The following is a 288358-nucleotide window of genomic DNA, read 5'->3' on the forward strand; positions in this document are numbered from 1 at the left end:
ATAGATGATACACCTGAAGAGAGAATAAATAAACTGGAAGTCAGGTGTTGAGATGCAGAAGGAATACCCAAAGTAGGAAAATCGTCTCTCTACTAAGACATGGTTGATACCATGAACAGTTCAAGAAGGAGCTAAAAGAAAGAGTGAGCACGATAAATTCCAAGAACAGTGACTAAGAATCTTCCAGAATTGTTGATAAAAAGTGATCCATAGATTCAAGATCTAGAAAATATTGTCAAGCAGGGAAAATCAAAAGAAACCCATATGAAGAAAAGAAATGATAATCTAAAGAGTACCAAAGATTGAGTTATCTTTAAAAGCAGACCTGGAAGAAAAGAGAGAATACCTTAAAAGAAATTGGAATTAAACTGACAGCTGACCTTGGGAGCAACATTGAGTTGAGAGAAAAATACTTTTCAAGATTGAATTGTATACTCATAAAAACTGTATCTTAAGACTAAGGGCAAAGTTAAATATTTTCAGACAAGCAAAAACAGAGTTATATGTTAGCAGTTCTTTTCTGTAGGAGAGGATCCTCTCCTAAGATTTGCTTTAGGCAGAGAGAAAAGTGATCCCTGCTAATATGTTTAAGACTTAAAGGGCATTTGGTAGACTGAGACAGGAGGATTGTGGTTCAAAGCCAGCCTCAGCTACTTAGTGAGGCCCTTTGCAACTCAGTGAGACCCTGTTTCAAAATAAAGAATAAAAAATAGGGCTGGGGATGTAGCTGGGAGATAGAATGCCCCTGGGTTCTATCCCCAGTATTGAAAAGAAAAAAAAAAAGACACAAGGGAGGAAATGAGCAAAGTTGTTGATTAATCTAAACAAAAATTGGCTATAAAATAAAAATAATGTCCACCTGCCATGAGGCAAGGCCAGTGCTGGGGCCTCCGAGGACGGGACCGGAGCCTGCTGAGGGGTTAGGCCGGTGCTGGGGCAAGCGAGGCCGGCATCGGAGCCTGCCGTGAGGCAAGGCCGGTACGGGGGCCTCCGAGGCCAGGATAAGAGCCTGCCGAGGGGTTAGGCCGGTGCTGGGGCTAGCGAGGCCGGCATCGGAGCCTGCCGTGAGGCATGACCAGTGCTGGGGCCTCCAAGGCCGGGATCGGAGCCTGCCAAGGGGTTAGGCTGGTGCTGGGGCCAGCGAGGCTGGCATCGGAGCCTGCCGTGAGGCATGACCAGTGCTGGGGCCAGTGAGGCCAGGATCGGAGCCTGCCGAGGGGTTAGGCTGGTGCTGGGGCCAGTGAGGCCGGCATCGGAGCCTGCCTTGAGGCAAGGCCGGTACTGGGGCCTCGAGGCCAGGATAAGAGCCTGCCGAGGGGTTAGGTCGGTGCTGGGGCCAGCGAGGCCGGCATCGGCGCCTGCCGTGAGGCATGACCAGTGCTGGGGCCTCCGAGGCCGGGATTGGAGCCTGCCGAGGGGTTAGGCCGGTGCAGGGGCCAGTGAGGCCGGCATCGGAGCCTGCCTTGAGGCAAGGCTGGTACTGGGGCCTCCGAGGCCAGGATAAGAGCCTGCCATGAGGCAAGGCCGGTACTGGGGCCTCCGAGGCCGGAATTGGAGCCTGCCGAGGGGTGAGGCCGATTCTGGGGCCAGCGAGGCCGGCACCGGAGCCTACCATGAGGCAAGGCCGGTATTGGGGCCTCCGAGGCCGGAATTGGAGCCTGCCGAGGGGTGAGGCCAATGCTGGGGCCAGCGAGGCCGGCATCGGAGCCTGCCGTGAGGCAAGGCCGGTGCTGGGACCTCCGAGGACAGTATCGGAGCCGGCTGAGGGGTTAGGCCGGTGCTGGGGCCAGCGAGGCCGGCACCAGGGCCTGCCATTAGGCAAGGCTGGTACTGGGGCCTCCGAGGCCGGGATTGGAGCCTGCCGAGGGGTGAGGCCGATGCTGGGGCCAGCGAGGCCAGTATTGGAGCCTGCCGTGGGGCAAGGCCGGTGCTGAGGCCTCCGAGGCCGGGATTGGAGCCTGCCTTGAGGCAAGGCCGGTACTGGGGCCTCCAAGGCCAGGATAAGAGCCTGCCAAGGGGTTAGGTCGGTGCTGGGGCCAGCGAGGCCAGCATCGGAGCCTGCCGTGAGGCAAGGCCGGTACTGGGGCCTCCGAGGCCAGGATAACAACCTGCCGAAGGGCTAGACCGGTGCTGGGGCCACCTAGGCCGGCATCGGAACCTGCTGTGAGGCGAGGCCAGCATCGGAGCCTGCCGTGAGACATGGCCAGTGCTGGGGCCTCCTAACCCGGGAACGGAACCTGCCGAGGGGTTAGGCCGGTGCTGGGGCCAACGAGGCCGGCATTGGAGCCTGCCGTGAGGCTAGGCCGGTGCTGGGGCCTCCGAGGCCGGGATTGGAATCCTGCCAAGGGGTTAGGCTGGTGCAGGGGCCAATGGCCAGCATCAGAGCCTGGTGTGAGGCAAGTTCACTCCTGCAGCCTCCAAGGCCGGGACCAAAGCCAGCTTAGGGGTTAGACCGGTGCAGGGGCCAGCGAGACCAGAACTGGGGCCTCCCATGAGACAAGGCCGCTGCTTGAGCCAGCGAGGTCTTGATCAGTCCACTGAGTAGCCAGGCCACTACTGGGACCATCAAGGGTGGGATCGGTACTTGCAATGCAGCATGCACAGAGAAATATCGCAGAAAATATAAATCAGACGCTTCTCTTAATCAGCAATAACTAGGAGGAAAAGGGCAACAGGAAGAGGTTGAGCTATAGAAAGGGCCCTATAGTGAAGCAACTAATGTGACCAATCAGAGGGTATGTAATACTGGAGGACGGAGCCTCTTTAAAACGCAGGAGGTACATAAACAAATGTATCAAAGTAAACCACCAAAGAAGCGTGGGATGGAGGGAGGGGGGGGGAATGGGATGGGGGCTGGAGGAGGGCTAATTGGATGATGTGCGCTTGTATATCCTCTCAAGTCTTGTACTCCAATGTGATTGATATATGACTACAATGCACCAATTTAAAAAATTAATTAAAAAAATTAAAAAAAATAAAAATAATGTCCAGATTTTGAGGTTAAAAAGAAAACTAAGACTAATGGAAAGTGATAACATATACATTGTGAGAAGGGGATAGGAGTGGAAACATTCTAAGGCCCTTGCCTTTTGCAAAGGTATTTGTTAACTAGAGGCTATAAAATATTGATAGTAGTATCTAGGTCATGATGACAAATAGACATAGAGAATCAATGTCTAACACATGATAGATGAGAAGAAAAGAACAGAAGGAGTAAAAGGGAAAATAGTCTTAGGTAAGAAAGTAGAGGCAGGGTTGGGGGTGTAGTTCAGTGGTAGAGTATGTGCTTAGCATGTGTTAAGCCCTGGGTTCAATCCTCCCTAGCAAATAATTAAGAAGAAAAATAAAAGAGGCAAAGAAGAGAAATTTTAAAAATGGGACAAATGAAAGTAAAGTAAGATGGTAGAAATAAATCCAAATAGATTAATAATGTCAATAATCTAGTTAAAAGACAATTTTTGACAGACTGGATTTGATTTTTTATTTATTTTTTGTGGTTCTGGGGATGGAACCCAGAGGCTTTCTACCTTTGGGCTACACTCCCAGACCTACTTTGTATTTTATTTGGAAACAGGGTCTCACTAAGTAGCTGAGAGCCTCACTAAGTAGCTGAGGCTGGCTTTGAAACTGCGTGATCCTCCTGTCTCAGCCTCCCAAGTACTGGGATTACAAGCATGCACCACCACACCCAGTGACAGACTGGATTTTATTTTATTTTATTTTTGGTGGTACTAGGGGTAGAACTCAGAGGCTTCTACCTCCGGGCTATACTCCCACACCCATTTTATATTTTATTTGGAAACAGGGTCTCACTAAGTTGCTGAGAGCCTCACTCAGTAGCTGAGGCTGGCTTCGAACCTGCATGATCCTCCTGTCTCAGCCTCCCAAGTACTGGGATTACAAGCATGAGCCACCACACCCGGTGACAGACTGGATTTTAAAAAACCAGTATCTTTCGCAGGCATTTTCTCCAGGGTCCTATTGTTATGTTGTAGTCAGGTTCTAATGATCTTTAGGTGAATAATACCTTTCTTCCTATACCAGTGCTTTTCTGGGCCCGCTGATGATATATATACCCTAGCTACTGCTGTAGAAGCTGTGAGGGAAAGTGAAGGCATATCTTGTGGCGGGCAAGCATTAAGATGTGTGGCATCTGCCTTGTGGTAGGGGAAGTAGACTGAATAAGAGTTTCTCGATATGTGGGGCTCTCTCCCAAGATTCATGGCTTAGCATTCTGGGAAAGACACCTGGAGCCAGTTCTAAATCACTGCTGGTAAGGTTCCTTGATTCTTTGAAAAAACAACCCACAGTAAATGAGGTGGAAATGCTGAAACTGCCTTGGCGGAATATAGAAGAAGGTGTGAAAGTCACACAGAGGTGGCATGTTTAAATGGATTTATTATGCAAGGCCAGAGAGTCCATCCGCCAGTTCTGCTCTTTGGAATTGGCCAGAGGACACTCACTTCATTAAGGCTACGAGAAATGAACACGCAGTGGGGGCACTGGCAACATTAAGAAGCTCAGTGGTGGCTGTCCTTTGTAGGTCAGAGTGAAAAGTGGGGAGAGGTGGCTGTGACATTGGGCTTGCATGTGTTACTGGGGATGGCAGGTTTGGGCAGAGCAGAGGCCAGCTGCTAAGTAGACTGTAATGGGAAGCAAGCCCAGAACGGCAGCACGCAAGACCCACAGAGATCGCAGTGATGCCGGATAAGCAGTGGCATTCCTGGGGGCAAGACAAATGAGCAATGAAAATGTTGAAAAGCTTACATATCTGAATAGATAAAGAGCCAGTGCACAAAAAGCTGAAGTCAGTCATCAGAGTGACACAATGAGTGCTCAGTTTTCTGCTCCAGAGACTACTTACCGAAGAGGAGGTGAGGAGCCTTCAAAATTAGACTCCGCAAGCCAATCCTGATAGTGCACACCTGTGATCTCAGACATGGGAGGCTGAGATAGGAGCTTTGCAGGTTGGAGCCCAGCCTCAAAACCTTAGCGAGGCCCTCAGCAACTTAATGAGATGCTGTTTCAAGTATAAAAATAAAATAGGGCTGGGGATGTAGCCCTATTTTAGGTTGCTCAGCGGTAGAATGTCCTAGGTTCCATCCCTAGTACTAAAAACAGAAGCAAAAGCAGCATAACAACATAGATTTATAGTAATTATTCCCTAATCTTTCTCCAACTTCTCCAAGAGAACCTACAATCATTAACTAAGGGAACAATTGGTGAAAACTGAAGTCTTCTCCTTCAAGGGCTGTCTGGACTGACTCTGATACCAGGGGATTCCAAAACACCACCATGCTCCCTAATGAGCAAGGAGGATGAACGGAGGACCACTAATAAAAGGATTCTTGGCTCAAAAGTCTATCTCACAGGGTTTCAAGTAAGTCTGTGGTATCATCCCACTGAATAATTAGATGGCAAAACCTTCACAGTGGTTCACTGCCCATGGAGTAAGAGCCATTGTGGTAGAAACAACACAACAAGGACAATGCAAAATAAATAAATAAATAAAAAGCCAAAACAGGTAAAAGTTTATGAAACTGCAGACCTGTTCCTCCTACCCTGGACAAGATAACTGACAGTGAAGGTACACTACTGTAAATGTAACCAAATGGTAGATGCAATTGCAACCGCCATATATATGAGCTCTTTACTAGACTGACATAGGCTCTAGGACTTAGTATGTAGTTAAAACTCTGGAAAACACATGCTTCCTGCTCTTTGTGATAACATGGTGTAAAAGGGTGTTGTTGATTCACAATATGAACAATCCCAGACCCGTGGCAAGAAGTGGCAGTGTCCTAGATTTTCTAAGACACTTAAGTGGCACAAAGTGAGAGGTAAACTTGCAGAGGTTCAAAGATTTGTTGCTTTGGTAACATTTTAAAGGGCCAGTGGTCTAGTACATTCAGAGACCTTCTCCCCAATGTAAAGGTCTTGTACCTTCTACCTGTATTTGGATTTGGAATGTTCCCAAAGGCTCATGCATTGAAGGCTTGGTCCCCAATCCAGCAATACTGAGGTGGGAAGTGATGAGATCATGAGGGCTCTGACATGATCAATGGGTGAACCCATTGATGGATTCATAGTTGAATGGACTATTGGGAGGTGGTGCAAAGTGTTGAAGGTGGGACTTAGTTGAAGGGAGTAGGTTCTTGGGGCCATGCTCTTAGGGACTTTATCTTGTCTACAGTGCCCTCTCTCCCTTTTCTGCTTCCCAGAGCAACTTTGCCATGTCCTACTTCCATCATGTTCTGTCTTACCACAGGCCCAGAAATAATGTCTGACCTTGGACTAAAACCTTTGAAACTCTGAGTCCAAATAAGCCTTCCTCCCTATTGTTGTCCTCAGGTTTTTATCACAGAGATGTAGAGCTGACTTACCCTATCTCTAAAAAAGAGTCACAAACTTCCTGTCTCAGCCTCCCAAGTACTGGGATTACCAGCTTTCGCCACCATGCCTGGCTGCATCTTTACACTGTCAATGTAAGTCAGATTCTGTTTCTTCTGGACAAAATGGTTCCTACTGAAACACATTCTATACGCCAGTCATTGCATATCTTAAATGTCTTTGAGTTCTCTCTCCAGTTTTGGTGTTTCATGAGTTTTTTTTTTTTTAATTGTTCCTTATTAATAAAAACTTATGGGTAGAAGTCAAGGAACTTTCTCAAAACTAAGAATTTGTTAAACACTGAAGCAAGAATTTAGGTGCCAGACATTTTTATTTAAAAGACTATCTCATGCTCTGCACACAATCGCATATCATATTGCTAATACTTTGAGAGAGTTCTTGTCAAGCTTCTGCTACCTTGCCAATAAATCACTATGATCTTAGGCATGTGTCTACAGTTCCTTGGGCTTCATTTTGTCACGCACAAAATTATGGAGCTTGGTTAGAGAAATGTACAGAAATATGTGTGCATACATTTAAAATCTATAGATTTTTTAAAATTAATGTGCTTGGTACTTCTAATTTTTTTCTCTCTATCACACCTCATTTTAGCAGTCAGGACATAGATACCACATGAAATATAATGTCAGACCTGTCTGATTTTATGTTCATGTTTTAACCTTTCTAAGCATTCATTTTTGCTTTTTCAATGGAAAAATTGCAGTGTGTAAGTTTAAAGGATTAAATAGTATAATGTAATGGGGGGGGGGGAAGAGTCACAAGCCGGGTGTGGTGGCACATGCTTGTAATCCCCACGCTTGGGAGGTGGAGACAGGAGGATCGCACAGGTCCGAAGCCAGCCTTGGCTAATTAGTGAGGATCTCAGCAACTTAGTGAGATCCTGCTTCCAAATAAAGCATAAAATAGGTCTGGGAGTATAGCCTGGAGGTAGAAAGCCCCTGGGTTCCACCCCCAGTACCACCAAAGAAAAAAAAGCCACAGTATTTTTTAGGTCTCCTAAGTTCTTGGAGAGAGCATGGAAAGCTATTGGTTTTGAGCAGGACCGTAGCAAGAGAGAGCTCTATGGCAGATTCAGGCTGTGGTATCTATCAAAGGTTGTGCTTCATAGGCCACATATCTGGCCAATTCCACAATGCTAAAGTTATCTGTGGTCTGTAAGGATACCTTGTGGAGTCTTAGAAAGTCCACAAGGAGTCTCTCAAAACATTCCTTCTGTTTTTCAGCAGAGAACGATTACACATTCATAAAGCCGCTTTAGGTATTTCCCAGGCTCTGGCAGAGGATGAATGCTTGGCCAAGGGCTATCAAGTAACTATGCAACTGGAAAGCTCATCATAAGCAGAGTATGGCAGACAACTCAAGCTCTAAAAATGGGCAAGTGCAGCAGGAATCCACTGAATGCTTAAAATGTAACATTGGGACCAGGTTCAAGACATAGAAAATGAATACAAATAGACAGCTGGGACGGCTCAGATAAATTTCATAAATAACAGCCCAGATACCCCTGCCACCTGTCTCTTGTGCACCGATGTCTCTCTTTTGGCTCACATTTCTGTGGAATTCCCTAAGAATAGCTGACAGAATATTTTAAAAATGCCATGGAATATTCAAAATATGTTGGTTCAAGGTATAAATAGGATGCTTCTGTACTTTAGTCCCACTCACAGGTTGACCTGAAAAGTGGAGAGTAGGGAAAAATCCTCTTGACAATAGGAACTTTAAGCAGCACTTGTAGGTCCTCAGATTGGAGGATATGCTGAATGATTTAATCAAAATCGTAGGAGTAAGATTATAAGATAAGAGAAAAAGAGTTCTGGAGAAGAAACATGTCATTCGGCCTATGGCAGTGGTTTGGCAGTCATTTGGCCTATGGCAGTGGTTTGTCCTATGATGACCTCCTGTAAACTATACAAAATACTCTTGTATATTTCCCTTTCTTTGGGTGCAGAGGGGATTATGACTTGCTTCTAAATATAGGAAGGTAACAGAAATACCACTTTCCACCAGATTATATTCTGTTATATAAAATTTCATCTTAGCAGACAGGAGAGAGACTTCCTAAAGCTGCCATATTATGAGAGGACCACATGGCAAGGGACAATGGGTGGCCTCCAGGGCCTGAGAGAAGCCCAGAGCCAACAGACAGAAGACCTCATTCCTACAATCATGAACTTTGCTAATAATGTGAATAAGCTTGAGAGTAGGTTCTTCTCTAGTTGGTCTCCAGATATAACCGCAGCCCAGCCAACACCTGAGGGCAGAGGACCCAGCTGAGCTTTCCCAGGACTCCTGGCCATAGAAACTGTGAGACAATGAATACATGATTTTTTTTGTGTGTGTGGTACTGGGGTTCCTGGAAGCCCTTCTGAACTCTGGGATACACTCCCAAACCTATTTTATATTTTTTATTTGGAAACAGGGTCTCTTAAGCCAGCAAGGCTGGCTTCGAACCTGCGCGATCCTCCTGTCTCTGCCTCCCAAGTGCCGGGATTACAAGCGTGTGCCACCACGCCCGGTATACATGATCTTTTAAGATGTTAACTTTGTGGAAATCTATTATGCAAAATGGAAAATGAATATAAATGAACAGAAAATATGTGGACCTTTGTGTTTTACAAACCATCTACTTCACAAGAGGCACTAAACAAGCAGGTAGTTGAGATGATTATCCAGTAGATGCTAGGCAGTCTTTGTCCTTAGTCCTCTTATTACTTGCACAATGGGCTCATAAATGGAGAATGTATGGTGGTGATGGAGGCTATGCATGACTCAATAACAAGGCTCCCTATCACCATGCTGCTCTAGTTATTGCTACTGTGGTATATTCTACCTGTTCATAGCAGAGACTGGGGCTGAATTCTGAATATAGTATAATCTCTTGAGGAGACAGAACACCTATTCATTGATGAACAGATTACACAGGACTTCTTCAACCTCTTCATCTTAGGCAGGGCAAGTGATGTGCTTCTACTGTGGGTTTGTTATCTACAGTGCCTTAGCCAGCATACTATCAGTGGGTTTAGACTAGGTCTTATTTATCATTATGGAATGTTAAGTAATTTTGCCTTGGATCAAAGAACCCACTTCCAGTAAAACATAATGAGAAGAGGCTTGAGAACATAGGATCTACTAGTCTCATTCCACTTCACTTAGCGCTATTGATCTGATGTTATATGGGTTTCTCAAAGGTGAGACCGTGTACTTCAAGAAGAATGTGCTTTGAACCAATTGTTGGCAGTAGAGGTAGCCTTTCTCACTATCACTCTGATTGACTTAGGCAACCTGTACCTCCCCTTTTCACAACTCCAGTCTCCACTGGACTGGGTTTGGTTGATAGGAAAGATAGTTCTATCAGGGGACTCAGTAAAGATCTCACTAAACCCCAAACTACTGCTGTCAACTGGTTATTATATGGCTCCACCAGCCTGTAAGGTGTCACTGCACTGGCAGGTGGGGATAGGTTAGCTGCTACATAATTGGGATAAGGAATGTATATACTGAACTCAGGGGCATCTCAGAGACATATCTGCTGTTTTCATATCCAGTAAATGGTAACTGCAGCAACCACAACCTGTCAAGAACATACTAACCAGGGGCTTATTCTTCTTGAGGATGAAAGTTGATTATACTACAGGGCAAACAACTTAGATGAGCAGAAAGAAGTTCTGGCTAATGGTAAGGAAAACCTAGAATGGGTTGTAGAGGAGGAAGATGATGAATTACCAATTACAGACCTATGGAGACTCGGGAGAGTAGGTTCTGTAGCATATCCCACTAGTTTTCTTATTTTAGAAATTAGGACTAGCCACTACCTTAAAGGGATCAGTGATGAAATGATGTGAACTTAACGTGGGGAAGAGTGGATCTGAGTGGTTCAAAGGGTGGGGTGTAGCAGATGCTACTAGTCATATTAAGACAAATATCAAATCATATTAAAACAAATTAAGACAAGGTTAAAATTGAAGTATTTATTAAAGTATAACAATAATTGAAAACAAAATATTTGAAGCCAGAATTTCACAGATATTTTAAGAGTTGTTGCTCTAAACCAAAATATTTTGCAAATATTTAACTCCTGTTCAGAAGAGTTGGTTTCTCTTATGAAATGGAACAAAGCTAATTATTTTCCTCAGTTAAAAGATAGGAGTCAGCGGTGCGTGGTGGCGCACGCTTGTAATCCCAGCATTCGGGAGGCTGAGATGGAGGATCGCGGTTCGCGGACAGCCTCAGCTACTTAGTGAGGCCCTCTGCAACTTAGTGAGACCCTGTTTCAAAATAAAGAATAAAAAATAGGGCAGGAGGTATAGCTCAGAGGTCAAATCCCCAAAACCCGCCAAAAAAACCCCATATATATATATATATATATATATATATATATATGTATGTATGTATGTATGTATATGTCAATGTTCTGGGCTTGGTGGCCCATGCCTGTAATTCCAGTACTTGGGAGGCTGAGACAGGAATTGAAAGTTCAAGGCCAGCCTCAACAATTTAGTGAGACCCTGCTTCAAAATAAAAAAAAATAAAAAGGACTTTGTGTATGAAGGGGTGTAGCTCAGAGGTGGAATGCCCCTGGGTTCAATCCCCAGTATAAAAAAAATGTCAATGTAAAAATGCCAGAGCTGATATGGCTGTCTTTCTAGTTTTTAATAAAAGGAGAACCAAACTATGAGAGAAAATTAATAATATGTATAATTATTTTTAAGTTTGTAGTTTCTTAAATTTCAATTTACAACATACCCCCTAACATCAAATTGTGTTACGTGTTTATACTACAGAAAATTTTAAAGTTTTATTAGACTTTTAGCAGTTGAGAAGCCCTCTAGTGGTGGATTCTGCGTTTTTGTTTTTTTTTTTGAAATTTCATTTTTCTATTTTATTTTTCCTACATACTTTCTTGATGGTATGTCTTTTATTTTTTTTATTGAACGTAAATAGTATACATTTACACTATATTTGATGCCCCCCCCCGCCCCCGTTTTCCTTTCCCCCCTCCCACCAATGGCTGTCCAGGTTAACCATGACTTATTCATAATTTTACACATGTTCAGGTGTAGACCCTCGTTAATCAAGACCGACCTTCCTCCTCTCCTATCTTACCATCCAAACTTAGTATTTCCCCTTCAATAACTGGAGTCCCACTGGTATTCTTTGTGTTTCCTAGTTTGGGCATATTAGAGGAAACATATGTATCTTCTTCTTTTGTGCTTTCAATTTACAACATACCCTCTAACATCAAATTGTGTTACGTGTTTATACTACAGAAAATTTTAAAGTTTTATTAGACTTTTAGCAGTTGAGAAGCCCTCTAGTGGTGGATTCTGCGTTTTGGAGTGAGTCACATCTCCTGGGAAACCTAGCACTTCAGCCCAGATTAGGTTAGCTGCCACTCTTGTAGTATGTGTTCAGTAAGTATCTGTGGAATAAATCCATTAGTCGTTGAAAGAAGACTAGTATTAAAAAGTGGATTTATGAAGAGATCCTGAAGTTTAGTTTCGCAAGAAAAAGAATTGGTCTGGGGTCCCCGAAGAAGGTAGGGTTCCATGCAACTGATAACAAAACGTATCCGGGCAATGGACAAGGACCCCTCTGGCGATGGAAAAAAGGCTATTTACCTGGCCACAGCGACCTCCCTCCGGCTCCTGAGCGCAGCCTCCTCCAGAGCCTCCCGGCTTCTGTTGGGCCGTTGCCTGGGAAACCTGTCCGGCTGCGCGCGGCCCCTGCAGGGCGGGGCCCCGGGAGGAGGCGCTGCAATTCTCTTTGATTTCTTACTCTCAGTATTTGCTTTTGGACCTACTTTTGTATTCACAAATATAATGCACTCCTTTTCACAAATGCGGCAGGTGAGTATCAGAAGGGGAACACACATTGCCCGTTTATATTCATGCACATCTCAAAGAAGAAACCTTCCTTTAACCCAGAACGGCAGGTCTCCAGGGCCCGCGCGCTTCCACTACACTACCAGTCCCATTTTAGAATTTGCGAATGGTCAGCCTCTGCACACGAATGTGACAGACTCCTTAGATCACACAGCCACCGTACCACATGGATTTTGCCGATTGTCTTAAGAATATAATAGGCCACAAAAGAGAGGGGGGAAACACTGATGCATCGAAGGACCACCAGATAGTTTCCAGGAAAATAACAAAAGTAGGCACGGCAAAAAACAGATCAACTTGGGGATGAATCTATCTTTGAACTCTGGAAAGAGCTCTCAAAAGAAGCAAATCAATTCCAAATTTTCCCCCCTTTTCCAGAGGGTGGAGAAGAACGAGAAACTCTACAAATTGAGGCTTTTTCTCCGCCCACTTTTTCTTCTGCCCATATCAAAGATGGCGCCTTTAGCTTCCACCCTCAGCACCACGCAGGTTCCGGGAGTCTCCACACACCCTCTCTAGGGTGTTCCCTCCAGCCCCGCCCCTTCGCGCCTGGGCGGGGTTTGACTGGAGGCGGGGCGCAGGAACCCGGAAGCACCTGAGCCTCCGCGGGTCGTCCAGCGCAGTCAGTGTTTTTCGCAGCTGGATCTGGTGTCCGAGTTCTGAGGTGTCTTCTTGCCGGGGCTCCTCGGGTGATCCGGCGGCTGCCACTGCCTGGGCCGCGGCCTGGTGCCCTGTCGTGGGGTCCCCTTTTGTGCCGGCCATGCCCACGGCCGCCGCCCCCATTATCAGCTCGGTCCAGAAGCTGGTTCTGTATGAGACCAGAGCTGTGAGTATCGGCGCCGGCAGGAGGATGGCGGTCGGCGGGTGGGTGTGGGGTCGTAGGGCCGACCAGCACCCCGCCCCCCCTTCCTCTCTCCCTCCTCGGTTCCCTGATTCCGTCCATAGCCTTGGGGGAGGCCTGGGGGTCGCATGTACATACTTCTACTTACAAGCTCTGGCTGAACAGGTGCCTCAGGAACTGTTCCTGGGGTTCTGTATGAGTTACTGGGTTCGTATCACCTTTCAGAAAGTCTTTTAAAAGTCTAGAGTTCACGAGTTACAGTACAGGAAGGGGTATGAACAAATTTTGCCTTGGTAACTTTCTATTCCATGGCATACCATCGCTGTGATATACGTTAAATATGCACTTTTATTGCTGAATATTTTGGTTCTCTTCTTATTCAGAAGGAAATAAAAACTCATTTTTGCTTTCTAGTTTGTTTGAATAATATCTTTATTTTCACTTGACTTTATTTACATTACTTCAAATGGCCATGTAAATAGTGAATAGGCCAGTCATTTTTTATAATTGGTTACTAGTTCCCCACTTTAGGGAATGGTGTTTATAGATATTCACATGGTTTCTGTGGTTGGAAAGCAAAGTTGATACAGTACAACTTTTCTAAATTGGGGCACTGCAGTATTATGAGGGTCAGTATTTAAGATTACCCACTTCCTGGTGACAATATTGCATGTGCTTAATACTTGTAGATAGAGTACTTGTCACGTTGCTCTAAAATGTCTTTAAAGGCACATTCAGGGAAATTTGAGTTGTCCCCATTTGAAGAGTACAGGGAGGCTCTTTACTTGACAGTTTCTCAGTTATAACATCTCAAATAGTATGTTTGCCTCAGGCCATGAATGTAGAATCATTGATTTTTTTTTTTTTTTTTTTTTTTTTTGGTGGTGGTATTGGGGTTCCTGGAAACCCTTCTACCTCCAGGCTACACTCCCAGACCTATTTTATACTTTTTATTTGGAAACAGGGTCTTTTAAACCAGCGCGGCAGGCTTCTAACCTTCGCGATCCTCCTGTCTCCGCCTCCCAAGCGCGGGGATTACAAGCATGCGCCACCACGCCCGGGGAATCATTGATTCTAAATTAATTTTGCTGACAACTTCATTTGATTAGATCCAGACCAGATGATGAAATTATCTAATATACTTATTTGCAAGTAGCCTCAGTTCTCTGAAGAGAGTCATATTGAAATACAATTTTCTACTTGTAAGATATGCTAGTAAATGTCCCTAGTTAGAAACATTAGTAATTTAAAACACAGAGATTTCAGTCCACTAATAAACTGAATGTTACTATGACTGAGATGTTAGTGTCTTTTTTTTTCTTTTTCTTTTTCTTTTTCTTTTCTCTTGCAGAACTGTGGATTGAACCTAGGGGCATTCTTCAAGTTATACCTCTGGCCCTAGTTTTATTCTTTATTTTGAAACAGGGTCTCACTAGGTAGCAGAGAATCTCACTGAGTAGCTGAGGCTGGCAGGAACCGGCCATCCTCCTGTCTTAACCTCCCAAGTACTGGGATTACAGGTGTGCGACACTATGCCCAGCTTGTTCGGTGTCTTTCCTAAAGCACAATTCATAGCATAGGCCTTTTTTTTTCCTCAGAAATCTTCAGTGGCCCCATTCAGAAGAGAGTAACCTCTGAATTCCTTAGCTTGACATTCAGAGCCATATGATTTGTCTCAACTTGTCTGTCTAGTCATATCTAATTTAATATAAATTCAGTAAACACTTATTGAGGGTCATCTATATCCCCCCACCCAAAGCTGGGGATTGAACTCAGGGCTTTGATCAGGAAGGTGCTCTACCATTGAGCTACATACACCCCTATCCCGGTTGTGTACTCTTTTTTGCCTTATTTCTTTTTCTTGCCTGATGGTACTTCCTAGGACCTCTAGTACAAAACTAAATAGAAGTAGCTAGAGTAGACATTCTTGTTTTGTTGCTGATCTTAAGGGGAAAAACATCAGTCTTTCAGTGTGTGTGTGTGTGTGTGTGTGTGTGTGTGTGTGTGTGTGTGTGTGTTACTGGGGATGGAATCCAGGTGCATTCTACCTCCAAGCTATACCCCCAGCTCTATTTTATTTTATTTTGAAACAGGGTCTCACCAAGTTGCAGAGGACCTCTCAAGTTGCTAAGACTGGCAGTGAACCTGTGATCCTCTTGTCTCAGCTTCCCAGGTACTGGGATTACAAGCGTGTGCCACCACGCCTGCTTTAACTCTTGAATTATATCACACTATTGAATGTGATGTAATCTGTTGGTTTTCGTGGATTTCTTTTATCATATTGAAAATTCTACTCATGGTTTGTGGAGAGTTTTTAAAAATCCTGAGTAGATGTTGAATTTTGTCCAATTTTTTTTTTTTTTTTGCTATATCTGTATATGCCATTTTCTTTATTTTCTTACTAAGGTAAATTATACTAATTCACTTTCAAATGTTAAAGAAACATGAAAATTTTGGAATATACCCTGCTTAGTCATGCTTTATTATTGTTTTCATATATTGCTAGATTCTGTGTGCTAGTATTTTGTTAAGAATTTTTACCTTTATTTTCAGGATATGGTCTATCATTTTCTTTAATATCTTTAATTTTTTTTTTTTGCAGTACTGAGGATGGAACCCAAGTACATTCTACCTCTGACCTGCCCTAATTTTTTTCTTTAGGGTCTCACTGAGTTGCAAAGGGCCTCACTAAGTAGCTGAGCCTGTCCACAAACTACAATCTTCCTGTCTCAGCCTCCCAAATGCTGCAATTACAAGTGTGTGCCACCATGCCCAGCTTAATATCTTTAATACCAGGGTACCTCTAGCTTAATAAAATGAGTTGAGAAATATTTCTTCTGTCTTCTGAAAATTATTATATAGGATTGATGTTTCGTTTTTTTTTTAAAATGTGCTAGAATTCACTGCCACAAAGCAACTCCAACCCCACACGTGTATGAATTTTGTTAATGAATCAGTTTCTATAACAAACATAGGGCAACACAGATTTTTAGTGGGTCTTGAATCAGCTTTGGTAAATTGTGTTTTTCAAGTGATTTTCCCCATTAATCTCAGTTGTTAAATATATTGCTACCTTTTGATATAGGATTTTTAGCACAAATCCTTCTTGTATTTCTTTTTTCTTTTATTTGGCACAGGGAATGGAACCCAGGGTCATTCTACCTCTGAGCTACACCCTCATCTCTATTTATTTATTCTTTATTTTGAAACAAGGTCTCACTAAATTGCAGAAGGCCTCACTAAGTTGCTGAGGCTGGCCGTGAACCACCATGCTCGTGTCTCAGCCTTCCAAGTACTGAGATTACAAACTTCTACTACCGTGTCTGACTCTTTTATTTCTAACATTGGCACTTTGTGTTCTTTCTCATTTTTTTGATCCCTCTTCTAGGGGTTTATGAATTTTATTAATCACTTAAAAGAACCTATTTTTGCCTTAATTTGTCTATTATTTATTTTCTGCTTAATAAATTTTTGCTCTTAGACTTATTATTTTTTCCTCTTATAGATTTTGGATTAATCAGTATCTTAGTCCATTTGGATTCTTTTAACAAAATGCCATAAATTAGAAGGTTATAAGCAATAAACATTTATTTTTCACAGTTCTCGAGGCCTATGAGGTCCAACGTTGAGGTGCCTGCTGGTTCAGTGTCTTATGAGGGTCTGCAGTGTCCTCACATGGTTGAAGGGGCAGATAAAGCTCCCGCCTATCTCTTTTATAAAGGCACTGAAGGTTCTCCCTTATGACCTAATCACCTCTAGAAGCCCACTTCTTAATACTATTGCATTGTGGATTAGATTCCAACATACACATTTGGGGATAACATTAACATTTATACCCTAACATTCACACTATCTTTCTCTAGCTTTATACTTTTTTCTAATATAAATCATCTAAAATGATGCATGTAAATTAAAATATAGTCAAAAGCCTAATGACAGATGGGAAGAGTATTAGTAGCCCAGACAACAGATAAAGTATTTTCGTATATCCTTACATGCAAAAATATTTTATTAATCAGTCTGAAAAATAAAACATCTATAAAAAAGACAAGTAAATAAACAGATAATTCACCCAAAAGAAGTATGAATATGGCCAGGCATTTGGGAGGCTGAGACAGAGGATCGCAATTTATAGACAGCCTCAGCTACTTAGTGAGATCCTCTGCAACTCAGTGAGACCTTGTTTCAAAATAAAGAATAAAAAATAGGGCTGGGGCTGTAGCTCAGAGGCAGAATGCCCCTGGGTTCTATATCTAGTACTGCAAAAAAAAAATATGAATATGAAAAACATTCAGTCTGCTAATAACTAAAGCAATAAAATAAAAATAGATTCCCATTTTTTTTTTAACCAGTCATAAGGAAAAGATTGACCAAGGTCATTGGGAACACGTATCTAAGAGAAAGAGGCATTCTTATTTTATTTGGTGGGAGTGTACTGTTTATGGAGGAGTTAAGAGTCACATTAAGGAGCAAAAGAGACAGTGGGTAAGATGGCTGTTTCTCATCTTGAGGCTTCATCTAGAAGAATAATTAGGTACTCTTTCTCCTGAGGAGTATTTGGAGAGGAAAGGAAGTTGTTTTGGTAGATAGCATGTAGGAGGTATAGTTCTGGTCTGTGAAAGGCCAGCCCATCCCAAATGTACTTGTTCTCCTGGGTACCCAGCACCTTGCTGCTGCCCTCTGGCTCCTGTGATCCTACTCTGGTCTCATCTGACCTGTGGCCTGGGCCTAACACTCATATTGTTCAGTGCAACTATGGATTGCCCACAGGAGATTTAGCAACCTAAGTTATCTTGGGTGAAACTGCAATTTGCCTAGGTGGTTTTCAGTTTACAGGTGACTTTACTTAATATGGGATGCCCTGGGGTGGGGGGTCTTAGCATCACAGTAAGTGCCCATTTTAAACCAAAGAAATTGACATAAAGTCTTTGATTTTTAAAGTGGGTAGCTGAACAGAACTAAGGTTGTATGTGTCTGCATATGTATTTTGTAGGGGAATATTTTTACCATAATCTCTACTCTTATACCTAAAAATTGTTTGTACGTATTTATTGCCTACATTGTAAAAGGGTGTGAGGAAGCCCTCCTATCTGAATAAAATAGAATAAAATAATCAAGAACCACATCATGAGGAATATACCTTAATTAGTCTTGATTTGTGTAATTAGGGGACGAGAGAGAACAAAACAGAGTATGGTTGGCTGAGGAACTGGAGCAGGGACCAGAGGATATAAATGGGAGAAAGAAGCTTAGTGGTTATAATGGGCTTAGAGAATGTGGTCAGAGGTGACAGGATTTCACACGTTTGTCTCTAGAGGATTTGAAGCTTCTCCAAGTGAAGTCATGAAGCTATAGCAGGTGTATTCAGACATCCCTCTTTAGACTCTGAGATTCACTTCCCTTTTCTGGGCTAAGGGAGGCAGCAATTCTGCAGTACTCCTAAGACTGTGAGAAGTAACTTCCAAATCTTCTCTAAAAGTAATGCATTTAATCTGAAAGTTCAGGTGAAGTTGAACGTTAATTGAAGCTGTCACACAACTTGATATTTCTTCCCTTTTAAAAAGGGTGATCTTCCTCCCTCAGATGAAATGTGAATGATTAATTAGCCTGTCAGTATAAAAGGAGATAATAATGTTAGTAGATACTAAATTTCCTATTAAATGGATTGCCTATTGTATTCCATTTGGATACCATGTGTATATTTTAGAAACACATTCATCTTTACCAAGTCACCACTGTTAAAGTTACATACCACAATTTTAAGCTTTTCTTGTACAATGACACTCAACTTTCAGGAAAGAGTTGGCTTAGATCATTTTATATCCTAATGTGTATTAAGTCTTTTTTGTATACAGCCTTTTAAAAAGAATAATCCTGCCGGGCGTGGTGGCGCACGCTTGTAATCCCTGCGCTTGGGAGGCGGAGACAGGAGAATCGCGCAGGTTCGAAGCCAGCCTCGCTGGCTTAACAGACTCCGTTTCCAAATAAAATATAAAATAGGTCTGGGAGTGTAGTCTGGTACCACATACACACAAAAAAGAATAATCCTAATTCTTTACCCCCCACCTCTCAAACAGGCATCCTTCCACATATCTACAAACATATTTACAAACATTTCCCCACATATGTACCTGTTTACATGATTATGCATTCAAACTGTTGCATTCCTGATTTGTGGAGATCTTATTTACTCCAGTTATTGCTGCCTTTTCTTCCCTGTTGCTCTTGGACATTTTCTTTTTCTCACCTTGCATTTGAACTATGGGTCCTTGACTACTTTAGACTTGGCAAGCACTTGACCTTTTCTTCTTTCTACAATCTCTAGGTCTTACTATGAATTTATAATAAATTTAACCCCAACTTTCCCCTAGCTATGTAAATCTGTTCTCAACACATTCACACACCTTAGATATTTTATAGATTTCATCTTCTTGAAGCAGTGGGTCAGATCTGGACTGGCTGCTCCAGAGGCCTATGGCATGGCTGTCATCTTGGGACTTCCCTTCACCATTGTCCTGTTTTCTCTTTGTGACAATTTCTGTTTTCCTACACTGTGTAATTTCCTGATTCTTAATTTTTGCCCTCCTTTTGGTAGAGCAGTTTCTTCATGAAAGAGGATTCATGGAAGGTATTTTTTTAGACTATATGTTCTAAAAACACTTATACCATCATTAGGCATGATTGATAAGCTTACTGTTCAATTAGAGAATCTTGAAGGTATTAAATCCTTGTCTACCACCTTCCAGTATGACTCCTGAGAATTTCTGTTTTTTCTTTTATCGTTAGTTCAAAGCCTGATTTTTTTCTTTATAGAAGCATGTACAATTTCTTTTTCATCCTCTTCAAATACTTCAGAAGCATCAGGTTCCACAAATTTCCATGCCTTTTGGAAAGTCTTTGGTATAAAATGGAGGTTCTGTGGTGTAAATTCTCCACTCCACTTTAGGATTCAGCTTTCTGGGACATGCTTTTCAGTTTCATGGTTTTATAATTACTATTATTGTTTTCTCTTTTTGCCACTGGAGTTTGTGCCTAAAAACAAACATAAAAAAACCCTTACTATGGTTTTTGGTGTTTGGGAGGATCAGAGTTGCTCTTCATCCATTTCCAGATCCTCCCATTTGCACTTCAGCCAGCTCTGATGTGGGTTTGACCTCTTTTTGGGATGTTCTGTCCATGCTGCACTTGATTCCTCAGCAGTGTTTGATGCAGGTGGGTCTGCTCTCACCTTTTTCAGATGATCTCCTTTTTTTGCTTCAAGGAGCCCATCCTGGGCAGAGATTTTTCTGTTAACTGACCATTTCTCTCAGCTTCTTAGCTATTTCCTTCTGTGTATCCAGCCTGTAGGTAATGGAGTCCCTCAGGTTCGGTTTTGAGGGCCTCAGCTCTATCTCTATTCTCCCTGTGGGGTTTAAACCGGTCTCCTGGCTTGAAATACAATATATGTGCTGATGACACCACTGAGATCTCTTCTTTGAGCTCCAGATTCATATACCTGCTCTCACTTGATGTCTTTGGGCATGTTGTGAACAGGACTATTCAGTTTCCCTCAAGCCTGTTTCTTCAGCCATCCCTCCATCAATGAGTGTCACCACTACATCAAGCTAGTTGCTCAAACAAACACAATTGGATTTATTACTCCCTTTCCCAATCTGGTCCACCAACAAGTTGTATCTCCAAATTAAGCCTTGGATTTATCTTTCCCTCAGGTCTGTAACAGTTCTGATGTATATGAGACATTCATTAGTAAGTGGTCAATAGAAAACCAAGGTTAGTTTAAAAAAAAAAGTAGGCTCTTTAAAAGTGTTGAGATCATGAAAGGCAAAGCCAGGGAGACTATTTCAGATTAAAAGAGATAAAAAGACACAGTAAACAATGCAACACAATTCTGGATTGGATTCTGTTCTTCTAAAAAGATAGTTATAGAGAATATTATATGCACACTTGAGAAAATTTGAATATGGGTTGTATATAGATAAAATTACATCAATGGTATTACACCTATGTCAGAGATTGTCCTTTACTTGGGAAGTACAAGTTGAGGCTTCTAGGACCGATGTGTTATGATACCTGTATTCATTCCAAATGGCTAAAAAGAGCCTTTTATCAGGAGAGAGGAAGGAGAAAACAAATGCAATGCAGTGTTAACATTTGGTGACTCTAGGTGAAGGGCGTATGGTGTTTATTGTACTGTTCTGTTACCTTACTATAGGTTTGAACATTTTTTCAAAATAAAAAAAATTAGAAAAAATCAGCATGGAACAGAATTAAGGAAAAGATACTTTAGGGCAATTTTTAAGCTCCCAAATGCTGAGATCAATTTTGAAGCATACTAATTAAATAAAACAAATTCTAAGGTATACACAGTGATACGGTTGCTGTGTTCAAATGGGAGGAAAGAAGATGAAGTACAAACAAGGCCTTTCTGGAAATTACTTCAATAATAATAATGATGATGATGATGATGATAAAAATTAGTATGAAAATAAATTTCAACTGCCCACCAGAGGGCAGTGCAGACAACAATTCTGCTGTCCACAGGGGGCCCACAGAAAGCTCTGGTTTTCTTTCCCACATAACCAGCTCCACATGAGGTCACTATTTTCTGCACAAAACAATTGTAAGGTTCTTTGATCACTTAGACTCTTTCAGAATAGAGAATGTAGATAGTTATACTGTTTCCTGTTTCTTTCTCCCCACTCAGATCTGTTTCTAAAATCTAAAATTGTAGATTTTAGCTTTTGGCTTGCTGTGACTCATGGACTCTTTGGAAGGATCTAAATATGGGAGGTGTAGATCTACATTTCTGTGTGTAATTCAAAGGCCAATAGCACATTTTCCCACTAGCATATAAGGACATGTCTTTTTATTACAGACTGCTAAGTCATATTCTTATTACAATGTCTTTAGAATTTCTAGGATCTATAAAAATTCTAGGAGTTTCATTTAGGGATTTTACCTTTCTTAATACAGTGATGTGCTTTTTTGCTAAGTGGTTGACCCAGGAGAGCCATCTTGCTGTGTGCTTACCCAGAAAAGATAGGTTAATGTAAATGTTGTAGAAAATTACTCAGCAAATTAAAAGATTACTCTGTGGTAGGTGGTTCTTTCTCCTAACATTTACTCAACGCCTATGGAGCCAGATTGCAGTAGTAGACTAGGAATTAAAATGCACAGAGGTTATATTAAAGGGTTAGTTCCACGCTCTTAAGGTGCTGATAGTTAAATTAAGAAGGAAGGCAAGCTCCAAACAAATTTAGACATGTTCTCTGGAAGCAAGTAGTAAGCTCAGATATAAACAAAATTGCCTCAGGGTGAGGAGGATGGGTGATGAGTGAGGATTGTTGCTGATAGAAATGGAGGCTATCACTTATCTAAACTTGGCTCAGTACACAGAATTCTGCTTAGAGGTCCTTCAAGGCCAGACTCTGCATGAAGACAATACCAGCCTCTCTAGGTAGCTTGCTCTCACCATCCCACAGGAATGAAGCGCCTGTCCCATGTTCTCTTTGCATCTTGTTCACTCCTCTATTAGAGCGCATTATTCCTGGCTGTTAATTTGCACCCTCATCTTCCTGAGGACAAAGACTGGTGACTACAGGCTGGTGCACTCTCCTATTCTGGTTCCATTCTGGTCCTGCATGTGCTTTCCTCTCTTGGGTACACTCTCTTTTTTCCCTTTCCTTTTCCTCAAATACAATGGCATAGACTCACTAATGTCTTTAAAATAAAAGAAAGAAAAGGAACACCTATTGAGTGTCTTCTTTGTGTCGCACATTGAACTCTCTGTAAGGTGCTTTGTGAGTATTTTCTCGACCTTGTTCCTATAACGAATACAGAATACAGCAAGCTTCTTCCTCTATCAGGTCTTTGTTCTTGCTGTCCCCTCTCCTGGGAGCTGTTTTTCCTCAAGAAGTTCTCAAGGTCACTCTTTTTTCTGCTAATGATTATGAATAATTTACAAATTATACTTCTGAATTTTTAGGTTGGTTAGCCCCTCTCCTCTCAGCAGTGGGTTGGGCCTCATGGACGGGAATGAACTGAAGCCTCACTGAGATTCTTTGATCTCCTCCTTCTCTCTCTATGTCCCTACCCTTCTAACTGCTCCTCCACAACATGGAGTCTTATTACTAGATGTCCCAATGTAGTTTAGTACTACTACTACTACTATCACTTCCTCCTCCAACTCCAACAACAACTCCTCCTCCTCCTCCTCCTCCTCCTCCTCCTCCTCCTCCTCCTCCTCCTCCTCCTCCTCCTCCTCCTCCTCTTCTTCTTCTTCTTCTTCTTCTTCTTCTTCTTCTTCTTCTTCTTCTTCTTCTTCTTCTGTTACTGGGGATTGAACTCAGGGCATTCTACCTCCTGTTCTATACCCCTAGCCTATTTTTTCTTCTTTATTTTGGAACAGGGTATCACTAAGTTGTGGAGAGCCTCACTAAGTAGCTGAGGTTGGCAGCGAACCTGCAATACTCCTGTCTTAGCCTCCCAAATACCAGGATTACAAGTGTGCACCACCACACCCAGCTTATTATTATTATTATTATTATTATTATTATTATTTTAGAGTGTGTGTGTGTGTGTGTGTGTGTGTGTGTGTGTGTGTTTTGTGGGGATTGAACTCCGGGTTGTTTTACCTCTGAGCTACACTCCCAGCCTTATTTTAATTTTTATTTTGAAAAGGGGTCTCACTAAGTTGCAGAGGGCCTCGCTAAAATGCTGAGGCTGGCTGTGATCCTGCAATCCTCCTGTCTCAGCTTCCCAAGTACTGGGATTATACGTGTGCACCACTGTGCCCGCCTACTAATTATTATTATTAGAATTGGTTCATTTCCACCTCTTTATAACTGGTAATATCATCAAGACCCTTTAATCTTCTAGGAGATGAGGTATTGAGTTTTTTGGTTAGCCTTCCTTTTTGAGACCAGGCTAACCTATCATCTCTTAACATAGTTTTACTCTTCATAACCTGTAAGTAGATCATACCTTAATAAAATGTATATTTTCACAGGTCACTTAACAGAGACGAGTTGTAAGAAATATATCATCACATAATTTTGTTGTTATAAAAACATCATATAATGTACTTACACAAACTAAGCTATGTCATTCACTGATATAATAATTTTAAGGGACCAGCATCTTACACGAGGTCCCATGTTGACCCAAATGCTGTTATTTAGCAAGTGGCCATCTACATGATAATAATAAAACTTCAACTGATTGCTACAGATTAAGAGTTAAAACAGTATAACCAAACGTTCATATTCTGATAAACAGTTAAATCTTATCCATTTTTGAAGGCTCAGTTCTAGTCTGTCTTTCTTTCTTTCTTTCTTTCTTTCTTTCTTTCTTTCTTTCTTTCTTTCTTTCAGTACTGGGGATGGAGCACCAGGTGCATTCTACCACCGAGCAATACCTTCAGCCCTATTTTTTTTTATTCTTTATTTTGAAACAGGGTCTCATTGAGTTGCAAAGGGCCTCACTAAGTAGCTGAGGCTGTCCACGAACCACGATCTTCCCGTCTCAGTATCCCAAATGCTGGGGTTACAAGTGTGTGCTACCATGCCCAGTTCTCTTCTGTTCTTTTCTACATCTATAGTAATCCACATTAATGTTTCCTGCTATGATTTCCTGTGATCTACATTCTTTATTCACCACTTTATTGACCACTTAATCCAACTTTTGTGACCAGTGAAGTAGTAAACTGCTAGTTGGCTGTGGCAGTGTTTTCTCAATTTTTACAATGTTCAAAAAGTTTCATTTTTTAAGGGCATACTTGCAGCAAAATATCTTTAGATAATTTTTTCTTTTTAATGGAGCTTTACCTGTCTTCTTAAAAGCATTTTAAAAATAATTTATCTAGGCCCTGGGGATGTGATCTAGCAATAGAAAAAGTGCTTAGCCTGTGCAAGGCTCTGGGTCTGATCCCCAGTATCAATTCCTTCCCCAAATTTTATCTCGTTTAGTTTTTCTTAAGAGCATTTCCATTTAAAATATGGTTATTATTTTCCATTTTATTTTCCATTTTATTCTCTGTATTTACTTAACTTCTTAAGACTGATGTTATTGTATTCAGGTATAATGATCTAAAGAAGTGTTTTAAGAGATAAAAAATATTAACTATTTCCTGTAGCTTAACTATAAAAGGCCATTTTGGAAAGGCAGCCGTTTTAATTTTTTATAGGACTTTGGGGTGGATTTTTATAGTTGTTCTGGTAAAGTCATTGTTATACGTCTATAGGAAATGTTTGAAGATTTCTTTGACGAACTATCAATATTTTAATAGCCATGATAGACTAAGCTTCCTGATTATATGTTGAGCTTTCTAATTCTTGCCAGAGCTGCTTCTTCCTACTAAAGTTCAAACACCAGTCTCCAATCAGTCAGGTTAATCTCTAATTTTATAATATCATCAAATTCATCTGACCTGATGACTGGGACTATTTCAGACATGAAGACTGATACTTATCATGAAGCCACTAAGAATATTTCAATTTTAAAGTTTGACCTTTTGGAATCAGTCTTTCTTTGTCAGTTTTACTTAACAGGAACATTCTTTAAAAAGTAACCTGACATTATTAATGTACTTTTAAAATCTTAAGTTTTTATGAAATATGTATAGGACAAAATGCCTTTAAAAACTAATGACATTCCTTTTTATTTGTAGAGATACTTTCTAGTTGGGAGTAATCATGCAGAAACAAAATATCGTGTCCTGAAAATTGATAGAACAGAACCAAAAGATCTGGTCATAATTGATGATAGGGTAAGTATCTTGTAAACCTGAATATAAACATAAATGTTCATATATATGTTGTTTAAAGATTAGTGATATATTATTTTTAATTATGTATCTAGAAGTTATTATTTTTCTTGGTTGACTAGAATTTGAATCTCTAATCTGATTTCTAGAAATTACTAATGTTAAGAACTATGCTTGAAATATAATTTGCCTCTCGATTTGATTTTTGAAACACTCTCTTCAGATAAGGTAATGTTTATGTATATATATATGTACATATACATATATATATATATGTATATGTATATATATATATATGAGTTGACATTTTAGGAGACAGTGTAATTTAATATCGAATCTACCATAGAGAGATTTTCTATTACTACACTTTAGTGTGAAGTTATTTGAAGTCAGAGAAGGCTTCTGTGCCACAGACTTATTGTTACACTGCTAAAAATCACCTTTAGGGCCTCTTCTGAGGACTTGCTGTACACTAAAGAAATGCTAAACTATTCTTATCTGGATATTATGTTACACAGAGTCAGTAATACAGAGGTTTAATTTAGGTAGCACAGAAACATGAAGGTGCTAGTCAAAAGTAAAGTATAACATAGTTCTGTTAAATAGTTAATTTTAGTTTATCCAATGAAAACGCCCACCCGTTGTATTGAAGTTTCTGCTTGTGAATATTTCTGAATTCATACCAATTTCTGGTTTTTCAAGTATATCAGTAGCTATAATTTGAAATTCATTTTTATTAAGTTCTTTGCACAACTATTTTCTGTGTTGTAATATTTTGGATAAGTTCTTATTTGTAAAAGATTTCTTGCACTACTCCTGGGAGTCGATCACCCCCCATCTGCTTGGGAGTGTTTATTAATGTATGCTTCTTGGCCTTATTTGGGGATGGGAATGATTGGTTAAGGAACCCATTGAGAATTTAATGGCTATGGGAATTCTCTTAAAAATGCACATATTTTCAAAAATTTGCACAAAGTTTTAAGGGATTCACAGACTTGCTGAAATATTCTTATGAACCCCTTAAATGTCTGAATCTCTGGTTCACAGTGTAAGATTATAACATGTAATATATATATATATATATTTTTTTTTTTTTTTTTTTTGGTGGTACTGGGGTTCCTGGAAGCCCTTCTACCTCCGGGCTACACTCCCAGACCTATTTTTACATTTTTATTTGGAAACAGGGTCTCCTAAGCCAGCACGCGCGGCTGGCTTCGAACCTGCGCGATCCTCCTGTCTCAGCCTCCCAAGCATGGGGATTACAAGCGTGCGCCACCACGCCCGGCTATAACATAATTTTTAATATGGTAATTGAAGGGGTCTGGGGGTCTTTTGGGACCAGTGAAGGGGGGTCAGCTCAGGAAAGACCCAAAGCCAGCCTTCGGAGATAAGCAAGCAAGCAAGCAAGCAAAAGCTTTATTAAGACAGCCCAACTCCCTTTTATATCAGGCAGCTGGGAGGAGGGGGATTCCGCTCACAGCGGAAGATCGCACAAAGTTCGGGGCGTTTACTGATTGGGTGGCTCATACCCCAGTGAGTGTGTTATCAGGGGACTGGTTGTTGGGCATCCCGTGGCCCCTTTGGCAAGCTATGAGGTAGTCAGCATAATCCGGAAGAGAAGCCGGAGAGGTGCCATCTTTGGCATGACTGGGCTGCTTATCCTAACAGTAATATGATCCAATAACTTAACAATTAGAAATTAACATTAACTTCTGTTAAAGAACTTGTTGGTTTTTAAAAATTGTACCTTAGTCATACATTATTTTTAGTTACTTATTGAAATAGCTTTGATTCTTATATGCAACTTTTAATTTTCAGGGGTAAAGAATAACAAATAAGCACAACCTTCTAGATTACATTTGCTTATTTGCTTATTTTTTAGCATGTATATACTCAGCAGGAAGTACGGGAACTTCTTGGCCGCTTGGATCTAGGAAATAGAACAAAGATGGGACAGAAAGGATCTTCTGGGTTATTTCGAGCTGTCTCAGCTTTTGGTGTTGTAGGTAAGAAATGTGCCTCTATCTGACCATCTTATTTTATTTTAATTTTTTTTGTCTACATAGACTACTTAATGAAAGCTTGTAAAGCTATATAGCTTTATAATTATAACTCATCTTCTAGCTTTGGTAGTTTAAAACTTCATTATCCATCAATCAGATATCAAATGGCCTTTGCATAGCATCTGATTATGTGCTGAACATTGCTCAGTTTTATATACCATATGAACAAATATAGAAATGTCCTTGGGTCTTTGAGGAGTCCGATATCTGGCTTATTGTGGAATGAAAAAGTAAATCTAGTTTGGACTGTGAACATTTGCCCTGCCATTCATCAGCTCAGACAACAGGTACAGTAAAACTGCTCTAAAGTTAATAGGAATTTCTCCTAAAGACAGGCTGCAGCAACCAAGTATCTGAACCCTCTTCTTTGGGAGACAACTGCTTTCTGAGAAACTTAAAAAAAAATCACATACCATCAGAAACTTTACTGTTAGAAATTTTATCAGTAAGGTAAAACATCCAGCTATTAGCCTGGACCTTTAAAATCATTATAACACAGAGAAGTGATTTATTTTATAGCTTAGGTGCAGAATTTCAGATAAGGGGTTTATGGACACAATGCTCCATAGCTATGTTGGCTTTGTTGTATTTAAGAAAACTAGACTCTGAGTCAACTTCATAGTCCAGACTTGATACTGATCTCTATAATCCAGTGTGCTTTGGTTTGAGCCTCTTCATTTAAATTTTCCCTAGGCTCTGCCCCTCTTTACTTTAGTGAGAAGTTCTGTAGTCCCCTCATCGTGGTGAGTCAGTAAACCTGTCTTTACTGTACTGTGGGTTTATGGCAGTTGGGCTAGGACAGAGAAAAAAGATCAATGCATATGAAGCAATTCCAAGATTATAATTAAGAGCCGAGCTGGGCGTGGTGGCGCACACTTGTAAACCCAGCTCTTGGGAGGCTGAGACAGGAGGATCGCACAGGTTCGAAGCCAGCCTCAGCTACTTAGTGAGGCTCTCAGCAACTTAGTGAGACCCTGTTTCCAAATAAAGTATAAAATATGTCTGGGAGTATAGCCCGGAGGTAGAGAGCCCCTGGGTTCCACCCCCAGTACCACCACCAAAAAAAAAATTGGTGCATGGTAGTCATACATCTTAGTGAGGTACAATATGGTAGAGGCATGCATGTACATATTACTCATTTAGCTACTCTTTGTATAAAGGACCAGTTATTTCCCACCCCCAATATGTTGTAGACCACAACATGATGCTATGAGCTATGATTTATATGTAGATTGTGCCATGCGTGACTCAAAATGCAAGTTTATTGATATCTAGACTAGTCTGTGTCCTGTTCAAGGAAAGTTAATTGACCATGGATACAGGTGTGTGGCAATTTAAAATTGCTCCAAAGTTTCTAACTCCTTGATTTCAATGTTTTTACTTGTCTTTTCATGGTATTGAAAGCATAGACACCAGCATGGATCACTAGACCTTAATTTGAGTATTGTCAACCTAGAGAATTTTCTTTTCTATAAACATGGATGGATCTAGTTTCATAGGTACCTTGCCATTTTGGGGTCTGCTCCACTGTTATTTGGTGAAGAGCAGGATGCTGGATGGGATCATGAGAATTTATCACAAAGTCCTTTTATCTCATCCTGGGCATGTGAATGGGATAGGTGGCTGTTGTTCTGGAGTCCTGAATACTATCAGCTCTGTGACTATCCTAGCCCCTTTTGATACACAGCCCTTAGATCTATGTCCTTTTTCTGCCTATATCACCTGTTAGGATAATCTTTTATGCTGCTAGTATATTGGAGAGAAAGAGGTAAAATAAATGTCACTGTAGCAAATTGAGTGATAGACTGAGCTATTAATTAAAACAACATCCTGAAGACAGATGGGGAATCAAGGTAACAATGAAAAAAACAACACAGTGAGCGTGCCTGAGTGGTTGGGGATTGGTGAGATTTGATGTTAGAGATGTCACTGGAGTTCCAGAGAACTCCGTTGTCAAATGCCCTGAGTACCTTGTGGCGAGCTTTGGCACTTCTCTGCTGAAGGGCTGTTCTCACGGAACATCTTCAGGATGGTTGTTGGCTGGCATGGTGACCCCCAAGCAGGATGCTGCATCCTTCCCCGTTAGTGAGTTGGTAAGCTTCTTGCTAGCCCCTAGAGCTCTACGCCCCTGCACCCACTCTTACTTTCCTTGGTGCCCCTCTCAAGTGACAAAGCCTTCTTCACTGTGGAGAGAGAAAAATCACTTTTAAATGGAGATAGTCATCTTGTTTTCTCCACAGTACTCCGTGAAATTGGTCTGGGGTCAGAAGTGGATAGAACGAAGATGAACAATGTGTTGAGCATGTTCGAGCCATGAATAGTCTGATTTTTGGCAGATGCCTGTGCCAAACTAATGTCTTTCATTGTTGGTTGTATTTGACAGGAATCTTTTAAAAAGAGACATATATTTTCAATTGATAGTAAAAAAGGAAGAAAGTAATTTCACTTGTACTAATAACATTTGTGCTGCAAGGGGAAATGTAGAGTGATATAAATAGACTGGAGCTAAAAGATACATAAAATTGAAATTTAGTTGGAATGCAAGTAGAGAAAATTTTTGTGTAAAAATATATAGTAAAATTAAAGGAAAGATAATTTATTTTAGAAATATTTATTACTTAAACTTGATTAGATTCTCCTTTTGAATTTCTGCTTTCACGAGCCTTACTTTTATAAGTTTTCTCTTTCTTAAAGAATCACTGCTTCTTCGCTTGCTTTTAATGAGATTGTCATTAGCTTTTTATACTTCCTTCCCTCTCATTCGTGTGTCCTTCTGCTTTAGTAAAAGAATTTTTGACTAGTCTCTAAGTGAGGAACCTAAATGCACATTTTTTTAAAAAAAACAGTTTATGCTTTACTAATCTCTAAAACAAAAGCATTTTTATTGTTTCAGTAGTACATTTTCTCAATAGTGTGGCTTGTAACATTCTTTTTTTTTTTTTTTTGGTGGTACTGGGGTTCCTGAAAACCCTTCTACCTCTGGGCTACACTCCCAGACCTAATATATATATTTGAAACAGGGTTTCTTAAGCCAGCACCACTGGCTTCAAACCTGCAGGATCCTCCTGTCTCTGCCTTCCAAGCGTGGGGATTACAAGCGTGTGCTACCATGCCTGGCCTGTAACATTCTTAAGGCATTATCCCACTGTAGATTTTAGCTCACTTATGTTAAAATATTCATTTAATAATTTCTCTTTTTTGTCAGTTGAGTATAACATGAGACATACAATAGGTATTTGTCAGTTTTAGAGCAAAAATACATAGTACCTGATCCTAGTTTAGATTTTATTAGAATTTAACAAAGAGTATATAGGTTAGTTTGAAATGATAGTTATGCTAGTTATAAGATTCTTCATTGACAGTTTTTTAATTCAGTACTTTGAACGTGGCATCCCCTTACTTCTGGTTCCATTGCTTCCGATGAGGACATCTCTATATGACTTAACTGGCTCCCTTGAAGTGAATTGAGGTGAGGGTCACTGGGACTCAGGATTCTTGTCATGTTTGGGATTGAGCCTCCACCCTACAAGAAGGGACTGGGTAGAAGAAAGGACCTCAGTCACATTGAGCAGAAACTGTGGTCCTAGATTGGGAACTGGGGGTAAAGGAAGAAGCCTATCCTCTTAGCTCTTTCTGCCTAAGTAGGCAGCCTGTCTCATTGACTGCGGAGGGCATGGAAGCAGGCCATGATTCAGATGCCATGCACTTGCTTTCCTTACCAAGATTTAGTTGTTTTTCTTGAGTGATATTTCTCCATTTGCTCTATGCCTATAGGACAATTTCCAGAAACTGTGTCTTTTGACTTGTTTTCATAACTTTCACCAGTTATGACTATTTCCCTAGGGAGAAGGTCTACTGAGATCCTCACATTGCCCCTTCCTCCCCACTAGCAAGAGCGTGAGTTTTAACTCCTGAAGCAAAAGTGCTGGGAGTCAAAAAGGTGTTTTTTTTTCAACTAATTATTGTGGTGCTGAAATTTTAATTCTCTTAAACATGAATCATATGAATCTGTTTTGAATCACAGAGCATAAGCATTCTAATGTTTTGATACAAAATGTAAACTTTGTTTTGTATGTCTCTACTAGAGTTTGAGCATCCTTAAGCCCCAGATCCAAAATCTAACATACTTCAAAATCTGAAACCTTTTGAGCTCCAACAGAACACACTCAAGTGGAAAATTCCATACTATAAAACTTCTTATGCACATTTATTAAAAATATTGAATAAAATTACTTTCCATTTATATGTATAAAGTATATATGAAACAGAAATGAACTTCATGTTTAGACTGTGTCTCATTTCCAAGGTATTTTTTATGTAAATGCAAATATTCCAAAATCTGAAAAAAATCGAAAGTCCAAAGCAACTCTGATCTCCAGCATTTTAGATAAGAAATACTCAATTTGTATTTATAAAAAGCTAAACTATCAGAAATGACATTTGTAGGTCTCATGAAAGATAATTTACTGGACATATAATTTTCACTACTTTCTCTCACTCAATGTAAGTCACCTAGTTATTGTATAAAATGGCTTACAATACAATGTGTTCCTGTCTCTTGGCCACAGTTAATTGGCCCAGGGCTGGGCACCCAACCCAAATTGGGGAAGTCCAAGTCCTTTCCTAGGAATTCTGGATTTGGAACTTGCTAAAAAGGATAGCTTCTTTCCCGCGAAGCATTTGGTGGGAAAGTTTAGAGTGGTCATCAGTTGTGCTGCCCAGACATGAGTCAGCATGTGGAGGGGTCTGGGGTATGGAGAAAGAGAGAAGAATGAACCAGATGTTCAGAGACACTTCTTGACTGGACGTTTCTGACACTTAGTCACATGTGCCTGCCCCTGTGTGTCATGGATCACTTCTGCATCCTTAATATTAAAGCCATTTTTAAGTTTAAGTTGGTTCAAGTTAAGTTTTATCATTAGTTACCAAGAGTTCATGAAGTTTTTTTTGTCTTCCCCAGAATGTATTCCTCAAAACGTTTATCCATTGGTAATTTATTTTTAAGGAGGGGAAGAAGGCTCCATGCTCAAAAGAAGCCAGAAAGGCACCTTATCAGGATTCACAGTGCCCATTAGCAGAGTGCTTGAAGGTTCTGAGAATTTAGGTGGGCTTTTGGTTTGTTTAAGTTTCTTTGGCCCAGTATTTTCCTGATTTCTTTGCTTACAGTCACTTTTCTCCTCCTGGAATCTCTTAACCGGTATTTCCTGGAGAACACGTTAGAGTAAATGCTTTCCTAGATATTTAAATCTTCCCTTCAAATGAAACTAGACAACCCTTCAGCTGTGTGCCTTGTCTGTGTTCTTGTAGTTTGTAGAGAATGACATTTATCGCATTGGACTTTGCCACTTGAAACAGGCTTAAGAAATGTGTCCTTGACATTGCTGGAGAATTCTCCTGAGGTTTTTTTCCCCTTTATCACGTACCTTTTTATGAACACGCACTCTAGAATTATCTCCCAGTTCTCAGAAACAGGATAGCTTCTCCAAGTAAATAATTTGGTTTTTACCTTTTAGGCACTGTGTCTGATGTAACTGGATGTGTATTTTTGTTTGTATTATCTGTCAGAAAACACAGAGGCAAATGTATTCTTGGCTTCTTCTTACTATTTGTAAACATTGTTTTCCTTTTTGCGTGTGTGTGTGTGTGTGTGTGTGTGTGTGTGTGTGTAAGTAAAATTGTGCAAAAACATATAAAATATGTCATCTTTGCCAGACGTGGTGGGGCACACTTGTGATCTCAAGTTTGAAGCCAGCCTCAGCAACTTAGGGTTTCAGCAACTTAGTGAATCCCTATTTCCAAATAAAAAGTAAAAATAGGACTGAGGGTATAGTCTGGAGGTAGAAAGCCCCTGGTTTCCATTCCCAGGTACCACACTAAAATAAAATAAATATAAAAAATGAAATAAAATATGCCATCATAATCATTTTTAAGTGTCCAGTTCAGCAATGGTAGTGATACCAGAAACCAGAACCTCTGACCCAGTGACAATAGAAATGAAACTGGCCTAAATAGTACAAACACAAAGTCAAAGCTTTGTGGAGGTTTAACAGAGAAAGATATATATCTATATCTGCATATAGTGAGAGATATCAGGCTGATCCCTGGATAAGGGAAGGGACAAGCCTTTTAGGTTTCTGGGGTGGCCTAGGGTTTGGCTGATCATGATCTCAGTCCCATTTTTGTCAGGGGTTTCAGAAAAGTCCTTGTCACGTAAGAGGGCAGCCTTCATTCCTTTTGCAGGATGTTTATCTAACACCTGTGAGCCTGGAAGGGGGGGCAGTCTAGTTCCCATGTTTAGGAGGGCCAGTCTCATCATGAGGTCACCTGCCTGCAAGGCTCTGCTGCTCCTGGAAGGTGTAGAGCAGTGCCTGAAACAGAATAGGGTGACAGCTGGCATTGAATGCCCCCGCAAATCTTTTTTTTAATTTTTATTGGTGCACTGTAGTCATACATCTTAATGGGGTACAAGGTGGTAGAGGCATACATGCACACATCACTCACTTAGCCCTTCCCCAGTTCCCACCCCATTCCCTCCCCCTCCCTCCTTCTCATGTTTGGCTTAGTGGTTCACTTTGATATGTCTGTGAATGTGCATCACGTACATTAGGCAATTTCCCTCGTCCCCCTCCCGTTGCTCTCAGTTAGGTCACCTTGTTTATCTGTAGTTTCTCCTTCTTCAAGAGTTCCTCCTATGACCCATTTTCTCCCTAGCTTCTCTATATTAGGGAGAGAATCCTGTTTCTTACTTTTTGTGGCTGACTAATCTCACACTTATCTTGGTGTCCTCAGTCTTAACAGGTTAGGTAAATTTAATATTAATGAACCTTATATTACCAGTTTTTAGGTAGACATTCCTTAAGTGAGTAATATGCCTATATGCAGAAGGTCTCAGGAATGCATCTGCTCTTTGTCCCTTCGGTGGTCCCCTACTCTCAGTAACTCTATGTACCCTATTGTGCAACAGATCTTTATAGAATGAAAAGTCCATGTAGATCTTTTATCTATGTAGAATTAAAATCTATACCCACTGAGCAACTCCCTTTAATCTTACATGTGTTTTTGCTTAGGGCACCTCATACCTATTTGGAATGAGATAAAAGGACTTAATGAATTAACTTTTTTTTTTTTGCAATAAGTGAGGTAAATGGACAGTAAAGAGATTTCTAGAGAACAGTTCTAAGACAACCAAAATTTTACATAGCTATAAGTCATAGAAATGAAGTAGAAATCTGTTAAAAGTCTTTGGCCTTTAAAATATGTATCTAGAATAATTACTAAGTTTATAAAACATTATATTTATTTTTCTTTTTTGTTGCACAGGCTTTGTTAGGTTTTTAGAAGGTTATTATATTGTGTTAATCACTAAAAGGAGGAAGATGGCAGATATTGGTGGTCATGCAATATATAAAATTGAAGATACAAATATGATATATATACCCAATGATTCTGTACGGATTACACATCCTGATGAAGCTAGGTATGTATCGGTGGTAGCTACTTATTTTTTTTTTTAATGTGGTAGACCAACTAGAAAACAAAATAGAATAAAAGAATTATAAATGTTTTATGAAAAGGTTAAATGTTAGTTCTAAATTATACAACTTTTGTTCAAGGCTTTTAAGGCACCATTGTAACAATTGATTCAGACAAGATCAACAATGGTTATATTTGCAAAGAGGGAAAGTAATTCCTATAATTTTTCTTTCTTTTTGATGATATTGGGGATGGAGCCCAGGGGCCTTCTACCTCCGGGCTACACTCCCAGACCTATTTTATATTTTATTTGGAAACAGGGTCTCTTAAGCCTGCTGAGGCTGGCTTTGAACCTGCGTGATCCTCCTGTCTCAGCCTTCCAAGCATGGGGATTACAAGCGTGCGCCACCACACCCTGCCTTGCTATAATTACTTTAAAAATGACAGACATACTTAACCAAATTTTTTAAGAAAGAAGAGATGATTTTGAGAGGGTGTGAGGAATTCCCAGTAGGAGAGGGGGAACCCTGGTGGGGTGCTTTGGCTTATATGACAGAAAAGAATTTCAACATGCTCTGGTCAAGGCATAGACAGAGTTTTGTTTAGGAAATGAAGGCACATACATTCAAGGGGGCATGTGGGCTGCCTTGAGAGGGAGAGAGGTCTTTGGGGATACACAGCTCTTCTTTTAAAGGATCTTGGTGAGGGCTGGATATGGAAGGTATGTGAGGATGACATCAGTCTGGAGATTACCAGTTAGATTATGGAGATTTGGTCATTTCCTGGATCCTTGACATTGTCTCCATTGTCTGGTCAATAGATATGCTGGAAAGTCTATTAACAGGTTCCTCAAGAAAGCATCTCTCTCTTGCCTAAGCTATTTATTTGGGTGGCTAATTAACAGTTCACAAGGTAATTATCACAGGTGAGATATAATTTTTAAATTAACATTAAAATTTACAGATTTCCCAGGAAATTGGGAGTGACAGGCCTGGGAGAGACTAATGAAGGAGTGATAGGTCTGTAAAATGACATGGAACTTCTGAATTAATTTTTTTTTTTGTCCTGGAATTGGACCTAGGGCATTCTACTTCTGAGCTACATCTCCAGCTTTTTATTTTTTATTTTGAAAAAGGGTCTTCCTGAGTTGCTAAGAATCTCACTAAATTACTGATGCTGGCTGTGAACCTGTAATCTGCTTGTCTCAGCCTCCCAAGTATTGGGATTGCAGGCATGTGCTACCACATCTGGCTTGAATTAAAATATTATTCCCTTCTTTTTTATTTCATTATTATTAGTAGTAGTATTATTTTGGTGGTACTGGGGGTGGAACCCAGAGGCTTTCTACCTCCGGGCTATACTTCCAGACCTATTTTATATTTTATTTGGAAACAGGGTCTCACTAAGTTGCTGAGAGCCTCACTGTCGCTGAGGCTGGTTTTGAACCTGTGCGATCCTCCTGTCTCAGCCTCCCAAGCACAGTGATTACAAGTATGCGCCACCACGCCCAGCTTATTCCCTTCTTCTTTATGTCTCCTTTCTACCTAATTCATTTATTTCTTCTACCTTGCCTCAAAATGTTCAAACTTAGCATCACCCATAATGAGATCAAGCTGACATTATTTACTTTGTAATGTGAAGCAATGGGAAGGACTCAGATTACCTTAGTAGTACTTTTTATTTTATTTTATTTTATTTTTTGCCGAAAATATTTAACTTGTTTAAGCATGAAAAAGTAATGAGACAAATCCAAGTTGTAGGACTTTTTGCAAGACTGGACTCTTTAAAATTGTCAAGGCCATCGCTGGGCATGATGGTGCACGCTTATAATTCCCCGCGCTTGAGAAGCAGAGACAGGATCGCGCTGGTTCGAAGAGCCAGCTGCGCGCGCTGGCTTAGGAGACCCTGTTTCCAAAAAAATTTTAAAAATAGGTCTGGGAGTGTAGCCCGGAGGTAGAAGGGCTTCCAGGAACAAAAAACAAAAACAAAAACAAAAACAAAAACAACAACAAAAAAAATTGTCAAGGTCATCAAAAAAATCCAAGGATTGTTTGAGATTTTAGAAAAAACATGACAGATTGACAGATGCAATACACAGATTTCAGTTATATCCATGTAAACATATGCAAAGCATTAAAGGACTTTAATGGAACTATTTGTAAATAACTGTATAATGATGTTGAATTAGTGTTAAATCTTGGGACCAGAGTGTTTCAGATTTGGGACTTTTTTGACTTTGGAATATTTGCATAAATATGATGAGATATCTTGGGAATGAGCCCGAAGATATAAAATTTGTTTATGTTTCATATATACCTTCTACACAGAGACAGAAGATAATTTTATGTAGTATTTATAGTGCACTTAAATTTTGACTGTGACATCACACAAGGTCAGATGTGGAATGAGTGGCTTCATGTTGGTACCCAAAAGTTTCTTATTTTGGAACATTTCATATTTCAGATTTTTATAGTAGGAGTGCTGAAATGAATAATTTAGAAAAGTAAAGCGTGCTTATGTATTTAAAGACTGTGTGTGTGTGTTTGTGTGTGTGTGTGTGTGTGCGTGTGTGTGTGTTTAAGGAGAAGGCTGTAACAGTCAATTCAGAAGGGCTCATGTTCTTTGTACTGTTCTTTCTCCAAATTTTCTATAAGCTTGACATCTTTCAAAAGTTTTAGGGAAGCCGGGCATGGTGGCGCACGCTTGTAATCCCAGCATTTCGGAGGCTGAGACAGGAGGATCTCAGTTTACAGTCAGCCTCAGCTACCTAGCAAGCCTCTTTGCAACTCAATGAGACCCTGTTTAAAAAAAAATTGGGCTGGAGGTGTGGCTTGGAGGTAGAGTGCCCTTGAATTCTATCCCCAGTACTGAAGGGAAAAAAAAAAAAAAAAGGAGAATTATTGGAGCTCTTGGAATGTGGGAGAAATGCTATTAAGAAATTGATAGATTCAAAATTATAAAGCTCAATTATAACATTATGAAGGCTAAACTGAAACAGTTATATATATTTGTGTTGTTACTATAACAGTTTCGATTTTAATTATATGGTAAAGTTTTATAGAGTTTGTGATATATGAACCAAAATTTAAAGTGTAGCTCTTTTTCCTGAGTAGCTCAAGAAAAAGTGGTGTAGCTCTTTTTTCCTGAGATTTTTTTTTTTTTTTTTTTTTTTTTTTTGTGGTACTGGGGTTCCTGGAAGCCCTTCTACCTCTGGGCTACACTCCCAGACCTATTTTTATATTTTTATTTGGAAACAGTCTCTTAAGCCAGTGCGGCTTTCTTCGGAGCAGCGCGATCCTCCTGTCTCCACCTCCCAAGCGCGGGGATTACAAGTGTGCGCCACCACACCCGGCATCCTGAGATCTTATTAGATAATTTTCTTCATTCTTGTCTTGTTGTCTTTGATTAGGATTTAGAAGTGGCATTTGTTTAAAAAAATTATTTCAGATGAGGATATATAGAGATCACTGAAAAAATGGATCTTTGTTTTATAGTAACTTAAAGAAATTATCATACTTAGCTTGAAAGCAGGCATTGTATATTATTAAATGTGAATTCAGTAAACCGGCACATATGAATCTAGAGATGGTAAATAATCAGAGATTTATATAATGTACAAACCCTATCATTATGAGTCTTTAGTAAAGATAGCAAAACAAATTATGTTGTTTTATACAGTGATTTGATATCTTAAAAGAGAGAACTTGTCTTATGATTAATATTATTTATCAAATGGACAGTATCCAGAAGAAAATATAATTACATTAATAGCTTATTACAGGTAGAATGAAGTAATATTACTTGATAAAATATCTTATTTTTTTGTGGGTCTGGGGATGGAACCCAGGTGCATTTGACCTCTGAGCTACACCCCTTGCCCTATTTTTTATTCTTTATTTTTTGAAACAGGGTCTAACTAAGTTGCGGAGGGCCTCAGTAGCTGAGGCTGGCCGCAAACTGCGATTCTCCGGTCTCAGCCTCTCAAATGTTGGGATTACAAGTGTGCACCACCATGCCCGGCTAGAAAAAATGTTAACACACTTATAAAACCATATATCCTAGTAATGCATTTAAGTAAAATATTTGATAACATATTAGAAAATATTTACAACTTTCAAGTATTGTTGGGGAAATTATCTTAATCTGTACAGAAAATGTATTAATCAAAATTCAGTATCCATTCATCTTAAGACTTGATCTTAAGATCAAGTCTTAGTAAACTGGACATTTAGGCAACTTTTTATAACCTGGTAAAAGATACTTATTAAAAACCTGTAGTCAGGTGGGGCATTCATTTGAACACCCCCCATGCCATTTTAGAATGGCACATGGCTGTAAAAATCTTCTGTATTTCTAACTTTTTAATAAACTTTAAATCTTCATAAACCCATACTCAAAGGTATTATTTAAAAGTATTCTTTTGTAAAAGCATAGCCTTTAATTAAGATAAGGAACTATAGAGGTATCTGTCATTACAACTAACATAAACATTGTGTTGAAGGCCCTGACCAATGCATTAAGACCACACAAGTAAGGTACAAATCTTGAAAAGGCACAAACATTGTCATGAGCAGACAGCATGATTTTCTGCTTTGAAAATTGAAGAATATCTATAAACTCTTAGAACTAATGAAAGCACTCAGCCTGATGACTGAAGAAAAAATCAGCATGTTAGAAATAGTAATGTTTTTATGAATGGTCAATAACCAACTAGAAAATTTATAATGACACCATAGTAGCACTAAAACATGTAAGGCACCTGGGAATAAATATAACAAATGATTTGCAAAACCTTCGGGAGAAAATTTGAAACATTCTCAAAGATGTTTGAAACTTCTAAATAACTGAAAATATTTCCTTTTTTCATGGGTGAGAAGGCTCAATGTCATAAGGTTAGTTTTTCCAAAATTAATTTATAAACTTAATGTAACTGTAAATTATAGGAGGATTTAAAAAAACTGAACAAGAAAATTCATACTGAAAAGCAAATGTCTAAGCATAGACCAGACAATTCTAAAAAAGAAAAACAAGAAGGAATAAGTCTAACCAGACACAAGACTTACAGTAATTAAGATAATCTGATAGCAGGCTATAGCAGGACTGCTTGATATTGGTGGAGGAATTGACATTGATCAATGAACAAAGCTAAGAAAGCCCAGAAAAAGATCCACCTCGTGTAGGAAAATGGCATATGATAGAGTGAGCGCTACACACCACTAGGGAAAAAGAAGAGCCATGTACAAGTAGTTCAGGTTTTCCATTTGGACAAAAATAAAATTAGATTCCAATCTCTGACAGTACTCAAGAAGCAATTCCACAAGTTCAAAGGCAATTTTAAGAAGATAAAGGTAAGTATTTTTATGATCCTGGCATGGAAGAGGATTTATAAATAAAATAGAAAAGCACAAACTATAAGGAAAACAATGGTGTATATGATGCTTTCAATATTAAAAAAAAACCTTACAATCTAGACAGATTTTAGGAGACAAGCTGCCATCTGAAAGTAGATATTTACAACATTTGACAGGATTAGTATTTAGAATATCTGAAGAATTTCTGCAAATAAAAAAAATATGAGCAAACTTAGAAACAGTTTAGGAACAGACAGCTCACAGAAAAGTTGCTGAACCTTGCTACTAATTTGGGAACTGAAAAATTAAAAAGGTACAGTTTCATTCTCATTAGTCAAACTGGGAATAATTAAAAATATCTCCTGTCATCAAATGTGAGCAGAGTTGGAAGAAAGGAATTTATACTATGAGTTAAGCACTGAGTGTAAATGAGTTACACACTGTGAGTTGGAGTGTCACTAGTTTAGCCCCTTAAGAAGACGATTTGACATATTATAATAAAACTGAAAAATCTACAGCCCCATGGTTCTGCTTCTCTGTGTGTGCCCTAGAGGAACTCTTATACACGTGTACAGGAAGATGGAATGTTCTTGGAAGCGCTGTATCTTACAGTGAAAACTCTAAGAACTAAAAAGAACCCGATGGCCTGCCCGGTGAGGAGTGGCTAAAGAGGAGGTGGCATGCATTATATGATGAAGCAGCAAATAGCTTTTGAAGCGAACACATTAAATCCTTAACTCTATATTTCAAAAAGGAGTGAAAAGGGGTTTCAGGACAATGTACAAAAATTGAAATGATTTGTGTAAGTCAGTTCAACACGGGATCATGCTTCATGTCACTTCAGGTTGTGGGGATGGGCACAGTCAAAGCACTCATGGGCAGACCTGGTCCTAGGGAAGTTGTAGTAGCCTCTGGGGTGGGTGGGGAGAGGGGAGAGAATGGGACTGAGGAGGACTAAAGGGGATCTTAACTTCCAAAATAATGTTTTAGTTACTTTAAAAAAGTTGAATGAATGTGATAAATGTAAACCTTTATTACTCCTGAGTGGTGGGTGTGTGGATATTTTATTCTTAATTTTCTTTTCCATTTAAAAATTTGCTGACTTAAAATTATGATGACTCATAAATGTTTTGTTACTCCCTTCTATCCTCTAAGTATTTACAAAGGCATATTATAAAAGTAAAAAGAGTGTTTGTCTTGCTCTCAATTCAAGCGTCTCACACATGTAAGTGTGTTACTGCCTCTTGCTGAAATAATCAGTGATGAGGAACAGTTGAACTATGAAGCTGGGGTCTCTGAGGGATGAGCAACAGGGTTAGAGCAGTGTCAGCTGAAATCCCTGTTTCAGGGATGGCTTGAATTACTCAGTTTAATGAGTGTATTTAGTAATAATACACACACACACACACACACACACATATTATATATATATATGTATATGTTAAATTGAGTACATGTTAAACTGTGAAATATAATAGTATTGTATCAAGGTAACTTTGATTTTTTTTAAAGGTATCTACGAATCTTTCAAAATGTGGACCTATCTAGCAATTTTTACTTTAGGTAAGTTTAGCTGTGCTTCTGTCAATCATTTAAACTTTTATATTATTTTCCAGGGAGTAAAAACAGAATCAAAGTATTTAAATATGTGTACATATGTGTATGTATGTATGTATATATATATATATACACATATATATATGCGTGTGTGTGTGTGTGTGTGTGTGTGTGTGTGTGTGTGTTACTGGAGATTGAACCCAGGAGTATTCTACCTCTGAGCTATACCCTTAGCCCAATTTTTTATTCTTTATTTTGAAATGGTCTCCCTAAGTTGTGGAGGGCCTCACTAAGTAGCTGAGGCTGGCCATGAACCTGGATTCTCCTCTTTCAGCTTCCCAAGTACTGGGATTATAAGTGTGCAGCACCCCACCCAGATATATAATATGGCTATATTAATTTAGCTATATTAATATGGCTAAATTATTTGTAATCATTGAAATACAAGTATTTTTCCTTTCATAGATCTGATATTTAAAAATTCATATGGATAAACTTGCCCCACAAATGTTTATTGACTATATTTTCATTACCTTTGTCTATACCATCTACTTTTGGTCTTCTTATTTAGTTTTACGTTTGTATCATCTGTGAGTTGACTGAGGCTCAGTGGCAATGTTAAAAATTATCTTCTTCTAACAACATTATGTCATTCATAAGAAGATGGAGAGACCCGGAGAGCATTATGTTAAGTGAGATTAGTGAAGCACAGAAAGAGAAGGGACATATGTTTTCCCTAATATGCTCAAACTAAGGAGTACTAGGAATATCAGAGGGACTCTAGATAATGGAGGGGAAACCTCAGCAAAGCCAGGAAGAAAGGGTGGTGGTGGGGGGAGAAGGCTGAGATTTATTAATGGAAATGCTACATGTGACTGTGTGTATACATGTGAATATAACACTGTTAACCTGGACACTCAGTATCCTATCGGGAGGGGGGAAATGAGAAAGGGGAAAGAGGGCACCAAATACTGTGTGAATATATGCCATTGTCAACATGATCCACATTATGATGTGAGACTGTAGTGTACCAATATAAATAAATAAATAAATAAATAGAAATTATCTTCTTCTGTTTCCTATTCCTCAATTTGTTCTACATTCCCATTCTAAATTCTAATCAAATCATTACAAAAGCAAAAACGTGTGAAGGTTTTTTTTTTTTTTTTTGTGGGTCTGGGGTTGGAACCCAGAGGCATTCGACCTCCAGGCTACATCCCCTGCCCTATTTTTTATTCTTTATTTTGAAGCCGGGTCTCACTGAGTTGCAGAGGGCCTCACTAGGTAGCTGAGGCTGTCCACGAACCGCGATCCTCTGGTCTCAGCCTCCCAAATGCTGGGATTACAAGCGTGCGCCACCATGCCCGGCTGAAGGTTAAAATTTTTGTGCTGTCTTAAAAGTAGGTTTTTGAGAAGGATATTCTACATTCTTAAGACAGAGTAAAGGAGTTGTTTTATTTTATTTTATTGAAGATTTAAAGAAGTTTATTAGAAAGATAGAAATACAGAGAATAGAAATACAGTCCCATGCCAAAATGGCATGAGGGAGTGACTCGAAATGAGTACACCCAAGGAGTTGTTTTATTTTTTATTTTATTTTTTTTGGTGGTACTTGGGGTGGAACCCAGGAGCTTTCTACCTCCTGGCTATACTCCCAGACCTATTTTATACTTTATTTGGAAACAGGGTCTCACTAAGTTGCTGAGAGCCTCACTAAGTAGCTGAGGCTGCCTTCGAACCCGTGCGATCCTCCTGTCTCAGCCTTCCAAGTGCGGGGATTACAAGCGTGCGCCACCACGCCCGGCCCAAGGAGTTGTTTTAAATAGGAAGAATTGATTGTTAAAATTCAGAAACCAACTTTTTAATACAACTTTTATCCCATTGAGATTCCATGCTATAAAATGAATGGATTAAGGAACAAATATGGTAAAATTTAATTTCACAGATGAAACTGAAATCAATTTCAATTAAATTATATAAATAAATAAAGGAAAAACATAATAATTAATATGTGTGACTCTCTAGACAGAATTGTAATCATCTTAAAGTATTAGTAAAATACTTTAAAAGCAAATTTGTATAAACCTAAAGTATTCAGGAAAATATATTTGGCACTGAAATTCTGTGCCAAAAATATGTAGTAGAGATACTTATAAAAATTATTACTTTTGTGAAATCAGAATTGCAATGAGTTTCTTTTGGCCCAAATTTTATTTGTACAGGCACTGTCATAATCTTTATATGGCTTGTACTCTCCTAAAACATATTTCACTAAAATGGCTTATCTTATTTGCTTATTCCTATTTTATTGTGAAGTCAGTTATAATACCATCATCAATAATTGGTAGAATATTTTTGCCCATGTGTAAACTAGGGTACAGAACCATGCACTATTGCAGCAGATATTGTAGTGTCTATCAAACCCAATCAGATGTATAGAAAAGTGTGACCCCTTTGTACAAGATCATAAATGTAGATTGATTTTAGTATGAAGCAAAAAATTCACATTGCACAAATCAATGAATGTAGGTTATTCATATTGTAATCTATATTTCTAATTATACAAATGCTTAAGTTTTTTTTAAATTTCCAATCATGTGTATATTTTGCTGTTTTACAGTGCTTGTTTGGACAGCATTGCTTCCAAGTGAAGTAACAGGTGCTAACTAATTTAGTTCACAGATTATAATTCCATATGGGAGCAAGACCACGAAATATACTTTGCTTTTGTAACTCTTAAGTTTCAATTCTCTTCTCAGCTACAGCTATGATTTGTCCCACTCACTTCAGTATAATCTTACCATCTTGCGAATGCCCCTGGAAATGTTAAAATCAGAAACAACCCAGACTCGCCAGGAAAGTTTTGACATCTTTGAAGATGAAGGATTAATTACACAGGGTGGAAGTGGTAGGTGGATTTCAGCATATTTAACATATGTTAATGTAACCATGAAATGACATCTCATTAAATTCATTTATATTTCGCTCATATTTCTCCATCCCTTATTGACCTTTATCCTTACATCGGGTTGTTCTGGATACACGAACTTGACCAATTTATTTTCATAGAGATAATTAATCACCATGTGATTTCATTTGTAAGCCAGCCAGAAAAATTATATGCTGACATTTTCTAGCAATTATTTGTGCCCTTTTTATGGAATGCATTCAGATCTAGACTTTTGGTGAAATTTAAATGGAGAATTTTTTTAATATTGGAGGATATTAAAATATCAATATTATTTTACCTATTTTATTCTTATTTTCCATCTTAAGGACTAATTCAGTATGCATAGACTGAGTTTTTGGGAAAAGTTCCTGAGTTAACAGACATTTACATATATCTCTAAGCCTCATAAAAACTCTGTTCAGTGGATATAATGCCATTTTTATAGAAATAAAGACTAAGGAAACTGAGGCCCAGAGATGAATATCCCGTGACCGCTGTCCAGAGGAATCAGTGTCACATATTAGAGGCTGTTACTATTTTGATTGGTCCTAACATGACCCCTCAGGCTCTCAGGCCCTGCTCTTGTCAGAAGCACTGTTGGATCTCTGCTAGACCACTACGTGACTAATCTGGGGTTCCCCTGGATTAAACCAGACACACAGGACCTTTGTCCCTAATTATCAGTACCTTTATTGCCAAATTCTTGTCTTGGTCCAGAACTGTAATTACTAATGTGACTGTCATGAAGGAATCATTTCAAACTCAACATGGTACCTTCCTGAACCAACTGCAAACATAGTAAGCCAACAGTTTCTTTGTACTCCTTGCCCCATGGAGCTTAAATGGTAGTAATGAAGATATGGATGAAGGGGCAGAATCTGATCTCAAATGGACGTAGAAGGTTTGTCCTTCCAGGACACTCAAGAAGAGGCTATATTCTGTTAGTGCTTCCCAAAGGTCTGTTCCACTTGTAGGCTGTTACTTAAGCTGAATGTCCTCTCTGGCATTGCCCTCAGCTCTGGTTAGTTTAGTTGATTATCTCTTGAGTTAATGCCATGTCTGATGTACCCTTGCTCCCTTTGAATTGTCTAGATCACATAAACGTACCCAGGTTCAGACACCTGAATTGTGCCTCTAGACACAGATGGAGGGCAAGACAACTAGTATGTCTGAGTATTTGCTTGCCTAACTTCTGAAAATCACAGTTGGTAATAAAATAAAGCCAAAGTATCACTCAGTTTGAACTCCATGCCATCCAAAACCTGAATTTAAATATCTGTGTCGGGATCTGAATTAAGCCTCTGAGGCTGGTCAGTAATTTTTGGCAGTCTCAAGAGCAATTCTACTTGATGCATATAAATGATAGACTGTATTAGTTACCTAATTGCTGCTGTAAAAATTGCTGCCAATTTAGTGGCTTAAATAGCACACCTTTTATTATCATGCAGAAGGCAGAAGTTCAAAATGGATCTCACTGAGCTAAACATGTGTCCGGAGGACTGCAGCCCTTCCTGGAAGCTCTAGAGGAGAATCTCTTTTCCTACTCTTTCTGTCTTTCAGAGGATCCTTCATTCCTTGGCCTGTGGGCTCCTCCCATCCACCTTCACAGACAGCAGCAGCCAGCCAAGTTGTTTTATTTTCACATTATGTCACTCATATTACTGTTTTCTTCTTTGGCTTATAAAGACCCCGTGATTATGTTGGGCCCATCTGGATAATCCAGAATAATCTCCTTGGCTTCAGGGCGTTTGATTAGCGGCCTTACTCCCATCTGTACTTGCATTCCTCCTTGCCATGTAATGTAACATCTTCACTGGTTCTGGTGGTTAGGATTCTGACAGCTTTGCTCAGGTCAAGGGATTATTCTATCACCTAGTGGGAAACTGATAGGAAATAGGGAGTGAGAACAGAATGTGCAGGAGTAGGTAAAAAAGTAAAATCATATGGTGTTTTTTTTTTTAAAGTCTCTTCTATCAGGCAGTGTCTTAGGGATTTTGAAAAATTCTTTAATCCAAACAGCATCTCTGAGGAGTAGTTCATCATTTTTCAGTTTAGAAAATGGAGATGTTAAGTCACTTAAGTCACTTGCCTAAGGTGACAGAGCTGGAGTAGTCTGTGTTATTTATTGTCATGTGAGGCACTGAAAGGGCAGAGAGTATTTAGTGTTTATAAATCAAGCTAGAGGGTATTCATCTGTATATGTATACACACACATACACACACACACACACGTACAAACACACTTTTAACAGATCATGTTTCAGGAGGAAAAGGACACTGATTAACTACTATTTGTTATGTAGTACAGGGGATTGAACCCAGGGGCATTCTCCCACTGAGCTATACTCCTAGTCCTTTTTTTTTTTTTTAATTTTGAAACAGGGTCTCACTAAATTACCTTGCCCTGGTCTCAAACCTGTGATCCTCCTGTCTCAGCCTCCCAAGTACAGGAATTATAGACATGGGCCACCATGCCTGGCCAGAACTTTTAAGCCATTAGTTTTATACATATTTCTTTTAAGCCATTAGTTTTATACATATTCCTTATTTTTCACTTCAGGTAATTTTTGTAAAACTTACTGCTATTTAATTAATTTATCTGGATATGCTGAAATTATGATTGATCAGATTAATTTCTTCATATGGAAAGTCCTGATATAACCACCTCTTAAGGAAGCAGAGTAATGCATCAGGCTTGTTTATGTGGATTACTAGTTTATTTCATCCTTACAACAGCCTCATAATTTGGGTGCATGTGAGGAAGCGTCGGCACTGAGGTAGTAAGTACCATTCTTGACAATGCCTCTCCTGCTCCTGATAAGGGTCAAGACATCCTGGACCTGGGCACTCTGGCTCCATGCTGTGTTTTCAGCCATGGCTCTCTGCCTTCTCTTACCTTCATTAATGTATTTGCTTAGGAAACCTCAAATTAGAAAATGCATTTCGTCTTTGACTTTGAGGAATAATCACAGTCTTCTGAATGCTGATATGAATGATACTCACTGAAAATGGCAATGCTGTTAATCAAGCATCTTACTTTGAGGTTAAAGACAAAAGTGGAAGAACTTAAAAATGAATTAAACGCCAATCCATTTTTAATTTTTTATTACCAACTTTTATTTTTCAGGTGTATTTGGGATCTGTAGTGAGCCTTATATGAAGTATGTTTGGAATGGTGAACTTCTGGATATAATTAAAAATACCATCCATCGTGATTGGCTGTTATATATTATTCATGGATTCTGTGGGCAATCAAGTATCCTTTTTGTAAAAACACAAGATGCAGATTATTAAACTTATACTGTATGAATTTATAAAAAGCTACATACAAGTTATATTTATCACTCTCTGCAGCCCAACAGGAAAATTTACTCATGATGCCGTACAATAGAAATACAAAGAATGCAGACTATTTGAACAAACCTGTTTTATATACAGAAAGATGAATAAGTAACAGGGAATAAAATGCTATGTGTGTATTCGGTAATAAAGGTAATGAAGACCGTGCATATTTGGGAGAAGCACAACGCCTGACAGGGGGGAGGGATAGGACAGTCTCAGGGATACAGAGCCTGACTTAGGCCCTAACCAGAAGCCAGGCCTGAGCAGAGGCAGCAGAGAGAAATTACCATGCTATTGAGGAAACACCATGAGGGTAGAAATGGAAAAATACATGGTAGCATTCTTATGGCTTGTATGCAAAACTCCTTAGAATGTAGAATTTAGTGGGAAGGAGAGAGAAGCTGGCAGGCAGTTTGCTAATCACCAAAGTGTCTTGGTGGTCAGGCTAGGTTCTTTGGATTTGGTGTTAGAACTTTTGAAAGTTTTTGTTAAGCAGGGCTACATGCGCTAATTAGCTTTTGGGAAGCTTGGGTTGACACAGTCCTTTTCAAGCTGGATTAACTAAAATGAGACTAGAACAAAGAATATAAGTTAGAAAAGGCCTTCATATTTCAGGCAGAATGCCATGAAGTCCTGGATTGGAAGGGAACACACATAATTAAATAGAAGTAGGTTGAACCTTGAGTGAAGCTGATGAGTTTAATTTGATAAAGAGTTATTTTCCTTCTCTGTGTTGCTCTTTCATCTAATTCTAGCTAAGGCTGAAGCCTTTAAGAAAGTGCCATTATGTGATGAGCTTTAGGAGAGCAGTGTATACCATCTAGAAGTAAATTAGGTTTTTACTTGTCACTTTTTGAGATAATAGAGGGCATTTGTGCATCCAGTGTGTTATTTTAGTTGATATTTTTCTGATGTCTTAGGCATTTAAAAACTAATAATGAATGATTTAAAGGAGTGGTTGATTTGAAACCATTAAGTGAGTGAACCTGACTTACCATCATGCCTTCTTAGGCTAGAGCATTTGGGAGGAGGAGAATCTAGGGGTGTAGCCAGAGAGCTTGCTGGAAGAGCAAACTTTCTTTGTGGCACGTGGGGGGAGGGAGGCTAGAAGCAGACACCGGGATGGAGATGGGAGACTGATGTGCTCTACTTGAACACCAGGCTCATTGTTTTATAATCATTCCCGAGCAGAGTGGCATGATCTGCTTAATCATTCCCTGCATTTTGAAATTTGACCCCAAGTTACTTTTATCCCTTTCCAGAAATAAAATTTACTTGGGAAAAACACAAATTTTTCAACCACCAAAGACACCAAAGAGAATGTGCTAGTTTCTAAAGGCCATTTTTTAAAAATAATCTTATTGGTACATTATGGTCTCACATCATAATGTAGTTCACAGTGGTAGTCACACACACACACACACACACACACACACACACACACACACACACACACACACGGTGAGCTTTCCTCCGCCCTGCTCCCTTTTCACTTCCCCCACTTCCACATACAGGGTACTGAGATTGGCAGTGATATTTCCACCTATGTACATGATGTCAGTGAAAGTGTTTTCTTCACTGATTCTCCCTCTCCCCCGCGACCTCCAAAAAAGAAGTCACCTCCCTCGCTCCGCTGGAGTTTCTCCCCCATTACCTGAAGTTCCTCTTATATTTCATTTATTCCCTAGCTTCTTCATATGAGAGAAAACATACGATCCTACACTTTCTGTGACTGACTAACCAAGGAGGTGGGAAATATGAACTCTTCTACACTTGGTAGGATTGCAAATTGCTGCAGCCTCTGTGGAGATAAATGTGGAGATTCCTCAGAAAACTGGGAATGAATCCACCATATGATCCAGCTGTACCACCATACAATCCAATTCATTAAGACCCTGTTTCAAAAATATAAAGACAAAGAAAAATAGGGCTGAGAGTGTAGCTCAGAGGTAGAATGCCCCTGGGTTCCATCCCCTGTACTACTCCTGGGTATCTTCCCAAAGGGACTGAAATCAGAAAGTCATAGGAATACAGGCATATTCATGTTTATAGCAGCACAATTCTTTTTTTTTTTTTTGGTGGTACTGGGGTTCCTGGAAACCCTTCTACCTCTGGGCTACACTCCCAGACTTATTTTATACTTTTTTAAATTTGGAAACAGGGTCTCTTAAGCCAGCAAGGCTGGCTTCGAACCTGCGTGATCCTCCTGTCTCCACCTCCCAAGCACAGGGATTACAAGCTTGCGGCAACACGCCCGGCAGCACAATTCTTAATAGCCAAACTATGGAAACAACCAAGGTGTCCATTAATAGATTATAAAGTTATGAGATATACACACAATGAATAGATTATAAAATAATGTGATATACACACAATGGAATCCTACTCAGCAATAAAGAGGAACAAAATTATATCATTTGCAGGAAAATGGGTGGACCTGGAAAACATTAATAATAAAATGTTTTTATTACCAAGAACTAGCTCAGGACCTGGTATATATTAAGCATAATAAATGTTTGTTTTTAAAAATAGTGACTGACATAATAGATTATCATTTTAAAGCTTATTAGTTTAAATAATGAATCTAGTTTTCTAGTAATTAAGCATTTAATGAATTATGGAAGTATATAAGATGATGATAAAGGTAATTGTTATTTATTAAACATTTACCCTTGGTCAAGCACTAGGAGTTTTACATGCATTACCTTACCTAGTCCTCAAAATCATTTAGTAAAAGTATAAATTGAGTGTGGCAGTGCACGTTTGTAATCCTAGCATTCAGGCGGCTGAGATCAGAAGATCACAGTTTGCAGACAGCCTCAGCTACTTAGTGAGGCCCTTCACAACTCACTGAGACCCTGTTTAAAAAAAAAAAAAAAAGACAGCCGGGTGTGGTGGCGCATGCTTGTAATCCCCGCGCTTGGGAGGCAGAGACAGGAGGATCGCACAGGTTCGAAGCCAGCCATGCTGGCTTAAGAGACCCTGTTTCCAAACAAAAAGTATTTAAAAAAAAATAGGTCTGGGAGTGTAGCCCGGAGGTAGAAGGTCTTCCAGGAATCCCAATACCACCAAAAAAAAAAAAAAAAAAAGACAAAAAAAAATAGGTTGGGAGTGTAGCTCAGAGGTAGAATGCTCCTGAGTTCTATCCCCAGTACTGCTATAAAAAAAAAAAAAAGTAGGTTGATGATCCTTTATCTGAATTGCACTAGAAATGTTTCAGATTTCAGATTTTTTTTGGGAATATTTGTACAGACATAATAAGATGTCTTTAAAATGAGAATCAATTCTAAATACAAAATTCATGTATGTTTCATATACACTGTACATAGTTGGCCTGAAAGTTATTTTATACAATATTTTTAGTGTGCCTGCTTCTTAAACTCTGACCCATCATATGACCTTGTATGGAATTTTCCTTTGTGGCTTATGTTGATGCTCAGAATTTTTTAGATTTTGCAATTAGAAATGTTCAACCCATAGATAATTTTAATTATCTTTTACAGTAGATGAGATTGTGGCTCAAATTTAATAAAGTGATACAATAAGCTGTATATTGGTTAAGCAGTTTACAGTAATTCATTCAGTATTCAAATTTGGGACTGCTTTTATAGTCTTCTTCTCACTCTAGTCCCTCACTTCTATGTTATCTATTGCATAATTAAATATCCCATTAGATGATGCATGCCATCTTTTGAAGATGCATGGCTCTGAAAATTAAGGATTAGTTTACTTGTTTATATCAACTACTTGGGTACAAAGAGAGACATGTCTTCCTTTGGCCAACAACACAATACTAACTACCATTTTCTCTGAAATTGATAGAATTTCCGAATTCTATGAATTAGGCAAGTTGGTTTTGCTGTCATATCTGCATATTCTGAAGAACCTTTAGACCTAATGCTATTCCATTCTTAGGTGAAGCTTTTGATGTCTTTAGGCCATTTGACAAGATGTATTTATGCATGCACGCACGCATGCATGTATATGTGTATTTTGTGGTACTGTAAATTGAACCCAGGAGCATTCTACCTGTTAGCTACATCCCAAACTCCTTTTTAATTTTTTTTTTTTTTTTTGCTTTGAAAAAGGGCCTCAGGTTGCTGAGAGTTGTACTATTGTGCTGAGGCTGTCCTTGAACCTTCAATCCTCCCGTCTCGGCCTCCCAAATACTGGGATTACAGGCCTGTGCCACCATGTCCAGCTGACATGATGTATTTGAGTACATACTTTAGGTACAATGATTCTCTTGGTTTTGTGCCACATTCACGAATGATAAGCAACTTTAACTTGATTTCTAAGAATTACTAATCTATGGGCGACCAGTGTATGTTACTCTAATAGCTAGAAGATCCAGTAAGTTTGCCGGGACCCGTTTTCTCAAGAGAGGTGCAAACTGTGAGGTAAGATGGCAGCATCACACTGACATTTTAACCTTTTATATGAGCGTTGCTGACATAGATGAAGCAAAGTGACATTTTAAGAAGTGGAATTTCTTAGTATGGGATATTACCAAGAGAATAATTAATTCTCCAAAGTATCTGAAACTTGTGAGAAATATGACTAATATACAAATGTTATCAAAAGTCATCTATCTTAGAGTTATGCAATGGAGTTATGAAATGTCTAATGTTATGGAGTATGAGCCATTTATGAAATATATAAGAATGAAGTTTCATATTTAATTAAGAGGCAAAAATAGCAAAGTATCCCACCCAAGAAATAAGCAGAAGGTGGCCCTCATCATCAAAAGTATTTTCATGATAAGATGGTAAAGCAAAGAATGGGAAACCTTTGCCCTCTTCCCCTTTTTGTCCAGATTCCTTTTGCTGTTCACACCTGGAAGATAACAAAAATCCACCCATCCTGCCGTCACCTATGTCACCTCCTTTGAGTGTTCCATCTCTGCTTGGAACAAACAACTTGAGTCTTGAGCAGATGTGTGATTGAATAGACAGATTGAGTGAGGCACTGGGTTTTGAACCTAGCTTAAAATAACAAGATTATTTTTAAAATTATTTCAGCACTGACAGTCATTATAACTGGTAATTTAAGAAAAATGAGAATTTTGGAGCTATAAGATAATCAGACATGTTAACAATGCTTCTAAAATTATTCTTCATCATATCTTTATATACTTTTATAAATAAAGCTGTCTCCAGCCTCTCCCCACTTATTCTTCTCTGTCCAGCAGCATTGTTTGAATCTCTTTTGTCCTTTCATTCTTTGTGGGTCTTCAGAATTGAATGTTGATATTCTCCTGGTCTTCCTCATCTCCTGAATTATTTTATGTAATTGTTTTTCTTTTCTCTTCCTCCCTACCATTTATTCCAGTCAAGCTGCTCTCTGTTACTTGTATTATTAGCTATTTAATTTTTTTCTGAGTCTTTTCTCTGCTTCTTTTAATTACTTTTTTTATCACATTTTAATGGTTTTGATTTTAACATGCATATTGAATATTGACAACATTTACTTCTTTTAATACATTCAAAGAATAGGAGTTATAATTTCATTGTATACTTGAAATTTTTTCATTAAAAAATTTTAAGAGCATAAAAATATCTTTAAATGCATCTTTCTTTCCAGGGCGATGTCGCAAATGAAGTGGAGACTGAGCAGATAGTCTGTGATGCTTCTGTGATGTCCTTTACTGCGGGCAGTTATTCTTCCTATGTGCAAGTCAGAGGATCAGTTCCCTTATACTGGTCCCAGGACATCTCAACTATGATGCCTAAACCACCTATTACACGTGCGTGGAATAGTCCTTTTAATAGGAATTTTTCTGTGCTCACATTTAGTGATAATGAATTATTACCATAGAAATCTAAAAATTGCTTAGATTTTAATGAGTTTTTATTCTTTCCAGGTAGATAATTTAGAAAAGTAACCTCTTACAATATTATAATTTTGACTGTTAGTAACTTATTTATATTTTGCCATAGAAATATATGAATTATTTGAATTTAATAAATACATGATTAATGACTGTCCAGTGGGCTCCTTGGGAGGGATTCGGAAAGACAAACTCTAGACTAGTTGACTTGCTTCCTTTAGTTCTGCCTTATGGTTTTCATTCACTCATCTTCTCTCCTCTTTAGTGGACCAGGCAGACCCATTTGCACATGTGGCCGCCCTTCACTTTGACCAGATGCTTCAGAGGTTTGGCTCCCCCATCATCATCTTGAATTTAGTGAAGGTATAATGTGCTCCTTGAACACTGGGCAGCCTTTCCTCAGGACAGACGGGCTTAACAAGCTGTTTTTCCTTTGCCCAGAGAAGCGATTGGAGATTATTATGCTGTACCAGCTCACTGTGTCTGAGCCATCTGAGCTATTGTTCTTAGCCTCAGATTCCATATCGCCTCCTCCTTACATACCTGGAGGAATCAATAGTATATTTCCAAGAAAAGAGAGTGATTCAGTACATCAAGCTCCTGATTTTCTTGTGTGAAGTAGGTATCCGTGGAATGTCTGCCTCATTTGTAGTACAACTTGGAGAAGGAACACGAAGATCAAGCTGCCATAGTCTAGCCTTCATACAGCCAGCTCCCTTGACAGTCTGAGAACTTCTGGACAAACCAATAGCATCAAAAAGCTCCATTCAGAAATCAGGATTCTGTTGTGGCTCAAGACTCAGGTGGGAAAGTGAGAAGCCCAGACAAGGCCACGTCCTTGGCCTCACAGTTCTCTGCTTTTCTGTCCATGCACTGACTGGTCAGCATGTCCTATATATGTGAGAGGGCGAAGAACTAGGATGGAGGGCAGGGAAACCACGGAGTAAAATTTGTCTGCATTTATTACACTCAAGTGAATTGAAAGAGTCTCGGTTGGCAGCCAAGAAGACCCCAAGATTATTAAAAACATTTTTGTTAGGATTGTGGTGGCAGCCAACAACATAGTTGAATCTGAGATTAGTCTAAGATCTTGGCTAGTAAATGTGTCAACTTGATAAAATGACAAGTAATCCTTGGTTCATTTATTTATTTAACAAGTACTTTGAGGATTTCCCATTTGCCAAAGCAATCATAGAAATAATTCTGTCCTTCATGGAGCTATCAGTCTAGTGGAGGAGATGGTTAAGTAATTCAGAGGTACTAGAACAGGGTAAATAGTGCCATGAGTACTCAGAATGGGAAAGAAGTCTTCCCTGAAGAGGTGATGGATCAGCCTCAGCCTGAAGGAAGAGGCATTCACTAGGTCAAGAGGAAAGAGAATGGTGTTCAACTTGGGGAAAAGGCACACCTGGTGTATACATGGGTGTGTGTGTGTGTGTGTGTGTGTGTGTGTGTGTGTGTGTATGTGTACATACCTGCATGTGTGCTTGCTCACTCCTTTATGAAAACTTTCATTTCTCTTTAAGGTAGGAGGAAAGAACTTTTGCTGAGAGTAGAAGTTCGAGGGGAGTTGAAAAGGTTTAACAGTCTCACATATGTGGGAGTATAAGTTGATTACAAACATCCAGGGGGTCCTAAGAAGTCATTTTCAAGTTCACAATAATGATTTCTTAAATAGAACCATTCTTTTGTTGCCTCCCTTTTCCCAGCAGGGCTGCATATAGCTATAAACACAGACAAAAGAAATACATAATTGCATTCATTGTATTTTGCAAGACAGGTATGAACTAAAAAAAAACAGGATTAAAGGTATTTGGTATATTGACAAATAATATGATTGAAGAAGATCATGAAAGCCAAACTAGATAAGGAGAAGGCATGAAAGAGAGGGGCTGGAGAAAGTGGAGCTGCAGTGGGGTGAGGTCCTTGTGAGGTGGGACATTTAAAGCAAAAGTGTCTGAAAATAAGAGGTTCTGAATAGGAAATGCTGAGGGTGTGATACACGTAAGACGTGAGGATTGGTGAGGGCATAAGCTGCAGGTGCTCACAGTCACCTGGATGGAGGAAGTCCCAGTGGGGAGGAAGGAAGCACCTGGTATTGTGTACTGTACCGGATAACCTAGTGTCTGTCTTAAAGGAGCTGTGTGTGAGTGTGTGTAACCAATAGCATGGAGGAATGTGGCCTGAAGGGGCAGCGGCTGGGAGAAGAGAGGAGACAATGAGGCAGTTAGCTTAATTTTTCCTTTCTTGCTCTTCAGTTTACATAATATATCCTACCAGATAGTGGCTTTGTAAAATAAATCAGATATCAAATACATTGTTTTATAGACATTTATTTACATTATTCAAAAGTGTTCATACTAATCTCTCCCTCCCTGTCAACTTAGGATAATATAAGCTAGATAATTTATAACCTCAACTTAGTATTGAACAGTAGCTATAATATGCATAATTGAAAAATTAAAGTAGGAAAACTTTCATAATGAAAATGCTCATGAACACATTTCTAGTAAATGAATAGAAAATAAGAGCTTATTATTATAGAAGTAAATTACTGCTAAAGCAGGGAGTTACAGCGTGTTGCTAGAATTTAAAGGTAGACGTGCTTTAGTGAACTCCTTTATATTTTATAGAGAGAGCCCCTCTGGTATGATTGAAAAGCTCTGGTTAAAATGGAGAGTCAGGTCTAGTGCTTGAAATAATTCTCTAATTGATTAGAGAATTCACATATTCTAATTCTCTATTTAAATTCATACATTCGGAAGAATACTGTCATATACATGTGATTGTAAACTATTCTGTTACTGAACCAGACGTGTTTTGCCTACCCCACAGTATGCCATTACTGAATTGAGAGGTTTTGCAAAAGAGAGTTTATTTATGAGGCAGTCCTGTGGAGCTAGAAGAGCTTGCCTTGCATCTGCCTCCCTCAGAATAGGGTTTAGGAGTATTTATGGGGAAAAGAAGCAGGATGGTATAAGGTATGAAGACAGGTGTTTGGGAGTAAGAAAAAGTGAAGTTTTGGTGTTCTGTGTCTACATAATCAAAATTCAAAGCTCTTCAGAGGACAAATATTCAGCATACGGCAGCATTAGCCAGCTCAGAGGGTGGAGTTTTTGCTCTCTGATGTCAAAAGATCACCCAGAGGACATTTGTGCAGGCCCAAGGGAAGGGGTAATGGTTTTAACTGGTTTGTGATAGACAAAGTGGCCTTCAGGTTCCTGAAAAGCAACTTAGGCAACCATTACCTTGCCACCCATATGCCAGAGGTGTTATCCATAGCAGAGCTCATGTGAGCATATTGCTTAGCTGCGTGACCTCTAATTGGTGATAAAAGGAAGTGACTAAAAAGCAGGCAAAGCTGGAGGGCTTATTCAGGTCCAGTTTTTTGTTTCATTACTTCCCAGATTTCTCACATCTACATTTATTTTTGCAGACTTTAAATCTAGTCTGTGGATTTTTAATTATACTTTTTATTTTTCCATTATAATAAAAATCCTGACAATAACTCCAGATTAACTAGAGACTAAATTGGAGATTAAGTTGTTGTGAGATGAACTGGAGAATAAATTGAAATAGATATTTTGTTGATTTTGTCATTTTATTAATATGATTAAAGATGCTTATTTTGTTAACTTGGAAGAAGGCCTTATTAACTTGTGATTAAAGAATCAAAGGATGCATTCGCATATAGAATGACACCAAAGGATAAGTCTTTGTTTTACCACCATATAAGGTTCCTGAAGTGAAATACTCTCGTTTTCTCTTCTCCTTTACTCTGTGTTGGGAACTTCCCTAGCGGTGGGAGTTTGAGGCACTAGTGGAGAGGCTTTGCGGCAGTCCAGTGCCTTCAGTGCCACACCTGGGGAGGAGCAGGCAGTCAACCTGGGATCAAGCGTAAACTGTACGACAAAGGCTTTTAACCTGGGGCCAGTGATGCTCTCTGCGCCTTTGAGAAAATATGTGAAATGACTTGTATATGTGAAGTTTTCGTTTGCTTATTAAAGGGGCCTCTGGCCTTAAGAAGATTAACTGAACAACCCATTAACACTAGTTCACTATAGATAGGATGTACAACCAAATCTTTACATAGAGATAAACCATAAAATGCAGGGTTTTTGTTTGTTTGTTTTTTTGTGGTACTGGGGTTCCTGGAAACCCTTCTACTTCTACCTCCGGGGCTACACGCCCAGACCTATTTTTTAAAAATATTTTTATTTGGAAACAGAGTCTCTTAAGCCAGCGAGGCTGGCTTTGAACCAGCATGATCCTCCTGTCTCTGAATCCCAAGCGCGGGGATTACAAGCATACGCCACCATGCCTGGCAAAATGGCAGGTTTGATAAAAGAATTTGAAAAAGTTTTTTTCCTTAGTTAAGTTAAAGTACTTTTGAGAAAAATTCCAGATATTTATTTATTTAAGTTATTTTTGTGAAGCTGAGGATTGAACCCAGAGTACTCTTACCTCTGTGCTATACCCACAACCCTATTTTATTTTTTATTTGGAACACTGATCTTGCTAATTTGCTACATCTCACTATATTGCTGAGGCTGTCCTCAAACCTGTTATTCTGTTTCAGCTTTTCAAGTACCGGGATTATAGGCACGTGCCACCACAGCCAGCTTAATTTAATTTTCTTGGTAAAAAAAAGCAAAATAGATTTTCATTATAAACTGATTCAATACTGTTTTTGATTCTTGTCTAATTTGTCCATTTGACTTATTCAACGGTGCAGAACAGATACCCTTTTTGTTTCCCACACAGTGGCTATCAAATTAAATTCATGCAGTTGGAAAGTAATCTCCATGGTTGAAAGCAGCAAAGACCTATTTCAATGTCCGCAATAGTGACTTCAAACCTTTTCAGGGTCCTATTGCAGAATTGTTTTTCTTTTGTTTCTAATTGAAGCCCTGATCAGGATAACAATAAAACTAGCGAATTTTATTCAGTATGTACCATGTGCCAGATACTCTTATAAGAATTTACCATGCTTTGACTCATTTTGACTTCACATTAAGGTATTAAGGGAGATACTCTTGTTACCTCATTTTGTAGAGGAGGACATAGAGACAGCTTTGCCAGAGAATAGTGAGTTGCAGATCAGCATTCTGTCTACAGAGCCATGTGATAAAGTCTGACCACCTTTGAATGAGAGGCAGGGTCATAGCTAAGGAGGTGCTTCAAGCAAGAGACAGAAGGTGAGGTTTAGTCCCACGACTGCCTCTTAATCTCAGTCATGCTGCCACAGTGCAAAAGGAAGAAAACGCCTGTCTTGGCTATCGCACAGAGGATTTTGTGAGTCAAATTTAAAATCATATGAAGGATACGAAAGTGCTTTCTGCTTTGCAGTTTGGGATTTGTCCGTCGAGGCCCAGTTGGTTTATCTCTGGCCCTCAGCTGGCTGGAGTTAGGGTTCCCTTCTGATCCGTGAGGGCTTGTCTCCTCTCCCAGAGCAGGTGTCAGGCCACTGTGGCGTGAACTGGCTTCTCAGGGCTGTGAGGAAGGTAGTAAGGAGAAATCTGATCTCATTGGTTCTTCAAAGTTCATTATCTGTTGGCTCTAATTCAATGAAGACTTTTTAAAAATTTGCATTTACATTATTTTCATTTTAGTAGGTAGATTTCATTTCACTACATTTAAGACTTGAGCTTTTTGTCTCACTTTACCTGAAAAGTAAAAATATTTAAAATATTTCTCTGAAAAAAAATAGATAAAATATTTCTCTGATTTAAGATAATAAAATGCTACATATTTAATTATTTTTGCCATTGGCTTTTTTGGGGGGTGGGGTGCTAATGATTAAACCCAGAGCCTCATGCATGCTAGATAAGTTCTCTGTCACTCAGCCAGTATTCCCAGCCTTATTTAAAAAATTCTAAAATTGATTTTTTTGTGTGTGATTGCTAAAGGAACGAGAGAAAAGAAAGCATGAGAGAATTCTGAGTGAAGAGCTTGTGGCTGCTGTGACCTACCTGAACCAGTTTTTGCCTCCTGAGCACACTATAGTCTATATTCCTTGGGACATGGCCAAGTACACTAAGAGGTCAGTGACACTCAGTTGTCTGGTTATGATAATTTCCTTTTCTTGGAGTAGCAGATAGCAACAAGGTGTCTCAGTGGAAAAGTGAATATTACTCTTTTCCCTCATGAACCCATTGAGGAGCTGTTTTGAGTGTTAAATGAGTTGACCAAATTCTCCTTTTGTCTACCATTTACACTCTGCACCAGTTCTGTTTAAAATATCTCGTCATTTCAGAACATCTCTACTGTTCTGTTCCTTAAAGGCATTAGTTTCATTCTTCTCTATTTCAGTCTACAGGACAGGTAAACACTCCCTCAGACACCACTTTCAGATTGTCTCCCTTGTGAATGAACCTGCAGTTAACTCCTGACTGTGTATAGTATATCCACACTCCTTGAAGTAGTGTTAAAGCTTTAGCAACTGGTTGGTTCCAGAATGTAGTAAATTTTTATTTATTCCAGGGCTATTCTATTCTAGAAAACCTAGTCTTTCCCCTGTGTTCCAAATTGCTTGCCCTCCTTGGGATACTTTCCCCCTTCTCTTTTATTTTCCAAGATCTAATTCAAAACTCATCTCTTTAAAAGAATTTGCTTTTAGTAAACCTTGCATTGTCTTTTTACCCTTTCAAAAGGCATTATATAGGTACTAAGTATAAGTTTATGTTATGGAACCCAGGGGCATTCTACCCCCGAAATACACTCTCAGCCCTATTTTTTATTCTGTATTTTGAAACAGAGTCTCACTGAGTTGCAGAGGGCCTCACTAAGTAGCTGAGGCTGTCCTCGAACTGCAATCCTCCTGTCTCAGCCTCCCGAATGCTGGGATTACACGTGTGTGCCACCACGCCCGCCTTGAATTGTTTTATATTAAGCTCATTGCACTTTTTCATTTTACGTAGCCCCCCCCCTCTCTCTTACACACACTCATACACTTTCCCTGAGAATAAGTCAACTATGATTGTTGCCATTCATATTAATTTTATTTTACAGTTTTTCTTCTGCCACCTGCACTATGCATTGTGCTCTTGATACAGTGATTTTACAAATACATGTGGACTTGGCTGACAGCTCCTGAGCAGTGAAAGGCTTTGGGAAAGGCTCCAGTGAGGAAGCTCTGTACCAAAATTAAGGGATGCCAATATTTGCTATTATGTTACAAATTCGTCAAGGTCTTTTTTACATCAGATGTTTAAACTGTTGAGTATACATTAGATTTCTGACATTATTACAGTGTCCAAGTACAAAGAGATTTTAAGATTAATTTATTGAATATTATTACTATAGATTTGCTTTGCTTTAGATATAAGGGCGAATCTATATTAAAATTTTGGCTCTTGCTTTTCTCATTCTTCTTTTTCTCCTCAGCAAACTGTGTAACGTTCTTGATCGACTGAACGTGATTGCTGAAAGTGTGGTGAAGAAAACAGGTTTCTTTGTGAACCGCCCTGATTCTTACTGTAGCATTTTACGGCCAGATGAAAAGTATGTATGATATTTTCAAACTTAAATCAAGACTTTGTTTTGTGGTATTGGGGTTTGAGCCCAGGGGTATTCTACCTCTGAGCTACATCCCTAGCCCTACTTTTTATTAATTTTGAAACAGGGTCTCACTAAGTTGTGGAGGGCCTCACTAAGTAGCTGAGGCTGGCCACGAACCTTTGATCCTCCTGTCTCAGCCTCCCAAGAACTGGGATTGCAAGTGTCTGCCACCACGCCCAGCTAAGACTTTTGTTCTTATACATGAGAATATTCTAAATATGAACAGTTTGTGCTACTTAGAATATGGATAAATTCAGTTCTTTGGAGAGGCAAGCTACTCATGGGGCCCTGTAATAAATCTTCACCATGAGCCTGGGTTGAGTTGGAAGCACAGAGTCTTATCTCTTGCTTTATGGCATAAACATTACATATGATATTTTCATATAGTAAAATGTTCAGAGTGAATTCTATTTTTAATATTTAATAGAAACAGTTTTTTTCTGATAGAATAAATACCAGTACTGTATGAAAAGTGTTTATTGTTGCTATATGCATACACATATATTTGTTCATTATTTGTTTATGAGATTCTTCAGATCAAGGGTCTATGCCTTATTTATCTTTAAGGAACCAATATAATTTATTTTTGACATTTTATCTTCAGTTGACATAATTAACTACTGTGGTCAAACAACAAAAACCCAACCATTTGTGTATATGTCTTTGGAAGTAATCTGTTTGGTATAGCTTGCACTGTTTGCATTTGCTGTAGTTGGACTGTTAGGACATATGTGACAGAGATCCCAATGACTACTTCCAGGTTAATGCTTCACTAGGAGAACTCAGAGGACTCAGCATACTGTGCTCTGTTTATAATTTAGTATGGTAAAAGGATACAAAGTGAAATTAGCAAAGGGAAAAGGTAGAAGAATCAAGGACAAAGTCCAAAGGAAACCAGGCACAAGCTTCCTGAGTCATCTCCTAGTGGAGTCACATAGAATATACTTAATTCCCCAGAAATAAGTTGTGGCATCATAAATTAAAAGTTGCCAAACAGAGAAGTCTGTTAGAGATTCAGGGGTTTTACTAAGGCTGGTCACATAGGAAGCCTCTGCCTAGTGTATACCAGAATTCTTTTTTTTTTTTTTGGTACTGGGGATGGAACCCAGGGCCTTTCTACCCCCAGCTACACTCCCAGGCCTATTTTATATTTTATTTGGAAACAGGGTCTCACTAAGTTGCTGAGAGCCTCACTAAGTAGCTGAGGCTGGCTTCAAACCTGCGTGATCCTCCTGTCTCAGCCTCCCAAGTGCTGGGATTACAAGTGTGTGCTACTACACCTGGCTTTATACCAGAATTCTAGACTCACAGAAGGGAAGGTGTTCAGCAAAAGCCATATTATTTAATAGTTTAGGTCCAGTGAACTATTCTTAGTAGTTCTGGGAATGGTAAGAATCTTCCTAAAGTCAAGTTCCCAGAAGCCAGCCAAGAGCCAACCTTGTGAGCAGCCCTTTGTAAGCTAGCAGTCAGGGTGTTGTGTTAGCTCTTTCCTGCCAGAACCTTCTTTTTTTTTTTTTTTTTTTTTTTTGGCGGGTCTGGGGATGGAACCCAGGGGCATTCGACCTCCAAGCTACATCCCCTGCCCTATTTTTTTTATTCTTTATTTTGAAACCAGGTCTCGCTGTGTTGCAGAGGGCCTCACTAAGTAGCTGAGGCTATCCGCGAACCACGATCCTCCACTCGTAACCCTCAGCCTCCCGAATGCTGGGATTACAAGCGTGCACCACCACGCCCTGCTCAGAACCTTCTCTTAAATAACTAAAATAAAATGTTAATATCATGATACACTATTTCATAGCAAAACTCATTCTTATGCATTCCTTAGTACATGGGGAAAAAATAAGTGGTCTGTAAAAAGAAGTGTGCAAAAACCATCATAGGAATGTTAGGAAGTAATATGAAGGAGGGAGAAGATCCTAATGTGCTAAGAAGGCTAAGATATGAAAGACTTTAAAAGAAATATGTCCTATTTCACAAAGAGTTAATACCTAAAATACATTATTATGCTGTTAAATTGTTTTAAAAAGCAGGCAGCTAGAGGTATTATTCAGTAGTAATGAGTTTAGCATGCTCAACACCCTGAGTTCAATCCTTGGTACTGGAATAAAAAAAAATTAAAGCATTTATTTTTAACACACAGGTGGAATGAACTAGGAGGATGTGTGATTCCCACGGGTCGCTTGCAGGTATAGATAATATTATATCCATAATGAATAGAATGCATATCCAGAGGGTACAATGTTTTCTGCAAGCAAATGGACAGAGATGCACCTTATTTAATGCAGACTTATTAATCAATTGAGAACAATTTTTTTTTTTTGGTGGTAACTGGGGTTCCTGGAAACCCTTCTACCTCTGGGCTACACTCCCAGACCTACTTTTTATATTTTTACTTGGAAACAGGGTCTCTAAGATAGTGAGGCTGGCTTCGAACCTACGGGATCCTCCTGTCTCCTCCTCCCAAGCATGAGGATTACAAGCGTGCGCCACCACACCCGGCAAGAACAAATTTTTTAATAGCATTACTGCTAATTTTTAAGAGTGACATCTGTAGAAGGAGCTTAGCTGAAATAGTATGGCCTATTAATTTTTCTGTATAATAATTTTTATTAATGAAAATAGAAATACAAACAGGAACATGAATAAGTTGGGAATTAATTTGGAAAACAAGCCAGTTAAACTATATTATTTGTTAGCTATGCTTACAGAATGATAGGGCTTCAACCAATGAATATTGGTTTATGTCTTCAAGGAGGTAGATAAAAAAGTCTATATTTTACTAATTGGTACATGTAGAAAATGATAACTATTTGCTTTATCTTGTTAAATATTCAAAGGTTTACATTTAAATGTAGATTTAATGGGGGGGATGGGGCTGGAATTGGGTAAGGGCTAATTGGGTGATATGTGCATGTATGTCTCCACCATCTTTTATCCCATTAAAATATATGACTACAGTGCACCAATAAACATTTTTTAAAAAGACTTAATGATGCTGTTAACAATATTAAATGAGCAGCAAATAAACCTTGTATAATTTTTTAAATGTTCTTCATTATTTTAACCTTTAACTTTACTGAACAATTCATATTTGTTTAGGAATGATACTTACCCACAGCCTTTCTCCTGCTTCTTTAAAAAAGGAATTTTCATGTAGTATGAAACTAATTTTGGTAACTGAATAATGATTTTAAGTCTGAAAGTATTTCTCTTTAGACTGGCATCCTTCGCACCAACTGTGTGGACTGTTTAGATCGTACCAACACAGCACAGTTTATGGTGGGAAAATGTGCTCTGGCTTATCAGCTGTTTTCTTTGGGATTGATTGACAAGCCTAATCTGCAGTTTGATACAGATGCCGTTAGGTAAGCCTCATTTCCTGCCATTCAAATGCCAGTAATGACAGAAAGCAAACCTGTTTAGTAGAGATTTTTATAAGCTAGTTTCTAGTTTCTACTTTTAGTTTTGTAAAGATTATGTTGCTAGAAGGAAATATTCAAATTAATTCTGTAATAAATATTTCTACTAAAGATTTATTTTGTTATGGCTTTGTCTTTCTTTTTTGTTTGTGTTAATTATCCATAGCACTCTGTTTTTTAGTTAAAGTGACTAGGCAATAAAAAAGAAGTGTGCCTCATACATTTTGAATTAAAAATTTGAGATGTGTAAATTAAAAATTAAATTTGAGATGTGTGAATTAAAAATTTGAGATATGTAAAGGAATGATTCTTTATTAAGGATTACTATTTCCTCACTGTCCATTGGCTCTGTGACATTGCAAGAAGATCATATACATATATATACACATGTATATGTATACATGTATATATATGTACATATATGTATATGTGTGTATATATATATTTATATATGTGTGTATGTATGTATGTATGTATGTATTTTGTTTCTGAGGATTTTGGACCCAGAGGCATTCTACCTCTGAGCTAGATCCCCAGGCCTATTTTCTTTTTTAGTCTGAAGCAGGGTCTCACTAAGTTGCTGAGCATCTTTACTAAGTTCTTGAGGGTAGCCTTGAATCTGTGATCTCCTATCTCAGCCTACCAAATACTGGGATTATAGGTGTGTGCCACCACACCCAGCTAAAAGTACTCAATTTGTGTGTGTGTGTGTGTGTGTCTGTGTTTTGTACTAGGGATTTAACTTAGGGGCATTTTACCTGTGTGCTATACCCCCTGCCAATTTTATATTTTGTTTGGAAATGGGGCCTCACTAAGTTCCTGAGGCTAGCTGTAAACCTACCATCCTCCTATCTCAACCTTCCAAGTACTGAGATTACAAGTGTGTGCCACCACACCCAGCTTGAAATAAAATTAAAGTTGTTAGCCAGGCACAGTAGCATATTACTATAATCTCAGTATTTAGGAAGCAGAGACATGAGGATTACACGTTTAAAGCCAACCTCAGTAATTTAGTAAGACTCTCCTCAACTTTGGGAGACCCTTTTTAAAAATAAAAAATTTGCCAGGCATGGTGTTGCATGCCTGTAATCCCAGCATTTGTGAGGCTGAGACGGGAGGATCGTGGTTCGTAGACAGCCTCAGCTACTTAGTCAGGCCCTTTGCAACTCAGTGAGACCCTGTTTCAAAAATAAAAGAATAAAAAATAGAGCTGGAAATATAGCTCAGACGTAGAACACCCAACCCCAGTATCACTAAATAAATAAATATAAAAATTTAAAAGGCTGGGGGTGTAGCTTGGAGATAGAATGACCATGAGTTTAATCCTCAGTAAAACACACACACACACACACACACACACACACACACACACACACACACACACTGAGGAAAGTAATCAACTTGTACATGGCCAGATCCACAGATATCACTGCACTTAAGATATTAATAGTCACTTGAAGAAACACAAGTTCCAAACACATACATATGTCTAAGAAAGAGTAAGATTTATGTGTTTACTGTGGTCAGAATGTTTGTATCTCCCTTAAATTCTAATGTTAAAAACTCTTACCCCCAGAGTGATTGTATTAGGAGGTGTGGCCTTTGGTAAGTAATTAGATCTGCAGACAGAATCCTCTTTGTTAGAGTTAATATTCTTTCTAGTGTTTTCTGTGACTTTAATACTTATTGGACTGTCATAAAATACAAAATATAAAATAGTGTGCACTTGTATTTATTTTCAAGATGTTAAGGAGCCTACATGAAAGAAAAGGCTTAGAAGAATTTATAAAGTAAAAGACTTGTTCTGAGTCTATGACAAACTGAATAACTTGTGCAATGATTTTGGTAAAATTATTTAATATGCAATATTCTCCTGTTCAGGTTATTTGAGGAACTTTATGAAGATCATGGTGATACCCTCTCACTTCAGTATGGTGGCTCCCAACTTGTTCATCGGGTAAAAACCTACAGAAAGATAGCACCATGGACCCAGCATTCAAAAGACATCATGCAGACTCTGTCTAGATATTACAGCAATGCCTTTTCAGGTAATTCTAGAATAATAAGTATTTCTAGTACCTGTGTGCAATTTTTTGTTAAATATACATTTTCCCATTTTTAGTTTTTAAGTAAAGTTAAAATTAAATACTGGAAAAGTTTAAATAAAACTGAGCTTATTACTTAGAAGGTATTTAACAGAATTTTAAATAAATAAACTTATTTATTTATTTATTCATTTATTTATTTATTTTGGGAGTACTGGGGATTGAGCCCAGGGGCATTCTACCTCTGAGCTATACCCTAGTCCTATTTTTTATTCTTTCTTTTGAAATAGGGCCCTACTAAGTAACAGGTTGGCTGAGAACCTGTGATCCTTTTGTCTTAGCCTCCCAAGTACTGGGATTACAAGCATGTATCACAATGCCCAGCTCAACCTTTTGTGTTTTAAATAGAACACTTTTGCATTTGGGGATTTATAGTTGTATTTTTTATGAAATTCAGCATACTTTGATTCCTTGGCTTCTGTCTCCTTCTGTATTTCTGCTTGCACTGTATATATAAATTTTTTGAGAGTGTTGGATCATTATATTTATACTTTATATAAATGTATAATGTATATTTATATATTATATATAATATATAATATATATAAATATATTATACAAATGTATAATGTATATATAAATGTATAATGTATATATAAATGTATAATGTATTTATACTTTATATAAATGTATATAAATGTATAATGATGTATTATAGTCTCACATTATAATGGTTTTCATAGTGATAGTGACATACATGTGTATGGCACTTGTTGGGCTTTCCTGCTGAATCATTATTTTTTGAAGTAGGGTTCAAAATCCTCGTAGTTGTCTAAGAATATAAATATTCCTGATTTTTAAAATGTCATCTAGAAATGAATATAGTACTATTATCAATTTAAATTCATTGTTATACTTCTTAAAAAATTTTTATTGATACATTATAATTATACATGGTAGTGGGATTGATTGTGATATATTCACATAATTTGGTTCATTGCATTTCCACTACTTCCTCTTTCCTTCCGAGCTACCCTCCCCTTGAGCCCCATCCTCTACTCTATTTGTTTTACTTCTAATTTTGTTTTTCTTTATGGCTGAGTAAAACTCCATTGTGCATATATACTACCTTTTCTTTATCCATTCATGTGTTGATAAGTTCATAAATTTGCTATTCTGAATTGCACTGCTATGAACATGAATATGAATGCATCCCTATAGTATGCTGACTGTAGTTCTTTTGGATAAACACCAAGGAGTGATATTGCTCTGCTGCCATATATTCCTTCGATTTATTCTTTCTATCCTAAAACCTTATATTTTTCACCTGGTACTAGCTCTCAGAGTTGCCAAGTGGTTTTACCCCATAGCTTTCCTATTTCAGTATGCCACAGCAAAACTATTGTTTTAATTCAGTCTCAGGGAGCTGCTTTGATACTGAGGGTTCCTCTGATCTGCTTTTTTCCCCTTCCCAATTATACTTCTTTTAAGACTTGTGAAAACTAAACATAACAGGTTGTTATAATGGTACTTTTTCTGCTTCCATTCTAATGTCATTGCCAGTACAATAACTATCACAGACCAAGTGACTGAGAGAAATCCCCATGCACAGAATTTATACTGGACGTGCTCAATGACCAGTTCCTTAAGTCTTCAGCTCTCAAAGCAGATTAAGGATTAAAAAACCTTAGAGAATGTAGAGAAGAAGATTGGGAAAGAGTGAACTATTACCTGCAATGACTGTCACCCACCCCACTCCTTCACCTCGAGTGGAGGAAGAAGAGGGCTTTAACCAGATGCGGTGTCCTGCCATTGGAGGGATCTCACAAGTGCTCTGACTGCTGTGCTGCAAATTTACAGACAAGCTGAGGAAAGTGCTGCTGTGTTGGGAAATGTTTGCACTTCTAGCATTGGCCGAGCCAAAGGATACTTGAGTGTTTATTTGTAGTCAGATCTGGCCCCGTGGAGGAGGCTTTCAGCATGGGGTTGGCTTGGATCCTAGCCAGTAAGGCTTCTTGAAAGACAGAGAGACCCTGGCAGCAAGAACTAGTAGGCACGTAACTACTAGTTTACTCAAATACCTAAGGAGCTAAGGAAGGAGTTGCAAGAAACTGCCTTATAAAAAAAGACATATGTTCCCACATCAAGTCTCACAAGAGTTGCCACTGGTGGGAGAATGAGAAGCACCAGTAAAAGCATCCACTAAAGAATTGGCTTCTGACATTTTCTAGGCCCAGGAGGAATATTAGTTTGCTGTCATATGTTAGTTTCTTTGCTGTACAACAAATTACTATAAACTTAACAGCTTAAAATTGCACATGGTCATTATCTTACAGTTTCTGTGGGTCAGAAGTCTAGGCACCACTTAGCTGGGTCCTCTGTTTGGATCTCACAAGGCTTCAGTTAAGATGTCAGTCATGCCCTCATCTCATCCAAAGGCTTGGCGAAGGAAGAATCTACTTCCCAGCACATGTGTTGTTGGCAGAACTCAGTTGCTTGTGGTTGAAGGACTCATAGTCACTTGCCTCTTCACAGCTGGCGAGGAAAAGCGAGCACACGGAACGAGGCTGCTCACAACAGCGCGTGCTCTCTGGTAATGCAGTCATGTGAGTGACATCTCATCATCTCTGCTATATCCCATTAATCAGAAGCCAGCCACAGGTCCACACACACTCAGAGGAAGTCCGTATCTGTTTCTGAGGGCTGTTGTAACAAAATAGCACCAATTGAGGGCTTGAAAACAGAACCTTATTGTCACACAGTTCAGGAAGATAGAAGTATAAAATCAAAGTGTTAGCAGGGCAGTGCTCCCTGAGAAACCCATAGAAGAGAATCCTTAGCTGCTCCTTTCTAGCTTCTGTTGGTTGCTGGCAGTCGTTGGTGTTCTCCACTTGTGCAAGTGTCTTCTCTAAATCTCTCCTCTTTTCCTAAGGACAGCGGTCATACTGAATAAGGGCCTGTTGTACTACAATATGATTGCATCTCAATTTGATTATACCTACAAAGAACTTATTTCCAAGTAAGGTCACATACACAGTTACTAGGTGTTAGGACTCCAACATATCTTTCGGGAGATACAATTCAACATATAAAAGTTATGGAAAAGATTAAGGGGTGTAATTATAAATCACATACCAATGAGTACAGATCTGAGTGTGTGTCACTCTGAAAAATGTTTAGAACTGCCCTTATGGAAAGGGCATCCACTCTTTTGGCCCTCTCTTACCATTGTTGTCCCTGTAATGGTGATCATTATAAGGACCAAAGCTTTTTTTTTTCTTTTGTGGTACAAGGGCATTCTACCTCCAAGCTATATCTCCAGCCCTATTTTTTATTCTTTATTTTGAAACAGGGTCTCACTGAGTTGCAGAGGGCCTCACTAAGTAGCTGAGATCCTCCTGTCTCAGCCTCCCAAATCCTGGGATTACAAGCATGTACCACCACGCCCGGCCCCAAAGCTTTTTAATAAGACTAGAAGATAGAACGAGTATATAGCTATACATAATTAAAAAAGAAAGGCATATTAAAAGGCAATGATGGTCACAAGAAAGCAATATGCGCATATAGAAGTCAAGCAAAATTATGTACTACTGAAAGATGATCTACTATGAAAGATATTATATTATGAATAATGTGCCTAAAACAGACTTTTTTATTTTAAGAAGTGTGGTGTCATTGGGTGTACAACTTATTTTAAAATTACAGTGGGTGTTATATAATGATGAAAATACAGAACAATTTTCTTAAAAGTACTCAAGATAACTTTGCAAAACTTGATCAGCTTTCTTATACTGTGCCTCTGGGCTGGGCAAGAAGTCACTAAGAAACTAGCAGAATAAAATTAGGTGGTCAGAAATTTTACCTTTGGTTTATAAAGACAGACAGATGTTATGCAGGGAATTCTTTCAGGCTCATTTTAAAAACTATTCTTAAAGCCAGGAGCAGTGGTACAGGCCTATAGGCCCAACTACTCAGGAGGCTGAAGCAGAAGGATCTCTTAAGCTCAGGAGCTTTGTACCAATCTGGATGATATAAGTGAGACTGTCTCAAAAAACAAACAAAAAACAGTTCTTAAGATTCCTGGGCTGTGTCTGCAAGGAGCATCTTTTTGTTTCCAGCATAACTGGTTACCTAGGCAGTTGGAGAATTCCTTATCAGAAAAGCATTGGTATCAAGGCATTCCCTTCAGATATTAGCAAGAGCTTTTAACTCCCTTAAGAACCTTGTTAAGGCATTTCTATTTATTTATTTATTTTTTTGCATTCAAAGATATTTAAGCCTGGATTTTCTTGCTAAAGCTTGTTAAGTTTATTTATTTTTTATTTTTTAATTTTTGGTCATACTGGGGTTCCTGGAAGCCCTTCTACCTCTGGGCTACACTCCCAGACCTATTATGTATACTTTTTAAAATTTGGAAACAGGGTCTCTTAAGCCAGCGCAGCTGGCTTCAAATCTGTGTGATCCTCCTGTCTCTGCCTCCCAAGCGCGGGGATTACAAGCGTGCACCACCACGCCTGGCTTCAAGCTTGTTAAATTTAAATCCTATTATAGGAAAAAGTTAGAATACCTATAGCAGTTAATAATATACCTTCTGTACATATATATGAGTATATATATAATTTCTGTACATATATGAGTATATTTATACATTAAAATATTCCACCTGCATATATGTAACTTAAATGTAGTACATGCATGTGTAATGTATGCATGGGGGGGTACCACATTCTCTTCAAGTAGAGATTTAAAAAATAAATGAAAGCTCACTGGGTAAAGACTTTCAGTTTCTCCGTGCAAAGAGAGGAGTGATCACAGAGGACGGTGAGGCCCTGGATTCTCTAGCATTGTGCAGTACTCTGCAGGACTGCGATAGTTTTTTTCCTCTTTCTACTCATCACTAAAAGAGGGGCATGCAAGAGACTAGGCTTAAAATATTTTAATTAATTAAGAATAGTGAAATAACCTTCTAAGATTATCCTTCAAACAGCAGATTTTAGTGAATAAGCCAAATTGGCAGGAAAAAAACCCTCAGGAAAGTGTTTTAATAACATACATTTATTTATTTATTTATTTATTTATTTATTTATTTATTTATTTATTTGGTGGTACTGGGGTTCCTGGAATCCCTTCTACTTCTGGGCTACACTCCCAGACCTATTTTTACATTTTTATTTGGAAACGGTCTCCTAAGCTAGCAGGCACGTCTGGCTTCGAACCTGCGCAATCCTCCTGTCTCTGCCTCCCAAACACAGGGATTACAAGCGTGTGCCACCACGCCCGGCTTTTAATAACATTTAAAAAAATTTTCTTTTTTTTTTTTTTTTTTGGTGGTACTGGGGTTCCTGGAAGCCCTTCTACCTCCGGGCTACACTCCCAGACGTATTGTGTGTGTGTGTGTGTGTGTGTGTGTGTGTGTGTGTGTGTGTGTGTGTGTGTGTGTTTTAACAGGGTCTCTTAAGCCAGCAAGGCTGGCTTCGAACCAGTGCGATCCTCCTGGCTCTGCCTCCCAAGCGCGGGTGCTCCCAAGCACGGGGATTACAAGCGTGCATCACCATGCCCGGCTTTTAATAACATTTAAAATAACATTGATGACTGTTTAAAGCTCAATTCTCTTTACCTGTTCTACAAACAAAGCAGTTAAGCATATAAAAGAAAAATTGCAAGTTATATTTGCAGTTTAAACTTGACTGTGCTTTTACAAAGAGCAGTCGAAATAGCCTGACAGTCCTACTACATTTCCCCAATATATTCATTCATTCTCCCAGCCTCCAAGATGACCATTTCATACCTTGTCCTTTCTCCTCAAACCAAAAACACCAATCTTACCTGCTGACCTTGTTTCATACTACACTGTGCTGATAAAGGTAATTGAAAGGGAATTCCGTCTTCTACTACCAAATGCAGAGGCTATTTGTATTTGCACCCAGAGTTTCTGCCTTCCACTGTGTTACAGTGCTTGAGTATCCCCGCCCCACCTGAAGCCAAGGCCTCCACTGTGCTTTGAACCCTTAGCCCTTGCTTTCCCCTGCTGTGCTCCATCAGGTTCTCCCCCTCTGCTGCATCATTTCCATTAAAGTAAAAGCACACCTTGGTGTTTTCCACCTAACTTTTCATCTCTGTCTAATCCCATGTGTCTCTCTAGCTAGTCTTAGTTCTCTGCTCTTCTGAGCAAAACTTCTTGAAAAACTTGTGTTTCCTGTTTCCTGTTCTCTTACATCTGCCCTGTATGCCACTGAGGCCCTGTGTGTCAAGGTTACCAACAGTCTCCCACTGCCAGATCCAGGGGTTACTTTTCTGTCTCCTTATCCTCAACCATTCTACACCCGGATCACAGCTGGCAGCTCCCATTTCTTATGTCTTCCTCTATAATATCACTCTCCTTCTCTCTCTTGACTTCTATTACTCTGTTTTTTTTGTTTGTTTGTTTGTTTGTTTTTCAGTACCAGATATGGAACCCAGGGGCATTGTACTTCCAAGCTACACCCCCAGCCCTATATTTTAGTCTTATTTTTTAATTTAAAAAAAGCCCCTGGTGGAACCCAGGGGCTTTTTACCTCTGGGTTATACTCCAAGACCTATTTTTGTATTTTATTTGGAAAGAGGGTCTCACTAAGTTGCTGAGAGCCTCACTAAGTAGCTGAGGCTGGCTTCGGACCTGTACGATCCTTCTGTCTCAGCATCCCAAGCGCAGGGATTACAAGCGTGCGCCACCACACCTGGCTCTTAGTCTTTTTTATTTTTGAAACAGGATCTCACTGAGTTGTGAAGTGCCTCGCTAAGTAGCTGAGGCTGTCCGCGAACTGTGATCCTCCAGTCTCAGCCTCCCAAATGCTGAGATTACAAGCATGCGCCACCACACCTGGTCTCTTACTCTGTTTCTAAACCCACTTCTTCTCCTCTCTCTCTACACTTTTAACCTAGAGGCATCTCATTCAGCTTTTAAGGACTATGCATTTGACATTTAAATTTGTATCTCTAATTTTGACTTCTCCATGAACTCCAGAATCCTCTAAGTGTTGAGATACTGTGTTCGTTTCCCATAGTAACTGGGCACAGTATATTCAGCTATGTTTTATGCTTAGGATATCCTAAGGCTGAAGTCAAATGAAGTCAGATGAAATAAAGTCACAATGTTAGTCAATCAACCTGGGCTCTTGTCTGGAGGCCTGGCTCATTCACCTTGTTGGCAGAATTCCATACAGTTGTGAGACTAATGTCCCAAGTCCTTGCTGACAGTTGGCTGGGGTCACTTTTGGTTCCTAGAACTGCTGCATTCATTGATTATTCTAAAGCCAGCAGTAGTACATCAACCCCATTTCATGCTTGGAATCTCTCATGCTTTCCCTTCTGCCTTCTTTTTCTGCCATCTAAAGGAATCATGAGATTAAAGTGAGCCCACCCAGAAAATCCAGAATAATTTCCCTATCTTGAAGTTGGTAATTAGTAACCTTAGTTACATTTGCAATGTCTCTTTTGCCATGTACTATAAAATATTTTTAGGTATGGTACTAGGGAGCAAAGGTCATGGTGGCCAGATTTCTTCCTACCATGGATGTCCAATAAGAATCTCAAGTTTATTTCTAAAATAGAAACCTTTGGCTATCTGTAGCCTGTTTCTCCCCTTGTTTTTTCTATTCCAACACCCATTTTTCTATTTAGATACTTAGAACTCACCCTTGAATCCTTTATTTTCCTCATTAGCCACCCTCCCTCACAATTATGTGTCAGCAAATCTTATTGACTATACCTCCAAAATATATCACAAGTACTTCCACTATTTTTTACCCCGCCTGCTTCTACATGAGTTTACAACAACCAGAGCGATTTTTTAGAAATTTAAATCATATCTGATCACTCCCAATTTAAGAAACTCTTTTAAGACTTTCACTGCATTTAAAATCAAATTCCTTAACTTTGCCACTAAGGCTTTGTGTGATATGGTTCCACGAGTCTCTACTAGTCTGCTCTTTCCCATTTCTGCCACCCTCCCCCGAGCCTTCCTGTCCTTGGTGGGTTTGGAGCAGCTGTTTGCTTGGACACAGCTCTTGAAGCCCTGTGTGACCACCTTCTTATCCTTAGAGCTCAAATGTTATTTCCTCTGGTGCTTCGGTCTCCTCCCGCTTCCCTGTCTGCCCGACCTGTGTCTTTCTTCTCATCACTTTCGTGTCATCTTATTTTCCTCATTGAACTTACATCTTCTGTAAGTACCTTGTCCGTTATTTACTTATATATATTTTGTTTCCTGTTATAAATTATAAGCCCCTGAGAGCCATGTCCTTGTCAGTCTTATATCCCCAGTGAGGGACATAGGTTTTGGAATGAATGAATGAATGAGTTTTTCAATTATTAAAATAATGCATATTAATTATAGATAGTACAGAATAGTACACAAATAAATCATATAATCTCCACCTTCCAGAGGTTGCCATGTGTTTATTTTTAGGAGAACATGATTCTTCTGGTTTTACTATACATGTAATTTATAATCTTCTTTTGCAGTATAAATAATCTTTATGTCCTTAAAGACTCTTCTACAATGTGACTTTTTTTGTAATCTTATGGTATTCTATCCTATTAGAAGCATAATAATTTATTTGTTATGCACATCTAGGGTTCTTCTAAATAAATATCTTTGAATTTATGCCTTTTTAATATTATTTTAAATCTTCTATGGAAATTCTAAAAGCATTTTTTAGGTCAGAACGTACAAATATTTTTCAGGGCATGCACACACACACACACACACACACACACACACACACACAGAGCCAGATTTCCCTTTTTTTTTTTTTTTTTGGTGGTACTGGGGTTCCTGGAAACCCTTCTACCTCCAGGCTGCACTCCCAGACCTGTTTTTATATATTTTTTTTATTTTTTATTTGGAAACAGGGTCTCTTAAGCCAGCGAGTCAGGCTGGCTTCTAACCTGCGCGATCCTCCTGTCTCCATCTCCCAAGCGCGGGGGTTACAAGCGTGCGCCACCACGCCCGGCCAAATTCCCTTTTATGAAGGAGCATCATCAGAGTATGGGAATGCCCATTTTGTAAAGAATATGCCAACTTGATAGAAAATATTTTAAATTGTACTTGTTTGATAATTAGTGCAGTAGGATTTTTTTTTGTATGTTCCTGGGCTATTCTGTTTCTTTTGAAAGTTATGTATATCTGTTTTTCTACCAGGAGGTTGATTTGTCTTTCTCATGTTTAATTAGTATTTATTTCAGTGTATGGTACAAGGTAGGAATCTTATAACTTCATTGTTCCCTCTTCCTAAATAGTACTTTCTTCTGTTACTAATTTCAGAGTCTACTTTATCATAAAAGCCTAACAGTAGAGTAACAGATATTTTAGTTCCAAAGTAAATTTTACTGATAATTTAAAAAATGTTATATTAAAACCTGATCTATTTAAAGGTAATTAATAATAAAACCAGTTAGTACTTAACTATATGAATAGGGTTTTAATGTTTTTTATTCTTTTTTGCCTTTAAGGCATGGTATAAGGTAGGTAATCATTTTGCCCTCTTAGTATGCACAACGACAGAGAACCTACCTGTTTTAAACTCCTGTGCTTATCTAAAGTCCTACCATCTTCCTGGAGAAGGTTGTCTTATTTGTATCAAAGTAGCCAGGAGAGGATCCTCTGGCTCATTAGGGTGGCTCTGTAGCCCAAGCTTAGTAATATCATAGAACAATAGCAGTAAATCTCCTTTATGATCCTTTGAAGGAATATTCTTTTTCTAGATATTATAAAATTTTGCATTTTAGCACACTTGCTAAAATTTAAAGGGAGTTGCTATTAGGTTTGAAAGATGAAAGAAGCTTTCTGAAAATATGGCCGAAAAATGGAAAGCTTCTCTAGATAGTATTAAGATATTTTGAGGCACTACATGGAATGAACTATTAAGTGCCATTAAGGCTATTCAAGAAGCATAAAGAATATAATTATTATAAGAGCAGTATGTTTACTTTTGTATTGTATAAAAAGGTACAAATTGGGGTAGCAGTGTTTGGATCATCTAATATTTGATGTTTTCTCTCAACAAGTGAAAAGAAAGGGCCACAAATATATTCAGCATATTAACACATCCTTTTTATATATTACTGACATCCTGAAAGTTAAGTACTTGTTTTAATGGGATGAATGCTTCCTGTCAAAATACTAACAACAGGAATACATGTTTGATCTACCATATTTCGTTTATTTGCTGTTGATGAATGATGAAATAACCCTATGCTAATTTCAGATGTATGTGTTTGTTATAGTTTTTGGAAGAAAATTGATTCTATGATAATGTTATCTTTTCCCCAAAACCCTCATTTCCACTCTGCTACCATTTTAGCCCTATGCTCATTTTTGGAAAGAGGTTATTATTTGTATTGTCGATCTCTGCCACAACTTGAACACAGGGCTCTGAGATAAGAATGGAAAGGAAATGAGGGGAACAAATAAAGGGTGCCAGGGGGAAAATGTGGAATGGGTGATTCATGAGACCACTTCCATATTAATTACCATTTATGACAAAATATATCAGGAAAAGGAAGAGGAAATGGAACATAGAGTCAGTTTTATTAGTTCATAGTATAGTGTAGAAAGATAATTTTGGAGTGATTGAATAGTTAGAATGAGACTGTTATTTGTGTACCGTTGCTGTCTTTATTATCAGTCACAAAAGAGAATGGGCCAGGTTCACAGCTGAAGGGGACAGAAAATGTTGTAAATATTGTCTTTATTAAAAGGAGAACATCTTTTCAAGGATTAAAAGTAGAAACAAGGCATCTGACTTTTTCAAGGTTGTGCAACAGAATACAGGTAGCAACTGGGTCATTTTATTTGTCTCTGACAACTGTACTTGTGTTTACAATAAAGTGAAGATGTATTTACTTTAGGCAAACTTAAAAAATTCAAGGATATAATTGCATTTTAATAATAAAATCACTTTCTAAAGTATTATAACAGTTCTTAGAGATTTTAAAAAGTCTCTCAACATTCAAAGCAGTTTGTTTGCTGTTTTTCAATGTTATGAGAGATACCAAGCAAAAAGGAAGAAGCAAGATTTTAATTCTGCTCTGATTCTTGGTGACTGCTTTAGACTGTGTGTATATGGATAAAAATTGAAATATAAATGCTTTCTTTATTTTCAGAGATCTATTCTATGAAATTACTATCCTCCCGAGAAGATATTCCCCTGAGTTGTCTATGTCAGTAATAGATTTTCTGAAATAAATATTTTTTTTGCTTTTCAGATGCTGATAGACAAGATTCTATTAATCTCTTCCTGGGAGTTTTCCATCCCACTGAAGGGAAACCTCATCTCTGGGAACTTCCAACAGATTTTTATTTGCATCACAAAAATACCATGAGACTTTTGCCAACACGAAGAAGGTATTTTTTTTCCTAGACTTTTATCTAAACTCACATTTGAAGCTATTTTGAATATGAGATATTTTTCTCTTTGACAAATAATCAAGTAAGCTAAAGTAGTCAGTTTACCCATATGTTTGCCATGCATTTAGGATTGTTGATATCCTAAATTTTGATTAGCAATTGATGTTTTGCATGTTCTCTAAGGTACTGGTGGAGTTGAATTGGAATCTCTGCAGTTGTGTGACTTTGAGCTATTTCTTTAACCTTTCCAGGCTTCATTTTCTACCCCCACAAGATGTAAACGGATGGACACACATCACAGAGTCATTTTGAGAAGTCGTTAATGAGAAGGCTCTGTAGTGTTTTGAACTGAGAAATCATAGATATAATTATCTTTGCCACATGAACAAAATGCTTAACATTTAAGAGGTTGGAACATGGTCCATTCTGCTCAAAGGCCTATAACAAATACCAAGTTTTCCTGTAGTACTCTTTCCTCATGCAGTGTTAATTTGGTATAGCCCTTACTCTGTGCAAAAATGTCTCCCAAGCACTATAAGGGTAACTCTCAGCCTGTGGCAGTTGTGTATACAGACCACAAACAACTGATGGATTAGCAAATGCTGATGTAGCTGTTACCAAAATCTGTATTGCTTCAGAAATGCTTAAAATATTAGGGAAGTCTCAGCATTTATGTTTCTTATGTTCTTATCAGTTCATATTCTTGGAATAACTATCTCAATATTTGAGCTTACTTTATAAATAAAGGGCTGCTAGTTCTTACATTACAATTATTACACAAATTTTGTGAATTTTTGCTAACAAACAAAATATCTTGAACTAATTATGTTTATGTTTTGAGAAACAAGTGTAAATATCTATATTTAGTTTTGTTGATCAAATCAGCTGTAGGTAAGTATGATTAATTTGATGAAATGTTGTATTATCTGGTATTGAAGCTATTAGAATAAAACAGGGGAACATCCAGAATTCAATTTTCTATCACAGAATTAGCTGTATGTTACTAATATAATTAAACCATTTGCTTATTTTGAATTACATAACTAAGGCAGGCAGTTTTGGAACTTATGTGTGGGAATAAAATGAGAATGGCATTACATCCCCATTTTCTAAAAAAGGAAACTGAGGTACAAAGGCTTGTCTTGGCTGCGATTATTCAGCTAGTTAAATGATTCAGCAAGAATTGACTGCAAACCCACCACTGAAAATAAATTTTTATCAAAGTAGATTATATGGCTCACTCAGTTGATTTAGTCTCCTGTTTATTTTTTCTTTAGAATGCCAAAGATTGTTTAATGGGATGATCAGTTAACAGTGCTAATATGCAGTACCTGTTTGTAAATAGATACATTTCATTGTCTTGATCTTTCTGGTGTTATTTATTTGTACAAGTTTGTTATGACAGTTTAATCACTATCATCCTCCAAAGAAACCAACGGGTTAGTGACAGGACAAGAGCATGGAGCTCGGACTCAGGTAGAACTGAGTTAGAATTTCTCCAGCCCTCCTTCAGTTCTCACCCCACTCCCTCTCCCTCCACACCTTCACATTCTCAACTGGAAAGTGGAAATGACACAATGAGATTGTGATACAGCTTAAGGGAGAAAATATGTGAAAAGCCAGGCTGTGGGGCACCTGTCTCTAGTTACTGCTTTGTATACAGTCACTCAAGAATTAACTGGTCTAATTCTGTTTCTACATCAATATAATAGGGTTTCTCTGAGAATCAGGTAAGATCATGTAAATGTGTTATTATTCTTTAAGGAGATCACATTTCCTAGATTTTAGCACTTACTTAAAATTACATAGATGCCCACAAAATCTGAAGACATGGGCAGCATTTTGCCAGTTTTATAATGTAGTGTCAATAAATACATCATTATGTATTCATTTGTGTTTTCATCCTGTGTTTTTACTAGTTCTACCAAAGATTTATTCTGAAACAGTATTTATTTGAATAACAAAGGAAGAGGAAATAACCCTGATTCTGCCTAGCAGAGACCTCTGAAGCAAGTCCTTTTGGCGTAACCACTTCAGTTGTTCCAAATTCCACATACATTCATACATTCATGAGTCCTTACCTTCTCAAAATATCCTCTCCAGATTAAATAGTCCCTGTGTCTTTATCTGCTTGCCATATGTTATAGTTTCAAGTCCTCCAGCTGGCATTTAGGGTACTCTCCTCTATATGTATTCCAGTCAATGCCAATGTTTTTTTTTTCTTTTTCATTAATATTTTTATTGGTGCATTGCAATCTTACCTCTTGATACAACTCAGGGTGATAGAGGCAGACATTCACACAGCACTCAGTGAGCCCTCCTTCAGTTCTCACCCACTCCCTCTCCCTCCCCACCTTTGCGTTCTTAGCACAGTGATTGGCTTTTTATAAGTTTGTGTATGTACATCATATCCATTGAGGTGATTTTGAAGTCTTTTTTTTTTTTTTTTTGACAGGTTTGGGGATGGAACCCAGAGGCATTTGGCCTCTGAGCTACACCCCCTGCCCTATTTTTTTAATTCTGAAACAGGGTCTCACTAAGTTGCAGAGGGCCTCACTAAGTAGCTGAGGCTGTCCACGAACCATGATCCTCTGGTCTCAGCCTCCTGAATGCTGGGATTACAAGCGTGCGCCACCAGGCCCGGCTTGAAGTCTTTTCAAGTCTTTCTTTTCCCTTCCATTTCCCTCAGTTAGGTCCCCTCCTTCATTATCTACTTTGTCTAGAATCCCTCCTGTGTTCAAATTTCCACCTAGTTCCCACATATAAGGGACAACATATGCCTCTTCACTTTTTGTGACTGACTAATCTCACTTATTTTAATATTCTTATATTATTATAATATTTACTTCCTTCCATTTCCCTGCAAATATTATAATTTTTGTTTTTCTTTATGGTGGAGTAGAATTCCATTAGTATATATCCTATAATTTTGTAATCCATTCATCTGTTAATGGACATCTCAGCTGGTTCCATAGTTTGGTGATATGAATTGTGCAGCTATACACATAGCATCCATTACTTTGATAGTCTGGTTTCAGTTTTTTTGGGTAGATACCCAGGAGTGGTATAGCTGGGTCATATGGTAGGTTCATCTCTGCTCTTCTAAATGTTTTCCAAAGAAATGTTTTTCACACTGTTTTATAAAGTGGTTGAACTAATTTGCAATCCCACCAACATTGTATCAGAGTTCCTACTTCTCCACATCTTCACCAGCATTTATTTATTTATTTTTTTAATTTTATTTTATTGGTGCACTGTATTCATACATCATAGTGGGATACAAACTTTTGTAGACATACATGCACACATCGCCCAGTCAGCCCCCACCCGATCCCCACCCCATTCTCTCCCCATCCCTCCTTCCCATGCTTGGCTTAGTGGTTGACATCTAGTATTATAGCAATTTATCCAAAATTAAAAATGATAATCTCACATAACAGTTTCATTTGTCTGATACCAAGCGTTTGATGATTTAAAGATAACATTTCAATATTTCTTTTTGCTTTCTTTCTTACCAGAGCATATTTTTTTCTGTTTTTTTAGGTGAAACTATCATATATTTATATATTTATTTTTCAGAAAAAAAAATCTATCCTAATATGGAATATGAATTCTAGATACCCAAAACGATCTTGAAAAAGAACAAAGCTAGCAGATATATATTTTCTGATTTCAAACCATATAAAGCTACAATAATTGAAACAGTGTAGTACTGTTCTAAAGGCAGATATATAGACCATTGGAGTTAAATACAAGCCTAGAGATAAATTCTTCCATATATTGTCAAGTTATTTTTGACAAGGTTTCCACGAAGATTTGGTGGTGGAAATAATAATCTTTTAACTAAATATTGTTGAAAAATAATAATTACATGGAAAAGAATAAAATTGGACCCTTACCTAATCCCACATACAAGTATTAACTCAAACTAGATAAAAGACCTAAATATAAATCTTAAGACTATAAACTTTTAGGAGAAAATCTGGGTCATAAAACCTCACAACATTGAAATTGGCAGTGATTTCTTGGATATGATTTCAATGGCACAGGCAACAGAAGAATATACAAACTCCCTAAAAAATAAAAGAAAATATTGTATATCCAAAGACAATGTAAACAGAGTTAAAAGTTACTAATAGAATTGGATAAAATATTTCCAAATGCTATATCTGAAGGTATATTAATATTCCAACTAGAAATCCTAAAAATTAACAACAATAAAGGCAAACAATACAATTTAGAGATAGGTAAAAGACTAACATAAATAATGAATCTCCACAGATAACCAATCTTAGTTGTCTGTTGGATGGAAACTCTTGTTTCTCTGGTTCTGGTGAGTGTTACCTATTTCTTCTTTGTAGTTAATCTCTTTGAGTATTTTCTCTAGCGCTGGTTTTGAAGACATAAATTCCTTCAGTTTCTGTTTGTCATGGAAGCTTCTTATTTTTCCATCTAATTTAATAGAAAGTTTTGCTGGATAGGAAATTTTTGGCTGGAAGTTGTTTTCTTTCAGAGTTTGGAATATGTTACTCCAAGCCCTTCTGGCTCTCATGACTTGGTTTGGGAAATCTGGAGTGATTCTAATTGGTTTGCCTCTGAATGTCACTTGGCCCTTTGTTTTTGTTGCCTTTAAGATTCTCTGCTTGGCTTCCACATTGGTCATTTTGACAATTATATGGCGTGGGGATCCTCTTCTTGGATCCTGTCTAAAGGGAGTTCTATAAGTTTCCTGGATCTGTGTATCAACCTCTTGCTCTATATTTGGAAAATTTTCTGCTATTACTTCCTTGAAGAGATTGTTGATCCCTTTGGTATCACTTTCTTTTCCCTCCTCTATTCCAATTATTCTTAGGTTAGCTCTCTTAAGATGGGCCCATATTTCTTCAATGTCAGATTCCTGCTGTTGGATATCTTTTTCTAGATTAGAAACTATGCATTCATTTTTGGATTGCTCATCTTCTAAGAGCGAGATTCTGTTCTCCATGTGGTCTAATCGGTTGTTTGTGCTTTGAATTGAGGCCTTTACTTCATTAATTGCATCCTTTATCTCTTTTTGGCTCTCTCTGAGTTCTTTTCGAAGCACCTCTATTATTTCTACAGTTATTTTCCTGATTTGATCTTCTAGAAATCTCTGATTTTCTGTTTTATCAGGTTCTGATGTTGTGGGGTTGTGCACATTCATTACTTCAGTGTTATTCCGCTTTCCCATGATTTCGGAGGTTTGTGCCTTCTCTGGGTTCTTCCCTTGGGTCACTATGGCTTCACTTAAGGTGCTCTGGATCTCGAGTCTGTATTATCTCAGACCCCACTACTCCTTTACTGGGTTGTATCACAGAGTCTCCGACCCAGGGAGTCGATAGAGGCTGCTTTAAACTATGGGGGGTGCCAGGTTGCACGCTCTCCTATGGTGTGATATCTCTGCCACCACCACTCCCTCACTGGGTCAAGTCCCAGGAGGCACAATACTGGGATTTCTCCTCTGTGGCCCGCAATTTGACTCACTGTTCTTGAGTACGTAGATGTAGCTGTACTGGACTCGGTGAATTCACTGCTGCTGCCGCCGCCGGTGGCAATATGGCGCCTCTGCCACGCCCTCGGCCATGAGGCTGGCGTATTTTTTCTTCTCTGGTTTTGATTTCCACTCTGAATCCCTGCAGCGTGTGCTGAGCTCAGCCACTGGGAGCTTTAAATGCTGTCTGCGCCGAAAGATCCCGCCTGGCTGTTCCGCATCGGCTCACCTCGGCTTGCTGTAGCCGTCCGTTGAGTTCGCCGCTGCTGCCGGCAGTATGGCGCTGCTGCCGCGTCCTCGGGCGCGTGTGTCTCCTCTGTGGCCCTGAGCTCTGTTCTTAGTCCGCTTTCTCTCTGGAGCCTGGTGGTTTTTTTGTTTTTCTGGTGATGGTGTTTTCTGGCTATGAAAGGCGCTCTTTTTGTGGTAATGGAGATTGGTTGTTAGCGGGACTCTTAAGCCCCACTTTTCTCGGTCGCCATCTTCCCGGAAGTCCAGCTTCACCAGCATTTATTATTGTTTGTGTTTTTTAATGATTGCCATTCCATTTGGGGTTAGGTGAAATCTTGGTGTAGTTTTGATTTGCATCTCTCTGATTGCTAATGATGTTGAGCATCTTTTCATATATGTATTAGCCATTTGTATTTTTTCTTTTTTGAAGTGTCTATTAGTTCACTTGCCAATTTTTTAAGTGAGGTTTTTTTTTTTTTTTTGGTGGTGAGTTTTTCAAGCTCATTGTATATTCTAGATATTAGAATACTCAGAGTATACCAGACAAAGATCTTCTCCCATTCTGTTGGTTCTCCTTTGAGGTTCTTGGTAGTTTTCTTTGTTCTGCATAAGCTCTTCAGTTTAGTGCAATCCTACATATCAATCCTCATTTCAATTTCTTGTGCCCTTGGGGTCTTTTAGAGGAAGTTTTTCCCTATGCCTATATGTTGGAGTGGTGATCCTAGGCCCACTTCAAGTAACTGCAAAGTGTCTGGTCTAATTTCTAGGTCTTTGATCTATCTTGGGTTGACTCTTGTGCTTGAGAAAGTAAAATTTATTTCCATTTTTCTGCATATGGATAACCAGTTTTGCCAATATCATTTATTGAAAAGTCTATCATTCTTCCAGTATGTTTTTTTGCCCCTTTCTCAAAAATCAATTATCTATAAGTGTATGGATTTGTTTCTGAGTCTTCTATTCTGCTCCATTGGTCTATGTGTCTGCTTTTGTGCCAATATTATGCTGGTTTTTGTTTGTTTGTTTATTTGTTTTACTATGGCTCTATAGTATAGTTTGAAGTCAGGTATTGTGATGCTCCCTGCATGGTTCTTATTGGTGAGAACTATTTTGGCTATTCTGGGTTTTATTGTTGTTCCATATTAATTTAAGGACTTATTTTTCAATACTGCGAAGAATCACCATGATATTTTAATGGAGATTGCATTGAATCTGTAGATTACTTTTTTTTTTTTCCGGTATTGGGGATGAAACCCAGGAGCATTCTACCTCCGAGCTACACCCACAGCCCTATTTTTTATTCTTTATTTTGAAACAGGGTCTCACTAAGTTTTGGAGGGCCTCACTTAATATCTGAGGCTGTCCTTGAACCTCAATCCTCCTGTCTCACCCTCCCAAATCTGGGATTATAAGCATGCACCACCATGCCTGGCTTATAGATTACTTTTGGAAACATCCATTTCGATAATATTTATTCTGCTGAAATTAAGGCACAGGAGATATTTCACCTTCTAAGATATTCTTCACAGGGCTTCTTGGCTGGGAGGTGGCCTATGGAGGAGTTCTCCAGGCATTTCCCTGCTCAGAAGCAGAGGGAACAAGAGTCTTGCAGTCTGTCCCACGTAAGAGGTAGACCCCAAGTGGCTCTGCCCTACCCTGATCTCTCCATAAAAATCTTCTGTGGTCAGTGACTCTCGCAGTGGGATATGACTGCACATTTGCTAGTAGGTGAAGTTTAAAGTCTCAATGTATGCATTTGAAGAAATATTTTTATATGCTTTGTATAATTTATAACAAGGATATTTTTTAGCTTTGTTAACTGTGAATTTACCCCTCTGCATATTTAAAGCATGTGTTCACACTGTGTGTAAACATTCACAGAAGTTTCTTTCCTTTATGCATTGCTGATTCTTCAGACATAACAGGTATTATTAAAATTGAATATTAACTGAAAAAAAAGATATTCTTCAGGTTTCTTTTCTTTAGTGTGTGTGTGTGTGTGTGTGTGTGTGTGTGTGTGTGTGTGTGTGTTGCTAGGGATTGAACCCAGGGGAATTCTACCTCTGAGCTATGCCCCCAGCTCTGTTTTTTATTCTTTTTTTTCTTTCTTTCTTTCTTTTTTTTTGAAACAGGGTCTCACTGAGTTGCAAAGGGCCTTACTAAGTATCTAAGGCTGTTCATGAATCATGATTCTTCTGTCTCAGCCTCCCATATTCTGGGATTACAAGCATGCCACCATGCCCAGCTCTTTGATGTTTTATAATTTTCAGTGTATAGGTATTTTATCTCCTTGGTTAGGTTAATTATTTTATTGTTCTTGACATTATTGTGAGTGGAGATATTTTCTGGATTTCTTTTTCAGTGGATTTATGGTTGGTGTATAGAAAAGCTTTTGATTTTTTTAGACTGATTTTGTTTCCAAACACTTTGCTCAATTTGCTGATCAGTTCTTAAAGTCTTTTAGTTGAGTGTATTGAGTCTTCTAGTATAAGATCATGCCATCTGAACATAGATATAGTTTCAGTTCTTCTTGTCTATTTGTATTTCTTTGACTTACTTCTCTTGCCTTATTACTCTGGCTAGGGTCTCCAGTGCTATTTTGAAAAGGAGTGGCGATAGTAGGCATCTGTCTCTTGTTCTGAATTTTAGAGGGAATTCTCATAGTTTTTCACTTTATGATGTTTGTTATGGATTCATTGTATATTGCCTATATGATGTTAAGGTAAATTCTATTCTGATTCTCTTCAGTGTTTTTAGCATGAATGGGTGTTGGATTTTGTCAAATGCTTTTTTGGCATCTATTGAAATAATCATGGGATTTTTGTCCTTCATTCTGTATATGTGATGAATTACATGGATTGTTTTTTATATGTTGAATCAGCCTTGCATCTCTGGGATGAACCTGACTTAGTCATGCTGTATAATTTTCCTGATGTGGTTTGAATGTGTGTTGCTATTATTTCATTTAAAAAGTTTTGCATACAAGTTCATTAATGATATTGATCTGTAATTTTCTTTTTATGAGCTATCTTTATTTGTTTTTTGGTATTATTATGATGTTTGCTTCATAGAATGTGTCTGGGAGAGTCCCATTTCTTTCTATTTTATGGAATAGATTGAGAAGTATTGGGATTAGGTGTTCTATAAAGGTTTTATAAAATTCAGCTGGGAAAATCTGGACCTGGGCTTTTCTTTGATGGTAGGCTCTTTATTGCTCTTTCAATATCTTGGTTGCTATTGGTCAATATAAATTCTCTGTATCTCTATCATTTAAATTAGGAAGGTTGTATTTATCTAGAAATTTGTCAATTTCTTCTGGGTTTTCAGTTTTGTTGGAGTATAGTTTTTCAAAGTAGTTTTTGATGATCCTCTCAATTTCCAAGCTATCTGTAGTAATACCATCTTTTTATCTATTTTAGTAATTTTGGTAAATTATTATTTTTTCTTTCTTTCTTTCTTTCTTTCTTTTTTTTTTCTTTGCGGGTCTGGGGATGGAACCCAGGGGCATTCAACTTCCAAGCTACACTCCTTTCCATATTTTGTATTCTTTATATTGAAACAGGGTCTCACTAAGTTGCAGAGGGCCTCATTAAGAAGCTAAGGCTATCCTCAAACTGGGATCCTCCCATCTCAGCCTCCCTAATGCTGGGATTACAAGCGTGCACCACCACGCTCAGTTTTCTTTCTTTCTTTTGGTTAGATTGGCTAATGGTTTGTCTGTCTTGTTTATTTTTTCAAGAAACCAGTGTTTGGTTTTGTTGATTTTCTGTATATATTTTTTTTATTCTCTACTTCATTGATTTCTGCTCTGATTTTAATGATTTTCTATCTTTTACTGGCTTTGGTATTAGACTGTTCCTGTTTTTCAAGGGCTTTTAGCTATGTCATTAGGTTGTTTATTTGGTGATTTTCTGTTCTTTTGTGAGCACTCAGTGCTATGAATTTCTCTTTTAATACTGCCCTCAAAATGTTCCAAAAATTTTGATATGTTTTATCTCTATTTTCATGTTTCTAGGAATTTTTTATTTCTTCTGTGACCTTATTTCTTCTATGACCCATTTTTCATTCAGAAGTGTAGCTTTCAGTCTCCATGTATTCATAAAATTTCTCTGAGAAATCTCTTATTGATTTCTAATACCATTCCATTACAGTCTGAAAAGATGCAAGGAATTATGTTACTTTTCTTAAAATTTGCTATTGCTTGCTTTGTGGCTCAGGATATGGTCTATTTTGGAGCTGAAAAGAATGTTTATACAGCCATAAGTAGATGGAATATTCTGTATCTATCCAGTAGGTCGATTTGATTTATTGTGTTCTTTAGTTCTGAGGCATCTTTGTTGGTCTATATGTTCCCAGGCATGTTTCAAGTAGTCCCTCTTGCTTGAAAACCTGTAAAAAAGAAGTCAGTGTACAGCCCCAGTTCTAGTGCCTTTAGTGAGACCCTGGGCCAGTGTCTCCCTGCATTTGCATGGGTGCGGGGCACAGGGAACCCGGCACAGGGTTCATCCCACAAAAAGCATGAGGAGTTCGAGCTATCCACAGAAAAGGCTTGGTTGGTCTGTGACTTCTAAGCCTGGTTTTTTCCTTAGAATTTCATGTGCTGAGGTTCGGCATGGTGGTGCATGCTTGTAAATCCCAGCATTCCAGAGGCGGAAACCAGAGGATCTTGGTTCGTGGACAGCCTCAGCTACTTAGATACTTAGGCCCTTCGCAACTCAGTTAGACCCTGTTTCAAAAAATAGAAAGACTAAAAAATAGGGCTGGGGGTGTAGTTCATAGGCACAATGCTTCTGGGTTCCATCCCGGGTACCGCAAAAAAAAAAAAAAAAAAAAAAAAAAAAAGAATTCCATGTGCTGTGTGCATCCAAGGCCTATGTATATTCCTACCTTCTCTTTTTATTGTTTCTTTTCAGTTACTCATGGTGCAGGGTCAGTACTCACTTCCCTGTCAGTATTCACCTCTGCTGCCAGGTGTGCAGCGGGTCTGGCAGGTAGGGAAAAACAGGGTGGTGGGTTTGGTTGCCTTTTTCTGTCCAGTGCTGTCAAGGGGCTATGCAGTTCTATGGCTGGTGTCCTCTCTGTGTAGTAAGTTTCAGGTTGCTAGATATGAGCTGTTTGGGGGTTTTTCAAAGTTCCCACTGGCCAGAGGTGCAGGCTATTGTTCTCAGATCTCATCCTTTTCAGGGATTTGTTGCTTCTTTTTCCTCTTTCAGCCTTGGTGTTTAAAAGTATCCTAGTAGATGTTCTGAAGTTTCTCTATCTTTAGTTCCCACCTCTCATGAAGGTAGTCTGGGATGCAGGATGCTGCTCAATTCAGAATTCCTGAGACAAGTTAGAGACAAGCTTGCCTTAGGGTATTACTTAGTCGCCATCTTCCATTTCCATCAATGTTCTTTTTAAACTGCCAAGATTTATTAATCTGCCAAAACCATTCATTGAACCTTTGTTCTGAATTTTGCAAATATTATCATATATCACCTAAGATACCATTTAAGTATTTATAATACCACCAAGCTGTTTTTAGATATTAAACATTAGTTATTTCATTGGTTTTGAGTTAGGACATCTTCTGGCCCTGTTTATGTTCTGATAATGAATTCCCTGTTTCTTTAATAAGAGGTCATCTGTTCTGTGTAACAAGCCTGGGTCTGTCAGCTGGAATATGCCCACTGGGGATACAGTTTGTTTAGATGATTCACTTAACATATTTCTTGCATTGTGCTGAGACCTTCCCTTTAATTTTACCTACTAATTCTGCCTAGTACAGACAACCAAAACCTTCAGAACTCAGTTTCCTCATCTACTTGATAGTCTTAAACAATTGAAGATGAGTGCATGTATTCTCAAAATGTCTTCCCAACCGAATATGTCCTGTTTTCTTAGCTCTTCCTTATATGATGTGGCTTCAAGTCCCTGCAGCATTTGGGAGATGCTCCTCTATTTGTATTCTAGTCGGTGTCAATGTCCTTTTTAAACTCTGGTGCCCAGACCTGTGCCCAACAATGACCCAGATTTCATCTGATTTGTGCCAGCTATTGTGTGACCACGAGGGCCACTCCCTGTGTCCTAGATACTGTTTTTGTCATTCGACATAAGCTTACACTAGCTGTTTTCGGCATTGCCATCACAGTGTTTCCTGAACTCTTGCTTTCTTAGAACCTCCAAGTCTTTTTTGACATGTCTCTCTGCCATGCCATAGCTACATGATTCTTAGTATGCTTATGTATGCTTTGCCTGCTTTAAAAATATTTAAATGTGCATTCTTTTTATTAACAAGTATTTCTTTTTTTAAATTTTTAATTGGTGCATTGTATTTATACATCATGATGAAGCAAAAAACTTGTGCAGACATAAATGCACACAGCACCCAGCCAGCCCCCACCCAGTCCCCACCCTACTCCCTCCCCGTCCCTCCCTCTCATGCTTGGCTTAGTGGTTGACTATGATATGAATTAGTACATCGTGCACTTTAAAGAGTTTCCTTCTCCCCTCCTCCCAGCCCCACAGTTGGGTTGCCTTATTTGCTCCTCTATAAGATCTCCTTTTTCACCTGGAGTTTCTCCCATGACCCCTTTCACCCTAGCTTTCATATGTTAGTGAAAGCATCCAATTCCTTACTTTTTGCGACTGACTAATCTCGCCTAGCATAATGTCCTCAAGATCCATCCATTTCCCTGTAAATGCTGCAATTGTGAGGTTTTTTTTTTAATGGCTGAGTAAAATTCCATTGTGTACATATCCCACAGTTTTGTAATCCATTTCTAACTTTGTAGTTCCTTCAGATTTCATCAGCTGGCCATCTTAATCTCAGTACAAGTCCAGATTGTAAAAATGTTGAAGAGAATTGGGTCGATGACAGAATCTACTACCAGATAACTCCTTTCATTTTACATTTTCAGTGCTTTAGGGTTGAAGTTATTTAAACAGCTATAAATCCACCTAACTGTACAGTTGTCCTTCCCATATTTCTCTATATTGTTCATAAGTCACAAATGTTGGTTAATTTGCTCATAACATATATATTGTTTCAGAAGGCTCCCAAATTAGCTAGGGGAATTAAAGATAGTTATTTATTTGGGTATGGTTTTACATGCCTGTATTTCCAGTAATCTCAATATTTGGGAGGCTGTAATAGGAGGATCACAGGTTCAAGAACAGCCTCAGCAAGTACTGAGACTCTTATCAACCTAGCAAGATCCTATTTCAAAATAAAAATTTATAAAAAGGGCTGAGAGTGTATCTCAGAAGTAGAATGCCTCTGGACTCAATCCTCAGTACCCCCCTCTCCAAAAGAGAGAGAGAGAGAGAGAGAGAGAGAGAGAGAGAGAGAGAGAGAGAAAGGGATTTAAAATTTTCCTTATCTATCTAAGCAATATAAGGAAATCAGCACTCTTAACTTTTGTGTGTGTGTGTGTGTGTGTGTGTGTGTGTGTGTGTGTGTGTGGTACTGGGGATGGAACCCAGGGGCCTTCTACCTGTGGGCTATACTCCCAGACCTATTTATTTTATTTGGAAACAGGGTCTCACTGTGTTGCTGAGAGCCTCACTAAGTAGCTGAGGCTGGCTTCGAACCTGCGCGATCCTCCTGTCTCAGCCTCCCAAGTACTGGGATTACAAGCATGCACCACCATGCCTGATTAGCACTCTTAACTTAATACACTGAAAAAGAGAAAATAATTTATCATCTTATTGGATATTGTATGTAATGTAAAGGAAGAAGTGACACCAGGTGCAGTCTCCTATTCTCTGATCCCTGGACCCAAAGCAGGTATCTGTCCTGGTGCAGGTTGTTCTTCCCCTGAGTAAATATGCCTGGCAGTGGAGGTTGTGGAGGTGATGAAGATTCTGCTTCCCCTTTTCTTAGTCATCTCACATCTGTCTATCTCACCACTATGCCCAACACAGTTATTTCTCATGGGCTTACTGCTTCTGAAACTCAGTCAAAAGACTTGGGCTTTTTAAAACCTGTTGTTAAGTTTCTTTATATTGTGTAGTGAAATAAATTTAGTTATATATGTATATATATTTCTTTTTTCGGGTCTGGGGATGGAACCTAGGGGCATTCTACCTCCAAGCTATACCTCCTGCCATATTTTTTATTCTTTATTTTTTAAAACTTATTTATACTTTATTTGGAAACAGGGTCTCATTAAGTTGCTAAGAGCCTCACTAAGTAGCTGAGGCTGGCTTCGAATCTGTGCGATCTTCCTATCTCAGCCTTCCAAGCACTGGGATTACAAGTGTGCGCCACCACACCCAGCCTTATTCATTATTTTGAAACAGGGTCTCACTAAGTTGCAGAGGGCCTCACTAATTAGCTGAGGCTGTCTGCGAACCGTGATCATCTAGTCTCAGCCTCCCGAATGCTGGGGTTACAAGCATGTGCCACCATGCCCGGCTCTAGTAATATATATATATATATATATATATATATATATATACACACACATATATATAAAATTTGTATATATATAATTTATATATATAAATTATATAACATATAATTTATATAATTAATATATAATTTATATATTAAATATATATAATATATTATTAAATATATATATATATATTTTTTGGTGGTACTGGGGGTAGAACCCAGAGGCTTTCTGCCTCCGGGCTATACTCCCAGACCTATTTTATATTTTATTTGGAAACAGGGTCTCACTAAGTTGCTGAGAGCCTCACTAAGTAGCTGAGGCTGGCTTTGAACCTGTGTGATCCTCCTGTCTCAGCCTCCCAAGTGCAGGGATTACAAGCGTGTGCCACCACGCCCAGATAGTAATATATTTTTAAAGTTTATGGTTTATTGCCAGAACTGTGGTGGTGCATGCTTGTAATCCTAGTAATTGAGAGTCTGAGATAGGAGGATCACAGGTTCATGGCCTGCTTCAGCTACCTAGGGAGGCCCTCTGCAACTTAGTGAGACCCTGTTTCAAAATAAAGAATTAAAAAAAAATAGGGTTAGGGTGTAGCTTGGAGGTAGAATGCCCCTGGGTTCAATTCCCAGTACCACACACAAAAAAGTTTACCATTTAGTCTAAAACTACTTATACAAGATTATCTCATAATCCTTTACATAGTGTATTCAGAGCTTATATACAGTCTTTTGAATGTTTACTTCTTTCTAGAGAACTAAACAAGCTAATTTTAAGTAACAATCTATAGGGAATTCCTCATATATAATCTGATACCTTTTCTACTTTCCTTCTCTTCCCAGGTTAGGGCATCATAGACTAGAAGTTATACATGTGTGTTCACTCACACATACATGTGTGCACATGTACACACATGTGTGCACATACACACCCAACCCTCTTAAACAGCGCAATTAGTTTTTTCATTCCCCTGATCTGATAGTCTGATTCTCTGATCAGAGAAGAAAATGGGATTATCCCTGTGTGGCAAATTTGAGTGAATATATAGTGAATTCATAGAATTCACCAGTCATCTTTTTAGGTCACTTGAAATAAGTCTCTAAAACTTGATTCTCTTATCTTGCTGGGATTGATATATAAAGTTTGGAATCTGTCACTCTTTGCCTTTTGTCCATTTCCAGTATAGTTCCACTCATCACCGTTCATTAGAGGTTATTGATCTCAGCTGCACCCAGACACCATGCTTCAGAGATGTCCTACTGCTTCCTTCTGTTTTGTGGACTGCACAGTTCCCTCTTATGTGGTGTATTTTTCTTTCAAGCATGAAACTTGCCATGTCTGATAAAGATTAAAACTATTCTGGTTTTAAGTAGCTCTACTTTCTCTGTCATTGAGCACTACCTGATACACAGTAGGTGTTTAATGAATGTTGAATAAATAAATTTTATATAAACAGCATACCCAGCCTTTCTCTGTTCTTTCTGTGCTTTGAAAGATTGCTACTGTAAAAGCAGTTTGAGGTATAGTTCTTTGGCATCACTCAGAATCTTGTTATAAATGGAAAATCTCAGGCCCTACCTACTAAAACAGAATCTGCCTTTTTTTTTTTATAAGATCCCCAATGATTCATTTTCATAGTGGATTTTGACAGGTTAACCTTAGTGTAAAGCACAACAATGGAAGCCCTTTCTGTTACCACAACACTGTTGTTCTTGCCTTGTGGTTCATTAAGCTCGCTCTCTCTCTCTCTCTCTCTCTCTCTCTCTCTCTCTCTCTCTCTCTCTCTCTCTCTCATTACACTTTGTTTAGATTCTGCTTGTCATCTCTAGGAGTCTAGGAGAACCCCTGTGTTGCCAGTTTTATTTGGAAACTCATTTCTTCATAATTGGGCTATTCAAGATTGTAACTTTGGAATGTTATTTTGAGAAAGCTTTTCATTTATATTAAGTCCTCTTTTTTATCATTTTGGACCATAGGCTTTAAAAAAATTAAACTTTGGAAATTTGACATGTGCGTATATGTGTGTGCATGTGTGCGTGTGTGTGTTCATTTGTACTATTTCAGATATTTCAGATTATTTCTCTTTCTAGCTGTTATGAACTCTGACATATCACTTTTTTCTTATTCACTTGATCAGAATTTGATTTGAAATTTAATTCAGAGTTCAGAAAGAAAACAATTTAGGATCCTTTCATATTCTCTGCTTATACAGGTAAATCTTATAGCAGAAATCCACACTCCACACAGTTGAAGTTCCCAACCCTTATTCTGACTGGCCTGTGATCAAGTATTGATGATTTACAGTTAAAGATTAACAAGGCCTATATTATTTTCTAAGGTAACTTGTTCATGAGAACTATCTACCTTGCTCCATAATGATTTCACTCAGTGTTTAAATTAACAGAGGTATACATATGTAGCAGAGTAGAAAATGAACTCTCAGATAGCTGAAAATGAACTCTCAGATAGTAAGGATATTTGATTGTAGGACTTGGGTCTAGGTTCCATTGCTCATCTGGTGGCATAGTCCCTGGGAGTAGTAAGCAAGTTGACTTACTACATTTTTTTTTTTTTTGGCTAAAAGTAACATCAGAGCATCTTGACCTTCAGGAATATATTCATAGCACTTTTATTTTTTTGTAAATCCATGCTGAAGCTGAAACGAAAGAAGTCGGGAATGTAATTAAATGTTGAAGACATACTTTATCAAAAGCTTTAGACAGGTTTTCTAAAAAGAGAAACAAATAATAACTTTGAAAGAGGAGGCAGCATCCTACCATAAACCACTTAACTCCTTTTATTTCATGAATTTAGGAAACCAATATTTCCATTTGGTCTGTCTTACCCTTTTCTGTTTTTTGTTTTTGAATTTTATAGTTATACTTACTGGTGGACACCAGAGGTAATAAAGCATTTACCATTACCTTATGATGAAGGTAAGTGACTGATTTTCTTTCAGTTTTTATACTAACATATTTTAGAGTTATATATCTAAATAAAGAATCAAATCCTTTTTTGCATGTAATATTTTGTTGGAAAGAAATGAATGATTGTTCAGTATTCTGGTGCTATTTTAATAGATAGGGGATGGTAACATCTCAACTTCTTAAAGTGCAAGGATTATGTTATACTTTCTTTTGTCTAAATAGGCTCGTACCTTGTATTTTATCTACCTTTTATTTTATTATTATTATAATTTAAAGGGCCGAGTAATTTGATTTCTAAAATAATTCCCTGCTCCTACCCTGGAACTCCAGGGGACCTCCTCTCTCCATAGAGCTGGTCACACATAGCTTTGAATTGTATTTTCTATGCACATGTCTCATATTTTTCCCAAGTATATAAGTGCCAGGGATGGGAGCCAAGAGAGTTAGCCGGTGTTAGCCCCCACAGAGCTTACCACACCACTCTCTGTGAGCTTAATTATTGTTATGTAAATGTTTGCTGGATAGAATCTGAAGACTTTGCACGTAACAGGCAGTATCTCTCCTAGTTATCTGTGCTGCAAACTTAAAGAAGTTGATAGTGAAGAAGTTTCACAGATATGAAGAGGAGATTGACATCCACAATGAGTTCTTTCGGCCGTACGAATTGAGTAGTTTTGACGATACCTTTTGCCTGGCCATGACAAGTTCAGCACGGTATGTTGTGAGTACCCAGATGCTCTACGGTTTGAGGAACTGTGGTTTTCCTAATTCTTATAGCTCCATCTTACTTTATCAGAAATGCATTCTGCAAACCTGATTAGCAGTGGGTATTCAGTCTATTTGAATGCCTTCAATGATAGGGAACCAGCTACTTAAGGAGACAGCTCCTTCTCTTGTTAGCCAACTGAAGTTAATTTCTCTCCTTTGATAAGTACAAATCTGCCTGCCATTAGTTGGAAAAAACTCATTTTTTTCATTGAATGTAGAAATTGAGAGCTTACATATGTTAGTAGAAAAGGCATTATCTTTGGTAATAGAAAGGCTAGGATTATATCTTAGATTAGCCATTGCCTGTGTAACCTTGATAAAATTATCCAATTTATCTGCACATTATTTTTCTACTTTTTCTTTCTCCCTCACACACACATACTCTTATACACACACACACACACACACACACACACACACACACACACACACACACACACACAAAACACCCCAAGTATTTAATGTAGTATCTGACACAGATAGGTGGTTAATAAATGGTAGCTATTATATTAAAAATTTTTTTCAGTACTGGGGATGGAACCCAGGGGCATTCTACCTCTGAGCTACATCCCCAGCCCTATTTTTTATTCTTTGTTTTGAAACAGGGTCTCACTGAGTTGCAAGGGGCTTCACTAAGTAGCTGAGGCTGTCTGAGAACCATGATCCTCCTGTCTCAGCCTCCCAAATGCTGGGATGACAAGCATGCTCCACTGCACCTGGCTTTTTTATTAATACAAGACTAGCTCCCATTCTGTAAACAGTTCTCCATGTATTTTAGGAAGTAATGCTTTTCTTCTCAAGGTAAATAATCTATCATTTGTTCCTCTATAACTCATGTAATATGATTTCCAGATTCTTTCTCTCTAGTCTGTCACCTTCAAATGTACATTTTTCTCATGTCTCTTTTGGAATTAGGTGAAATCTTTTATGAAAAAATGGTGGAACCAGAATCAGAAAAGTGGGCAAAACATACCACTTTTTAACTTTATTTTATACTGAAGTTTACATTTTTGTATTTTGCATTTTCTTCAAATGTGACTTAAGTATGCTTTAAACATACTGTAGTAAATGTATAAACTTATTCTGTGATTTTATTTCCTACAAACTCAAATTTTGTTTTAGGCTCAAATGGTAAGAAAAAGTTTGAATTTTTATTAGCTTGATTTTCAATTAAACTGATAAAGTTTAGCAATTTAACTCTAAGATCTTTGTCACTTCTAGAATTTTTCAGCTCAACAAAAGATAAATGACATTATACATATGTGTTAAATAGATATATGGTTGAGCTTATTTGTGGTAGTTACCTTCAATGCCACTGAATTAGTGAATACTTAAGCAATGAGATTTCTGTGATCCTCCAATTTCAATATTTTTATCAGCCAATATATAAACTAGTTTTATATGTATTTCTGTTTAAGACTCTTTATTTAATATATATTGTTGGCCATTGACATTGCACTCACAGCCAACAGCACTTTAATTCATGCATGAATAAATGAAGCTCATTTTTCACACGTATTTTCTCCAGAAGGCATATCAGCTTTCTTGTGCATAGAACACTTGTGCCTAGCACTGTGCCTGCGAACCATTTTAACAGCAAGACCACCCACAGAAAGCAAGAAACACACAATGTGAAAAAGCACGAAATAAATGGCTAAAGAAACCCTTATTTACAGTATGAGAGCAAAAATTAAAAGGCAGACCACATCTTCTTTAGCCTTAGCTGGGAGCTTGAATGTCAGCTGATGCAAAATTTTCATTGCTCTGCATGCATGTATTTGCAAACGCATTATAAGAGTTGGTTGGGGTTACAAATAAATTCTAGCAAGTAAGCAAATTCACAAATACAGAATCTACAAATGAGGAGGATCAACTGGATATATTCAAAAACAAAGGAAAAAAACTGATTAATGTTAAAAAAATTTTTTTTCAAACTGTTAAAATGGACATTTTGAGCCAGACTCAAGATTACTTTCTTTTCCTTCAAAAAAAAGTAGCATTCAGGCACATAATGGGAGCAGTATCCTTGCTAGATGCCATGAGTTCCAGTATAACTCATGGAAGAGTTACCTTCTTGGCATCTCTTGAAGAAATTGATCTGGCTTCTATGGTGACAGTAATGTCTCCTTTGCATAATGGAGAGAGCCCAGCTTATCTCAGTCAGTGGTAAATGAAAACAGTTTCTATGTAAAGTGCTCCAACAGTGTTTTAATGAATCAACCTCAGCCTAATGAGGTAGATGTTTGATATTTCAATTCATACCACTGTGTTTTGAACATTATGTCAACCTTCTTGGTGGTATAGTTTAAAAACACTATCTGTAAACTAGTGTTTTGCCATTTTTTTTTTTTTAGTTTGATTTTACCTGAGAACTAATTATGATATATAACCAGATGGTATACATCTTAGCCAGAGCTCAGATATCAACTCTGTTCCAGTAAACAAATCTTACATTCAAAATAATTGATCTTCACAATCATAGGGATTTCATAGTAAAGACAGAGCACTGAAGTTATCTAGTGCTGTTGGTTCAGAGTGTTTTATGGCCTTGATCACCTGAGGTTCCCCTGAACATTTGGCTCAGAATATGTACAGCTCTGAAGTTAACCTTAATGAAGGAATATTGTGAGTGGGAATAGAGATGGAAGCCAGAGCATCTGGATGGACAGTGATTCATCTGATATATTGCCTTTTACCATCTTTTTTCTAGTGACTTCATGCCTAAGACTGTTGGCATTGATCCAAGTCCATTTACTGTGCGGAAACCAGATGAAACTGGAAAATCGGTATTAGGGTAAGATTTGCATATAGAATGAAATTTTAAAAATTCATGTAAAATAGTAGCACTTGCTATCATATTTTCACTATAAACTAATAACTTCAAGTCACATAGTTTGGGGTGCAGTCCATTTATTGCATCTATACAGGTAGTTTATTTATGGCACTGGGATCATTAAAATGTTCAATATGGAAAGTAGAATTTATGGGAATTTTAACAACATGGTACATTTTATGACTTTAAATAAGAAAGATAACATAAAGATAGGTAACAGATATTATGTTTTATGTCCTATAAAACATTTTATATTTATTATGCCTATTTCTGTTGGCATCCTGAGGAACATAAATGCAAAAATATACTATGATAGAGAACTTAAAAGATTTTCCATGTACTACTCTAACATTATTTAGGTGAGATTTATTTTATTATATCTGTTAATATGAAGAAGAATGCCATGTTTGCACCTTCAGGGCATGAGAATCTCTTTAACCTCCACTGACCTGCCTAGCCACAGTGTTAAGATTTCTCTTACACTCTGCTGAGGAGCCCTGGACAGACAAACCCTGTAGATACACAGTCCTCATGGTATTTAGGAATGTTTATGGGGTCTCAATTGAATTCTATCTGCATAATTTATACAATGGGATATATGCTAATTTTTCCAAATATACAATTTCTTTGGCTTAAATACGTAGCTTTTAAATAGCTTTGTATTAAGCCTAGACAAGATGCTAAAGGAAATTTAAAAATAGGAAAGTCCTCAGAAGCTTAGAATTTAAGGGATTCACAGGACAAATAAGTAAATGATCAGCTGTTTTAGTGTATAGCACTGAAATCCTATCAGATTTAATTCTTAGTTGCAGAAGGTCAGACATTAATTTGTTTTCTATAATATCTAACCTATGGTCAAATAATATTGCCTTTTCCTTCCTAGGAAATTTCAGAGTATTATGGTATTTTTAGTTACTTACAATTTTATTTAAGTAAATGTGAAATATTTAAACATTTTTATAAAAGCCATAAGTATTACTATAAATCACTTTCTAAATTTAAAAAAAGCTCACAATATTTTTACTATTCAAATTTGGCACAAAAATAAGAGTAAGTAATTTTATGAATATGTGGATTTTTTCTATTTATTTCTTTTATCTGTTTTCTACTATTAGATGGAATATTTAGCAAATGTACTTACTAATACCACATTAAATTTCAAAATTTATGTTCATCTATTGCTTATTTTGTACATAATGATTAATAAAAAAATCATAGGAGAGAGGGAAATATTCATGGATTGGGCTCTTGACCTCAAAGCTTTTACAAATTACAGGTAATCTTACTAATATTAAAAGCACATAATCTTCTATTATTATACCATGAATTTTGAAAATATTGATTTTAGTTCAAAGGAAGCCACAGTAGCCAAGTGGTGAGAAGACCTCTCTATACTCTGCGAGTACACTTTGATTTTCGAATTTATAGTAGGGCTAAAATACATGTAAGATCAGTACATGCACCTGGAAATTTATTATGCTTTCCCATAAACACAGCCTGAATCTAGAAACTAGTTTCTCACTGTCATTTTCTTATTTTTCACTAGGATGTAGGCCTTGGATAGAGTGATATACAGTGAACGTTGAAGGTTCAGTTAACAAATACTTCATAGCTGTATTCATTTTTTAAGAAACAAAAGCAATAGAGAAGAAGCCATATTACAACGGAAAACAGCGGCCAGCGCCCCACCACCCCCGAGTGAGGAGGCTGTGTCCAGCAGCTCCGAGGATGACTCGGGGACTGACCGAGAAGACGAGGGCTCTGTGTCTCAGCGCTCCACCCCAGTGAAAATGACTGACACCGGAGACAGTGCCAAAGTGACTGAGGTGCGGGGGAGAGAAGCTGACCCAGCATGAGTCTCTGGAGGGTGATCTTTAAAATGCTGCCTTCAATGAGAAGGCTGAGAGCAAGAGGATGCAGTGTTATTTCCCTCACATCATGTTGATGCATGGTGCTGGAGGCACTGCATAGAACAAATACATTTAGCATAGACCTTGTAAATGGTTTTATTTCAAAGTAAAGTAGGTATTGTTGCTCCCCTGTCTAATAGTGATTTTTTTTTTTAACCACTTCAGAGGTTTTGCAAGCATCTTGTCCCTCTTTGAGCAGCCCGTCCACTTGAGACCCATTTATTCTCCCTCTCAGCACATTGTTAGGATGCAGGGGTGGTCCTGACCTTCAGTCTTTAAATTCATCCTGTTCAATTCAATATTGCTAATATTTTAAAGGTAAATTAATGGAAGCAAACAATAACAAAACAGATCTAGCTTTGAGGAAATTTGATTTGCAGAAATAGCTAAAAGTCATTTGGAGATAGAAAAGACAAAATGTGGACCCATTATTCAAGGAGTTGGCAAACTATGACTGATTGGCCAAATCCAGCCTGCTGCCTCTTTTTATAAAGCTTTATTGGAACTCAGCCATGCCCCTGTGTTTACATATTGTATATGGCTACACTTGTACTGTCAGAGTTGGGTATTTGCAATAGAGATATAACCCAAAGAGCCTAAAATATTTACTATTTGAACTTTAATGTAAGCAGTTTTCCAGTGTTTGCAACAAATATACAAATCATAATTATTTAGCAATTTTTAAAACTATTTTAACGCAAAATGTTAAGAAGAATTACTTATGAATTTTAATGAACAGATTGAAGAAACATTGCGATTACTTTTGTAGAAACAGTCCCAGGCTCATTTTCTTCATATTTGGAAATTATTAATAGGCTGGATTTCTAAAAATTCTACCTGGTTCTTTTTTTCTAAACCCCAGAATGTGGTCCAGCCCATGAAAGAGGTATATGGAATTAACCTCTCAGATGGCCTCTCGGAAGAAGATTTTTCTATTTATTCAAGGTAAGATACACTTTCATTAGAGATTAAAGAAAAAGGAAAACTTATTATGATGATAACTTTTACCTACTGCAACTCTTTAAAAATGAAAATAGTGATCCAGAAGGACATAAATTCCACTTGGATCACAGTTAGTAGCATTTAAGAGACCAAAATCTAAAACATTGTTTTTTTATTTGGAGTTTAAAAAAAGCCAATGCCTGAGATGCTGCCCCTCATATATTTATGAATGTATGTCATGTGCCTTAGGTAATTTCCCTCTTCCCTCCTCCCATTCCCCTCAAGGTTTCTCCTTCTTCGTCTAGAGTTCCTCGTATGACACTTTTTCTCCCTAGCTTCTGTATATTAGGGAGAGCATCCAATATCTTACTTTTTGTGACAGACTAATCTCACTTAGCATAATGCTCTCCAGTTCCATCCACTTCCCCCAAAATGGCATAATTTTGTTCTTTATAGCTGAATAAAATTCCATTGTGTAGATTTCCCAGAGTTGTGTAATCCGTTCATCAGTTGATGGACATCTTGGCTGGTTCCATAGTTTGGCAATTGTGAATTGTGTGGCTATGAATATAGATACACATGCATTAGTTTGGTAATTTGGTTTGCATTCTTTTGGGCAGATATCCAGAAGTGGTATTGCTGAATCATTGTAGGTTATTCCCATTCTTCTGAGGATCCTCTCTACTGTATTCCAAAGTGGTTGCACTAATTTGTAATCCCACCAACAATGGGATTAGAATTTCCATTTGTCCATATCCTCACCAGCATTTGGTGTAGTTGGTGTTTTTAATGATTGCCATTTCAATTGGAGTTAGATAAAATCTCAGGGTAGTTTTGATTTGCATCTTTTTTATTGCTAATGATGATGAACATTTTTTCATGTACTTAATGGCCATTTGAATTTCTTCTTTTGTGAAGAGCTATTTGTTTTCGTAGTGCTGAGTTTCTTGAGTTCTCTGTATATTCTAGATATTAGTCCTCTGTCAGAAGAGTAGTTGGCCAAGATTTTCTCCCATTCTGTCACTCTCTGTTGAGGTTCTTGATAGTTTCCTTTGCTGTACAGAAGCTCTGCAGTTTAATGCAATCCCACATATTGTTCCTCCTTTTAATTTTTGTGCCTTTGGAGTCTTGTTGAGAAAGTTTTTCCTTGTGCCTGTGTGTTGACTATGCCCTCTTTAAGGAGCTTCAAGGTCTCTGGTCTGATTTACAAGTCTTGTACAAGGTAAGAAAGTGAGGTTTATTTCCATTTTTCTTCATATGGTTAGCCAGTTTTGCCAACACCATTTGTTGAAGAGGTTATCTTTTTTCCAGTGTATTTTTTTGCCCCTTTGTCAACCATCAGTTGGCCGTAAGTGTGCAGATTTGTTTCTGAGTCTTCTATTCTGCTCCATTGGTCTATGTGTCTGTTTTGGTGCCAATACCATACTGTTTCTATTGCTAAGACTTAGTAGTATAGGTTGAAGTCAGATATCGTGACACCTCCTGTGTGGTTCTTGTTGCTGAGAACTACTTTGGTTATTCCTGGTCTTTTGTTATTCCAAATGAATTTAAGGACTATTTTTCTATATCTGTGAGAAATGACCTTTAAAATTTAATGAGTATTGTGTTGAATCTGTAGATCACTTTTGGAAGAATGCCATTTTGATGATATTTATGCTGCCTATCAAAAGAACAAAGAACATGGACAATCTTTCCATCTCCTAATGTCTTTTTTTTTTTTTGGTGGTACTGGGGTTCCTGGAAGCCCTTCCACCTCCAGGCTACACTCCCAGACCTATTTTTATATTTTTTATTTGGAAACAGGGTCTCTTAAGCCAGAGCAAGTGGCTGGCTTCGAACCTGCGTGATTCTCCTGTCTCCGCCTCCCAAGTGCAGGGCTTACAAGCGTGTGCCCCCACGCCTGGCTCCTAAGGTCTTCTTTGATTTTGTTTTTCAATGTTTTATAATTTTCTTTGTAGAGTCCTTTTACCTCCTTGGTTAGGTTTATTCCTAAATTTTTTTTTGTGTGTGTGGGGGATATCCTGAGTGGAAATGTTTTCTGTATTTCTTTTTCAGTGGATTTATGGTTGGCATACAGGAAAAGCTTCCACTTTTTTAAGATTGATTTTGCATCCAGACACTTTACTGAATTTTTTGATAAGTTTTATAAGCTTTTTGGTTAAGTTTGTTGGGTCTTCTAAATGTAGTGTCATGTCATCTGCAAATAGGGATCATTTTAGTTCTTATTTTTTTTTTTTAAATAGGGTCTCACTAGGTTGCTGAGAGCCTTGCTAAATTTGCATGGGCTGGCCTTGTACCTGTGATCCTCCTGTCTCAGCCTCCCAAGTATTTCACCCTCCCAAGATTAGGATTACAGGTGAATGCCACCACATCTGGATAGCACTCATCTTGAGTTCCTTTTGAAGGAGGGTATTTTACTTGCAGTATCCATTAAACAGGATAATGTCAGGTTTGGGTTGTTTGTTTGTTTTCTATATCAGACTAATATGGTCTGTTATATAATACAGAAAAATGCAGAATTCCTTGAATGAGAAAACAGCTTTCATAACTTTACAGTGTTATGAACATGCATCACTGTCTGACCCAAAGCAATTTAATTATTTAGAACTCAGCCACACCCTCCCCACTCCTGAACACACGAGTTACCTACTCATCATGGCTAAGTAAACTCTTTAACGGTGGAAGTCATGTGATCTGGGAGGAATGATCTGGGATTGGTGGCACTCCTTTGGCTTACTTATTGCAGAGACTGTGAGTATATAAGCCAAGGCCTGAACTCTTGGCCCAGGATAAACAAGAATAAAGTGTCCCTTGCTTCAGACACAGTTTTCACCTGGAGCCATAATGGCTCAGATGCCTCTGAGGCACACCTGTATTACAGCCATGTTCAACCACAAATATACCTGGGAAACAGACAGTCTAAGGAGGACTCAAAGGAGGCCTGTACAAAGGAATTACTATGGGGAAGGAGGAATCCATCCTGGAATAAGTGTATATTTGATATTCTGAAGAATAACACCTCTTCCTGCCAGTTGTATTACACAATGTAGCAGATTGAAAAGAGATTATTAACTTCTTTTATAGGCTAAGAATGCAGAAAGATAGAGCCATTTGGTGACTTATCCAGGAAACCTTTTCTTTGCTTCCTTGTTATCTTATGACTTTAGACTGTGCTCTCTTTATTCTCTTGGTCATCTCAGCTGCCTCTGCTTATGATGTAGACCATGGAGGAATGGGAAGAAGTGGGACTGGCCATTCCTTCCCTCTGTGTGAGTAGCCCTGTCCCTGTGGGCACAATGGAGCTTCTCCCTTCTCCACATGTCTGTATGAGGCAATCCTTTCCATCTTCTGTGGACATGCTATAGGCTGAGAAGTCCTCTCTCTGTCAGCTTCTGTGTTAGTCAGCTTTCTGTTTCTGTAACAAAATCCTGAGATGATCAACTTATAAAGAGGAAAGGTTTATTTTGGCTCATAATTTTGAAAGTTTCAGTCTGTGGTCATCTGGCCCCATTGCTTTTAGCCCTGTGGTGAGGAAGCATAATATGGTACGAAGGCATGAAGTGCCCAGCAGAGCAAAGCTGTTTATCTCGTGGTTGGAATACAAAAGGGGGAGGGCTATGATTCCACAATCTCTTTCGAAGGCACACCCCCAATGACCCCACATCCCCCACTATATACTACACCTACCAATAGCACCACTCTGGGGAATACGTATTTAACAAAGGGGTCTTTAGGGGGCATTTCAGAAGCTGCCATATCAGCTTCCATGGGTAGCTGTGCCAGGGGTGGCCAATGGATATTTAGGAACTGCCTGGCACCACTCTTGACTTAGCCGGGCACTCGAGCTGTCTTAGTAACCCCTCTGATCCAGAGGGCAGGAAAGGAGACCGTGTCCTGCCCTGGGTAACTCTCCCATCTCGGTTGTGCACCCAGGCACTGGTATGGACTAAAGTTTGTGCATGTAGTTATGTCCTGCCTGGCTTGCAGATCTCAGCTGCCGCTGGGCTACCCAGAGCAGAGCACTGCAGGGATGGGAGAGATGTGGCGGCCCTGGCTTCCACAGCCTGTCGTCCAGCTTCCTGTTCACCTACCTCTTTTTCCTGCATTGGGCCTCCGCTACCTCCAGCCTCCTGAGGATTTCTGTTTTGTGGTTTTGTTCTGATTATTGAGCCCTGTACTGTCTTCCTCTTCCATCTGATTTAGTGTCTTTGGTTTGCTATCTTGACCAAATCTAGAACTTTCTCTTTCCTTCCATGAAACCTCACATACCAGCTACAGTTTGTTTTTAAATTTTGACAGATTATACACTAGATTGGGGATGTTCAAAAGTCTGTACAAGTAGTCGATATTAAGTGACATTCTTTCCAGAAAATAGATGAAAATTTCACTTGCTAAAGATAAAAGTTGAATAAAAATAAGCTCTGTGAAAGTTTTTGATATTACTCTAATGATTTCATAATTGGTAGTTTCTGCAGCCCTTTTCTTGACCTTTAAAAACGCTTATGAAAAATAATGATAAAATTATCCATAGTCATCAAAGGAAAATATTTTAAATAGTAGAAAAAGAGAAAGGAAGTCTGCTTTTTAATCCTGCCCTGTAACCTCTCATGGGCATATTAGAACAAAACTACCAAACTGCATCCCTGTGGGGAAGATGGATGTGTGTGGCACAGGCAGGACTTAGACAGATGAGCACAATTCCCTTTGACTCTTCGCTCAACACCTGGATTGATGCTGTTCAGGTCTTCTCTAAGGAGAGTGATGTGGCAATGGTGCTAACTGCTGGCCTCCTCCATGCCGGCAAAGTACTCCTCTTAGGAGTGGCTGGAGTGTCCTTGGGTGGGGAGATGTGGGATTAGGGAGGATTGTTATGGTCCTAAGGAAATTGAGTTCATGCCCCAGGTCTTAGCAGCTTCAGGAGCTGGATTCCTAGCCTGATCCTGCCTTTTCCATGTAGTGTGTTTTGCTGCAAGTACCTTCCTCCATGCTTCCTGAATAAGATAGTGTCACCCTTAGATGTGTGAGGCCCTGGAAGATCATTTACCTGGCTTCAGGAGCTTTCTGTTCAAATTCTGCAGCATATTTAAGTTAATAGTAATGCAATAAAGTGCATGTATGATTTCATTGTTAAGTCTGTGGTTATGACTGACATACTGAGCAGAATTCCATCTCTTTATTTCTAGCAAACCCACTGTAAAATCAAAGTTTTGCATTACATAGGGTACTCATGTTCTTTTCTGAAATAAGCATATTACTGAAGCCCACACCATTTTGTGTGAGCTCCTGAATCCACTGCAAGTACTTCCTTCTTTAGCTTACTTCTATCTATTGTAATTTGTAGATTTGTTCAGCTGGGGCAGAGTCAACATAAACAAGACAAGAGTGGCCAGCAGTTCTGTTCCAGGTGCTCGGATGGAGTTATAAAATTGTAAGTATTACATTAGAACTTAAAGAAACAACAACTTTGTATTGATGTTACTCATAGTGCTTTTTTGATGACTTTTTAAAAAGTATCAAGTGTTGTCACCAAGTCAGTATAATTAGATGCACTAAAGCATCTTTTCCTGGTACCTTTTGTGAGAAAAATTGGGTCTCTGAGGCATATGGAGAAGAGATGGCAGCCTAATCTATACCCTTTGGAGATAGAATTGGAGTTTGTACAGGCTTCCTTCCATGAACCCTGCCCACCAGAGTAGAGGTGGGATGATGAAATACTTCTGACCATGGGAACAAATTTCTTAGTTCAATACAAAACCATGATTTTATCTAGCTATATGTCCCCATTAGTTCTTATAACTTGCTGCAAGTTAAACAAATGTTTAGTAAATTCTTAAATAAACAGAACTATGGTCAGTCATGTCACTTCAATGTTTGTTGCCTTGAGCAAGCAACTTAAGTGCTATTTGACTTAGTTTCCTCCTCTGCAAAATAGGATAATAATAGCGCCACTTCAAAAGAGGGTGGTAAGGCAGAAATGAAGCAATGTTTCCAGAGTACCTTGTCTGTTGTCTAGAGCAAGTTATTAATATTATGATGTTATGATAATTGTCATCATCTTCATGTTCCCCTTCTCTGCTTGTTGGGACCAAACACAGAAAAGGGTTGTGATTAGGAGAAATTCCTGACTTAATTCTCTGAGTTTCTTCTATAAGATGGATCACCATGGAAATCGAATGAAGTAGTATATACAAAGTGTTTAGATCAGTGTTTGGTGCACAGTTGCCATTTAGTAAATGTTCACTTTTCTTAAACCGACTCTATCCATGAATAAGCAATTCATTGAACAACTAACTTTTGTGTGTCCTACATCTGCACATTCCTGATCAGAGTTTGTGACAGCAACCTAGGCAAAGACCGGTGCTTCCAAGTAGTGGCTGTGAGGATTTTGATAATGGGATGTATTTGGGAAATATTTAGGGAGCAAAACAGACATGACTTGAATTTTCACTCTTGGAGGTGGGAGGAGGGAAGAAGAATTCATTATCAAGGATGATCCTTCACAATGAACACTCATTTGGGTTTTTGTTCTGTGTGACAGGTTTAATTCATTTATTCATTCATTCACATATTCATTTAGCAGAGACTGTGTTGAGAGCATTCAAAGCTACAGTTTACTGTGGGAAGGAGCATGCAACAGGACATTGTTTGCTTTTAAAGTAGCATTGAAGTGGAGGGGCTTATGAGGCAGTTTGACCAACTGATATGGAGCTCATAAAAGAACCTAGGCTGGGGATGTAACTGGTCATGCGTGATAATTAAAGTCACTGTAAGAATGAGAGTGCCTAGGAAGAGACTGGAGTGAGATGTATCTATAGCCAATCCTGATGGACTCCAGGTCTAAGGGCTAGGACAGAGAGAGAAACCGGCAGTGGAAATCAAGAAGGCTATTCAGATAAGTGGAAAGAAAATGAGTTGAGGTTTTATTACACCCTCCCAAAGTGCTATTTATTCCTTCCCACGCATCTGTCAATATATTTCTTATTCTTGGAGGCTTTATTAATTTGGTGACCATATTTTTTTGTTATAGCCATTTATCATATGGAATTATGGGCTCCCAAATGTGGCCTGAAAAGGGAAGGACTTAAATGTGTTAGTAAAATAAGAGAATTTGTTAACCAAATTGTATTTTATGAATGGATTGTTCTGTTAAAATAGGAGATGATGATGAGGTGAAAATAAAAACAATAACTGTACTTTTTCACTATCATTTCTATTTTGATCTGTAATTGGTCTTACAATTATTATTTTCACATGCTTTTTTTTAAAAAAAGTTTAGTATTTGCTTTCCTGAGTTCCAGCATAGATGAAAACCATGTAGAGCTGGATTTTTTTTTTTAACCTTTTCCACTTAATTAGTAAAGACTCTATCATGAGTGTGTTTTTGCACAGCATCTTCAGCAGAATAACAAAGAGCTTGGTAGGCTCTACATTATGTTGTCATGGCAACTGCCCAAGAGTGTTTCTGGGGTTTGTGTGTGTGTGTGTGTGTGTGTGTGTGTGTGTACCCTTTAAATTGGAACTCTGTAATCAGGTTCTTAAAATGTCATCTGTTCATTTTTAGATTTCTAAAGCTGTGTCCAAACCAACAGAAATTATATTTCTATTATATCCTTGAAGTTCTCTTAAATTTTAAGTTCTAGTGTATTTTAAAATAGTAATAGGGCAGCCGAGCGTGGTGGCGCACCCTTGTAATCCCCGCGCTTGGGAGGCAGAGACAGGAGGATCGCACAGGTTCGAAGACAGCCGTGTGCGCTGGCTTAGGAGACCCTGTTTCCAAATAAAATTGTAAAAATAGGTCTGGGAGTGTAGCCCGGAGGTAGAAGGGCTTCCAGGAACCCCAGTACCACCAAAAAAAAAAAAAAAAAAATAGTAATATGGCTGGGGAGGCAGCCCAGTAGTAGAGCACTTGCCTAGCTTACATGAGGTCCTGGGTTTAATCCCTAACACTATAAGAAATAAGAAATCATAACAATATTTTAAATTTCTGTACATCTGCATCCTCTCAGCCTGAATAGTTCCTTATCTTGCCAATTTTTCTTGAAACCATGAGGCATGCCAGTTTCCCTTTTCTATTTTTGACAATACTAAGTGTCAAAAAATATTGTCAGTAAACAGTTGCCAAAAAGCCCATGGAATAGGGGCTTGTGAATTGGGAGAGCAGAGACTTAGATGGGACAGCTAGACACTTTGACTCAAAGTCTTGCAGGATATTGCCTAGAAGTGGATGCTAACCACATACTGGTCAATATCTCCACGCCAGTCCAAACACCCAAAGCTGTATTTTGTCTGATTCATGCCACTCCCTGAGTATATGTATGGTGATCAGGAAGAAATTACATCAGCCAACAACAACTGAACGTTCTTTGTGTGACGGGCACTGTGCTGTGTGCCCTAACCCATACTAACTTCATTCTCATAGTAATCCTAGGAAGTCTATCTTATTATCAAATCCATTAACATATGGTGAAGCTGAGGCACAGAGAAGTTATATAACTTGCCCAGGTTCAGAGCTATCAAGTGAATGAACCAGGATTCAGATCCAGACAGGCTAGCTCCAGAGTCTCTGCTCTCTGTCATTAAGCTAACAGTGCTTAGTGTTACCAGCTACTTTATAACCACTGGGGTAGAAATGCTGGGTTATTGGCCTGAACTGCCCTAACTTTGGGCCTCTAATATGACCTAGATTTGTAGCCACCTCTCTCTGACTCTGCTTTGTTGATCTTAATTTTTTCATATTTAAAGACAACATATCTTTATTCTTTCCCCAGAACCCATCATATTGTCCCTTGCAGAGGCTTACTGAAGTTTTCTGGTCAAGCATACTTGCTTGACTGATTTGGAAACACAGCGTAGAGATTGGTTGAGCCACCACCAGAACAATGTTACTGATATTTTTGCTAGATTACTCATTTCTAGAGAACAGTCCATTTTTGTGTCTCCTGCTGTCACCAGAACAGACCTTAACTTGAATGCTCAGTAAATCTTTTTTGAAACGTACATACTGAATCCCACTCCTGTCCTACCTGTTACTGTCAGAGTCTTTATGAGCCTCCCCCCTGAGCCTCCTAGAATGCCCCAGCACACCACTGGCCTTCACTTTCTCCCATCCAGAAACACTTGCCAGTTCTTTCCCTGTTCTGTTTCTTCCTCACCTGCCTTCTGCCCACTCTGGGTCTTTGTTTCCTGCTTCCATCTAAAAGAGGAAAAAAGTGAGTACACCAAGCTTTTAGCATTTTCCCCTTTTACTTTTTCCACTGCAGCAGTGCTGCTTGAGAAGGACCAAAGTGGAAGGACTTGCTGTCCCCAGCAGGTGGGTGCCGAGGGGCTGGGCGGTGACTCCCTGTGTTCATGTAAGAGCATCATGTTCTCATTTTGCACTCCTACAAGTTTTCTGGGAGTTTTAAACTAAGCAACAAATGCCAATCAGTAGTAGGTTAAAAAGACATGAACACTTATTATTAGTGCCTGATATTCTATGGCTTACCAATTCCAGGAAGATGTCTCACTCATTTTTAAAAAATACTTCTAAGAAATGATTCAAACTATACAGAGTTTATATAAATAATAATATAGGATTCTTCTAATGCAGGATACGCAGAAGTGCAATGCAAGGTATGTAAGTATGATTTAGGACCATAAGGTTGCATTGATTCCCTAAGAATATCTCATAGTAAGTGGTATTTACTGACTTTAGAGTGAATGTCCCTCAGAATAGGCTTCTCCTTGGGGAAGTACTTCACAGATCAGAACATGCACCTACCCACTTAGCATTAGAGCTCTCCAGAGTGATGAGATGGGAGTGGCAGAATGGCCAGGATTCCCCTCAACTTCATTTACTTTTCATCCCCATATACAAATCATTCCTTGGGCCATGCTTTCACCAGAGATTTCACCTAGTGTCGTATAGACCATGCTCTGATCTCTGTGCTACAGGATAAATAAATATTTCTGTCTCAATGGGTAACTCTTGTTATCTTTTCCACACACCTGAGATCAGTCTTTCAAGGTTTAAGGATTAGAGCAGTTGGGAGACAGTGATCAATGATTAATCAGCTAATTCCCTCCACATGTGGCAGTGAAAGGTAAAAACACCCCCAGTTTAAGGAAGTTGAGGCCACCTTTTCCTTCACCCCAGAAATGACCGTGATCATCCTGCCTCCTCTTTCATTCTGGACTTGACTTTCTTCCTCTTCATTTTCTTTAACCCTCTCTGGTTTTTCCATTTATTTATTTATGTTTCTGATTATATCTGCCCATTCCTTTTATTTTTATTCTTCTCTAGTTTTCTTTCTGTCGTCATCATTCTCTATCATTTCTAAGGTGTTTCAGCTTTTTTTTTTTTTTTTTGGTGGTACTGGGGTTCCTGGAAACCCTTTTGCCTCCGGGCTTACATTCCCAGACCTACGTTTTTACATTTTTATTTGGAAACAGGGTCTCTTAAGCCAGTGTGGCTGGCTTTGAACCTGCACGATTCTCTTGTCTCTGCCTCCCAAGCACGGGGTTTACAAGCGTGCGCCACCACACCCGGCTAAAGTGTTTCAGCTTTTAAAAAAAAAATACATGCCGGGCGTGGTGGCGCACGCTTGTAATCCCCGCGCTTGGGAGGCGGAGACAGGAGGATCGCGCAGGTTCGAAGCCAGCCGCGCTGGCGTAAGAGACCCTGTTTCAAAAATATAAAATAGGTCTGGGAGTGTAGCCCGGAGGTAGAGGGGCTTCCAGGAACCCCAGTACCACCAAAAAAAAAAAAAAAAAAAAAAAACAATAATATTCCCAAACCAAGACTCCTCAACGTATTATAGGACAGTAATTTTTGGACTACAGTTTTTGGCTCAGTAATGGGTTATAAAGTTAATTTAGTAGGTCTTTATTACAATGAAACAATAGAACTGAACTGAATGCGGTAGAAAGTACCAGCACATAACACACTGTCTGCACAAGTCTTGCTCCATGAAACTTGTTTCTGTGTGTCAGTAAAGCAGGTCTCTACTGGTTTGCCATACAGAGTACATATCTAACTGCAGTTAACAGTCACACTTTAGATTTATATGAATGTACTTATTCTGGAACCACTTGAAATAAGAAAAAACATTAGCCCTGTTCCTGGCATCTTCACATTTAATACATGTTTGTAATAAAAATATATGTGAGTGATCCTGTGGGGATAATCAGAAAGGAAAAAGGGTCAGGAAGAGACAGGAGAGGTTTCTGAGGCATATCCATAGTGGAAAAAATAAATGGAGGAACTTGGAAAAATACATTCCTGTTGGTTCCCGGGAATTGGGAGGTAGAAGGATGTTAAAGAAGTTGGTAGCAGAAGTACAGGTAAAAGTCAAAATTAAAAAGCCAGCAGATAGACAGAGTCAAGGGAGAATCATCTGAATATCATCTGTCATTGTTAAATAAAATAGGTTTATTGAAACAAGATGAATTTTAAAACTTCAAGGGAGAGTTATTTTGAAAGGTTTCAGGGTTCTGAAATAATAAATGAAATTTAATTGTAGCTACTCCTGTTACCAACTTAAGGTCTCTAAAATGACTTTGATTTTTAAAAAATTTAGTACACTGGCTGCTTTATTTTGGTGAGCACAAAGCATGCCATTTATGAGAGTTTTCTTGGGCTCACATGAAGTCGTAGGGTACCCCTTAACATGGGTGCGTGGCCTCGGTCCTCTGTCCTGTTCATCACTTTTAGAAACATGTCTTAGTCTGCTTTGTGTTGTTACAACAAAATATCTGGGACTGAGTACTTTATAAAGAAGATATTTATTTAGCTCAGGGTCTGAAGATTCAAGAGTATGGCACCAGCATCTGCCCAGCTCTGGTGCAGAATTCATGGTGGAAGGCAACCCATGGGAGAGAGACAGGTGTTAACATGGCAAGACAAGAATCAAGAGATGGGGAAGGGACCAGGCTCACTCTTTATTTTATTTTATTTTTAATAAAAACCCACTAAGAAAAGCATTCATCCTTCTTAAAGACTTAATCATCTCCCAGTAGGTTCTATTTTGAGGGGTGTTTGTTGTTACTGAGATTAAACCCAGGGGCATTCTACCTTTGAACTATACCTTCAGCTCTTTATTTTTTTATTTTATTTTATATTTTTTGTGGTACAGAGGATTGAACCCAGGGGCATTCTACCACTGAGCTACATCCCCAGCCCCCATCTTTTTAATTCTTTATTTTGAAACAGGGTCTTACTATGTTGCAGAGGGCCTCACTAAGTAGCTGAGGCTGGCTGCAAACCTGTGATCTTCCTGTCTCAGCCTCCCACATACTGGGATTACAAGCATGCGCCACCATGCCCAGCTTTATTTTTTATTTTGAGGCAGGGTCTTGCTAAGATACTGAGGCTGGTCTCAAGCCTGCATTGCTCTTATCTTACCCTCTTCTGTACCAGGATTGCAGGTATGAGCCACCACACCTAGCTTAGGTCCCATTTCTTCAAGGTTCACTGTCTCAGCACTGCCACACAGGAATCAAGCCCTCAGCACATAAACGCTTGGGGGACAAACCATAGCAAGAGACACGAGTAATCCCATGTATGTCAAGAGAGTGGCCACTGAGGAGGCAGGAGATAGAGGCACGTAGGAAGTGCTCAGTGAGAGAGTGTGGCCCTTATCCTCAGACTATGATTTAGTCAAGGAAGTGATAGGCTAACATTTCCATTTTAGAAAGGTCGCCTTCCAAGTAGTGTTCAGAATAGAGTCAGAGATAAACAATATATCCTTTGGAAACATCAGAACAGGAAAGTCATTGGAGTGGGATATTGACTGTTTAAATAGAAAAGAGGCTTGTTTATTTGTTGTATTTTTTAAGAAATGTGGGATTTGTTAGGCTTACAAAACTTGGCAGTGGATTGGGTTTCCAGGGCCTTTGTTAGGCCAGGAGTTTTATTCTTTAGTTGAAGAGATAAAGTGTTGAGTTGCCAGGATAGCAAATATATAGCAAGGACAAGCCTGAGGCTAAGGTAAAATGAGTTTCAGATAATAATAGGGCATTTAAATGGTACCTGGAGCTCAAGAGGATTTAGATAAGAGAGAATCAATAATTTAGAGGTTTTTCTGTGCTTGTTTTAAAAACAAATACATTAAATTTCTTAACTTTCTCTAAAGAGGTCCAATCTAAATAGAATATTATATATGCTTTTAAAATTGTTCTCAGCATCTATGGTTGGATTATGCAGGGGAAAAATTATTCAGTTACTGTTAGAGATAAAGAATTTATTATGGTTCTAAAGATGTATTTTTATCCCATAAAACACAGCCTTACTTTTTACATGAATAAGCAGGTTAATCTTGGGGTAGCAGATTTGGATTTCTGATATGGGCATAATAAAGGGTATTGCTCATTGGCTTTCTTAGCTTTATATATAGGAACCACATTGATAATGCTTTAGCCTTTTGTGATGTTGTTAGTTTACCCAATCACCATTAGCATTGTGTATGGCAGGTGGGTGGGATGATTTAGGACAGATAGAGTGATTATGAGCTATGCCCTGTCACCGTGGCTTCCTGACAACCATTCTCTTTGCACAGTGAAGATAAATGTCCAGGTATGGTGTGTTTATGGCCTTGTTTATCCTGAGCATATTCTGAATGTCTTTTCAGTTAAGATAAAATTTGACTGCAGTATAAGATAACATATTTCAATTTTCCATTTAAATTTAGCTATACTATCCTACATGTGACTCAGAATCGCTTGGAGCTTTTACACATGATTTTATAAAGTGCAAACTCTATTAAGTCCTAATTATGCTTAAAATTCACCAACATGTCTTTTTACTGTTATTTAACTAATGGAAACATGCTTAATACTTTAATATTATTACTCATTTTCCTTATGGTCTTAGGAAGATATTTGAGTAATGTCATGAAAATCAATTACATAATGTTTTAATAATTAAAAGTTTGTTCATATTTTATAAACATCCTTCTACCCACCTTCTTATATGGGAACAGATAATCATTAATAACTTGAACACACTATGTAGTAGTTTTATCCTAAAACTAATCTAAAAAGACGAGTTACTTGAGGGCAGGGCCCATCTGTCTTTGTAACTCCAGGCCCTAACATGATACCTGGCACATGATAAGCATTAAATAAAGAGTAATGTTTGACATTCAATACTTTTACCTATTTTAGGACAATATGTGATAATTATGAGAAAGAAATGCCAAAATTAACAAATTAAAGCAAATGCTAGGACAAATGGTCAACATTTATAAGTTTAATTTTACTGTGGCTTATTTTTTGTTTTAAATGTTACAACTCAGAGTTCTTAGCAGGCATTTCATGATTTTTTTTCAATTGGCAATTATTACTATATTTATAGTTAATTTAGACATTATGTTAGTAGAACACACTAAAATGGACTGTGATTTTCTGATTTTTTAATTCTTTGCTGCTACCAAATTGCCAGATCTCTTGATAAGAGAATTTCATTCCACATAACTAACTCTTGAAATTCCTTGATCAGCATGCCTGGGACAGATCCATGATTTTCTGACTTACATTTGCCTGCTGTTTCCAAACACATGAAACTGAAAAGACAACTGCTTTGTTTTTATGTTTACTTTACTTTTAGGATCCTATGACTTTAAAAAGGATGTAAGGAAACATGGTTTGATCTCAGTGGAAATTTGGAAAGAATGAAAATTTTTATATTCTTAAAAATATTCCTTCTCAAACTCATTTTTCATTATTTATAAAACTACTCTTTCTAAGATGGCTTATATCTATTACAAAAGAGTCAGTTTTTATTCTGGATGTGTGATGTCACCAAAATACCAACTAAACCCCAAAATGTCTGAATAAAATAAATGTATCCTGTGCTTATCTAGTAGAAGAAAGAGACTGAAACTATCTTGGCTTTCTTAAACATTTTGTTTTACTTTTTATAATTATGTTAGAAATTCATTACTAATGTCAAAATACAATCAGTGAGTGCTTTTTAAGCATTATATTTCAGAGTAATATATTCCTTCTTTGAAAATAACTCTTTTAAGCTTATTTCCAGAGCTAAATAGCTAAATTGGTAGCTCTTTTATCATATGGTTTGAAAATAGAAAAGTAAATTAAATAAATAGAGTTAGTGTGCTCAAATACACTTATTTTTACTAATAGAATACTGCCTAGGGAAAATGTTTTGATAATCCCCAAAGCATCAGTAAATGTTTAGCTGATAGAAAAGGAGAAATTTTTAATTTCAGTTGTCTTTTTGGCAACTCTAAATAAAATTATAATTGAAGCCTTCAGACAAATAATTTAGCCTTATACATTTTTGTTCCTTAATCCTAATGGCCCAAAGGTTTTGCGTTTACTTATTTTGAACATTTTTAACAAAGTAGGTGTTACTTTGTTTATATAAGTAAATTTAATTTATTGCATATTAAGTTTATGGTTTCCTTTCATTAATTTTGGTTTTTTACATCTGGTACTTTGAATATGTTTCCCAATGGTCTCACAATGGGAAATGTCAGTAATGCTTAAGTAAGTCTTCCATGAAGCAGTAAAAATGACTAACTCTTGGATGCCTGTCTTTTAAGTATTGTTTGTGAATCGTGACAAGTTGGAATTGTAGTTTAAATAAAGTACTTCCGTTACATATATAAATATTGTGGTTATCTTGAGGAAAAGGACCTTTGTAAGTTGTGAGCTGAACTTACTATCTCTTTCACAGAACACCAACTGAAATAGTGACTGACTCTCAAACTATGGTTCTTCAGAATTGGATATTTGACAGACACTTTTTCAAGAAATAAACAAAGCAAACCTGTCACTCCAAGGAAAATAATTGACAGTATTTGTTACCAATGATAGAGTTAGATCTTTCAAGTGAGAATCAAAATTTTGGAAAATGTGTATTTACTACCATGAATAATACTTTCAGCTTTTTCTCATAAGATTAAAAGCCATATTAACTTCACAAACCTAACTTCACAAACTCAAGCGTTACGATAATTTATTATCATTGCTAAAAGATTGCAGATAGGCAGGATCCAGAGAGAGTTGACTCTGGAGCTTCATGTGATCCTGCGGTACCCAGGTTTGTCCCAGGTCTCTGCTGTTCATCCTCAGTGTGGCCTCGTCCTCAGGCCAGTGGTAAGATGGCTGCAGCAGCTGCAGGTCCCAGAGACAGCAGTAGCAGTGCTGGAAGGAATGCTTTCTGTGTCTCTTCCTCAGGACGAGGAGTCTCAGAACCTACTAGGCAGACTTCCCCTGCCCCAGTGGCCAGGATTGGTTTACTTGCCAGTCTCCTAGCCATCATACTGCTAAACCATGGTTTTACTTAAATAGTCATTTAAATGGCTTTTTTTTCTTTTTGGTGTTACTGAGGTTCCTGGAAGCCCTTCTACCTCCAGGCTACACTCCCAGACCTTTTTTTTTTTTTTAATTTATTTGGAAACAGGGTCTCTTAAGCCAGCAATGCTGACTACGAACCTGCGCCATCCTCCTGTCTCCACCTCCCAAGCGCGGGGATTACAAGCGTGCGTCACCACGCCCGGCTAAATGGGTTTAAATAGTCATTTTGTAGTACATAAATATGAAGAAGTCTAACACAATGAGTTAGTTATTTAAAACAAAAAAAATATTCTTCAAACTTGTCCAGTTAGCTGGACATTTGCACAGGTGCCCATTCAGAGAGGAGGCATGAATCTGTGGGAAGAATTCTAAGCCCAAGAACCAGGAGCCCTGGAATCGGGGCCCATATCTGGCAATGCTGAGCTCAGTCTCTGCCCATCTGGACCGTGGCTCCCTTGTTTGCAAATCAAGGGCTTGGACTAGAGCACTAGTTCTGGGATCCTGAGGTTCGCTGGTTCATTTACTCACTTGCTCACCACTTCATTCCTGTAAGTCACAGCCAACGATACAAAGAGGCACTAAAATGTTGTCTATTTAACCACAACAGATGTTCTTCCTTCTGTACTGTATACACAGTGAGAGCCCAAAGGGGAATGTGGTCCAAACTGGTTTTTTTTTTACTCATAGGATACTAGTGGAACAAATTGTTTAATGCCCTTAACAAAGAGCCCTTGCTGCAAAGCTCCTTAGCAAACAGTAACAACACCAGAACTTTCTCTCATCTTGTTAAAATGTAAAATTTATTTTGAAAGGAGAACCTAAGGCCACAAAGTGTTCTGTGAGAGATAAATCTTTGACTCAGGAAAGATGCTGATGGGCCTGGCTCCGGTTCTTCCAGTTCCCTCAGTACCCAAAAAGGCATGGTACACAGCAGGCTGGTCAGAGAACAGAAAGACAGCCATGAAGGATGGGGCTGTTTTCTGATTACCAAGGGATTTCTTATAATATAGTTCCCAGATAAGGAAGGTTTTATATTTTTTTTTAACCAGGCTGCTAAAATCCTGCAGACCTTCCTCATGTACAGTGTGGGCTGATTTTACACATCATGTGAAGTGTTGAGATAGCTGGGAGTGTTTATCTCAGCCAAGAGGATTATGTGATCATTCCCTCAAGTAATATTTGCTGTCAGGTAAAGCAGGGCTTTGGGGACTGGAAAATGAAACATATAGGACCAGAGATTTAGGGCCACTACAGAGCAAATCTCTCCAGCAATTAGAGCTCTCCATGATAACATGTAAACCCTCCATCATGGAAAGTCATGAATTTTTCCATTACTGAGAGTATTTAGGCAGAGCCTGGATAACCTCCCACGGCAGTGTTCTGGAGTTTCTTCGTTTGGTTTGAAGTTGGGCAAGATGATTTGGAATAAAGTCATTTCTAAGATTCTGTAATTGTCATTATCATATTCACATGTCACCTAATGACTGGGATCACTAACAGCTTCAAAGTAGCCAATTCATTCTTTTATTTATTTAATTTTTGTAGCCAAGAGATTTATTGGAGGGGCTGGCATGAAAGGAAGAAACAAAGAAAGAGAGAGAAAGAAAGGGGGGGGAGAGAAACAGAGAGGGAGAGAGGGAGAGAAAGAAGAACAAAAGAGAGAGAGCGCCAATTCATTTTTTTTTTATTTTTTATTGGTGCACTGTATTCATACATCATAGTGGGATACAAACTTTTGTAGACATACATGCACACATCGCCCAGTCAGCCCCCACCCAATCCCCACCCCATTCTCTCCCTATCCCTCCCTCCCATGCTTGGCTTAGTGGTTGACATCTAGTATTATAGCAATTTATCCAAAATTAAAAATGATAATCTCACATAACAGTTTCATTTGTCTGATACCAAGCTTTTGAAGACTTAAAGATAACATTTCAATATTTCTTTTTACTTTCTTTCTTACCAGAGAATATTTTTTTCTATTTTTTTTTTTGGTGAAACTATCATATATTTATATATTTATTTTTCAGAAAAAAAAATCTATCCTAATATGGAATATGGACTCTAGATACCCAAGATGATCTCGAAAAAGAACAAAGCTAGAAGATATATATTTTCTGATTTCAAACCATATAAAGCTACAATAATTAAAACAGTGTAGTACTGTTCTAAAGGCAGATATATAAACCATTGGAGTTAAATAAAAGCCTAGAGCTGAACTCTTCCGTATATTGTCAAGTTATTTTTGACAAGGTTTCCACGAACATTTGGTGGTGGAAATAATAATCTTTTAACTAAATATTGTTGAAAAATAATAATTACATGGAAAAGAATAAAATTGGACCCTTACCTAATCCCATATACAAGTATTAACTCAAAATAGATAAAAGACCTAAATATAAATCTTAAGACTATAAACTTTTAGGAGAAAATCTGGGTCATAAAACCTCACAACATTGAAATTGGCAGTGATTTCTTGGATATGATTTCAATGGCACAGGCAACAGAAGAGTATACAAACTCCCTAAAAAATAAAAAAATATATATTATATATCCAAAGACAATGTAAACAGAGTTAAAAGTTACTAATAGAATTGGATAAAATATTTCCAAATGCTATATCTGAAGGTATATTAATATTCCAACTAGAAATTCTAAAAATTAACAACAATAAGGGCAAACAATACAATTTAGAGATAGGTAAAAGACTAACATAAATAATGAATCTCCACAGATAACCAATCTTAGTTGTCTGTTGGATGGAAACTCTTGTTTCTCTGGTTCTGGTGTGTGTTACCTATTTCTTCTTTGTAGTTAATCTCTTTGAGTATTTTCTCTAGCGCTGGTTTTGAAGACATAAATTCCTTATGTTTCTGTTTGTCATGGAAGCTTCTTATTTTTCCATCTAATTTGATAGAAAGTTTTGCTGGGTAGGAAATTTTTGGCTGGAAGTTGTTTTCTTTCAGAGTTTGGAATATGTTACTCCAAGCCCTTCTGGCTCTCATGACTTGGTTTGGGAAGTCTGGAGTGATTCTAATTGGTTTGCCTCTGAATGTCACTTGGCCCTTTGCTTTTGTTGCCTTTAAGATTCTCTGCTTGGCTTCCACATTGGTCATTTTGACAATTATGTGGCGTGGGGATCCTCTTCTCTGATCCTGTCTAAAGGGAGTTCTACAAGTTTCCTGGATCTGTGTATCAACCTCTTGCTCTATGTTTGGGAAATTTTCTGCTATTACTTCCTTGAAGAGATTGTTGATCCCTTTGGTAATCACTTTCTTTTCCCTCCTCTATTCCAATTATTCTTAGGTTAGCTCTCTTAAAATGGGCCCATATTTCTTCAATGTCAGATTCCTGCTGTAGGATATTTTTTTCTAGATTAGAAACTATGCGTTCATTTTTGGATTGCTCATCTTCTAAGAGCAAGATTCTGTTCTCCATGTGGTCTAATCGGTTGTTTGTGCTTTGAATTGAGGCCTTTACTTCATTAATTGCATCCTTTATCTCTTTTTGGCTCTCTCTGAGTTCTTTTTGAAGCACCTCTATTATTTCTACAGTTATTTTCCTGATTTGATCTTCTAGAAATCTCTGATTTTCTGTTTTATCGGGTTCTGATGTTGTGGGGTTGTGAGCATTCATTGCTTCATTGTTATTCCTCTTTCCCATGATTTTGGAAGTTTGTGCCTTCTCTGGGTTCTTCCCTTGGGTCACTATGACTTCACTTAACGTGTTCTGGATCTCGAGTCGGTAGTATCTCAGACCCCACTACTCCTTTACTGGGTTGTATCACAGATTCTCCGACCCAGAGAGTCGATAGAGGCTGCTTTAGACTGTGGGGGGTGCCAGGTTGCACGTTCTCCTATGGTGTGATATCTCTGCCACCGCCCCTCCCCCACTGGGTCAAGTCCCAGGGAGTACAGTACTGGGATTTCTCCTCTGTGGCCCGCAATTTGACTCACTGTTCTTGAGTACGCAGATGTAGCTGTACTGGACTTAGTGAATTCGCTGCTGCTGCCGCCGGTGACAATATGGCGCCACTGCCATGCCCTCAGCCGTGAGGCTGGCATATTTCTTCTTGGTTTTGATTTCCACTCTGAGTCCCTGCAGCGTGTGCTGAGCTCAGCCACTGGAGCTTTAGATGTTCCTTCGCCGAGAAATCCCGCCTGGCTGTTCCACAGCAGCTCACCTCGGCTTGCTGTTGCCGTCCGGTGAAATCGCCGCTGCCGCCGGCAGTATGGCGCTGCTGCCGCGTCCTCGGGTGTGAGGCCGGTGTATCTCCTCTGTGGCTCTGAGCTCTGTTCTCAGTCAGCTTTCTCTCTGGAGCCTGGTGATTTTTTTGTTTCTCTGGTGATGGTGTTTTCTGGCTATGAAAGGCGCTGATTTTGTGGTAATGGAGATTGGTTGTTAGCGGGGCTTAAGAGCCCCGCTTTTCTCGGTCACCATCTTCCCAGAAGTCCATGCGAATTCATTTATACACCAGGTTTGTAATTTTTACACCAGGTTTATAAATTACATTTATATACCAGGTTTATTTATTAATACCTGTCAGGCACTGTTTTAGACACTGTGGATACAGTAAATAACAAGACTAACAGTTCTCTAGGGCCTTTCTGTTCTAGCATAAACAGACAGGCAATAAACCTGTAAATAAAATAATTTATGATTCGGGTAAATGCCCTGACTCTCACAAGTCAGGGAAGGGGAAAGAGCAGCTTGGCCAGCTAAGAATCAGACACTACTTTTTTTTTTTTTTTTTTTTTTTTAGTACTAGAGATGGAACCTAGGGGCATTCTACCTCTGAGCTACACCCCCAGCCCTATTTTTAATTCTGTGTTTTGAAACAGGGTCTCACTGAGTTGCAAAGGGCCTCACGAAGTAGCTGAGGCTGTCCATGAACTGCGATCCTTCAGTCTCAGCCTCCCAAATGCTGGGATTACAAGTGTGCACCACCACTCCCAACATCAGACACTACTTTAGATTATGTCTTGAGGTAAAGTCTCTAAGGAGTTTCCATTTAAGTTGGGATATGAATGAAAGGAGTAGACTGCCATACAATGACTGGGAGTATTTGAAGCATAAAGAACATACACAAAAGCTGGGCGTGGTGGCGCACGCTTGTAATCCCCGCGCTTGGGAGGTGAAGACAGGAGGATCCCGCAGGTTCGATGCCAGCCGCGCTGGCTTAAGAGACCCTGTTTCGAAAAAAAAAAAAAAAAGGGTCTGGGAGTGTAGCCCGGGGTAGAAGGGCTTCCAGGAACCCCAGTACCACCAAAAAAAAAAAAAAAAAGAACATACCCAAGAGACCAGAGCAGGAGCAAGAATGGCACCTCCCTGTGAGAGAGGCACAAAGGATGTGCCTTTGAAGGCATAGGCAGGGACCAGATCGCCTAGGACCTCCCCCAGGCTGAGCGGCGAGTCCATCCAGTGTCCAGAAGCCACTGGGGATGTGAAGAGTAGAGTGCTCTGATAGAATATTAGCAGAGAGCAGAGTAGGAGGACCTTCAGAGGAGTGTGGTTTCACAAAAGCAAAAGGAGAAAGTGCTTCTAGAAGGAAGGACTGGGTAGAAGGGCTGAATACGGAAAAGTGGCTTTTGGTTTAGGCAACAAGGAGGTTATTGACGACCTTGATGAGTGAGCTTCTGGTGAGGGTTAGCTTTGCAAACCGCCCTGGAGTGAATTTAGGAAAACTGGGAAGTGAGTAAGAAGTCCTGGGGAGGAGAAACCATTCTTTCAAACAACACTGTTGTAAGATGTACCAAGACGTAAAACTATGTCTGGAGGAGAAATGGAACTCAAGGGATCATTTCTAAGATAGAAGTTACTACAGCAAATTTGCTGTATGCTCATGGAAATGAATCTGCAGAGAGGCAGATGTTGGGGACACCAGACAAAGTGTGAGTAATTGCAGGAAAGAGATCCTTGAAAGGGCACTGGGAATTATTTTGCATTTTTATTGAAAGTCAGAACTTCATTATATTTGTGTTGATTAATTTGTTGGAATATTTTATCAAATTGAACCATATGAAATCACCAACATTCAAACATTTCTAGCCTATGACAACAGTTTCATAGAATTCTAATAGTTTAATTCTCTCTAATAGTCTAAACAATTTTAAATTTCTTTTATAGGTCTTCAAAATTTATATACCTTTTTAGTTTGAAAATAATCTCATCACAATCCCTCACTTCAAATTATACTATAGAGTAATAGTAGTAAAAACAGCATGGTATTGGCACAACAACAGGCATACAGACCAATGGAACAGAATAGAAGATACAGAAACAAACCCACACACCTATAGTCAATTAATCTTTGACAAAGGGACCAAACACATACAGTGGAAAAAATACAGCCTTTTCAACAAATGGTGCTGGGAGAACTGGCTGTCCATTTGTAGAAAGATGGAACTAAATCCTTACCTCTCACCATGCACAGGAATCAACTCAAGATGGATCAAAGACATAGAAATTAGACCATAGACTGTGAAGTTATTAGAGGAAGCATAGGCTCAACACTCTAACATATAGACACAGGCAGTAACTTTCTCAACAAGACCTCCAAAGTGCAGGAAATTAATTCAAGAATCAATAAGTGGGATCTCTTCAAACTAAAAAGTTTCTTCTCATCAAAGGAAACCATCAAGAACCTAAAGAGAAAGCCCACAGAATGGGAGAGGATTTTTACCAGCCACCACTCTGATAGAGGGCTAATATCCAGAATATACAAAGAGCTCAAAAGATTCTACACTAGCAAAAGAAATAACCCAATCAAAAAATGGGCAACTGAATTGAATAGACACTTCACAAAAGAAGAGATACAAATGGCCAATAGATACATAAAAAAGATGTTCATTAGCCATCAGGGAGATGCAAATCAAAACTATGCTGAGATTCCATCTAACCCCAATCAGAGTGGCAAGCATAAAGAAATCAAAGAGCAACAAATGCTGGCAAGGATGTGGGAAAGAGGAACTCTTTTACACTGTTGGTGGGAGTGTAAACTAGTTCAGCCACAATGGAGATCAGTGTAGAGATTCCTTAGAAAACTGGAAATGGATCCACCATATGATCCAGCTATACCACTCCTAGGTATCTTTTCAAAGGGTTTGAAATCAGAGAACTACAGTAACATATATATACCCATGTTCATAGCAGCACAGTTCATAATAGCCAAAATATGGAACCAACCTAGGTCTCCAACAACAGATGAATGGATTGCAAAATTATGGAAAATACACACAATGGAATTCTACTCAGCTATAAAGAAGAACAAAATCATGTCATTTGCAAGAAGATGCAAAGACATGGAGAACATTATGTTAAGTGAGATCAGCCAAGCACTAAAAGAGAAGGGACATATGTTTAATGTGCCCAAACTAGGAAGTATTGAGGATACCAGAGGGACTCTAGATAATGGAGGGGAAACCTCAGCAAAGCTAGAATGGAAGGGTAGGAGAGAAAGAAGGCTGAGGTTGATTAATGGAGCAGTTACATTCGATTATGTGTAAAAGTATGAATGTAGCATGGTTAACCTGGACACTCATTGTTGGGAGGGGGGAAACAGGAAGAAGTGGGGGAGGACACCAGGCACTGTCTGATTGTATGCCACTTTCAATATGATCCACATAAAAATTAAAAAATAAAAAACTCAAAGAAAAAAGAATCTCAAAGTTATCTAAAAGTTACAGTAGAACAAAGAACCCCCTCCCAATGTGCATATGCATGCTCACACATAACACACACAACCATAACACACACACACACACACACACACACACACACACACACAACCATTTGGAATAAGCTGTAGACCCACTATCCTCTCTCTTCTAAAACTTTAGAAAGTATTTCCTATAAATAAGGATATCCTACAGAGTCATAATGTAATCAGTAGGTTTTCGCCAGTTGTCCCAATAATGTCCTTCATTGCAACAGGATCCAGTTCTGGATCTCATATTGTATTACGTCTCCTTAGTCTCCACTCTGGAACCCTTCCCCGTTCTTCCTTGATTTTTATGAACCTGACATTTTGAAGATTGGAGCCTAGTTATTCTGCAGAATGATCATTGATTTAGTTTTTCATGATTATCTTCAAATTATGAATCAGGTATGGCAATGTGGTTACCAGCTTTCAAACTGGCACCACCACCGGTTATTCATGCCATTATGTAATCTCCTCCCACTGTGTACCAGGGTTAATCTTATGACCAAGAGTGTGTTAGTCAGCTTGCTGTCACTATTTTTTTTTAAAGTACTTGAGATTATTAAGTAAGGATAAAAGATTAATTTTGGCTCATGGTTTTGGAGGTTCTGGCCATGATCAGTTGGCCCCATGACTTCGAGTCTGCGGTGAGGTGGCTCATCATGGCAGGAGTATGTGGCAAAGTGAACCTGCTTACATCATGTACCACAGAACAAAAAGGGAAGAAAAAGGGGCTAAGTTCCCACAATACCCTTTGAGTGCACTGAGTAATCTGAAGACCCCAACTAGGCCCCACCTCATAAAAGTTCCACCATCTCCCAAGAGCCTCAAATCCTAAGGACCTAAGTCTTTTTTTTTTTTTCTTCAGTACTGAGAATAGAACCCAGGGGCCTTCTACCTCTAGACTTCACTCCCAGACCTGTTTTATATTTTTTTTGGAAACAGGATCTCACTAAGTTGCTAAGAGCCTCACTAAGTAGCTGAGGCTGACTTTGAACCTACACAATCCTCCTGTCTCAGCCTCCTAAGTATTGGGATTACAAACAAGCGCCCCACGCCTGGCTGGGACCCAAGTCTTTAAACATGGACCTTTGAAGGAGATTCGAGATCCAAACCATCGCAAAGAACATAGAGTAGAAGTGCTTAAATTATAAAAGTGACTTGTTGGATCATTTGTTCTGTAGAAGGCAAACTCCCATGTTGGGAGCAGGCCTATGGAGAGACTCACAAGGAATCAAAGGATTTAGCCAACAGCCAGTGAGACACGGAGGCCTGTCAACCAAGAGAGTGAGCTTGGCAGTGGATTCCTTGAATTGATGTATCTGTAGGCTGACTGCAACCTTGTGAGAAACCTTGAACTGGAACCACCAAGCGAAGCCGCTAGTAGATTCCTGAAACTGTGACTAGCAAATGTTTATTAGCTCAAGAAACAGAATGAATATAGGCAGAAATATCACAGGAGAGATGGTGAGGTTTGTTCATTGCATCCTGTCAGGTGGCACACATTTCAGTTTGTTACTGATGATGTTTTTTGTTGTTGTTGTTCTTTAAAGTGGTGTCTTATGAGCTTTCCATGGTTACTCTTTCTTTTTCTTTTAATTAATGAATATTTTATGGAAGGTACTTTGAGTCTTTATATCCTTTCTTCATCAAACTTTCAATTTATTTCTGCATTTATTTTTCTCAGTATGAGGTCCTGATTTGCTGTTTATTCAATGAGCTATAACCTATTATTGTCATCATTTATTTTGATGCTCCAATTGTCCCCAATTTCACCAGAGTCCTTTCAGCCTGCTCCTGTGTCCTTTGGGCATGTCTTCATCATTCTTAGAGCACTTCCCTGATTTCTAGTACAAGTTGTTTTAGGCTCATCATGTTCTTTGCCTGTCCTAGCCTTGAAATCAGTCATTTCTCCAAAGATCCCTGATTCTTTTTTAGTGGAAAATGATATAAACACCAAGATCTGGGGACTAGGCGTACCTGTTCCCACCATGGGGTCACTGTTCCCAGACCTGCTCAGAGAGCATACACACATGTACATATACCTAAATGTGAAATGTATATATGTCTATGCATGCATACCTATCTTGTGTGTCCTATAACATAAATATATATTTAATATCTATAAATATATACATATATTCCTACTGATGCTTGTAGTTATAGGATATCAAGGTTTAGGACACCCTTCTCCTTTTCATATGACTAACCACCTTCTCCAATAGTGGGACATTTGGTTCCCATTACCCTTGTTAAATTTATTTATTTGGTTGTGTCCCCATATGTAACAATCTCCCATCATTCTCCATTCACACCTTCCTCCTATGTGGGTGGCCTGACTTCCGCCGTGGAGACACCACCCTCAAAGACACCCTCGCACTTTGGTAGGGCTTGGATTCCTCACCCCAGGTGCCCCTGTTGCTATGTGGATGTCCTTCCCCTGCCACTTGAGCTCTGACAGCCCCTGGACTGTCATGGGCTGTCTCCTCATGCAGCTGTGTACCCATCTGATGGCTTCAGGGCTGGCTTGTGCTGAAGGGGAATGGGAGAATCTGGGCTTTGTAATTTTATAGTAAATTTCAGACTAAAAGGGACATTCTGCTCTCTGCCAGCTAAATTTTTATCTCTTCTTTAGTCATGGGTCTCAAATTTGTGGTTACACTGAAATATCTTGGGGAGCTTGTTGAGTTAACAAATCCCAAAGCAAACAAAAGAAACAACAATAAAACCAGGAATCACCAAAATAACCCTAGAAAATGGTTAAGTAGCATATTGTATGGGGGGGCTCATTTTAATTTTAGACTTTGGGTTACTCTACATTTATACTTTTATTTTTACCAATAACACTAATAGATTATGAGCCATGATTTTTTAATAATTTTTTGTATTAAAAATAATTCACATAGCCAGGTATAGTGGTGCACACTTGTAATCTCAGCATTTAGAAGGCTGAGACAGGAGGATTGCAGTTCTTAGACAGCCTCAGTTACTACTTAGCGAGGCCCTTTGCAACTCAGTGAGACCCTGTTTCAAAATAAAGAATAAAAAATAGGGGTGGGGGTGTAGCTCAAAGGTAGCATGCCCTTAGGTTCCATCCCCAGTTCCACAAAAAATAATAATAGAATAATAATAATAATAATAATAGTAATAATAATAGAATAATAGAATATCCATATTAGTCTGTTAATTGCAACAAATGTGCCATAATACTGAAAGATGTTAATAATCTATAAAATTGAATTGGATAGATAGGAACTCTGTACTCTGCACAGTAATTCTATATACCTAAAATGGTTCTAAAATAAAAAGCTTATTAGAAAATCTCAAGAGATTTAACAGTGTGATGTGAGAGACCCAAGGGTAGAATAAATAATCAGGAAAAGGTAGGACTATCAGAATGGGCACAAAGAATATAAGGAGGCTGTCATCACCTATGTGTGATAGACAAGACACAGGGCCATGTTGCAACCCATCGGTTTGAGTTTTCTGGCAGTGACAGAGCACAGCTTCTGCTGTTCTAGGAAATATGAAGACAGAAGGGACAAAGGTCCCCAAAGGTCACTGTGCAAATATCTCATAGATGACCAATTGCCCTGAGAGAGAATCTGGCCCTGCATATAGTCAGGCAGAAAGGATGACTCTGGGAAGAGCAGTTGTGTTCTTTGCCCTTTGCAGCAGCTGCTGTGCGTCTGACATGCCACCTGTCCTCTGTTGGCAGAAATGCCTTCTCGGAACAGACACAGTGCTGTGCAGGATAACCAGCCCCTGTTGCCTGCAGCTTAAAGTAAAGTGCTGTCTTTTCAACAGCAGTTCAACGCTCAAGTTTGAGCCCACAAAACAATGCAGCCAAATATCATTGGCTGTGCGCCCCAGTGTTTTTAATAATAAACTCAGCTGAAACAGAGAAAAAGTGTATTTCTTTTTATACTAAAATAGATAATATGTTCTACAAAAGGGAGAGAAACCATGCAGTTTATAAAATTGCATGGTAACTTGGAAGCATTTTACCTGTTTTAGATCAGAAAGTCATGCTTCATTTCGCTAAAACCAAGAGTTTTGTGTAAGAACCCAAGTGACATTTTTGATAGTTCTGAAGGAGGATATAAAAAGAATATTACTCATCATACCGAGACCAATTTAAAAAAATGCTAACAACTATAGCTAGGCCATAAGAAGTACTGACATTGCCATTTCCATTTGTGCCTGTTGTTAGACTGTCTCTTCTGTCTTCTTGGGGAATCACCTGGACCCTGGTTGCCTGGTACCCATTAAATAAAGGGACCATAGGCAAATACGCTTTATGCATTAGCTGGCTGTGTTGGTTAAGGGTCAGTTGCAAAAAGTATAATCCACTCTAGGTAAATGGAGATGATTTATTCTAGGATTTTAGGAGGCTTTTAGAATCACTGGAGGACTAAAGAAACAGACTGTAGACCAGCTTCCAGGAATGATTCCCAAAACCACATGTCACGCCATAAGAGTGGCTGCTGCATCTGCCTTGATCATGAAGCACTCACAGCAGCTGCCAGCTCCAAAACCAGCCATCTCAGCTATATTAAAAAAGCTGCCGCTGTCCTGGCCAACTCAAGATCACATCACCTTTGCCACAGCCTGTAAAATGGTTATCTTCATCCTGCCTCTTTCCACATGACTCACCAAATCAAAGCTTTGTGCGAGCACAGTGGTAGATAGACTCAAAGTCACATTCCAAGCCCAATTCGCAAGGGAGTCCAGGTAATGTTTTTTGCTTTTCCGCCTCTGAATACCAGAAGGGGAATTCAAGTGGATATTGGAGGAGTCAAGTCTATATTATCTTTCGTGATCTGTCCCTCTAGCTGCCTGCTCTTCTTGATGTAATAGAACTTTAACATCCAAGATCTCTGGACATGTGTAGCTTTCTTCATCAGATCCATGCAAGGTTTCATGTAGCCTACTGACCTATCCGCAGAAAGACTTCCTTTCTGCTCCCAGATATAGTAGTGGCCAAAGAAAATAAAAACTCTTGGGAAGGGAAATAGAGCTGCCACATCTGCACTGAGCAGCTGTCCCTGAAGAGAAGAGGGCCCGCCAAAGGAGAAGTCGCGCTGGCAAGAAACTGCTGTGGTGCCGGGCGTGGTGGCGCATGCTTGTAATCCCAGCATTTGGGAGGCTGAGATGGGAGGATCACAGTTCAAGGACAGGCTCAGTTTAGTGAGGTCCTCTGCAACTTAGACCCTGTTTCAAAATAAAGAATAAAAAATTAGGGCAAGGGGTGTAGCTCGGAGGTAGAATGCCTCTGGGTTCCATCCCAGACCTGCAAAAACAAAAACAAAACAAAACAAAAAGCTGCTGCTGTGAGAGCAACCCTGGATGAGAAGAGGTGATATGGCAGTGCCTGCCGGAAGCCAGGGAAATGGGGCCACGCAGCCAGCAGCACATCAGACTTAGAAATCAGCAAGGGATGGGGTGAAAGATATACTCTTAAAAGTAGATATGTCTAGCCAGGCATGGCGGCACACACTTTTAATCCCAGTACTTTGAGAGGCCAAGGCAGGAAGATTCCAGGCTCACAACCAGTCTCAGTTACTTAGGGAGGCCCTTTGCAACTTAGTGAGACCCTGTTTCAAAATAAAGAATAAAAAATGGGGCTGGGTATATAGCTAGTACCCCAAATGGATATGTCTGTTGGGTTCTAAGAAGAATGCAATAGCATAGTTCTTTCAATATCTCTAAATCTTCACACAAAAACAGATAACTCAATGGTAAAACCCAACACCTATAAGACAACATATTCCTCAAAACTACATGAACAGGGGCCCCATAAATCTCAAAATACAGGTAGGTGATGGAGGTAAACACCAACAGCCATAGACCTGCATGATATCAGAGTTTGTGCAAAGAGAAAAAGTAAGCAGGTAAGGAACAGTGAGGCATCTGACTGGCCTTTACCAGGAGGACACAGAATAGCTCTCAAGTACTCACTAGAAGTTGCAGCAGTGAACTCTGAGCTCAGCCCCTGATGCTGAGAGGCTCACACCCACTTCCATACCAGGAGATTGTTGGGCTTCTTAGTGAGTTCTGAAAGTGGTTGAGGCCATCTGTACCACCTCAGCTCTTGACAGGGGACACATCTGAGGAGAAATTCCTAACAATGGAGTCAAAATTGAGCAGGACATTGACAATAGAGATGATGGAAAGTGAAAGTCCAGATAAAAGTAGAGGAAAGAAACACAGAGGGAATCTTTTTTTTTTTTTTTTTCCCAGTACCGGGGTCTAAAACCAAACCCAGGGGCATTCTACCTCCAAGCAACACCCCCAGCCCTATTTTTATTTTTATTTTTATTTTTGGTGTGGTACCAGGGTTCCTGGAAGCCCTTCTACGTCTGGGCTACACTCCCAGACCTATTTTAGATTTTTTTATTTGGAAACTGGGTCTCTTAAGCCAGCCTCAGCTGGCTCCAAACCAGCGCAATCCTCCTGTCTCCACCTCCCAAGCGCAGGGATTACAAGCGTGCGCCACCACACCCGGCTCCAGCCCTATTTTTTATTCTTTATTTTGAAATGGTCTCACTGAGTTACAAAAGGCTTCAAAGTAGCTGAGGCTATCCACGAACCGCGATCCTCCTGTCTCAGCCTCTCAAATGCTGGGATTCATAAGAAACAAGCAGCTATTGTTCTGAACATTCCATCAAATAACCAAACAAGGAGTTCTGTGAAGTTAGGAAAGCTGTCCTAAACTACACCTCCTTCGAAAGTCTCAAGAAAACTTAATTTTGCCAAATGAGTCACAGAAGGCTACCAAGGGCCAATCCCATGTAAAGTTATCAGAAGAACAACAGAACATGGAGCAAAATAATCTCCCCACAGACAAAACCATGCCAGAAATACAAGCCAATAAAAGAAGTCAAAAGTACAATATACTACTTTAAAATGAGCTAAAATGCATAACTCTAAAATTCAAAGAGACATGGAGAAAAACATAAAGAAGATTTAGGAGAAAGCGTCAAGTACTAACAATAGGCAAGGAAGATTTAACGTGGATAATGGGAGTCTTGTAAAAGCGAAGGAAAGGAACAAAAAAAATACTAAAAACTAATGAAAAAAACTTTTCTGGAATAAAAAAAAAACTTTTTAAAACTACATATTGAAAGAGCATACCACAGACCTGAGACTACTGACCCAGAATGACTGGGTCAATAGTCATACTACATTCACCAGGATGTAGTAAATTTACCTGTACTTTTAAGGATAAAACCCTTTAGACATCTAGACAAAAAGAAAAAACCCCTCCCTCCTTTTTTTTTTTTCTTTTCCTTTTTCTTTTTGGGTTGTGGGGATTAAACCCAGGGATTTGTGCATTCAGGGCAAGCACTCCACTTGAGCTCTATCCCCAGCACAGCAAATGACTTTTAAAGAAAGGAAAGTTAGATTAGCATGAGGCTTTTTTTAATGTAACACTTTAGACCAGGACAAAAAAAAAAAAAAAAGAGTAGAATAATATGTTTCAGAATCTCAAGGAAATAAAATGTGGGTCAAGAATATTATTTTCAAAGCTTTCAAAATAAAAGCAGAGACGATTTTGTAGTCAATAAGTAAGAACTTAGGGAGTATTGTTCCAATGAGCCCTCCTTGAGAAGTCTAGCGGAGAATAAGCTTTAGACAATCAAAGTTGCTATGGTTTGGATGAGTGACCCCCAGAGGTCCCTAGCTCGTGGCACTACTGGGAGGTGGTGGAACCTTCAGGAGGTAGGGCTTACAGCAAGGAAGTTGGGTCATGCCCTTGAAAGGTGTATTAGGACTCTGGCCTTCCTTTGTTTCCTGGCTGCCTTAATACTCCTGCCATGATGTACTTCCTGACCACAGGTTCAAAAAACAATAGGCCAACTGACCATGGACTGAAACCTCCAGAACTGTAAACCGAAACATTTCCTCTCTATATGCTAATTATCTCAGGTATTTTGCCACATGGGGATAAAAGGGAGAAAGGATGATATGTTATGACTAAATGCATAAGCAATGTATAAAATAATACAACTCTGAAAATTAGGAAGGCAGTAAGGAGAATGTATATGAACGTAGATTTTGTTTTCAGGAATAATATTGATAGTGGTAGTATTGTAATTCTGCATCTGTTTTACATTTAAAATGGGATAAAGCAAATAAATAAATAGACTAATTTTGGCTGGAGTATAGCTAGTTGGTAGAGTACTTGCCTAGCATGTGCAGTCTCTGAGTTCAATCCTCAGTCCCACAAAAAGGGGACTATTTTAATTCTGTCATCCTCTTTGTTCTTGAAAAACAAGATTCTCTCTGACATGAACAGTCTTGCTTATATACATGTGTTCACACATACAATGGCCCAATAATTTTGAGAATTTCTGGTACCTATGTTGTGATCTTAAAATACCAATTTCCTATTAATCAGATCCAGAGCTTCTGGGAAACAACTGGTGCCAGGTCGGTGTTGGGAATGCACAAAATAAAACTGTAACTTCTTGTCAATACAGACAGCAAGAAAGCTATCAGAGGTTACTAGGGTCATATCAGGAGTAAGGTGTGAACTTGAAGAGGATTCCGCTGGACAAAAATATGCCAATTTGAATTTCAATAAGAAGAATAATTTTAGTGTAATGAAATTCATCAAGTATGTTTAAAGTCATAAGTTTGTGATGACAGTTTTTTCAAAAATATACTCACTTTAGAAGAATAATATAAAGGAAAAGAACCAAGCATGTGATTCTTTGAATCATAGGAACTATATCACAGGTAACCAGATAAGAGATGAGATGTTTATAAACACACCATTAAAGGACAAAGTAGTGATGTTATTCAGATATATATTAGGATATGGGGCGGGACTCTGGGCCCCGGGCCGAAATGCGCGTAACACGCCAGACCCCTGGAGAAACTGGGCTCAGTACCCTGGGTTCCGGGCAAGGGTCGCGAGGAGCACGCCAGCTGGGGCCCGGGTCATGGGACCCTGGGCCCCAGGCGGAGTAGGGCGGATCACTCTGCACCCATGGGGAAACCAACAGGGTTACAGTGCTACTGAGTGCCTGATCCCACTACCTCCTCAAACCACATATACTGTCTTCTCTTATTAAAAAAAAAAAAAAAAAAGAACAGAAAAAGAAAAAGAAAAAGAAAAATATCGGAGAGGAGGTAAGAAAGCCGTTATGGATGCCAGGACACTGGAGATGCAGACAAAACTTATCTAAATGCACTGGAACTTATGGAAAAATTCCCCGTGAAAGAGGACTGCTATTTCTCTATATTGTTAAGAATCTCAGACATCACCTGTAAGGAGAGAGTTTAGCGGAGAACAAGGAGAAAGGCGGTGTTGAAAGAGTTCTCCGTGATGGTGGTGGAGACTTGTATTCAGGAGAAGCAGAAACCAGATCCTACCAACTTTATTTTTTTGGAGAAATGACACCAAATGTCGAATGCTACCATCACGCATGCTTAGGAACACTGGACAACATTCAGAGTGGCAAAAGAGCCTGGGAAGGATTTGAAATGGTGGAGGCAGTGGCAATGCCAGTGGCCAGTACTCAGGGGAGGCAGAGATCTGATACATTACACCTGGAACCTTTGAAATAATAATCACAGAGACAGTGATCGGAACATGCTGAGGGGTTAGGCGGGCGCCGGGCCAGTGGCCGACATCGGAGCTTGCTGTGAGGCAAGGCCACTACTGAGGCCTCCGTGGCCGGGATTGGAGCCTGCCGAGGGGTTAGACCGATGCTGGGGCCAGCGAGGCCGGCATTGGAGCCTGTCACGAGGCAAGGCTGGTGCTGGGGCCTCCGATGTCGGGTCCGGAACCTGCTGAGGGGTTAGGCCGGTGCTGGGGCCAGCGAGGCTGGCATCAGAGCCTGCTGTGAGGCAAGGCCGGTACTGGGGCCTCCGAGGCCAGGATAAGAGCCTGCCAAGGGGTTAGGCCGGTGCTGGGGTCAGCGAGGCCGGCACCGGAGCCTGCCGTGAGGCAAGGCCGGTAATGGGGCCTCCAAGGCCGGGATAAGAGCCTGCTGAGGGGTTAGGCCGGTGCTGGGGCCAGCGAGGCTGGCATCGGAGCCTGCCGTGAGGCAAGGCCGGTGCTGGGGCCTCCGAGGCCGGGATTGGAGCCTGCCTTGAGGCAAGGCCCGTACTGGGGCCTCCGAGGCCGGGATAAGAGCCTGCCGAGGGGTTAGGCCGGTGCTGGGGCCAGCGAGGCCGGCACTGGAGCCTGCCATGAAGCAAGGCCGGTACTGGGGCCTCCGAGGCTGGGAGTAGAGCCTGCCGAAGGGTTAGACCGGAGCTGAGGCCAGTGAGGCCGGCTTCGGAGCCTGCCGTGAGGCAAGGCCGGTACTGGGGCCTCCGAGGACGGGATCAGAGCCTGCCTTGAGGCAAGGCCGGTACTGGGGCCTCCGAGGTCAGGATAAGAGCCTGCCGAGGGGTTAGGCCGGTGCTGGGGCCAGCAAGGCCGGCATCGGAGCCTGCCATGAGGCATGACCAGTGCTGGGGCCTCCGAGGCCGGGATCGGAGCCTGCCAAGGGGTTAGACCGGTGCTGGGGCCAGCGAGGCCGGCATCAGAGCCTGCCTTGAGGCAAGGCCGGTACTGGGTCCTCCGAGGCCAGGATAAGAGCCTGCTGAGGGGTTAGGCCAGTGCTGGGGCCAGCGAGGCCAGCATCGGAGCCTGCTGTGAGGCAAGGCCGGTACTGGGACCTCCGAGGCCGGGATAAGAGCCTGCCGACGGGTTAGGCTGGTGCTGGGGCCAGCAAGGCCGGCATCGGAGCTTGCCTTGAGGCAAGGCCGGTACTGGGGCCTCCGAGGCCAAGATAACAGCCTGCCGAAGGGTTAGACTGGTGCTGGGGCCAGCGAGGCCAGCATCGGAGCCTGCCGTGAGGCGAGGCCAGCATCGGAGCCTTCCGTGAGGCATGGCCAGTGCTGGGGCCTCCTAGGCCAGGAATGGAACCTGCCGAGGGGTTAGGCCGGTGCTGGGGCCAACGAGGCCGGCATTGGAGCCTGCCGTGAGGCTAGGCCGGTGCTGGGGCCTCCGAGGCCGGGATTGGAATCCTGCCAAGGGGTTAGGCCGGTGCAGGGGCCAATGGCCAGCATCGGAGCCTGGCATGAGGCAAGGCCACTCCTGCGGCCTCCAAGGCCGGGACCGAAGCCAGCTTAGGGGTTAGACCGGTTCAGGGGCTAGCGAGACCAGAACTGGGGCCTTTCATGAGGCAAGGCCGCTGCTTGAGCCAGAGAGGTCTGGATCAGTCCACTGAGTAGCCAGGCCACTACTGGGACCATCAATGGTGGGATTGGTACTTGCAACGCAGCATGCACAGAGAAATGTCGCAGAAAATATAAATCAGACGCTTCTCTTAATCAGCAATAACTAGGAGGAAAGGGGCAACAGGAAGAGGTTGAGCTATAGAAAGGGCCCTATAGTGAAGCAACTAATGTGACCAATCAGAGGGTATGTAATACTGGAGGACGGAGCCTCTTTAAAACGCAGGAGGTACATAAACAAATGTATCAAAGTAAATCACCAAAGAAGAGTGGGATGGAGGGAGGGGGAGGGAATGGGATGGGGGCTGGAGGAGGGCTAATTGGATGATGTGTGCTTGTATATCCTCTCAAGTCTTGTACTCCAATGTGATTGATATATGACTACAATGTACCAATTTAAAAAATAAATTAATTAATTAAAATAAATAAATTTTTTAAAAAGGATATGGGCTTAGAAAGATAAAGGTACCCATAAGTTCTGAGGAAAACAGTATTAGGAAAGACATTGTAGAACAATGTCCAATAAAATTTCTATTATGATGGACTTATCCATATCTGCACTGTCCAGTATAGTAGCAGTGACATTTGGCTATCAAGCACTTGACATGTAGAACTGAAGAATTATTTTTAAATTTTCTTAACTCTATTAATTTAAATAGCCACACATGACTAATGGCCACCTTATTAGACAGTGTAGTTTGAGACCTATATTCCAGACTCATGTGCCTGTATATCAGTATATAGACTTGGGTAATATTCAGCAATACCTTGATTTTTTTTTCTAACACGAAGAAGCAAACATGTTCTCACTATACCATCTTAATAGAATAGATTCAAGACTAGACTTCATGTATGAGTGCCTTGTTGGAAAGATACAAGCAAATCTACTGAGAGAACTAAATAGAAGCAGTGGATCTTAACCCCTAATAAAAGGTTAGAATGGCATCCACAAACAGCAAAATTTAGAAAGAATCATTTCATGGCAATGTATATCAGAGCTATACCACCACCAGTTAGGTGTTAAACATGGGCCACAGAACCAACAAAAAGATAAAATAATGCCATTAAGGCATTTGCTGAGGTTTTGCTCCACTAGAATCAGAGTATCTTAGTGGAATAAATTATAGCTTTGCTCTAATTATAGTTTTCTCACAGAAAATAGAGGAAATAATGAGAGAAATGACCTACTGACAACCATCTGCAAGTGAGTTAGTTGTCAAGAGGACGGTCTTTTTTTAAGGTCCTCCTCAGCTCTGCTACTCTAATTCTGTGACTCAGTCATAATCAACAAAGAATCGCTTGGTGATATAAATATAATAGTCTTGAGAGAAAAACTTGGAGTTTCTGTAGCCACAGAAAGGATCACCAGGAAGGGAAATACATTTTGCAACCAAAACTATTACTAAATTTTCTGGAAATGTATGCCAAAACGCTAGTCATAGAAAAGGTATGAGATTTCAACACAGGGGAAAATATCACATATATAAAATTATACAAATATTATGTAGTATTTCAATCACAAACTCTATAAATCATGACATTACTAAATTCCAAGTGTTTCAACCTAAGCAAGGAAGTATGTTCTCAAACCATTGTTTATACTGGTTAGCAAACAGGTGCAAATCAGAAAAAAATATCTCAAGTGAAACTGAAATATAAAGGGACTCAAACATTAGTTCTGCATCCAAATATAAAGTTCGGTTATTATCAGAAATGGTCTTATAACCAGCCAAATGAGTAACACTGCATTGAGGAAAGAGCATAAAAGGGCACCAGTAAGGATCGCCTCTAAAAACATCTGGTGTGTCTAATGAATTTCTACCTCAAATGCTTCTCTTACGTTAATGGGAAGTGCAGTCAAAGCTAAGTGTCAGCAGCACTCAGCACTGGAGACATGAGCAAAATGTGTTCAGCAGCCCACAAGTGAACTGGCAGCTTTATTGCTCTAAATAAGACTGGAACGTTCCTTGAGGGGAAATGCAGCGCTCTCCTCGAAGATGGAACTTGGCTTTGTTGATATAAAGAAATGAGCCTACAGCGTTGTAATTATAATATTTTATCTCCAAAAATACTACTGGCATTTGAATGAGGGACAATAAATAGGTCTTATCCCTTTGGGGGCTATGAAAAGAGGCTTAAAAATACATCCCCGCTGTTTATAGCCAGGAGAGAAATGTAAAACCATATTCATTTATTTATTACCATGGAAGTTAATAACAAGCAGCTCTTTCTACTGGAATGAATAAAAAAAAAAGTAGTCTTACAATTTCCACATCATTGAGTGATTAAATGCTGGTCTTTTCATCCAAAAACAGTTGCCGTCTAACTACTAAGAAGACTTCCATGCGGTGTTGGCAGCATTACCGGCTTGGCTTCCATCTCTTTCCAGGGCCCTCAGATATGAGGCAGCAGCCCTCGTGTGGGTCTTGGATGGTGTTGTGTTTCTTTCCCACCTTGAAAATGCAAAACTCAACAGGGGAAGCAGAAGTGACTTCTCACCAGGAAGTGCATAGTAAATCTAATATTGCTGCTCATGTCTTTATAATTAAATGTTAAATTATGCCTTCCCCATCAGGTTCATGTCATTTCAAAAGAAAGCTCATCATTAAAAATATTCAGTGCTTCTGCACTGACTGCAAATCAGATCTTATTTAGCATGTTACACACCTCACTCACACAATCAGAGCAACAATGTTTTAGGCCAGAGATTCTCCATGATTAGCAAGTGTCAGAATCACCTGGAAGAGGTGTTAAAACACCTTTGGTGGACCTCACCTCACCCTCAGTGATCTGGACTCTGGAAATCTGGAATGGGAGTTGAGAATTTATATTGCTGACAAGTTCCCAGGTGAGGCTAATGTTGCGTTCTGGGGACTATACTTTGAGAACCACTGTTTTAAGAATATAACAAAGCTAGGCTTGATGACACACACCTCTAATCCCAGTTCTTGGAGGCTGAGACAGTAGAACCACAGGTTCAAGACTAGCCTAAACAGTTTAGTGAGACCCTGTTTCAAAATAAAACAGAAGGGCTACCGACCATGGTGACACACGCTTGTAATCCCCGCGCTTGGGAGGTGGAGACAGGAGCATCGCGCAGGTTCGAAGCCAGCCGTGCTGGCTTAAGAGACCCTGTTTCCAAATAAATATATAAAAAATAGGTGTATGGGAGTGTAGCCCGGAGGTATAAGGGTTTCCAGGAACCCCAGTACCACCAAAAAAAAAGAACAAAGGCTGTCAGGGTGTGAGGGTGTAGCTGGGAGGTAGTTGCTGGGAGGTAGAATGGCCCAGTGCAAAAATAAAAGAGTATGAGAGCTCGTTGTGACTTTTGGTGAAACAAAGGTTTCTTTGTGGATCCATTTTTTCTTGCTCCTTTTTCCGATTATGCCAACAATATTAGGGATGTCTTAAGATTCCTTATGGCCCCAAATCCAGTAGTAATCATTTTAAATTAGCTTTATTGTTTAATGTAAACTTTGTATTTAGAAGAATAAAAAGAACCAGAGGAACATTTGGTGCCATACATTGTTTTGTAACTGTAGTGAGGTGGTGTTGCAACCCTAAACTTAACTGCCACTCAGTCTGGAACCATATAGGACTATGTTTGGAATTTCATATTTACAGAGTTTGTAATAATCATTGCTCATTACTCCATGGGACAGTGAATTCGTTTACAAGAAGATGAGGACTCTTGATGAATTTATTGATAAGAGCCCCAAGGTCCCTGTGGAAGTGGCTGGGGCAGGGTCTCCGTAGTTGTCCTGGGCAGTTACTGATCTCTGGTCCTGTAGCCTCCCACTGCCTGACCAGATGTGTAGACAGCTGAGGCCTTTGGAACAACAGCCCTGAACAGTAAAGTAACAACTTAGCAGTTTAGCCTTCTCCCTTCCTCAGCTGAACATTAAGTTTTAGTTCCGCAAAGGCATCTTTGAACATCCATTGGATAGCTGATAGGATTCCTGCCAGAAACATCTTGATTAATGTGCATGGTGTTCCGTGCAGAGGTCTGGCTTCAAAGACAGAATGGAGGCCATTAGGCCCATTTTACAAATAGACTTTAAGCATCTCACCTGTAAAATGGAGGCTATAATCCCTGTGCTTCCTGCCTCCAAACTGGACATGAAAATTAACTAAAGTACTGTATGCAAAAGAGCTTTGAGGAAGGGCAGGCGCTAGATGGGTGAGTGGTTCAGGAATTGCTGCTGCTGCTGCTACTGCTTTGATGATAATCTCTCAAAGTGCTAATGGAGCCACCTTTCTAAAGGGTCTTCTTAAAATGGTTTAGCCCTGAATATTATCAACCATTAAAGAACTAGCATTTCACCTTGAATTTTATAAATAGCTGTATTTTTTGCTGTATTTTTCTGAGGGAAAATTGAGGAGAGTTTGTGTATTAATTATTCCAACCACTCACTATTTTGATGTGTCAACCACAGATGTTAGAATAAAAGCCCTGCCAGGCTGACATACATTGAAATTGAGATGTCTCGGGTTTCTTTCACCTTGATCTTTATTTTTATTTTTTGAAAATCTCTTTACCCTTAAGAAATATTTTTACTTAAATAAGGATGCATTCTAAGATTCTCTGAACTTATTAGAGTGCTTATTAAAAATACACTTTCATTGGTGCATCATATGTCTACGTCATTAGAAGTTTGGAGTGGTGCACATATCACTTGGTGTGTTTCACAAGCTACATACCAAATCTGAGTTGAAATATGTTATCCTGAGGTGAAAACAACCAAGGTTGGATTTCAGAAAGACTATTCCACTCCCAGTTGTGTTTTATTTAATTGTGAGTTAATGTGGTCTCCAGCCATTCCAAGACAGACAGTGTTAGTGTTTTGGATGCAGGCAAAGTACAGTGACCTTACCTTGATGGTGTTCTAGACAAGTGAGAAAATCCCACATTTAATTACTTTACAGTACACTCTATGAAGATGAGCCCTATGGGAGCAGGGTGATGTTACTGGGTAATTTCTGTCTTCCTTTGTGTACCTCTGCACCTCCTGGTATCTAGTGTAATATTAACTTGCCAAGTGCAGACCCAGCTAGCTGGCTCTGGGCGCTAGTTCTTCTCTGACTGTAGGGAATCTTTGCTATCTCCAGAAGTCTCAGCCAACCAAACAGCCGACATCCAGGTGCCTTCCTGCCTCCTCTGATGAGATGCACCTGAGCAAGGCTGAGGGCCCAGCCCAGCCAAGGAGACTCTCCAGGTTTCCCCTTCTGTGTTATCTTCGGTGTCCTGGTAGAGGGCCTCCCTCTCCTCACAAGGCCAGGCATAGGCCAAGTGGTGGAGTGTGTTGTTTTAGTGCCCTCGGCCCCTCACAATGGCTTTTTAGTTGACCATCATTCCCCATTATGACCTCCACTTCACCTTTCTGAGCACACACACCAGGCACACCACACACACATTCTGTATCACACCTGACTTTTAATTGACTCATTTCTTCAGGACCCACCCCCAGCTAAGGATCTGAACACTAGCAGAGCTCCAGCTGTGCTAAGTTGAGGGTGTGCCAGATTCCAAGCTGCATCTTGACAAGGCCTTTCTAGAGGCACTGCCTTCCCAAGGGATGGGTGGAAAGTTCAAACACTCTGGTAGGCTGAGTGGGCAAGAACAGAGAGATATTTTCAATAGAGAGATTAGTGGGTGCTTTTCAAGTTATCCCAGAAAAGAAGATCCATAGTTTTTCACCCAAGATCCTATGGTGAGATGAGTTACAGAATTGGGTCTTAGCACAACAGGATGGTACATGTACTTCATATATCCCCAATAAGACCAGAGGCCATGTCCAGTATATGACATGCCAGGATTCATATGAAGTAGGAGAAGTATTGTTAGTGCAGGGTAGGATGTGACACCAGTAAGTTTCTCTCGGGTCAAGATTTGGGGAAAAGCAACCTTTGGTTGTTGAAACTTTTAGGATTCAGAATTGTTAATCAAGCCAGGCATGGTAGCACATGCCTTATAATCCCAGTACTTGGGAGGCTGAAACAGGAGGATCAAAGGTTCAAGGCCAGCCTCAGCAACTTAGCAAAATCATGTTTCTTTTCTTTTCTTTTTCTTTCTCTCTTTTTTCTTTCAAATATTTTATTTGAATTTTTTTTTTTTTTTTTTTTTTTTGGTGGTGGTACTGGGGTTCCTGGAAACCCTTCTACCTCTGGGCTACACTCCCAGACAACTATTTTTTTATATTTTTATTTTGAAACAGGGTCTCTTAAGCCAGTGAGCCTGGCTTCGAACCTGCATGATCCTCCTGTCTCCACCTCCCCAGCGCGGGGATTACAAGCGTGCGCCACTATGCCCAGCTTATTTGAATATTTTTGATAAGACAAAGTACTTGCAGAAGACAAGAATAAAAATAAAAATGATCTATATTACCAAGTGTCCCAAATTTCTAACCTTTTTTTTTCCCAAGAAGTTGACAATTGTTCACATAGTTTAATACAGAAAGATACAAAGTTCTGGGATCTGCCCAGCATCAGACATAGGATATCCTTTGTGTCAGCAAAATATATAGCCACCAAGGAAAGAGGCCATGTTTCAAAAATTAAAATAGGGCTCAGAGGTAGAATGCCTCAGGGTTCAGCCTTCAGTACAAAAGAAAGAGAAAGAAAGAAAGAAAGAAAGAAAGAAAGAAAGAAAGAAAGAAAGAAAGAAAGAAAGAAAAGAATTGCAGATAAGAAATTATGTACCTGGAATTGTTAACAGTAGTTCATATTTACTGATCACTTGAAATGTGCCAGGCATTATGCTAAGTCAAAGCTTTGCTGATGCAAACTCTCTTACTCCTCCCAACCATCGTGGGGGGCAGTAGGTACTAGTATCCTCTACTTGATTGATTCCTACTCAGCCTTCTTCAAAAACCCATTGTGTGCCTACCATGTGCCAAAGACAAAGAAGAAATGTAAATACAGCCCTCACTACACTTGTTCTCAGTCATGTGACAGTCATATGGGTGCACAGGTCTGGGAAGAGAGAGGAGCTGGCCCTGTTCCATCTTAAACACAGAGGGAGAAGGCAGCCACCAGGGAACTGCAGAAGCCATTCCTGCCGGCTCATTAAGAGTACACACACGATAGATTCAACTTCCGGGAAGATGGCGACCGAGAAAAGCGGGGCTTAAGAGCCCCGCTAACAACTAATCTCCATTACCACAAAATCAGCACCTTTCATAGCCAGAAAACACCATCACCAGAGAAACAAAAAAATCACCAGGCTCCAGAGAGAAAGCTGACTGAGAACAGAGCTCAGAGCCACAGAGGAGATACACCGGCCTCACGCCCGAGGACGCAGCAGCAGCGCCATACTGCCGGCGGCAGCGGCGAGTTCACGGGGCGGCTACAGCAAGCCGAAGTGAGCCACTGCAGAACAGCCAGGCAGGATTTCTCCGCGCAGAGAACATCTAAAGGTCCCAGTGGCTGAGCTCAGCACACGCTGCAGGGACTCAGAGTGGAACTCAAAACCAAGAAGAAATAAGCTAGCCTCACGGCCGAGGGCGTAGCAGCGGCGCCATATTGCCACCGGCGGCAGCAGCAGCGAATTCACCGAGTCCAATACAGTTACATCTGCGAACTCAAGAACAGTGAGTCAAATTGCGGGCCACAGAGGAGAAATCCCAGTACTGTACTCCCTGGGACTTGACCCAGTGGGGGAGTGGCGGTGGCAGAGATATCACACCATAGGAGAACGTGCAACCTGGCACCCCCCACAGTCTAAAGCAGCCTCTATCGACTCTCTGGGTCGGAGAATCTGTGATACAACCCAGTAAAGGAGTAGTGGGGTCTGAGATACTACAGACTCGAGATCCAGAGCACCTTAAGTGAAGTCATAGTGACCCAAGGGAAGAACCCAGAGAAGGCACAAACTTCTGAAATCATGGGAAAGAGGAATAATACTGGAGCAATGAATGCCCACAACCCCACAACATCAGAACCCGATAAAACAGAAAATCAGAGATTTCTAGAAGATCAAATCAGGAAAATAACTGTAGAAATAATAGAGGTGCTTCGAAAAGAACTCAGAGAGAGCCAAAAAGAGATAAAGGATGCAATTAATGAAGTAAAGGCCTCAATTCAAAGCACAAACAACCGATTAGACCACATGGAGAACAGAATCTCGCTCTTAGAAGATGATCATTCCAAAAATGAACGCATAGTTTCTAATCTAGGAAAAAATATCCTACAGCAGGAATCTGACATTGAAGAAATATGGGCCCATTTTAAGAGAGCTAACCTAAGAATAATTGGAATAGAGGAGGGAAAAGAAAGTGATACCAAAGGGATCAACAATCTCTTCAAGGAAGTAATAGCAGAAAATTTTCCAATCATAGAGCAAGAGGTTGATACACAGATTCAGGAACTTATAGAACTCCCTTTAGACAGGATCGGAGAAGAGGATCCCCACGCCACATAAATGTCAAAATGACCACTGTGGAAGCCAAGCAGAGAATCTTAAAGGCAACAAAAGCAAAGGGCCAAGTGACATTCAGAGGCAAACCAATTAGAATCACTCCAGACTTCCCAAACCAAGTCATGAGAGCCAGAAGGACTTGGCGTAACATATTCCAAACTCTGAAAGAAAACAACTTCCAGCCAAAAATTTTCTACCCAGCAAAACTTTCTATCAAATTAGATGGAGAAATAAGAAGCTTCCATGACAAACAGAAACTGAAGGAATTTATGTCTTAAAAACCAGCGCTAGAGAAAATACTCAAAGAGATTAACTACAAAGAAGAAATAGGTAACACACACCAGAACCAGAGAAACAAGATTTTCCATCCAACAGACAACTAAGATTGGTTATCTGTGGAGATTCATTATTTATGTTAGTCTTTTACCTATCTCTAAATGGTATTGTTTGCCTTTATTGTTGTTAATTTTTAGAATTTCTAGTTGGAATATTAATATACCTTCAGATATAGCATTTGGAAATATTTTATCCCATTCTATTAGTAACTTTTAACTCTGTTTACATTGTCTTTGGATATACAATGTTTTTTTTATTTTTTAGGGAGTTTGTATACTCTTCTGTTGCCTGTGCCATTGAAATCATATCCAAGAAATCACTGTCAATTTCAATGTTGTGAGGTTTTATGACCCAGATTTTCTTCTAAAAGTTTATAGTCTTAAGATTTATATTTAGGTCTTTTATCTATTTTGAGTTAATACTTGTATATGGGATTAGGTAAGGGTCCAATTTTATTCTTTTCCATGTAATTATTATTTTTCAACAATATTTAGTTAAAAGATTATTATTTCCACCACCAAATGTTCGTGGAAACCTTGTCAAAAATAACTTGACAATATAGGGAAGAATTTAGCTCTAGGCCTGTATTTAACTCCAATGGTTTTTTTATCTGCCTTTAGAACAGTACTACACTGTTTCAATTATTGTAGCTTTATATGGTTTAAAATCAGAAAATATATATCTTCTAGCTTTGTTCTTTTTCAAGATCATTTTGGGTATCTAGAATTCATATTCCATATTAGGATAGATTTTTTTCTGAAAAATAAATATATAAATATATGATAGTTTCACCAAAAAAAAAAAAATAGAAAAAAATATTCTCTGGTAAGAAAGAAAGCAAAAAGAAATATTGAAATGTTATCTTTAAGTCATCAAAAGCTTGGTATCAGACAAATGAAACTGTTATGTGAGATTATCATTTTTAATTTTGGATAAATTGCTATAATACTAGATGTCAACCACTAAGCCAAGCATGGAAAGGAGGGATGGGGAGAGAATGGGATGGGGATCGGGTGGAGGCTGACTGGGTGATGTGTGCATGTATGTCTACAAAAGTTTGTATCCCACTATGATGTATGAATACAGTGCACCAATAAAAAAATAAAAAAAATTAAAAAATTTAAAAAAAGAGTACACACACTTGTTCAAAGTCAGCACTTCCCTAATGCTTGCGGGCTCTTCACTTTACTTTGATTAATGCAGCGCTTTCTTCTTTCATCTTTTCTAGAACCCCCATCTCAGCTTTCTCACAAGACAACATCTATGAAGTTCAACCCCCAAGAGTAGACAGAAAGTCTACAGAGATCTTCCAAGCCCACATCCAGGCCAGTCAAGGTATCATGCAGCCCCTAGGAAGAGAGGACACGTCCATGTACCGAGAGTACATCCGAAACCGCTACCTGTGAAGAGGGCACAGGCCACGCGGCGGCCCTGAGGGAGCCAAGAAAGCCACAGTGTAATCTGTTAGGCTGTCGTCTGTTTCATCTCATCTTTAAAAGATAATTTCCTGAAAGACCTTTGCATCTGAAGCTTTTTCCTCTTTTTGTCCCACACAAATTACAGGTTACAGGTAATAAAGAAATGGTCAAATGCACTCCTCTTGTTGCCTTCACTTTATTCTAGAAATACTTTGTTTACAAATGGGGTCAATATAGTATCACAGCATCACATTGTGAGATTGACAGGTATTCTGTGAACACCACTGTATGCTGGGCAATGTGACCAGGTTTAGGAATAGCACAAGAAGCAGAACAGGACAGAAATTTCTTTCTTGGGAGGAATTAAGACAAAGTACTTTTCTATATAGATATCATTTTAAATTTTATTCTCATGATTTTAATGTTAACTTTGTGTTTTGATTGAAGATTTCATTACCTTGAAACCCCTTCTATTTAGGAAATAAACTGAAGTATTTTTGGAAAAAAGGACCAGATGTTTATGGAGTGCTCTCCAGTGGATCAGGAAAAAAAGTATGTATGATGAAGCAAGCAGAGGAAAATATTAATCACTGCTAAATCTGGGTAAAGAGCCAACAAGAACTATCTGAGCTATTCTAACAATGATTCTGTAAATAAAAAAATATGAAAATAAAACCCTTGACATTGTCACTCAGGATGGCTTCTCCTGGTTTGCAGTTGCCTTACCTGATTTGACACTTGGTGTTCAGGCAGATCGTGGCCGGTCATGTGTATACTGGTTTGTTCTCCAGATGTCAAATACTAACATGGCAACTTTCTGAATTTTCTAACAGTTTAACACCAAATATTTGATTTTATTATATTTTTATACATAACATGTTTATATTTATTATACTCTTTATTACAAATCGTCTCAGTTCTTCCTTCTCATGAATAACATAGAGAACCAAGCCATTTAATAGGAGAAGGAAAATTGACCAATAGCCAAAATGACCTGTAATGCATTGCCAACCCTAAGATCCTGGTAGTCTGTGGAAGGGTTGACCTTGCAAATAAAGGTTATCCTCATCTAATGCACATTATTTGGGTTGATGCCATCATAAAATCATGATTACAAAGTGACAAAATAGCCAGGCGTGGTGGCGCACACTTGCAATCCCAGCATTTGGGAGGCCAAGACAGGAGGATCAAAGGTTGGTGGACAGCCTCAGCTACTTAGTGAGGCACTTTTTCATCTCCGTGAGACCCTGTTTCAAAATGAAGAATAAAAAAATAGGGCTGGGGTGTAGCTCGGAGGTAGAATGCCCCAGGGTTCCATCCCCATTAGAGTTAAATAATAGGGAAGAGGGGTTTTGTGCTGGTGCAGTTTACATCTCTTAACACAATAGCTTGCTGTCATGTGGAGGATCTTATATGAATCTTTCCAAGTCAGAGAATAATCTGAGTTGCTGCATAGGTGCCAATAATAGACACTGATTTTCATTTTTAAATGATTTTTAACATAGTTTCTGGAGGTCCACCTACTAGTGATAAGAATAAACATAAGTCCTTTTTGAGAAGATCTAGAATCCAGATCTTCTTTTATAACCTATCTAAACTTGATTTTCCTAAAGTATAAGATGAGAATAATAATTCCTACTTTGTTATTTGGTTGTGAAGGTTAGTGAGCACGTAGGTAAACACACCTGTGGGTCCTGGTATGCCAGTGATGCTCAGCCTGTGGTGGCAGCAAAGGTGTGTTACTACCAACATCTGGTGTCCTTGATTGAAGGCAGCTGTTTCTTTCTCAGAGTTAAGCTGATTCTGATGTTATGAGATGGTATCTGAACTATCGGTTCTGCCCTTAATTCAAGATTACTTCAACTTTAGCTATATAAGGCATTACCATTTGAAAGCAAACTAGGCATAGAATTTAACCTCTAGAAAGAAATTAATTACCAACTGGGTATGGTTGCGCACACTTGTAATCCCAGCATTTGGGAGGCTGAGACAGGAGGATCCTGGTTCATGGACAGCCTCAGCTACTTAGTGAAGCCTGTTGCAGCTCAGTGAGACCCTGTTTCAAAATAAAAAATAGGGCTGGGGGTGTAGCTCACAGGTAGAATGCCCCTGGGTTTCATCCCCAGTACCACACACACACACACACACACACACACACACACACACACACAGAGAGAGAGAGAGAAAGAAAATAATTACCACAAAGAGCATGTAAGCAAAGTAGGGTTCACGTGAAAACACTAAAAATATATCATAGAAAAATACAGAGGTTGCTCTCATTTGTGTACCCAAAGGGAAGAAAGGTGCATGAACTTTGACTCCTATAACATATTTGTTGGGGACTTTGAACAGTGGCTTTAGCATCTCTAAGCCTGGGTTTTTTTTTTTAATTTAGCATAGAGTTGTAGAGAGAACAAAATAATACCTGTGAAGCACAGGGTGTAGTGTCTACCACATAGTAGATATTCTCTACATGTTAGCTAAAAAGGATCCTTGATGCTACCCTGGGGCCTGAGCATCATTTCAGAATGAGTTCATGTGTTTACACTCACCATGCCCTAGTTGCTGAACCAGTTGTCCTAGTTCATTGTAGATTTTAATTCTTTAAATCAAACAATCTTAGTCTCAAAACAGTAGATCATAAGTTGAAATCTCAGCAAATAAAGAACAGATGCTATGAACAAAAATTGTATTGATGGTGATAACATACCCAAGAACAAAGCGTTTACAGTCATACTACAGAGGCACCTCCAGAGGCTGTGTGTGTCTGCACGTGTTGGCGGTAGGCATGGGTTTGTAGAGCCACTTTGTATAAACTTAGCCGCCACTCCAGAGAAAGTTCTGTTCCAGTTTGGCAAGCGTGGAGAGCTGCCGGTCTTGCACACTGCCTGCTATGCCCTCGGGAAGACTAGACGCATCTATTGCACGGTGGTTCTCTCATGAAAAGTCATTCTTTTGCCTTGAGACAAAACTCACGTCACTGCGATTTGTTTTCAGAAGAGTTTAATCTTATATTTTGTGGATCCAAGTTGAAATTACTACAAAGTCCATTTCTCCATAGAAAAGTGACTTCTCTCAGCATTAAAATACTTTGTTCTTCCCTGCGTATGAATAAATTAGTTGTCACTTGAACATGAGATTCTAACTTTAGTCAAAACCCATCCTATGTCTTATGATATGTTTCACAGTTAAGCTATTTTCCCCCAACTCTGAGTATTCTCTTTCCTAAAATTTGCCAGATGCTGAGTCAGAAGTGTCTTCTCCTTTTGGAACAATGAGCCTCTTGCTGTGCTCACATGTGCCTGTGGATGAAACTCCTTAAAGAACAGAAAGCAAAGTTGTTCCAATGCTTTCTCTTGAAATCACATTTTGCTCTATTAAAACCAGTTGGGAGCAGGGGCGCGGTGGCGCACGCTTGTAATCCCAGCATTCGGGAGGCTGAGACCAGAGGATCGCGGTTCACAGACAGCCTCAGCTACTTAGTGAGGCCCTTTGCAACTCAGTGAGACCCGGTTTCAAAATAAAGAATAAAATATTGGGCTGGAGGTGCAGCTCAGAGGTAGAATGCCTCTGGGTTCCATCTCCAGTTACCTAAAAAATAAATAAATAAATAAATAAATAAAACAGTTGGGAGCCCGGGCGCACGCTTGTAATTCCAGCACTTGGCAGGCGGAGACTGAAGGGTCATGGTTCGTGGACAGCCTCAGCTACTTAGCAAGGCCCTTCGCAACTCAGTGAGACCCTGTTTCAAAAAAATAAAAAAAATAATAAAAATAGGGGTGGGGGTATAGCTCAGAGGTACAGTGCCCCTGGGTTCCATCCCCAGAACCTCAAAAATGAATAAACAAATAAGAGCAGTTGGGAGATACATTTTCTAGTGCCTAACCATGACCATTTTGCATCTTTTATTCTCTTGAAATAAGTACCACTTCTTGGGGCTGACAGACAGAGCTAACTGATAATTGTTATAATCAAATGAATCATTTATTGAAAGAAGCATGATCTTTTTACTCTCTTCTTGAGGCTCATTACCATACTGCCTTTTCAAGAGGTGATGGATTATTCTGGAAACTGCACGTGCTCTGACACATGCTCACAGCATAGGTCAGACTTCTCCATCCATGCCTGGGCAGTGTTCTTCAATAGACTCGTGAGTCCTTTTTCCATTTTAGAACCGGGAGTGTCATTTACTAACAAAGAACATTATGTTGTCATTTAACTCTTGCTACCCACATACAAAATATTTTCGTGTGCTCATTTCTTCAACACATTCATTTGAGCAGACCCCAGTGTAATTGCCACCCAAATGGTAGGTAAAAATTATAATCTGAATTGATCCTCAGTGGTTGAAGGCACTAACAGAATGAAAGCACTTACATTCGTTTATAGAGAACTAGAAAGGGCTTGGAAATAGCATTTGTTAGGCAGCAGCCAAGATGCCAGTCAAAAGCCAGGAAAGCAGCGTGGATAATGGAGGAGAAGACTCGCAAACACTGTTGCCACGAGATTAGCTGCAAAACAAGGAAACTGCCTCTTTCCACATTTTCTTTGCTGCTGCTAAGAAGCAGATGATTTCAGCACCCCCCACACCACCATTATTTTTTCTTTTAAAAATTGGAATTAGAGCTTAAAAACAGTTAATGTCTTTTCCCATGTCCCGCTCCCCACCCTCCAGTCATTGTACCTTGAAGATGGTTCGATTGGTGATTAAATTCACCTGGTCCGCAGGGGCAGCATACCCAAGGTGCAGCCTAAAGATCCTGCACTCAGGGAACAACAGCATCTCAATGGCACCTGTGGTTACAATTCTGGGTAGTTTCCTCTGGGGAGGGGCACCTGATTAAATTTGTATGTGAGCATTGTCTGCTTTTGCTAAAGTAAGACATGTCTGGAAGTGCGTGGGGAAAGGAAGAAGGCGTGTATCACTGGGCAGCTGAGGATTCAAGTGCGTGCCTGCTGTTTGCTCTAACACATCTCTTCTCCACACCATCCACTCTGATCCCTCCTGACCCAGAGTCATGAAGGGTGGAGAATGAGTTGAAATTTCTTTTTCCTCCTTTGTTTGAATTTGTTGAGCATCAGCAGTGTGCTAGGAACCAGGTATTTGGTTTTTGTTTTTCTGTACTGGGGATGGAACCCAGGGGCATTCTACCTCCAAGCTACACCTTCGGTCCTATTTTTTATTCTTTATTTTGAAACAGGGTCTCATTTGAGTTGCAAAGGGCTTCACTAAGTAGTAGCTGAGGCTGTCTTCGAACCGTGATTCTCCTGTCTTAGCCTCCCAAATGCTGGGATTGCAAGCGTGCACCACCACACCTGGCTCAGGTATCTGGTTTTTAACACTGGAAGGATGAAGATTTTCCTTGCTCCAAGAAGCCTGCAGCATAGAGAGAAATATATGAAAACAATCTTAACACAAAATGATTCCTCACGTTCAGCTCTACACAAAGCCCCTGGGCCCCCAGGGAGAGTATAACTCACTTTCTAGAGCAATGAAGGGAAATTTTACTGAATATGATTTTAAAAGAGAGTAGAAGTCTGGGTGTGGTGGTGCACAATTGTAATCCCCATGCTTGGGAGGCGGAGACAGGAGGATTGTGCAGGTTTGAAGCCAGCCATGCTGGCTTAAGAGACCCTATTTCCAAATAAAATATAAAATAGGTCTGGGAGTGTAGCCCAGAGGTAGAAGGGTTCCATCCCCAGTACTACCATGAGAGAGAGGAAAGAGAGAGAGAGAGAGAGAGAGAGAGAGAGAGAGAGAGAGAGAGAGGAGAAGGAGAAGAAGAGAAGAAAAGGGAGGAGGAGGAGGAGGAGAAGAAGAAGAAGAAGAAGAAGAAGAAGAAGAAGAAGAAGAAGAAGAAGAAGAAGAAGAAGAGGAGGAGGAGGAGGAGGAGGAGGAGGAAGAGGAGGAGGAGGAGGAGGAGGAGAGGACTTATGCATAAGGGTAGCAGAGAGGGTATTCAAGAAAATGATGGAAATAAGGAATGTAACTTGTTTGAAAAGGGAGTCTGAAAGTCATCGGCTGTTTCTGGGCATGAGGATGGAGATGGAAGAAGAAGGAGATGATGAGAAGGGAAAGATCAGCAATAATGTTCAGAAGGTAAATCAGGTGGTATTGTGAAGGGCCTCAATGGGTGAACATGATGGTTCCCAGGTGGGGCCCTCAGAGCCCCACTACATCTAAAAAATTATTGAAGACCTCCAAAGAGCTCTTGATTATGGGATCTGATCTACACTTTTAGAAATGGAAACTGATAACTTTTAAATATGTATTAATTTTAAAAGAATAATAAGAACATGTTAACAAGAAATGCCACTTTTAATGAAGGGCAACTCTTCCAAAAGCAAATATATATATATATTTTAATACAAATTGGCATTGATTACATTTCTAAATCTTTTTTTAGTGTTTGGCTTAATGGAAGACTGAATTCTCATATTTTCTCCTGCATTCAGTTTATTTTGATATATTTGTTTTGGTTTAAGTGTATGAAGAAAATTCATCTTTACACTGATATGAAGTTGCAAAAGGGAGGAAGTATTTTATAGCATTTTTAGATAATTGGGGATATTTTTTCTTACTACACCAAAATCAACTAGTAGATTCTCACAGGCCAGTTGCATCGTGAAATCTGAAACTATATCAGTGAGCTGTGACATGAAAAATCCATCGATATAGTTTGAACTCAGAATGGATCTTTTACTTATGTGTGATTTAGTTACACCATGAGTTAATCATTTGGAAAATATTTGGCTCACTGAGGCAGACCTTCTACATGTTGACATAATTCGTTTATAGTCAGCCAATCCTCCACAAGAGCTTTTTAGCACTGAGGAGCTGCCAAACCCATCCTGGTGGCTTCAAGTTTTCCAGAGAAGCTCATGTTTGCTTGAAAGCTCAAATTTTATCACTGGCAACAAATACTGCCAATTTTCTTTGTACTAATAGGCAGGCTTACTTTTTGTTCATTTTCAAGAGAAAGTCTGCCAAATACCCAAGCCTGAACAATTATAGCTTAGCAATTGTTCTTTCAAATAAAAATAGTATTCCATGAAAAAAATGGCTAGTTCCACACACGACTCAAACCATTGCCATTTTCCTTAAAGCAACCGGGTACACAGCCGAAGGGCTTTAGGGTTCCTTCCCATTCCATCAGACAGAACATTTAAATAGACTGTGCTCAAGGGGAGAGGTTGTTTCATCAAATTAATTTGTAGCACACTGACAATGTGGCTCCAAGTCCCTGCTTTGGTTTGTGCTAAGGCTCCACCAGTTTTACCCTCATGGTATTTGCACCATTAGTACAAATGTCAGCACAGTGAGAAAAGGCAAATCATATCTTCATATCATTAGGAAAGTAGTTTTGACCTGGCTGATCCACAGTGCAAGTCTCAGGAACTCTCGTGTAAGAACCACTTTTGGGGGACCCTGTGTCGAGTGATCACATACAGAGGGTGATGACATGGAGACAGGTGGAGCACACGGCGGGTCCTGAGGTCACACCTCCGCTGGGCACATTGTCCTCTGGGTGCTCACGGCATTCTGGATATTTCAGCACTAATCACATTGTTCTGTAGCAGGTTTTGTGTTGTCTTCCAGGAAAGAAGACACTGCATCTAAGAGTAAATTAATTTACACTCTTCTTCTCCCACGTCTGGGGCCTATCTGCCTGCCACTCAATAAATGCTGCTGGGTGCAAGCTCCGAGGACCATTCTGGCCACTTAGGGACTCTGGAGTCTCAGGACCAGCCAGGGATGTGAAGGAATCATTGTCTTGCCTCTGAGCTGACCTACTGGGAAGATGTTAACTCATTCCTGTTTTAAAAGACTGTACCTTTCTTTAACTACTCACTTCCCAGCTTCTTCCTACCACAGCCTCCCAGGGGTGTTTGAATAGACTAGATGCCTTGTCTTTCTTTAGAAAAGAAATTTAAGTGAGTATAAAGTTTGTTTTTTATCACATCAAAAGAATCAGCTAGTGCAATACTTTAATTTCTTTTCCTTTTTTTTTTTTTTTTTTTGTGTGTGTGTGTGTATGTGTGTGTGTGTGTGTGTGGTACTGGGTATGGAACCCAGGGGCAGTCTACCTGCAAGCTACACCCCCAGCCATATTTTTATTCTTTATTTTTGAAAGAGAGTCTCGCTGAGTTGCAAAGGGCCTCACTAAGTAGCTGAGGCTGGCCACGAACCACGATCCTCCTATCTCAGCCTCTCAAATGCTGGGATTACAAGCATGCGCCACCACACCCGGCTTCATTGAAACAATAAAAATTGTATGGACAATGTTGAAGATGCCTAATAGTACACATTTTTGTCCTTATTTATTACATTTGATGAGGAAGGCAATGTGTTTTATTTATTTTTATTTGCTGGTATTGATGGTGGAACACAGGGGCATTCTACCTCCAAGCTATACCCCAGCCCTATTTTCTTTTTAATTCTTTATTTTGAAACAGGGTCTCACTGAGTTGCAAAGGACCTCACTAAGTACCTGAAGCTGTCTGCAAACTGCAGTCCTCCTGTCTCAGCCTCCCAAATGCTGGGATTACAAGCTTGTACCATCATACCCAGCTATTTATTTTTAATATGTACTTCACGGTGAAGAATTATTTCTCTACTTCCAGACAAACTAGCAATAAAGGTTGGGTTTTCTCCAAGATACATGATAACACTTGTTAAATTTGGTTCTGCCTCAATAAAATCCATTGCCTCTGAAAAATAATTTTGAGAGAAGACACCACATGTTGGCAAATCACGTGTGATTAAAAAACAACATTTATGAATCTCTCTTCCCTGATTATAGAGTCATCTTTAATTCAGTTCAATAAAACATTTAATTTTGTATCTTCAGAGAAATTCACAGGTCAGCTTGTTCACAGAAAACATTTAGTAAATGGAAGTATATGACCTTTCTAATCATTGTTTCAGGTCAATTAGGCTTGTGTAAAAAATCTATTTTATCTCTTCCTCATGAAATCTTGGGAGATAGAATTAAATCAAATGCCTCTGTAAACCCTCTGAGAGTCTTTTGCTTTGAAAAAAAAAAACCTTTCTATTCAGGAAACTCAAATTACTATCTGTCTTAAGGACTCCTATTTTACATACTTAGTATGAGATGCGCTTATTTTTTTAATCAACTAGTTTGGGGTGGACATCATGCCCAGGGGCTCCTCTTGGCCCTGGGGGAGGCAAAAATTTCGGAGGTGCCCAGTTGGCGTCTACCTCCTTCCAAGCTCTTCACTCACAGTCCAAGGATCCAGTGTGGTTGTGTTCATCAATTCTTCATCACTATTACAAATAACTCACATAAACTATCCTATGAAGAGGAAAGGGTTATTTCGCTCAGAGTCTTGGAGGTTCCAGTCCAAGACAAGGAGGCTCCGTTACTTTGGGCCTATGGCAGGACAGCCCATCGTGGCAAAAAGTGCGCAGCAGAGCAAAAACTGCTTGCCTCGTGGCCAGAAAGCAAAAGACAGCAAGTAGTGACCTGGGGGACCCACAATCCTCGTCAAGGGTATGTCCCCAATGACCCAAAGACCTCCTACGAGGCTCCATCTCCTAGAGTTTCTACGAGATCCCAATAGTACCAATCTAGGGAGCAAATTTAGCCTGTGAGGCTTTGGGTTACATGTAAGGCCCAAAGTATAGCAAGAGTTTATTCCAGCTGAAGTGCAGTTGACCCTTCTTACCCATGTGTCCTGCACCTGGGATTCAACTGACTATGGATGGAGAATATTCAGGAAAAGAAACTGCATCAGTGCTGAACATTTACTGACTTTTTATTGTTATTATTCCCTAAATAACACCAGTATAATAGATAGCTCTATAGCACTGGCAATATATTAAGTATTATAAGTATCTAGAAGGATGTGCGTAGGTTAGAGACAACTATTGCACCATTTTATATACAGGACTTGAGCACCCACATGTTTTGATATCTGCCCAGAATCATAGAACTAGTCCCTCATAAATACAAAGATCATACAACTCTGTCAGTTTCAGTTATACATTCAGTCTGGGGAAATGACCCCAGTCCCAGAAAGCTCATGACGAGCTGAGCTGTGGCCTCGGCTCCATGTGTCACATGACCTCTGTGAGCCCTCTGACAGGAGGCCATGATGACACTTTTCATCTTCAGGTGTCAGTGCCAACTCAGATCTGTGTATAATAGTTGGTTCAGGTGCAGGATTAGAGTTGGAGAACCTGGGTCTAAATCCCTGGTATAGCACTTGGTAAATGAAGGACTTCGAGCAATATGCTAGAAGAAGCCAGGCATGGTGGCTTAGCACGTTAGGAATCCCAATATTTGGGAGGCTTACACAGGAGGATTGTAGGTTCATGGCTAGCCTCACCTACTTAGTGAGGCCTTCTGCAACTTAGTGAGACCTTGCTTCAAAAATAAAGAAGAAAAAAATAGGGCTGAGGGTGTAGCTCAAAGGTAGAATGACCCTGGGTTCAATCTCCAGTACCACAAAATAAATAAATAAAAATTTTAAAAAGTGTAGAAGAAAGCCTGGCCCACGGCACATACTTTGATATGTCAGTATTATTGTTAAAAAAAAAAAAACCCTAAAAGCCATTTGAGATTCTTCACCTGGGTAATACTTTGATGAAAATTTGAGAAGTCTACTAGAGTTAGGCATCATCTAGTCCTAGTCCTACTCTGGTATATAGTAAAAGACTAAGAAAAGTTCAGTTGAATTGGGTGTGGTGGTGCATACCTGTAATCCCAGTACTTGGGAGGCTGGGACAAGAGGATCACAGGTTCCAGACAAGCCTCAGCAATGTAGCAACACTCTCAAAAATCTAGCGAGACCTTGTTTCAAAACACACACACACACAAAAAAAAAAAAAAAAAAGAAAAAAAATTTTAAGAGCTAGGAGTGTAGCCTAAAAGAATAATGTCTCTGGGTTCGATCTTGAGTACTGCAAACAAAACAAATGAACAAAGAAGCTCAGTGGGGAGGCAGTGAGAAGCCAATGAGAGCTGTTGATCTCAAGAAAGGTTTTGGCCACAGTACCAAAACCAGCTGGCTGAGAGGCAGTGTTCAGAGGGGGCCTCGACTCGGGCACCTGGCCCTAGGGTGTCAGCAAGCTGCTGGGGAGCGGCAGTGCGCTCATGTGGCGGTGCACCCCACTCCTGGGCACATATCCAAGGAAAGCCAAACTAGAATGTTTCTTCATCCATGCAAGGAAACCCAGACACTTTTTTGGACTATAAACATTTGGAAAAAGAAGGGTACAAAGTTGCTAAGGGTAGGATTTGTTTTTGTTTTTGTTTTGCAGGTCTGGGGGTGAAACCCAGGGGCATTCAACCTCCAAGCTACACCCCCTGCCTTAGTTTTTATTCTTTTTTATTTGAAACAGGGTCTCACTAAGTTGTGGAGGGCCTCACTAAGTAGCTGAGGCTGTCCGCGAACCACGATCCTCTGGTCTCAGCCTGGTCTCAGCCTCCCGAATGCTGGGATTACAAGGGTGTGCCGCCACGCCCGGCTAAGAGTGGGATTTGGAAAAACTGAATGGGTTCAGGAAGGCCGCCTAAATTGGATGTGAGGTCACCTGATGTGGAGAACTGCTACTCACCATGACTGCAGGGTGGCAAATTCTCACTAGGAAACTCATCAGAGGCAAAGTTCCATGATGAGGAAGCTCGTGTGTGCTGGTCACTTGAAGTGCCTGGCAATGAGACCTGATGGGGAAGAAGCCAGGGAGGGCATCCTAGAAAGAGAAAGCTCTACTGGTGGTGAAGAGTCATGAGGGAGAAGGAAATGTGGGGTTGGAGGTAATCTGTAAACGATGTCTGAAAAAGATCAACCGGAACTAAATCTGAAATGAGACTTGACTAGCTTTTAGGTGTGTGTGTGTGTGTGTCAAACATAAACATAGTTATGGATGTATGCATGCAGGTTGGGAAGAGTGAGTCTGCGCTGCTGGGGTTTTTTATTTTTTTATTTTTAAAGAACACCACGCTGAGATTGGTCCTGGAGAAGGCACAGTTGTTGAAGTTGCACTTATGCCCCCAAAGCTGACACAGTGTATTAGTCAGCTCTTCATTAGTGTGACAAAAATGCCTGACAAGAACAACTTAGAGTACGAAAAGTTTATTTGGCTTACAGTTTCAGAGGTTCAGTCCACGGGGACTGGCTTGCTCCAGAGAAAGCATCATGGCAGCAGGGTGTGATAGAGGAAAACTATTCATGGAAGCCAGGCACAGAAAGAGAGGGGGAAGGGGCTAGGAACCGAGATAGTCTCCTGGCCCCAGGGACTCCCCTCCTCAGCCACTGCTCCCTTACTCCACCCCAGCACACGCAGTGTCTGCCCAGTAAGTCTGTGCAAATTGTTAATCCACCAATGGATTTACCCACTGATAAGCTTAGGGTCCTGGTTCAATTATTCCACCTCTGAACGTTTCTGCACTGTCAACGCATAAGCTTTTCTTGGAAAAATTCTATAACCAAATCAGAACACACCAGGAACACACTGGGCCTGATTGTACCAGTGGAGTCAAGAGTAGGGAGTTTACTCTGGAAGTCTAAGTAACCCAGAACTCTGGGCAGATGCTGCGATTGGAAACCTGATGGACAGATGGGCAGACTGTTGCTGTTGTCACAGTATTTCTAGGGCAGCTCTAGCCCCCTCTCTCCTTAGCCAGACTGCACAGTTGGTGCCCACAGCTCTGTGAAGGCTTCTCTCTAGCCAGAGCTGCCAGGTCCTGGGCCCCGGTCACTGCAGCTTCAGAACCAGGGTCACCCTGGTGGCTAGACTGGGCAGCCCAGAGCAAAGTGACCCCTAAGACTTTCCCTTGGCTGGAAAAATGGGATGGGACATGATGTGTTCCAGTCTTTGGGATGCAACCCACCCCTTTGGAGAAGTTAGGAAGTGGTGAGTGGGCAGGATGAGCCCCTGACCTTATCTAATACATCAAGAGTCCAACTCCTGGGGGTGCCTTGTGCACATGAATAAAAGAGGCTTCTGTTTGTTGAGAGCAGGAGCAGGGTAACCAAGTAACAGAATAACTGGAAGGAATTATTGAGACCAGTGATGTGTCTTACAATATAGAGCTGAGCTTAGAGTCACATACACCTGTGAGGAGAGCAGGAAGACCACACCAGAGCTTGCTTTACCCAACACTGCAGAGATCGCTTCATTTCTACTGGTTACAAGTCCTTTTGGTGATCATGCAGATAAGCCGACCCAGTGCCCAGCAAAGCCCCATATGTGAAAATCCTTAGGCAATTTTAAATGATATCTTTTAAGCTCTCTTTTTAGCAACTGAAATCTGATTAAACTGGAGGGTCTGCTTCCAGCTTGACAAACATTTGTTGAATACTTAGTGGGTCCCAGGCATGCTGAGCTGCAAACCTCAAAGTTCAATTCATAGCCAGGCTTCACACTGGAAGTAGGGAAATGGTGGCTGGCACTCACAACTGCTCATTGTTATAGGGGGTCTGGAGCAGCCCATCTGCTGCAGATATTCCTCGAGGCCTTGAGAGAGTGGGACTGGGCCTTTTGATTGCCCCAGTTTTGTGACTATTCCATTTAACACATACCAACTACATGGATTTTTAATTAAAACTGATTATGAGCCAGTTAATCTGCATATAATGATGCAGAGATTGGTTTAAAAGCAAAATGTACCTTTATATTTGAAAAAGCTCATGTGCATTCCTGAACATGAAAAAAAAAATTCTGATTGGAACTCCTGGGGCCAACAATGTTAACTGTTTCTTTATTTGGTAAATATATTAATGAAATAGTATGTTAAAACCTACCATGAAGCAAATATTTCCTGTGGAGGAATATATATTAGTCAGCTTTTTTCATTGCTGTGACCAAAACATCTTACAAGAACAACTTAGAGGAGGAAAAATGTATCCAGGTTCATGGTTTCAGAGCAGTCCACAGTTGGCTGGCTCCAAGGCAGAAACACTGCTATGGAAGAAAGATGCTCTCAGCTCAGATCGAGCTTTTGGGGAAACATTCCAAAACCAAACCATAATAAACACACAGTAGGACTTCATCCTCTATTCAAAAGCACATGCTTTAGCCGGGCGTGGTGGCGCACGCTTGTAATCCCCGCGCTTGGGAGGCAGAGACAGGAGGATGGCGCAGATTTGAAGCCAGCCCCGCTGGCTGAAGAGACCCTATTTCCAAATAAAAAATAAATAAATAAAATAGGTCTGGGAGTGTAGCCCGGAGGTAGAAGGGCTTCCAGGAAATCCAGTACCACCAAACAAAAAACAAACAAACAAATAAATAAAAAGCACATGCTTTGAATGGGGCCTTTTCCCCAGCCTTCATATGCTGGGAAATGCTGGGCTGACACTCTGTCTCACACAAAAACCAAAAAGCAAAGAAAACATTAGTAATTTGTAGTTATGGAGCCCTTATCTGGACAGAAAAAGCAGCACCAATAAATAAAACCTGGAGCCCCGGAGTAAACGTTGGCCTTAGAAGTGAAATGTGAACCTCCACGCTCCAGATGTGAGCACTCCTGGGGGCATTCTGAACCTAAGCTTTCTGCCCGGATTCCCACTCTCGCCAGTGCTTTACATATTGATCCTATAAACTCATTCCCTGGGCTTTGACCCACCCCATCCACATCACACAAATCGCACCTCCTATGCCACTCTCCCTGTCTCAAGAGACCCCCCACCCTCCTCCAACTGAGGCCCCCAAAGACTTTGAGAAGATGCCTGCATAACTAACATGGATGCCACCATTTACTCTTTGGATTAAAGACCTGCAGCTAAATCCTTCAACAAACATGGGGTGTGTGTGGCTGGATGGAGCAGGGTTTGGGTGGCAAACCTACAGAAGCTGGGGAGTTAGGCAGGGACTGAGTCTCCCCAATGTGTCTGCCCCTGCCAGAAGGAAAAGGTAGTCTTCGACACACAAAGTAGAACCATGAACACCCACTACACCCTGGGATCTTTGCTAGAGATTGAGAGCACAGTGGCAAGCAAAATATGGGTTCTTTCTTTAAGGAGTTTATGGTCAGATGAGGGTGACCAGCAAGAAAAAGGTGCTTAAGATTCATTGTGGTGCCTGGTGTGGTGGCGCAAGCTTGTAATACCTGTACCTGGGAGGCTGAGACAGGAGGATCGCAGTTTCAAACAAGTCTCAGCAATTTAGTGAAACTCTGTTTCAAAATAAAATAAGGCTGGGGGTGTAGCTCAGAGGTAGAACATCCCTGAGTTCAGTCCCCAGTACCACACACATATACATATACACACTAAAAGATCCATAATGGTGCTGGGAGTGGTGGCCCACACCTGTAATCCTAGTACACAGGAGGCTGACATAGGAGGACCACAGATTAGAGTCCAGCCTCAACAATTTAGAACTTCAGCAATTCACCAAGGTCTGTTTCAAAATAAAAAATTTAAAAAAAGATTGTAAGTATAGCTCAGAGGTAGAATGCCCCTAGGTTCAATGCCCAGTATTTAAAAAAAAAAAAAAAAACATAATGGTAAGTAGCATTGTATTAGGGCTCACTAGACATAGAACCAAGAGAAGACTTGATGTAAATACAGAAAATTTTTTATAAGGATTTGGTCTGTGTAAGAAGGTAGGAAAGTCTCAAGATCTACAGGATAAGTCAGCAAGCCTAGGTCCAGGAGAAGGATGAATCAGCTCCTTCTCAAATCCAGCGGACTTAAGACTCAAGAAGAGTTAAGGTTTCAGGCCAAGTTAAAGGCTGAGCCAGGCGTGGTGGCACACGCCTGTAATCCCAGTACTTGGGAGGCGGAGACAGGAGGATCGTAGGTTTGAGGCCAGCCTAAGGTACTTAGTGAGATCTTCTGCAACTTAAAAAGACCCTGATCCAAAATAAAAAATAAAGTAGGACTGGAGGTGTAACTCAGAAGTAGAAGGCTCCTAAGGTAAATCCTCAGTCCTGGAAAAAAAAAAAAAAAACAGCAGAAGTAAAGCTGATATTTAAATTCAAAAGCTGCGAGAACAGACTCTCCCTCACAGGAAGGTCAACCTTTCTTGTGCTATTCAAGCCTCAACTGACTAGATGAGGCTCACCCACATTGCAGAGGACAATATGCTTTACTCATTCCATTAACTACTCTCCTCCAGAAATATCCTGTCAGACTCATCCAGGTTAATCAGTGCCTGACCAAGTGCCTGGGTACCCCACAGCCCAGCCAAATGCACACACGAAATGACCATCACAGTCAGCAGATGTTGTAAGTACAGGGCATTGTGGGATACACAGGAGGGAAAACCCCTGGATGAGCAAGACTCTGGCGATTAGGAAGAAGAAACACCTAACTCTAAACAAGGCTGGGTGTGGACAGCACCCAAGAGCTGTAGCCGACGTGCAGGAACCCCTGCTCAGATGTGCGATCGATTCTCAAAGGGTATAGAGAACTTACTTCACTACTGCCCAGTGTTCAGACTGCAAGGCTGGCTGCTGACGGGTCCAGCCTGTCAGCGGTGGGGCTGAGAAGGAAGGTTGAGTGCCGACGGCCCTGAACAAAACCACACGGAGCCAGGAGACATGTCAAGCAGGATCTCATTTATTTCTCTCAAGCAACCCAATTTAAAGCAAAAAAAAAAAAAAAAAAAAACACACACACAAGGGGGATTTCCAACAGGAAACTATTCTAACCTATCAAGCTAAAGGTCACCCTTGCATGTGTAAAGTACATAACTTGCAGCCAATCACTATCCAGTGCACGAGGGGTTCACGAGCATGGAAGCATTATTTGAGCAAATAAGGCTCAACATTACCAAATTGGGCTAGCGGGGGCAAGGGGTTACGCCCTCCATATCCGCTTGATGCTACATGTTGCAGATTCATTCATCGGAAGTTCAGACGGTTGTGCAGACCTGCGCTCGACGCTACATGTAGCTGATTCATCAGAAGTTCTGTCAGGCAGTTTGAGCAGACCCCAACAGGCCAACAGGCTGCCAGACTAGAGGAGGGCTGGGCTGGTGAGCCCCATGGAGCAGATGCCTCCACAGGTGAGAAGTGAAGCCCAGGCATGGCCCCTCCAAAGAGAGGATTCTTCATGCTGAACCGCAGGACAAGATGGCCCCGAGAGCATCAAAAGGCAGCCCAGGCCGCGGCGGTCCTCAAGAGTCAGCAGCTGTGCCACAGAGGATGACGGGATGAAGACAAGCCTGTGCTTCGTTAAGTGCCCTAAGGCTTTTGTTGCAAAGCTTGTTAACTGGTTTTGAGTTGTTTTCATTTCTTGACACCTTCACATACACCACCAAACATTTTAGTGTTGGAATGACGTGATCACCAAAATCAGAGATAATTGCTGCATTATAGAATAAGTCAAAGAGGTGTCATTTTAATGACATTTAATGACAATTAATGTCATTTAACAAAAGGTGTCATTTCCTGCTTCCAACATCAGTAACAACAAACAATCCAGGAGGAGCCCCGTTCTGCACAGCTTCCTTGCTCTGAGAGGATCAGAGCTCACTCCATGAAAGAATGCAGGCAAACCTTCCCTTCTGCCACAACCAACAAAGCAATTTCTCTACCAACTTTTTGAAGAATTGTTTTCATTATGAGAGTTTGACTTCACTATTACTTTCTGAAAGAAAAGGCAGAGGAGATATTAACAATGTCTTTGGCACTGCAGGCAGTAAATTATCCTCAAATACTTTCCAGGCAGGGAGCCCTGTGGGAGCGCAGCTAATAGCTACACTCTTCCTGCAGCAGGCCCACCTGAGGACGAGGAAGGTGCTTTCTTGGTGCTTTCTGTGTGCGGTCCTGCATTTCTTGTCCTCTGGTGTGGTGTCCAGTGGTGACCTCACAGGCTTGACACTGAATTGCAAAAGCATCACTCTGCACTAACCCGGCCCGGTGCCCTCAAGGGTGGGCTTCCGCTTCAGCTAACACAGTGTCTAGTCTGAAATGAGGTGCTGCCGGGATGACTCTGGGGGCCCTGGAAAGCCAGTAAGTGCAATGGACTCTCTGAGAACCAGAGAGGCGGTTTAGAGCCATAAAGGGCCTGAAAAAAATAGTGTGTCTCTCTCCAGGTGCCCTTAAAAGAGTTTCTTAAGTCATCTCAACTATCAACTCCAACATACGAATTCACTCGCCTGAGTCAACCCTGCTCAGCACCGGCCTCTCTGTGCTGGGCCTAAGCCTGCATCCAGCTGCCCTGGCAGAAAGGAGGTGCAGGCAGGTCCTCATCTGATCAGGCTTTGAGTATATTTCTTTCTGATTCTCACAATGAGTCCATGAGACATTTATTATTTTCCTTGAGACAGGGGGGTAATTTCCCCCGATGGTTCACTCACCGTGCACATGTGCATGTGTGTGTGTGTGTGTGTGTGTGTGTGTGTGTGTATGTGTGTGTGTGTTTTACTAGGGATTGAACCCAGGGGCATTCTACCTCCAAGCTACACCTCCAACCCTTTTATTTTCTGTTTTGAAACAGAGTCTCTCTCGATTACTGAGAAACTTGCTAAGGCTGGCTTAGAACCTGAGATCCTCCTGTCTCAGCCTCCCGAGTACTGGGATTACCGGTGTGCATCCGCACGCCCAGCCAGTTCCCTCTGTCCTCTCACATCAGGCCACTTAGGACCTCAACCACTGGGAGGGAAACAGGAGCATTTCTCTGCCCCTTTCCATGAGCCAGTGACGTGAGAGAAAGGAGAGGACTATTGGTAATTCCCAAATGTTGGAGGGTTTCAGGATGGTTCTCTTTTGCACACCATTATCTAGGTCACGGGTGGGGAGAAGGGTGAAGCATCAAGAATAGCCTTTGGAAAGTCCTGGAAGGAGGGGCCATAATGGATTTTATTTTCTAAAAATAGTCACAACCGTGCCTCCCATCTCGCAGGCTCTTCTCACATTGTAAGTGTGATGCTCCTCCCAACGAGGGGTGGGGTCCACATCCCCGCTCCTTGGATCTGGGCTGGCTTGAGATGACGTGAGAATAGCCCTTAAAATGCTCTTCAGCTCTGCCTTGAAGGCTGAGACGTTCACCTGCAAACCTGGGCAGCCATGCTGTGAGAAGCCAGGTCACGGGGAGGAGACGTACAGAGGCGTCTGGGCAAGAGCCCAGCTGAGGAGCCCTGAGCCTGCCATCCACACTCACGCACGGGAGTCGAGAAGGCCCTGGATCACGCCAGCTCCCAGCTGTCAAGCCCATTTGAGGCACAGGACATCAGCTTCCTCGTTTGCTCTTTGCTAATTCCTGACTGTTTTATTTCATTTTCCACTAACAGAATGCTAACAGAAGCTTGGTCGCTTTATAAAGAAAAGAGGGACTTACTTGGCTCATCCTTTCAAAGCCTGAGAGCTTGGGATCAGGAAGCCCTATTGACTTGGACCTCGAAAGGTCATGATGGCCGATGTCATCATGGCAGGAACAGGCATAAGGGGAAGAGACTGCATCACCAGGCTGGGAGCCTGAGAGCCACAGGGTCCTGCTCATGCCTGTGACAGCTTACTCTCATGAGAACCAACATGGGCCCCATGAAAACTACTGTCATCTCTTCTGAGGGAGCACCCCCAGAAACCTCAGGAGCCCACAAGGCCCCAGCCCTTAAGGGCACCACAGTGGGACCCAGCTTCCAACACGTGAGCCCATGGAGGACCAACCACATTGAAACATTAGCACCAACCCATAGTCTTCACGAGAATAAGAAAATGGTTGCCTTAAGGCTTGCTGTGGTCCAAATATGCCCCCTACCAAGGCCATATGTGGAAACTTAATTGTCAGTGCAACAGTATTGGGCCCCTGGGAAGTAATATAGCTTGGAAGATGGAGCCCTCATGAATAGGATCTGTTACTTATAAAAGGGCTGGAAGGAAGTAGCCAGACCCTCTGCCCTTCTCAGAACCCTCTATTATGGGAGGCACAGCAACCAGACACCATCTGGGAGCCAAAAGAAGCCCTTGCAAGTTGCTGAAGCTGTCAACGCCTCAACCTCGGGCTTCCTAACCTCCAGAACCAGCAGAAATACATTTCTATTATATTCCCATTACTTGGTCTGTGCTATTTTGTTATGGCGGCACAAATGGACTAAGACAAGGCACTAAGTCCAATTAAGTGGACAGTAAAGGGGATTTCAGTTCTAAGGACGGTCACTGAAAGCCAGGCATGATGGCCGCACACTTGCAATCCCAGCATTTGGGAGGCGGAGACTGGAGGATCGCGGTTCGCGGACAGCCTCAGCTACTTAGCGAGGCCCTTCACAACTCAGTGAGACCCTGTTTCAAAATTTAAAAAGGACTAATAAGTCTGGGGTGTAATTCACAGGTACAAAGCCCCTGGGTTCCATCCCCAGTACCGCAAAAAAAAAAAAAAAAAAAAAAAATGGCCATTGAGAACCAACTAGGATGTCCCCAAAACTCAGTAACACAAAGACAAGGACACAAAATGCAGCATCCAGTCCTCAAAAGAGGAGCTTTCCCAGGACTTGGGAGGCTGAGACAGGAGGATAGCAGGTTCACAGCCAGTCTCAGCTACTTAGTGAGGCCCTCCACAACTTAGTGAGACCCAGTTTCAAACTAAGTATAAAAAAAAGAACAGAGCTGGGGATGTAGCCCTGGGTTCAATCCCCAGCATCACACACACACACACACACGGACCTTCACTGGGCAAGGTAGAAGAGTTGGTTTCTGTAAATTATCTTGACTCAAAACAAATGAACAGCATAGTTGCAAAAAGCAGATTGGTTAGCATCAGATCATTTTTTATGGGTTAAGGAAGAGGGATTTCCTACATCCTCTTGTCCTTGCCAGAGCTGGGTCCAATCTCTACCCCCACCTGCCTGCAAGACCCTGTGCAGTGGTCCTCATGGAAACTGTCATTATCCTCTTCCTTGAATCAAGTCTGCCTTACCATCTTTGACAAGTATCATGAATATTTTTTCTTTAACAAATCAAATAAGGTAATAGTCTTTTAGGGGGAAAAATCTATTACAGCTAAAATGTCATGACTTTTCTGATTCTTGTAATTAAAGTTTGTATCCTCATTCTGAGAGATGATGAGTTTTAATTATTTCAATGAATAATGCAGCGTGTGAACCAGCAAACGTGGAGGGTGATGACGTCTTCACACGTCCCTGCTGCCCATTCTCCTGGGCCAGGGCCACCAGCCACTGCTCCCCACAGAGCACAGGTAGGGTCAGCACTTCCAGGCTGGGAATCCAGTCCTGGACGTCACAGCAGGGCTGGTGGGGAAATGAAGAGTATGAACTTAGAGCTACTGGGAGCTGTGGAAGAGAAAGGCAAGGTGGGGGACAAGAAGCAGAGCAGAGCTATGACGGGGAGTGGCCTGCAGCCATTGGTTACCCCCAGAGGAAGTGGCTTAGCTTTGATGTGCTCATGGGTTTGGCTATGATTTGAGTATCCTCTGAAGCTTCCCCTATTGAAATTCAATTCACACTTTGAGCCATAAAAAGGATGGAAATGTAATATGACTATGTATTTAGAGCTGGGAATTGATTAAGATTAGATAAAATCATTAGGGTGGAGCCCCCATTGAGGGAGGGAGAGAGCAGAAGAGACCCACACAGATCCACATGTATTCATCTTTTTTTTTTTTTTTTGGTGGGTCTGGGGCAAAAAAAAACCCCAGGGACATTCAACCTCCGAGCTACACCCCCTGCCCGATTTTTTATTCCTTATTTTGAAACAGGGTCTCACTGAGTTGCAGAGCGCCTCACTAAGTTGCTGAGGCTGTCTGTGAATCACGATCCTCCAGTCTCAGCCTCCTGAATGTTGGGATTACAAGCGTGCGCCACCACGCCCAGCTATGTATTCATCTTTTGACATGTGATGCCTAAGGCCATCTCAGAACTGCCAGCCCGCGAGCCATGACCAGATGCAAGCTTGCCGCTGCAGCAGCAAGAGCCGAAGTACACCTCTTTCCTTCATAACTTACCTAGTCTGTGATTTTGTGTTATTGGCAATAAAAGAGATACCAGTACTGGGTGGGAACCGGAGCTAGAGGGATGGTAAAACTCTGCTATGCGTGCAAGTGGAGCCTGAAAACTTCAATTGCCCTAATGCTGAGTCAATAAACAATTTTCTTCGGTCTGTTTTGTCATATGAAAAATAGAAATAAAGAAAGTAGAACACACAACTGACTGTAGTAGGAAAGTCCCAAATGATTGAGGCTGTCTCTTCTAAGGCTTCCCTCCCACCCCAGATCCTTCCTCATCTTCTTCTCCCCAAGAAAAGAACACACACCACCCTTTGAAAACAGGGATGTGCGGGGAGCAGGTATCATTCAGCCTGGTGAATTCATGTCTGTTCTCGATGGCATCACTGCTGGTGCATTATTGGGGAATTTACCATATGTTCAGGCTTGAAGTGTTGCCCCCCCCCCCCGTTCTGTTCTCCCAGAGCTCCCGGAAGCCCTGGAACCTTCCCAGTGTGGCGCTGTGGGTTTCTTTTCCTGGTTGGGAGCCTTCCTCTACCCAGGCTTCTGAGTCATGTTTGTTTTACTCATTCATTCATTCATGACACAACACCTATCCTATGCCAGACAGGTGCTAGGTGCTAGGGATGCAAACACCAGTAAACACTGACTGCCAAGCTCGTTGAGAACTAGCCATCTTTCAGTGTGCAAACACAAGTATATAGTGAGCATTTACTATGCGCCAAATGCTGTTCCAGACATTTTATTTGTGATAACTCAATAAATTGTCACAGCAACCTTTTAAACAAATAATATTATCATCCCTGTTTGACGCAAGAGGAAGCCCAGAGAGGAGTAGTAACTGGCCCTATATAGCGCAGGTTCTAGGGAGAGGAACCAGGATTCAAACGAGACAATCAGCCCCTGACTGTGAGCTCTTAACTACTATTCCCAAGGGTCTCTTGCCAAATCCTAGGGCTGCATAGGGACATGAGTAAAAGAATGTTGCAAAAACTTGGAGAACAACTTCCCCTTGAAGGCCTTTGAAACAGCACAAGGAAAATAAGTGACACTGCAACTTAGTGGGCTGACAACAGGGGGCAGAGTTAGCTCCAGCCACCTCCCCACCTGGAAGCCCCTGTGTTCACTGCAGGGGTCCCCAGCTGGCCTAAGATGATGGAGGCACCAGGTCATCTCCAGGGGCTGCAGCAATTGCACTCCTGTAGAGGAGGCAGTGACATCTATGGGGCTTCGGTAATTGCGGGGTGGGCGGTCCAGCAGCACCATGCACTGAAGGAGGGCCACGGTGCCCCATGGTTGGCGGGCTCAGGGACCTGCACAGCCAGGGGGCTGTGATCATTTGTGAGACCCACCAGGGGACCCAAAAGATACCGGAGGGGCTCTTCTGAAGCAAGGGGTGCCCCAAGCAGAGAGATGAGAACAAGCGAGCTAGACACTGTTCTCCTTGTTCCTTCTGCCCTGAGCTTCCTAAAACTATGGAAAGTTTTTGTCCAGAATTCCCAGCTCTGCTCAGTGGGAATTCTACTTTCTTTGGACACCTGGGCACAGATGGTTATATAAAACTAAGTTTCGGGTCGGCATGGTGGTGCACACACCTGTAATCCCAGTACTTGGGAAGCTGAGGCAGGAAGATCACAAGTTTGAAGCCAGCCTTAGCAACTCAGCAATTTAGTGAGACCCTGTTTCAAAATAAAAATAAAATGGGGTTGGGTTGTAGCTTGGAGATAGAATGCCCTTGGGTTCAATCCCCAGCACCAAACAAACAAACAAACAAAAACCCACACTCTTATTTACAGTGATCAGAAAACCAGTGTAGCACAAAGATAAAAAGGGAAGGGGAAGCAGCCATGCTTTTCTTCCAGCTCCAAATGTATATAGATGGGGAAACTGAGACCTGGGAGTGCTGGGTGGTGTTCAGATTGCCAGGCAGGCGTCTGAGAGGCAGCGCAGGGCCCCTCACCTCTTGCCTGTATCTTTTTGTCTTTATCGTATGTTGTGTATCGTCAACCACAAGCTGCGGGAGGGCGGATTATTCCTCCCTTTCTTTGTCCTTGGTTAGCACTTACACTTCCTGTTACAGAGTACACCGCCAGGAACCCGTGCTGAACGGATGTCTGACCAGCCATTGTTCTAGAAATGCCATTGGGAATGGCGTGCCTGCGCCCATGGCTGCCTGCTGTGGGCTGAACTCCTGCCTGTTCCCAGAAGGTGCGTGTGGCCAGAAACAGAGACTGGTACATGGACTTTCTCTGGCTGGTCCTGCAGCCAGGGAAAAATATTACCTCCTAGAAAGTTCTGGTTTACTCTACTTCCAGGAAAATGTTTCATCAAAGAAAATGGCTTTAATCTCAGCTAGATTTGCTACATAATGTATGGCTTAGAGTTTATTCTCCTGGTTTAGTGCTTACTTCAAATCCTTTTTTCCCTCCTAAAAACAACCTATCAACTAAGTGATCCTCTGTTGCATGTGATAAATGCCTCTGTACCTTTAACAATACTTGGTATCAACTGTGGGTCTTGGCTGTGTCCCTTGGTTAGAAGCAGATTTATTCACATCTACACATCTGTTTTTCCTCCGCCCCCTCCTGTTTAATGGTTTGTTTGCTGTCACTAAGAACGGTCTTGTGGTTTAGGATGGTCTGTAATTTTTTATTTAGCCAATAGCATCAGTGCAGGGAGAAGCTCACAGAGCCTTTTACGGAACCAGCCTGATCACACAGTCCGAGATTTCTGTAAACCCCTTTGCTGGGAGCAGAGGGTCCTGCCCCATCCAACCACTGATAGGGCCTTTTGCACCTGAGCCAGTTGTGTGGGGTACTCCCCCGGCCAGTCACTGTACCTCTTGGCAAAAGGAGACAGTGTCAACTGTCCTGTCCCTGGTGGCTGGGTAGTCATGTTAGAACCAGGAAAGAGTTGAAGTAGTAGTGCACACCTGTAATCCCAGTTCTTGGGAAGCTGAGACAGGAGGATTATAGGTTCAAGGCCAGCCTCAGCAATTTAGCAAGGCCTTGCTTCAAAATAAGTAATAATAAATAAAAAGGGCTGGAGGTATATCTCAGAGGTAGAAGGCCTCTGGGTTCAGTCCCCAATACTACACACACATACACACAAAAAGAGCCACAGAGACTGAGTACGAGAAAGTGCCCATGCCTTGGCCCCAGCACCAGGTTCAATCAGTCAGGGACATTTTCCAGAGTACCCCAGAGGAATTGGGACTCGGGGAGACAGATTAAAAGTGGGACTGAGTGGTGTGTCTTCTCTGTTGTCTGTATCATCCAGACCTCTCTCAAAAGATGGGGTTAGGTTCCTTCTAATGTTTTTTATAATCTAGAATGTCACTGACTTAGTGCTTGATACTGGTTTGAGCCCAGTAAGTTCAGTAGAAAGAAAAATAATTAATCCACATGACCAGTAACAGGCTTTCAGACAGTTGCTTAAAAAAAGAAAAAAGAAAAAATGATAGTTGGAAACCAGTAATGTATTTAAGCTATTGCTTTAGACAGAGTAGCCTTATCTCTGTGGGAGATTAAAAAATAAAAACAGTTTTGTTTTAGAACAGAAGCAGTAATGATTGATACTTAACTATGAAGAGTAAGCTAGAAACCCAGGGGCCTGACCTCAGTTATTTCTTTTTATGCAAAGTGGCTTTGCAAAAAAAAAAAAATCACTCCACTTCCTTGGCAGAGAGCCTCAGGCCTTGACTCTATTTTGCTCTGAAGGTCAGGTCATGAGCCCCTGCAGACATGGCAGACTCGGTTGTACCACCTTTAGGCTGGCATAAAAAGGTCTGAGCCAGGTGGTGGCACATGCCTGTAGTGCTTGGGAGGCTGAAATAGGAGGATGCAGGTTCCAGGCCAGCCTCAGCAACTTACTGATACCATTTCAAAATAAAAAATAAAGCCGGGTGTGGTGGCACACGCTTGTAATCTCAGCATTCAGGAGGCTGAGACCAGAGGATTGCGGTTCACAGAGAGCCTCAGTTACTTAGGTCCTCTGCAACTTAGTGAGATCCTGTTTCAAAATTAAAAATTAAAAATAGGGCAGGGGGTGTAGCTAGGAGGTTGAATGCCCCTGGGTTCCATCCCCACACCCGCAAAATAAATAAATAAATAAATAAATAAATAAATAAATAAATAAATAGTGTGGATATAGCTCAGAAGTAGAATGTCCCTGGGTTCAGTCTCCAGTACGAGAGAGAGAGAGAGAGAGAGAGAGAGAGAGAGAGAGAGAGAGAGAGAGAGAGAGAGAAAGAAGAAGAAGAAGAAGAAGAAGAAGAAGAAGAAGAAGAAGAAGAAGAAGAAGAAGAAGAAGAAAAAGAAGAGGAGGAGAAGGAGGAGGGGGAGGGGAGGGGGGGAGAGGAAAGGAGAGGAGAGGAGAGGAGAGGAGAGGAGAGGAGAGGAGAGGAGAGGAGAGGAGAGGAGAGGAGAGAAGAGAAAGTAGAGAGGAGAGATCTGCCCTGGACCCTGGTTTTTAGAGGGCCTGGTTCTGGCCATTCACCTGGGCCAGGCATCTGCAGAGTCAAAATGATATTCCAGCCAGGGCCCATGGCTTGGCTCCTTATAGGCCAGGCACTAGGTCTCCAGGACCCATATTCCCTGCCTACCTCTCCCTGGCCACTTGTGGGCCCTGAGTGGCCTTCTTGCCTGTGGCAAACTCCCATGCTGACTCTATACTGGTGTTTGTGTCCCTGAGTCCTAGGAGGACCAACAGTGGCCATTTGCAAGTGTGTGGACATATAGACTGTAGGCTGGGGTGTCCTTGTTGAAGATGGAGCCAATGTGGGGTAACAAGGTGGGGGTACCACAGGCTGGCATCACTGGCTCCCATACTCCGGCACAGCACTGAGATTCTAAATTTGAACTTGGCATTCCAAGTGATCATAAGATATATTCATCAAAATAGGAACATAGAGCTGGGTGTAGTGGCGCACGTTTGTAATACCCGCGCTTGGGAGGCTGAGCCAGGAGGATCGCACAGGTTCAAAGCCAGCTTCAGCTACTTAGTGAGGCTCTCAGCAACTTAGTGAGGCCCTGTTTCCAAATAAAGTATAAAGTAGGTCTGGGAGTATATCCCGGAGGTAGAAAAGCCCCTGGGCTCTATTCCCAGTACCACATACACACACACACACAAATAGGAACAGAGAACATACTTCACTTGGTGGCTTAAGAGCTTGATTGATACCTTCTGAAGAGCTATATTAGCCATACACAGACTTCCTTTGTACTCGTGTCTCAGCCTGCAAATGTCAGGGATGTCCCTGGGGAGGTTAGAGTGCCATGCTCAGGGACACAGCACTGCAGGTACAAAGCGCACAATCCGGCCTTCATGTCAAGAGGCTTTCTGCGTTGTCTGCCATAAGCTCACGAAGAATGTGTGGACACAGGTCTTTTTATTTGTCAAGTGTTTTTCTTCCTCCTTTTGCAGCTTTCCACTGTTTGGCCTGGAAATGCATGCGCCCCGCAGTCACCCGGCACCCTGGACGCGAGCAGTCACTCCCACAGCAGTCTTGAAAAGACAGGGGAATGTGAACAAATAATTTCTTCTTTACTGGAAAAATTGCAAAGCACATGCTTCCTTGTACAGTTAGTCGTCACTCTTCCTCTGAGTCCCGGGAGGTGCTTATTTCACAGCCTTTGCAAAATGTGCTGTACTTCTCCCTCCCCTTCTAGGTTCAGAGCTTGAGAGCAGCACTGCACCTCCCTGTCTTTAGATTTCCGTCTCCAGCCCCAGGCTCTGTGCATAAACAATGAGTGTCTGCCATGGCATAATAAAAGTGTACAGTATATTTAGTCTCTGACTCTTGTTACCGGCCAGACCTACTAAAGCCCTACTAAAGACCAGGAGTGTCTCTGGTCTGCTAATGAGCTGACTGGGGGAAGAGAGGCTGGCCTCCAGATAAAAACAAGTATGTAATCAGAGAGTGTGAATTCTCAGCCCCACTCTGGAGGGGAGAGAACCTGGAGGAAGAGTTTATTTATCAAAGGTTAATGATTCCATCTGTTGTGTCTAGTTACAATTCTGAAACAGGTTGGAACTTCTGTGTGGGGAGCACACCACACCATGGGCCCTGTCCTTTGCCCTTGGTGTCTCTTCTGTTTGGCTATTCTTGAGTCGTATCCTTTATAATAAACTAGCAATTGTACGATTAGAGCTTTGTCAATTCCAAGTCATTCTAGGATATTATCAAACCTGAAGGGGGAGGGGCCATAGGATTCCTCACATTTTTAGCCAAATCAGACAGAAGTGCATGTGGCCTGAGGATCTGGGACTTGTGATTGGTGTCTGAAGTGGGTACAATCTTGGAGGACTAAGCCCTTAATGTGTGGGGGTCTATACTAACCACAAGTACTTAGTGTCAGAATTGAATTGAATCTTGGACACTCAGTTGGTGTTAAGAGAATTGGAGAATGGGTTGGCTCTTCAATTGTTGAAAAAACAATACCACATTTATACTATATTACTAATCAAGAAAAGGTGTAAAGCATCAGTTGACTTTAACTGCAGACTTTAATACAATTTGGTCTACCATGCCTGACTCAGACCTCTTTCTCCTAGCATTCTGTCTATTCAGAAGTTAGGGCCCATGTCCCCTCCCTTGAATACGGACAGATTTGTAACTGCTTTAACCACTACACTATGGTGGAAGAGACACCATTTACTTCCAAAGCTGCTGAGAGCCATCTTAGAACCACACACTGAGAATAACATCCTGAACTGGCCTGAGCTGAATGCATGGTATTTGGCTGGGTGGGATTTGTCCGATGAGCAGACAAATTCCAAGGGACCCGATGTAATTGATAAGAGGGTGGTCTTTGATGTCTTCTCCATTCAGTAATGTTTAACCCCTCCTTCCTCATGACTGTTTCACTTATCTTCCTTATCTTGTCCTGCAACAATTTGTTGGCTTCTGTGTTTGATTAACTTTTATGGTGCCTTGCTTAAAGTTTCTACATAAAAAAAAAAGCACTGGCTGTAGGAGGCCAGGAGAATTATCACCTACCTCCTCTCCAACCACCCCATATATTGTTACAATTACTAAATATAATTTTCTCCAAATTATTGTATCTGACTCCGCATCATTTTTGTGTGAGAAGACAATGTTTTGGTAGCTGCCTAGAGCAGCTACTTCTGTGGCAAGACTATGGAACAAACTTTTCGGTAGCTGCCTAGAGCAGCAACTTTCCATGGCAGAACTACGGAGCAAGTAGCATCTGCTAGAGTCTGCTATACAAGGCTAGGTCAGTAAAAGCCATGCCCCTTCCCTCTGGTTCTCTCTTGGAATTCTCACTCCAAATCCCTTTGGAAACCCAGCTTCCATATTAGGGGATACCTCAGCTCTCGGGCAGCCAATGGAAGTGTTCTGGTGGACCATCCCAGCTGAGCTCTACTGTCAAATCTGCCAGATGTCAGCCATGAGAATGAAGAAGCCTCGACCCAGCCCAATGTTGAGACACCCAGCCACTTGGCTTCCTAGCAGATGCCCCCAAACCTTAGAAGACACACGTACCATTCCTATTGTGCTCAAATTCCTGTCCGAGCAGAATTCCATTGCTGTTGTTTTATCCCACTGTTTTGGGGTTGTTTTGTTACTGTTATCTTTAAGCAACAGCAATTAGAACATGGTGTCCTCAACATTGTATAATGACCCACTGTTTCAAACTCTTTTCCTTTGAATGATTCTTTCTAGTATAGGGACTGTTATACTACAAATATATGTATGTATATATCATAATCAAAATTCTGGGACTGCTAGGCCAATGGCATGTATTAAGGGCCACTTATTCATGTATCAAGCAGGCCTCTCCCTTCTCTAACTCAGCGCCCTTCCTCTGCCCAGGGAGGGACCAGCACTGGAGCAGGGTGTGGGCTTCTCTCCCATGCCCCCCATCACTCTGCTGCTTCCAGGTCCTCTGCGTGTGGGGAGTGGGAAAGAAGCAGAAAAGAGATAAAGTCTTTTTACCCACTGTGGTCCTTTCTTGGATTTCATATCTTCTGGGTGTTAGGGTGGTTATACTCATTCTCTCTCTCTCTCTCTCTCTCTCTCTCTCTCTCTCTTTCTCTCTCTTTCTCTCTCTCTCTCTCTCCCTCTCTCTCTCTCATTTGTGCCCTATTGGTCTCCCTTCTACTTTCATGATGCCTCCCCCACCACACACACACTAGCTTCCTCATATGAGAGAAATCATACAATATTTCTCTTTCTCAATATAGATCCCTTCACTTGATGATGCTTTCCAGTTCCATCCATTTTCATGCCAATGATGTAATTGTCATTTACAGCTCAAATAAAACCCCATTTTGCACATAAAGCATATTTTCTTTATTCATTCATTTGCCGATGGCCACCTAAGCTGATCCCATAGCCTCTCTATTATGAGTTTCACTGTGATGAATATGATATGCATGCAGATCTCTAAAGTGTGCTGATTTTAATCCTTTTGGATAAATATCAAGGAATGGTATAGTTTGATCATACATTAGTTGCACTTTTAATTTTTTTTAGGAACTTCCATACTGATTTCCATAGTGGCTGCACTAATTTACATTCTCACCAACAGTGCATAAGAATTCTTTTCCCCCCACATCTTTGCCAGTATATTTATTTATTTTGTGATATTAGGGATTGAACCACCCCAGGGAATTCTATCTCCAAGCTATACCCCAGCCTTTTTTTTTTTTTAACTCTTTTTACTTCTATTACTTTGAACAGGCTCTCACTAAGTAGCTGAGATGGCTGTGAACCTGCAATCCTCTTGTCTCAGCCTTCCAAATACTGGCTGGGATTACAAGGGTGCACAACTATTCCCAGCTTTATTATTTGTATTTTTGATGAGTGCCATTCTGGCTGAAGTATGATGAAACCTCAGTATAATTTTGATTTGCATTTCCCTAATGGTATATTTTCATATATTGGTCATTTACATTTCTTTTGAGAAGTGTCTGTTCATTTGCCCATTTATTGAGTGGGCATTGTTTTTGCTTTTGTTTTTGGTGTTGAGTTTTTTTAGTCCTTAATACATTCTGGATATTAATCCTCTGCTGGAAGAATAGCTGCCAAAGATTTTCTCTTCTTTTTTAAGACACATCTACCCTTTGCTATCTTGACACAATCCTGTTTGTTGGTTTTTACTGTTATTTCCTGAGCTACTGGAAGTTCTTGGCTGTGCCTGTGTGTTCAAGTGTTTCTCCTGTGTTTTTTTTTTCTAACAGTTGCAGAGTTTCTGATCTAGTTTTTAGATCTTCCATTCACTTTGAGTTGATCTTTGTATGCGATAAGGACTAGGGAGCTAGTTTCATCCTTTACAAATGGATATCCAGTTTTTCCAGCCCTGTTTGTTAAAAAGGCTGTCTTTCCACACTGTATGCTTTTGGCACATTTGTCAAGAATCAGATGACTATAGCTGTGTGGGTTTCTCTTTGTGTCTTCTATGCCCTTGATCATTGGTCTTTGAGTCTGTTTTTATGCCAATACCTTGCTGTTTACTTTATTTTCACTATGATTCTGAAGCCTACTTTAAAATCAGGTATTATGATGCCTCCACATGCTCAGTCTCTTGTTGGGCATTTGGGCAAGTTCTTTAAGATATTTTGGATATTTTCCCCTAAGCAGAGGTGGGCTTCTATTTCCACCCTCTCCACTTAAATCCAGCCCAAGTTGGAGAATTCCATAGGCTCATGCTGCTGGCCTATCTCCCTGCAGACATTTGTCTTTCGGGCAGGGTTCCAGCACAAGCCTGGCTTCTCTCCATAGAGCCATGATATCTACTCAACCACAAGCAACTCACTAATCCCTTTCATACCAAATTGGGGGGGGGGGGGCAACAGCAGGTGTCTTCTTTCTCCAAGGTGCTATCTCTAACCAGTTCACTTTTCCTGCTCAATCAGTATGGAATGCAAATCAGCTGTTTCTCATAAGAAAATGATAAGAAAACAAGATGCCTATTTCTTCTTACAAACACTCCCAAACCTTATGATTTATATGGGTCAGGGCCCAGGGAGTATTCTGTCCTGGGTTCAGAACTCCACATCCAATGCTTCCTCCAATTTCATGTCTTGGGCATATAGAGACTGGAGTAGGGATGGAGGGGGAGGGAGATTAGAGTCGGCTGAAGTGGAAGAGCACTGTGGAGATATCCGTGGAGATATCTGTGGGGGTTTCCATAGGGTAGAGAGAGGCAGGACCTCTGTTTCTCAGCTCTTTGGCCTTTAGCCTCACTAACTGAACAGTAGAAAATTTTCCTACATTCTGTTATAGTGATTGGTTAAATAGAGAATGTTTTCTACAAAGGAACTAGGTATAGCCATTCAAAATTTAAATACTACTTGATGGGAAATATTTACTGACATGCATTATTGATATATGCTTAATGATTTATTGCTACATGAAGAACTTAAGCACCCAACTCACATAATTCCTCATTTGTGAACTATATACTCTATACTTAAAGATGCATAGAAAAAATCATTAGGACATTTAGCAAATCATTATTTTCCCACAGGAATGGAATCACAGGTGATTTCTCTTCTTCCCTGTGCTTTTGGGAATTTTCTGATTTTTACAATGGGCACTTTACTCTGATAAGTATAAAAAATTTATTTATAAAATATAAAATTAAACATGTATGTGTTACCCACACCCTCCTGCAAATATTATTTGTCCTTATTAACTTTTGAGTTTTCAGCACCAATCAAGCTTTCCTCCAGAGCACATGAACGAGCAGAAATACACGGCTGGTGCTAAGTTCTCTGCCGTCAGCAAGACCACACATGGCTGGTGCAGCATCTGCATCAACGGGAGCTGGAGGAGCTACGATAAGGCAGCCTCATGAGCGAGGGTTGGGGAAGATCCCTGGTGCAGTGATTAGCATCCAGGTTGCACATTGGACCCACCTGGCATGGTTTAAAAACTATTGATGCTTATGCAGCAGGATTTTATTTTAATGTGAGCGATTCCAATGTGCAGCCAAGGTTAGGAACCTCTGTCTGAAAGGGGAGCCTCACCTGCAAGCCCGGCATCCCATTGTCTGGGCACCTTCTCCAGGTGGTTGTTGTTGTTTTTTATCCTCACTTACACTAATTGGCTTGCATTTGTTTATAAATATTGTCTTTAATGCTAGAAGTAGGAGAAGGAAGATAAGGGTTTCAAGCAATGTACTGGATGTAATTGTATCTCCAAACAATTCATGTCCACCCAGCAGTTTAGACCATGACCCATTTTGAAATAGGGTCTTTGCACATGTAATCAAGCCAAGACAAAGTCATGCTGGATTGGGATGGGCCCTACAGCCAAAGTATGGTGTCCTTATAATAACAGGAAGAGCTGGAGAAACAGCAACACACAGAAGGGAAAATGCCAAGTGAAGATACAGGCAGAAATTGGAGCAATGCAGCTACAGACTGAAGGAAAACAAAGCACTTCTCCCGAAAATACTGAGGGCTGTTAACTAAGAAAGAAAGTGGGTGGTCTCCTTGACTTTCCCTGTGTTTAGCTGATGTCAGGGCGGAGAGTCACACAGACAAAAGGGCCCTGTCCTCTCTGCCTTTCCCACCTAAATCCAGGATGTAAACACACCCTCTTTCCTGGAGAATCTGGGAGCAGACTCGGTCACCTTCCTCACATTTCTCCCTCCGCTGAGGCCTGCACGTTGTTGCTCCTTGGTCTTGTCACTCTGACACTTGTGGCTCTTCGTTAAAATATTATTTTAGACAGAAACCCACCCCACTGTTTTGAGAGAGGGTTATGCTCCAGAGGGACTTGTGAGGCTGGGGAAATTGTATACTTTATTCCTTCAAAACCAAGGCATACCATAGATTGCCTGCCACTACCAGAACCTAGGACAAAGGCCTGGAACAGATTCTCTGTCAGTGCCTCCTGAAGGACCAGCACCTTGATTTGGACCTACGGCCTCCTGAGCTGTGATAGAATAAGCCACCCGCTTCTGGCCACCCTGTTTGTAGTCATGTATTAAGGCAGCCCTAGGGAATGGCCATTTCAGAATCTTCCCCAGAAGTGGCATTTACATTACATTCCCACAAGAGGTAAGTAAATGTGCTCTGAGCAGGGCTCTCACCTGAACCTCAAAGGACTCCCCCTGCGTGTCCAGTTCTCTTTGTGCACATGGAAGAAAATGCATCTTAGATAATATGTGTCAATTTTCTTTCAATTATGTGCACACAGTACCCATTTGATTTTCAAGGTAGAGGAAAAAAAAAACCCACTATACATTTTGTTCCCTTGCTTTTGCTAGCTCAGTCAAGAGACCTTTCTTATTAGCTTCACTCACCTGGTAACTAATGAGAGTTGCCAGCCTTTGAAAAGCAATTACTTCTAAGTAAAACAAGCATTTCTCTGAAAGAGTTCAGAAAAACAGTATATACTGTAAATAAAGGACTATATGAGTAGGAGTTTGCTATTTCTGCTTCAAGCTTGAAAACCCCCTCTCATCAGGATTCTGTTTAGGAGAAAATAGGAGACAGGATGAGGCTTAAGACTGAAGTTACGACTTCCGGGAAGATGGCGACCGAGAAAAGCGGGGCTTAAGAGCCCCGCTAACAACTAATCTCCATTACCACAAAATCAGCGCCTTTCATAGCCAGAAAACACCATCACCAGAGAAACAAAAAAATCACCAGGCTCCAGAGAGAAAGCTGACTGAGAACAGAGCTCAGAGCCACAGAGGAGATACACCGGCCTCACTCCCGAGACCGCGGCAGCAGTGCCATACTGCCGGCGGCAGCGGCGACTTCACCGGACGGCTACAGCAAGCCGAGGTGAGCCGCTACAGAACAGCCAGGCGAGATTTCTCGCCGCAGGTAAAATCTAAAGATCCAAGTGGCTGAGCTCAGCACACGCTGCAGGGATTCAGAGTGGAAATCAAAACTAAGAACAAATACGCCAGCCTCACGGCCGAGGGCATGGCAGCGGCGCCATATTGCCACCGGCGACAGCAGCAGCGAATTCACCGAGTCCAGTACAGCTACATCTGCGAACTCAAGAACAGTAAGTCAAATTGCGGGCCACAGAGGAGAAATCCCAGTACTGTACTCCCTGGGACTTGACCCAGTGGGGGAGTGGCGGTGGCAGAGATATCACACCATAGGAGAACGTGCAACCTGGCACCCCCCACAGTCTAAAGCAGCCTCTATCGACTCTCTGGGTCGGAGAATCTGTGATACAACCCAGTAAAGGAGTAGTGGGGTCTGAGATACTACAGACTCGAGATCCAGAGCACCTTAAGTGAAGTCATAGTGACCCAAGGGAAGAACCCAGAGAAGGCACAAACTTCTGAAATCATGGGAAAGAGGAATAATACTGGAGCAATGAATGCCCACAACCCCACAACATCAGAACCCGATAAAACAGAAAATCAGAGATTTCTAGAAGATCAAATCAGGAAAATAACTGTAGAAATAATAGAGGTGCTTCGAAAAGAACTCAGAGAGAGCCAAAAAGAGATAAAGGATGCAATTAATGAAGTAAAGGCCTCAATTCAAAGCACAAACAACCGATTAGAACACATGGAGAACAGAATCTCGCTCTTAGAAGATGATCATTCCAAAAATGAACGCATAGTTTCTAATCTAGAAAAAAAATATCCAACAGCAGGAATCTGATATTGAAGAAATATGGGCCCATTTTAAGAGAGCTAACCTAAGAATAATTGGAATAGAGGAGGGAAAAGAAAGTGAAACCAAAGGGATCAACAATCTCTTCAAGGAAGTAATAGCAGAAAATTTTCCAAACATAGAGCAAGAGGTTGATACACAGATCCAGGAAACTTATAGAACTCCCTTTAGACAGGATCGGAGAAGAGGATCCCCACGCCATATAATTGTCAAAATGACCAATGTGGAAGCCAAGCAGAGAATCTTAAAGGCAACAAAAACAAAGGGCCAAGTGACATTCAGAGGCAAACCAATTAGAATCACTCCAGACTTCCCAAACCAAGTCATGAGAGCCAGAAGGGCTTGGAGTAACATATTCCAAACTCTGAAAAAAAACAACTTCCAGCCAAAAATTTCCTACCCAGCAAAACTTTCTATCAAATTAGATGGAGAAATAAGAAGCTTCCATGACAAACAGAAACTGAAGGAATTTATGTCTTCAAAACCAGCGCTAGAGAAAATACTCAAACAGATTAACTACAAAGAAGAAATAGGTAACACACACCAGAACCAGAGAAACAAGAGTTTCCATCCAACAGACAACTAAGACTGGTTATCTGTGGAGATTCATTATTTATGTTAGTCTTTTACCTATCTCTAAATGGTATTGTTTGCCTTTATTGTTGTTAATTTTTAGGATTTCTAGTTGGAATATTAATATACCTTTAGATATAGCATTTGGAAATATTTTATCCCATTCTATTAGTAACTGTTAACTCTGTTTATGTTGTCTTTGGGTATACAATATTTTTTTTTTATTTTTTAGGGAGTTTGTATACTCTTCTGTTGCCTGTGCCATTGAAATCATATCCAAGAAATCACTGCCAATTTCAATGTTGTGAGGTTTAATGACCCAGATTTTCTCCTAAAAGTTTATAGTCTTAAGATTTATATTTAGGTCTTTTATCTATTTTGAGTTAATATTTGTATATGGGATTAGGTAAGGGTCCAACTTTATTCTTTTCCATGTAATTATTATGTTTCAACAATATTTAGTTAAAAGATTATTATTTCCACCACCAAATGTTCATGGAAACCTTGTCAAAAATAACTTGATAATATAGGGAAGAATTTAGCTCTAGGCTTTTATTTAACTCCAATGGTTTATATATCTGCCTTTAGAACAGTACTACACTGTTTCAATTTATTGTAGCTTTATATGGTTTGAAATCAGAAAATATATATCTTCTAGCTTTGTTCTTTTTCAAGATCGTTTTGGGTATCTAGAGTCCATTTTCCATATTAGGATAGATTTTTTTCCTGAAAAATAAATATATAAATATATGATAGTTTCACCTAAAAAAATAGAAAAAAAAATATTCTCTGGTAAGAAAGAAATATTGAAATGTTATCTTTAAGTCATCAAAAGCTTGGTATCAGACAAATGAAACTGTTATGTGAGATTATCATTTTTAATTTTGGATAAATTGCTATAATTCTAGATGTCAACCACTAAGCCAAGCGAGGGAGGGATGGGGAGAGAATGGGGTGGGGATCGGGTGGGGGCTGACTGGGTGATGTGTGCATGTATGTCTACAAAAGTTTGTATCCCACTATGATGTATGAATACAGTGCACCAATAAAAAAAAAATAAATAAATTAGAAAAAAAAAAGACTGAAGTTACCTACTTTATCCTTCAGCTTTCCAACGGGCAACACCAACTATGTAAATTAAGGTCCACTCATAATTTTTGCAGGTCCCCGATCTACCATAGGGGATGGGAATTCAAAGTGACCACTGCCCTCAGGGACACCACGGGGGAAGTAGATGAATAACAACAGTTTAGATAGAGCAGAGCACAGAGCAGACACATCAAGAGATGCACGTATGAGCTCAGCAGGGCACATGAACTGACCTTACATTACATACAGTGACTTGAATATAAATGTTCATCTCTGCTCCCTCCTGAGCCCACATTAAAATGAGAGTAGAGGAATAAAATTAAATATACATGTTTTAGTCTGCTTTTCTGTCACTGTGACCAAAATACTGACACAATAACATAGAGGGGGAATGGTTTATTTGGGCTCACGGTCAGAGGTACAGTCCACGGCTGGCTGGCTTCACGACAGCACGGCAGAGGACAGTGGCTCATCTAATGGCAGCTGGAAATCAGCCAGAGTGACAGGACGTGACCAGGTACAATGAAGTCCCCAAGCCACACCCCCAGTACCTACCTCCTACAGTCACACCCCACCTGCCTAAGTCAGCAACCAGTAAATCCATTCAAATTGTGAATCCTTCGGTGGATGTATCCACTGATGAGATTAGAGCCCCTAGTCAATGATTTCACCTCTGAATATTGTGGCCCTGGGGACCTGCTTGCAACACATGAGCCTTTTAGGGGACATTCCAAACCCAAACCATAGCAATGCACAAATACGAAAGAAGGAGAATTGGGAAAGACCACAATGAATGAGAACCGTCACTGAATTGGATAAGGTGAAAAGTAGAGAAAGTAGAAAAACAGAAAAATCTGATCTGGAACATAGAACTGGCCTCACAAGACCCTGAGGAGCAAGAAGAATCAAAGAATCTGAACTGTGGGAAGTAGGGGTGGGCACAAGGTGAAAAACAAGAAGTTTTATTGAAATTCTATTTAAGAAGAAATTAGATCCTGGTTGCTGCCCATCTGGTGCCTCTATGGGGCTAGCCTACTCTCTCCAAGTTAGGGGAGTTATTGGTTGAGACTAGGACCCAGAGGGGCTACAGTCACAGCAGAGGGTGGTAAAAGGCTGTTCTGAGAGTGAATGTTAACATACAAAATAAGAAACCCAGCCGAGTGTGGTGGCGCACGCTTGTAATCCCAGCGTTTGGGAGTCTGAGACCGGAGGATTGCGCTTCACTGACAGCCTCAGCTACTTAGTGAAGCCCTCTCCAACTTAGTGAGAACCTGTTTCAAAATAAAGAATAAAAAATAGGGCAGAAGGTGTAGCTTGGAGGTCGAATGCACCTGGGTTCCATCCCCAGACCTGCAAAAAAATAAAAAAATTAAAAACAAAAAATAAGAAACCCTATCCTTCTTCTTTCTTCATTCTCTGGATGCTGACAGCAGGCTGCAGCTCTCAGGAACGAAACCGGTGGCTTTTCTCTTGAGAAAGTGAACAGCCCCAGGAAAAAGACATCTAGGTGATGTCAGCTGGGGCTTATGGGAAAAAATTAAAGAAGAAAGCCAAGTTCACCATCACTCATCCTACAGGAAAACCTAAATCCACATGGGGACCAACTTCTCTCCTCACACATGTAGCAGGTCAACCAACATTTTAGGTTTAATGAACAGCTCGAGTGTCTTCAGGCAGTTGAGAAAAACTTTACCACAAAAAAAAAAATATCAAAGTAACAACAAAAGGCAAATTCAGCAGAAGAGAGAACAAATAAAGCACAAATCTTTAGTTAATAGTCTCTCAGAGAGAAAGCACCCTCAAACCAAAAACCTGACTATTAAAAAGGGATGTTGGGGGAACAATATTAAACTCGTGGGAATTAAAAATATGATAAAATATGATAACATGAACAGAGTAAAAAATGGAACTGGCTGATGACCTATTTGGAAAATAGCATTCAGAAGAGGTTATATTTCTGTTGAAGGATCTGTGAGGAATTTTAGACAGTGTGTTAGTCATTGTTCTCGCTGCTGTCACTCAAAGTACCTGATATCCACAACTTAGAGGGAGAAAGATGCATCTGCTCACAATTCTGCTGATTTCTAAGGGTTCAATCCATGTTAGGCCAGGTTACATCTGTGAAGCTCAGAGAATGGCAGTGGGGGAGAGGGAGGGAGGGAGGGAGGGAGGGAGGGAGAGAGAGAGAGAGAGAGAGAGAGAGAGAGAGAGAGAGAGAGAATGAGAATGAACAAGGGCTTTGCTCTCCAGAGGCCAGAAGCAAAAAGCTCATTATTTGGGGTTCGTGGACATATCTATAGTCCCCAAAGCCACATCCTCAGTGACCTACCCCCTCCAATCATACCATACCTGCCTGATTACCACCTAATAAATCCATTGCAATGAATTTATCCACTGAAGAGATTAGAACTCTCATGATTCAATTCTATCACCTCTGAAGATTAATATATGAGCTTTTCAGGGGACATGCTATGTCCAAACCAAAGCAGATAGTAGGATAAAAGTTAGGCTTAATGAAAAGGGAAAGTCAATGTCTATGGGAAAACAAAAAGTTGTACAAGAAAGAAAATGGAATTGTATTATACTATTTGACTTGGCAGTAAAACAATTACGTGATCAAAATAGCATATGTACTGAACATTTACTGAAAGTGGCATCATTGAGTTGGAAGGAGGCTGGAAGAAGGGGAGGTGGTGGTAGGGCACAAAATAAAAGTACTAAATCCTTATAAGAAGTCAATAATTAACATATAAAGTTGATAAAGCAAGAAATTGTGTTGTAAACATTGCTTAGAAACACTGAGTGGGCCCCATAATCATTAAAAAAAATTTGAAATGTGGATAGTACTTGTCCCCCAGAGCTGAGCTGAAGGTAGAGGATAGGGAGATCTGTAGACTAATAGTTTTATTATAAGCTTTTTTTATTTTATTTTTTAATTTTAAATTTATTTTTATTTATTTATTTTTGGGTGGTGCTGGGGATGGAACCTAGGGGCATTCTACATCCAAGCTATACTTCTAACCCTATTGTTTATTTTTTATTTTGAAACAGGGTCTCACTGAGTTCCAAAGGGCCTCACTAAGTAGCTGAGGCAGTCCATGAACCTGGATCCTCCTGTATCACCCTCCCAAGTCCTAGGATTACAAGGGTGCACCACCACGCCTGGCTTTTTAAATTTTTTGTTTATTTATTTATTATTATTTTTTTTTTTTGCGGTACTGGAGATGGAACCCAGGGGCATTCTACCTTCAAGATAAACCCCCAGCCCTATTTCTTATTTTGAAACAGGGTCTCACTAAGTTGCAGAGGGCCTCACTAAGTAGGTGAGGTTGTCCTCAAACTGTCATCCTCCCGTCTCAGCCTCCCAAGTACTGGAATTACAAGTGTGCGCCACCATGCCGAACACCATCAGGCTTTTAAATTATGCAATTGCCTGACTTTATTAAAGGAATTGTTTAGAAAAGTTTAATCAGCAAGGTAGTATTGAGGAAGAAGTGATTCACTGTATTTGATACATGCTATATGTATTTGGCATACGCTATATGTATTTGGTATATGCTTAATGTATTCACTGTATTTTGTATATGTGTGATGTCTTAGTCTACTTGAGCTTCCATAACAAAGTACCATAGACTGGATGGCTTGAGCAATAGAAATTTATCTCCTCACAGTTCTAGAGGCAGGGAGGCTGAGATCAGAGTGCCCTTGTGGTCTATTTCAGGTGAGAACTCCTTTTCTGGATCTTCAGGGATGTAGAAGTATGCAAAGATAGGAGGATATGATACAGTCTGTGGTGTTTTGGAGAAGCACCTCTTTCTACCACGGCATCCCACAGAGGGACGTTCCTGAAGCACAAATGTAGTCATTCTCTGTTCCTTTACCTGATGGTCTTTGAGGAAGACAATTTGTCCCTAAATTGGCCAGGTTGGCCTCAAGCTTGTGATCCTCCTACCTCAGCTTTCCAAGTTGTAGGGATTAGAGGGGTGTTCCATTGCACATAGCTCCCTAGCTCCCTGGTTCACATTTGTGTCCTCTCTCTCTCTCTCTTTCTCTGAGAATCATGACTCTTCCTTCTGAATCATATTATTTACTAGATTTGTGCATTGTTTTAGAATAACAATGCACAAAACAATTTCAGAATTGCTATACCTATTTCTCTACCAATAATAAATCTGTTGTCTATTAATTTATTTTCTGTTGCTGTAACAAAATGCCTGGGTATGGGTACTTTTTTTTTTTTTTTTTTTTTTTTTTTGGTGATACTGGGGTTCCTGGAAGCCCTTCTACCTCTGGGATACACTCCCACGGGCTACACTCCCAGACCTATTTTTTAACTTTTTTATGTGGAAACAGGGTCTCTTACGCCAGCGCGGCTGGCTCCGAACCTGCGCGATCCTCCTGTCCCCGCCTCCCAATCGCGGGGATTACAAGCGTGCGCCACCACGCCCGGCTGAGTATGGGTACTTTTTATGTAAGAGAAGTTTATTCAGTTCACAGTTCTGGAGATTCAAGAGCATCCTGTTGGCCTCTTGGATCTGGCGAGGGCCTCTGGCTATATTACAACATGGCCAATGACATCATGTGGGAGCATTTGCAAGAGGAAGAGTATCACATGGTGAGACGGAATCCAGAGATTCAGGAGCCAGCCTTGTTTTTTTTACAACTCACACTTATGGGAACTCACGCACTCCTCAAGATCAAATGCCCTTAGTATATTTCCTAAAGAATTAAAGTAGAATACTATATAGCAGTACATGGAGATTCATGTTTATAGCAGCACAATTCACAAGATCCAAATTATGAAACTAGGTGTCTGTCAACAGATGAATGGATGAAGAAAATGTGGTCTATATACACACACAAAGGAATTTTACTCAGCCATAAATAAGAACAGAATTGTGCCATTTGCAAGAAAATTAGTGGAACTAGAGAATATTATGCTGAGTTCAGCCAGTCTCAGAAAGTCCAGGGTCACATTTTTTTTTAATCACAAGTGGAAGCTAAAGAGAAAATAGGAAACAGAAGGGGCTTCAGTTAAATGAGGAGAATGACCAACAGAATAGTGGGAAGGGACTGGGGGAGGGAGGTGTGGAGGGGAAAGACGAGGCTTGAGGAAGGTGTTAGAGTGAAATATAAAATGACTTCTAAAGAGCTAATTTACTAAAATTCAGGGTTGATAGAGTGGAGTCATGAGGGTTAAAATCCCAGCAGTGGGTAAATCCATTGTAATGAATCTACCTGGATGGTACCAGCCCGTTGGTAGGGCGTGTCTGGAGGAAGTGGGCCTTGGGGATTTTTTTATATGGTTCCTCCTCCCCCTGCTCCCTTCTTGCTTCTGGTTTCCATGATGGAAGAACAGCCCATGTGTTCTTCCTTTCTCTGCTTCCTTTCTCCATGCCCTGAGATCCCTGGTTTCTGGCCTCATGTGGACTGAACCCAAAACTGTAAGAAAAGAAATCTTTTTCCCTCCAAGTTACATGATCAGTCATTTAGATTCTAGCTGCAAGAATGCTGACCTGAACAGAAGGGATCATTTCAAATAATGTTATGTGCATATATGGTTGAGAAAATAAAAGTATTTGGCAAAGCATCTGATATGCTTTATGTGTTAGTTTTATTTCACTTTTGTTATAATTAATATTGTCTCGGAGCAGCCGAGTGACCCCCTGAGGTTAGGGTTGCCAAGAAGAATACAGGACACCCAGTTACATTTTAATTTCAGGTAAGCAACAAATCCTTTTTTTTTATTACAAGGACATGCGTATTTTAGTATAATTCATACATATTATTGTGTGAGATACACTAAAAATATTTTTGTTGTTTTTCTGAAATTCAAAAATTACAAAGAGTTTGGTTACAATACTGCTTTTCTGACTATTGTTTTCTCCCTGTAGAATTGTTTGGAAAATCACAACATTGGCTATTCACTGAGTTATTAAACAGAGTAACTAATACTTTCAACAATACAGTCTTTCTGCTTGCTCTGTGAAACCAGCAGACAGTCAACTGTATGACTCGTTGATGGCGAAAGGTCTAGAATGGCTAACTGTGCCCCCAGAGCAGCAAACTCATTTTGCCAATAGCTTCAATCTTACCACCTCTGTCTGTCCAGAGTTGCTAATGAGTGGCAAAATCGACTGCTCTCGCCTCTTCTCCCAGCAAGGGCTCACCCCTGGTGGAAGTGCTAATGAGCCCTAACACTGTCCTCAGCAGGAGACTGAACAGGAGAAGAGTCCTGAATTATCCACTCACTGAATATTCTAGATTCAGCTATGAAACTAGAACAACCGTTCTCTCTCCAGCTTCTCCCACTTGGTCAGAAGTCTCCAGAATCTCTTTGTTCCCCTAGGGTCGACACAGGTATCTCATGTGCCAATCCTCACACCTCCAACAAGCCCAGATGAGAGAGGAAGCCAATGACTGACTTCTCTGACCACTGAGAAAGCCAAGAGCACTTTCGCTGGAGAGCCCACCTTCACGAACTGAGTCTCCTCTCCACCAGTCTTTCTTCTGTTTCCCAACAGATGAGTGATGGCTACTTGAAAATGCTGAGGATGTCAGCAGTGCATTGGGTGAAGGGAATGTTAAAAACCTGATTTCAAACTGAGATGGTGAGAGAGGCTCCCAGAAGAGCTCAACACTCAATCGTTGCTGTGTCTGTGTGTGCTTGGTGGAATGCGTGTGTGCGCATTTTGAGAAAGATATGGAAGGGCACACACCAGGCTGAGACATAAAACAGGCTGCGATGGGATGAGTGGAAGTGAGGGCTGTGAAGCATTAGCTTTCCCCCATCCCATCAACCTTTTTATTTAAAAATTCAATTAAGAGAAAGAAGAAATTCGAGTAAGAGAAGAAAGCAATCTAGGATTTTTTGTTGGACAACAGTTCATATCCTATGAAATATTTCTTGTTACGGTGGAGATGAATCACTCCCAGTCTCCCAAGAGCCTACACCACAGCAGAGTGGGCTCATCCCTTTCTAAGTAAAAAAGAAAGGATGAATTTCAAAAGAAAATTGGCTGTTTCATGACACCTCAAGGCCCCAGTTGTCTAGGAAGGGAGTATGGAGAGGACATATTTTGAAGGTACTCCAGGCCATGGCTCCCTGTTGTAGGGCTCTGGAGAGGCCTTGGTCAGTTTACACCTCTTGGGAGCAAACAGCAGCATTAGTTATGTGAAATAATGGTCAGTCCTGTCTCCCAAAAGCAACACCAAAGGAGGCTCACTAGGGATATTATATCAAGAAGAGAGATGATAAGGAGGAAAGAAAAAGGAGGGGATCCCAGGACAGAGCAGGTATTCACATAGTATGTAACAAGAAATTAGGCTGATATAGTGGAAGAGCCTTCCTGAGAACATATATTACGAAACTGTCAGTTAGATCATCAAGAACCAACAGAGAACCTCTTTTCTTTGGCAGTTAGATATTTCTTTCTTTCCCTGTATCGATGCACAACACTCCTTGTCTGTGAAGGTTGAAGGCACTGAGGCTCTTAGGACTGAAGGACTCCTTGTAGCTTCTTATTATGGTCCTTAAGACTTTCTCCCTTTCTGATTGCCCAACCTTCAACCTCCATTTATTATATGGATTTGGCTTCCTATACAGAGCAATGCATGTTCTGTCTTTTTCTGAAGACTTAGGAATACACACAGATTCCTCAGGGTTCTAGTAAGATCCTTTGTGATTTCTTTAATCTCTGCCCACCAGGATAATGAATTACCAAGATTCGGTGGATTCAAATTTATCATTCCTTTTCCAAGTTTTCCCAAAAATACATTATCGCCCCCGGTAACCTGCTTGGCCTGACATCACATGTTGAATGAGTCAGAGATGTCTCACTTAAATGCAGCTGACACTAAATTATGTTATCGATTTCTGATGCTCTTTTTACTTTTCCTTGTTCACTTGTCGAAGTTGGTTTAACTAATATTAGTCTAAATATGTAACGCTGGTACTGGCCCTGTCTATTTCTCCATTTACCTTGTTTGTCATCATTTATTGGAGTCATCTACGTCAAAAAAATTTTCAAGATTTCAAAAAATGGATTTTTCCATTCTAAAATAGTTACAAATGTCCCTTTTGAGTCTGATTCCATTTTGGTTACAGTAGAGCACATCTGTGCCAATATGGCATATTCCTTCAGGCATATACAGAGTAAGAGAAAACCAGTATCGATGGTAAAGAGACTATAGCCCCAGAAGATTTTGGGAAAATCCTGGCTCTACCACTTACTACCTGTGTGACTTTAAGCACATTGTTTTGCTTCAAGTCTCTCTCTCTCTCTCTCTCTCCCCCCCTCCTCCCTCCCCCACCCTCTCGCACATGCACACACACACACACACACACACACATACACACACACATACACACACAGAAACTGTATCTTCTTTGTCATTAAAGGAAATATATGGGCCAGGCATGGTGGCGCACACTCGTAATCCTCGCACTTGGGAGGCTGAGACAGGAGGATCGCACGGGTCCGAAGCCAGCCTCAGCTACTTAGTGAGGCTTTCAGCAACTTAGTGAGACCCTGTTTCCAAATAAAATATAAAAAAGGTCTGGGAGAAGCCGGGCGTGGTGCCGCACGCTTGTAATCCCTGCACTTGGGAGGCTGAGACAGGAGGATTGCACAGGTTCGAAGCCAGCCTCCAGTACTTAGTGAGGCTCTCAGCAACTTAGTGAGACCCTGTTTCCAAATAAAATACAAAAAAATAGGTCTGGGAGTATAGCCCGGAGGTAGAAAGCCTCTGGGTTCCACCCCAGTACCACCAAAAAAAAAAAAAAAAAGGAAATATATGCCAAATCTATACTGTCCCATTCAGTTTTGTTATAAACCTAAAATTTCTCTAAAAAAATAAAGCCTATATTTATTTTTATTTATTATTTTCAGTTTTTTAAAAATGTGGATCATATTGAAAATGGCATACATGCGACTGTGCTTGGTCCCCTCTCACCCCCCACTTCCCCATCCCCCCTTCCCGTCAACAATGAGTGTCTAGGTTAACCAAGGCTGGGGTTGATCAACAGGGTGTTTGCGAGGCTCAAATAACATTGTATGGGTGGTCTGAGAATGTTATTACTGCTGTGCTCTGATATCCTTGCTAAACTCTCTCCTCAGCTGGAAATGTAGCTAGATAAGGGCTGAATGGTTTGTGGAAACACTGAGGCATGGCAATGTGTCTTCTCAGTTACCTAGATAATGTTATTTCATTGAAGATTCAGCCTACAAAACATTTCTTGAGAAGATACCCTTAAATTCCCAGGTCAAGAAGAGTTTGTCCTTCTTTGCTTTTAGCACCAACCACAAAATTCCTCTCCAACTATGAAGCACAGGCTTTAGAAAACCCCTAGAGAATTCAATTGTCAGGAGTCTAACACCTTCTATGAAAAGGTAGCAGAGGGTGTAAGTGGCTCAATTACACTGTTTACTACTTTCACTAAAATAAAGTAAAAACAGCACCTTAGATACAGAGACCATTAATATCATTTACACATTCTGCATTAGTAGTGATGATTAATATCCACTTGTTAAGAGAAAAATCTTTAGGTCCTCTCTTCTTGGTTGTTTTAATAAAATATGCAACAGTAAATATTTTACTTTCTTGATGACAGTTGGCTCAATAAAACAAACAACCCAGTCAGAAGATGGGTAATTGAACTGGATAAACAAGTTTCAAAAGAAGAAATAAAAGTGGCCAATAATTAAGTGAAGAAATATTCAACATCACTGGCAATCAGGAAAATGCAAATCAAAACTGTGCTGAGATTCCATCCAACCCCAGTTAGAATGGCAGTCATCAAGGATACAAACAATAATAAATGCTGGTAAGGATATGAGGAAAGGGATTCTCTTTTCTATCTGCTTTTCCACCTAGATGCTCAAAGCATCTCTGGTTTCATGTCTTGGAGTTGTCCTGACACCACGCTCCCTGTGGTCAGCACAGGGTGGGTCATCAGGAAGCTCGCTGCTGGAGTATGGAGCTCTCTCTTCCCACAAGAGGGCCTTTAGTTTTCCCTCTGTCCCTGACAGTGTCATACAAATCCTTTGCTGTGAGCCTCTCTCATTTCTCCTCTCCCTTCTGGGTTGGGGCTTCCTCAAGCTTCTTTGCTCCCTCCCCTGAGATTGCACTGGAAATGTCTTTTGTGTGTGTGTGTGTGTGCATTGTAGTCATACATCTTAATGGAGTACAAGATGGCAGAGGCATATATGCACACATGACTCATTTAGCCCTTCCCCAATTCCCACCCCATTCCCTGGAAATGTCTTTATTCCTACTCTGTGTTCATAACATCTCCTTGTCCCCTCTCAGCCACACACTCTGTCCTCCCCTCCTCCAATTGATTTACTTCTCATAGGAATGATCAATGCATTGATTTTAGAACACAAATTCCCAAGGAATATCCTAGAATTTCATGTAGGGGGAACTGAGCTCTGGACAATTATCAAAGTCTTCTCTTTAGCATCTGTCTCTTTCCTGGACCCTGCGCTTCTTGGAGAGGGGGCAATTTTTTTTAAAATAATTCACCATTTTGCCTCAGCACCAAGCAGGAATACTGATGCATAGGAAGCACTTGAGCACTTGTTGAAGAGATGCATGCTTGCCAATAGGCAACTTTTGCTCCCCAGTCCAGCTGATTTCAGTCAGATAAGAGGAACTTTCTTGGATGCCCTGTTCCCAATTAAAATTTCAGCTACTGAATTAGAATGCTGTACAACAAAGCAGCAGATAAAGAGGGCAGAGAAACTAGGGGACAGATTCTGCCTAGGAGGATCAGGCCGTCCAGGGAGTCTTTGGAGAGGAGCCCAGGAGGGTGGGGAAAGCTTGGTGCATTAGGCACAAACTTCAGAAAGTGTCTCATACCTGCCCTGCAGCTACAGACCCCAATTCTGTTTCCAGCCTAATGCTTGCTCTCACAGGGAGGTCTGTCTGGGAATCTGACCCTCTGGCAGGCTGACCTAGACACAGTGGATGCCCCCGGGAAGGCAGTGTCTAGGGTGGGAAATCCAGGACCAGTACATCTGCACAAATTGTACTACCACGTCTCCCTCCAGCCCCGCTCCAACCTCCAGGCTTATAGCTTCTTGCGAAGCTATTATCGCAAATGTTCACTCTGAGTTCTGGTCACCCTCAGCTTGGGTACTCTCCCAGGCTGCCCAATGCCAAGTTGTGCACAATTACCAGCCCTCTGTCTGCATGAATGCACTCTGGGGGAAGGACTAGGCTGTTTTTATGGGAACTAAACAATACTGTATCACTTTTTCTCTCACAAATGAAAAATTGGGAAAAACTCAAAGAAATGAGATGGTGAGGCTCTCGGGAAATGGGAGCCAAACATTCAGAAAGAAATCACTTTCTTTACTAGTGCAGGTCTTGGAAATTTTCTACTCAACCACAGCAATATATGGATGTGTTCATAATAGAATTAACAAAGTCCTACTAGTTAAGGGTGGTAGAAAAAAAGACAATGTTCCACGGGTTATCATTATTTCAAGATCATGTCTACTAACTAGACCTACATTTTTGAGGCATTAACTCCGTGCAATAATTGACTCTATTTTTTAAAAAAATTAATAGACTTTATTTTTAAGGGCAGTTTTAAGTTTATAGAAAAATTGCACAGAAAGTACAGAGTTCTCACATGCCCCTGTCCCTCATATGGGTCTCCTGCTACTAGCATCTTGCATTAGTGTGCTGCATTTATTATAGTTACCTGGCCAAAATTGAGTATTATTTATTATTATATTTACATGCATTATATTTGAAATAAATTACATGTAATAGACTTATTATATTCATTAAGGTCCAGCTATAGTTTACATTAGGGCTCATACTATACATTTTGTAGTCTATGGGTTTAGAGAAATATGTAAAGACATATTTCCATTGTCATAGGGTCAAATAGAGTAATTTCCTCTTCTCTCCCTGTGACTATTAATTTTTTAACTATTTCCTTCCTTCTTTCTCTTCTTGTTTTTCTTTTCCAATGGTATATTTCTTTGGAAAATTTGCCATCAAATGATAAACCTATCAAGGGATTAAAACATGGGAGATATCATAACCCTTCATGGTCCAGTTGCCTTTTTTTTTTTTTAACAGGTCTGAGGATGGAACCCAGGGGCATTTATTTGACCTCTGAGCCACATCCCCTGCCCTACTTTTATTCTTTATTTTGAAACAGGGTCTCACTAAGTTGCAGAGGGCCTCACTAAGTAGCTGAGGCTGTCCGCGAACCACAATCCTCTGGTTTCAGCATCCCAAATGCTGGGATTACAAGCGTGCGCCACCACGCCCGGCTTCCAGTTGCCTTTCTGAACATCCCACCCCAAACACTGCTGAACTGGGGACCAGCCCTTCAACACATGGGTCTTTGGGAACATTCCAGATCCTAACTATAACAGCATCTTTTATAAACATTTTCCTGAAACTTCTTTAGTTAATCAAGTAAGCAAAAATGGACATATCAGACTGGAAGCAGGATTGGACACAAGTTTTAAATTTTATAATAGACACTGCGTGATATCAGAATGCTATTTAGCAAATCTTATGTTCTTAGGCGTGGTGATGTATGCCTGTAATCACAGTATTGGGGGGGCTGAAACAAGAGGATCACAGGTAGCAAGACCCTGTTTCAAAATAAAAATAGAAATAGGGCTGTGGGTGCAGTTTGGAAGTAGAATGCCTCTAGGTTCAATCTCCAGTACCACACACACACACACATACACACACACACACACACACACACACAATTTTATGTTCTTCAGGGGAAAGAAAAACTTCAAAACATCATTAAAAACATTTCAAAAGTAACATTTCAAAGTTATATTTCTGAGAAAAGAAAATGATTCCTCCAAGTGGATAATCTGACATGATTCTGGGTGATGGGAAGAGAAATTAAAGGAAAAGGGCCATTAAAAGTGAAGTCACCACTCTGTCCTAGAAGCTACAGAAAACAGCAGCCCCATAACATGCTGCTGCTAGCTGGGGCACTGAGCTGACCTTTTCCCTCCCAAACTGTGAAGGTTGGGGAAGACACAGAAAAGGAATCACTAAGGGCATGTGTGTGCAAAGATTAAAATCAGCAATCATCTGGTTTTGCAATTTTGCCATTAACATGTCAAAAAAAATGTTACTGATGAGGAAATAATGAGAGAGTTGAGAACTGAACTCAGATGCCAGAAAGAAAAGGACATGGGGGAAGGCATGCCTGTGCTCAACTTGGAGAAAACAGTTATCTTGGGACAAGTGTAATATTTTGCAGACTTCTGATAGCCGTCTACATTCAATTTTCAAATTCAATTGCAGTTTGAAAAACAATTGTTTTCTACCCAAGGTCCCACCCATCCATCTGCCCATACATTCTTCAACTCAATTATCAGGAGGGATTGGATTTTTTTTGTGGGGGGGGGCGGGTCTCGGGATGGAACCCAGGGGCATTTGACCTCCAAGCTATACCCCCTGCCCTATTTTTTATTCTTTATTTTGAAACAAGGTCTCATTAAGTTGTGGAGGGCCTCACTAAGTAACTGAGATTGTCCACGAACCGCAATCCTCCGGTCTCTACCTCCCAAATGCTGGGATTACAAGCGTGTGCCACCATGCCCGGCTTAGGAGGGATTGTATTTAAAATCCAGGTTCCATGGTGGGAGTGGTGACACACACTCTGTAATCCCAGTACTTTGGAGGCTGAGACAGGAGGACCACAGGTTTGAAGCCAGCCTTAACAACTTAGGCTCTCAGCTACTTAACAGGATCCTGTTTCCAAAAGAAAATTAAAAAATAGAGCTCGGGGGGTAGCCCAAAGGTAGAATGCCTCTGGGTTCAATCTCTAGTACCACAAAATAAATAGATAAACAAATTAATTACTTAGTATAAATACAGTACCATAAAATAGATAAATAAATTAATTAATTAATATAAATTCAAGCTCTACCTCTATGTAATCATAGACCAGTAAGACAACCTTCTTATGCCTTAGAGTTTTCTGATCTGTAAAACAGGGGCAATTGTATGAGTCTTATAGGGTTTTGGGGTATTAACTTGATTAACAGTTATTTTCCTTTAGCAATTTTAACCTATTTTTGTTTTAGTTTTTAATTATAGATTGTAAAGGCAAATACCAATTTAAGAGAGTTTTCTCAGTTGAAAATAAGTTTTTTCTGGTCCTTTTTGTTTCAAATTTTCTTTCTCTGCTCTTTTTATTTTTTATTTATTTTTTTATTTTTTGGTGGTACTGGGGTTCCTGGAAGCCCTTCTACCTCCGGGTTACACTCCTATTTTTTTTTTTACATTTTTATTTGGAAACAGGGTCTCCTAAGCCAGCGTGCGCAGCTGGCTTCGAACCTGCGCAACCCTCCTGTCTCTGCCTCCCAAACGCGGGGATTACAAGCGTGCGCCACCACGCCCGGGTCTCTGCTCTTTTTAAATGTATATAAATCTTTATCGTGACTAAATAAGCCTCATGCAAATCTCACTAAATAATCCTCCTGATAGAATATTTTTTAGCATTCCTCAAGGGGCCCAAACTGAGAGCCCAGGAGCCCTCGTTTTGAAATGTGAAACTCCAGGGAGAAAGCAGGCTGTCTTCCAGGACAGGAAGCAAGATAGGAGCCTGACTTTAAAAGTCCTTTGCCCCTCTGCCCCAATTTACAGATCATCTCTTGCCATTAAGCTATGACAAGTTGCTTCTTCCTGGATTAAAAAAGAAAAGAAGAAAAAACACAGGTATTCTTCCCAATCACCGTGACAACGTTAAGATAAACCTTGTGACAAAAAGTGCTACAGAATCTTTCTACTTGAATGGATTATGTAGAGAACATGTAGACCATGGGTGGTATTTGCGTGGTTCTATAAGGAAGGTAAGTTTCCTTTTTGTGTTGGAAATCTCTTAGAGGATTGCTGTGATGCTGTAGAAAAGGGGAAAAAACTTTTCCTTTATACTGTTGGTTTTGTAACTGGGATTCTTTCAATTAGACTGACAGAGATGAACAAGAGAGCAGCAAACAAGTTTACTGCTGCCTGGGCATCGAAAATACACATGGAGGTGCTTAGTGCTGAGTAGCTGAGGGAGAGGACTAGAACTTGGGCTTCTCTAGCGTCCAAATAAAAGAACCAGGCATTTGTAAAGAAGTGGCAAGACAAGAGCAACGGCTTTAGACTTTCAGAGGCGGGGAAGGTGGAGCTCTGACAGGGGAAGGTAAGGGCTACTTAGGACCTTTGGCTATGCAGAGGCCTTTGGTGCTGGCTTTTGCTCTGATAAAGGTCTGGAGTATCTCTGATTGATGAATGCTACGGTTTGGACTTAAAAATGTCCCCAGACTGTCACGCCCTGCCTGGGAGGAGGCAGCCTCATTGGAGGCAAGACTTGGTTGCTGAGAAAGGGACCCTGGGGCGCGAGCGGGTGCAGCGTGTGTGATCAGCCTGCCCATGCGTCCTGCACTGCTCTGGCCCTTTTGCTCTCTGCTCCTTGCTACGATGCCCCAAGGGTCTTCAGCCCCAGCCCCTGCTGGCTACCAGAAAACGCAGAATATCTCCATAACTTCCTTCTCCTCTAAGTTCTGGTTTCAGGTGCTTGGATCACAGTCATGAGAAGGCTGACTGAAAGAATGAAGACTCTTCTTGCATCCCTGGTGGAGAGGGGGAGGTGAGAAGCTTTTCCTGCACCTGCTATTTCTTTTTTAATTTTTAATAAATTTGTATTGGTGCGTTGTAGTCATACATCTTAATGAGATAAAAACTTTTGGAGATATACATGCACACATCACCCAATCAGCCCCTACCCAATCCCTAATCCCTTCACGCCCCTTCCCTGCTACCCATGCTTGGCTTCCTGATTGACTTTGATATGTTTAAGTACATCATGTGCTTTGGAGAGTTTCCTCTCCCCCCATCCCCTCAGATAGGTCACCTTCATTGCTCCTCTATAGGGTCCCTTCTTCATCTAGAGTTCTTCCTGTTACCCATTTCTCCCTAGTTTCACACATTAGTGCCGGAGCCTGCCGGCAAGAGTAGGGGTTCTGAAGTGAGGCGTGAGGATGAAGAGTTTTTAACCCTAACGTGGGGGAGCCGCCGGCCTACTATCTCTACCGGTCGACCCCTTTCGTGGTCAATATTTCCTACGGGTCGACGACTACGCTTGGGTCAGTATTCTCTATTGTGCAGACACTCCTGGCCAACGCAGCTTCTGGGTCAATCTCGTCTTTATTGCGCCAACCCTGTTTTTCCAGAGGTATTTATACACAGCTACAGGTCAATCAACATTCTCATGCTACCACCACCAGAATACAGTAAAGACCAATACAAAACACATATTACAGATAGGTCAATCAGTGCCCTCGTGTCATCACCACCTGATCTTTTCTCAGACCTCTTTGAACTTTCCATAACCCCAAACCTTGTTGACTCTGGGCGAAGGACAATCAGCTGAGTCAGAGACACCAATCTAGGGGAAGGCCTTAATGGCTCCCAACACATTAGGAAAAGCATTTGATTTCTTATTTTTTTGTGACATTTCACTGTAAATGCCATAATTTTGTTCTCCCTTATGGCTGGGCAAAATTCCATTGTGTATACATCCCATAGTTTTTGAATCCACTCATCTGTTGAAGGACATCTTGGCTGGTTCCACAGTTTGGCAATGGTGAACTGTGCAGCTATGAACATGCAACCACTTTGGAAAACAGTATAGAAGATCCTCAGAAGAAGGAAAACGAACTTACCATATGATCCAGCAATACCACCTCTGGGTATCTACCAAAAAGAATGAAAACCAAAATATCAAACTAATGGATGTGCACCTGCTATTTCTTAAGGGCCTTCAGCTCAAAATCATCTTTACAGCAGACTGGCACCTTTGAGGGTAGCATATTCTGAACCCTAACACTGGGCATTCTGGTTCAATGATTACTCAATAATAAGACTTTTTTTCTAGTTGGGAGAAGACTTTGTTTCTATTTTATATCTCCAGCACTATTTCCTAAGACTCCAGAAAGCACCTGTCTATGCCAGGCACGGCCTTCCACTCACCACAGCAGAGAGCGGGATGTCAGGTCAGACCTTCTGCTGATCTTTGATGGGACTATGCTCTGCCTACAACAGAGCACAACCCTGTGTCCTCAGGGGCCTCCCTGTCCCTCTTTTATGTCTGCTTCCTCTACATGCCTCTCTGCTCCTTTCTCCTCACCTAGAGGGTGATTAAATTATTTGACTGGCTTAAAGATTTTGCCTCAATAATTCTAGTTAATGTTCATTAAATGTTTCCCAGCCCAAATGCTACATAGTTACTTCTATTATCTTGTTTAAGCATCATCTATGACCCCATAAAGTTCTCACCATTTTATGGATGTGGGAGCTAATGAAAACAATTAAATAATTTGCTCATGGTCATTATGGTGGTGGAACTGAGAGACAAACCCAGGACCTTTCAGTCCTCACCTGGGCCAGACTGGATGGCCACACTGGATATATGTGAGGCATGAAGGAGGGGCTGAAGCTACCAGAAACTCCTGGGGAAGGTGACCCCAGGGGGTGGACCAAAAGGGAAAACAGTGGGCAGGGGGAGTATTCCTCCTACTCCAAGCCCCAGCCCCTTCCCCAGAGGGCCACAATGAAGACTCTCTCATCTTTCCACAGCTAGTATGTGGGATGTACGTCCCTCCCCAGGTATCCAGTACCCACTACTCTGGGTTGTACTGAAACACTGCAGGAGGCTCAGAGAGACATACACAGGGAACGTGACTGATCAGAGATGGAGCCAAGTCACCCCTGGGACAGGGGTGAAGATCAGGCACATGACCAGGGCATAGTGAAGTCCTCTGTCTTGGCTGCTGGCCTTAAGCAATGCCAGTCACAGGTCCTGCTGGTGCTAATGCACAACAGGGGGCCTGTGCCAGGATGTTTGAGTTTCTGGAAGATTTCTGGTAGGGCCCTGAAGAATCCCCATAACAAAAGTTAGCGTTTTACATGTGACAAAGACTCAAATATACATTAGGTAAAAATAGACTATCCTTTCTTTGGAATGGAATAATTTTCAGCAGCCTCACTCAATTTCTGATAAAAACCCTCTGAGCAAGGATGCTCATTATGCCCAGGATGGTGTTTGAGTAAGAACTTTGGCAGACTGTCCCCTGGCCAGTCACTCCCCAACCAGGCCCCCAAGCATCCACAGCAGAAAAGCCAGGGGAGATGATGGCAGAACACAGGGATTTAAATCTAAACAGTCCCATGGAACTCAGCGCGAGGGGATCCCTCCGTCTTGCAATCCTTTGTGAAAACTTGTATGGTAAAAGAACTAGCAGTTTTACTTTTTAAAATCATAAAAGAAATTGAAATCTGCTGAAATTCCTCCTCCCTAAGAATAATTAAGTGCCGCAAACCAGGTGACTCAAATAACAGTTTATTTTCTCATCGTGTGGGAGGATGAAAGTATGTAACCCAGGACCTGTCATAGGTCAGCATGTGTAGAAGAACGCATAGTATATAGGGTTTAGTACTGTCCTCTCTTTCAAGCCTCCACAGGATAAAGGGCCACACTTACCAGGTGCCCACTCTGTGCCAGGCAGGGTTGTAACTGCTATTCAGTTCTCACCTCACTGTGAGGGGGCATTGCTATTATTATCCCCACTTTCCAGGTGCTGAGAGGTGGAGAAAGAGTCACAGGCCTGAAAGAGGGTGGAACTGGCAGAGGAAGAGGCTCAGAGGCAGCTGCACCAGTCAGGGCCCCTGGTGTCCATATCCTATAGCGTCCTCTCCCTGTGGGCAGGGCATGTGTCTTGACTCCTGCCCCAATCCTGCTCTGCACCTTAATCCCAGCTCCTCACCACATGCCTCATCCACAACAGGGTGTATAAACATTTGTTGAAATGGATAGGCATTAATATGAGGTCATGAAAGCCTCTCATAGAATCATCCTTGTATTTTTAAAGTTTTATTTTTATTTATTTATTTATTTTTGCCCAGGGCTGAGGATCAACGCTAGGGTTTTGCAGCTGCTAGGCAACCACTCTACCACTGAACTATCCCCAAGTCCTTTTAAATAACATTTTATTTATTTATTTATTTATTTAGTGGTACTGGGGGTGGAACCCAGGGCTTTCTACCTCCAGGCTCTCCCAGACCTATTTTATGCTTTATTTGGAAACAGGGTCTTTCTAAGTTGCTAAGAACCTCACTAAGTAGCTGAGGCTGGCTTTGAACCTGTGCGATCCTCCTGTCTCAGCCTCCCAAGTGCGGGGAGTACAAGAGTGCGCCACCACGCCCGGCTCCCGAAGTCTTTTTAAAGATTTTATTTTTTATTTTTTTGGTGGTACTAGGGGTGGAACTTAGAGGCTTTCTACCTCCAGTCTATACTCTCAGACCTTTTTCTATTTTATTTGGAACCAGGGTCTAAGTTGCTGAGAGCCTCACTAAGTAGCTGAGGCTGGCTTTGAACCTGCGCGATCCTCCTGTCTCAGCCTCCCAAGCGCAGGGCTTACGAGCGTGCGGCACCACGCCCGGCTTTTTAAAGATTTTAAAAAGCACTTAAAAACTTGCTAGAATTGGGGGCAAGTGTTCTCTGTTTAGCGAGTTCCATTTCTGGCCAAATTTGAATATAATGTAGTTTTCTTGTTAAATGGAGGAGAGGAACTAAAGAAAAGCAGAAAATCCCCCTACACTTCTTCTGAAAACAAAACCAAACAAAGCCTTGGCTAATGGCGATGGCAAATACGTCAGTGCTACCGCCCCTCTTCATCACTTGCAAGCATTTTCAAGTGGTACAGGTTCTGAGCCTGAAATGGAAACAATTTCTCACCTCGTATGAGTGTTCTCACTGAGCCCCTCCTCACTGAACTCCGCTGAAGACCCCTTGTTTCTCCAAGACCATTAGCAGCCTGGATCACCCTCCTGCCAGCAAGCTCCCCACATTAACTCCACACTGTGTCTCCCATGATGTGCACCCCGGCGCAGCACATACCAAGAGGCCGCCCGCTGACCTATACCAGCTCTCTGCACTAAAATCTTTCCAAACAGTTCCTTCTGCCATGAAACCTTGCTGGGCTCACTCGCCCAAGCTCCTCCTACAAGGCCTTCGCCCCTGGAGTCCACAGGTGTCTAGATGCCCCAATGAGAGAGCTGAGCACTAATCATCCTGCTGTCTCTAGCACAGAAACACATAGTCACACACACAAGTATCACTGGCCCAGAGAAATCAGTGCTGTGAGCATGTGATGCTCGCTGGTCCAGGGCCACATTTACATTCTGGGAGGCTGTGTGGTCACAGTGACTGATGGGGTTGTCAAGGGAAGGCCAAATGGAAGAGACAACAGACAAATGGACTAGGGCAAGGTCTGGGTGCGGGTAGGAGGGCCCCAAGTACAGGAGCTTCTGTCTCTGTGGACTCCAGGTGTAATCGAGACTCAGTGAATATTGAAAAGCCATTTTCCTGCCTTGTTTTCGATCTTCCTTCTTATTGCATGGGGTAAAAGTAATAATGTAGAGAAGAAACAAAAGGCTATGCCCTCCTGCAGCTCCTCCCTCCACTTTGCCCAGAGCTACTCAGACTGAATAAATTGATCACAGTCAAAATTGTGAAAAGACAATCCTAATCACACCACTAGCAATTGCCCAGCTATCTTACCAAAAAGAAAATCCCCAGATTCTCAGTGTTTTTTCCTCTCACAGAAAAAAAAAAAGCAAGAGAACAACAAAATGTGCATAGTCCTTATTAGCATGGTTTCTCTGTGTCCCCTAGAAGAGGACATACTGTACAGGAAACACAAAGTACTACATTTAGGGGCATATAAACAGGCAATTCAGAAGAAATGATTTTAAACAAATAATTACTAAAAGAACAGAGCCTAAAAGATTTTTTCTTTTTTTTTAAAAAAGGAAGAAGCTAACAAGACAACTGATTGCCTATTGTCAAAGGTCTCTCGTCCTTCAAGGAAGAAATAAGGCTCAAACTTGCTTCCTGTTGCCATTCATTGTGTGCAGAAAGGCCACCAACCACAACTCCTCTCTACAGCTCAGCCTTCTTCACTGGCTTCCCACAGGCTTCTCATCCTGGGCATCCACAGACTGGTACAGCTACAGGACACTGTGACCCCTGTGTAGGGGAAAAGCAGAGATCCATGGGCAGGAGTTGCTTCCAGCAAAATTCTTGAGCCTAAAGGGGCCAAGATATGCCAAGTACTGAAATCCAGAGTTGAGAAACAAGTTCTTCTAAGTCAGAAGATTTATATCCCAGCCTGGTGGCCTTGGACCAGTTTGTTCACCTCTTAAAGTCTGAGTTGCTAAATTGCAAAACAGAGGAGCTTTACTCTGAAGATAAGCCCAGACAATGTGTATTAAAATCACTCATTAAACTAGACAGACTCTCACAATATGTGTAATACAGCAACCTTCTTCTTTAATATTTACTCAAACAAGCTGAAAACTTAAGTCCTCCCACAAACCCCCACACAGATGTTTATAGACGCTTTGTTCATACTTACCAAAATTTGGAAGCCACCAAGATGTCCTTCAGTAGGTTAATGAATAAACTATGATATATCCAGTTAATGAAATATTAGTCATCACTAAAAAGAAATGAACTATCAAGACTAGAATAGACACCAAGGAAACTTTTTGCTCAATTTTGCAGTAAACCCTAAACTGGTATAAAATAAAGTATATCTACATATTTATGTATGTATATATTCATATATCCCACCTATTACACTACAAAGCTTAAAAACACATATGCTAGTGTTTTTATTTTATTTTTTCTGATTGGTAAATGAAGTCAGACTGGTATTGCTTAACTGAATCTCCAAACACAATTATGTTATCAAGCCACCATGCCCAGCTAATTTTTAATTTTTAAACAAGATCTCACTCACCAAGTTACTGAAGCTGGCTTCAAACCTGTGATTCTCCTATCCTAGCCTCCCAAGTACTAAGATTACAGATGTATACCACCATGCCCAGCTTGGAAGCTACTTTAAAAATCAGCTTCCAGTCACAGTTCTTGACCACCCAAGCAATAGGACAAGATAACCCTGGCTATAGGATCGGGTGTGGAGGTCACCCAGGGTCCAATGGGATGGCAAGCCGAGGAGCTCACATGTGTGGCAACTCTTCCTGGGTTCCAGTGAGGTCCATAGCTGGACACACAGCTCCATCCCCCTGTGCAGGCACTGAGGGATGGAAGAAAAGCCCGGAATCAGGTTTTGATGGAAGAAGGAGAGGAAAGAAACAGGAGGAAAGCTTCTAAAGCCAATTACCCCTGGCAGGTTAGAAACAGAGAGGCTGCCATGCAGATTTGAGCTCAGGTGGAGGGGAAGGCAGCCTGAGCTCCAGCTCTGAGCCCCGACCCTGATAATAAACTGGGGGGAAACCCGAACGACCACCTGCTCTTAGTTCCTAAAGAGACAGACCTTCTAGACTTGAGCCACCCTGAATTGTTTGCTTAGTTATTAGCTTTTAGTTGACTATAGATAACACCTCTGACATGTGGATCATGACATGGTGGTCACAGTTGATGAGGTTGGATCCTGTCACCTTTCATCAGACCTCAGCTCACAAATATCCCCAAACCCTATCCTTAGGGAGGCAGATTTGAGACTTGCTCCCCCCTTTTCACATACTTGGCTGCCTTGTGAATCTTTCTAGCAAAACTCATGATTTCATTACTGGCCTCCTGTACAGTGGGCTAAACAGGTCTGGTTCTGTAAGGATACTTTGGTTCTCACTGACCTCCAGGTCTGCCCACCCACCCACGCAGGTCTCCGTGTTGGCTTATGTTGAGTCTGCAGATCAATTTGAGCTTTTTCCAGCACCATAGATAAAGCCACTGTCACCACCTCCCACTCAAGGAAGCTGAGGCCTTTTCCTGCCTCTCGCCATACTCTGGCCCCTCATTTGGGCTCCACCAATTCCTTGCTGGCTATTTAGGCCTACCTGCTTCTGCCATCTGTTTAAGGTCATGTTATGGTTCATGGGCGTAGGTTAGATTTTTTTGCTTCAAGGGACAGAAGCCTAACTCATACTGAATCAAGAACAGATTCCAGGAAGAGACAGGAAAATCCCTGGGCTTCATTCAGGAAACCCTGGATGGAGGGATCTAGAATGCAGGGTAGCTTTTTCCATTGATTCTCTCTTATTCTCCCTCCATGCATATCTCTTGGTACTAAGTAGCTTATCTTCATGGGAAAACCAAATGTGATTTCAATTAAAAGTTCCAAGTTTTACAATCTGCATTTTCAGTTTCCAGTCACTCTCTTGGTCCTAAGTCCAAGGGTCCCCATGGAAGCCCTTGATGGATGCTGAAATCAAATAGTCAGTGTTATGGTTTGCATCTGGAATGTGCCCCCAAAGGATCATGCCTTGAAAGCCTGGTCCTCAGATGCTGGGGCTTTGGGAGGTGGTGGAACCTTCAGGAGGTGGGGCAAAGAAGATGAAGTAGGTAGTGGGATGTCCTAGAAGGGCATACTGTGACCTTGGGGTGGGACACTCTCTCTCTCTCTCTCTCTCTCTCCCCCCTTCTCAGTTGTCATAAAGTGATCAGTCCTGCCCCACCCAATGCCTCCCACCCTCACTATTAAGTTAATTTTATCAGGTATTTTGCCACAGTGATGGAGAGCTGACTAACACACCCACTCTGGACCAATTGATGATGGCCCTGAGACAGTCATGCTACACATTTAGAGGGGTGAGACAAGATTTATTAACTTCCAGGTATTTCTGATTTTTTTTCTTCTCTGCCTTGCCCACCAAGGAGAATGTTGTCATGATCCACTCAGTATTAAATTAGAAGACTGCATTTATTATACATATATAATTAGTGACATTCTTTTTATTTATTGGGGAATATCATAGGCTTCTACCTAAAAAGAATCTCCTCTTGGCCAATCATCTCCATTCTGTATCTTATGAGGGGGAACAGGATAGAACTAGAAACTGGATGAGAGGGGCTGCAGGGAGTTGGAGAGAGGGAAGAAAGACAGAGGGAGACAGGCAGACCAGGTGTGGTGTGTAGTTGGGTGGTGGGCTGCTTGGAAGAGACTCCAGAAACTTTGAGGCAGAGAGGGGCCCAGGCATGGGGTGAGCTTTACAAGGTCCTGCAGTGGGATATAGCTGGACTCCCTTTAATGTTCTTAAGGAAATGTGAATAATTTGGAATACCTCTCAGGTTCATGTTAGTTCTTGGCCATGTCAGCAGCTCTGGGCAGGAAACAGACCATGTGTGGGCTTTCTTATTATCAGATGCAACGCTCTGGATCATAAAAACTCTGAGAGTGGCAGTGATGATGGCGAGAAAGTAGGAGTCATTGGATGCTTCCAAGGTGCCAGGCCCTGCACTTAGTGCTTTTTGTGCATTTTATGTTCCAAATACCCCTATAGGGCAGGGACACTTAGTATACTTTAAAAATAGATGAGGAAAACTGAGATTTGGAGGGGGTAAATGACAAACCTATTAAATGGTGGAGCTGAGATTTGGGTTTGGATAATGTAATCTCAGGGCAGAGGCTCTGAGATGGATGAATGTCTGGGGGTGCTGATGGGTTGCTGTGGAGGAAGAGAGTAGGCTATTGCTAAAAGAGGGGTGCTGGGCACACAACCCCTGTAGGTTGTTGTTTCTGCTGGACTTCTCAGTAGAGGGTTGGTACTTGCCATTTGGGTTCCATGCTGTCTTCAAAGTTCTTCACCAGGCCTTTATGGCCTCTTTCCCTAACCTTTGTAAACCCAAACCCAGCTGGGTGTGGTAGCATATGCCTGTAATCCTAGTACTTAGGTGGCTGAGGCAGGAAGATCACAAGTTTGAGGCCAGCCTGGGTAACTTAGGGAGACTCCATCTCAAAATAAGTGAAAAAAAAAAATATCTGGGGTTATAGCTCAGTGGCAAAATACCCCTAGGTTCACTCCCCAATACTGAAAAAAAACCTGATCTCACCTTACCAAACACCCCTGGCAAATTTAGCTCAATGGCCCCTTGATGTAGCCATCCACTCATCTTACTTGAATGCTTTTGTACAAGCAGTATCCCACCAGCAACACCACCTCTCACTTAACTTGTATCCTTGCTAACTTAAAGCACTGTGGCTCCCAGGGACTAGGAAGCATCAGAGTTAGACCCCAGGGAAGTAGAAAAGTGAGGTGTAGAGGGATTGGAGTCACCCCTTGGGAGAACACCAGAGTCCTCGGTCAGAAATGGGGTGGTGAGAAGCCAGAGAGAACAGATGTTGGTCACCTCTCTTCCCAGAGAACCGAGATGGTCAGACACAGCCCAGGAAACACAAAGCTCACAAGCAGCTGTGAAGTTCCTATAATTTCAATTTGGGGTAAAGGCAGTGAAATACATTGTTCCAAGACTGAAGTGGCCCCAAATCATAGGTCTTGTTGCTAGTTTGTTTGTCCTAGGATGATGCATTTTCCCAACATCACAAAGTCCTTATGCAGGTCACCTGTCAGAGTCCACATTCATTTTTTGAAGCATCTCCAAGCCCCAAGTGACCATTCATAAAGCAGCTCACTGAGTATGTGATGCATAGAGATTGGTTCTGAGCAACTGCCCACAGCCAGGGGAAGAATCTGAAACACACAGAAATACCCTCTCTAGCAGGATGACCACAAACTGGCAGACTTCCCAGAGTGCTAGTTCGCCCAAGCTCTTCTCTGAAAACTTCTCCGTGGATTAATAAAGGACAAATTGCATCTCCATCTCTGATTACCACCGGCTGCAATGAGAACCAAGCTTCTGGCAGCAGCAGGATGAGGCTGGAGGGAGGAAGGACCCCACGGGGCCATCGATTCCCTCGTCATTATGGGTTAAGGCAGTTGATAGCTATGAGAGTCAAAGACCCATTAGCGATAATGCAGTCAAAATGGAAACTCAAAATGGCTCAAGCCCAAGGCAAGAGCAGAATCTGTAAATTAAGAGATTGAGTCATCCTTTCTAAGCGCAGAAAAAGTATATCAATTTATAGATTGCCACCGCAGCACCAGAGCCAGTCAGAGAACAGGAAAAGATGGAATTTGCAGAAGTGGATGCTGGTTTGCATTCAGTCATTTTCAGTAGTAGTAGTAGTAGTAGTAGTAGTAGTAGTAGTAGCAGCAGAAGCAGCAGTAATTCTTATAAAATATTACCACTAACCAAGCACTATTCTAAGCATGTCACATACATTAACTCATTAAATCTGACCTCACTGATATGATCAGCCTGGGCTACCTCCTCACTTCTTGCTTTCTGTCCTTTACAGTACAGTGTTTGCAGGACAAATGAACACCATAGGTGACCTGGGTTCATGTCATGCAAAGAAAACTTAGTCTTTAGTCTGTAGCAAGTGTTTAAAAGTCCATCATGAGCCACTAGAGAATGATGTTGAAACTGGTAAAAAAAAAAAAAAAAAAAAAAGGAAGTTTGTCTGGAAGAGATAACACCTTATATTTGAAAAAAAGTGATAAATGTCAACTCTACATCAAGTATTGGCATAAACATCATTTTGCTTAATTCCCACAGTCTTACCAGTATAAACTTAAGCTAGGAGAAACAAAACACCTCACTCAAGTTCTCCCAAGTTCAAAGATGGTGATGCCAGGGATGGAGTCCTGACTCTTGTGCTAACAACACCCAATGTGTTCTTTCTCCTGTACTTCCTGGCCCTAGCACTATGTTAATATTTTTCATTAGGGACTACTTAATTATGTGCTTTTAATAAATAAAGACTTTTGCAAAACATAACAATAGAACAATTATTATACTCAACAAAAATAATAACAATTCACAATAAAGCTCTTGTAAAGCTCTTGTGTCATTTTCCATGGTTGACCCAAATAAATATTTTTAAATTGGCTTATTCAAATCAGTATCCAAATGAGATCTGCACCCTGGACTTGGCTTACCTGTCCTCATTTTTTAAAAGAAATTGAGAAATTTCCAAATCTAAAATGAAATTGATAGTATAATAAACCTCTGTGGACCTTTCAGTGTGGTCCAGTAAAGTTAGTACATCTTAAATATCTTTTAATCTGTATTATTACACTTTTCTTTAAGAAAGCACCATTTATTTCTAAATATATTGAGTTGAACTGTAGAATTTCCCATGTAGTTAATATTTCTGATTAATTACTCATGGTGTCATTCTGATTAATTACTCGTGGTATTCCTCCTATGCCCCATATTTCCTGTGAACTGGGAATTACATCTAGAATTTGATTATATTAAGATTCTTTGGGGGTTTCTAGGGAGGGTAATACTCTATAATAATATTTCATAGATGATGTTTCATACTTCCTATGTGTCACCTCAGAATGTACACATCTGGTTCATCTAGCTTGCTCTCTGGGTTCAGATGGTTGGTGCTATGATTTGAACGTGGCTTTTTTCTCAAGGGTTCATGTGTTGGAGGCTTTGGTCCTGGGTGTGGTGGTATTGAGGTGGTGGAACCTTTAAGAGGTGAGGTCTGGTGAGAAGTGGTTAGGCCATTGGGGATGCTGCTTTCAAAAGGGATTAAGGTAGTTCTTGTGGGAGCCTGGTTGGTGCTCAAGTGAGTTGTTATAGAATAATCCTGGACCTTGAATATCTCTCTGGCTTTTTATCTCACCTTGAGATCTTTCCTTCTTGTACACCCACTCCCACCATAATGTTATCTTCCATGAGGTAATGTAGCCAAGAGGTTGATATCAGAGGTGGAACCCACAGAGCTGCTCAATCTTAGACTTTTAGCCTCCCAAATGTAAGCTAAAGAAATTTCTTTTCCTTCTAAAATACCCAGTCTTGGGCATTTTGTTACTGCAACAGAAAATGGACTATTATAGGTGGCATCAACTTGACCCACACATTAGAGACTTCCCTGTCCACTTTTAACAGCCATTGCTGACTGTTGCCTTGAACCATTATTTCTTCAGGGTTTGCCAGCTGGTAATTTCCTATTTCTATCATTCTGACTGCATGTACTAGTCATATCTCATATATAAATAATCCAATAGCAACTAGTTGATTGCTTTTGGGTACAGTTTGCTTAGGAAAGGCAGGATGATTACTTGATTCTTCTCTTTATTTTGACCACGGTTAGAATAATGAGTTGGTGCTCTAGCAACTTTCTGTTGTGCAGGAGGTTGGGTCAAGGGGGTCATGAAGTATTATTATAAACCCAAGGACATTTGTTTATTTGATGAATTTTACTCTATTGTAACTTTTTTTAGTGCTCAAACTATCTCATCTTTGGCCAATGGGGGCTTCTTAAAGTTGGCTACCACATCATTTCATGATCACAGCAATCTTTGACAGCTCCCTTGCTCTTAGGCATGACAAGATGTTCCAGCTCAAGGAGTCCTTGTTCCTTTTGTGGGAAATGGCATCTCAACTACAACTTGGGAACTAGGGTGTTTCTTGTGATTAAATTATGGTTGTTTCTATGTCTTTTCAGTGGACATAACTAGGAAATATCAAATTTTTAGAAAAATAAAATAAATCATGAGTTAACACAGTTACTTCTAATTTAAAGAAAGAATTATGGGATTTTATTTAAACTTTTTAATTTTATAAGTTATATTTTTGTTTTATCTTCTTACCATGAAAGTCTGATTCCTTCCTAACAATATTGAACAGATATATTTGTTTTATCTTATTTTCTAATTTTATAATAAAATTGCAACATCACCACCTACAATAAGACCACTGAATGTAGAGGAGGTTTCTTGATATTCTCTGTGGTTCTTTTTTGACCTTGGAATAATTCCCACTAGGGATATATAGCAAAAATACTGTGATTTAAAGTTAATTTTGGATAAATTGCTATAATATTAGATGTCAACCACTAAGCCAAGCATGGGAAGGAGGGAGAGGAGGGGATGGTGTGGGGTAGGAGCTAATTGGGTGATGTGTGCACGTATGTCTACACAAGTTTTTTTTTTATCCCATTATGATGTATGAATATAGTGCATCAATTAAAAAATAAAAAATAAAGTTAATTGAAATAAACCTCCTGAAGGGATTTTTTTCAGTTTGTTGTCATTTTTAGAAAATTAATTTTATTCTGTTAATTAAATTAAAAACATTTACTGGTTTCAAAATCAAATTATAAAAAGGTTTATTCAAAAAGCTCCAAGTTCTTTTCTACCTTTTTTATGTTCTCTCTGACCCCTCAGTGGTAACTTATTTTGAATGTGTGTCTGCAAGATCAGTGACCTAAAGTATAGCAAATACTTCAGAAATCAGACAAAACTGAGGAATAAATCCTGGTGTCTGGGATACAGAGCCTCAAGAGGCATAATGTGGTCAGGGTTTTGTGATTAGTTACAAGTTAAACTTGAGGCATGTGACACCACCTTCAAGGTGGGGTGTGGCAAAGCCTGACCACATTACCTCCGTGTCTATCTAGCCACCTGCTCAGCACAGTACTAGGTTCCAGGGATATAGAGATAAACAAACACCAGTTGTTGCTCCCTGAGAAAAGCTGGGTATGGAGACAGATTGCTTGGAAACAATGTGGTATAAGACCTATAGTGGATTATGATGTCAAGATTGTGAGGATAGACCTGAGGAAGGGGCTGAACCCAGACCAGAGAATAGAGGAGGTCAGCAGGAAAGGTTTTCTCATGGAGGTAATACCAACAGATCTTAAGAACAAGGAAGTATTGATTGGGCAAAGGTGGGAAAAGTTAGAAAGTGAGAAGATGATACAGGGAGAGAAATAGCATGAACAAAGGCCCAAAGGGTAAAGGAAGCCGACATCTGTAGGGAGAGATGAGTGTTTTACTGTTTGGGGGAGGATGAGAAATGAGAAGAGGTCACACTGGTGGGGCAGTCGGGGGCAAGACCTGGGAGAGTACTCTGGGGGCATTGTCTGTCCAGCTGCCAGGTTTGATTCTTTCCCCACCAGTGATGGGGCTCAGGCCATGCTCAAGCATTGCCAATGGTCCACATGGCGCAGGCCACTGATTGACATGGGCTTAGTGACACACTCTACACATTGTCTAGAGCAGCAGAGATGTCTAGACAAAGTCCCGAGCTGTCTGTTCTATTATTTCGTGGTTAAGAGAGATAATTTTCTCCTAATGTTGTCTAGAATCAAACATAAACTAGGAAGATTGGGGAAAACCAAAACAATAAAGACAAGAACAACAAAGGATACAATCCTAACTCAGTGTGTTTCCATCTTTTGGGAGGTGGCCCTTGGTAAGAAATACATTTTACCTGGATATTTTATTCAAATGCACACACACACACACACACACACACACAGTCACAATCACATATTTATAAGTGAAACTAAAATGTAATAAATAATGCCTGCCTTAACGATGAGCAATGCCCTCTGATATTGCTTATTTTGTCTTATTTCATCAAAAAGATGGTGGTTGCTACCTACTAAATTGATTTTTCTGAACCCTAAGTAGGTAAGAATCTGTAGTTTGAAATACACTGTTCTTTCTTGCCTGGGCTTCTTCCTGGAGACCCAATGGGCCTCTTGAAAGAAACAAGTATGGTCTCTGAGCCCAGGGCACAGCCCTGGTCACATTGTGCAGGCAGTTTGGATGAAGGGTTGGCACACTATGATCTGTGGGCCCAAATTGGCCTGCCACCTTAAGTAATGTGGCCTATAAGCTACAGATAGCTTTTGTATTTTTTTTAAATTTTTTATTACTGTGCTTTTATTGGTACATTATAGTCTCACATCATAATGTAAATCATGTTGACAATGACATACATGCACCCAGTGTATGGTGCCCCCACCTCCCCATTTCCCCCCTTCCCAATATAGAGTATTGAGATTGATGTTGGTATATTTACTTATACACACATAGTCAGTGGTAGTATTTCCATTGATGAACCTCAGTCTTCCCCCTCCCCTTCCCTTAGACCACCTCCCTAGCTCCACTATGGTTTCTCCCCCATTATTTAGAGTCCCTCTGCTAGCTTGTGCATATCAGAAAAAACATATGACCCTTCACTTTCCATGACTGGCTAATCTTACTTAACATAATGTTCTTTGGGCCCTTCTATTTTTTTTTTCAAATGAAACAATTTTGTTCTTCTTTATTACTGAGTAGAATTCCATTGTGTGTATTTCCCATAATTTGTAATCCATTCATCTGTTGATGGATACATAACTTGGCTAATGTGAACTGTGCTGCTATGGACATGGGTATGCATATATTTCTGTTGTTCTCTGATTTCCGCCCTTTGGAAAGTTACCCAGGAGTGGATAGTTGGATCATATGGTGAATCCATTCCCAGTTTTCGGAGGAATCTCTATACTGATTTCCATAGTGGCTGAACTAGTTTGCAATCCCACCAACAGTATAAAAGAGTTCTTGTTTCTCCAGAGCGTCACCAATATTTATTTTTATTTGACTTCTTGATTATTGCCATTTTGATTGGGATTAGATGGAATTTCAGTGTACTTTTGATTTGCAGCTCCCTGATTACTAATGATGTTGAACATTTTATCATGTATCTATTGGCCATTTATATCTCTTCTTTTGTGAAGTAGCTATTCAACTGAGTTGCCCATTTCTTAATTTTTTTGTGTGTTTGTGAATCCGGGGATGGAACCCAGGGGCATTTGACCTCCGAACTACACATCCGCCCTATTTTTTATTCTTTTTTTTGAAACAGGGTCTCACTAAGTTGCAGAGGACCTCACTAAGTAGCTGAGGCTGTCCGCAAACCGTGATCCTCCAGTCTCAGCCTCCTGAATGCTGGGATTGCAAGCATGCACCACCACACCTGGCTAATTTGGGGTGTGTGTGTGTGTGTGTGTGTGTGTGTGTGTGTGTGAAGTTCCTTAAGTTCTTTATCTTTTAGATATTAGTCTTCTATTACAGAGATCTTAGGCAAAGACGTTAGGCAAATATCTTCTCACATTTCATAGGCTTTTTCTTTAGACTGTTGATGGTTTCCTTTTATGTGCCACATCAGGTTTAATCTGCTTAAATGGTTGCCTTATCCCTGTCGTCTTTATTGTTGTCAGAGTGTTTTTCAAGCTTGTACACATCAGAGCATTGGGTGACTTGCCTCATATGGAATGTACCAGATCCCAAGCTCAGAGATTCTAGATATCTGCATTTTTAACAAGCAGTCTGGACAATTATAATGCACTTGATTTTTGGAAAACTTGACTGCTTTGCCTATTGGCTAGGTTTTCAGCTAGCTTGAGGCTTCTGTGTTACTTCCTGTCTTTTATATGCTGCTCCCATTTGTTGATACAAGCATATTATTGGGGGTTGTGGGCATAAACCAAAACCTTCCTCTCAGAGATCAGAAACGGCATGAGCCATAGTGAGATCTTGTTTGCAGCCCAAGATAATATTTATGTTGTATTAAGCTTTGTGGGCAGATACTTCTAAGCATAAAACCTATGACACATATGGAATTTATAGCAACCAAGAATGAAAGAAAATCCCAGGCAACTCAGTACTTCTGGATGTAGATTCTAACAGAGTTCTCACTGGAGATTCGTAGTTCAGAGGAGACTAGAGATTTAAAGGCCCTAGGATCCAGCTCTGTAGCCCAGTTCTTTCTGCATTTGCTTTCCAAGTTCCTCGCTTGTTAAAGATTATACCAGGTAGGGGCTCCTATTCTCCAGTTTTATATAGATTTTCCATAAAGTTGTTAATGGAGAAGAAGACCTTCCTCTACCTTCTAATTATCTTATGTACTCCTGACTACAGTAGGTGTAGGCATCTTGCACTTCTAGAGGAGAAATGCAAGGTTCAGAGTCTAAGCAACCAGCCCATTTTGAAATATGACATTAAAATGTGTAGTATTGAATATAGCCTGTTTCCTTAAACACTTCAGTGAAGATTAAAGACTGAGAGGTACATGGAGCACAAGAATGACAGCTCCGAGACACTGGTAGTCACCAGGCCTCCTAAATGTCATATACCCCTCTTTCTGAGGATGAGGACTCTGGAAAGGGTGCTGGGCTGGATAATTAGCTTGCACTGTTGGCTCATTTATCTCACTGAGGTCACCATTCATCCCCGCCCAGCTTAGCACGAATACTGATGTCCAGCTACCCATGGGCTTGGGCCTCTCCTGCTGTCAAACCCAGGAGAGGCAGCCGAGCTGGCCATGCTCTCAGGGAGCAGAATCTGGAACACACTATGATGGCCCATGGGCAGCCAGGTGGCACTTGTGTGAACACTACACTTTCTCCCTTCTCGTCTCTTTCCCCATGTGCCTATTTCTCACTGAATTCTTGGTCCTACTGTTTGTCATTCCCAAACAGAATAGCAATGACCCCCTACCCTCATGCATCCTTCTTTTCATCTATGTCTGATTTGAACCCTGCTCTAAACAGTACTAGGATGAGGAAGTTAAGTATCTACCTATTAAGTATAAAAGCTGACCAAGCATCCAGGTACAAAATCCTTCCATGTACTGGGCCAATCTTCAATGGCCCAATGTTCATTATTATTATTTTTGGTAGCAGTGTCCAAACTCTTAGATTTGGCGTGGTTTTTCCAAGTGGTAACCAGCACCTGCCAACTCAGCCACAGATTCCAAAGGCCTTTGGGAATGGTAAGGATGGCATCATACCGGCTTACCGCCTCTTGGTTAATGGCACCTTCCAAGGCTTTGAGCTTTAACAGAATCTCAATAATTACTTCTTGCTCTTCTAAGTACTATGAGTTCTTCTTCAGAAGCCTCAGTGTGTGGGACAAAGACAGGGCATTTTTATTTTATAGCCCAGCCCTTGATATCTCAACAGTTTTTTCTATTAGTGTGACAGCAAGATAATGAAAAATACAGTTTGAATAATGCAGGTTTTCACTAAGAAACACTGAGGGAAGAACTAGGAACCTTATCTATGGACTGAATCTTAGGGGGAATTGATGGGAAGGAAATAATTTGTTTGGAACTCTAGGTAATGATAAAACTATCCTTTCAGTCACCTAAGCCAAGGACCAGAGTCAGTCTGAATTCCTTCCTTCTTTCCTTTTTCTCCATCATCCAAGCAATCACTAAAGCAACCTAGTTTTACCACATTACCATCCTCACCACTGTGGCCTTGGGTCAAGACATGGTGTTACTTGGCTCTTCTAATCATCTTTCAGTGATTAGAATCATCTTCCACATTCTATCTGCTCACTATCCCACCCTTCCAAACAGCCGTCAAACCTGGTCATGTTATACTCATGTTTAAAAGACATTTGCATTTCCCCATGATCCTGAATATCCAAATTCTTACATTTAGAGAGAAGTTCCTAAGTTCCCACGAGCCCCTGCCAACCTCTCCAGCCTCATTTCTCACCATTCCCCACATGTACCTTTTTTTTTTTTTTTTTTTTGAGGAGGTGCTACTTGAGATTGAACTCAGAAGGGTTCTACCTCTGAGCTACATCCTCAGCCCGATTTTGGAACAGGATCTCACCAAGTTAAATCACATTGGCCTTGAACCTGTAATCCTCCTATCTTAACCTTCCAAGTACTGGGATTGCAGTCATGTACCACCATGTCCAACTTCCTCATACTTGTTTATAGTGTAGTAACAATCACATTCTAAAATCTCTGTGGTTTAACATACAAAGAATTGGCTTCATGTTCATGCAAAAACTATTGTGGGTCCAGGAACCTAGCTAGCCTCGATGGGGTGACGCAGAGATGCAGACTGCTTTGATCCCATGGCTCTGTCCTCTCAGCCCACATACTGTGTTTCATGGCAGGGGAGACTCGCACATATCTTCCACTGCCTTGGCCTGGAAAGGACACCCATCACCAGCACTCACATTATATTGTCCAGAGTTTGTCTATGGCCCCTTTTCCTGGAGAGAAGGTAGGAAGTATGGTCTCTCATGTGCTCAGGAAACAAAGTAGAAGCGAATACTGTTAAAAAAAAAAAAAAAACTGGGCATGGTAGTGCACACTTGTATTCCCAGCATTTGGCTATTTGTTTTACTTTTTTTTAAATTTTTTATTGGTGCATTGTAGTCATATATCTTAATGGGATACAAGATAGTGAAGACATGCATACACACATCACCCAATTAGCTCTTACCCAATTCCCACCCCATTCTCTCCTTCTCATGTTTGGTTTTGTGATTGACATTGATATGTTTGTTAAAGTACATCATGTGCATTAGAGAATTTCCCTCTTCCCCAAGGTGGGATTCCAAATTAGTGCAACCACTTTGTAAAACAGTATAGTGTAAAGGATCCTCAGAGGAATGGGAATAAACTTACCATTTGATCCAGCAATGCCACTTCTGGGTATCTACCCAAAAGAAAGGAACCAAACTACTAAACTAATGCATTTGTATATATGTTCATAGCTATACAATTCACCATTACCAAACTATGAAACCAAGACGTCCATCAAAAGATGAATGGATTACAAAACTATGGGATATGTACACAATGGAATTTTATTCAGCCAAAAAGGAAAACACAATTACGTCATTTACAGGGAAATGGATGCAACTGGAGGACATTATGCTAAGTGAGATTAGTCAGTCACAAAAAAGAAGAAATAATATGCTCTCCCTAATACGTGGAAGCTAGAGAGAAAATGGGTCATAGGAGGAACACTAGATGAAGAAGGACATTCTATAAATGAGAAAATAAGGTAATCCCAGCATTTGGGAGGCAGAGACCAGAGGATCGTGGTTCACAGACAGCCTCAGCTACTTAGCGAGATCCTTTGTAACTCAGTGAAACCCTGTTTCAAAAAATAAAAAGACTAAAAAATAGGACTGGTGGTGTAGGTCAGAGGTGCGCTGCTCCTGGGTTCCATCTCCTACCTCATCTCTTCCAGCCTTTCTTTCTTTGCCCACATGTCTCCTGGAAAACGTGGTTCTACACAACTCAGACCCATTCTGAAGCCTGTGAAGCTTTCCCTGAATGTCCGCGGCCCCAGCAACAAGAAGTTTCTACTCTCCTCAGTGCCACATTCTCTCAGAACAAGGACAGGCTATTGATCTCAACTTTATATTGACATAGTCTGTTGATGTATCTGTTCCTCCTGCTTTCTTATGTCTCAGCCCAACATAATTCCTTATGTCTCAACACCTGGGCACTAGCAGATGCCTGAGAAATGTGTCTAAACTTAAACTGAGTGGGTCAATGCAGCTCTTCACCAGGGTGGACTTATGGCTTCCTCTTGGGCCCCACCCCCAGGCAGACTTTTCAGATCCTGGGAGGTAGGCACCATGGTCCATGTCAGGATTGGTGTCCTTGCCTCTCCCCACACCCTTAGTCTGTATGTCAAATGGACCTGTCATCTTCTTGGGCCCTGCAGAGGAGAGGTTGACTCTCGGGTTCCTAGTTATCTTCTGCACATGCATTCTTGGTGCTGACAGAGGAGGGGCTACAACTGAGAGAGCAAGACCTTCGTAAAAGGAAAGAAAAGATGGAAATACAGCAAGGCAGCTTCCTCTCCTTCCCTCATGGGCCTAATCAGCACGTTTTAATGCCACCCTCTGGCCTACAAGGCTCTGTAGCTCTCAGCACAGAGCAGAGAGGAACAGAGGGTTATTGCCATTCTTCTCAATGGCCTCAGAGTTCTTCCCACTGAGACTGTCTTTTTTTTTTTTTTTTTTTTTTTTTTGCAATACTGGGGATGATTGAACCCAGGGGCATTTGACCTCCAAACTACACCCCCTGCTCTATTTTTTATTCCTTATTTTGAAACAGGGTCTAAGTTGAAGAGGGCCTCACTAAGTAGCTGGGGCTGTCCACAAACCACGATCCTCTGGTCTCAGCCTCCCAAATTCTGGGATTACAAGCGTGCCCGGCAAGGCTGTCCTTTTGAAAACTGGCCTCTGATTCTTCTGGGGAACCGACACCACCTCAAGCCACTCACATTCAGTGCCAACATCTCAAACTACCTGCCTTCCTCTTTCGTGTCTCAAAAACTAATCTTCCAACTAATATCCTTGTCATCTCTGACAATCATAGGTGTGGGCAGGGCCAGGCTGATAGAGTTCTGCTGAGCTCTAATGGTAATTCACTTCTTCCTCTCATCTTTCCGATAATCTGTGCATCTAGGATATCTTCCCCTCATATTTTATCTCTATCCTCATGTTATTGTCCTCATTCCATATACTTGAAAGCTCAGAGTGAATGAATGAGGCATCTGTGCTTCCCCCTCACTGTGCTTTCTAGAATAATATTCACAGTAGGCTTAATTAGCACAATATTTACCTCTGCTTCTTGCTCATTAATGAAGAGATCACGGCAGAATGCGCTCTCGTGACAGCCCTCCCGAGCCACATGCAGGTGTATGACTGTGAGAAGAAGGCCGTTTGATTATTTGTGTGATAATTGACATAATGATGTGTTCATCACAACTGTTTCCCCAAAGGTTTAGCAGCCTTCTCACAAGCAATTGTCAAACAATTATTATTTTCCAAGCGACACTTTTAAAATCAATTAAGCATTTATGAGAGCTTTTAAAAACAAGATTCCCAGTGCTATTCCACATCGTCCACATTTGCTTATTGCCCCAGAGCCCCCATCATGGGAGGACATGAACATGGAGCGAGAGGTACAGAGCTGGAGGAAGAGAAAAGGGACAGAAAGCAAGGCTTCCTCAGAGTCACTGTGCCTGCCACCTACCTCGACTAGAGTACCTCCTGATGCCATGCCTTGAAAGGCAGGTGGCTGCTGGGCATTTCAGGTTACTTACTGGTTTGAATTTTACCAATTGGAACTCATGTTTGAGGAGGAGAGTTTCATAAAACGATTCAGAGAATGCCGGGCGTGGTGGCGCACGCTTGTAATCCCAGCATCCGGGAGGCTGAGACCGGAGGATTGTGGTTCGTGGACAGTCTCAGCTACTTAGTGAGGCCCTCTGCAACTTAGTGAGACCTGGTTTCAAAATAAAGAATAAAAAATTGGACAGGGGGTATAGCTCAGAGGTCGAATGTCCCTGGGTTCCATCCCCAGACCCGAAAAAAAAAAAAAAAAGATTCAGAGAAGACCTCCACCTGCAATACTTCCTGTGACCTCTTCTTCCTTCCAAGGTATTTAGAGAACACAAAGAATTCCCTAGCTTGGTGGCACGTCCTCAGAGGTATCTTTTCTGACCCCAGCCCCAATCCACGGCAGCTGCCAAACCCTCTCACCCACCCCCATTTGTTTGCCCTAGACAGCAATTGAATGACTTGATACTTGATGGATTCCACCTGGCTGTGAAAGAGGCTTGACTGTTGTTGTTGTTTTCCATAAATGAGAAAACTGTCATTCCGCTAGACCAGATGACTTGCCCTTGGTCCAATAGCTATTCTTCAAAAGTTTCTGCATTTAAACCCAGACCTCTTTGCGCTTACATTGAGGCTGCCCCTACATGGGCAATTCCGCCTTGAACCAATGTCCTCATCTCCCTTTACAAAAGGAACCAGCCAGCTGGTACAAAATATAAGTTATGTGCAGACCATGGTCTCAATACAAGGAGCAGCCACCTAGGAAATTTCCGCGGACCAATGCGATGTGGCCTCTAGGAAAGGAGTGCAGTAGGGCACAATGGTAATTAAACTGGGGGATGGGAGCTGAGTCTGTTTACATGTGGCTCCTTGTCCTTAGCACCTTTGTGCTTGTCCTGAACTCCAAGCCCCTAGGATGAGTCATAGTCACCAGGATGCTTTCCTTGAACTAAGCTACCAGCACCTCCTCCACCAATCACTGCTCCCCTAGAAAAAAAGTCTGATGTACCACCGGGCAGTCTGCAGGCACCCCTTGAGTAGAGATGGGATTGCCAGTTGGTTTTCAAGTTAGAAAGAGATCTCTGGTAGATGACCACCTGAATGTTCTTTTTCCAACTAAAACATTGCAAATGCCTGAATTTACAATGACAGCCTTTTACCCAGGCCTGTGTTTCAGGAAATTGTTCCTATAGCAACAAGAGGATGCTGTTCAAGTCGGCCTGCTCATACAGGATTACAGAGTGTATTGAGCAGGTCCTTCCTTTCAGACCTACACTTCCTTGGAAAAGAAAAATAATCATTTTGTTGTTTGTTTTATTTTATTTTTTTTGTTTTGTTTTTTGGTGGTACTGGGGTTCCTGGAAGCCCTTCTTCCTCCAGGCTACACTCCCAGACCTATTTTATATATTTTTTTGAAACAGGGTCTCTTACGCCAGCGCGGCTGGCTTCGAACCTGCGCGATCCTCCTGTCTCCGCCTCCCAAGCGCGGGGATTACAAGCGTGCGCCACCACGCCCGGCTTATTTTATTTTTTAAAATTTTAGTGGTGCAATATAATTACACATCATAGTGAGATTCAAAGTGATACATTCATATGCACACACAACATCTCTTGGAGAGTTCTGCAACCTCCACTTAGTTTCCAGACCCGCCAGTTTAGAAAACCCAACCAGAGTCCTCTAGACTCCAATTCAAACTCTCCCAAGGACATCTGAGGAATTGCAGAGACTTGAAACCTGCTTACCCTCTGCTGGCTTTGTCTAAATCCTGTGCCTTCTTCTGGGCCTCGGGTCAGTTCTGTTTCTCCAGTTAATTGCAAGTGTTCACACCTGGACTCCAACTGCTACTTTTCTATTTCTTTTTCTTTCCATGCTTGAGCCATGGGGAAGTGTCATGGATAGCTATGAGGATTAGCAAACCCCTGAGGGAAAAGAACTGGCTGAGGAAAGGGGAAATCAGCTGGGATTTTAACAGCTGTGTGACAGTGAACAAATAAATCCCTTAATCCCTGTAAGTTTTAGCTTCCTCATTTCAACATATAAATTCATTATGGGATTATGATAAAGATGTAATGCTTAAAAAAGGAGAGACAGCACCTGGCCAGTGCTGGCTCTCCACTAGTGCTGGCTTTCTTCCCCTCCAGCCTAAGACCACCCTCCCTCAGGAAGACAGACTCTTCCGTGAGTAGAAGCAAAGAAATGGAGAGGAGAAAGAAGAGGCATGGTAGACATCAAACGATGTTCTTTTGGGTAGGGTGGTAGGGCTCGTGTTGGGTGGAATCCAGCCAAAAAAGACCCATGATCATGTTCTGGGAAATTTGGTAGAAATCTTTCAGTAGATTAAAAAAAATCTGAACAGTACTTTCTTGGTCAATTGCTATCATCTATAATGATGTGTTGCTTATGAATTTTACCAGAGCCATGCAAATGAAGTTGGGAATCCAGAGAAACAGGAAGACTCTGGATAATGCAGAGAGAAGAGGAATTGAACCCAGGGGCATTTTACCTTTGAGCTACCGCTGAGCTCTCTTTTTTGGGGGGGTAGGATATCAAGGGTTGAACTCAGGGTCAGTCTACCTCTAAGCTATACCCCCAGCCCTGTTTTTTATTTTTTATTTTGAAACAGGGTCTCACTAAGTTGTAGAGAAGCCTGGCCACCACAAACCTGCTATCCTCCTATCTCCGTCTCCCCTGGGATTACAAGTATGCACTACCACACCCGGTTTTGTCTTGTTTATTTTTTTTCTTTTAACAATTTTTTATTGAACATATATAGTATACATTTAAACTATATTTGGTGCCCTCTCCCCCCCGCCCCCATTTTCCCTTCCCCCCCTCCCACCAATGGTTGTCCAGGTTAACCATGTCTTAAACAGGGTCTTGCTAAATTGCTGAGGCTGGCTTTGAACCAGAAATCTCCCTGTCTCAGCCTCTCAAGTACTGGGATTATAGGCATGTGCCACCACACCTGACTCTTGTACAATTTTTGTAGGTTCTCCTGATGGAGTCACCACATAGTGAAAAGACTGAGGGAGTATGACCACTGAGGCTGGTGTAGCTCAGAGATAGAATATCCCTGGGTTCAACCCACAGTACCCCCCCCAAAAAAAAGTGAAAAGACTGGTGGAATGGGGGAAATGAAGGAAAGTTAATTCATTTAATATTTTATGTCTTTTTTTAACCCAGGGTTATTCTGCCTCTTAGCTATACCCCCAGCTCTTTTATTTTGAAAAAGGGTCTTGCTAAGTCTAAATTGCTGAGGCTGATATTAAGCCTGCAAGCCTCCTGTCTCAGCCTAAGAACTTAAATTATAGGTGTGCACCACCAGGCCCAGTTTATGTCTTACTTTGGAATGTTGCAACTTGTTCACTTTTGGCCAGCATCTGAGAAAGCTTTTTTAAAATTTAGTCAACATTACATTACCTCCCCAACTAGCAACTGTAAAATCAAGACATATGGGTTACCCTTCTTTGCCCACAAACCTCTGGCACCTAGTAGAAAATGGCCAAAAAGTAGTATTAGGAGAGAGAATATGAGAAATTTCCATATAACTCATAGGTGAACTAATAAAGCTTGCCATAATAAATTGCCTCCAGAACACACTTTTTTATATGTTGTACTTTTTGTGTGTGTTGTATCAGGTGTATAACACCCTCAGCTGTCTTAATTTTAATTATTTTTAGTTTTGAGACAGGGTCTTGCTAGGTTGCTGTGAGTCTCACTACTTGCTGAGGTTGTCCTCAAACCTGCAATCCTCCTGTCTCAGACTCCCATAAGTAATGGGATTACAGATGTGTACCACCATACCCGGCTAGGAATACACGTATTTTTTTTGTTAGAAAATGGAACGTGGAGACATTGGAAGATAAAGGCTCTCAAGGGGCAGTGATTTGTTTTCAGGCTGGCTCTTCTTGGATGAAGTACCTAGGCATTCTGTGAGTCCTGCAGAACCTCTGGTCCTGGTCGAGCCAGTTGTCCCACAAGAATGATGGAAACAGAGATAAATATCTGAGTAGAGAAGTCTAGAGACCAAAGGAGAATGTCAAGATGGCTTGTTGCCTAGCAACCATACCTGGGCTCCTACGGGTACCATGGGTGATGGTAGCAGAAAAGCCAGGGAGGCCCTGGGCCTGTTTCTGAGGGAATTCTGCCCACACAGGCCTGCCTTTAATATACAGTGATGGAGCACTCATGAGTCACCAGGCGCCATGACTGAAGGGGGCCTTCCCACATCCTCACCACCTCAGGCCATCACTACCTATAGAAACTAGAGTCTCGGGCAGCCCTGAGCTATAGGTTCCTGGGGACACAGGCCTCTGTCCCTGGCTTTCACTCCTAGACCAATGAATGGCTGTTGGATACAGAATTCCAAACACAAGAGTAAACACATGTGCAAGGCTGAGGGGCCCCAGGACCTGCAGTGCTGCTGGTGGGGGAACATCCACCTTGAACCTCAGGTCACAGATGCTTCAGTCCCAGAAATGCCAGGATTGCTGTGCCCATTAGAGAGGACATGGACGATTTAGGAAACACAATGTCCTGACTCTAACTGGCTTGCTGCCAAGAAAACAAATATTCAGCTATATTTTTCACTGCTGATTATTCCTATTATTACTGTTCACACAAAATTTTGACAATAAATCCTTGCCTTAAAAGAGTTCCTACCTTGATGGAGCTGGGCATAGTGGTACATGCTTGTAATCCCAGCATTTGGGAGGCTGAGACAGGAGGATCACATTTCTCAGGGAGCCTCAGCTACTTAGTGAGGCCCTTTGCAACTGAGTGAGACCCTGTTTCAAAATAAAGAATAAGATATAGGGCTAGGGGGGGTGTAGCTCAGAGGTAGAATGCCCCCAGGTTCCATTCCCGGTACCACAAAATAAATAAATAAACAAATAATCAAACAAATAAATAAATAAAAGATTTTTCACCTAGAAATGATAAAACTAGCAACAAGGGGCCTCTACTCCTCCCAGCCCCACCCCTGTGCTACTCCCAGAGCCCCTCCCACTCCCTATAGTGGCCATATATAAAGTAGTACATGAAATGATTGTGTCGATTCTGAAACCAGCTTGGATTCAATTTCTAGCTCCACTACTGGCCAGTTGTTATGATCTTGAACAAGTTACTAAACCATTCTGTGCCTCACTTTGCCAGGTGTAAAATAGAGTATCTCCCTCCTTTCTACAGTTAGATAGAGGGGGATGTTATCCCAATGATGTGGCCAGCCACAGCCACACCTGACACACAGCTCAGAAGTGGCTTCATCTCAATCAGTAAGGCCTGGAGTGTCAATCTGATGGAAGAAGGACAATATATGATGTTGAAAGAATTTCAGAAGATTCCACCTCTTACCAGAATTACCAAGCGCTCTTAACAGCACCCATTCATCCAACAGGTGCTGTGTGACAGGTGCTGGGCCTCCACCAATGGCAGATATGTTCTGTCCTCCTGGACGTTGCAGCCCAGTGGATGAGAGAATTTTTAGTGAGATGTCGTAAGCATAGCCAGGCTTCATTTTAATCAGGTATGATAAGACATGCAGACATGAGAATGACTGCCATGAGGGAGGGAAGTATCGTCATCACAGACCCTCAGGAATAGAGGACACAGCCCAGGGCCATGGGGAAGGTGCCAGGGCTGGGCAGGAGCGAGAGAGGGAGGCAGGGGTAAGTCTCAGGAAGAACAGAAAGGGAAGCTAAACAGGCCGAGTCGTGGCCCTTTAGACCACTCAGTGGGCATTAGTGCTCAGAGGTGAGCAAGGAAGGGGAGTAGTGGCCCAGAGTGGAAACACCCAACACAGAAGGAGGTTGGGGTTCAGGGTTCTGGCTTGGTTGGCTTGCATATGAGAGATGTGATCACAGGTATTATTTAATCTCTAAGAACTGGCTAGCTTTGGGAGGGGCCATCCTTAGACATCAAAAGCATCAGATATCAGAAAACACGGCTTTTACATAAGGGAAAACTTGCCAGAGCCTGCTGGCAAGAGTAGGGGTTCTGAAGTGCTGTGTGAGGATGAAGAGTATTAACCCTAACGTGGGGGAGCCACCAGCCTACTATCTCTACTGGTCGACCCCTGTTCGTGAGTCAATATTTCCTACAGGTCGATGACTATGTCTGGGTCAGTATTCTCTATTGCGCGGACACTCCTGGCCAACGTTGCTTCTGGGTCAATCTCGTCTTTATTGCGCCGACGCTGACACTGACACTGTTTTTCCAGAGGTATTTATACACAGCTACAGGTCAGTCAACATTCTCGTGCTACCATCACCAAAATACAATAAAGACCAATACAAAACACATCATTACAGATCGGTCAATCAGTACCCTCGTGTCATCACCACCTGATCTTCTCTCAGACCTTTTTGAACTTTCCATAACCCCAAACCTTGTTGACTCTGGGAGAAGGACAATCAGCTGAATCAGAGACACCAATCTAGGGGAAGGCCTTAATGGCTCCCAACAATTCCCCCTTTTTTACTATATTCAAAGAAGACTGTGTCTGTCTTAAGTTGTTTACTTTTTGTATCAAGGATTACCCGTCTTTGGGTAATATAGAGCTAAGCTGTATATCCTGTCTTAGGTTTCCTTGTCAAGGAAATCTTACCCGTCATTGACTACCAGCCTCTTAAATGGGGGGTACCCTTCAAAGGTAAATTGTACACTTCTGCTGAAAAAATGTTCTCATTTTGTCCTGAGACCACATTTTGTCCCAAGTTTCTAATAAACAAGGTATTGGGAGTATCATGTAATATAGGTATTTCAGCAAGACATTTTCTCCAACTAACACAATGCTTTTTACATGTTAAATCAGTTTTACAGAGTAAACAAGCTATTAGTGGGCTAACATTTTTATCTTTTTTCCCGGGTAACCAGGGCCCCACAAAACCAAACCTTCAATAGCACAATTACTTATCAGTCTTTGTCCAAAATAATCAAAAGTACCAACTCCAAAATAATACTATCAGTCTTTGTACTATCAATTCTCTGTCCAAAATATCAGTCTCTGTACTTGTCTGCAATATCACAGGTGTCAACTGTAGACATCCCATCTTCCCGACATTTTTACCAGTTCTTTGTCCAGCATAACTAAAAGTTTCCACAATGGGTGTAAAATTCCCAACATTTTTAACAGTTCTTTGTCCAGCATAACCAAAAGTTTCCACAATGGGTACAAAATTCAAAGCAAGAAGTCCCAGCAATCGCGAGTTGTTACTGAAGACAGCGATTTCCTGCTGCTCCTAAATAGCTGGATGAAGTATGGGATGATCTGAAACCCATGTTTCAATCATCAGCATTAATCTGAGAGTCTTCTATTCTTGCTCCCTTCATGGTAACACTACTTCATCCTAACAACAATTCTACTGTCCCTTTAGGTAACGCATGCCAGTAGGAAGGGCTTGCATTCCCATTTCGGGAGTTAATACTGTATAGGTAGAGGCACAGAGGTCCAATCCTGCGCTGCCTGGGGTTGCTCTGAGTAAGTCCTGAATGGTTTGTTTTGTTGAGAGTTGTCCTGCTGTGGTATAGCTGTCTGAAGTGCCCCATAACATTGTTGCTTCGGGCCTGAGGCGGCCCCTCCTTCCCCAACAGGAACTGATTCCCTCGCTCATCAGTCCTTGATTTACATTCCTTAGCCCAATGCTTCCCTCTTCTACATCGAGGGCATAAGCCTGGCTCTCGTTTATTACTAGCACTCTGCCTCTGTGGACAGTTAACTAAATGACCATTTTGTCTATACCCATAGCTTTTAACCATATTATTCTTAGGTCCCGATTTTTATGTTGTTGGAAAAGGATTTCTTGTACAGTTTTCCCTTGTGATGCCGCAGCCATAACTAGTCCCTGTGTATATGCAGGTCCTATATCGGAACATAGCCGAATATAATCAGACAGGTCTCTTTTCTTTCTGAAAGGGCGTAAGGCAGCTTGACAAACAGCATTAGCATTCTCAAAGGCTAATTGCTTTACGAGAAACAGCCCTGCTTCACTGTCGCCTATCAATCAACTAGCAGTTTGTAATAACCTGGCTACAAACTCCTGATATGGCTCATCTGGTCCTTGTCTTATTTTTGAAAGATCTTCTGTTTGCTTTCCTGAAGAAGGCAACTTGTTCCATGCTCGACGCGCAGCAGCATTGGTCTGAGCATAAGAAGCTAGACTAAATTCTAATCGCTGAGCAGTCTCCCTAAACTGTCCTTCTCCTGCTAACATATCAAAATTTATGGGTATTCCCTGAGATATGTCTAAATCTGCTGTGGATTGGCATTGTTCTGCAAATTCAGACTTCCACAATAAAAAATCACCCCCTGATAAACAAGCTCAGGCTGTTTCCAATCAGAAGGACACAAAACCTCCATAGAGATTCTAACATGGCTTGAGTAAAAGGTACTGTTGGTCTATATTGAGCACAAGCCATTTTTAATTCTTTTAATTGTTTGAAGGGAAGGGCCTGTGTCCCCGAATAACACCTTCTTGACCATCAGGGTCTTCAGTAACTGGGAAAACTCTGAATCCTTTAGTATCTTCTGTTTTCTGCAGCGTGATTTATAGCTGCTTGAAGTGGTGATAGTAAAGATAAAGATCTGTGTTTTTCACTGTTTTGTTTGGCAAATGCTACAGTGGGAGAATTTTGAAGGCTTGCATTGCTGATAATAGGAGAATATTGTTGAGATCCTCCTTTTCACTATTTGAAGGAGTTATCTGATCCACTCGTCTAATTAAAGTCTCTATGGCTACTTGTAATTGCTTTATACAAAAATCGGGCTCCGGTGACTGTTTTTGGAATGTCTGAATAAACCCCCAACTCAGTTCTATGGTGCTGAGCAGCAGTCTCCTCAAGATGCTCCTCTCTTTCAGTGTCTAAAGTATCTTCTTCAGGAAGCGAAGGCAAAGCACCCTCATGTTCCCTCCTAGTTTCTCTAACAAAAAGCCTGTGTAACAAAAACAAAAAGCTAATCTTCTGACCCATTGTATATTATATTTTTTGACCCATTGGGTTTTTACAACTCTTACGTTAGGAACTAATCTACTGACCTATCCTCTATTACTATTTACACGTTAGGCACCTTCATTTCCTATCTTGGTTTCTTTCTTCATTTGCTGGCTTAGTTTCTTTTGCGCAAAGCTTTAGTGACCGATTATATATTACAAAATTCCCACACTTCACCGCTACCAAAAATCTTTTGAGCATGCTCTTTTTTTATTCAGCGATGTCCTTCACAGGATCCTCAGTTTCAGAATTTCCCCATACGGGCCACCACCTGCTGGCAAGAGTAGGGGTTCTGAAGTGCGGTGTGAGGATGGAGAATTTTAAATTCTAACGCGGGGGAATTGCCAGCCTACTATCTCTACTGGTCGACCCCTGTTCGTGAGTCAATATTTCCTATGGGTCAACGACTATGCCTGGGTCAGTATTCTCTATCGCGCGGACACTCCTGGCCAACACAGCTTCTGGGTCAATCTCGTCTTTATTGCACCAACGCCAACACTGTTTTTCCAGAGGTATTTATACACAGCTACAGGTCAATCAACATTCTCGTGCTACCACCACCAGAATACAATAAAGACCAATACAAAACACATCATTACAGATCGGTCAATCAGTACCCTCGTGTCATCACCACCTGATCTTCTCTCAGACCTCTTTGAACTTTCCATAACCCCAAACCTTGTTGACTCTGGGAGAAGGACAGTCAGCTGAGTCAGAGACACCAATCTAGGGGAAGGCCTTAATGGCTCCCAACACAAACTTCAGATACATTTTTTTTTCTTTGAAGAAAAAATACAATGGCAGGGGTGTGGAAATTAAGCTGTGGAGCAGTTCGAGGAACTGGAAGCTTTTGGGGAGGGACCAGGTGACAACCTGGTGTCCCTGCTGCCTACTCAGGCTCAGCTTCAGTGACAGAGGCCTTGGCAGGGATCCTGGCCAAGGCTGCTGCACCCACACCACCATCAGGGGTGGTTTGCTAACCCCACCTCCTCTCTTCCTATCACTGAATGTTGGTCAAACAGTCATCTCTTCAAAATCTTAGTCAAAATTCTTTAAAGAGAAAAACAAAAGCTATCCTACTGACATAATTTTTGGCCAAGGTGAAGCCGGAAGGCGGGCCAGACAGCTTAGTTACATCCAGGTGAACAAAGGTCCCTTCCCACCCTGCCCACACCCTGCACCAGAGAAGAACGGCAACTGCAGTGTTTTAGAGCTCCGAACTCTTTGTGATCAAGCTGTGTCTCCTGAACTCTCCCTCTTGAGAAAAAAAGACAATTCCAAGGAAAGACAGTTGGCAAAGAAGGCAGACCAGAGAACAATGGAACACCCCAATGAACACTCAGCTTCATCTAAAAGCAAAGAAAAGAGAAATCTCTCATTATTGTAAGATGTTGGCCAACCTTGGCCTTCTAACAATCAGGGCCAGTCACCTAAAATCTGTAGCCCTGAAAAGACATCTTTTTGTCGGGGGTGGCACCAGGGATTGAACTCAGGGTGGAGGGATCTACCACTGAGCTTCACAATCCCCCCACTCTATTTTTTATTTTGAAACAGGGTCTCACTAAGTTACGGTGCATCGGCCTCAGAACCCGAGATTCTCCTGCCTCAGCCTTCTCAGTACTGGGATTACAGGTGTGTGCCACCATTCCCAGCTCTGCAAAGACATCTTGCCCCTTGTTCCTCTTCTGTCCCCATGCATTCAGTCTTCACAAGATGCCTCCGCCTCCTCCCCTTCCACCCCAGGACGAGAAAATGTAATGTCACTCAGCTACTGCCGGGAATTTTGTGGGAACCACATTTAAGAGCGTGCCCAAGGGGAACAGCTCCTAGGTGCATCTCTCACACATTCTAACCCCCTCAGAACCCCAGCTCTGACCTCCGCTCCTCCTACCTGGTGAAATTGTAGGTCTGCACTTGAAGCACATGGACCGGAAGGAGGGCAAAAGGTAGAGTATGGGACTCACTTTGGGGTTCCCTTTTCTCAAGACAAGGGACATGTGTTGACCAGTGCTTGAAAACAGTGTTTCATGTGCCTTGTCGAGTCAGATGGTTACTTATGGTCAGAAGATAAGTTGCTCTGTCAGAGCCTGATGTGGAATTTCCAGTTTTCGTTCCTCATCAGTGAGATGTTGTTAATCCTAGTTAAGGGTGGGAAGAGACCATCTATGTATCAGTGTACTGTATGGCATTTGTCACAGGTAGATTTCTTTTCTTCTTTAACTTCATATTAATTGGCTATAATTTTTTAAATAAAAACCACACTTAAGCACATCATAATAAAACTCTCTTAACCAAAGATAAAGAGCAAGCCTTTCAAAAGCAGCCCGAAAAAAAAAATTAAGGATTTATTATATACAGAGAAATGCTAGCTGATTTGTCATCAGAAACAAAGGAGGCCAGAAATACAATGGAAAGAAAGAAAGTGTCAGAAGGTTTTCAGGGAAACTGGGAGGATTAAGTGCCTGAAGAAGCATGCACTAAGAAATGCTGAGGGGAGTTCTTCAGACAGAAAGGAAATATCAGATGAAAACTCCGGTTTGTGAGAGGGAATGGAAATTGCTGCAAATGGCAAATGTGAATAAATGTAAAAGACTACCCTTTTTATCTTGCTAATTTCTTTGAAAGCAACTGATTAGCTAAAGAAAAATTTTTGTGAGGTTTGTAAGTTAAGACATATGATAATCGCACAAAGAACAGAAGAAGTAAATTGAATATTCTTTTACAAACTTCTTATATTATAAATGAAATAATATTAATTCTAAGCTGTCTGTGATCAATTATGGATCCACATTTAAAACCATCGAGCAGCTGTTAAGAAAATAAGACATCACTAAAACACCAGTAGGAGAAATAAGATGCAGTAACAAAAATCTAATCAATTCAAAAGAAGACAGGAAAGAATAAATATCACAATGGCAAATATCAAATGGAATGAGGTAAAAACAAAGACCAAAAAGAATGATTTAAACCCAGTCATGGCAGTAGATACATTAGACAGGAGCCACACCAGGAGATGTCAGGTTCATATATAAACTGTATCACTTGGAACCTTTCTATGACTTATAATCATATTGCACCAATAAAATTATAAAAATATTCTAATTAAAACTAAAGAGTATCAGAATCAATTAAAAAAAACTAATCCAAACATATTCTGTCCATACAAATGCATTTTAATTCAAACAGTTGAAAGCAGAGGATGGAAAAGGCATACTGTGTGAACAAGAAGCCGAACAAGAGTGGTAAGGCTCTGCTAACAGCAAACAAAGTAGACCTCAAGACAAGTTTGCAATGAGAGATAAGGAGAACTACTTCATAGTCAGTAAAGGGATAATCTATCAGAAGGACAAAATAATCCTCAATGGACCTACACCTAATAAAATAACTTAAAAATACATGAAGCGAAATTTGACAAAACTGAAAAGAGAAAGAGACAAAATTAAGATCATACTTACACATTTTAACACTCCTCTCTCCAGTAGAACAGATTTAAAACATCAGGCTGGGCAGGCACGCTTGTCATCCCCGTGCTTGGGAGGCAGAGACAGGAGGATCGCGCAGGTTCGAAGCCAACCGCGCTGGCTTAAGAGACCCTGTTTCCAAATAAAAATATAAAAAATAGGTCTGGGAGTGTAGCCCGGAGGTAGAAGGGCTTCCAGTAAGAAATAAAATATATTGCCAGGCATTGTGGCACATACCTGTAATGCCAGTATTTGGGAAGCTGAGACAAGAGGATCTCAGGTTTGCAGCTAGCCTCAGCATCTTGGTGAGCCCCTTCGCAATTTAGTGAGACCCTACTTCAAAATAAAAATTAAAATAAGGCTGGGGGAATAACGTGGAGGTAGAACCAATCCCAGCACCACAAAAGAAAAAAAAAAAGAAAGAAGAAAAGAAGAAATAATTAAAATATTTAAGATTGGTGGTTTAGCTCAGTGGTAGAGCCCTTGCCTAAAAGGTGTGAAGCCTGACACACTATCAACAACTTGACCAAATTGACATTCATAGGTTCTACAATGAAACACAGCAGAATATGTATTCTCTGATGCACATGGAACTTTCAATAAATCACATAAAATACTGAGTCATAAACCAATTTTTAAATTTATTTTTTAGACTGAGTAACTATTGGGATAAACATAGAGTTGTTTGTTTTGTGATGCTGGGGAACAAACCCTGGGCCTAATGCATGCTGGACAAGTACTCTACACCCGAGCTATACCCTCAACCCAAGTCATAATAAATTTCAAAGGAATTAAGTTAGAACAAAAATGTTTTTCTATAATAAAAAATTAAATTAGAAATCAATAACAGGGACTTCCGGGAAGATGGCGACCGAGACAAGCGGGGCTTAAGAGTCCCGCTAACAGCCAATCTCCATTACCACAAAAAGAGCGCCTTTAATAGCCAGAAAACACCATCACCAGAAAAACAAAAAAACCACCAGGCTCCAGAGAGAAAGCGGACTGAGAACAGAGCTCAGGGCCACAGAGGAGACACACGCGCCCGAGGACGTGGCAGCAGCGCCATACTGCTGGCGGCAGCGGCGAACTCAGCGGACGGCTACAGCAAGCCGAGGTGAGCCGATGCGGAACAGCCAGGCGGGATCTTTCGGCGCAGACAGCATTTAAAGCTCCCAGTGGCTGAGCTCAGCACACGCTGCAGGGATTCAGAGTGGAAATCAAAACCAGAGAAGAAAAAATACGCCAGCCTCATGGCCGAGGGCATGGCAGAGGCGCCATATTGCCACCGGCGGCGGCAGCAGCAGTGAATTCACCGAGTCCAGTACAGCTACATCTACGTACTCAAGAACAGTGAGTCAAATTGCGGGCCACAGAGGAGAAATCCCAGTATTGTGCCTCCTGGGACTTGACCCAGTGAGGGAGTGGTGGTGGCAGAGATATCACACCATAGGAGAGCGTGCAACCTGGCACCCCCCATAGTTTAAAGCAGCCTCTATCGACTCCCTGGGTCGGAGACTCTGTGATACAACCCAGTAAAGGAGTAGTAGGGTCTGAGATAATACAGACTCGAGATCCAGAGCACCTTAAGTGAAGCCATAGTGACCCAAGGGAAGAACCCAGAGAAGGCACAAACCTCCGAAATCATGGGAAAGAGGAATAACACTGAAGTAATGAATGTGCACAACCCCACAACATCAGAACCCGATAAAACAGAAAATCAGAGATTTCTAGAAGATCAAATCAGGAAAATAACTGTAGAAATAATAGAGGTGCTTCGAAAAGAACTCAGAGAGAGCCAAAAAGAGATAAAGGATGCAATTAATGAAGTAAAGGCCTCAATTCAAAGCACAAACAACCGATTAGACCACATGGAGAACAGAATCTCGCTCTTAGAAGATGAGCAATCCAAAAATGAATGCATAGTTTCTAATCTAGAAAAAGATATCCAACAGCAGGAATCTGACATTGAAGAAATATGGGCCCATCTTAAGAGAGCTAACCTAAGAATAATTGGAATAGAGGAGGGAAAAGAAAGTGATACCAAAGGGATCAACAATCTCTTCAAGGAAGTAATAGCAGAAAATTTTCCAAATATAGAGCAAGAGGTTGATACACAGATCCAGGAAACTTATAGAACTCCCTTTAGACAGGATCCAAGAAGAGGATCCCCACGCCATATAATTGTCAAAATGACCAATGTGGAAGCCAAGCAGAGAATCTTAAAGGCAACAAAAACAAAGGGCCAAGTGACATTCAGAGGCAAACCAATTAGAATCACTCCAGACTTCCCAAACCAAGTCATGAGAGCCAGAAGGGCTTGGAGTAACATATTCCAAACTCTGAAAGAAAACAACTTCCAGCCAAAAATTTCCTATCCAGCAAAACTTTCTATCAAATTAGATGGAGAAATAAGAAGCTTCCATGACAAACAGAAACTGAAGGAATTTATGTCTTCAAAACCAGCGCTAGAGAAAATACTCAAAGAGATTAACTACAAAGAAGAAATAGGTAACACTCACCAGAACCAGAGAAACAAGAGTTTCCATCCAACAGACAACTAAGATTGGTTATCTGTGGAGATTCATTATTTATGTTAGTCTTTTACCTATCTCTAAATTGTATTGTTTGCCTTTATTGTTAATTTTTAGGATTTCTAGTTGGAATATTAATATACCTTCAGATATAGCATTTGGAAATATTTTATCCAATTCTATTAGTAACTTTTACCTCTGTTTACATTGTCTTTGGATATACAATATTTTCTTTTATTTTTTAGGGAGTTTGTATATTCTTCTGTTGCCTGTGCCATTGAAATCATATCCAAGAAATCACTGCCAATTTCAATGTTGTGAGGTTTTATGACCCAGATTTTCTCCTAAAAGTTTATAGTCTTAAGATTTATATTTAGGTCTTTTATCTAGTTTGAATTAATACTTGTATGTGGGATTAGGTAAGGGTCCAATTTTATTCTTTTCCATGTAATTATTATTTTTCAACAATATTTAGTTAAAAGATTATTATTTCCACCACCAAATCTTCGTGGAAACCTTGTCAAAAATAACTTGACAATATAGGGAAGAAGTTAGCTCTAGGCTTGTATTTAACTCCAATGGTCTATATATCTGCCTTTAGAACAGTACTACACTGTTTCAATTATTGTAGCTTTATATGGTTTGAAATCAGAAAATATACATCTTCTAGCTTTGTTTTTGCTTCGAGATTGTTTTGGGTATCTAGAGTCCATATTCCATATCAGGATAGATTTTTTTCTGAAAAATAAATATATGATAGTTTCACCTAAAAAAAAGAAAAAAATATTCTCTGGTAAGAAAGAAAGCAAAAAGAAATATTGAAATGTTATCTTTAAGTCATCAAAAGCTTGGTATCAGACAAATGAAACTGTTATGTGAGATTATCATTTTTAATTTTGGATAAATTGCTATAATACTAGATGTCAACCACTAAGCCAAGCATGGGAGGGAGGGATGGGGAGAGAATGGGGTGGGGATCGGGTGGGGGCTGACTGGGCGATGTGTGCATGTATGTCTACAAAAGTTTGTATCCCACTATGATGTATGAATACAGTGCACCAATAAAATAAAAAAAAGACTAAAAATGGAAAAAAAAAAAAAGAAATCAATAACAGTAAACTATCAAGAAAATCTTCTCCAACACTTGAAAATCAAGCAAAATACTTACTGCTTTCCCCTGAGACAAAGAATAAATCTTAGAGAAAACAGGAAGCATTTAGACCTGAATGATAATGAGAACATAACATATAAAGATTGTGGGATACAATTAAAGCAGAGATTTGAGAGAATATTGTAGCTCTATGTACTAATATTAGAAAAGAAGAAAGCTTTAAAATCAATGAACTAAAAATACTCTAAGCTTCTACCTTAAGAACTTGGAAAAAAGGAGAACAAATTAAACTTCAAATAAAGAGTAGGTGGAAATAACAGTAAGAGCAGAAGTCAACTGGAAAATAGATAAATTATAGGAAAAACCGTCCAGCAAAAAGATGGTTCTTTGATGAGTTAATAAAATTTATTTTAAAAAAACCCTAGGATATTAATAATGAGGAGGAAAGAAAGAGCAAAATCACTAGCATCAGAAGAGGAGACATCACCAATGATCCTCAAGACATTAAAAAGATGATAAGAGAATTTTATGTCACTAAAATTGATAGCTTAGACTAAATGGATAAATTTCTTACAGAAGATAATTTTCTAAAAGTTAGAAAAAAAAAGAAATAGGGAATATGAATATCTTCTATTTTAAAGAAATAAATTTACAGTTACAAGCCCTTCTAATGAGAAAAGTCCAGGGCAATGAATATAGTTCAGTGGTGTGGTGCTTGTCAGGCATGCATGAAGCCTTGAGTTTGATCCTCAGCACTGTGAAAGAAAGAAAGAAAGAAAGAAAGAAAGAAAGAAAGAAAGAAAGAAAGAAAGGTAGATTCAATGAAAGACAAGAACCCAAGAAAAAGCCCAGTGATTTCTCTGGTGCATTCTACAAACATTACCTATGGTTAAATGTGCAAGAAGTATTGTGCATAAAGTGTGGGCATGTGGGTATAAGTTGGCTGGGTTTCTGACAGGTGAGTGTTTTAGAGAGTTAGTGTGTTATGCAATTCCAAATGAAACTGCCTTTTCAGAAATGCAGTGCCTCCCTCAGTAGTAGAAAGAAAGTTCTAAATTTCTAATACGTTATTTGTCCAAAGTTCCAAAAGGAGAGAAATGGGACTTCCAAGACTCCTCAGAGAATCTTCAATTTCTCAGTAGAGTCTGCTTTGCTCTTAGAGCCCTCCTCATCACCCCTCTCCAAAATTTATTAACATTTCTTCCATGTTCCACCTCCATCCAGGGATGGCCAACCTCAGCCTGACCTGCATCACCAACCTGTGCTCATTTCTTCAGCATCTGCTCTGGCCCAAAGTACCAAATAAGATAGCTTACATTGCAGGATGATTTGGGCATCTGGTAGGCAAATTTCCTCTTTCATACCTTGCACAATTTTCTCCAGAACTAGCTCAGGAATGATTTATTAACAATTACCCACCTTACTAGAGTTTATCAGCCCCCTGTCCCCCTATTCTGTGTCACAGCAGTGGGCAAACTGAAGCAGAATTTTCATCTTCCCCACTTACACTTTATCCACCTGCAGATCACTCATCTCAAGTAATGGGGGTGGCAAGAGCCCAGGCTCCAGTCTCCCTGTGGTTCCTGCCCCTCTACTGAGGCCTGGTTGGAGCCTCTCACCTTCATGAGCCTGTCTTGGTGGCACATGCTTGTAATCCCAGTACCTGGGAGACTGAAACAGGAGGATCATAGGTTCACGGCTAGCCTCAGGTACTTAGTGAGGCCCTCTGCAACTTAGAAGACCCTGTTTCAAAATAAAGAATAAAAATAGGCTTGGGGTATAGCTTGAAGGTAGAATGCCCCTTGGGTTCCGTTCTCAGTTCCTCACATAAAAAATGGGCCCTCATGAAGTCCAGTAGCACTAAACTGAGGAAGGCAGAAGGTGCTATTTAGTAGAAGATGCCAGAGTCCATGGATAGGAGGATTCCATACAAATTCCTTTAAGCAAATTTTTTAGAAACCTATCAATGTGTAACCAAAGAGTAACCATTCCAACATTTGGAAATAGATCATTGAAACTGGAGTGTATAGCCTTCCTTACACATAGAAATAATTTCATGACCAAAAGATAGTTCTAATCTTGCTGGATGTGGTAGACAGTATAATGGCCCCCAAAGATATCTGTGTTTCAATCCCCAGAACCTGTAAATATGTTATCTGACATTGCAAGAAAGGCTGTGAAGGTGTGATTCTGATTAGGTGCCTTGAGCTAGGGAATGTATCCTGGATGGTCCTGATGGACCCATTCTAATCATAAGAATCCTTAAAAGCAGAGAACCAGCTGGACATGATGGAACATGCCTGTAATCTCAATACTTGGGAAGCTCAGAAAGGAGGATACCAGGTTTGAGGCCAGCCTCATAATCTTGGCAAGGCTCTCAGCAACTCAGTGAGACTCTATTTCAAAATGAAAAAATACGCTAGGCATGGTACCACATGCCTGTAATACCAGTGCTTATGAGGTTGAAACAGGAAAATTGCAGATTCAAGACCAGCCTTACCAACATTGCCAGACTCTCAGCAATCTAACAAGACCAAAACTTAAATTTCAAAACTTAAAAAAGGGGAAGGAGAGTAGTTTGGAGGTAGAACATCCCTGGGTTCAATCCCAAGTACCAAATTAATTAATTTAAAAAAACTAAAAATAAAATAGAATGTAGCTCAGAGGTAGAATATTCCTGAGTTCAATCCATAGTACTACCACCACCACAAAAGAAAAGAGAACTTTTCCTGGCCACAGTCAGTGGAAGAAGCATTGAAGGATGGGCTCTGCTTGTCTTGAAGGTGGGAGACAATGCCCAGGAGTCAGGGAATACCTGCAGACTCTTGAGGTTGAAAACAAGAAAGTGGAGCTCTCCTACTACCTCTGACAGGAAGAGAGCCTGGCCTATGGTTACCCTCTGACCAGAGCCCAGTGAGCTCCTCACAGGACATAACAAATCTGTTGCTTTAAACCAAACAAACCAAGCCTGCCATCAATAAACAGCATAGAAACTGGGCTCTCTGCTACCACTGCTACCCCAGTCCTAGACCTGTGCCAACATGGGAAGCAGGCAATTAGGAAAATGTCATGTTGGACTACAATGGCCCATGCCTGGAATCCATGTACTTGGGAGGCTGAGACAGGAGGATCATAGGTTCAAAAACATAAAAATAATTAAAAAGAGCTGGGGGTATAGCTCGAGGGTAGAACATCCCTGGGGTCAATCCCTAGTCCCAAAAGAAGAAAAAGTCAAGTTCGGTGGGCCATGTAGCCCAGCCAATAATCCTGGTGGGTTATCAGAGCTCAGTTGCCAGGATAACCTAGAACTGGTGTGGAGTGAGGGAGAGTTTTAAGTGGTAACATTCTTCAGTGTAGATGCTGAAGAAATTGGCCCACTTTTCCATCAGCCCTGGAGGCTTCCAGAGGCCACTGAACCAGACAGCTTCCTGCTCCATGATCCCCTTGAGCTCTGAGAGGAGTGATGTGCTTCCACAGTCCTGATCACACCCATCTCTCTTGGCATAGCCAAAGGCCCTCAGCAGACAGACAGGTTTACAATAGGATATTTCAGTGAACTCACTTTCTAGAAAGCACCAAACTGCTGAGCCCCAGCATCCCCCCAAAAGCGAGAGGCAGAGTAGGGCCTGTTTGGAAAAATGGAACAAAACTCATGCAGAAGGCTGGCATCTCTCCTTGGGTGAGCAGGAAGATAATAATAGCAGCTGACCTTCACGGCACTGAAAGTGTGCTGAACACTGTGCTAACCATTTGACATATATTCCTTTATTTGAGGCAGTCTGCATGAGTAAGCCCAAAACCGCATTTGCCAACAGTTTCCTGTTCTTAGGACATTTATTTAGAAACGCATCCAGGTGCAGGGTGAGACCATGATAAAGCCCCTCGCTCCTGCACAGATGCAATGATGGATCAGCCAACCCAGCCAAGCACACAGGACAGACCCTGCTCCGTCCCTTGGGGCCCAGGGAGCTCTGCCAGCCCCTCCCTGTCACCAGCCTTGGGTCATCGCTCATCCGAACCTTGACAGGCTTCCTGGAATCTCTACAGAGTGCCAAATCCACAGAAGAGAATGTGTGCAGGCTGCTAGCTCTCTCCTCGTTCACTCAGAGAATATTAACTGCGCAGGTGAGACATCGAACAATAGACATAATAAACAGCTACATTCTGTAACATTTCAAAGTCTGATAAGGAACCTGGGGAAGAGGGAGATAGGAGGAAGACTGGGGAGAGCACATTTGGGGGGTAAGTCGCAGCAGTGAATGGAGTAGTCCCAGTGGGCCTTCTTGAGAAGGTGACTTTGATCAAATTCTTGGAAGAGGTGAGGAAGTTAGTCATAGTGTCCATGGGTGGAGCACTCCAGGCAGAGGAGCAGCCTGTGCAATGGCCCTGCATGGGAGTGGGCATGTCTGGAGTGTTGGAGGAAGAACAAGGAGATGAGTGTGCCTGGAGTAGATGGTGGGAAAGAAAGCAGAGGGCAGAGAGAGGGCTGATGGTGTGGGCCTGCAGGGCCACGGCAAGTTCTGGCAGGATGGGAGCTTCTGGGAGTTCTGAACGGAAGAGGGAAGAATCTGACCTCTACCTGCAAAGCTCTGCTGCAGCACACTCTGCGGTGTTGAGAGTGGTGTGAATGTGATCCAGGGTCAGCCACGCATGAGTTGGTCAGCCTTTCCTTTGAAAATAGACCACAAAGAATGTCCTAATGGATTCTCTCCTCACCTGTGAGATCTGAGATAAATCCCCTCTTCAAGGCCATGTTTCTCCCTCCCTACTGAACCAGCCGTACTTGTGTGTGTGTGTGTGTGTGTGTGTGTGTGTGTGTGTGTGTGTGGTACTGGAGATGGAACCCAGGGGGAATCTACCTTGCAGCTACACCCCCAGCCCTATTTTTTTTAGTTCTATTTTGAATCAGGGTCTCACTGAGTTGCAGAGGGCCTCACAAAGTAGCCAAGTCTGTCCGCGAACCGCGATACTCCTGTCTCAGCCTCCTGAATGCTGGGATTACAAGCGTGCACCAGCCAATGCTTTTCAGAAAGAGAATTTTCTTCACTTCACGAGATCCTGCCAAGGTGTGGGCTGCTAGCTCTGCTCACTCCTCCGCTAAGTTTTCCGGAACAAGGACAGGCAATAAACTCCCCATTTCCCCGGCTCCTGTTAATTCTGCTGGGGGTGTTCAGAAGGGATCAGCAGTCAAGAGTGGAGTTCAGGAACCAAGCTGCCTCGGTTCCGACCTCAGCATGGGCATTTACTACTCGCGTGACCCTAGACAAAAGACAGTAAGCTTCAGTTTAAAATATGGGTAAATTTTATTCATCATAGGGTTGTGTGTGTAATAACCGTGCCGATGATCTTGCAGTTCGGCCACATTCTCAGACGTGGCCAAAACCAGCCAGAGACAGTTGACTCCAGAGGCTGTCCTCTGGAGACACCAGGTTCCAGAGACTGTCCAAATGCCTGCTCACCTCCCCATCTCAGAGGCAAACGTAGTTATCACGCAAACGTTCCAGAGTGCCACCTAGGGGCAGCCCAGCCCTCCCCTGCCACAATGTAGAAACAGACAGTGGTTCGCTCCACAGCGCCACCTATAGGCAGCCCAGCCCTCTTCCACCACAGTAGGGAAGCAGTCAGAGGTTTGCTCCACAGCGCCACCTAAGGGCAGCCTAGCCCTCTCCCGCCACAGCGGTGAACCATTCAGAGGTTCACTCCACAGTGCCACCTAGAGGCAGCCCAGCCACCACCACCCCCTCCTGCCACAATATAGAAATAGACAGTGGTTCGCTCCACAGCGCCACCTATAGGCAGCCCAGCCCTCTTCCACCACAGTAGGGAAGCAGTCAGAGGTTTGCTCCACAGCGCCACCTAAGGGCAGCCTAGCCCTCTCCAGCCACAGGAAGAAACATTCTGAGGTCCACTCCACAGTGCCACCTAGGGGCAGCCCAGCCCTCCTCCACCATGGCATAGAAACAGGGGTTCACTTTACAGCGCCACCTATGGGCAGCAGCCCAGCTTCTCCCCACCCACCCACCTCCAGATCAGGCTCTTTCATGTTTTATGTAGAAAAACTTTAGAAGATAAAGTAATACCACGGAGTTGGGACTCTCTAGTTGAAAGGAGACGTGCCCTCTCCCATCCATAGAAGGTTCCTGTTAACAGATACCTGCCCAGGAGCAACAGCCAGGGGAGTGAGTAAACCAACGAGGAAAGATGCTGGACTCTGTGGAGATAAAGTGGAGATGCATGAAATGCTGAGAAAACCTCACACTGATGTGTGAGAACTGCTAAAATGCCAACACTATGCTTCATTGGCATCTGTTTTTCTTCATCTGATACCTCTCTTTTATTTTATTATCTTAAGGATTCCTTATGTTTCGGGAAAATTTTCCCTTCACAGTGTGAGCAAATATCTAGCAAGAAATTACTCAAAATAATGACTTGTAGTCATTTGAAGCAGCAAAAGCAAAAATACCAGCTGAATAGAAGCCAACCGAAAATTAAATTAAGCGTTGTGCAAGCATTGCATTATTGTTAGGAGTGAGTGGGGATCCTGTGATCTAGAAGTGTATGAGGGGCCTGGCAGGGGTGGGTTCTCCTCTGTGTCTGATTCCAACATGGCTTCTAGATCAACTACAACTTTCTTTAGAACTCCAGACCACACAGCATGCCTTATGTCACTGTTAGCTAACACATCTCTGCACACATGCATATGTGACACACACTCACAGGGATGCTGCAAAATCACACCTACACTATATGCAGGTGCACATAGTCCCACAGAAGCCTATGTGGCACAGTGCACAATACACATTCCCCACATAAACTCCCCTAAAACACACAGGCTCAACAAACATATGCCCATGAAACACACTTGAACACCCTAGCCCTCAGGACACCCCACAGCACATGAGTGCCACACACCCACACAAATCATGTGCACACAGTCTCTGACTCTCTTCTTGGTCCTCACACATCCCAGTCCCGATATGTTACTAGAAGCAGCTCACACGGGCTGGGAAAAGTGCTGCCGAGACCCTTTCAACTTTGGGTTTGCCTCAACTTAAAGTGCATCCAGTAAGAAGGCCACCACAAATATCCCAAGATCACCGCAGTGGAACCACAATCAATAGCTTATTCCTAGAACAGTTGTAACGCCCTTCAAATGAAAATTGAGACAGTCTATGGACCATAGATGGGACAATGTGTCCTTTCTATTAAAAAATTGGACTTGGTGTTAAGTGCTGATTTGATGCAATTTGTTTGGAGCCAAGTAGTAAGTAGATATGAGTGAAACTTGAGACAAGTGATTTCAATGAAACAAATTGCAGCTAGAAAAATCATCCCATGTGCAAAACTTAGTCTTGAATTTTCAATACAACCCTATGTATTTAGTGGCTTTACCATAGATGATAGAATATAGTATGTTTATATATGTAAATCATAAAGCCACAAATATATATATATATAGTTACTATTGTAAAAAAGTGGCTATATATCTTAAGTAATTACTATCTTGTAGTTATATATACATATATTAAGTCATTACTATTTTATAGTTTCTGTCACTTCATAGTTAAACCAAATCCTAGCTAATATATACATATATAAACAATATCTAATATATCATGCATATTATATATTATATTATATGTTTATGTTATAATATAATATTAGCTAATGTATAAGTTATATATGATATATAATTATATGCATTATATTATATATATTATATATAGCATATATATTAGCTAGGCTTTGGTTTAGCTGTGAGGTGACAGAAACTATAAGATAGCAATGACCTAAGACAAGAAAAATAACTGTCTTCAGTATATATAAGTTGTCCAGTGCTGGGGCAGTGACTCAACAGTCAATAGGAACTCAGGCTTCTTTCCTTTTATTTCTCCAATACCTTCAGCACATGGCTTCCACCCCAGGATCCAAGAGAGTTGCTTCCGTTTCAGCCTCATGCTGACATTCAACCAACAAGAAGCAGGAAAGGTAGAACAAGGGGCCCTACAGCGTAGGAATGCTTTCTGGAGGTGAGATTACACACTTATCGCTCACTGAATAGAACTACTTACATGACCATATCTAGCTGCACCAGAGGTTTAGAAGTGTGATGTTTATTCTTATGGCCCATACCCAGCTAAATTTTTACATTCTCCTACTATAAAATAAGGAGAGGACAGGCACTGGGAAAGAGCTATTCATTTCTGAAACACATTTGTTTAAAAAAAAAAAGGAAGAAGATGAAGAAGAAAATAGCCTCTGCTTATAGGTATTCACTGCTAACATTTTGATACATGGCATACATTTGTGCAATTTCTTTTACAAAAAAGAGTCTACACTGTATGCATTGGTTTTGTTCTTATTTTGTGTGTGTGTGTTTTTTTTTTTTTACTATGGGTAGATATCTACCCTATTTTAAAAAGCTCAAATAAAAAATAATCAAATTCAATCCTACCTTATGGAATAGCGTGTGACATGAGTCACTCGAATCTATAATTCTTGATTAATGAACCATTCAATTTGGGGAGCAGAAAGGCGATCTCACATCAAGAGAAAAGCTGGGAGGAGTTAGAAATTTGCAAAAGCACACAATCCCTGGCTCTGGAGGCATGTGAACACTTTACACTTGACGGTGCAGGTGTAAAAAATGAAGCCCTAGTAGGACCCACCTAGGGTCACAGGGGAAGAAAATGTAGGGGGAGAGGGAGCCCAAATCAATACTGGCTTCCTCCTCTTCTCCAGCCCAATTTCAAGTGCTTCTTGCTGGAGAGTTGAGCTCATGATATTTTCAGAAAATTATTTGACAGATTCTGTTGTTATTATATTTAGGGCTTTATTTCCCTGGCAACTTCTCCTAGGATTTAGAATCCTTCTCAGAAAATCAGGGGATTATATTTCAGATTAGCATCCCAAGTGGTGACTTACCTTAGCAGCAACTCAGAAATATCAGTTCCTGTTTGCTCTCATTTATTTGGTTTGCTTTATTTATTTGGTACCCACAAGTGTGTCACAGGAAAACAGCTTACTTTCTGCTTACCCCTCCCTTGTGGCCTTCCTTAAGCATCAATTCAAATCAGCTCTCTTCTCAGCATCCTTCTGTGGGTCCCTGCTTCCTCTTGTGCCAAATTCTACTCCTCTACTGAACTTGTAGCACCCTCCCCTAATCCCCTCCCCACTCCCCACCGATTCCCCCTCCTCAGTCCACACATGCACCATGCCATTTGCACCCCACATCCCTTTTCCAGAACTGAGACCTTTCTTTTCTTTTTTAAATAAGTGATATTTTAAGAACTAAATAAACTCTGTTTAATAGTGGATCTTACTTGAACCTTGGTTTCCTCATGTGTCAGTTAAATGGTCCCATAGGAGCCGGGATGGGTTAAATGAGATGCATGTAAAGGACCCTGCATTGTGCCTAGTCTATGGCAAGGGACTAAATGAACGTGACTTTCCTCTCCCCACCTCTTTCCCTGTGATTATTTTTCCTCTGTTTAGGCTCAGTGTTTTCAGGGGATTATGTTCCACCTGTTCAGGGTTGGGCTGCATCTTGCTCCCTCTGGGCTAGGATATCAGTTGTGTAGAATCTGTAGGATTTTTCTTGTTGTTGCTGTCCCTGAGGAACTCTGTGCCACCACTCGAGAGTTATGGTCTCCAGCTCTGCTCAAAGACTGCAGTCCTCTTACCCTCCTTGAATAAATTGTACAGGCGTTAGCCAGAGTAAGCCAAGGTGGAGACTGCAGCCTGTCCCTGGGGCCCAGCTTCTCCAAGAACCATTTATCTTCCCAGATTTCTATCCTCTCTCCTTTAATAAATGATGGGGAAATGCTACCATAAACCCATGTGTGTGCCTTTCACAACTAGAATCCTTAGTGTACATTACCTTTTCAAATATATCTTTATAAAAATGCAGTTCACCCGGATAATCAAAACTACATTTAAAAAAGAAAAACAGAAAAAAATTAAATTACACTCAAGTTTGGCATGCAAAGGGTTAATGTCCACAGTGATTTCATCAGCTCTATCTGAGCAACATTAAGTCCTAATAGATAGAGGTAAAGAATAGATAAGTCAAGTGAGAGGAAAATCTAATTGTTTTACCAAAAATGCCCAATGGTATTGGTAATCAAATAAATATAATCTTTAGGAAGATACCACTTAAGCCCACTGGATTAAAAAATATTTTAAAATAATAATACCTAGTGCTATAAAAGCTACAAAGAAACTGGCATTCTCAGAGTGCTGTTGACATTGTAAATTAATACAACCATTTTGAAAAGCAATTTGGTGCTGCCTTTCAAGAGCCATGAAAATGTTTCTGCCCTTTGGCCGACAATTTTAATGGCAAGATAATCATACAAAATAAAAATAATTATGTGCATGAAAGTAATCTTCATAGGGTTATCCATGATAGCAAACATATTAATAATCTAAATATCTGACAGTAGAGGGGTGGTGAACTGGGTGTTACCTCGCGTAATATTGTACTGCCATCAAATGATAATTAAAGACCCTTCCATTTGCCATATCTGATGTTGTTGTCCCCAGTAGCACAAAGAATTAGAAGGAGATCCCTTGGTCTCCTGGCTCCTCACATTCACATGCTCCTGGCCCCATCTGTGCTCATTGTCCTTCCCACCCCAGCCCCCTCTCAAGTTAATCTCTCCACCTGTCATCCAGACCCTCTCTGTCTTGATTCTATCTCCCTACCTCAAGTAGCTACAGCTACTGAAACCAGCCTTGGCCTCTTTGCCATACGCTTCTTATTCTTGTCTCTTCTACTTTAAGGGGAAGCCCTCACCTTGGACCCACATCTCTATCCAGCTGCTGCCATCTTGCTCTCTCCCCTTCAAATCAACTTCTCTTCAGAGACATCTGCACCTACTTCTCTTGTTTCCATCTCCTCCCTCTGAGCCTAGCTTCTGGGCATTCCTAAGATGCCAGTAAAATCACCAATAACATCCTTGTTGCTAAGTTCAGTGAATATGTTTTCTTCCTTGACCTTACCTCACTGGACTCTCCTTCTCCTGAGACTGTCTCTCTCTTTGATTTCCATGCCACACCCTCTCTGATGAGGCTGTTGGTCCTGCCTTTCTGGCTGCTCTCCTCAGCTTCCTCTGTGGTAGTTTATTTCCCATCTACCCTGTGCTGACTGAATTCCCACAGTCCTTTCACTGGTTCCTTTTCTGTTAGGTTCATCAACACCCTTGAACTGGAGTCAGACAAAGGAGGTAGGTCCTGACTTTCTCATTTTCCAACTATATGTCAAAGTTATTCTACCTCCTGGAGACTTTAACCTAGATATTCTTCCTCAAACTCAAAAGAGCCACAATTGTATCAACTACTTTCTTTCTTCCCATTTTCTTTCCTTCCCACACCTGAAAACTGGAAGTCATCCTTGATACTTTCTCTCATTTTATCTTAATCTACCTCCCTGTGACCAGAAATGCTTCCAGTGGAATTTCCCAAGCTCATTTCCAACCCCAAGAATGGTGAAATGCTGGTGTTGTAAATGCTGGAAACCCTGAGATCCCAGAGGACGAGGTCTGCAGGATAGGAGGAGCTGGGTGGGTCCTGGGCTGCCTTCCCGCAGTAAGGCCTATTTTAAATTTCAGGTGAGTAAGACACAACCCTTGGCAAATAATGCCACCCCAATTTTAAGAACTATCTTTCATAGCAACAACAGTTGTTTTAACTAATATGATATCCAAAATATCTGAAGAATACCTCAACTACTCCAATCCCTACAGTTACGACCCTCCATTAAATCTTCATAATCCTTTTAAGATAGGTCATTGTGACAGCTTCCTAACAGGTTTCTGCTCTTGCCCTTCTCCAATCCATTTTTCATATAGTTGGTGGGGCCTTCATAGATTGTTAGAGAAACTGAAATCTATTCTTTCAACCACTTCTGCTTAAGATAATAAATCGCCAGCTCCCCATTACCTTCAAGATAAAATTCAACTCCTGCCCTGGTGTAGGAGGTCCTACATGAGTTGGCCCCACCTAACTGATATACCTCTGTGTTTGCCCTTTTATCTTAGTTGCCAGAATTAACTACCCACACCCTGGGGATCTCTGCCAGGTTCCCTCCACTTTATGTCTCTGTGTGTGCAGCCCCCTCTTTCTGGGACACTTCCATGTCTTTCTTGCCTATGTGATTGTCACTCATCCTTCAAGTTTCAGCTAGAGGACGACTTCCCCAGCGAAGCCTTCTCTGATTCCTCCAGACTGGATGAGACTCTCCCGATTATCACCATAATCCCTGTGATCATGTCTTTTACATCACGCTAGTCTTGTAGAATCTGTTTGCTTGTCTCTGGGGAAAGGCACATATTTTGACATCTTCATTTTCTGGTACATTGTCTAGCACATAGTCAGTGTTGAAGAGATGTTTATTGATTGATCGAATGATTGATTAATTGATTAAATGAATTAATGACTTAATGAATCAATGGACAAAAGTAAGAAAACATAATTACAATGCAAAATATTGACAACATACCCTCTATTACTAAGTAAAAACCTAAATTGTACACTGCACATATAGTACATTACACACTAGGCAATATGTACATGAATGTGGGTAATTCTGGAGATAGCCATTCAAAAGACATTGATTTAGCACCCACTTTCTGCTAGATCATACCAACACAAAGATGAATTAGAATTGGCCCATCCTCTCAAGAGTTTTACAGTATAGGAAGAAAAGCATTCTGGTTAGCTAACAGGATGATAAGTATTTTCTTTCTTTTTAAAATACTGTTATTAGTACATTGCAATTATGCATCATAGCAGGGTTCAAAGTGATAGAAACATGCATATACTTAGTGTTTCCTTCCACATTTCACACTGTTTCCATCTCCTCTGTCCCTGTACATGTTAGTGAGATTGGTAGTGATACCGTCATATATGGACATAGCATAATTTCAACTGTTTCTTTCCTCAATCCTCCTTTCATCCTCTCCAACTCCTCCCCCCCCAGTCCCCATCTATTATTCTACTGGTCTCTCCCTTCATTTACCTAAAGTCCCTTATGTTTCTTATTTTCTCTTTAGCTTTTACACAAGAGAGAAAATATATGACCCTTGACTTTCTGAGACTGGCTGATCTCAGTATAATACTCTCTAGTTCCATCTATTTTCCTGCAAAAGACATAATTTTGCTCTTCTTTATGGCTCAGGTAAATTTTATCTTTCAACATTTTTTCTCATATCAACAGTATGTTTTAAAAGCAGCTTACAAACCAGAAAATGTTTATCTATAAAATGCTGCTCATAGTAATATTGAAGTTAAAAGATTTAACCTCAGCCGGACATGGTGGTGCATGCTTGTAATCACTGTACTTAAGAGGCTGAGACAGGAGGATCTCAGGTTCACAGCCAGCCTCAGCCAAATTAGTGAGGCCCTCTGTAACTTAGAAGACCCTGTTTCAGGGCCAGGTGTGGTGGCGAACGCTTGTAATCTCCGCGCTTGAGAGGTAGAGACAAGAGAATCGCACAGGTTCAAAACCAGCCTCCCTGGCTCAAGAGACCCTGTTTCCAAATAAAAATATATTTAAAAAAATAGTGTCTGGGAGTGTAGCCCAGAGGTAGAAGGGTTTCCAGGAACCCCAGTGCCACACACAAAAAAAGGCCCTGTTTCAAAATAAAGAATAGAATAGGACTGGGGGTATAGCTCAGAAGTAGAATGCTCCTGGGTTCCATCCTAGTACTACAAAAAAAAAAAAAATTTTTACTCTCTATCATTTTGGATTTATCAATCCAAAGTAAAACCCCTTTAAGTTTTTGAGCCTTTTAAGTTTTGAGCCTTTCATTATGGGTGTACATACATTTGCACACATTGATCACACATTGATCAATGTTTGTTTTACTTCTGCCTAAAAGTGATCTTGCAAACAATGAGTGTGTCTAATTAAACAGGTGATGGGAAACCCGTGGCTGACTTAATTTTGCCACTAAGTCTAAGGACAGCCTAAATTTTCATACAAAACAAAAACACTGCGGCCAGGCGGGATGGGGGAGCCTCTATTAAGGAAATGAAGAGAAACTTTTTTTTAATAATTCATCCCCAGGTTTCAACTCACCAGCCCTTTAGGGAAAGTTAGGGGACGGAGACAGGCCTGTGAAAAAGGAAACACATGCCCCAGCACATGTAGAACCCCCTTAACACAGTGCTAGTAGCCTGGAGACCAGACTATGATGAAGGTGCTGACTCTTCTTGTATGGCTCATCTAGCCCCACCGACCCTTGTGTCCCAGACAAAGAGAGAGACCAACCTGGCCCAAAGGCATGAAGGCCAAGCCAGAGAAGGGGAACTGAGAGGCACTCCCTCTTCTTTCTGCTGACAACCCCAGGATTTTCCACAGCACCTGGCACCAAGCAGTCCTTGGTAAATACGGTACTAAATGAAACGAACTCGTTCTGGGTCAAAGTCTCGTGCTGATGTCCCATGCACCCTTGGATAACTCGCTTTACCTCTCTGAACCTGTCACCCCCATCAGCAAAGATAATAAGCCTTAACTCGATGTAACTGTTTCAAAGAATAAAATGAGATAATAGGTATGAACCCACTGAGTGAGTGTCAAAGCACTTTGAAAATGTAGGACATGGTGGAGCAGAAGACTGCCTGTGTGTTTCTTTTCAAATATGCCCACAGAGCCAACTTTCTCATTAATGATCTCATAGTCAAGAGAGGCAGCAGCCTACGTTGAAAGGTTATATATTTTTCCATGAAATTAGTAAAGTTATTTTCACTCCTTATGAAAAAGTACATGTTCTTATATGTTATTAATTTTCCTAATTTTTTCTCATGCATAAAAAAGTTCACCAACTGAATTAAACCCAAACTTTCAACTACACCATAGTTCTGTATTCTGTGGACATGTGGTGTTAACATGGGTGCTCTATCCCTTATGTAATGTTATTTATTTATGTGTGTGTGTGTGTGTGTGTGTGTGTGTGTGTGTGTGTGTGTGTGTGTGTGGTGCTAGGGATGGAACCCAGGGGCATTCTGCCTCCAAGCTACACCCCCAGCCTTATTTTTTTATATTCTTTATTTTGAAACAGGGCCTCACTAAGTAGCTGAGGCTGCCCGTGAACCGTGATCCTCCGGTCTCAGCCTCCCAAATGCTGGGATTACAAACATGCGCCACCACGCCCAGCTTCCCTTATGTAAATTTAATGGGAATGTGAGGTGATGCTGATATCCTGGGATAACCACCCTTGTGAATGGAGATGGTTCTCCTAGTGTAAAAAAGGAATATCCAGCTCTCCTAGCATAAAGAAGGTACATCCCTTGATATTATAACTTACCACTGATACCTGTGGGTGAGAGGTAACCTTGGGGATAGAGTGAAACAGAGAAAAAGGAGAGATTTTGAATAGAATACATCTATCTCAGCATGTGTTGCCAAAAGATTATTCTCCATCCAACACCCTGGATCTGGACAAATGTATCCAGTGGCCTTTGTGATTTCTGCCTCTTTCAGGAGCAATCGTTCCCAATAAACAGCTCCATACATCTCACCAAGAACCTGCTGTCTTCCCGACCTGTCAGCCTAAGCACCTGTGTATCACCAGTTAGATTTATATTGCCTGGCAGAGAACTATACTTCTTGTCTGTTAGAACCAAGGTGAAGAAAAAGGAGGAGGAGGAGGAAGAGGAAACACAGATGTCCAGGGAAAGAGATAGAGGGGCAAGAATTGATAGTATGGATCTTTACAACTTAGTTTTCTAGGGATTTAAACAGGCCGGCTAACTGAAGCTCTGATTTTGTCAAACAGAATTGCTTTGCATATCTGGAAGTGGCCATGAAAGCAGAACAGAGAAAGGAGACAGATGCAGAGTTATCTTGAAATCTATAGCAAAATAGAGAGTCCATGGTGACCTGAACTAGGACCAAAGTTTAGCTCTCTTTCATGGAACCACTGAGTTCATTCAAGCCAACAAAAGACCAAGTGTCCGCTTTTACCTTGGGATAGAAAGGAAATTCTGTGTGAGTATGGAAAACTAAAAGTCTGCAAAGAAGGTCTGGTTAGTGTGCTAAACTTGCAATTAATTATGTTGAGTGACTTGATGCTGAATTGCTACCAACATACCATTATTGTACCTATTCCAAATTACAGTCCATTCTTTTGGGGATTTTGCTGTACATTGCACTGATCAGAGACAGTATGGTTGCTTAGATGAGCATTCTCAACTTTGGCTTTAGAGTTTGAAAAAAAATGCCTGAACATCACTCCGGATCAAATAAATCATAATCTGTGGGTAGTTTTCGAAAGCTTTTTGAATGATTCTAGTGTGTGGTCTCAGCTGAGGATCACTGGCTAAGGCCAAGATAGGAAAAATGCCAAAGAGAGTGAGTGAGAGGAGTTAACAGCTTGTAGCACTTGGGTAAAACCTCAGAAAGCAAAATGTATTTGTATTCATGCCTGGATAGTGCTGGAATATAAAGAATCCAGGCACCAAAGGACATGATGAGCTTGTCACTGGGTTGGTCATAGAGTTTAAATTGTTTCCATTGGTCGAGAGCCAAACCTTACAGACCCCAAAACATAGCCAGGACCAGATAAGGTTACTCCTTCCATCTCTCAGCTGTTTGATGTCTTTTCTTTTCAGCACATCTACTTTGTTCTTCATTTCCAACTAGTTTCCTCTGATTGTGCATTTCATTTAGGATCCAATAAAAGTGTTCTAGCCCTAATATATCACTATCAACCTTGACTGAGCATGGTTAGGGTGTCTCTTAGTTCAAATTTTCAAGAGAGATTGGAATCTGGTCACTAGTTCAGCAAAGGATGGCTAATTTTGTCTAATCTTAGATCTGGTGTTATTTTCTTCCCATAAAGCTAGGTGGGGGTAGAAAATAACATGTGGTTTACAAGTTTGTGTGGTTTACAAGATGGGCAGTCTAGGGGACCACTGGAAGGTCAGGCACCTGTGTGGAGCTATAAACACAGTAGGCAACGAAGCTCATCTAATATCCATTCACAACCAAAGGATCACATGCCAATTTATTTTCCATCTTCTGCCTCCCAAGAGATGGGTAGGAAAGGGGAAAATGAGGAGAATCTTTGAAAGAATGCACTCTGTCTACTCCTAGGACCTAGTCTAGCATCTGAGAGAGGTAATCTGATTAGTATGCCCCAAAGTCAGCTGTAAACCCCCCACTTGCATTTGTGTAAATGATTCTATGAGAGTTTTCTTCTGGAAACCACAAGAAGCCCATCCTTGGCAGTGGAGAAAGACTGAGGATGTACAAACAGATGGTGTGGTGGGTCCAGTTTTAACACCATACTATATTCTGTATTGTGGCATGTGAAATTGGAACATTATTTAGACATTAAGGAGGACCCACCTCCCTTTGGGCCATTATCTAATCATTAGAAAAATGTGCAATTAGCATGCTAATTTTGACAGTTCGCTTGACAGCTTTGAAAAATTCTTGGCTCTTACATGACAATCTTGTACTGAAACACAAAATGGCTCTTTTCAGAAACTTGGAAATTCAGCTGAATTTTGGATTCTTGAAAATGGTGACATGATAATTTTTTAACTTCTCAAATGGAGTGTAAACTCATTATATGGCCCAATATCAGCTATTACTAGAAATAATTAACCCATCTTATGCCTTTGTATACACACACACACACACACACACACACACACACACACCCCTGCTAAGTTTAGCTGCACCGAGGGGTTGGGGACAGGAACAGTGTGGGCTTGGAGATCATGTTTAGAGTGAACAGTCCAGGTAACCCCATCCTCTGAGTCCATGCATGATTTTAGTATATTTTCTTTTTGAGTTCTTGGGGCTAGGAGCAAAGAGGGTACAGTGGGAGAAGCAGGAAAAACACCAAAAAATTGTCTATTTTTATTTTGCCCAGATCCTGTAGTTCTTAAAGGCCATGATGGCAGCCTCAGCCTAGTACCACAAGGCCAGTGGTACTAATCATTTACTTCAGAGCCTTAAATGGAACTATTTCAGCTTTTTTTGTTTTTTTTCCGGTACCATGTATGGAACCCAGGGGCATTGTACCTCTAAGCTATACCCTCAGCCCTATTTCTTAGTCTTTTTATTTTTGAAACGGGGTCTCACCGAGTTGTGAAGAGCCTCGCTAAGTAGCTGGGGCTGTCTGCGAACCACAATCCTCCAGTCTCCACCTCCCGAGTGCTGGGATTACAAGCATGCGCCACCACGCCCGGCTCTATTTTAAGCTTTTGTCCAAGTACAGCTATTGGAATTCTGGCTGATTAAAAACAAAAGAAGTAATACTTGTACTTCGCTGATAAGACAAAACACCTTTAAACCAAAAGGATGATTTAGCTGGGCTGAAAATAAAACCCCTGCCTACTGAAGTCGGCTGCGGCTGAATTATCCCTATTGTCATCCTATAATTTGTTTTATAGGGTACTAATTAACAGGGCAAAGTCTGTTGCCAGGAAAGTAAATCACATTTTGCTGTTTTCTTTTTTTTCTAACAAGACACAGACCTTGTCTTTAATTAAAGAGCAAGTTCCAAGGGCACTGTCAGCTACTGAAATAGGAAAACATTGGGCAGAGAAGATCCTGCTGAGTAGGGTTCACGAAAGATAATGGAAGAGACAGGAATCGCACAGGTCGCCTCCAAAGAAGAAACCGTATTCCTCGACTGTCCCAGATGTCCTCTTTTTAGCCATCTTTTCCTTTCTCCCCTCAATTCTGCATTTCCTTCCTACTTAACAGACACAAGCACCACAAGCATCCTTTTAAAAAGAGAATCAGCACTATTTTTCACTTAAGTAGCTAGGACCCCTCTGCCCTCTCTCCCTTTCTCCAGGGCTGCTTCTTCCACCTGGGCCCGCAGTGAGCGTGGACTCTGCGCTTGGCCTAGCAGCTAGCTCCACACATCCCTTGTCCCTGCGCTCCCAGCCTCGGGCGATTCATTCCCTTCTCCATCTCCTCTCTCCCCATCCTTTTCCTAGAGGCTCTGGATGGGAGGTAGCCTCTCTGGCTTCTTCTCCCTTCTCCAGTCCTCCGAGGTGTCTCTGCAGGAGTGGGGGTCGCCGGGGCGGGACAGGCTGGGCTGGGCTGGGCTGGGGAGCAGCGGGGAGGAGCCTGACGTCACCGCCGCCTGTCAATCTCCCGCGGGCGCGCTGCTCGTAGCCGCCTTTTCTGCAGCTGACTGTGCCTCTCACTGGCGGCGCCTGCACAGCCACAGCAGCCAGCGCTTGCCTTCCTGCCTGCCCGGCAGCCTCCGACAGGCTGCGGCTCTGTCCGCTCAGGGAGCGCAGCCAGGCGCCCCGCATGACCAGCGACTTCCAGAAGCCCTGACTCCCCAGGTGAGCTGCTGGGCTCCTCCGGGGAACTTTGAAGGTGTTGGGAGAGAGCGAGGTACAGGACAGCCCAGGAGCGGGTCTTTCCCAAAGCTAGAGAGACGGTGGAGCGAAGCTAGACCGTCCCTTCCTCTGCAACCCCCGGCCCCAGCCTCACTAACGCCCTTGGATTCTCTAGACATTGCATTAGCAAACTTAGCTTTCAGCACCGCGGACAGCGACGCTGCCTCTCATCTCAGGGAAATGTCCTGAGGCGCCTGCCACAGCCTGGGTAGAACTTAATCCAGGCTGATATTCCTAGCTCCACGTATTTGAGTGCAGGCATACCTACAGAATTAATCTGTGTGCATGTTTTCTGTGTGTTTATCTGTGCAAGAAACTCAGAAGACCGTGCGGGCAGACACCCAGTGCATTTCAGGCACTCAACAGGTGTTTGTTTGGGATTCGCATTTCACGTGTGCTTCACGGCTTTGGTTCAGGGTCCGGGGGACAGGATGGGCAACTGGGGTGGCCCAATTCTGGGGGGGGGGCACCTGCGTGTGGGGATGTTCCTGGGCCATCCGAACCTCACGACTGACTGACTCCCTCTCTTTCTCTCTCTCCTCTCTCCTCTCTCCTCTCTCTCTCTCTCTTCTCCAGGGTGCACCATCTGGCCGTGATGAACGCGAGTGCCTCCTCGCTCAATGAGTCCCAGGTGGTGGCAGTGGCGGCCGAGGGAGCAGCAGCGGCGGCCACTGCAGCCGGGGCGTCGGACACTGGTGAATGGGGCCCCCCTGCAGCAGCGGCGGCACTGGGAGGAGGCGGCGGAGCTAACGGGTCGCTCGAGCTCTCCTCGCAGCTGCCCGCGGGACCGCCTGGGCTGCAGCTATCAGCGGTGAATCCGTGGGACGTGCTGCTCTGTGTGTCCGGGACGGTGATTGCAGGCGAAAACGCGCTGGTGGTGGCTCTCATCGCGTCCACCCCGGCGCTGCGCACGCCCATGTTCGTGCTTGTAGGTAGTCTGGCCACCGCCGACCTGCTGGCCGGCTGCGGCCTCATCCTGCACTTCGTGTTCCAGTACGTGGTGCCCTCGGAGACTGTGAGCCTGCTCACCGTGGGCTTCCTGGTGGCCTCCTTTGCCGCTTCGGTCAGCAGCCTGCTAGCCATTACGGTGGACCGTTACCTGTCCCTCTATAACGCGCTCACTTACTACTCGCGCCGGACCCTGTTGGGTGTGCACCTCCTGCTCGCAGCCACCTGGACAGTGTCCCTAGGCCTCGGGTTGCTGCCGGTGCTCGGCTGGAACTGCTTGGCGGAGCGTGCCACCTGCAGCGTGGTGCGCCCGCTGACGCGCAGCCACGTGGCGCTGCTCTCGGCTGCCTTCTTTCTGGTCTTCGGTGTCATGCTGCACCTGTACGTGCGCATCTGCCAGGTGGTCTGGCGTCACGCGCACCAGATCGCGCTGCAGCAGCACTGCCTGGCGCCGCCCCACCTCGCCGCCACCAGAAAGGGCGTGGGGACGCTGGCCGTGGTGCTGGGCACTTTCGGTGCCAGCTGGCTGCCCTTTGCCATATATTGCGTGGTGGGCAGCCACGAGGACCCTGCCATCTACACCTACGCCACCCTGCTGCCGGCCACCTACAACTCCATGATCAATCCCATTATCTATGCCTTCCGCAACCAGGAGATTCAGCGCGCCTTGTGGCTCCTGTTCTGTGGCTGTTTCCAGTCCAAAGTGCCCTTTCGCTCCAGGTCCCCCAGTGAGGTCTGAAGGGCTCCCTCTGGGTCCACTCGCCAACGCCACATCTCCAGCAAGCCAGCCTTTGGTGAACTTCCTGGTGCCTGTGGATGAACTCTGAGATCCCAATGCTGTGAATCTGACTCTGGGGGAAAAGAGAGAGACTAAACATAAATGCAACAAACTCACAAGGACAAAGAGGCTTGTTGGCACTTTACATATACAGTGTATACATGTGTACATATATATACAAATATTTGTATCTTCTGGAGGTGTTCAGGATGTGGAGCTTCCTATTCTGTGAAAAACAACCAAAAGATGTGGTCGTATACTCAAATTGTACATCACATTTGTCAAGTGAAGACATTCCAATACTGCTTAATAATAGCACTTTATTTTTAGCTGCTGAGCTGCCAAAACAGTGTTGCCATTTTCAAGGGCAGGGGAAAGGGAGTAAAAGGTGTATTTTTGTTGTATGTGATAGAATATTTTGCTGCACATGCATCAACAAATTACAAAGTATTTTGTACACAAATAAACACATTATAAAATATAATTTTTGGTATTTGATTGACTATAGAATTAAAAGCCTATTATATATGATCTCCCCCCAAGAGAAAATCTTAATATAAGACATCACATGCATCTGAAATTTGTTCAGAAGTTTTTACTAAAATACTGAATCTGGATCATGGCAGAGGACAGGACGGGAGTAAATGTACTAATGTAATAATATTCCCAGGACACCAAAGGCTTATGTGCTATTGGTAGAAGTTAATCTACTCCCTTGGTTATGGGTTTGGAAGACATATTGCAGAGGATAAAACCATTCCTTCCTATCATCATGTATACACTTGTGAATCTTGAAATCATAATTTTCAGTTGCAGTTTTTTAAGTATGACAAAAATGTTAAATGTTGAATGTTCACTTTGGTTTAGTATATTGTTACTGGTCAGTTCTTGTAGAAAAATGTGCAGCCTTATTAATGAATAAATTCTCAGGACAGGATTCCAAGATATATACCTTATGTTTTCATAAGATAAGAGAAGGTATGTCCAGCATCCCCTCCTGGACATTAAGATCTTCAAGGACTAAATATCCTGTTCCATCAATGGATGTGAGTCATGATTTCCCCCTACACACACACACACACACACACACACACACACACACACACACACCTCACTTACAGAATAATGTGAGGATAAATAAAGGAACATGTGTGGGCATGTTTTCTGAGCCCCCGGGAAGAAATATGCCCACAAGCACAAGCAGTTAGTACTCTTAGGCCTCAGAAAAATACACATTAGCAAATATGTTCATAGAGTTCACATTTACAGTGTGTCTACTATATGTTAGACACAATTCCAGGACTAGAAAGATGAAAATAAACAAGCAAAAAGTCTCTGTGCTCATGGTGTTATATCCTACTGGGGAAGCCAGCCTTCTTCACTTGACAAATACATACATTCATAATGCCTTGTTAGCATAAAAACTAGAAAGGAAAATAAAGCAGGGTGAGGGGTTGCAAGAAGTGGAGGGATGCTCCACTGGTTAGTGTGAGCAGGGAAGTCTCTCCAGGGAGATAACATTAGGAGATAATCTCAGTGAAGTGAGGGTGGGAGACATATAGAATTTTTGGGAAGAGCTTTCCATGCAGAAGGAGCAACAGGTACAAAACTTCTGGGAGGGAACCTGCCTGGCAAGTTCAAGGAGGAGCAAGGTCAATACAGCCGGACAGTGAGTAAGGGGGAGAGCAAGATAAAACTAACCTGGGAAGGGAGCTGGGGCAGGATCATTTCACATATTGCAGGTCCGCATAGGCACCTGGGCTTTTATTCTGAGTGATTTGGAAGTGACATGATGATTTATATTTTTAAAGGATTAACCTGGCACTAGGTAGGGTAGCTCACTCCTCTAATCCCAGTAATTGGGAAGCTGAGACATGAGGATCACAGGTTCGAGTCCAGCCTCAGCAACTTAACAAGGCCCTCCACAACTTAGTGAAACCCTGTTTCAAAGTAAAAAATAAAATGGGGCTGAGGATGTATCTCAGAAGTAGAATGCCCCTGAGTTTAATCCCCAGTACCAGTAAAAACATAAAATAAAATTTAAAAATACCCTGACTAGTCTGTTCTACTGAAATTAGTCTCTAAGAGTACAAGAGAGAAAAAGAAGTCTATAATCATAACCCCTGTGAGAAATGGCAGTGGCTTGGACAGTAGCAGTGGTGGAGAGAGTATGAAGTTGTTGGGTTCTAGAAATACGTTGAAGTGGGTAGATGTGGAGCATTAAAAAAAGATGCTCGGAATGACTCTGAGGATTTTGCCTTGAGTAAGAGCAAATGCCAGGGCCTGGAGTGAACAAGGAAAGACTGGAGGAGGGGCAAGTTACTCTCGAAGGTGTGATGACTGAATTTATGTGTCAACTTGACTGTGCTGTGGGGTACCTGGATATTTGATGAAATATTCTGAGTGTTCTCGGACAAGATTAACATATAAATTGGTAGACTCTGAACGAAGCAGACTGCCCTCTATACTGTGGCTGAGCCTCGTGCAATCACTTTAAGTGATTGCGTATTATATTAGACTGGCCCCTCCTGAGCAGGAGAATTCTCCAGCAGACCATCTCTAGACTTCATCTGCAACACTGGCTCTTTCTGGGTCTAAAGAAGATAGCCTTAAAGCTGAAAATACAGCATCTACAGCATCTACTCTCCTAGATCTCCAGCCTGCTGGCCCACCTTGCAGACAGCCTCTGTAATCACATGAACCACTTCCCTTTTATAAATTTCCTCCTCCTCCTTCTTTCTCCTTTCTCTCTGCTCGCGCTCTCTCTCTCTCTCTCTCTCTCTCTCTCTCTCTCTCTCTCTCTCTCACATACACACACACACACACACACTCTCTCTCTCTCTCTCTCACACACACACACACACACACCTTATCAATAAGATGGATATATATACATCCTGTTGTTTCTGTTTCTTTGTACAATCCTGACTAATACAGAAAGAGTGGGAAAATTAAAAAGTTAGTTATAAACTCCAAAACGGAGAGTTAGCATGCAGCAAGCTTATTTATTTTATAAACACTTCTATAACATTTACTATATGCCAGGCATTGCTCTAAGTACTTAGCAATCCTGAACTGACCAGATGCTGGAAAGAAACAAACACACTCAAAGCAGATGAAGGAGGAGAGTTTAACGAAGGGATTGGGTAGGAAAGTGTGAACACGGTTAAAGAAATCCAGCAAGAGAGAGTGAAGGCCCTCCATTCTCCCACCCACAGCCAACACCAGAAGCAGAATGAGGAGGGGCCAGGTACTGGATCCAGGAGGGAGGGATACCCAACAGGAGTTACAGCCTTTATTTAGTTGGAGAAGCCGCTGCCAACCTGTGGCCTAAGAGGGAGAGAGCTGAGTGAGTAAATTACTTGAACACCACTTCTCCCTCAATTCCCCCTCCTGATGGTGCTCCCATTAATCAAGCTTAAGACAGAGAGCAAGACAATTCCTGGAGAGAGAAAGAGAGAGAGAGAGAGAGACAGAGACAGACAGACAGACAGACAGACAGACAGGCAGGCAGACAGGCAGGCAGACAGACAGGCAGGCAGACAGGCAGGCAGGCAGGCAGGCTAGCTGGCTGGCTGGCTGGCTGGCTGTATATACCTGGGTTTCAGAAGAGATCTGAGATGACAAATGATTTTAGGACTTGTCGACATATAAGTTGTATTTAAAGCCATGGGGATGGATGCTTCACCCTCAGGAGCATTTTGAACAGGGAAGAGAAGAGCGCTAATGGCTGAGCCCCAGGAGATTAAAGTGCTTAGAAATCAAGAAGACAGAGCTGGGTATGGTGGAGGACCTCTGTAATCTCAGTACTTGGGAGGCTGAGATACGAGGATCACATATTCATAGCCAGCCTCAGCAACTTAGAAAGACCCTGTTTTCAAATAAAAAATAAGCCTGGGAGTATAGCTTAGAGGTAGAATGCTCCTGGATTCAACCCCCAGCATCACGAAAAATAATAAAAGTAAAAGATCAAGAAGACAGAGAGTATCAAGCAAAGGAGAGGAAGTGGTCAGTAAGGTGAGAGAAAACCAAGAGAACATGGCAACTCCTCCGAAAAGAAGGAAAAACAAGTATTTGAAGGAGTAGCCAAGTGGCCAAAATGTTGCTTAAAAAAAAGGAAAATGAGAACTTAAGAAATGACTAGAAATGTTATATCAGTGTCACTCGCTAACTTGACAAGAGAAGCTTCGGGAGAGCGGGAGAAGGGAAACAAGCCTTACTGTAGAAGGTACAAGAGAAATAAATAGCAATCTAGTCTCCAGCAGCTCACAGCAGGACTATGACCTTTTCTACACTGTGAGATGTTGCGCTTTATAGATTTAGAGTTTTATGGTGTCCATAAATTCAGAGCAGCGAAGATCAACATTATTGCTCACTCATCAAATTAAAATCTTCTAAAAAATTAACATTCACGGACTTTTCGGTATCATCAGCCACCGTGTGAAGTCCTGTGTGCATGTGAGGTCCACTCAAGTGGCCTGAAGCACGGCAGCTCTGGTTGTCTTCTTTCCCAGGTATGGTGAGGAAAAACAGTATAATTTCAGCGTTGGAACAAAGAAGTCAATATTGTGATACACCTAATAATTACAGAGGCTTTTTTCCCCCCTATGATCAGCACATTAAGAAGCCTCAATGTGAGGATAAGATACAGAACATGGATCTGACTATAATTTATTTGGCATTACTAGTCAATATCAACCCCAGGCCCAATCAAGATGTTTGGGAGAGCCAAGAATAAGGTGATACTAAACAATCAAGTTGTTAATAACCCTGATTTGCACGGTTGGCCAGGCTGTATAATGCCAATAGGTTGGACATTAACCAACCTAGTGATGTGAGAATATAAAACTCTGAGTAGATATGAAAACATTTTCACAAAAATGTCATGTATTCATTTAATCTATCAAATATTAATTAAGAGTCTCCTATGGCAAGTCCCTATGCTACTTTCTGGAAACATACAGTATTTGAGAAAGGGAAGCCTCATTCAAACATCCAATTAACTACTTATTTTGTTGTCTAATGAGCATCCTAAATTTAACACATTTAAAACCGGGCCAATGATTCTTATGCATGAACCTATTCATTAGTTTATTTGTTTTTTAGTACTGGGGATTGAACCTGGGGACATTCTACCTCTGAGCTATATACCTCAGCCCTTTTTATTTATTTACTTTTTTATGTTGAAACAGTCTCACTAAATTGTTGAGGCAGTCCTTGAATTTGTGATCCTCTTGTCTTAATCAAGTATTGGGATTACAGGCATGTGCCACCACACCCAGCTGCACAAACCTACTCTTCAGCCCTTACTTACTATCTAAGTTCATTACTGTCACCTTTCTAGTTGCTTAGACCAGAAGCTCAGAATCACACTTACCTTCCTATTTCTCTCATACTTCATACCCAATATGCCAGCAAAACCTATTGTTTTCACCCTCAGAATTTACCTAGAATTTGGCTACTTCTTCCCTTCTGCACCTCACCTCTTGCCTGAATTCCTACAGTGGTCTCCTATCTCATCTCCTGCTTTGGCTCTTTTGTCATTCAGTATGTGTCTACCCAGTAGTTCACCCCACCACCCCCTAGACTACTCTTCAGTGATGGGCCTGACCCAAGTAGGAGTTCAGTTGACCTCAAAAGGACAAACTTCCGGAGAAGGTCTATAAGGCCCTGGAAATTGGCCTTGAGTAAGAATCCTTGGATGAGGGTTTCTGGGGTCCTAAGTATCTGATGCCTGCTCCAGAAGTGAGGACATGGGCTCTTTGCCCCAAGAGAAAACCACAGCTGGGGAAGCCTGGAGGAGTTGCTTCTGGAGCTTCATGCAAAGGATTACAGAACCCCACTTACCACCGTGTATTAGTTTCCTCTTGCTGCTATAACAGATTACAACAAACTTGGTAATGAGCTTAAAACTACACACATTTAATCTCTTGCAGTGATAGATATCAGAAGTTTGGAATTACTTTCACAGGGCCAAAATCAAGATTTCAGTAGGGCTGCACTCTCCAAAGATTCTACAGGGAGTATCTGTTTCCTTACCTTTTCCAGCTTTGAGAGTTGTATTCTTTGGCTAGTGGCTCCTTCTTCCATCTTCAAAGCCATCCATGCATGTAGCATCTCTCTTCTATGGCCACATTGCTTTTTCTGTAGTCAAATCACTCTGTGCCTCTCCCTTGTAAAAAAAAAAAAAAACACTTATGATTACATTTAGGGAGTGACTCAAATAATTCATCATAATTTCTTCATCTTTAAATCACATCTGAAAAGCATCTTTTGCCATATAAGTAGATACAGGCTTGAGAGCAGTAGAAATAAAATGGCAATAACAGAAGTCTGTCACAGTGAGAAGGGTCTTATAGAAAGGTTAGGAGAAGGTAGGAAACTCCACTGGGGAGGCAACCACATGCAAAGTCTAGAAGAAGAAATTTTTATTAATTTGAAAGGCAAAGGACAATGAAGGAGGGCATTCTACAAAAGCATGGTCCCCCCCCCAGAGAAATGCACGCCATTCTGAGTAGCCAGAGCATTTGAGATGTGGAGCCTGTAGAGGAGGTGGCAGGAGATTGGTCTGAGAGGTAGCAGAGGCTGCATTGGGAATGGATTGCATCTGAAAGACTATTTGGGAGACTGGTTGAAGTAATCCAGACAAGAGGAGATGCCAGCCTCAGCTCTACAGAGAAAAGGGGGAGTGTTTCAGCCAGCATTCAAACAGATGGAGCCCAAACACCTGACACACAAAACTCTAGGTAAAGAAGGATTTTATTCTTATGTTCACAGTTCTGGAGATTTCAGTCCATGTCAGGTCAGCTTCCAAGCAGGATCCAGGACTTAAGGTCCTCAGGGCATCATAGCAGAGAGAGAGAGGGTAAGGGCTTATTGTTAGCTCAGGGGAGCAGGAGAGAGAAGAAGCTGCAGCTGCCGGCCTGGGAAAACACCATAACTGAGTACACACCCAGGGGCCCACCTCCAGCCATGTCTGGCCTCAGAACAGGGCTGGCTGCATAGATCAATACATGAGCTTTGGAGGACTTTTTAAATTCCAACTATAACTATTGGGGAGAAGGAGATGCACTCAAGAGATTGTAATGACATGGAATGATTTAGATTAAGTGTTTTTAGGGGTTGAGGAACAGATTGGGGATCAAAGGTGTTAAACTGGGAGGATTCAGTGACATAGGAACACATGAGTAAGAAGATGAAAATTCAAGCTTTCTATGCACTAGATGTCAGGATGTGTGGGTCATCCAAATGAAGACAGCTGGCCCCTTGGCTTTGGAGTTCACAAGGATGGTTGTAACAGAGATATAATTTCTGTGCTCATTAAACTTAAGATAGAAGTAAAACCAAGGAAGGGAATGAGAAAAGGCCATGTTCACAGTCTGGTGCACCAAAACATACAGAAGTATGTTTTCCTTCAAATGAAGGAAAGCAAAAGAGAAGGGGGGACTTAGTTTAGGAGAGGCATCTAGCCAGGACCTTGGAAAGCCAAAGAAAGACATTTTAAGAAGAAAGTGCTCCTGTGTGTAAAGGCTGCCAAGAGATCAAGGGAAATGAGGGTTGGAAAGTGTCAGACTTAGGAACATGGTGAACACTGGTGACCTGAGTGAGCACAGTTTTAATGGACAGAGGGATAAGAGCTAGCTTGAGAACATTGAGAAATAAATGGGAACTCGCCAGTGTTTTCAATAAATTCAGCTTTTTTTTATAAATCTTTTTAATTTTTTTGCAGATCTGGGATGGAACCCAGGGGCATTTGACCTCTGAGCTACACCCCCACCCTATTTTTTATTCTTTATTTTGAAACAGGGTCTCACTAAGTTGCAGAGGCCTCACTAAGTAGCTGAGGCTGTCTGCAAACTGCGATCCTCTGGTCTCAGCCTCCCGAATGCTGGGATTACAAGCGTGCACCACCATGCCCGGCTATATTTAGCTTTAAATAGAAGAAAGAGAGTGGTAATAAGAGAGATACAGGATCACAAGATGGTATTTCTTCCTCTTATTGAATTGTCTTTTTTTTCTTCTTCTTCTTTGTTCTGTGGAGCTAGGCATTGAACCCAGGGCATTCTACCTCCAAGCTATACCCCCCCAGCCTAATTTTTAATTTTGAAACGGTCTCACTAAGTCGCAGAGTGCCTGACTAGGTACCTGAGATCCTTCTGTCTCAGTCCCTGTTCTCTCTCTCTCTCTCTCTCTCTCTCTCTCTCTCTCTCTCTCTCTCTCTCTCTCTCTCTCTGTGTGTGTGTGTGTATGTGTGTGTGAGTGGGGACTGGGTATTCTACCTCCTAACTATACTCCCAGCACTTTTTATTTTTTATTTTATGAAACATGGTCTCACTAGGTTGTTCAAAGACTTACTAAGTTTCTGAGGCTGGTGTCAAACTTGTGATGTTTCTGTCTCACTCTCCCAAGTACTGAGATTTTGGGTATGTGCTACTGTGCTCAGTTTGTCTTTTTATTTTTAAAGATGGCATAAATTGAATATATTAGCAGACCAAAGGGACAATACTACATAATTGAGAATAGGAGGGAGGAAAAGGTACTTGATAGGCGAGGCTTGACAAGGGAGGATGGGCTCCAGGACAGGGTGACAGGAGGAGGTGGGGACAAAGCTCCTCTACTCTGACAGAAGGGAAGGTGGGAATAATTGGTAGTGATGGATCTAAGTTTATACGTAGTGGGAGGAAGTTCACAGAGTTCCTACCTGACAACCTCAATTTATCTGAAGGAGGAGTGCCACTTAAGAGACTATTACAAGAAGTATTGAGAACCCAAGTTGATGACATTGGAAGGAAAGCTGTATACTCCGCTAATTCTGCAATCATTTAAAGATCAGACCTTACCACAAACTGCAAGGATGTAGAATTTTCGTGTACTGACTTTGTGGATATAAAACGGTACAAACACTTTGGAAAATGTTTTGGTGACCTCTCTAAAAGATAAATATATACCTACCATAGAACTAAACCACTTTACCACTAAGTATTTATTCAAGTAAAATGAAAGAATATGTCCACATAAAGATTTGTACATGAATGTTCATGGCAGCTTTATGTGTAATAGCAAAAAACTTAAAACCACTTAAATATCTATCAACAGGTAGATGAATAAATAAATTATGGTACATTTCTATGATAGACTGCACTCAAAAAGTGAAATGAACTACTGAGACATGTAACAACCTGCCTGAGTCTCTGTATAGTGATGTTGAGTGAAAGAAACCAGACAAAAGGCCGAGCGTGGTGGCGCACGCTTGTAATCTCCGCGCTTGGGAGGCAGAAACAGGAGGATCGCAGGTTCGAAGCCAGCCGCAAGTGCTGGCTGAGGAGACCCTGTTTCCAAATAAAAAAAGTATAAAAAAAAAGAAGAAAAAAAAAGAAACCAGACAAAAAAGAGCAAATAGTGTAAGAATGTATATATAATTTTTGAAAATGTATAGCAACAGAAAGCAGAATGGTTGGGGTTGGGAAAGTAGGGATGAGAGAGGGGGAAGGATTATTGAAAAAGGGGACAAAGAAACTTTGGGGATGATGGAAACTATCATTATCTTAATTGTGATGATGGTTTCACTGGTGGGATGTTAGTCAGTGTTTCATCGTATGACCAAAATACTTGACATAAACAACTTAAAGAAGTAGAAGTTTCTTTTGGCTTAGGGTTTCAAAGGTTTCAGTCCACAGTTGCCTGGCTTCATTGCTCTGGGCCCGAAGTGAAGTAGAACATTATGATGGAAGGAAAGCAGCTCGTGGTGGTGGGGGAGCAGAGAAAGAGACAGGGAAAGAGAGAGGAAGGGCCTGGGGACAAGATAAACTTTTCCAAGGCATGCACCATGACCTATTTCCTCTAACTTAGTCTCACCTCCCAATAATCCATTTAAATTATTAATCCATCAAATTAATCCACTGATGAGGCTAGAGTTCTCATGATACAATCATTTCCTAAAATCCCCACCTCTGGACACTGCTGTATTGGGAACCAAGACTTTAAGTACATGAGCCTTTGCGGAGCATTCCAGATTGAAGCCATAACAGGCGTAAACAAGTCACACCCTTAAATGTGTACTGGTCATTTTATATGAATTATACCTCAATAAAGTTGTGATAACGTTAGAGAATAAACCACAGTATATTAGCAGATCATTTATAAATGTCACTGCATGAAGGTAAAGTGTAAAGTTAGTATGACATAATTTGTTAGTCAGAAAATGTAGTCAAATCCTCTTGAATTTATTCACCTGCTGTCCATATAAGGTGGGCACAATCAGGAAGATGGAGAGAGAAGAACAACTTACAATTGCTAAGACTGTTGTAAGGATTAAATTAGTTAAATTAGTTGTAAGGATTAAATTAGTAAGGATTAAATTAAATTAGTAAGGATAAATTAAGCTATGCAGCAGTAACAAAAGACTTCAAAACCCTAGCCGCTTCACACAACAAATATTTTTTCATGTGGACAATGTTTCCTGCAATTCTGGTCAGATCTTTTCTGCACAGTAGCCCAGCTATTCATCTGGTGGCTCTTCCTCTCCACATAAGTACCTTCTTTGTAATCACTGGGGCAGGGAAAGAAGAGCTGAAGGGTCTTGTACCAGCAATCAATGGTTTGGCCCATAAGCAACACTTCCACTCCCAACACAGTGGGCAGAACTAGTCACATGCACATCAGTTACATGGACCCACCAGACTACAAGGGTAACACTCGAGTTCTCCAAAAGCAAGGTAAATCAGAATTGAATGAACTCGAGAAGATTTGTTTCCATCATCTTTGCCCCTCCAAAATGAACATCAAATTGCAGGCAGAGAAAAGATTTTCAAGACTCAAACTATGTTTTTTCGAATATTAAGATCAGACAGAAATTTATGATCTTTTAATAAAACTTACATAAGGAGGACATTCAGTTAAGTTAGCAGAACATGCTATAAAAACTGGGGTAAGCATAGGGAAGTGATGTTAAAGAGAGAAGCCTGATTTTATAGCTGCAGTCAGACTTGGTATCTGGCCATGATGGAGGAGAGAATTGTGAAACTTTAGTAAAAACTCTTGTCCACAAACAAATAGTCCCAAACTTATGCTGTTGAATGTGTTACTGAGACTTTGTGGATATATAGATTAAGGGAAACAGTGCTAACTGATGGTGGGTGGTCAGAGAATCCCAAAATATCTGAATCCCATCCACAAACAAATCAAGTCACTAGGGGAAATGGTCAAGGGCAATATTAAGTCAACATTAATAGTTGTTAAAGTGTACTGGGGAGAGGAAGAAGGTTTTCTGCGATTATGACCTGTGACTTCAGCACATAACCCAAAGGCAGAGCCTTCATTTCAATGGTCCTTTGTCCTAACACTAGAAAGGTGTAGAGAACCTCAGTCAAAAATTGACCTGCTTTGCCCAATTTAAACCCTCAATGCCCAAATGTAGGTCTTATACCCTATCACCAGTGCTAATAAGACAAGCCAGAGCAACCTTAAACATCCAGACCTGGGAAGAAGAGAAAAAGAGTGAGAAAGAATGGTGTGGGTGGGGGGCTGAATGTGGTGGCACATGCTTGTAATCCCAGCATTCAGGAGGCTGAGACAGAAGGATCGTGGTTTGCATATAGCCTCAGCTATTTATTTTGAGGGTCTTTGCAACTCAATGAGACCCTGTTTCAAAATAAAGAATTAAAAAAATAGGGCTAGAGGTGTAGCTCAGAGGTAGAATGCCCCTAGGTTCCATCCCCAGTACTGCAGAGAGAGAGAGAGAGAGAGAGAGAGAGAGAGAGAGAGAGGGAGAGAGAAAGAGAAAGGGAAAGGTTGGGGGTGGTGGTCAGTTAGCCTGAACCTAGCTACCTCAGAGGAAACAGCCAGGGGGACTGACAAAGCCTCCACACAAGGACCAGTGCTTCTCCCTCTGCTCCATCCAGGAGGATGGGAGTAAGCAGCCAGCCACTTAGCAGATGGACCCACTGGTATTTGTGGGTCTTGTCATTTGTGGAATGAACAGAAAAATGGAGAGAGAAGGAGAACAGCACCTGACAGCATGCTAAAGCTGCAGTAAAGGTTACATGAATTAAAAATGTTAGAATAGTGCCTGGAAAAGGGTGGCAATATCCATGCCTTAGCTGCTGTTATGCTTCCTAATGTTGTTTTTATGACTAAGCAGACTTTATGCATGTTAAATTTCACACGGTCTGGATTTTATAGCCTTCAGTGCATTCTGCTTTTCAAGTTTCCTTCTATTGCACCACCAAGAAATTTTTCATCTTACTTCTCTTCAGCCATCTGCAAATCTCAACATTTGTCATTTCAATATTTTAACTGCTTCCCTTGATATAACATTTTTGATACACAGTTAGGATGTATTTCCAAAGCAGCAATCCAAATCAATATTATGCCTGCTTTTCCAATTGATGGAAATTAAAGTCTAAGTATGCGCTTTAAAATAACTTGTCTTTGATCTTCAGATAGAATTTTGATATCCAGAAATACCTGAGCAGAATAATATTAACACCAATTTTATCATCTCTGCCCCTCCAAAAACAGATTTTTCATGCAAAACAAAACAAGAAACAACAAAACCCATCAAACACACACAATTTCTCTTTTTCTGTCTATCCAATACAGATAAATATATGCATACACACTCTGGTTTTGCTTCAGATGGCATGAATCTTTCACTCTTCACATCATTATCATGTATTTGGGAGTCCCTGGGATTTACAAATACCATTCGCTAGAAAGATATATATCTGGTAGTAGCCTGTGTTCAAGCGTGCTCTGCAAAGCTGAATCACTTAGGATAAACTCCAGAGGCACACATAGCCAGCAGGGCCCTGAGCAGTGACTGGGTGAACACAACATACACAAGAAAGGGGAGAAGGACACGGCCACTAAGAGAATGTTCTGAGTACAGTCATCTACCAGCCCTTGCACGGTGGGCTGGGGGATAAGGGTCTATGTATTGTAGTCTTAAGGGTCTATGTATTATAGTCTTCTGCTCCATCCAGGAAGAAGAGAGTAAGCAGCCAGGCACTTAGCAGATGGACCCGCTGGGTCAGCAGGAGGATGGAGAAGAATAGCACCTCACAGCATGCTAAGGCTGCAGTAAAGATTATATGAATTAACAAAGTTAGAATAGTGCCTGGCATGCCTTAGCTGCTGTTATGCTTACTAACTTTGTTGTTATGACTGAGACTTTATGCATGTGTGCAGGGGAGCACTATGCTTTAGAAGTCATCCTGTGTGTGTCAGTTAAAATCTTAGTGTGGACTTCTGGGAAGATGGCAACCGAGAAAAGCAGCATTTATGAGTCCTGCTAAAACTTGATATCTATTGCCACAAAATCAGTGCTTTTCATAGCCAGAAAACACTAGAAACAGAGAAACAAAAATGTAAACACAAGGGACAGAGAAAAAAAGACTAGAAGAACAACCAGAGACCAGAAAATAAATCAAGCCCGCAATGCAGCGGAGGAGCCACGCCGACACCATCCTCCCTCATGGCACCAGGCTCCAGAGAGGAAAGGTAAACTAGGAGCTGAAGTGAGCAGCTGCGGATCATTCGGGTGTAATTCAGCAGTTCTTTCAGTGCAATGAACGCCTAAAACGCCTAAAACAGTGGCCAAGCTCATCACACCTTCCAGGGACTCAGAACGGAGCTCAAAACCAGAAAAGAAATACTCCAGCCTCATGGCTGAGGGCATGGCAGTGGCGCCATTTTGTCAGCAGCACCAGCCTCACAGCCAAGGGTGTGCCAGCAACTACAGCGAGTTCACCGCACCCCGCGACAGCTCCTTATCAGTGTGCACAATAACTGTGAGTAAAATTGCGGCCCCTAAAGGAGAAATCCCTGTACTGCACTCCCAGGGACTTGCGCAGCTTTGATAATCTCCTTGGAGATAGTGGTGGCTGAGATTACCACAGAGTCGAGATACAGAGCACCCTAAGTGAAGTCATAGTGACCCAGGGAAGGCACAAACTTCTGAAATCATGCGAAAGAGGAACAATAGAGCAATGAATGCCCACAACACCATATCATCAGAACCTGAAAACACAGAAATTCAGAGATCTCCAGAAGATTAAATCAGGAATATAAAGGTAGAAATAATACAGGACCTTCTAAAAGAATTTAGAAAGAGTCTAAAAGAAAAAAAGGATGCAATCATTGAGGTAAAGGCCTCAATTCAAAGTATAAACAATTGATTAGACCACAAGGAGAATAGAATCTCACTCCTAGAAGATGATCACTCCAAAAACGAACACATAATATATAACTTAGAAAAAAAAAATCAGACAGCAGGAATCTGACATTGAAGAAATATGGGCCCATTTTAAGAGAGCTAACCTAAGAATAATCAGAATAGAGGAGGGAAAAGAAGGTGAAACTAAAGGGATCAATAATCTCTTTGTCGGGGCCCACTCGGCTGGACCGAGATGGCACCCAGGCTTGTTGCCAGCGTGGACTCAAGATGGCGCCTAGGCTTGCAGCCAAGTCACGAGGCTCACGAGGCTGGCGGTGCCCTGAGCCTGCGCAGTGAGCCCTATCAGGCGCCCTACGGATGATCAGTGACACAGCGCCTCGTGCTACCACCAGCCCACCTATGAGAGGGTTAGAAATGCGCATGCCCTAGCTGTGGGAAGCTTGGGGTTGGTGGAGTGATGAGGGAGGGGTTATGAGACTGATATATATTTGCCTGCTGTGCGCATTGGCAGCAGCAGCAGTAGCAACAGCATTATTATTATTGAGAAGGAGCATTAAAAGAGGAAGTAGCTTCATCAACAGAGTCGGCGTTCGTTTGTTTCTTCCCTAGGCTCTGCTGGTCAGAGCCTTAGGGATGCGATATCTCTTCAAGAAAGTAATAGCAGAAAATTTTCCAAACATAGAGCAAGAGGTCAATACACAGGTCCAGGAAACTTATAAAACTCCCTTTAGACAGGATCAGAGAAGAGGTTCCCCACACCACATAATTGTCAAAATGACCAATGTGGAAGCCAAGCAGAGAATTTTTTTTTTTTTGAAGAGTATAAAGAAGTTTATTAAAAAGATAGAAATACAGAAAGTAGTTACAGCTCCATGCCAAAATGGCATGAGGGGGGAGGGTGGCCCGGGCCAACTCGCCACTCCCCAACCAGAGAATCTTAAAGGCAACAAAAACAAAAGGCCAAGTGACATTCAGTGGCAAACCAATTAGAATCACTCCAGACTTCCCAAACCAAGTCATGAAAGCCAGAAGGGTTTGGAATAACATATCCCAAACTCTGAAAGAAAACAACTTCCAGCCCCAAATTTCCTACCCAGCAAAACTTTCTATCAAATTAGATGGAGAAATAAGAAGCTTCCATGACAAACAGAAACTGAAGGAATTTATGTCTTCAAAACCAGCGCTAGAGAAAATACTCCAAGAGATTAACTACAAAGAAGAAATAGGTAATACACACCAGAACCAGAAAAACAAGATTTTCCATCCAGCAGACAACTAAAATTGATTATCTTTGGAGATTCATTATTTATTTTAGTCTTTTACCTATTTCTAAATTGTATTGTTTGCTTTTATTGTTGCTAATTTTTAGGATTTCTATTTGGATTATTAATATACCTTCAGATATAGCATTTGGAAATATTTTATCCCATTCTATAAGTAACTTTTAACTGTTTGTTTACATTGTCCTTGGATGTATAATATTTTTTTTATTTTTTAGAAAGTTTGTTTATTCTTTTGTTGCCTGTGCCTTTGAAATCATATCCAAGAAATCACTACCAATTTCAGTGTTGTGAATTTTTATGACCCAGGTTTTCTTCTAAAAGTTTATAGTCTTAAGATATACATTTAGGTCTTTTATCTACTTTGAGTTAATATTTGTATATGGTGTTAGGTAAGGGTCCAATTTTATTCTTTTTTATGTAATTATTATTTTTCATCAATATTTATTGAAAAGATTATTATTTTCTACACCAAATGTTCTTGGAAACCTTGTCAAAACTAACTTGACCACATATGGAAGAATTTATTTCTAGGCTTTTTATTTTACTCCACTGGTTTATATATCTGCCTTTTTAGCAGTACTACACTGTTTCAATTATTGTAGCTTTACAAGGTTTGAAATCAGAAAATGTACATCTTCTAGCTTTGTTCCTTTTTGAGATTGTTTTGGGTATTTAGAGTTCATATTTCATGTTAGGATAGATTTTTTCTGAAAAATAAATAAATAAATGTATGATAGTTTCACCTTAAAAAAAGAAAAAATAATAATCTGGTAAGAAAGAAAACAAAAAGAAATATTGAAATGTTATCTCTAAGTGATCAAAAGCTTGATGTCAGACAAATTAGTCTGTTATGTGAGATTATCATTGTTAATTTTGGATAAATTGCTATGATATTAGATGTCAACCACTAAGCCAAGCATGGGAAGGAGGGATGGAGAGGGAACAGGGTGGGGATTGAGTAGGGGTTAACTGGACGATGAGTGCATGTATGTCTACAGAAGTTTTTTTTTATCCCATTACAATGTATGAATACAGTGCACCAATAAAAAATTTTTAAAAATAAAAAAAAGTCTTAGTGTAACCAAACTGATAGTGGTTACAGAGCCATGAGTTGGGTGTTACTGTAATATTGAAGTCAACCTGGTATTAAAAGAATAATTGCCCCTTAGATTTTTAAATTACTATTATTAATAGGTATACACAGTAAATAATAATGAGACAGCATTCTTTCTTTTAGCTAGAAGGATATTAAATGTGTATTTTGCAAACACTGCATGCGAAGGTAATTGTGAACATGATGGAGAAGGTAAAGACAGCTAAATAATCATTTGTGTTAGGACGTCTTGACAAATCCCATTTCCACCACTGTGGATGAACATCCACTTTATTACTGGAACGGCAGACAGCTGGTAACGTTATCTTCTGTTGCTGAGGCATTTAATCTGTTTGTGACAGGTGTCACTGAACCGGCTGGTACCAGCAGGACTTTCCACACCATGCAGAGTGCACGTGAAAGCCAACCCGCCTGAGAATTGCAGATTGCACTGAACTCCAGGGAAGTCTGAGAGTGTAGCCCAGTGGTAGAGTATTTGTCTCACATGCTCAAGGCCCTGGGTTCAATCCCCAGTCCTACAGGGGGAATAAAAATAACCTCTGGGGAGCTTGTGGCTATATGTGACCCTTCTCCTCTCCTTATAAGGCCACCTTCTCTATCTAAGAAACCAGCGCTGCATCTGCTGGGGGGTTGTGGTATAGCAGCAGAGAGGGTCAGAGCTGGAAGGGACTTTAAAGGCCATCTAGTACAATGCTCTTGAGTTTCAGTGATACTGGCCTCAGAAAGTAGGTCGCTTATCTCAGATTTCACAGCTAGTTGATGGGAAAGACAGATCTGAAACTCAATTCACTGAGGGTTCCAGGTTTGTCTTCCCTGTATGTGAGCTGTTCCCCGTGCTTTCGGCCATACAGACCAGGTATACTCTGCGCTCTCCTCTGTCTTTAGAGCCTCTCTCAGCCCTCCCTCTGCTCTCTCAGGTCACTTCCTTAGATCTCAGGAAGGCTCCTGGGCCAGGATCCACCCCAAGCGCCAGGGCCCACACTGTGAACTCTGTGTGACCTTAGGATGGCCACCCAGGCCTGACCTCTGGCCAGGAGGTCACTGGTGGAGCTGACTGCAAGGTCAGACCCTCAACTCTGGACTGCAAACCCAGGGCCTAGAGTGGATGGTCCATGGCTCCAGACCTTGGCTCTTTGGCATGTTGAAGGGAGGGGACTGTTGCTCCTGACTCTGCTCCAAGTTCTCTCCATTCTCTCCAAGCTCAAAGTTTGCTCCCTTCCTTCCTGTACGGGAGCCCCACGAGTCAGGATGACACTAGTCAGGAAGCAAGCTGCTGGTATCCAGGGCCACTGTGGCCGACAGGCTGCGGCTAAGCACTCAGTGAGTTGGTGGATGAGATGAGTCTTCAGCTCTGAGTCAGGCCACAGCCCAACACTCGTGGGCCAAAAGTTCAGTTCAGGACCAGTTCTGCATCTTGTCCAGCACTCAAAGCATCATCTTTAACAACAAAATCAAGCACTTGACTATTTTAGGGGCTTTTGAAAAAGATTTTAGCCTAAGAAATTGAAGGACTTTTCTACCTCCCCCAATAAAATTTAATGTAGTTTAATGATGGGCTCCATTCCCAGGACCACACACACACACAAAAAAAAAAAAAAAATCAGATATGGTGGCACATGCCTATAATCCCAGTACTTGGGAGGCTGTGACAGGAGGATCACAAGTTCCTAGCCAACCTCAGCAACTTAGCAAGATCTTCCACAATCTTGTGAGACCCTGTTCCAAAAATAAAATAGGGTTTAGGGTATGGCCCTGAGGCAGAATTCTGTCCCCAAATTCAATTCCCAGTACCATTAAAATAAAAATTAAACAAAAACACAAGTAAGTACCTATCTAGTAAATCTCTATAGTAGGGAGGACTTTTAAACTTAAAAGCAACGAATGAAATCACAAAAATTCATAAGAAATTAAAGTATATTGTTAAAACAAACCCACCATAAACAAAATATAAAGACAAAGAACATAGAATATATTTAAAATATATTTTAAGCTGAGAACAGTTGTAAATATCTATAATCTCAGTACATAAGAAGCTGAGACAGAATTGCAGGTGCAAGACCAACCTCAGCAATTTAGCAAAACACTGTTTCAAAGTTAAAAATAAAATAGGGCCCAGAATAGCAGCACATACCTGTAATCTGTAACCCAGTACTTGAGAGGTTGAAATGGGAGAATCACAGGTTTGAGGTCAGCTTTAGCAACTTAGCAAGGCCTTCAGCAACTTAGTGAGATACTCTTTCAAACAAAAATAATAAAATAAAAAGGGACTGGGGGTACAGCTCAGAGGTAGAATGCCCCTGGGTTCAATCCCGTGTGTGTGTGTGTGTGTGTGTGTGTGTGTGTGTGTGTGCCTATGTTTTTAATACATCAATAATGTATATGACAAAGGGGCTACTTTTCTACATATAAAGAATTTTTACAAGCCGGGAGTAGTAGCTCACGCTTGTAATCTCAGCATTCTGGAGGCTGAGTGAGACAGGAGGATCGTGGTTTGCGGACAGCCTCAGCAACTCAGTGAGATCCTGTTTCAAAATAAAGAATAGAAAATATCCTGTTTCAAAATAAAGAATAGAAAATAGGGCTGGGGGTAGCTCAGAGGTAGACTGTCTCTAGGTCCCACCCCAAGTACTGCAAAAAAAAAAAAATTACAAATCAAGAAAAATGCTAACAAGCCCAGTAGGAAAATTATCAAAATATGAAAGCTATTTCACAAAAGAAAATGAAGGCAGTCACTATGGGCTCTGTTGGGAGCTGTCTTGGACACTCTGCGTTGTCTTTGGTCTTCTCCTCTGAGGTTCTTATCAATATTTTAATCATAATTAGTTTTCTCTTCTGTTCAGACTTCTGATCCTCAACATTGTAGAGAATACTGAGAATCAAGTAGTAGAAAAATAGAAGCATTTCAGCAATTCCCCAGGAAACGGGGACATAGGCACTGGGACAGGAAGGGGAACAAGCCACCCCTGCTACACCTCCCACACCTCTGCCTGCTTCCCACATTGCCACGGGGAAGGGCGAGCCAGAGTCCCAGAGAGGCCCCTTTTTGATTGTTTTTCTACCCAGAGTCCTCACCCTGAACTATACCCTGCCCATCAGAATCATCACTCTGGCCATCTTTTGGGTAAGAGGTGCGACCAGGGCAGAGGCCTTTGACACCCAGGTCCCTTTAAAGTCTTCTAAGAGTCAAGTTTATATGGCAAAGCCATTGTAGATCAGGAAGGATATAATTTCTGCTAATTGATGGCTGGTACCTGAGAATCATACTTGGCCTCAGCTCTGGACTTTCTTCTGAGTGGCTGTGTGACCTCAGGCAAGGCCCTTCACCTCGCTGGACCATAGCTCATTCATCCGCAGAACAAAGGGTTTAGACTGAAAGGAGTTCAGAGGATTGTTGTTGTTGTTGTTGCCTGGCCACTCAGTTCTGAGCGATTGACTGGCCAAGATCCTCTCTGTGATGGAGGGTGGAGAGTTGCTATGTTGGATGAGAAGTAGCTTATTCCTCAGGATCTCTGAGGTAAGCGGTCCCATCCTTAAACATCTTGGGATGAGGGTTCCTTACAACCAGATAATGCTTTGTGTTTTCTGACTTTTACTGAGGTAGAAATGCTTAAAACTTGGTAGAATTTCACATTGTAGCTGTTCTCTTGTTCACCAAAGTCTCCAAACACACTGAAAATCTACAGAGACGGCCCTTCTGCCTAAGCCCTTAGTAGCTCCACTTTGCCACTATAATAAAGATGATTTACTTAACATGAGCAAAAGAATCCTTGATGATGTGATCTCTGCTGCCTTCTCCCATCACCTCCTCTCCCAGTCGTGCCAGGCGCCTTTCAGTTTTTGAACATGCAGGGTTTCATCTATCTCCAGCCTTGTGCGTGCTGTCACCTCCTGCCTTGACCACTCTTGCCTCCTTCCCCACTTCCCACCTGGCAGCTCATCCTCCATTCTTGGCTTCCATGTTCTTCTTAGATCAGGTTAGATCTTCACCAGGTATTCTCAAGTGCTCTTAGATTTTTCCAACCTGGCACTCTTCACCCTTTATGATAATTATTTCTCTAAATTGTCTGACTCCTTGCTAAACTGTTAACTTGCAAGGGACCCTGTTTTATCACCACTGTACCCCAAAGCCCATAAAAAAAAAAGCTTGGTATGTAATGGGTACTTGAAATGTACATTTTTGTGTGTGTGGTACTGGGATGGAAGCCAGGGGCCTTTTACCTTTGGGCTACACTCCCAGACCTATTTTATATTTTCATTTGGAAACAGGGTCTCAGTAAGTTGATAAGAGCATCACTAAGTAGCTGAGGCTGGCTTTAAACCTGCAGGATCCTCCTGTCTCAGCCTCCCCAGTACTGGGATTACTAAATGTGCACCACCACGCCCGACTTGAAAGGTGCATGTTAAATGGGGACTAATGAATGAATTTTCTTCTTCATGATAAAAATTACCTTCTTTCCTGAACAATGCCATGGAAATTGCCTTAAAAGCCTTAAAAATGTTCTAGCTAAGTAACTTAGCTACAAATAGAGACGGTGGAGATGTCTAAGAGGCTGGTGGCTGCAGATGGGGTCCCAGACCATTCTGGTGTCTAGGATAGTGATGACATTAGACACCATCTGCACATCAGCAAAATACTTCAGCTGCCAAATAATCAGATAAAACGTGAAAAGTAAAGAAATTCTCTCAACTTTTAACCAGAGAGGGCTTTAAATCCTGCTCACTTCAATCTCTGAATCAGAAACTGAAGTTAATCTCCAACTGCCTACAGCCCCAGAATAGCAGGATATCATGTCAAAAAAAAAAAAAAAAAAAAACCCATAGCCCTCAGGCTGCCATGTACCAACCAGCATGGCTCAATCACAAACCTCTGGGGAAATTTGGATTCCCAGAGGCAGGAAGTAACCACAAGCCCAGCTGGGAAGTCTGAGAAACCCTCTTGTCTCTGCCAGTTCAACTACTCCAAAAAAGATATACATCTGAGACTTAGCAAAATGCTCATGAAACACGGTTTCCATGTAGAACACGCTGCAGTCAAGCTCTTGACATTTTCAGAGGCAGCTATTGCAGCTGAAGAAAAATGGCTTCTCCTGTCCAAATAAATAGAAAATTCCATTTTTACATAAGAAAAAAACAGAAATATGAAGTGGAATTCAGTTTTTCCTAAGCCATGACAAGGTAAAGATACCTATAGCAAAATAGTTGTGATTTAAAATATTCCTTTGACCAAAGAGCAGTCCTCACTCACCTGGGAAGATCATCCTGTCCATCGTATTCCTAAGATCAACTAAACTGACTTGGGTGAGCAATGGATGTTAGATTATCCCTGACCATGTCATTTTGCATAGCCACCTAGCTTCCGTTCGTTCTTCTCATGGCTGCTAAACTTACATAGTGTCCCATCCTTCCTTTTTAGGACTTGGGCACAGGACCTAGGCTGGGTCAACCAGACTCTCTGCCCAAGATCTGAACGTTGAGTGCAATGTCATCTCCAGGATGGAAATAGAATGTGTGTGCACCCCAGGGACAGCGCCCAGGAAGACAAGCTGGGCGCTTTCTGCTGCCTCAACACCCAGAGCTTTCTGGAACATTCTGTTCCTTTTCTGGTTCTTTATCCACCTGTCTGTTATGTGAGCTTCTTAATATCCCTTCAACAAAGAACCTTTGTGCCTAAGGTTGCCAAACACAATTTCTGTCGCAACTAAATAATCATGACACAAAATCATTTTTATTTGAAGATAAAGTTCAAAACTATCATTATTTCAGGTTATGACACCATGTGAAGTTTAAAAAGAAAGATGTAAAACCATCAGCACACTGATAGTATTTGGGTCAAAACAAAATTGCTGTTTGCAATGGGTAAATATACTAAATTCTGAGAATGTTAAAAATTGAGCCATGCTCAATTTGTCTTATTTTCTCTGTATTCCAAATTAATTGTGATATGGTACATTAATAATGGAGATACCAGTTTATAGTAAAGAAGGTATAAAATGAGGGAGGGATAACTTACCTAATATTAAAGACAATATAAAATTATAACCTACTTCTAAAATTTACAAATGTAGCCTTGGCCTCTTGTTCCAGATTTCTAGTTCAATTTCCTGCCAGGATTCTCAATACATGGTTGCAGGGTCAACTCTTAATCAACTCTTAATCATCATAGCAAGGAGCAGGGATGGCGTAGGCAGGCTCACAGCAATCATCTCTTGGTTAGAACATCTACCCGGCAATGTATTTCAGAACTAAGGATGAGTCACTCAGAAATACGCTTGTTGTTGTGGTTTTACAAAAGTTGTACCAGGGAACAGTGGAAACCATGTTTATGGCAGCCCACAGGAGTAGAAGGGCAGCTTCAAACCACAGTGGTTTTAAAAGGCTTAAGAAGAATAGTTCCTTCTTTTAGGCTCATTCATTTTAAATTAAGAATACATTTAGAAATTGAAAGAGACAAGAAAGTTCCTGTCTACTGTTTTGCTTAAGAATAAATAGGATGGACTTCCGGGAAGATAGCGAATGAGAAAAGCGGGGCTTAAGAGCCCCGCTAACAACCAATCTCCAGTACCACAAAATCAGTGCCTTTCATAGCCAGAAAACACCATCACCAGAAACAAAAAATCACCAGCTCCAGAGAGAAAGCGGACTGAGAACACAGCTCAGAGCCACAGAGGAGATAACCGGCCTCACGCCCGAGGACGCGGCAGCAGCGCCATACTGCCGGCGGCACCAGCGAATTCACCGGACGGCTACAGCAAGCCGAGGTGAGCCGCTGCGGAACAGCCAGGCGGGATTTCTCGCCGCAGGTAAAATCTAAAGCTCCCAGTGGCTGAGCTCAGCACACACCGCAGGGATTCAGAGTGGAAATCAAAACCAAGAAGAAATACGCCAGCCTCACGGCCGAGGGCATGGCAGCGGCGCCATATTGCCACCGGCGGCAACAGCAGAGAATTCACCGAATCCAGTACAACTACATCTGCGAACTCAAGAACAGTGAGTCAAATTGCGGGCCACAGAGGAGAAATCCCAGTACTGTACTCCCTGGGACTTGACCCAGTGGGGGAGGGGCAGTGGCAGAGATATCACACCATAGGAGAACGTGCAACCTGGCACCCCTCCACAGTCTAAAGCAGCCTCTATCGACTCTCTGGGTCGGAGACTCTGTGATACAACCCAGTAAAGGAGTAGGGGGGTCTGAGATACTACTGACTCGAGATCCAGAACACCTTAAGTGAAGTCATAGTGACCCAAGGGAAGAACCCAGAGAAGGCACAAACTTCCGAAATCATGGGAAAGAGGAATAATACTGGAACAATGAATGCCCACAACCCCACAACATCAGAACCCGATAAAACAGAAAATCAGAGATTTCTAGAAGATCAAATCAGGAAAATAACTGTAGAAATAATAGAGGTGCTTCGAAAAGAACTCAGAGAGAGCCAAAAAGAGATAAAGGAATCAATTAATGAAGTAAAGGCCTCAATTCAAAGCACAAACAACCGATTAGAACACATGGAGAACAGAATCTCGCTCTTAGAAGATGATCATTCCAAAAATGAACACATAGTTTCTAATCTAGGAAAAAATATCCGACAGCAGGAATCTGACATTGAAGAAATATGGGCCCATTTTAAGAGAGCTAACCTAAGAATAATTGGAATAGAGGAGGGAAAAGAAAGTGAAACCATAAGGGATCAACAATCTCTTCAAGGAAGTAATAGCAGAAAATTTTCCAAACATAGAGCAAGAGGTTGATACACAGGTCCAGGAAACTTATAGAACTCCCTTTAGACAGGATCGGAGAAGAGGATCCCCATGCCACATTGTCAAAATGACCAATGTGGAAGCCAAGCAGAGAATCTTAAAGGCAACAAAAACAAAGGGCCAAGTGACATTCAGTGGCAAACCAATTAGAATCACTCCAGACTTCCCAAACCAAGTCATGAGAGCCAGAAGGGCTTGGAGTAACATATTCCAAACTCTGAAAGAAAACAACTTCCAGCCAAAAATTTCCTACCCAGCAAAACTTTCTATCAAATTAGATGGAGAAATAAGAAGCTTCCATGACAAACAGAAACTGAAGGAATTTTTGTCTTCAAAACCAGCACTAGAGAAAATACTCAAAGAGATTAACTACAAAGAAGAAATAGGTAACACACACCAGAACCAGAGAAACAAGAGTTTCCATCCAACAGTCAACTAAGATTGGTTGTCTGTGGAGATTCATTATTTATGTTAGTCTTTTACCTATCTCTAAATGGTATTGTTTGCCTTTATTGTTGTTAATTTTTAGGATTTCTATTTGGAATATTAATATACCTTCAGATATAGCATTTGGAAATATTTTATCCCATTCTATTAGTAACTGTTAATTCTGTTTACATTGTCTTTGGATATACAATATTTTTTTTTATTTTTTAGGGAGTTTGTATACTCTTCTGTTGCCTATGCCATTGAAATCATATCCAAGAAATCACTGCCAATTTCAGTGTTGTGAGGTTTTATGACCCAGATTTTCTCCTAAAAGTTTATAGTCTTAAGATTTATATTTAGGTCTTTTATCTATTTTGAGTTAATATTTGTATATGAGATTAGGTAAGGGTCCAACTTTATTCTTTTCCATGTAATTATTATGTTTCAACAATATTTAGTTAAAATATTATTATTTCTACCACCAAATGTTCGTGGAAACCTTGTCAAAAATAACTTGACAATATAGGGAAGAATTTAGCTCTAGGCTTTTATTTAACTCCAATGGTTTATATATCTGCCTTTAGAATAGTACTACACTGTTTCAATTATTGTAGCTTTATATGGTTTGAAATCAGAAAATATATATCTTCTAGCTTTGTTCTTTTTCAAGATTGTTTTGGGTATCTAGAGTCCATATTCCATATTAGGATAGAGTTTTTTTTCTGAAAAATAAATATGTAAATATATGATAATTTCACCTAAAAAATAGAAAAAAAATATTCTCTGGTAAGAAAGAAAGTAAAAAGAAATATTGAAATGTTATCTTTAAGTCATCAAAAGCTTGGTATCAGACAAATGAAACTGTTATGTGAGATTATCATTTTTAATTTTGGATAAATTGCTATAATACTAGATGTCAACCACTAAGCCAAGCATGGGAGGGAGGGATGGGGAGAGAATGGGGTGGGGATTGGGTGGGGGCTGACTGGGCGATGTGTGCATGTATGTCTACAAAAGTTTGTATCCCACTATGATGTATGAATACAGTGCACCAATAAAAAAAAAAGAATAAATAGGATAAAGAAAGTATGGTCTGAGCTGACTACATGATTTTTGTGTTTAGTTCATGTCTAATTCTCTTCAAGCTGGAGGGTGTTTTAGGCTTTTATTTCCTACCTATCTCTGTACAATTCCCACAAATTCAGTACCTTGAAAACAACACAAATCTATTCTAATGAAGTTCTAGAACTCAGAATTCCAAATGAGCTCAATCCCAATGAACTAAAATTGGGGGATTAGTCCTTTCAGGGATCTGGGGAAATCCATTCCTTGCTTGTTCCATCTTCCCGGGGCTGCCCCTGCCCAGAGGCTCTGGGGTACCACATCATATTCCCTTCCCCCTGCCTGGCCATCATGGCCTTCTCTTGTCTTACTCTGATCCTCCTGCCTCCCTCTTAGAAGGATCCCTGTGATTACCTTGGGCCAGTACAGATAATTCAGGATAACCTCACTGTTTTAAGATCCTTAATTTATCACATCTGCAAAGTCCTTTGGCCTAATAATATGCCATTCACAGGTTCTGGGGATTAGTACCTGGACCACTTGGAAGGAGAGCGGGCATTATTCAACCAACTATGCTATGCAGAGTGAAAGTCGATATTGGTTAAAATTAACAAATACTTTTGAAAATAGAGTTAATGAAACTATGTTAATATCTATATATATGATAAGTATACTAGAACACAGCCCCAAAGTGCCCAGATTAAAGAGGAAGGACTGACTCTCTCTCTCTCTCTGGTGCTGGAGATTGAAACTAGGGGCATTCTATCTCTGAGCTACACTCTCAGCCTTATTTTATTTTTTATTTAATTTAAAATATGATCTCATTAAGTGGCTGAGGGTGGCCTCAAATCTGCAATCATCCTGAGATCACAGGTGTGCACCACCATGCCTAGCAGACTTATCTCTTAATAGCTCCATCAATTTTCCTAAACATTGAGATAAAATTTTAAAATAAAAGCAGCATTTCATAGCTATGATGCTAATAATTTTTAAATAATAAAAATGTGTTTTATAGAAAAACTATCAAATTGAGTCTTCCTGAATTAATTTGCAATATTATTTTAGGGACTCGGGATTTATTACCATAAATACCCTTTAGTATGTGTAATGAATGAAAACTTCTAGTCAGCATCCTTTCTGTTCGCCTGAAGAGGAACTACAAGGTGTTAAGTCCTAGAATACCACGCCAGCTCAGAATTCTGGTGCCTCAGCCCTTACCTATCTGGAGCTCAGTTAAGAATTAGGTCCAAGCCAGGTGTGGTGGCGCACGCTTGTAATCCCCGCGTTTGGGAGGATGACACAGGAGGATCGCGCAGATTCGAAGCCAGCCTCAGCTACTTAGTGAGGCTCTCAGCAACTTAGTGAGACCCTGTTTCCAAATAAGTATAAAATAGGTCTGGGAGTATAGCCCGGAGGTAGAAAGCCTCTGGGTTCCACCCCCAGTACCACCACACACACACACACACAAAAAAAGAATTGGGTCCACATGAGCAAGGACGCCCCTAAGCCTCCAAGCCAAGAGGTGCTAACGACCCTCAGGTGCCCTTCATTCCACTCCAGCAGAGCCACAGTGCTTTTACAGTGCTTTTACTCTAGACCTCTTTTTTTTTTTTTTTTTTTTTTTTTTTTTTTTTTGGTGGTACTGGGGTTCCTGGAAGCCCTTCTACCTCCGGGCTACACTCCCAGACCTATTTTATATTTTTGAAACAGGGTTTCTTACGCCAGCGTGGCTGGCTTCTAACCTTCGCGATCCTCCTGTCTCTGCCTCCCAAGCGCGGGGATTACAAGCGTGCGCCACCACGCCCGGCTACTCTAGACCTCTTTCTAATCAATTTAATTATCTGATTTCCCAAGGAAATAGAAGCTGATAGAAGTATAACGTCAGACGCCAGGATTCATGGTATTCAATACAGTTGAACACAATGACCACAGCAAAAGTAAAAGGCTAGAGACTAAGAGGCATGGAGGAGTGCTAATGTACGCACAAAGGCATGTGTGGGTGTGCAGGTGCACACATACACACACGCAGAGCACACGTTTGACACTTGATTTCGGTAGATAAAAAATATCCCAGGCCCCTTGAGAGTCCTGGAAATGAAATGATTGTCATTCCTAAAGTTTGCCTTGAATCTTCTAAAAAATGTTTGCTCTAGTCTACTTTAAAGCTACAGGGAAGTAGTTGGGTTATTTAAAAAACGAGTTTCCAGGTAGGTTAACAATGGCATATTCACATGCACACACATATTTGAATGTAGCTTTTCCATTAATAAACCTCAGCCTTCTTCCTCCCCTACTCCTCTTTTCTGGCTTTGCTGAGGTTTCCCCTCCATTATCTGGAGTTCTTCTGTATCCCTAATACTCCCTAGCTTGAATTTGTATATACATGTGAATATAACATTGTTAACCTGGACGCTCAGTATTCGGAGGGAGGGGAAAGGGAAGGGGGAGGGCACCAAGTCCTGTGTGAATATACGCCATTGCCAGCGTGATCCACATTATGATGTGAGACTGGAAAAAAGTTTAATATAACAAAGGAGAGATTAAGTAATTTTTAGAAAATAAAGTGATACCTTCAAGAAAGAGTTTCATAAAAATTAAGAAGAAACATTTATTTCTTCTCTGCTCGAAAGGATAAAACGATTCAACTACTCAATACTTGGCTTCCCTAAAGTACTTACTCTCTGCTATCCAGGTAGTTATGACTTATTTAAACTGAATTTTCATTAATTTGCATTCTGTACATTCTAAATTTTTTGAGATTCTATCCCATATGAACTGACTAAAATTGTGCCTTT

At 41.0% G+C, this 288358-nt stretch overlaps 2 protein-coding genes across 2 annotated transcripts; both read left to right on the top strand.

Annotated features, from left to right (window-relative positions):
- Positions 1-13053: 13053 nt before the first annotated feature.
- FIG4 (FIG4 phosphoinositide 5-phosphatase) lies at positions 13054-147765 on the top strand (the record flags this gene model as incomplete). Its single annotated transcript, XM_080700458.1, has 23 exons — positions 13054-13119; positions 25802-25900; positions 27780-27903; positions 35281-35437; positions 42297-42347; positions 45101-45249; positions 48419-48547; positions 52933-53033; positions 54217-54379; positions 54729-54826; positions 60373-60506; positions 61850-61966; positions 64164-64209; positions 65240-65388; positions 67324-67490; positions 78732-78870; positions 95863-95921; positions 96479-96626; positions 99391-99474; positions 101144-101339; positions 102286-102368; positions 107707-107793; positions 147588-147765. The coding sequence occupies 23 exons, from the start codon at positions 13054-13056 to the stop codon at positions 147763-147765; spliced, it is 2724 nt and encodes a 907-aa protein (XP_080556584.1).
- Positions 147766-258610: 110845 nt separating this feature from the next.
- On the top strand, positions 258611-259702 carry GPR6 (G protein-coupled receptor 6; the record flags this gene model as incomplete). The annotated part of the gene is made up of 1 exon (XM_080700386.1): positions 258611-259702. The coding sequence occupies one exon, from the start codon at positions 258611-258613 to the stop codon at positions 259700-259702; it is 1092 nt and encodes a 363-aa protein (XP_080556512.1).
- Positions 259703-288358: the final 28656 nt, after the last annotated feature.

The sequence above is a fragment of the Muscardinus avellanarius genome (assembly GCF_963383645.1).
Source record: "Muscardinus avellanarius genome assembly, chromosome: 8".
Classification (NCBI taxonomy): domain Eukaryota; kingdom Metazoa; phylum Chordata; class Mammalia; order Rodentia; family Gliridae; genus Muscardinus; species Muscardinus avellanarius.